General features: G+C 41.9%; 2 protein-coding genes across 4 annotated transcripts; both read right to left on the reverse strand.

Annotated features, from left to right (window-relative positions):
• Positions 1 to 54,916: 54,916 nt before the first annotated feature.
• On the reverse strand, positions 54,917 to 90,968 carry rnf220a (ring finger protein 220a). Of its 3 annotated transcripts, none has more exons than XM_061732803.1 (11): positions 90,767 to 90,968; positions 90,578 to 90,620; positions 88,713 to 88,759; positions 86,677 to 86,806; positions 77,779 to 77,971; positions 77,608 to 77,663; positions 76,389 to 76,491; positions 68,796 to 68,907; positions 64,263 to 64,460; positions 63,753 to 63,827; positions 54,917 to 56,840 (listed from the first exon to the last, which is right to left on the reverse strand). In XM_061732803.1, exons 1-11 carry the CDS (start codon positions 90,791 to 90,793, stop codon positions 56,769 to 56,771), a joined length of 1,056 nt encoding a protein of 351 aa, XP_061588787.1. In that variant the 5' UTR covers positions 90,794 to 90,968; the 3' UTR covers positions 54,917 to 56,768. The 3 variants fall into 3 exon arrangements, with proteins under 3 accessions (XP_061588787.1, XP_061588785.1, XP_061588788.1); XM_061732801.1 differs by having other exon boundaries at positions 54,918 to 56,840; positions 88,635 to 88,759; XM_061732804.1 differs by lacking the exon at positions 64,263 to 64,460 and having other exon boundaries at positions 54,926 to 56,840; positions 88,635 to 88,759.
• A 1,549-nt stretch (positions 90,969 to 92,517) lies between these two features.
• Positions 92,518 to 231,109, reverse strand: LOC133452249 (E3 ubiquitin-protein ligase Rnf220-like). Its single transcript, XM_061731470.1, has 7 exons — positions 230,650 to 231,109; positions 220,256 to 220,336; positions 214,770 to 215,949; positions 106,785 to 106,914; positions 98,683 to 98,734; positions 93,643 to 93,738; positions 92,518 to 92,526 (listed from the first exon to the last, which is right to left on the reverse strand). Exons 3-7 carry the CDS (start codon positions 215,422 to 215,424, stop codon positions 92,518 to 92,520), a joined length of 942 nt encoding a protein of 313 aa, XP_061587454.1. The 5' UTR covers positions 215,425 to 215,949; positions 220,256 to 220,336; positions 230,650 to 231,109.
• Positions 231,110 to 288,358: the final 57,249 nt, after the last annotated feature.

A 288,358-nucleotide genomic window follows, 5' to 3' on the forward strand; every position in this document is an offset into this window, starting at 1 on the left:
AAACCCCATCCGAATGAATGGGGCCACTTGGCATGGATTTTGACAAAAAATGTCCTTAAATGCCAGCTTCATGAAATTTGAATATGTTGAAGTCCACAGCGTGCCGAGTTAGGGAACATTTGTACGATGTCTCTACGATAACCTGTTGCCTAGCAACAAGCGTCCAAAGTAAAACGGAGATTTAAAAAAAACCTGAAAGGTAAATATCGCAAAAACTTTAATACTTGGCATAATGAGCTTGTAGGTACCGTTAGGGACAATCGGGCCGAGTGTTTGAAAGTTTGAACGATGTCTCTACGACAAAGTTCGGCCGAGCAATAAGCGTCCGAATTTTCGCCTTTTTTTTTTGCTTTTTGGCGTCTAGCGTTGCCACGGTAACACTTTTTACTGAGAAAAGTAATGCCCATCGAGGAACGATGGAGACGCATCCAACGATGTATGCCATGTATGGGTGCACGTTCCGGTTCAGGCTATGTTAACGGATAGGTTTTTTTTTCACCATGGTAAGAAACTCCATCCGAATGAATGGGGCCATTTGGCCTGGATTTTGACATAAAATTTCCTTAAATCCCAGCTTCATGAAATTTGAGTATGTTGAAGTCCACAGCGTGCCGAGTCGGGAAACATTTGTACGATGTCTCTACGATAACCTGTTGCCTAGCAACAAGCGTCCAAAGTCAAATGGGAAAAAAAATAAAAAATAAAGGTCAATATCACAAAAACTGTAATACTTGGCATAATAAGGTTGTACGGTCGGTTAGGGACAATCTGACCGAGTGTTTGAAAGTTTGAACGATGTCTCTACGATAAAGTTCGGCCGAGCAATAAGCGTGGGAATTTTTGCCTTTTTTTTTGCTTTTTGGCAACTAGCGTTGCCACGGTAACCCCTATTACGGAGAAAACTAATGCCCATCGAGGCATGATGGAGACGCATCCAACGATGTATGCCATGCATGGGTGCACGTTCCGGTTCGGGCCGCATTAACGGACGAAAAAAAGTGCGGAATAAGAATAATAATAAAAAGAAAAGGGAAACCTTTTCTAGATACTAATATATCGCCTTCATTTTCATGTTTTTCCTCATTTTTTCGGGCGTGTGTTATTTTTTGGGGATTTTTTTTTTCCACATCAGAGCGGGGTCATGCTGCACACCCGCTGGTGTGACGTGGGACTTTTGCGACTTTAGCTTGTTAGCTAAATGCTAGCAACATTGCCCTTTGGGCCATTCTGGACGATTGCAATATGGTCATGCCACTACTTGGCATGCCCATAATAATAAAAATAAGAAAAGGGAAACCTTTTCTGGGTACTAATTTACGCCTTCATTTTCATGTTTTTCCTCATTTTTTCGGCCGTGTCTTACTTTTTGGGGATTTTTTTTTTCCACATCAGTGCGGGGTCATGCTGTACACCCGCTGGTGCGCAGTGGGACTTTTGCGACTTTAGCATGCTAGCAGCATTGCCCTTTGGGCCATTCTGGACGATTGCAATATGGTCATGCCACTACTTGGCATGCCCATAATAACGCGAAGAATTCCTACAGATACAATAGGGCCTTCGCACTGAAGGTGCTCGGGCCCTAAAAAGAAAGAAAAATTCCTACAGATACAATAGGGCCTTCGCACTGAAGGTGCTCGGGCCCTAATTAAGTAAATAAATACATACAATTTTACATAATAAAAAAGATTGATTCATGCTCACCTTATGAGTGTAAGAGGAGATTTATTTTTGTTAAGAAGGTTATTTTGGTAATTCAGGGTTCATTATTTTATAAATATATTCTTTATATTCTGATGTAAATCAGTTTATCTGTAGTGATTAGTCTGTTTTAGATTGGGCGGAGTGATACGCCACAGTACGGCACTAGCTGCTGTGTTGACGTTCTAAAATCCTACACTGTTGAGCGGACAGTAAAGTACTCTCGAACTCTGAAGAAGTTTCCCCCGACCCGAAAAAAGTTTAATTTAATAAGGTAAGGCTTAACTCTACACCAGACTTAAAGGTTCAGAGCTCAAAACCCTAAAATTCCGTGATCGGGACCGCAAAACGGAACTAGTTTCTTCTGAGCGGAGGAAGATTTTGGTCCGCGGGTCGAGTCGCGGTCGGCACGCGTGCTCGGATGCGCGCTTCTAGTCAACACAATAGATTAATATTAATAACATAATATCGCGATACACTTTGTCACCTCCACGACACGTTTCGTGACGTTTTTTGTATCGCGAAATTTCGTGGCACAATATATTGTTACACCCCTAGTTCCTACCCTCATCTGTGGTCTCCAACTATGGGTTACTGTAAAAAGTTACTGAAAAAACTGACAGGTCTCTTTGTGCCAGTGTGATGTCCCTTAAAGAGAAGATGAGGAGTTCAGTCATTTGAGAGACTCTGTTCCTCTCCATGCTATCTGGTTTCCTGAACACCTCTCCATGGATGTGGGAGGTTGTGCCCCAACGATCCAAATCTGGATAAGTGAAGTAACTGTAAACAGTTAAAAATTGGAAACCATCTCAGCTGTTATTGGGGATGTCACTTTCTTCCAATGTTGAAGACTGATTTTTGCTGACAACTAATCAAATATTGTTAGCTATGAAATACTGTATTTACTGAAAATGTTTCTAGCAAACTCTTAATTCTAAGGAAGGATTTCTTTGAGCAAAGGTATTGACCTCATGCTGTTTTGTTAGTGTTTGGCCCCTCTGTGACATGTAATCTTTTATCTCTGTCACACCCTTCTTTAAATCCAAGGCCTTCTCACCTGTCACTGTGTGACAGTAAAATGCAGCTCTTCGGATGGAGTGACCTCTCCGTCCTCTGTTCTCTTGACACTTTGTATTCTCTGCCACTGTAACCAAAGCCCACCTGAGTAAGTCCTCACTTCCTCTCCCCCCCATTTGCTTCTTCATATTTCTCTCTCATCACTCTTCTTTCCCTCTCTTTCTTTCTTTTAACTCTTCTCTCTGTCAGTGTCACCACCTGCTATGTTGTTCTTTTTTTTCTTCTTTTTTAGCCAGTTAGAGGTATGGGAATCTGGGCAACTTAAAAACAGTGGGCTTGTTTTACTGCAAGTTGTAGAAAATCACCCTCATATCTCATCCCCCCAACCTAGACACACATACAAAGAAGATTAATCTATACGCCTATTTTATTTATTTTTTGTCCTAAAACAAGGGGGTGAGGTCCCCACAGCAAGATTGTGCAAGCATGTCCCCGCAGCATGAGCAATGCAGATATAGCACGGCCATCCACAATCCAACTATTGTTGTTTTGTTTGCAGAAACTGCTGTGTATAAAAAGTTTGGTAAGACAGTTCTGCCTCTGGGACATGATTGTTTAAGATATAGGCAATTACATATTTTGATGAGAATTTCCGATAATAGCTCAGTCTACCACACTCGAAACAACTAATCAAAGTGAAAGTACTTCCAATATGATTTACTGCCACTTTATTACTTCTATCGAAAAAAACAAATGGTGCAATTCCACAGTGGATGGAGGTAGTTGAACGTGCTCCAATTATCTATTACAACGCGTTTAAGGAAATTTAAGCTTTTCTTGACTTTCTGCTCTGGTTTTAATGGGTGACCAGAGAATGAAAGTGTGCATTTTTCATCACAGAGAGGCCAGAATGTAACCTAGTTGATAGGGTTGTCCCGATCAGGATTTTTTAGCTCCCGATCTTATCCCGATCACTTGAGTTTGAGTATCTGCCGATCCCGATTTTTCCCGATCCGATCACTTTTTTTGGCCCCCGATACATTTCCGATACTTTTTCCCAATCAGATACATTTTGGCAATGAATGGTAAAAAAAAAAAGAGGACTAAAACTAAATTATCCCAAGTTTCTTTTATTGTCCATTGGAGAACAACATGGACATATATTTCAACAAAGCTTATCAGCACTGGTGCCACAAAATGTAAAAACATGAAATAGTAAACTAAAAGAAAAAGTGCAGAATAATGCAATAACAAAAATAAATCAATTTAACTTCAAAAGAGGTAGTTGAATGACATCCAGAAAATTAAAATACTTTTTGGCTTAACCTTAGTGCAACATTCTAAATGGCATGAAATGAATAGCAGCAGCTTAATACAACATGAACATATATAAAAATTCACAATTAAAACATGTAAACCATGTTAGTTTGGCTTACTTCGTCACTTCCGGCCGGCGATCGATCGGGACAACACTACTAGTTGATTTTGAACATCAACTTGTGGAGCTAGGTTAACATTGCGCTCCTCTGATTTGTTATTTTCTACAATCTTTCAAAAATAAAACACTGATCCTGAAGATGCTGGGTGCTTTACTGCAGGCTAAGATGTCACGCCAGTCCATGCAAACTGGCTGACAATATGCACGATGAGTTAATTGATTTTCACCGCACTACTGTGTGGTAGGTGGACAGTCACGTACTTTTATAAATACTGTGGGGTGACTGAACAACACATGAGAATGAGGATCCACTCAGTGACTCAGAGATTGTCTGAATAACATCCCGGATGCATGATAAGAAACTGCACAAACAGATTCTGTCAAAGTTCTCCCATGTGAAGTACTTTGATGGGAATGTTGGATAGTACGTCACTCAGCCACTATGGTCACAGTGAGATAGCTTTTGTCTCAAAAAGATCACAAAAGCTATCAAAGTGAGATGCCCTCATGGAGACTTCCAAATGAAGCTCTTAAAAAAACTAAACTAAACTGGAAATTATTGTAAGTATGTTCTGTTGATATACTGTGCTGGTTTTTGGTTTTTGTGGCTTCAGGGTTCAGAAGCAAAACAAGAGATGCCCTTATTATGAAAGCAAAAGCTTCCGATGCTGTTTCAACACCTCCTTTTTCTGTTACGCAAGAAAAATATTTCTGTCAAGTATCACGTACTTTACTGGAAGATATTAATGGTGAAAAATCCTCTGTAAACAGTTTTCATGCAGCGTATCTATTGTTTCATGGGACAGTTGTGGTGCAACCACAGGGTCTCTAATTAGACCTCTTGTCCTTCACAGAGCAATTATCCAAACAAAACATGTGCTTTATGCTCTTAGCTTTAGTCTGGATGAAAACAAGCTGGACAAAATCCCTTTGAGTTTCATACACTCAAGTACTTCACTCAGCCGCAAATAACATGATAGATGGAGATGTTGGATTTTCAATAGGGACAATGCACGCTCACAAAACACATAATGATACACATGAACAGCATCATGAGAAGGACTGAATAATTCAATCATCATGATAAAAGGGGTAAACGTGTGTCTGGCTGGTGTTTATGGGGTCACACGACTGAGACTATACACAAAGCACATCTGGGATGCACTAGAAATAATTACTCTTAATTATTTTTGATTGTTCCATAATTGAACTTTATCATTCACAGCTCATTTTGATCTGTTTCATCACATTGGTTGTCTACATTCAAAAGCCTTTTTCTCTTTTGTATGAAGTCAGAATCATTAAAGCTTACGCTGCTCAAGTAAGAGTGAATACTTGGTTTTATTGAAACAGAGTTTTTTAGTCTGCATAAAGGCAGTAAGGACAGCAGTTGGACTAAAATCACTGAGATAGCTGTAAAAACTCTTCCGCACCAACAAACTACTACCGTCAAACAAGAGCTTCAAATTGTTGTTTTTTTAAATTTGGAATGATTAACAGTGAAAAAAAAACCTTATAAAGTAGTAGAAGCTTGAAACCTTTAGCTTTAATATAGCTATGTTTACTTGACTTTTAGAACTTACTCTTTCCTGCATTTAAGTTTTCTAATATTCTGAAAAAGAGAAAGTCAGAAAAAAGTCTTCAACTTAATCCTGCAATTTAAATAAATGTTGCAGAATTCACACCAAAAGCTTCAAAATCGCCTGTGGTCACTCAGCTCGCTTCCATCGCGCCTCCCGTCACTAGCAGACGCTAACAGTAGGCAGGGCTTTCAAGCTGCGCTGCAGAACTGGAGGGAAAAAAGTGTATACCGTATTTTCGCGACCATTAGGCGCACATAAAATTCTTCTTTTTTTTTAAGAATGTGCCGTGCGCCCAATGAAACAGTGCGCCGTTTCCATTACCTGTATTATGGTAATGTAAGGCGGACGGCCACCATGAGGACGGTAAAGGGAGAAGGGGGCGTGTGAAGCACCCGTGAGTTGCGGACGTGATAGAGACCATCCACAGACGTTAAAGGGGGAAGGGGGGGGTTTTGAAGCACAGAGCGGGTGGAAGGAGCGTTTCAACGGCCACCATTCGACTGAAAGCAGTAGCGCTGGCGGAAGAAATGAAAATTGAACATTTTCATGGAGGTCAATCTTGGTGCTTTCGCTTCATGAAACGGTGCCAGCGCAGCAGCAGCGCCCGGCGGATTATATGGAAAAGATGGAGAGCTTCCGCTCATTCTGCAGCCGACACATCACCGACAAACGCATCCAGCCCAGCCACATCACCAACATGGACGAGGTGCCGCTCACGTTCGACATCCCGGTGAATCACACGGTGGAGAGGACGGGAACAGCGCGGTGGAGAGGACGGGGGTGCGCGTCGTCGCCGTACCCTACGCCGTAGGCTAGCGCGGTGGAGAGGACGGGAACAGTGCGGTGGAGAGGACGGGGATCAGCACGGTGGGGATCCGCATAACGGGGTATGAAAGTCGTCATTTATTGTTGTGCTTGGCTGCCACGCTGATGGACAGAAACTATGGTGATTTTTAAAAGAAAAACTTTGCCTAAAGAGACTTTTCCAGCCGGAGTCATTATAAAGGCAAATGAAAAGGGCTGGCTGGATGAAGAGATGATCGAGTGGCTGAGGCAGGTCTATGTGCGGCAACCCGTGGTTTTTTTTCACACATCATGCGTGGGCTAACGTGTCTGCTGGGACTGTTGTTCGGGCATTTGCAAAAGCCGGCATTTCCGAGGCGCCGCGCAGCGGAAATTGACTCTGACAGCGAGGAAATTCGGACTGGCACAGCTGAATTAGCGGAGCTCTTTAATGCAGAAACAGAGGATGAGGACTTTGAAGGGTTTGATTAATGTAAAAACTGAAATAAAATACAATCAAACTAAGTTTTGCTCCCGCTCTATTTTTAACACACACAAGCACTCGTGTGCTTGTGTGTGTGTTCTGCAGCGCGCGTCTGTGTTTTGCGGCGCGCGTGCGTGCGCGCTCCGTGTCTGTAGACGGCGCCTTTTCAGTCGGTGCGCCGTATGTGTGTTTTAAATCCAAAAATTACACACAAAACTGAGGGTGCGCCTTTCCACACGGTGCGCCGAATGGACGTGAAAATACGGTATACATATATCTATATATTTATGTATATAGCGTGCACACCTTCGGTTTCCTCTTTCACCATGGATCACACTTTGGAAAGCCTTCTTTATATTTCAGCAGTGCATTTGCTGAAGAAGCGCAGGGCCCAGCGCCCATCGGTCCATCTGGGTCCACAAAGGGCTGCGAACCCGGCAACTCCGCAGGGAATTTCATCGTCTGATATCGGTGCTCCGTTTGACGATGCTTGGTTTCAGCGTTATTTCTGGGTTGATAAGAGTGAGTTTGATGCTCTCCTTAACAAGTTTAGTACTCGGATCAACAGGATGGACACCAGCCATCGGCGAGCCGTTGGTCCCGGTGAAGCTGCAGTCTGTCTGCGGTGAACACTGACACACCGGGTAGTAGCGGATTTGGTCATATTGTTTAAACTATGTTTTGTGATTAATAAGCACTGTTTTTAATGATTTTGCATTGGATCAATGTAGCAAAATAAAATTGTTCAGACCATACAGCTCCTCAACCATCATAAACGTGTTTCACATGCGTTCAGGTAAAAACGACAGTCAAATCAACTAAAATGTCAGTTTGCGAGATGAAATAGATTAATTCCTCATAAAATAAGTTAGTGTGTGCACAGCTATGCTCATGTATGCATGTGAATGAGTGTAGTTTTGTGTACACACAAACATGCAAATGTGCATTAGGCAAGGCTTCTTGCTTTGGGAATCCAGGTCTGTGATTGGACGCTGCTTCGGCGTTGCTGCTGCATAAAGTTGGGATTCTCTCAACTTCAAATTGATGCTGTGGTTGCTGGCATCGCGCGGCTCGCTGCTGCCAACGCTCCCAAAGCCCTTTGTAGCAAGCGGTCTTTGAAAATGAATGGGAGCCGGATGTTTATGACACTATGACACGCATCATACCGGGAACAGCACGTATATTGATTTTTCTCCAGAAGGCAAAGCGGAAGCCCACAGGATTAATAAACAGCTTTTATTTTTTTTACAGCAAATCACATGTCTCTGATATCTCGTTATGCAACACTGTGAAATCATAATGAAGTTTCAAACTGTGACTCTGATTTGGGCCTATTTCGTAGTAAACATCTTCAGACATGAATTTTCGGAATCAAAGGTTTCTGCAGGTCTGCTATGCAGAACTTCACTAAAATTGTTGTGAAAATCAACACGATGAATACAATCAATAATCACAGATCTTTTGAAACAATTCCCTTATTTGCATCCTGCTAAGATAACAGCTGAGCAGGTACCATTGATCCAGTGTTCGTCTACAACAATTTAATACCCTTAAAAAACAAAATAAAAACAGAAGCAACAATAAAACTCAACAAACATTTAACAACTTACTGTATAAGGAAAAAAAAACATGAACTCGGTCTGACTACCATGGAAAGTCATTTAAGCATTTCTGCCTATAAAGTGATAAGAAGTTCCTGCTCAGTCATGTTAGACCTGAAACTATTGGTGGAAAGAGGATGTTTTCAAGGGTTGTGGCAGGTCTGAAAGTCATGGCAGAGCAACAAACATCACTCTGGCTGATGAAATCTAACAATACAGCTGCCTGTTTTTTCCAGGGTTTACCAACTGACAAACTTGCTTTATATTGTTGCGTTGGTATCAATCCATCTAAGATAACGATGTATCTATTTATACATTTTTAAATCAATATACAAGTGTACATATATATATATATATATATATATATATATATATATATATATATATATATATATATATATATATATATATATATATATATATATATATATATATATATATATATATATATATATATACGTAGATGGATGCATACGTAGATGGATGGAGAGCGTGCGTGTGTGTCTGTAACCTTATAACTACACAATAATAAGTTTCTGATGTGTGTCCATCATGTTTTATTATTCAGCTCTGTCATTTAAGCCTTGAACTGAGAATGTATGTTTGCATTTACTGTATGACGCTTGGCCCTCCAACTGGGCGCAGAGCTCACTAAACAAAACACAGGAGTCACGTTTAACTTGCAGATTCCCACGCATCACTTTGAGCTGCAACAGGATAAGCAAGTACAGTTGGCTGTCCTCCACCCAGAACCACCTAGATCGATCATCAACTCTGTGATTCTGTGATTGCAGAAACAAAGGAATACACACTGTGGATATAGTGCAAGATGGACAGGTGCATGACTGTGTGGGTGAATGACACCTCCAAATAAATGTAAATCCATATTACCTGTGTATGTTTTTTTTGCTGCTCCTTCCAGTAAATGGTGCCATTAGTCTGATTGGAATAAGAGACAACTTTCTCATTCCTTTGGATGCATCCAGTAATATTTACTGATCCACTCTTTGTAAACATACCAAGGTTGGGCATGCTAACACTATATTTTATTAATTGCCACATAAAGGATGCTCAGCCAGTTTTGGTGGAAGAACAGTAATGTATAGTTTTTGTTAACAGCTGATTATTGGAAAGTAATACTGAACACTAAGGGCATTGACACCAAATTTCTGTCATGACTAAATTACATTGACATCCTGAGTTCTGGGAGAGCTGACTCAGATACTTGTCTTGAATTTGTAATTTCCTGGAAAATAATGAAAGAAAAATAATTATGAAACCTAGTAGAAGATGAGCTCGTGACAATCGGTCAATTACACGCACTAACAGAAAGTCAAGTTATTGCCTTAGTCCGTCTGATATTGAATTTTTTAAAAGCCTTGTTTACACCTTAGTCAGCTATTAGAGCCAGATAATGTGGTTCTAATTCCAGCTGTTCCAGCACGTATACGCAAAACACAGTTAGCCGAGCTACTGACTTACCCGGGACACCCCTTTCCGGAGGTGACAAGCCGCGGTAGCGGGATAATAATAGTCACGGCAACACAACAGCACAGTAGAAGAAGAAGAGGAACACTTTGCTGCATCTTACCTGCAACGTGATCAGGCTTAGTATGTACGAAATGTACAGAGCTGCTCCATCGTAGGGGTACATATTTTTGCATGTTGTCCTTCTCCTATCTCTGTTTCAAATCTGCCGTGCTTGGTTGCTATTTGTTCTAATTTACCGTAAGAATGCCAAAGTGAAATGGCGTCTAGCGCCACCTAGCGTTGCAGAGTCAAACGCACTTCACTCAATAATTCGATTCTCTTCCTGTGCTCGTATACTCGGATTTCTCAGAAACTCCAGTTAAATCCTTAGCTTGGTTATTACCAATAGCTTGATTTAGATGTGCATTTACCGTACTGAAGGTTTTTACAGTGAAACGAAGAGCCTGGCAGCATGGTTATAATCCCAGATGATAATCCCAGGATTCATACGGCTCCACTTGTGAAAGAGTTTGTTTAATGCTCAGAATATCTAAAAGTATTGGACAATGAAAGAAATAATGAAAGAACAAAGACGTCTAGATTGTCGGCCCTGCAGGGAAACATACAGAAAGCCATTTAGGGTATTTGTGGGTTTTAATGTATCATGTAGTGGATGAGATTAGAAAGACTCCAGGCAGTGTGGTTCAGCTTTACAGCCTCAGTCCTTCCAATCACAGGACAATTCACACTCTATGGCCTGAGTTGGTTTCTTTGTGATTGTAGTTTCAATGAACACTGATGGGCTGTTTACAATGGATATGATTTGTTTTTTGTCTTTCATATGTGAAAAGTTGTTGTTTTTTTTATTCAAATGTGGGGTTTTTTTTCAGAATATAAACAAAAAGTAACATTTTGGAAGACAAAAAAGATTTGTGTGTCTGTGAAGTCATCGTTTAAAGTGATTAGACAGCCAATAGCGGTTATGGTAAACCATGAGGTTTGCATTTGGAGTGTTTGCAAATGTAACTTGTCATGTCAAAGTGATGCAAAAACTTCCTTTGAAAACCTTGTAATGGCTTTTTCCTTGTACCATAACATCTTTAGAGATAAGGTGCAGTTTACTCATGCTCCAATAATATCTGTTACATCTGCAAACTACTTTCTAAGTACAGTTGGGTTTATTAGCACAGTCAGTCCGTAGCTTCCTAAACATAGATTTCCCCATTTCCCTTGACTGGCAGCACAACTGCTTATAGTTTTTTTCTGCTACAGCATTACTTTTGCAACAATACTTCTGCTCTCCCTCCATTTCTGACTCAATACACACACATTGGAAGTCACACAGTAGGACTTATGCCTCTGATAAAACATCAGAGAGAAGTTTTGTTAGTTGCGACGCTGAATTCCTGGCAGAGTGAACATGCTTCCATAACTCCATGACTCAGATATCAGAGGTCAGATTGCTGTAAAAAAAAAAGAAGAAACGATAAAGGCCCCAGGCCAAAAAACACCACCCTCTCTGAAGTCTAAGAAAAACAACAAGCACAGTTTCATTACAATTTAATTTAATTTCGGGCAAGAAACAAAAGTGGCATCCATGCATTAGTTGGTTTAGAACGTGTAACATGCAGAATAGGTCTGTAATGTAAAGCTGTCGTCTAACAGAGGTGTGGCTGTGAGTCAGGCTCACACTGACACATCCCACAGGTGGATTCACTGGAAGGTTGTGAATCATTTCTCCATCTGACTGGTTTAAATGATTTTGTCAGCTTTATTGGCCTAGTCAAAGAACATTGGTCGCTCATTTTGATTACTTGGGACTGCGATGCTTGGTATTCAACACAGAATATTTGACTTTTTTCTTTAAATGGAAGCCGGCTTGATTGCGTTTGTCGTCATGTGCCTCGGGGCTGCCTCATCAGCTTCCCAGCAGGGACTAAAATGCCTGTCCCAGCCTCTTTCCTGAAATGCCCTGCACCCATATGCCCCCACCATGAAATGGCACGCATTATTCACGGTACCTGTGCATCTCAGGTTACACACTTGCCCCGTTAACGCATTTCCTAAAATCTGAACAATGCTTGTTTTAATTAAACTCACACCTGAGATGTGGACGGGGCTCAGCTGGGGCGTCATTAGTTTACCCCACGGGGCAACACAGTAGGTTGTAGTGAAGCAGTTCTTTTGGACTGTTTTAATTATTTCATTTTTTCAGTATCTTGTTTCTTTAAGCAGGTGGATGCTTAAAGTCTCACAACTTATACAGTAGTTGTATATTTAAGAAATGGGATTTCAGGCTCTACCAATGTGTAACAAAGCTTTATTTAACCTATTTAATTCATGACTGCAACAAATAAAAAAGTAAAGATGGAACCAGTTGTTCCGTCCTGCAGCTGTCACGTTGTACCACCAGCAGTCTGCTCCACACAGAAAAAACAAACAATATAAAAAAAACTTTAACTGACACTGTGCAATATTTTGTTCTTATTTACTTTTATTTTCCTTGTTTAGCACATGCAACTTTTCTTATCTGTTAATTTACATCTTTTATGTCCACGTAATATATTTGTCTACAGTTTGGCTTACTTATTTGTAACCTCTTGGGGTAGGATTTCCCTAAATTATCTCTCCAGGTGTTGCTGCAAAAATGCATAAAAGATTCTGCTCTTTTCTATGGAATGAGAAAACCTTATCTTCTTTTTTTTACAGGAATCCTGATGCAGGATGTTAATAAAAAGTTTGAAGCTTCTTTTGTTTGTTTGCTTTGTTCATAGTGGCTCTGCAACTTGAATTTATAATCGAGATTTTCCCTGAGATATGCTGCTGCCCCTGAGCTACCCAGGGCTGCCCAGTGGGTCTCACAGCAGGAGCTACAATACCTATCCAGCCCCTTTCCTGTGGTCCCTCCTATTTATTGATGGCCTCTGGCTCAACTCAGTTTCAGAGGTTTTGCTTGAAAATACTTCAAAATCCTGAAAGGCTCTTTCCAAATGAAGGCTTTGTGATTCTGTGCATCCATAGACATGTTTTGGCTTGAGTGCGCTCATATGCACCTGTATGGGACATCGCATCCATCCCTCACCTGTCGCTCTGCCGGGGCCTGGCAGTGAAGGAGGCCTCACACTGTGGAATGCCTGCCGCCATTTAAGCTCCATTACTACCTGCTGCTGCCCTATTCTCCCTGCTCTCTATTGCCTGGGGTTCATATTGGATAAGAGCTGTAAAGCCCTGCGTTTCATGGGGCTGGGTTAGGCGTAATTGGAGGGAGGCAGGCCCCTCATTCCCGTCACTACGGGGGGCTACAATCACAGGCTTGGCCTAGCCTTTGGGCTGCCCCACCAGGCGCGAAAGAGGGTCTAAAGAGGGCACCGCAGGGGATGATATCAAACAACATCAGAGTCCTGGGATAACAGCAAATAACACTGCAGGAGAGGCAAAACACACACACCAATGTCACAAAGTCGTGTACACAGTCAGCTTGTCTTTCAGAGGTTGTGTATTGCAGGGGAAGCCCTGGCTCTGCTAGAGGAGGGTCCATCTCACATTCAGAAGATCATTGTTTGATCCCCAGCTCTTCCATGGGTTCAAAATTGTTCTTGGGCAAGGCAGCAAACTTCAGATATGCTTGTAAACACAGAGCACATATATGCACACAAGTAGAACTTGTAAGTGTATAGTAGTTTAAACATTAGAAAGCACTTTGCTAAGCCAAAACTAGATCAAAAGTTATAATATTAGAATTAGTACACATGTGGAAATTGAATTAATGATTGTGCTTAGCACATGGGAGAGATGTGTGGCAGCCTGCAGTATCATGACATTTTGAGAAATGGGCTTTTTTCATCTTCCTGGCGTTTACTTCTGCAGACACATAGCCTGTGTACAGACATAACAGGGAGAAGATTTACATGAAAGAACAATTTAGGAAAATCTGTACAAATTATCAGCTAATCTGAGCTGGTGTGCAGGTGAAGTCCATCCATCCATCCATTTTCTATACCCACTTTATCCTTTGCAGGGTCACGGGGGTCTGCTGGAGTCTATCCCAGCTCATTACAGGTGAGAGACAGGGGTTACACCCTGGACAGGTCACCAGTCCATGGCCACATAGATACACACAACCAGACACACTCACACTCACACCTACGGGCAATTTAGAATCATCAATTAACCTACTACGCATGTTTTTGGACTGTGGGAGGAAGCCGGAGTAACCGGAGGGAACCCACGCAAGCACAGGGAGAACATGCAAACTCCACACAGAAAGACTCCCGCCGGGCCAAGGAGTCAAACCGGGAACCTTCTTGGTGTGAGGCAACAGTGCTAACCACCAAGCCACCGTGCTGCCCCGCAAGTGAAGTCATGGACTCATAAGAGCAGGTTTTTTGTGTGCATTAGGAAGTGAAGTAGAGTCACTTAATTGACCAAATCTGCGAATCATTTTTAATTTTATAATTTGGGGGGTTACATGTCAGTCAATCCTAGCTCACCACCGCAAACCCAGGGCAGCTCTGTGGGATTTAAGTGAAGAATCTTTCCAGGATACAAATTCAAGAGCCTGTGCCGGGAGATTACCTCAGTGACCTCTAGATGACATGGAGATGTCTTATTAGTCAGTATCTGCTGAGGCCACTGCCTCATCACCTCCTTCTTCACTGTTCCATTTATAAAATGTTTTGTATCCGAGTTTTTAGAGTTTTTAGTCTTACCCTCGAGTCCTCCTGTTTCGAGATTTGATCTTCATTTAATTGGTGCACTTGACTTGCGTCCAGCTCGTTTGCTTTGATGGGTGTAGGACTAACCGCCCCTTTGCATCAGAGCCCACAGGCAGAAGCGGTGGAGGTGGGATTGACAGCGAGCTTGGTAGGTGAAACATCCGAAGGCATCAAAAAAAGCATACTTCATGCTCCTTAAATAGGTCAAAGAACAAATTGAGTAATAGGAATGAACCATTCAGAGGGGTAAATAAGCAGGCGCACTCACTGTGGAGATTGCCTGCCTGAAATGACTCCCGGGGGTCGTATCATTTTGAAAATGTTCCCTTTTTTACATGGAATCTTGTTTAGCTTGCTTTAGTGTAATTTTCACCACCTGCTTCTTGCTTGCCTTTGGCTGTTAGAGTCATCTGTACTGTGTTCAACCTTTCGTGGAAGAGGTGTGGTGGTTCACTGAACCATTTTACGATGTGAGTATCTACTCAACATATGCATGATGTGTTGCTGTTACAGTTACTTGTGTGTGGCAATCATCAGAAATTCAAAAAAGTGGGGCGGCTGTATCTGACCAGAAAAAAAAAACCCTCAATAAAGCCAGAAGTCATCAATGTTTCATGTTTTCTGTAATCTCTACTGTTTTGATTATCTGAGACCGCATGTGCTTTGAGTAACCAAACAGGCTCTTAATAAGGCAACACAATGATTTCTGCAGAAGTATTCATGCTCAAGCATGACTGATACTTAGGTAATGTAAGGGCAGGCCAGCAGGGTTACCTGGTGGGAGGCCCAGTCTTCCCTGCAGCACAGCACAGTTCAACCTGGCCAGTGCACGCTTAGTCAGGGACTGTTTCTGAAACTGCATACTCAGTTCTGCACGTGAAAAGCAGAGTGGTGTTGGTACTGGTTGACATTTGCACTTTGGAAATACCTGGATATTTCTTGCATATGGCTGATTGCACAATTGGTCACATTGTGCATAAGACATATTACATTCTGGCAAAATTAGTGCACACTGATTTGTGTAATGGCTTCAAAAACAGCAAAAAAAAAACAGCAACGTTTTGGCAGATTCTCCTGTTTGAAGCTTCTTTGTTAGAAAAGAATTATAACTTTTGCCTTCCCATCTCATGTATTTAGGTGTATTTACTGGAATCTTTATTCTGCTCTCAAAAGTTAGAAAAGTAAAGTAGAAAAACTCTAAAAACCCTGATTCATGGATCTGAATAGAACATGACACTGGCATTAATCTTCCCGAGAGATTCTCAGCTGCTGAGCTGATTCATTGGTTTCATGCAGTAAAGTTACCTCCAGGAGAAGAAAGGTAGACATGCATTCCAAAACAAACACACACACGCACGCACACGCACACGCACACGCACACGCACACGCACACGCACACACACACACACACACACACACACACACACACACACACACACACACACACACACACACACACACACTTTGTACCTGACATGAATGACCTGGTGATACTAGTGAACTTAAGCCTGAACTTGTTCCTCTGCTCTGAGCGAGAAATGGCATTGCTCACAGTATTTACTCACCCAATGATGACAGAAACGTTGCGTTTCAGGATGTATCTGTCAGCTTGCCATAAACCGCAAAGAAAGTGTAAATTCAACTACAAATGCTGCAATCATTCATGTGTGGCTCATGTAGGCATTAGAGATCCTAAAGTAACTGTGTTTGAGAAACATTGTGGAGTAAGTACTGTCAATACGAGAGGGCAGGGACATCGCTGTGTGCTTTTATTGAACCCAGCGTGTGATTTATCTGTATTCATTTAAATTTGTATGTGTGATGTGTGTTAATCCGTGTGCATTTTTGTGTTTTATCATATCAAATTTGGTGTGATCATACCAGTGACATGCAGTCAGGGGAGGCAAGAGAGGCCGTGCCTCATCCGTCATCAGGGAAAGAAAACATGTAAAATGAAAAAATGTATTCAATGGTTAAATTTATCCAGTGAGATTTCACGTTTACTGTTCAAACACTGAGAAGAGACATGTGGTGAGGCTGCAGCCAGATGAGACTCACCATGGATTGTGCAATGACTTGGTCTCTCTGTATGTTGCTATTAAAATGTTCAAACACTTTTTCCATATCAACTAAATTTCCATAGTTTAGCTGAATTTTTTTTGTCAACTGACCAATCATAAAACATCTGCAGAGAGGCACTAAGTGCAGCATGCAGTTCTCCTGGCTCATGGTAGGGGGCAGTCGTGATCCCAGTGATTTTTTTTGTGACTCCTCGGCTGCAGAATAAGTAACAGCAAGCACCAATCGACAGATAATAAATCAAGTGCGGCCATTTTTTCCCGACTTTACTTTAAAAAATGTCCATTTAAGTAAAGGTAAGAGCATAATAACATTTAATTTAATTAATCTGTGTGCTACAGTTTGTATGTGTAAAGACAGCTGATTTTAAACACAACCCATTAACTGCCGATCAAATAGTCAATAAGCTAATCTGTAGGGTTCCTGTTTGTACTTCTGATTGTGATGAAGTCAATGCCTCACCAGCAATGAACCTCACTGCACGTCACTGGATCATACACAAGCACATGTCTGTTTTGCTATCAGTTTGTGTGTGTTTTGCATGCAAATACATCAATTTGAGTATTTACAGTACATGTCATTGCATATGGGGTCGTGCCAGGTCAGTGCATTCTTGAGTGCACACACAGGTGCGTGTGTGTGACATGGCGAGGATGGATGTTAATTCTACTGGAAGCTCCAGTGTGACAGTTCAAAGCTAAGCTCAGGTGTCCAGCAGGTCATGTTGGGTTAGTGCGAACAACCTGATGAAAATCCGTGTCAGCTACTTGTACTGTCATGGGTATGGGGTTTTTGGGTTGAGTCAGGGGTCCAAGTGGTTCCACATACTGACACTGTTCATTTACAAGACCCGGGGGTCTGGTTTGGTTAAACCTGGGATCCACCTGTCTTCAAAGCATTCAAGTAAAAGCTCCAGGGCTCCTGCTCTGCAGCAGACGCCGACCTCTCAGGATTCTCTGATGATTCTCTGGGATTAGTGAACCGAGAAAATGGTTCAACACTCTCAAAGATACATAATTTCTATGTCCTTTCCATCAAATATCATTTTCTGCATTTCTCATTTATATTGCCCTTGCTCTACTCACCGTTTCTATCTCTCTCTTCCATCCATTCTTCTTTTCTCTAATAATTTTTCCATTATTCGTCACTGTAGTGACTGATGACACTGAACTGAATGTGGAGCCAGCTGTAAAAACACACAAGTTCAGAGGAAAGGGAAAAAAATGACTTTATGCAAGGCAGGGCATTGAAAGAGCAGGAAAGGACATGAAAAAACTAGACTTCAGCATGACATTTATTTTTATTTTATAGCTTTTATTGTCCCGAGCTTTCAACTCTTGGCTCAACCTTTGTCAGCATCATAAACGCTTTCCTCTCCTCAGCATACCTACCTGACAAGAGCACGCCTGATACCGTTTCTGCTTTATTTCATTGCTTTTATCAGGAGAGGGGAAAAAAGCTTACGACACAATCATTAACCCTCGTAACTCAGCTTACCAACTGTTGTCCCTTTTGTTGAAGCTGTCATTTCTGGCTGCTACGATAAGAAAAACAGTCATGCTGTCATCATGTACATTTCCATCATTCTTAGAGTACCCTCACACTATCTGACTCAACTAACTTATTTGTCATATTTTCTATTGATGGGACAAGTGGCAGATTCTTTCAGGACTTTGTGGACACATAAATCCGGTCGTCTCTTTTTCAATTTTCAATTTGTAACATTTCAGTAAGTGGTCCTATGTGATAATTTGATATGTGACCATGTGGCTTGAATGAGCACTAGATATGTAAGATGAGACAATGTCAATCAAGCAGTTGTGGGAACAAGACTTATATTGAGTATTGATGGTCAAAGCAAGGTCGACTGCATGGGAAACATCAACCCAACTCGAGTCACCGACCTCGCCCGACTGCCCGACGGCGTCCGACAGCCGATTATCAGGTTAGTGTGTCCCGGTCATCAGATGTTGTCAAACAAACATGTCTCCCACTAAAAATTATTATAAATTTCCTCACAACTAAAACATCCTGTTGACTGTAAGAATAATCCGTTATGTGGAGAAAACTCCACCTATCCAGTGGTTAAAATCATTTTTCAAAACATTTCACTTGACCTCCCAGCTGTAGCTACTAAGTGCCAACTTTTACAAGGAAAAAAAAAAGAAAAAGTCACTGCTAATAGGTGACTGCCTTGGTTACAAAGATTTCAGTAAGATTATTTGCCCTTCTTTTCTGTTTTTTTATCTCTGCATTTATTTTTGTGTATTGACTACTACTACACGCAGGCAGGGTGATGTACTGACACACACACTGACAGAAACTCAAAGGGGTATGAGACACAGGACCAATCAGGCAAGTGGAAGATCAGGACAGGGAACCAATACAAGAAGTCAACCTCGAAGCTACACAGACAGGACAGCTCTTTCGAAATAAAGCAGAAAGTAGAAAAAAGTTAAAATAGAAACACACATACACACAACCCCACACACCAAAAGTTGAAAGAACAAGGAAAGAATCAAATAAACTGAAAAAAATAAAAAACAAAACAAAACATAAAACTCATGAAATCAAAAATGATCAGCACATGTTACGAAAGAGCATATGCAACTCAAAGCCTTTAAATCTACTGAAACCAAAATACCGGACTGCAGAAATGCTCATCTCAACATACACTAGACGTTTGTGTCAAAGGTTTGACCTCATGTACAACTTTCACGGCCCAACACAGAGAAGCTCAAGTTCGGACTCCTCAATGAGTTCAAAATTTACCAGATGAGCCCCCAATTTATACTGAGACTCAGCCCATTGAGTTGCAACATAAAATGGAGACTGAACACACACTAGGAAAGAAAAGGTGGGACAGAGTAAAGGAAAAGATGGACCGAGAGGATACCAGCGAACAGCTGCTTTATTAAACAGAACTTGTTACTGTCGGCCATAACCACACCAAAAACATACAGCAACTGAGAAAAAGAACAGCAGCCACTTTCAATGCATCCTCCACCAGCCTCATGTTCTGCAACAACACCCTCACACACAGGCTCCTGTCACTCACAGGCTCTTGTCCCGCCCCCTTGCCTTTCTCATCCACTCACACACCTGCTTCAGCCCTGAATGCATTCAATATAACCCCACATAAACATGGACTGCAGAACTTAACATTAACACAGTCGCAGCTGAACATAGATGCAGGAATGCTACACACTCAAAGTGCCTCCCTCTAGCCCTTGTGTCATAATTTATTTTCTGCCTCATACCAGCTTTCTGCAGCTGGTCACGGGCAAAGACACAAGCAGAATCCATCCAATCCTGGTGTCTCCCTTCATATTCTGGTTTGGGTGGGACCCCCAGCGTGTCTGGGGGATGTCAAAAACCATCTCCGCTGGTATCCTCAGCTCCCGCCCCAACATCAGGAGAGTGGGTGTGCATATGGTGGAATCCTGAACAGCAGAATTGTAGGATAACAAGACAATGGGGAAGGGAATGTCCCAATCGCGCTGGTCTTCTTTTGGATCCCACTGTGTTTACACATGGCAGCAAACACTCTTGATTCATAATTCCTGCCTTGCATCTGCAACTGTCCCAGCTTCCTGATACGGTATGACATTTGCCTCCGGCCAGTTGGTAAAATATTCCATATCGACCAGAACATAATGGTTGCCTTTCTCTGTGCAAGGAAATGGGCCCATGATGTCCACCGCTACTCTCTCCTTTGGTTCCCCCACTGCTAGCTGCTGGAGCAGGGCATTAGACTGATCCAGGAGACCTTTGTGAACTGTTCAGAGGTCGCAAGGGTGGCAAAAGTCCTCAAAATCTCTCCTGAGTTGACCCCAGTAAAATCCCTGTTGGTTTTTGAGAGACCAAAGTGGCCTGCTCCAGTAGTTCCATGACAGGCCTTTAGCACTGAATCCATGAGTGCCCAGGGGCCTCATTTATAAGAGTGCGTAGGATTCATACTAAAAGTGTACGTGCGCTCAAAAGCCAAAAATGGCGTGCACACAAAAAATTCCTGATTTATAAAACCGTGTGCCCGCACATCTGCACGCAATGTTCGCTTTATAAATCACAGTCCACCTGGAAGGTTGCGCATGTGAATTCACCTCATATCCCGCTCTCTACATGCCCACTTTTTACCATGAATGGTGAATGCAAAGTACTTGATGACTGTATTTGCATATAAATGAGCCTGCTGAGCATGCGCAGCGCCTGCCTGCAGCCTGTTTCTGCTGTGCATCAGGATGAATGAGACACGTGTCGAGCCACCGTGCCACTAAATTTCACGGAGACCGAGATTTAGATGTTGTGGATGAGGTGGAGGCCAGGAAAACGACATTACTTGGTGGTCACAGTAGTGACATCACTAACAAAAAGAAAGCGAGTGAAACGCCATGAGTGCCACGGACAGATCTGTGGCAGAAATAAAAAAGAAGTGGTGCGATCTGAAGGTGGAGGCCAAGAGGAGAGTGGCCCGACACTTATTTGTTATGTCCTCAGTCACTCTCCAGTTGGAAGTGGTGGTGACGAGGAGGTTCCCGGCACGGCGTGTCCTGCACCGCGGCTGCAGCACCAACAGCACCAGAGTGTCCCAAGCGCATGGCGCACCTGGAAGTGGCCGACTGACTGACGCTGTGCTTCAAACACAGAGGGACACGATCAGCGCTATTATAGTATAATTCTGATATGTGATGACATTAAAAGTTTGACATGAATCCCGCTTAATTTCACCACCTCAACGTCTGCGTCGCCAGTTCCCCATATCTTCAAAATGTTGGTGCGCTAGGATCAAAGTTTGCGTAAAGATACGCACATTTTTCCGTTAGTTTTTTTTTTAAATCCCAACCTTTGCGTAGAAGGTGGCGTGCGCATCTTTCAAGCCCTGTTTTGTGCGCACGCAAGCTTTATAAATGAGGCCCCAGGGGAGCACCACCTGCCACCTCTCTTCCCCTGCGGGTGGCTCTTTCCAGGCCCTATGGAGCAACCCATCCTTCACTCGGAGGGCTTCAAATTTTTCGAACAGTCCTTTGATGGCAGGTGAGCACCCAGTGACATCCTCCCACCTTGGTTTTTGTCCTGAGTCCAGCCCCTGTAGCAACGGTTGCACGACAGCATCTTGTTCCTGCTTAGCTCTTCATTCAGGCGAGAAGAAGACTTGTGTCACTCTACAGACCATACCATCCCTGTTGTGCCTGGGACCATGCTCGGCCTGATCGTGGAGCTCCCGCTCCTGGGCCTCCTTCTTTTCACCGTATCGGCAGCCATCATGAGCACATGGACGCAGAGACATAGCATCAGCATTAGTGTGTCGGGATCCAGCCCTGTACTCTACTTACTTACTAAACATAAGGGGCCAGCTCCTCCAGCCAGTGGGCAATTTGTGCTTCTGGCTCCTTGAAGGACAGCAACCGCTGAAGATCTGAGTGGTCGGTTCGGATTGTAAAGGGCAGGGCAAACAGGTAATACCTAAAGTGGCTTACAGGCGAGGACACAGTCACAGCTGAACATGCATGCAGGAAGACTAAATTACTAATTCCTATGGGTCAGGGAGAATCACCAGTTGGCCTAATGTACATGTTTTGGGACTGTCCAGAGAAAATCCAGGTAAGGCAGAGAACGTGCAGCAAATCCCAACTGTGATCTTTTAAACAGCAAACCACCGCTTACACGTCAGCACAACTCAATTATCCACTCCTTTAAAAAGGAAATTTAACCAATTTCAAAGGTCTCACAATAAATCCGACAGCTGTTATTTAGTGTTTGGGAATAATCCTATAACAAGCAGTTTGGGTTATTAGCGAAGGCAACTGAGTTCCTCTAGTACTTGTTGCACGACATGGGAAAGCTGTTGTCACAGTTTGACAGTTCCTATAATGTGATGACATGTTTACATTGTGCAAGCTCACTTTTATCTTGCTCTACATACCTGCCATCTTCAAAACCATGTTAACGTGTCAATGACAATTCACAATGTACATGTTACACCAAGCTGACAGGTTTTGGAAGTTTGGAAAAATGCAATTTCGCATTTCCCCCTCCAAGAAACGAAAGTAGCTTGTACATTTGCATGTATTTATTTATTGTTTTGAACTAGATGACTTAGAAAAAATGTTATATGTTTTCTGGCTATTTTCAGCTTCTGCTTTGGTTTTCAAGGTTAAAGTAAAAGTATTAAAATGACTAAAAGGACCATTCTTGTCAATTCTGCACATAACCTATTATTATATCCTTCAGCTCTTTTGTTCGGGGAGAGAGCCTCCAGTGCCGTTGTGACATTGTTTGAAATGTTCACTTTTCTTTTTAATTCAAAGTTTCCAAGATCCTTCCCTTCTCAATCTCTCAATAGTCCAGACACCAACCTTCAAGTAGGTATCAGTGAGTACACACCCTTCTCTCTAAGCTATAATTACGCTGCCATATTCATTTAATTACCCCATTATGTCTAATGGTCACAGACAATTAAAATTCTTGCCCCTCAAGCTCTAAATTGTCATGAATTTTTCAACATTGTAGAACATATGAGGCCAAGTTTTTGTTATTATATTGTTAACATTACATTTTTATTTTAAATGGAAAAACTCATACATAATGACAATCTCTTCCAAAAAGTCTAACGGTGCATTTTGTATGGGACAGAATTCTAATGGCGTCACAGTGTCAGTGAGGGATGCCTCTCTCCAGGTGTCTGCAGACCGGCTGGTCTAACCAACACACCCAGCTCCTGCTGTGCAGACTGGAATTCCTACCTCTGGCGTTCCCATTGGCATTTACACATTGAGGGGTCACACACCCATCCTCATGCACCCCCACACACGAGTACGTTCTCAGTCCACCCCAACTGTTTGATCATGTGCTAGGGCGACAGTAATGATGGTGTTTCGTTGAAGCGAGTCAGTATTGCTCTGTCTTACCTAACAACTCTCAGGTATTTAGCTCCAGGGGAACTGGATCGGCAAACTGAGGCATGGAAGAATGATCCTTGCGCTCTGAGTGAAAGCGACTTGAGCACTGTGAGATCACACAAAAGCACATTTTGAACTCAAAATGGTGCTATTTTATGAGTTACCAGTTTATAATTCTTCTACATTGAAGATCATTAAACCTGAACACACCTGTTCTCAGCTCAGTGGGAGCATTATTAAAACCTGTTGTTGGGTGTACCTGGATCAACCGAATTCCTGACAACATGCCAAGCAAAGCAATTACAACATCAGAATAAGAACGTTCAGTAATACTGCTACAGGGAAACTTGAACTGTCATTATGTCTTCAGAGGAAACTTTTCTGACCTACTAAAATATATATATATTTCTTTTGTACATGTATATTTTTAAAAATGTGATATTACTTATTTTACTGCGTAACTGGGATAATATAGTTGTAGTAAATATGGTCTTACGCATGACCTCTAACTGACTGAGCTGTCGTTACCTCACTCATAATACGGCATTTTGAAAATGATCAAAGCTATTGTTAAGATGTTTTGCACATCAGTGACATGCATTCACTTTCACATTTAAAAATAAATGCCCCAGTCATTGTGCCAGCGTGGTTGACAAGAACAATGAGAAGCAAAGGTATTGCAACACAGTTCGTTTTGTTCGTCCTATTTGCATTAGTGCGTGCAATGCATGGTAACCATTTTCTTCTTTTTTTTCTGGCTGGCCAGATGGGGGAGGTAGGAGTAGGGGGAGGGGTGAGGTAGCTCACATTAGCTACCCAAGGGCCCTTTCGCCAACCCCAGGCAGGGTGTGGGTGCTGAAGTTATGGGGGAACTTAACACGCACTCAGCACCCACAGCGTCCCCGGCGGGAATCAAACCCTTCTAGCTGTGAGACGGCTACGCTACCAGCTGAGCCACCATGCTCCATGGTAAGCATTTTCAATCTTTCGAAGGAAGAATCACAAATAATAATCATGTAAAGTGGAAAGTAAATCAGCTGTTATAAATTTTTGATGCATCTTCCGCATGTTTACCTAAATGTCAATAAAAATATCTCAAGCAAAAAATAAAAGATTGTCATTGTTTGACAAACGTAAACAGACCTCAACCATCCATCCATCCATCCATCCATCCATCCATCCATCCATCCATCCATCCATCCACAATCTATACCCACTTCCTAGTCCTAGTTAAGGTCCCAAGGACAAGACACTCATGGATAATTCTGCACATTGTTATAGGTTAAACCAGTGTTTTCAATTATGTTCCAACTTATCTGAACAGCTTTCCTATTGTTTTTGGACTTGTTGTCAATGTAAATATATTTTTATGTATTTTTAACCAAACATTGAGTGATCACAGGGCAAAAACTTCTCGACATTTTTTCTACAGCACAAAATCGTAAAACTCCTAGATGCAGTCTTTTAGTTCACCTTTTGCCAAACCAAGTATTTCTTAATAATTAATTTCTTAATTAAACCTAATTAAAAAAAATGCCTCCACAATCTGTTTTAAAGCCAAACAAGAACCATGTAAATTTGACTCTAACCCTCTTCTAGATTTGAGAGCAGCGTTATGAACTGTTACGGTGTAAAGTCTGTCATAGGCTCCTATGAGCAGAACTTTCTTTCATCCCATCCACATATCCTCACACATGGCTCTTCCCGTTTACCTTCGGCTTATCATCAAGGTTTCCACAGGACTGTCAGTGACCTCTTGATTTGTGCCAGGTGTGGCGGATCAGGAAAACATCTCCAACATGCAGGATACTGAGTACTGAAGACCTGGACTGAAGGACACTGGTTTACACCCAGCTGATTTATGAGTGACACATGTTTAAAAGTGAAATAACTTATAACTGTCATACCTTGGTTTCAAGTGTGTGGTTAACTCATGTTGGATTCATTAGGCATTTTGTGTTCACAGAGTAGAACTTGAGGCCATAAGCCCTGCAGACTGACCAATTTATGTATAAACAAAATGCAGCTTTTGTCAGGAGGTGGTGGGTTTCCTGTTTCTTCTGATCCCAGTGTTCTTACTTTACATACTTCAAATCTTACAAGATCACAGCTTCTGTAACTGGTGCACTAATCAGAGAGGTGCCAGACTGCAGACAGGAACAGGAACTCAATCATTTATTCTTCCTCTTATCAGGTCATAGATTTGATCCCTGATGCACGGTCTTTCTTACATGTCACCCGAGTTTTTCTGTTATTGCAACTGTGATAAATATTTCCCACGCAGTTCTGTCTCCACTGTTCACCTCAACCGTGGAGGTAGGATGTGGAGGGAAAAACCCCCTGGAATCCCCTCTTTCTGTGTGGCCTGTGAACCCCAGTTCAAAAAGAGATGACATTCTTCTCAAAAGATCATAAAACAAACATATTTTCTTTCTTTTTCTTTTTACTCTGATGAAACAAGGCTCAATAAATATGTGAAACTTAAAATGCCAAAACAAAAGAAGCCTAAAAATTCTTGTCAGTGCAGCATTTTGTTGCTGAGTTATTCCTCTGCTTCTATGCACGACCACAGACTGTTGGAGACCGGTACCGGCGACGCTGGAGCTCTAACTAGCCCCCAATGGCTCCTCTTAATAATTTGGGGCTAACTGATGGAGACAAGCCAAACTGGGGGAAGGAGACTGGATAGAAGCAGTGGGCCTGTTTAAGTCTGAATAAGTCTCTGTATGTGTTTGTATTTAATTTCCTCAAAGGAGGAAATGCTACTCCTCTGGAGACTATAGCATCATTAGCAAGAAAACGGAAACTGAGCTGCTTTGGCTTCCTAACTTCCCACTAGGGTGGAAATTGCACATATAGCATCTGCAAATAGGGCAGATAGGAGGATATAAAATTGAGCCAAAGGAACTGCACAAGTAAGTGGTTTGTAGTGGGAGACTTTAGCTCAACAAACCACTTAGCAAAAGAAAATGATTTCACAGCCAAGACTGAGAGCACCGAACAATATTTGCTTGCCTGAATTTCATGGGATACTGTACAAAACTGCCAAAAATATGCTTTAAAGCAATGTTAAAATGCCACCAGAGATGGCTTTCATTGAGTTGCTGAAACGGAACTTAACTCTTGGTTTTATATGCGCCAACTTAATTTACTTTACTTTACTTAATTTGATTAACATTTCAAGTTTGAATTTTTGTCACATAAAACTTTGAATACTTAGTCATTCTTTTAGTTTACATTGCAATAAGATTGAATCACTTGGGATGGCCGTAGCAGCCCAAACTTCCGGTATGACTAAGTTTTAATAGCTAGCTGGGGATACACTCCTTTGGCATGTACAGACGTGTGTTTACAGTTGGTGCCCTCCTATTAAAAAAAGAAAAAAACTCCAATGAGAACTGAAAAAGCTTGAAATTAAATACAATAAATAAATACATTTAAATTTACTGAACATTGGCAACTGAAAAAAAAGTCAGGCTCTTCTGATTTTCTGAGACCGAGTCAGTCTTTTTTTTTTCAACCATTATTTTTTAGATCAACAACAACACTGCAGTCGGTTTCGGAAAAGACTTAGACAGAAGATCCAACAGTGAGATGGTGACCACACCAATGTGGCAACTAAAGTTGCTATGATCTTTCACATATTGGAGATTCGAAAAATGCTTAAATATACCTCAGTAATTTAAAAGGGTTGTATCTTTCATTCATCTAAGGACATAGAAGATTTTATAAAAGAAAGAAATAATAATAATAAGAAAAATACAATGAAGACAAGAAAGCTTGAGTATGGTGAGGTTGTACGTGCCCTTGCAATGTGCGTGTGATGTGGTGAGGGAAAAAAAAAATAAGAAAAGAAGAAGAGAAGTCCCCCAACTTTCCATAATTTTGCTTCGTGGCATTAGTCCAATATAGTGTGCGTCACAAGATCAGAGCAGCAAAAAGATTCGCATTAATCAAGGCACATCATGTTCATTCCCCGGAGAAATCAACCGCAAACTGGCTCTGTAATTTAAAGAGGAAGTGTTGCGTCTTGCTTCTTCAGAACTTCAAAGGTCTCAGATGGGATGTTCATTTGCTCAGAGAGATTTTCTATTTAGATGCTCTTGCACCAGGCAGCCCTATCAAGCATCTAGGAAACTTCAGATTTGCAATTCTCTAGCTACTTTTTTCCCTCTCTTGCAGCGATTTCACCCGTTTTCCCTGAACATTCCATCTCCTTTTGTTAGCTCATGCATAGTTTCCCCCCCCCACTGGTTTTTGAAGTCCTCAGTTTAAGCGAAACATACAAATATATACAGTCCATGCACGCTTCACATACACAGCTCTCCACATCAAACAGCATAAACACCGATAGTACAGAATAGTCACTTTGTTTGTCTTAAACTCTGATATGTATCTCTGAGTCGTGCTGTTTTTGTCGGATCTTCCAAGTGTCCCTGTGACTCACGTCCTGTCAATGCCACGTCTTTGCTCTTCTCAGAGTTGATTTCATGTCAATGTCTATGGCCGTTTTTCAGCTGTTTGAACCATTTCAGATGATAACTGTGTTTAGAAAATAAAAACGTATACACTATATATATATGTATATAGGTGGGATAGGTGGGATATATATATATATATATATATATATATATATATATATATATATATATATATATATATATATATATATATATATATATATATATATATGTATATCCCACCTTATAGTTGCTTTCAACTGTTTGCTACTTGATACAGCAGGTCTGTGTGTGTGTGTGTGTGTGTGTGTGTGTGTGTGTGTGTGTGTGTGTGTGTGTGTGTGTGTGTGTGTGTGTGTGTGTGTGTGTGTGTGTGTGTGTGTGTGTGTGTGTGTGTGTGTGTGCGTGTGTGTGTGTGTGTGTGTGTTCCTCCATGGTTCCACACAGTCATTACATCCAAACAGACAACTCATAAACATAATTGACTGATAAGGAGAGGAGACGTGATGAATTGACCCATCTCTCTCTCTCTCTCAGTCTCTCTCTGTCTCTCTCTCTCTCGCACACACACACAGACATACGCACACACACACTTGGAGGATTGTGATAGGATATCACAGACCATGCCATGTACAAACAAAAAGGCAGACTAGTGTCTGGACAAAGAAATACCCACACAAATATGTTAATAGTACTACTTGTACCTACTTGTACAACTCCGTAATTATCACCAAATAAAACAGTAAATTACTTCAAATAAAACGGTGAAAGAAAATAAAAAGTGACAACAGTACAGAAGAAATGAGGTAATAACAAGTACTCAAGTACCTGAGGATGATGGGATATCTCACTTTTACTGCCTTAATTTGTTTTTTCTAAGCAAATTCCCATCACTACCATAGTAATACCATTATTTAAAAAAAAAGCTGAGAACTGATTAAGAAATAAATGTATCCCTTTAATTTGCACATCCAATAGACATACCCAATTACACATGTTGATGTTGAAATTTTTGAATGATATGACTTGTCTCACTGGGGTTTCTACTGCTTCCAAGCATCTGCAGTCATATAACTCTGATGAATCCATAAAATCAAGAGAGATAAATCGGTAGTCCACCTGCCTACATGCCTGTAGGCGCATTTTGATGGGATGTGCGCATGCATTGCATAAATAAGTTATGATATATGGATTAAAACTCCCTCCTCGATTCAGCCATTAACTGCAGACAAGTTTTCCTCACTAAAGTGGTTAAGTCTGAAAGCAAAATGAAATGATGCTATCGCATTGAAGTAATGACTGAGAACATTCTGAAAATTGTGCAATTATCTCACTTCTGAAAACCAATGGCTTTGAGAGGAAATCTAGCGCAGAATGTTTTGCAGAAAGTTTGCACGAAGACACAATATGAAGACACACCCACCTACCTGTACACATGTGATGAAATCTACTGAATGACATCCAGAACAAACACTAAATTATATAAAACTAAAACAAAGGCATTCCTGTCATAAAAACAAGGGGCCATAAAAACTTGAGTGCACACATCCTGAAGCCTGAACTGTATACATGCCAACTTGATAAGATCAACCTCATAAATGAGACTGAATGCATCGTAAACCATAACTCTTTATTTAATGTATCTATTTCACAACTGCCATGTTGGGTTTGTGCAAGAGTGCACATATCAATATGAGAGATGTAGTGGTAACTTAAGATGGTATTAAACATTTTACAACCCTTGGAAGATCACTCAAGTTCACCTCACTTGGTACCTCTGGCTGTCATAAACAATGAGTTAGACATAAGTAAAGATGATAAACATGGATGTAAAATTCTTACTGCTGACATAACTGAGGATGTTTTCACACATGTTGGTGTGCGCTCCAGTTTGCCTCGGATCATTTTTCAGTTTAGTTTGGTGTTGTCTTCCCTTTGGTCCAAATGCCGCACCGGAAACCCTGTGACGGTGGCTGGTGGTGTCATTGGTCAATATCAGTGGATATAGAGCGTCGTGTTGCCATGAAAACGAATGAAGTGAAGCAATAAAAAGCAGAGCGACACAACGACTGAGCAGTTTATACCAACAGCTGAAAACGAATGAAGTCCGACTGCGGCTGGACCATCTTTCTTCAACTTTAAACGTTACTTAAAGTCCCAGAGGTCTGAAACCATTCCCCGGTTGTTGTGTAGTCTGCTAATCCTCGGTTTGACCACAGTTTGTGAGGACAAGAGGCTGTGTGTCTGACACGGTGGTCTGCAGCACAGGAGCGCCACAGGGGACCGTCCTGGCCCCCCTTCTTTTCACCGTCTACACGGCCGACTTCATCCACCATACAACAAACCTCCAGAAGAGCTGGTAGCGGACTTCCGCCGGCGCAAAGTCCCCCCCTCTCCGGTGAACATCCAGGGAACGGACATAGAGATAGTGGACTCTTACAAGTACCTGGGTGTTCACCTGAACAAAAACTGGACCACAAACACACAGGCACTTTATAAGAAAGGCCAAAGCAGACTCCACCTGCTGCGCAGACTGAGGTCCTTTGGAGTGAGGGACGGCCTCATGAGGACCTTTTATGACTCTGTGGTGGCGTCAGCCATCTTCTATGCTGTGGTCTGCTGAAGCAGCAGCATCACTGCAGCAGAGAGGAAGGGACTGGACAAGGTGGTGAGGAAAGCCGGTTCTGTCCCGGGCTGCAGTCTCCATCCTGTGGAGGTGGTGGGGGAGAGGAGGATGGTGGCAAAGCTGTCCTCCATCATGGACAATGTCTCCCACCCCGTTCATGAGACTGTCAGAGCCCTGGAGAGCTCCATCAGCGACCGGCTTAGTCACCCGCGATGCGTCACTGAGAGGCATCGCAGGTCCTTCCTCCCCGCTGCCATCAGACTGCACAACCAGACTTGCTACAGTAGTAACGGACAGTAACAACATGTGCAATATCTGTCTACCTCATAAACATTTTACCTGCTTTTTTTTGCACTGTTTTTCTTTCTTTCTCGTACTGCACTACTTTTATTTTCCCTCCAATGTATATACTGTTTATATTTTGTAATTATATAGTTTTTACTTTTTTTACCCTTTCACTGCATGTGTGTGTTGAGTGTAATGCTACTGCACGAAGCGGATTTCCCCACTGAGGGAGGAAGACAATCTAATCTAATCTAATCTCTAATCTAAGTACAGACTATTCAGTATCTTCTTAAATGCCGTCTGTGTTGTTTGTTGATGTTTGTACTGCACTACATTTTCACTCCACAGATCATAAATTTGTCACATACCACCAATTTTGAATAAAACTAAATTAATTTTGGTCATGGATTAAGAGTCTAGTGGCTGAGACGTGCTGCTGCTGAGCTAATAAAACCCTGATGCCACTTTGGAAGACAAACCATTACGGTGATGTTATGTTTACAACATAAACAAACTGATCACCGTAAAACACCAAATAAAGGCCCGGGTGTTTATTTGCTTAAATCACTCAAATCAACAGGTATTTATTAGGGACCTGTTTATTAATTGTGTGTCTTCATTCAACCCAAATCTTATTGTGCGTCTTCGATCTAGCCAACCAGCACTAGCCGCGAACAGCTTCTCATTGTCAGCTATGTTCTGATACAACTCTTTTCCCGCTACTCGTATAATCTTCCACGACTCACTCTGGTGTCTGGCACGTTTGTGACGTATCCAAGCTAAGAAAAGGAAAAAGAAAGGAGGCTACGAGCTAACCTCTTTTCCCTCCTTTTTTTGCCTTTCTCTTTGATACACAAGCTGCTCAACATCATCAATGAGGTCCCTCTAAAATTAAATAGTCACACACTTTTCAATTGGTTTAAAGTTATTTGTTTGTGTTTACGTAGGGTATATTTATATTTATGTTTTCTATTAGGCTATAACTGCATATGGTTGAATATTTTTTTAGCAACCAGAAAAACAATGTTTGACCCGGCCTTTATTTGGAATGGGTGTTTAATATAAAAAATATTTTGCTACACTCTGCAGATAATTGGGACTCCATTATTTGAAGATTTAGTAAGTATATTTCCCTCATTTGTTTATTTGCCCCCTCTACAAATCATAGTTCTCTTAGATCCGATCTCTTAGATGGTGTCAGTATGAGAATATATATATCAAACTAGCACTTTTACATATATTACATATATACATATATTTATTATCAACTCAAAAACATGGGGTACAGTTACAGAGGATGACTTTATGGACTTGAAATTCAACAATTCAACTCAAGTTTGATGACAGCATCACAAAGTTCCCCCTTCAGCTGCAGCTCATTGTAAGCAGAGTTGTGTGAAGATTTCTCTTCTTTACTCATCTTAAACTTTGATAATTTGATAACTTTTCTCAAATGATTATGGTGCGTATCAGCTTGGTACAATGAAGGCAGAACTGTGAACGTGCTGCTACTCATCAGCTCAGCATCCGGAATGGGCCTTTATTTCATCACATTGAGTGACAATGAAGACATTTAGTTTACATTTATTATGGGAAAAGTTCACTTTTGGATCATTTGGTTTTCACAGTAGTGACATCAAATCACTATGCTTTTGTTCCATGTTTTAAAGAAATGTGTTTAGAACTCTCAGTCGTTTTACAAACAGTTCAGTTCCGTAACAGAACGGCCTTACATGAATTACATGACAAACACTAGTATAGGCACCTTGATGTACTTCTGTGTAATTTAAGTTATAAATTAGCATCAAAACACCTTAATCCAGAGTTACGGCTCTGGCACATATTTGGCCTTGTTCATGACATTGTTAGACTTTCAGAAAGTCTGATGGTTTGGAGGCCAATGAGATTTATGTGACCCTTCTTATTTGTAATATATATATCTGATAAGCATGTATCCGCTGAGACCTAATTTGCTCCTAAATTTCCTCCATTTTTAGATATGCATATGGATTTATTTATTACCACTGGACCTTGTTTATCTGCAACAGAAATGTTATTTCTTTCCTTGTAACATGTTTTTTCCTTTCTATACATTTGTTTTTGCACAAACTAGAAAAAAAGAGTTAAAGCTGCAAGCGTTGGTCGGGCCCTCGCACCTACCACCCCCCAGGTGCCACCACATTCTAGGTGAATATCACTATAAAGTACTTTTGGTGTTCCCATCCAAGTCAATTTATCATCATAAACATAGGAAATAACTAAATTCTGAGGTTGTGGTATAAATGACGAAACATTTATATTTTATTTTCTTTCATGATTGTGATGACATGTCTCTTGACATGGATTTCAACCATTTTATACTATTTTCTTTTATTCGGTGTACTTAATTTTGGCATGTCCCTCATGCTCCTCTCATAATTTCTTCATTTTTCTTTACATGTTCTTCAACAAAACTAGTAACTTTGATAAACTTTATTCTATTTTTATAATAATTAAACATTAATAAACATTTTGTCAGTGTCCCTGAAACTGCTCTCCACCCTGTAGTTGTGGGGTAATTGACCACCGATCAACTTATGTAATTAGTTACATCGTCAACGCCATTTTGTCTTTCTTAACTAGGACTTGTGTTAACATCAAATTTCTACCTTATATTTCTTAATTTACTCTGGACTGTTCCCCAGAAGGGTGTCAATAGCCAGAGTATTGTTTATTATTTTTGGATGTTGTAGTACTTCATTATATAGGGTGTCTTCTCTCTTCTGACAGTGAAACTCTATTAAAAATTATGACTCATCACACTGAGAATGATTGATTGCACCATTTTAGCTCGTGCTGCCAAGAATCGTTGAAGGCAATAGTTGCAACACTCCTTGATCTTGCCAACATGTGGTCACATGATTCATGTACTTATAGTTCAAAGTTTTTAGTGCTGTCAGTCACAGGTTAAATAAGCATAAAGTGGGGCAAATTAACAACAAAAAATTTGCCCCAAGTTATTAAGTTATTTATACCCCATATATACCTTATCAGACATAGATTAAAGCAGTATTACACACACACACACACACACACACACACACACACACACACACACACACACACACACACACACACACACACACACACACACACACACACACACACACACACACACACACACACACACACACACACACACACACACACACACATAAGGTTTTAACTAACCTTTAGCAGTCAGTGTGCTAACTGGTGTCATCATGGTGGTTATTACTGTAGCTCTGAACGTCTCAAACTCTGATATTTTTACATTCTTGTAAAAGGTTGTTGGCACTTGATGATCATTAACATTCAAAATGATGAATTGCTGCATAAAACAGTCTTTGTAAATAAAAACCATCCAAGCAGTCAGTGTGCTTTTTCCAAATGACAGTGTTTGTCATCTCAGTGAAACCAGCTTCATGCATGCTGGGCTGTTCAGGGTTTGTTGTTAGAGGTCGTGACTGCTCTGTGATTACGGTGGAGGATACAGAAAGCTGTTTTTGACAGAGACATACACTTTCGGTCCTGTCTAAATAAATTCCTGGCCATCAAAAATAATCTCTGATGTGTAAAAAAAAAAAGTCTGCAATTTTCATAGTCAGACATTTTACTACGATTATCTACATTGATGCTGATAAACTTATCACCAGTTATTAATCATATAATGTCAATTTACGACTCATCTATGTGCATTTGAGTTTCCTCTCAAGTTTTGACTGTTTCTTGTAGGCGTGGTTCCACGGCTACCAATCCGTGCTCAACTATTACTAATTATCACAAATAACGTTAACATTTTTCATCTCGTTTAAAATGTAAACTCTCCTATAGCTTGGCCTCACACACACTCACACAATACACACCAATATATCTATATTCTCTGTCTTTCTGTTCCTCTACCCCGCCTTCCTCTCTCCTCTCATATGTCACCCCCCTTCTCAGTTCTCAGTAGCTACCAGCAGGTTTGATCATTTCACTCATATATATCTTCTGTAAGAAGATCCTCACGCACACATGGGCAGAGTGTGTGTTGCACCTTGTGGAAGAACAAGTGTGTGATCAAAGCCAACAGGTCTGTCTTCCCTGGAGGTCATGGGAAGTGATACATGTAGGAAACGTAGAGGCACATCTTGTCCTCAGAAGCTTTCCTGAAAATAATTAAATCTCTGTATTTTCTAAATAGTTTTTAGTTATGGCTCCAGTAGAAAGAGATTGCTGGCCAGAAAGATGCATTTTAAAAAGCTCAAACACCTGTTACTCACGGGTTGCATGTTTGAATGAAAGTAACTGTCAGGTTAAGTTTAGTCTGTGCAACACGGTTGCTCACATTAAGAAGAATAGGAACAAACTGCATCTGGATGCCAACGGACAGGCATAGTCCAATCAGAGAAATGAAGCACGTGATGTCGGCAGAGGGAACCTTACACTAGAATATGGAAGAAGAAAAAGAAAATTGGTTGTCCCCTGATAACGATGTTCGGTTGTTAAATGAATATGTTCTCATTTTGATGCCTGGTGCTTCCACCACAACGTGGCATGAAATCAGTAACTAGACTCGTCTCCTCCATTGTTCCCCGATGGTGGAACAACCTACCAAACTCCGATCTGTCCGATCTGCAGGGTCTGTGTCTACATTTAAGAGCAAGCTGAAGACTCTTCAAGGAGCACTTCTGCATCTAGTAAACTTCTCTGCTCATCAGAGCTAGTTAGAAGATTTGTCCAGCTCTTTGCAAGACTCAGCACTGAGAAAGCTGCATGCACTTATGACAAGATGATCGTATGATGGCGTCCTTTAAGACGTAGCTTTCTTGTATAAAGGGACTGTTGTGTTGGATGGGAAGGGAAAACGAAAGAAAAATACACCAGTTTGGCAGCACGTGTGTCCAACTGGACTCACAGCAGTCTGACCAGCACTGATCCAGCTGGACCCTCCTATGTGATTTCTTGTTTGTGATGTTCTCTCAGATGTAAGTCACTTTGTCACTGGCCAATGACTAATAAGCAATTCTACAGAAATGTTGTCTGTTTTATGAAACGGCTCTTGCACACTCCTGAATGAGTTATCACATGAAACTTATCAAAGACGTTGAAAGGTTTGAGGTTTTGAGAGCATCTTTTGAGTTCTTACTCATAGTTTCATATGAGTCAATATCAAGTTCAGTTATATCCAGCCAGTCCCTAAAGATGACATCAGTAGAGATCAAAATTTATCAATACCAAAGACTACATTTTGTGTTTGATTTTTTTTGTGTGTAAATGGGGAATTTTTAGATTTTTTTTGTTTAATATCCTCATAATTTGTTGTTTCGTAAGGGATAGCTGTTAACCAAAACTGGGTGATTTTAGAGGACATTTCCTACCCCATCCTTTAGCTCACATAATTTAGAGAGTCAGAAAAATCAAATAACATAAAACAACTATGGTACCTAATTTAGATTGTATCTTTTATCATTAGATTTAAAGTAATATATAATATAAAAACGGTAAAGCACAGCCTTAGAACTGTACCAGAAGATGACTTGCAACTTTTATTGTCAATGTAGTTGCATTTTGGACTCAGTAATCCAGCTGAATATTTAAAACTGTCTCGTTTTAATTATAATTATATCACTTGGTAAGGACAATCTTTTATCTGCGATACATCCGGCAGCTATTTTAGGAATGCAGGAACTGTAAAACACAGCAATCAAGTTTCTGTTTTATTTGCAGTGCTGAACATAGCAGATGTAAACAGACTATAAGTGTGCATTTCCTCTCCTGCCTCCTTTTAAGCAGTAATTACAATAAACATGTGCACTGTGTTCAGTTTTATAATCCTGTCATAAAAACATTACTGCATTTATTTGATATTGATTGTCTTAATATTTGTGCTTTATTTAATGAAATGGTGGAGGGGGGGCTCCAAAAGGTAAAGTCTTTACACATCACTGAGCAAGTGAACTTAGCCGAATCTTTTTATCTCCTCCCACAAGGATCTACATTATACTTTAGGGGTATAACGCTTTCTCTTGTGATCAGTTTTAACAAATTGTGAAATGAACTTTCCAGCTACTCAAACAGGATCACTTGCATTGTAATCATCAATCATGTCAGTTAAAAGCAGGACTGGCTGGTGATGGGCAGATCTGAAAGTAAAACACTAGTTTATCCTCTTTTTTGGTCTTCGAGTGTAGCTAATTGAACGTTGAATAATTACTCTTCACAGTTTTTCACACACCCTCCTCTCCTCCAGTCCTTTCTTCTTTCTCAATGCTTTCATATACCATAAAGTTAAGACACTTTCAGGGATAAACAGCTGTTTCACGTCATCTCAAAATCTACAGTGCCATCCACGTTTAATTCATTTCCCCAGCAAGTTATAAATTGTGGCAAGAGAGTCTGTACTTTAGGCTTCACTACAATGAAGCTACCAGCTGTCAGGAAGACAGGAATTTGAGGCCCACTTCTCAAATTAGTAACATCCTCATATTCAGGTTGGGAACATGCTGAGACAGAGAGAATCCTCGCTTAGGTCTGAAACTTCCTGATGCAAATCATTTCAAGCATCCGTGTCAATGCAGATTATCACCTTGCCATTAGTTAATGGTATTTCATTCCTCCACTTAAAAACAGGTTTTCAGAGGTTCATTGCACTATGTCAGTTCTGTTCAACCTTGACATGTCAGTTCCTCTTGGGCATCTTCCTTAAATCGGCCTTAATACGCAAATTATGCTGCATGAACTTTGTATTTGTAAAACTAAAAAAAAAAAAAAGTCAATAGCTCCTTTAATATGAAGAGATGCGGCACTGATGGCTGTCACTTAAATCGCAGAGAAGATTAACATCTTTAAGTCGACTTAAACATTAAAAGCATTTAATCACCTCAGGAACATGAAAACCCTTTCTAAAACCATATCTATTATCCAGCACCACAAAAGCTATTGTTACTCACAATGCACAAGTCTTCCCTCAGCAGAGAGACTATCCCTGTGAAAGCTCTGGCTGCTAGTATCAAATACGCTGCTAACACTGCGTGTCAAACCCTCGGTCATTGGATCTAGTGGATAAATCACCAAATTACACCACACTAGCTGTGGACTCGTTTCATTCACACAGGCCACATGAAAAGGGAAGGGAGAGAAAGAGGGAAGTCTGACTTCCATGGCTCAGGCCGGCCAGACAAAAGGCTCTGGATCAGCACTGCCTCGGGACAAAATCATATGACACTGGCGCACAGGAAATCACCCAAATTGTCCATTGTCTGGGACAACATCAAAATGGCTCTGCCTCTGTGCGGGCAGTGGAGGCAGAGGAAGGTGGGAGCAGGGGGGGAGTGGGGGGAAACTGGGAAGTGTGAGGTGACAGCGCATACAAGACATGTTTGAGAAATATCTGATCATTTTGTCTTCATTCATTTTTCTAAACAATCTGTTATGATTTTACATCTCATCTGTGAATTGTTCATGAATTGAATATCAGCATATCATCTGTTAAAGCAGTGCTTCTCAAAGTGTGGGGCGCGCCCCACTGGTGGGGAACGGAGACATGACAGGTGGGGCGCGACAAACGGGAAGACATTTTCAATTTCATGCCTATCTTACTATAAATTCTATTGACAATAAAGATAATTCACCCTAAACAAAACACACACACAAACATAGTAATAATTAATAGCTAAAATTATTAAAAAGCATTAGGAGATCGGAGAAAAATGTACCCTGGAACTAAAGTGCAAAAACAATGATTGACATCGGACTGTTAATTGCAGCGGGCCAATATTTGCGGCAGTATATCCCCTCATCGGACAGAAAGCTTTAAACATCCTTCTTCCCTTTGCCACTTCATATCTCTGCGAGAGAGGCCTTTTCAGCTGTTGCTTCTCTAAAAACTAAGTACAGATCCCAACTCAACATTGAGCCTGATTTGAGAGTGGCAGTTTCCAGCCTGCAACCCCGTTTTGAAAGGATGTTCAGTGCAAAACAGGCAACACTGCAGCCACTAATGCAGGGAAAGTTCACTTGTTTTTGTTTTTGCAAATAAAGTTATGATGGTACAACTGCACTTTTATTTTCTCTTTTTGAACTTTGTGTTATTTGTTGTTTTTGATTTTGATTCAGTATCAAATATGACTGATATACTTGGTGCTAGTAATTTCAATACATTTAAATACATTTAAAGTAATTATTAATTATTTCTTTCTACTTATTAATTAAGTAATTCGTCAAGATTTTTGTTGAGGCAACGGGGGCAAGTGGGGCTTGAAAATGACGAAAAAAGTTTGAGAACCACTGTGTTAAAGTGATTAGTTGACTGAGGGAAAAATGCTGATAGTTACAGCTATCCTTTCAAAAAACTGGAGGACATAATGACTCGCCTGAACTGCTAAACGTCCTGTGACTTCATCTTATCTGATCTAAGTGGATCAACAGCCTGATCTGATCGAGTCGTTGATCTTGTCGATCGCTGTGGGCCTAAAGCATGGTCTATGCTGAACCAACCACGGCGAGAAACTCAAAATCATGGCCTCCCCCGTAGTCTATGCAGACAAACTGATCCTGTGCAGTTGTTTCTACATTTTTACCACTACTGCTCCTCCTCCTTCATTCTTTTCAAGCTGGGTAAAAAAAACGAAAACTGCAATGTTGGTAGAAGTTGCTGCCGCTCCACATTTACGAGCTCCAACTCATGTAAGACATGCTCCACCGTTGCTGTTTCTGAGCTAAAAGAAACATTAATGAAACAAAAAAACGAAAAAGGAGGCTCAACCATTTAAAATTCAGTGCTGCAGAAAAGAACCTGCACCACCATCTAGCATTTGGAGGTGTAATTGCAGAACGACACAAACAACGAGGGACGTGTTTGCTGCTACGACGTTGGTCCTGGAGGTAGGCTACGTGCGTAGTTGCTGATGTGGAACCATCAATGGGCTACGGCAGATTCCTGAGAAAGTGTAAACTAATATTTGGTATTTCTTTAAGCCACTTGGTATGTTAAAAATTTTTTTTTTACACACCCTACTCTTAACCTCTGCTGTCCGCGCTGTACAGTCTCTTGCCAAGAACCACGTAATGTAGGCTATCACTCCTTGCAATTTATAGTATGTTTTTTGTTTTGTTTTCATTTTAGTTTTTTTTTTTTTTGTCTTTGCTTGTTTGCTTGTTACTCGTCCAATATATCAATTTTTTCAATGTTTGAACCCAAATTATTAGTTTTGTTTTGTATTAAACCTCCTGAGTCGAGGTTCATAAAAGGGTAGGCATATTAAGCCTTGGCTTCAGCCTATACCTTTTCGGTGCCATTTAATATATTGGACCTTTTTTTTATGTTGTATTATGCTGTATCCAAATGGACCGAAATAAAAAACTCAAAAACAAAAAAACAAAATCTTTCACTAGTAATATTGATAACATCCTCTGAATTAAAAAAGAAACATGATTTGAATATAAAAGTCATTATAACCAGATGTACAATGAGTGTAAGTTTTCAGGTATGCATTATTAAAGATTTTTGGGTTGTAAACACTAAAAACGGGCTGTTTTATGTAGTAAGTCCCCTTTAGAACAGACGTGGAGCGAGTGCAAATATTCAAATAAAGGCAGGAGAACGGAGCTGGTTCACAGAGCACATAACAAAGTGATCGGTAGCTTCCAAACCCCCGCCCCCCCTGCTCTGGCATGTATTTGAACAGGTGAGTACAGTCAAAGAGTGATATTCAGGCAGGCAGGCAGGCAGCCGGCCGGCCTGTCAGGTAGCGCCTGAGGCCACGCTGGCTCTCATTTATTCAGCTACACAACTCATACCGACAGACGGCTTTCCTCTGGCCTTCTCATCTTCTCATTCATTCTTTCTCACCGCTCCACCCCCAACACCCGCACCTCCTCACACACAAATACACTCACATACTTGTTCAGTTTAAGTTTATTTTTTGTCTCAAGTTGTTTGTTGCTTCCTCAGCTGAACTGAAGACATCAACTGTGTGCTCTCTATGTACAAAGCCCAACCAGACGAGGGACAAAACACAGCCATTTGGCCTTTGTTAAAACTGCACTAGAGAAACACACACTTGGGCAGCGCGACCATTTGGGACAATATAGTTTCTGGTGGTGCTACAACATGCTGTAGGTTTTAGCATGCACTAACCCGGCATGAAATCATGAAATGTGACCGTAACTTTAGAAAAGTTGTTCTTTTGAAGCTCAGATTTCTGCAGGAGCCCTCTGTTACAACGCTTGTGTTCACCACAAAAACACTCTTGATGAGCCTGTTTAAGAACCTGTCAGTTCCTCTGGTTTGTTCTGCTTCACCAGGTGAAAACAGCTGTCAGCCTGCACAGACTTAAGGAACTCATGTGGCACGGGACCTTCAGAAAACTAAGAAGAGCCAACTAAAATGAAAATCTGCTGTATTTTTAGGGAGAAAAATACAAAGGATTTCTTTTGTTTGAGCTGCTATGTTTTAGACTTTTTTCACTTTGTGTGTCGGTTTGTTTCGCTGAAGCAGAACAGTCAAGAACACAAGTGGTGGAGGAAGATGATCAGAAAAAAACAGAACAGAGATCTAAACCAAGACAAAAGCACAAATCCAGACTGTTATAATCCCAAAAGAGTCATAGAGCCCCGTACTTTTTATATTGTACTTCTTTCGCCAACCAGCCATTCAACATACTGTATATACTAAACAATCAAATTTATGCAACTTAGTAAAAAGACAATTTACAGTTTTATAATTATTCTTTAACATTTACACGACTGATACATTTGTTTAGTTTTTTCTGAAATGTTGTGTTTTTAATTTTATCTTTGCATTGAAAGCAAGTGTTACATAAACTCCAGCTTATTCAAAATGCTGCGGCCAGAACTCTAACAAAAACCAAGAGGTATGAACACATCACTCCTGTTTTATCCTCTCTTCACTGGCTCCGTGTTAAACAAAGAGTAGATTTTAAAGTCTTTAAATCTTTAAATCTATGAATGGCTTAGCTCCCTCCTACATGGTTGACATGCTGACTGAATACATGCCGGACAGATCCCAGATCATCAAATAAGAGTTTTCTCATCATACCTAGAATCCACACTAGATCTGCTCATGGTGCTTCAGTCACTACTACACTCTCTGGAATTCCTTGCTACAGGAACTAAGTTCTGCTCCAAAAACCCTCTTTCAAACGCAGACTAAAAACGTACCTTTTTGCACAGGCGTTTGAGTAAACTCTACATGGTTGGCTGGGTGATCGCACTTTTGTTAAAATGGAATTATGGTTGTTATTGTTGTTTTTCTCTTGACATACTTTTTGTCTATTTCTGTTATTGTAAACTTGCAATTTTGTTAGTTTGTTTGTTTATGTGTTTGAGCATATTGAGTCCATGCTCATCATGTGAAATGTGCTTTATAAATAAATTTGCCTTGCCTTGCCTTGAATATCAAGGTTACCTGAGAACATGGGAATCCAAGCTAGTCCAAAGAGTTCTTCACACTGTGAAAAAATTAATAGTTTTATTTTAATTGGAGTGCACAATGAAAATGTATGTGTGGTCAAATGTTTTAACTAACAGTATAAAACAGCGGTTTGTGTTAGCATCATGACTTTTAACAATAACAAGCATCAAAGAGAAACAGTGTATGATTCTCATAACCATTTGAACCATTTAATCCTCTTGAAAAAATGTTTAAATAACTGCTGTTGCATCAGTATTCCATTACCCTCTTGGAAAAAATGTCTACATCATCCTGTCCATTCCTGGGTGTTGAAAAATTGGAAAATATGACTTTGTCCATTATTTTAAGAGGGTGATGATGTCAGCATCTATTTTCTAATTCCAAGGCGGAGGGGCCTCAAAATTCAGCTCTACTTTGATCTCAACTAAGGATATAAAGACAAACCTAGAGCTCTTCTCTCTCTGGGGACCTTTAGGGGCTCAGTGAATAAGTCAGGTGGATACTTCCACCAAGACCTTTCTAATGACATTTGTGGAGGAGTTCTTTTGTAAAAACACTCTGTAATTTCCTCTGTAAAGTGTTTCAGCCCATTCACTTGACGGTAACTAAAGTGCCTCTTTGGCCCCGAGTCGGTGGCCTCGTGCACACAGCAGGACTGCAACCCATGTCTGCATTAAGCCTCCGCTAACCAAGCATTGTTTCTCTGTTTGCGCGAGTACTGAACGCTGAGTTTACCCATTTGCTTGTAAGAATCTTCACAACAATAACAGCCACACTGGACACTTCCCCTTTGACAAACTGACAATTTAGATACGGGATTAGGACATGGATTAGCTTCTGTCAGTTACAAGTGTTACAATCTGATTACTGAAGGATCATCTACAGAGGAGTTGGGAGGGGGCACCACGGCACAGGAAAACAAAGAAGAGGCCTTCACAGACACCAACTGCTCCTAAAGATATCCTGAACCCTAAAATTTACAGCATCCCTGCTCGCTGTAAAGGAACAATATCAGGTCCCAGATCTGACCGTTTTATCTGGCCTGCTAGTTACTAACTTTTATTACACCCTTATCTCTCATCGGGGTTCAGAGGCACAAAAGTGCAGAATCGAAGTGACGAATTGTCCAATTTTCTTTTGCAGATATTCTGAGTGTACAAAAATGCTTCAATTTTAAATGAGCTGAAATGTATATTTAAATGGGCTTTAAAGGTGATAGCTGAATCGCCTCTGATGTATCAGCATTGTTTCATTGTTTGATCAACCACATGAATCCACATGTATTCAGTATCAGGACTGGTTAAAGCAACATTTATTCATTGTTTATCATAAAAAAAGCACTTTCAGTTTGGTTTCAATGTGGCAAAGTTAATGTAGATGCAACGTCTGACCTTATTTCAGAGTTGCTTCAAATGAAATGTTGCTGTCTGGGAAGCTACAACAGTTCAGAGTTTGTATTTGTTCATTATTTTTGAATGCAACAGATCAAGTCTACTTTAGTAATTCACAGGGTAGACATTTAACTGAATCTGAATTAAATCTAATATTTTTGAATCATTATGATGCTGTAAGTAGCAACCACATTTAATTAACCCCTAACAGGCTAACCTGCAAAATCGCAATGTTTATTTGTTATTTTTTATTAATTTCCATAAATGTCATTATCAGACGTAAGGCAAACCACGGACACGTCACCAGTCATTGTAGGGCCACCATATGCTCACATTCACCCCTCCGGATAATTTAGAGTTACTAGGTAACCCGTCAAACAGAATACAGAAGTAAACCCTGCAAGCATGTCACGGAAACTCCACACAAAGATTCCTGCCAGGAGTCAAACCAGGACTCCTCTGGGCCTGAGGGAACAATGTTAATCACATGAGGCCCTGGAGCCAATGCAACCTTGAAAAGTTCATACAGTTTGCAAGCCTTCAGATGTCATTCTCCAAATCACCTCCGCAGCAAACCATGGGGTTGGCAGGTAATGTTGAGGTGATGCTTTCATCGCTAGGGCCTGAGAAATTGGTCTGGATTTTTTTTTTATATATTAATGCTTAGGTTCATTCATTCATTCATTCATTCATTCATTCATTCATTCATTCATTCATTCATTCATTCATTCATTCATTCATTCATTCATTCATGATATTTAATGTTTTGCACCTTTAAATTGGAAATCAAAATCAAAAAGTATACAAACAGTACAGTAAAGTACTTTAAGGGCACTTCTTCACTCTTATACAGATGGATGCAGTGAAAATTCCTAAAGTGTGTATCTGTCTCGTAGTTTCATTAACACACGTGTGGACGGCATAATTTCCTCAACAGCTCGTAAACTCAAACGAACCATTCCTCTTCCAGTCACCTACTTAACAGTGACTTGTTCATGTGTGTGTGATTCCAGCTTGGTTTGATCAGCGCTCTGGATCTCATGTTTAACCTGAACGGTCCTGACCACATCTAAAGTCGGCCTTTTATTAAAGACACCTTTGCACAACTTGCACCGCCGACAAGAATCTGATTCACTTAACATCAAGGTCTTTGGAAAGAGTTTTAGTTTTTAATATCTATGCTTGATGTTATCGTATTCTTATGTACTGAGAAGCATCGCTGCCAACTTTCAGGCTTCAACAGCATTCGAACCAGAAACCCTGCCTTCGCCGTGAGCAGAAGTTTGTGCTGTCTATCGCCTTTTGTTGATTTTTACTTGAGCGCTTTGATGATTACAGAAAGCGCTAGACAAACGAAAAGCCATCATTACCTTACAGTCAGGCTTTGGAAAGATTAGTTGTGCCTGCTAGAAAACCTGCTGTTACCTAATGTGTTATGCTGAAATCCTTTGAGTCAATTTTAAAACGACAACAGTTGACACGGCAGAGTCTGAGAGACGCTCCAGGACGTGCAGTTACACTGAGCAACTGTAAAATGTGACGGACACATTGTCAGGATGGTTAAGCATTTGAAAGTTTGTGGTCTTTGGTCTTTCGGAGAGAGATTGGAAGCTCATAATGGAGATGGTTTGACTGCGGTTATGTTGCCACATGCAAAACAGTCTAATTTGTCAGCTTAGATGAGCGCCGAATCAAACTGACCAACACAATGTGATGTGTTCTCTTGGGCTGCCCCGCCTGAAATGTCAACAGTTTTCCTTCCTTTCAAAACAGCCAGGTGTGATTAACATGGATCCAGCTCAGGATCTGTCGTGACAACAGGTCATGCCAAGCTTGTTTCTTTTGACACAGGAGACGGATGTAAGCTTTCCTTTGCATATGCCTCTTCAGATGTGTGCGCTTCCAGTGGCGTAGCAGGTGATCGTGTAGATGATAAGCCGTCACGTGGCTTCATGCCAGGAGCCGACATGTTATTACACTGTACTCTTTTGTAGTTATGGATCATTATGTTGAATTAAGTATTAAGTTAAGGTTTTAACCTAAAGTTTGTTTGTTTAATGTTCATAAAAAATACAAAAAAAGCGTGTGATGTGACCGCCATCTCATTTTTAAATTCAATAACAATATACTTGCTTTAAAATCGATTAGGCTACGGTAGATGGTCTGGTTCTCCAAATCCTTTTCTTTGTGATTAAGCAGCCTGATCAGACCACTCCAGGTTTCTATAGGGGGAGGAAACTAGCCCCCTCCTACACACACACACACACACACACACACACACACACACACACACACACACACACACACACACACACACACACACACACACACACACACACACACACACACACACACACACACACCCTGGCTAGTCTATTATCTCATGTTGTCATCTCCCCCTTTCAAGATATGGGGATCCTCTGACAAGACCCCCGAACCCCCCTCTTTAACCAACACACACACACAGAGGAGCAGTGTTCGCCCCTGGGGGGGTGGACCAAGATGAAAGGAGGAGCGATTAGGGTTTAGTAAAGGTGCAGATGAAACAGATGAGATGACCTCTCTCCTCATCTTCTCTTTACGACATTTCAATGCAACGTCAAGGCTAACTTCAGTGTACGTTCGGATCCCGGCTACTGTTTCATTATGCTCATCACTTAGAAGGTATTAATATATTAATGAAATATATATTATATATGAAATCTGTATAGGTTAAAGGTCATACATGTTTTCTCACTGTGCAGTGTTTTTATCTTCTTGGTTACTGAGTCTTCTACCTTTACAGGATACTTCCAAAGAAAATATAACTGATTGCAGATTTTTTCTTTTTTTAAGTTGAATATTTTTCATGTTTTTTCATGTTTTGTAAACCTTTGCTGCACAATGAAGGAAATGGCTCTCAGAGAGCAGCTAAATGTTAAGGACCGTCTGAAGGGCTCGCATAAAACACAGGGAGTGTTTTCTATTAAACACTGCCCCCTTGTGGAGCTCCAGGTTCACTGCAAGGGAAATAATTTAAAGACGCTGAGACGCTTCTGTTCACAGCACAACACGCAGTACTCGAGTTGAAGGGGGGATGAGGGGGGATGGCATCCCCCCTGTAAAACTGCCATCCCCCCTTTCCATCCCTTATGTCATTTCATCAATGAATGTGGTATTACTGCTATTTCAACATTTAGAGTCATCACCAGAAAAATAACTTATTTGACAATTTTTACCTGTTTCAAGTAGATTTTCACTTGAAATAAGTAGGAAAATCTGCCAGTGGGACAAGATTTATCTTCTTATTACAAGCAAAACAATCTTGTTCCACTGGCAGATTTTTCTACTTATTTCAAGTTAAAATCTACTTGAAACAGGTGAAAATTGTTGTTTTTTTTTTCCAGTGATGAGTCTTGTTTTAAGTGGTAATGATATTTTTTTACTAAAATTAGAAATTTTAACTAGAAATAAGACAAATATTCTTGTTAATATTTTTAGTTTTTGCAGTGATCCATTTTACTTATCCTGTGAAGGACAGAGTCATATTGATAAGTTTTTTATTGTTGTGTTTTGATGTATTTGATGTAAGACCAGTGGATATGTAAAGCTTACAGAAGGCTGCATTTAACTGCTGCTATGTCATTCCTGCAGTATTTCTGCAGGTGTTTTGGTCAGTGCTATTATTTGTAATATATTATATTATTTGTAATCAGCACAAATTATCTGTCCCCATATGATAAAATCCACCATCCCCCCTGATTTTTTTTTTTACAACTCGAGTGCTGACAACACGTGTACGTGTGTGTATAATGTAGTTGTAGTTGGAGTAGTTGTGTCGTGCAGTACGATACAATCCCACTTTTCAAGGCAAAAGTAATTGAAGAATCCAGATTGTGGTAATCACTTCTTTATGACTAAACTTTCTAATAAAAGGGCCAAAGTGCCCCTTTTACTTAATTCACTATTTTAGTGTGTCATTATGGCATTTTTGTACAATTTTTGTAAAAATCCTCTAAAAATCCATGCAAATGTGGTCATTTCACGAGGTACTAACAGGAGTCCATTATCGCACCGCATCAAAGAGATATCCCACAAATATTTGTTACTTAAAACTGGAAAACTACCAAGTCAGTCTCATGGAGTCTGAGTTTTTTTTCTGTCTCAGGGGACCAAAAAAAAAGCATGTCACTGAGAAGTGTTGGGTGGAGCTAGCTGATGGGATAATGCTCCTAATGACTCTCAACTGGCCTTAAGGGGGTTCTTCTGTCATCTGGTTCAATTTCCTGCCTCTTTGTGCAGGCGCCTCGTGCATAGATTGCCTGGTACCTCTGGCACCCAGCCTGCAGTGCAACACAAACACACACACAGACACAAGTCTTGAACTGGCCAACACTGTTCTCCTTATCCATTCAGATTAAGTTTGTCATTGAATCAATATTTAGTTTGAGTCAAAATGTGTACATAGTGATATTTGTAGGTCTTGTCCACTGTGTACATACCATATTTGACATGTGTGTCTTCAGAAGGTGTTGGATAGAAGAGGGAACTTGGTGTATTAAGTGCCATATTGATTAACTGGTGTGAGTGTATCTTCATAAAATGCCAATTATGACCAAACTGTGCAGTGAGTTTCCGGCTGAGGACCATGGTCTCGGTTTTGGAGGTGCTGATTCTCATGTCAGCCACTTCACATTTGAATGTGAACCACTCCAGTGAGAGTTGGAGGTCTTGGCCTGATGAATGCAACAGAACCATGTCATCTGAGAAAAGCAGAGCCCCAGTTCTGAGGTCACCAGACGGGACACTCTCCACCAGTGGCGTAATATCCTGGTGATAGGCCCCGGTGCAAATATTTTTTTGTGCCCCGACCCCTGCCCGAAACAAAAGTGCACACAGCATGCGCACACACACATGCACAGCCATTATAGAGAACTGCTATTGCCGTCATGTACGCTAACGTAGTGGCTGGCCACATTCAGGGGAAGTCTCCTCCTGCCCCCCCGGCGGTCGGGTCAATGGAGTTTCATTCATGGAGCTGTAGCTGGGAAGCTCTCAGCTGCGTCTAGAAATTCTGTCCATAAAAGTAAGGAAATCAGTGACAAAGAGCAGCCTTGGCGGAGTCCAACCTTCACTGGGAACGACTGACTGCTAGCAATGCGGACCAAGCTCTTACACCAGATGTGTAGAGACTGGACAGCCCTATGAGGATTTATGGCACCCCCGTACCAGGAGTACAGGGGTGTCCCCTAAAGCAGTGGTTCCCAACCTTTTTTCCTTGGAGCCCCCCCTGCTTGTGTCTAAAACCAGCGAGCCCCCCCCCCCAAAAGAGTAAAGTGATTCGTTACAAACCTTTAATTGAAAAAAATGGTTTACCCTGTATACAATATCTATGCAATATCTGTCTGTCTACCTCACACACATTCTACCTGCCTTTTTTTTTCCCGCACTACTTTTATTTCCATCCCAATGTATATACTGCCCTGTAATTATATATATATTTTTTTACTTTTTACTTTTTTACCCACTTCCCTGCATGTGTGTGTTAAGTTACTGCTGCTAACATGTGAGTTTCCCCATTGAGGGAGTAATAAAAGATTATCTTATCTTATCTCTTATACATATGACTTTGTTTTTTTTCACTTAATTTTGTGTCACCAATGTTTAAAATTCGCACAAAAAATAATTGCAAGGACATAAAAATATTTCTGAAAAATGTCTCTCAACATTTGTAACATTTTTCCTTTAACAACCTGCCGGAGTAGTAGTATGATTAAATGTTCAATAATTATATAATACGTTTTTAAGTTTTTATCCTGCTAAATAACTTAGTATTTTGTGGGGTGGGTTTATACAGACTTGGATTACAGTATTCCATTCCAGGTGTGTTATTGTGATTTTTTATTTATTTAACATTTATTTAACATGCGCAAATATAATTTTTACAACTGTATATCCTCAAAGCAGACAAAGTTTCGCGCCCCCCCAGAGATCTCTGGCGCCCCCCCCAGGAGGGGCCCGGACCCCAGGTTGGGAGACACTGCCCTAAAGAGTGTGATCCCTCTGTCATTGGACACCCTCATGTCTCACTTCCTAAAGATGGGGACCACCAGTCTAGTCTGCCAATCCAGAGGCCCTGTTCCTGATGACCAGGAGATGTTGCCCAGGCGTGTCAACCAAGACCCACAACATCCAGACCCTTAAAGATCTCCGGCTGGATCTCATGACCTCAGCACCGGAGACAGATTCCACCTCTGAGTCCTCTCCTCCACCAACTCAAAGCATCCCAAGTCGGACCTGTGGGTCATATTAATATAATCTTTTTTTTGATTATCAAAGCAGAATATTGGCACCAACAGCTGCATAAGTTACCTGCAAACCCAGTGATGAAATCCTGGGGTTCTCCAGACTTCTGTGTGGATAAAACAATCTGCCTTTGGAGTGCATTTGCTGTTAAATTGCAATCATACTGGCCAAATAACCGTTTATCGTCAATCTGTGCCAACTGTAAATGATCCTCTTAAACTTCAGTGAGGTCATTCCAAATTGTTTATAGACTCAATGGCCTCTGAAATCGCTGATTCTCAAAGGTATGCTATATAGAGAACTTTTCTTGCATTTTCCTAGTGACTGATCTGTTTTATCTCATATATCAAATGGTTCACTCACTTTATAAATGACAGAGTGCAATCTCTTGTCATGTGCAGTCAGTACATTGAGATACTCACGTCCTGAGTTCCTACACAGCTTAACTCCTGCTGTGGTTGCCTTTCATTCACAGCTTTATTAGCATCTGACAGCACTTACAGGAGCACTTACAGGGCGGGGCTAATAAGGCCTAACCTAGTTTTGGCATAGGAAGCCACATACTGCTTTTGTTTAAGGCTTGGACGCAGATCTGAGCACCAGCGGCTTGTGAGAGAGATTATACTGCAGTAATTCCTGCTAATTAATGTTACAGGCTGCACTTAAATGAGTTCTGATGTTTGGCATAGTTGGTTTCTGTAATACAGTTTAACTAGAGTGCGCAGGCGAACGCACAGGCGCAGGCTTTTCCCAAACATAGGGACACCATCTGGCAACGTGCTAACAGCTGCCTGATAGCAGAAGTGGGAATGCAGGACGTTTTATGGAGACAGAGAGCCATAAGTGTGTGTTAAAGTCCTCTAGATGGCAATGCTGCCCTTCTGGTTGTTTCATTTACAAACCTGTTAAACTGCCCAAGACTACCGATAACATTCACTTAACAAAGTCTTGTCATTGAGATAATTGCTTAGGCAACAAGATCAGTTTTGTGTGTATTACCAAACGATGCACATTTTAAATACTCCCATTAAATAGTCAGAATGCAGTACTAGGCTACTATGTGAGTTACATTTTTTCTCCGGATTAGGAAGTGCTACAGAATGCCTACATGCACATATTATGTACTTGTGGTTTTGCAGAACTGGGGATGGATGTGGTTTTGGGAGCAGTGTAACCAGCGTGCTGCCATACCGTCCAAACCTGATCTCAATAAAGTTTGATTCAAACAAGACTCACCTCCTGCTGTGGCTTCCTCCCTCCAATAACATTTTATTAGCATCTGACAACACTTGCCTTAATGACTCAGTCTGACAATGATCTAACACATATACATGTTGTTAGTTCACCTTATGGAAAGCTGGCTCTCAGGTTCACAGCATCTATTACAGAGATAGCTTCTGCCATTCAGGCCGAACAGCATGGAAAGAAGGTTATTGATGATGAATCAGAGGGGGACTGATGCAGGGCTTCTTTTTAGGTTTTACTGCCTAAAGCATTATGGTTGTGCGTGTTCACTCTACCTCATGACCATCAGTCAACTTATGTCTGCAGTTGTTCTGTTCCTCATACCTTGATCACTTCACAAGTGAAAATGAAGCAACATCATCACCGGTGATGTAGTACTGGCTGGTAGGAATGTGCAATACGGCTGCAACCAAAACATTCAGGTGAAACACATGCACTCACACACAGGCCAGCTGACAGTCTTGCCGGGGCCCCGGACAAAATAATCTAAGATGGGCCCCCCTGCGCCCGGATCTCTCCTTCTCCCTCTTCCTCTCCTCTCCCTCTCCTCTCATCTGCTCTTCAGGTTTTTATACAAGCTAATGGACGTTAACATTTGAGCTAGCCAGTTAGGGTAAGTTACAAGGTTGGTAAACGTTGGCTGCGCTGTTTCTTACCTTGCTCTACGCTGACTTTATTAATTCCAGCTTCACCGTCACCCCCTTTTTAAAATATTTGTGTAGAGCAGGGGTATTCAACTAGATTCGGCCGGGGGCCACATCTGCAAAAGGACTGTACGGGGAGGGCCGCACAATTTGAAAATGTGGGGGTTTTCAAAATGTATTTTGCACTCAAAGACGAAGACTTATGTAAATATAATACATTTGTATTATACATTTGAATATAGCCTATCTAGTTTACATATGAATTATGTATTAATTGTCTCCAGATTTAGTAATTGTGAATGTTAAATATAATATTCAGATAAAGAAATATTATTTTGAATGCAAGTTCATTTTGAAACCATGCATTGTGCAAACTTAATGAAATTGATATTGACCTACTTTTAATAAAACACGCCATAATGACAAAGCACCACTTTCCACCAATATTTCCTTATTTGAATATTATATTAAGCATTGAGCACAACCATTTTAGTCCATAGTAGCCAGTTATAAAAATATTATAAAAAAAAAAAAAAATAATTTTCAACAAACACCCCCTTTTTTAAAATATGACCAGGGGCCACATAAAAGCTCCTGGCGGGCCGCATGTGGCCCGCGGGCCGCCAATTGAATATCCCTGGTGTAGAGAATCTCTGAGGCCTCTATTTTCTTCTTCTCTTCTTCTCTTTTCTCTTCTTTTCTGAGCACCGGACTTGTGCTGATCGGACATTTTGACCATTCAAATGGTTGAATTAAATGATAACATCAAATTTTGATCAGCGGCCAAACCATTTTTGTGTTGGGGGTTGGGGGTTCTTGACCACTACTTCAAGGACAATTAGGAAGAAAACAAATAAGCTTTTATGTAACTCAAATACTACATAATCTTTCCACAAATAGGCATATTTTGAAAAATGATTCCATAATTTAATGAGAATAAAAAAAATAAAATAAAAAAAATAAAACATTTATGAGGGCCCAGTTCTGGGCCCCCCCGCCTACCCTGGGCCCGGGACAACAGACCCGTTTGTCCCCCCCTATCGGCGGGCGTGCTCACACACATACGCTCAGGCTGTAGCCTATAGGAAACCAGCCTGGTGCATGAGGGTTCCAGCATCCCAAATGTGACCCTCACAGCTTACCTTTCATTTAGCTACAGAAATGTCCGCCATGTATCACAGCTGGGATGACAAAACAGGCGTGACAGCAGTTAACACCTTCCACCGAGTCACAGCCGCGCTTTTACAGCAGCAGGTGCAGGTGAACGCCCGCCGCAGCTTTACTGGCCAACACCATTGGTGCACTGGTCCAGTCGGGCACGCCGGCAGGAGATGAAGGCGTAGAAAAGGTGAATGGGGAGGAAGGACACTTCAGGACGTTTCACCATGTCTACAAAAGTAAAGGTTTTGGGACTTTGTGGCTCAAGAGCATTCAAGTGTGGGTTAACACAATGCCAAGAGGGAAAGACATCAGTAATGATGCCAAAGAAGCAAAGTTCATCACATCGTGTCAAAAGGGTTTTCAGTTCAATTTCAGACAAGATTGTTGAAGGGAAATTCAAACACAAAAGTCTTACATTTTTTATAACTCTGCTTTTTAAATGACCAATAACTAGACAGTCTAACAGTAGGAAATATAATCAAAGGCCAGTTTCCTGTAGTTCAGTGATCAAGAAGATCCATATTTTAAAAACAAGTTGAGAAACATTTGCAGCGTCTTGATGATCTTTACTTTAGCTGACCTGAGGCTAAACTCGGATATACAGGACTGTCTCAGAAAATTAGAATATTGTGATAAAGTCCTTTATTTTCTGTAATGCAAAAATGTCATACATTCTGGATTCATTACAAATCAACTGAAATATTGCAAGCCTTTTATTATTTTAATATTGCTGATCATGGCTTACAGCTTAAGAAAACTCAAATATCCTATTTCAAAAAATTAGAATATTCTGGGAATCTTAATCTTAAACTGTAAACCATAATCAGCAATATTAAAATAATAAAAGGCTTGCAATATTTCAGTTGATTTGTAATGAATCCAGAATGTATGACATTTTTGTTTTTTTAATTGATTGCATTACAGAAAATAAACAACTATACTATACTATATATATATATATACACACACATACACTGTATATAAACCCACAGGTTGTCCCAGAAATGTGATTTCATTCGTTGTAATATTGGAAGAACAAAACATTAAGTCAAACTCCAAAAGGACACGTGAACTAACAGCAGTAGTATGAGGTAATGAAACAATTTCAGTTATTGAATTGATATTTGGGAATGCCATTTCCAGATGCAACAGCATAAAAGAGACAAATCAGGTCTGATGTTCTTGTGCAGATGAGGGGAGGTTCCAATCGGCTTGTAGGAGGAATCAAGTGAAAGTGCAAATCCTTAATATCACAACCTGTTTTATAAAACCTGCACTTTGCATGCAATAATGCAGAACTATGTAATAAGCTAAAACCATAATCACTCCCATATTTCATACATACCTTTCTGAAACCTCTTAACCACCCCAGAATCAAAACAATAAAAAATACATTTACACAAATAAAAAATAAAATAAAAAATTGGGAATGTTTTTATTCAATATATTTTAATACTTTAAAAATGTATAATTTCCTGTGTATTATCAGACATCAAGGGGTCAAGAGGAAAAAAAAAAAGTGATTCATGAATTTCCCTGCTTTTGCATTATTATAGTAAATACATTTCAGTCGTTCACGTGTCTGCGGTTTAGAGATGAGTATTTTAAGTAGTCAGAGATAATTCAGATTATCATGGATCTCAAAGATGATTAAAACCTGTGTCTTGAGTTCATCTTTGTCCTCGTCATTCCCCGGCCGTCTTATTCCACCACCCAGGCTGCGTGAATAGAAGCACTCGTTGTATTTGAGAAGTTTTATTTTTCTTTTTTTTCAGTATTTCTTACAACAATACAGACATCACAGATTACATAGTTTTACAAACACAAAGCACACCACCACCTTGGCTGCCGATGCTGCTGCTGTAATGGGGAGGAGGAAACGCTGCAGGGTTCTGGAGATTGCCAGTTCAGCTTTGGGGCATTCTTCATGTTGAGAGCCTTCACGGACCTCTAATAACTTAGAAAGAACCTGCCCTTTTTAGTTGCCATTTGGGGACCTTTTTCTGCAGCATAGCAGGATGAGAACAAAGGGAGAAACCTTTCCTTCGTGACATGTAAGGCCAAAGAAAAAGGGGGAGAAAAGAAAACAAAAAAACCTAGGCTATGATCTGAGCATGTTGTTACCCCAACTGACAGGAAGAAGAACTAGGGTTAGAAGAAGCAGCTCAGCTGAACGATGTTTCAACCGAAGAAAGAACATTTCTACTGTGCTGCTTGGCCGCAGGAAAATCTCGGGCAGAAGGGATCTCTCCATTTGATAAAACTAACACATGTGCCCTTTGCTTCATGTTCAGATCTAGTTTTTTTTGCGCGGTACTCTACAGAAAAATTACACCACCTAAATCTTACCCATCTAGTCTTGAGTACTTTTATTATTACTCTTTTTTTAATTCCTGTACATTCAAATAAAACTCCATCAGATCTTCAAATGATCTTTTTTTTTCTTTTCTTCAAAAATACAGAGGGCTTTTTAGTCCAGCCATTTTTTCCCCCCGAACCCTTCCGACTTAAAAAGGACTTTGATATTATATACTTCAGTGTGTTTTGATGGTAATGGGTGTGTTTGTGTCTTTGTGTGTGTGTGTGTGTACGCGAACCCTATGTCATTTACACCCAACATTGTAAACAAACATATAACTATATTACATGTGCTTGCACTGCATCTCAGAGGGCAAAAAAAATTTGGTATACTTCACTAAAACACCACAAAAGAGGGGAAGAAGGCAGGGCGGGGCTTGTGAGAAGAAGAAGTGGAAGAGAGCGAGTGTCCGACTTCTTTTTCCGAAGGTTTTGAGGTTATTCTCAGTTTGGCTGAAAGCTCAATTTTAGTGGACCAGCCCCCTCCCCCCTTTTTTTAAGATACTCTCAAGCAACAGTTGAGTAAGGACTGCGTTCCTGCAGGAGGAAACGGGGGAAAACAAAGTCAAATATAATAATATTTCCGTGAAGTCCTCAAGACAGTGCCTGCTGCTGCGCAACATCACTGAAATCTTCAAGAAGCAGGAAAAAAAAAAAAAAGAAAAAATAGTTTTTAAATGCTGTGTGAAGAGGCTCCTTTCAGGTCCACCTCTGGATGCATGAAGCGACCAGGTGTCTCCAGGGCTCAGCCGGGTTTTTGGATCTCCACTGATTGAAAGTACTTCAAGGGGGGTCAATGTGTGTCGTCGTGAAACCAAATGCGTTCACCATCTGGGACTGCAGGTTTCAATTGTTCCCTCTTTTTTGTGAGTGTGTGACTGAACGACGGGAGAGTCAGTGAGTGCTGCTCGATCATTCGCTCGTTTCGCCCTCCTCAAAAGAGCCAGTGGAGTCCCAAAGACAGCAGTCTCGTCTCTGAATGCTCGTGGAGGCTTTTCGGCTGATGTCCCAGTCCACGAGAGAGCAAACAATTGACAATCGACAAGGAGGAGATGAAAGCTGAAATGGAAGGATGGACCGGAAACACAAAGGGGCAGGAGTTGTGCTCTTTACAAGTAGACGCGCCTCAGGTCTCCAGGTGAGGTGATGGTGTTGCACTGTGGGCACAGCTTCTTGTTCCCCTGTAAGGAACAGATAGACAACAGTTAGACTGGCTGCAATCCTTTGATAATACACATTTCTAACTCTGGTGTAGGGCTGGGTATCGATTCAAATGTCAAGAATCGATTCGATTCCCATTCTTAATATTCAGAATCGATTATAATGATTCGATTCGATCCGATATTGATTTGGCTTAGTGTTATTTCAAATGTTTTTTGAGCTGTTGCCTGAATTATATGACTGTAAAATAACTAATGAAATAATAATTTCACAATAATTATTGTGAAAAAAACTAAGAAATAAATAACTCAAACAGGCCTTTCAACATCCATTTAAAGTGCAAAAAAGAAAGAAATTGCAACAGTTCATGCAGTAAACAAATCATTTTAGCTTATCTAATTTATTCTGTTACCACGCACACATATTGTCATGAAGCACCTGGCATTTTTCAGAAGTGTCATGACAAACTGTGTGTCCGACTACTGGGATTAAAGTTCACCTGGCGAAAATGATGATGAGAAAAAAAAAAGAAATAAAAAAAAAATCGATCTTTAGACATAAGAATCGATTTAGAATCGGAAAATCGATTTTTTCAACACAGGCCTACTCTGGTGACTCAATTTTATATTCATTTCAACGTGATTTCTAGATTCCATCAAAGAATCTGCAGACTCGCCGTCTCTAAATCTCCCCATCTGCAGCCCAACGCCACCTCTTCCTCTCCCTCGGCAGTGCTTTGATAGCATGCCATCTGCAGTAAAGCAGCAGGTGATAATAGGCAACACAGGGTTGACAGAATTACAAGATCCTGGCTGGGTGGTCTCGACCACTGTCCTCCACCCCTGCGTTTCCAGCCCCCCCCGACTCTCTGCCAGCCTGCTCCCTCACTGCTGCAGACACATCCTCCTCTTAGGCCTCTCTGTGCTCCGCTTATGGAAGAAATGTAAACGGGAACTGCACAGGGCAGCTGTGGATCACGTTGTCTAGCAATCAAAAGGATATGTGTTTGATCCCTGGCCACCTTGAAATGCCCTTGAATCCCTTGAACCCGCACTGCTTCTCATGAATTTAACATGTTTATGAAAGAGAAGAAGCACCGAGTAGACCAACAAACTGTAAAGGACAAGGAAACGCTGGAAGAATGTGAACAGGTAAACATGGTCTCTAGTAAAACTGAGTGGTCAAAAACCCTACCATAAAAATATCAACGATTCATTATAGATTACATGTAGCACAATCAAAACTAAAACTGACACTTAAATTAATATGAAACCTCTGAAACTGGATGTAAGAAGTTATTTTATGAAATAATGCGCCGTGGAGGTTCTAGTTCTGGAAATGTGCAGAATAACAACAGATCTACTAAGTTATAAATAATAATCAATTAAGACCTTAAAAAGTCTTTTTTGACATAAATTGAGCGCAAGACTCCTCCCTTTAGAGAATCTCTGAGGATAAATGAAAATTTTTCCACAAACTCCAGACACCAAGGAATGAGGGTTTGTTTTATTTTTTTTGGTTTTGTGAAAAAGTACATCAAGGAATGTTATAGTTATGTGTCAGCTTTTGTCTCGAAGACTCAGTTTTCAGTTTAATGCTGAATCTAAAGGTTAAGCAAAGCACTGCACAAACCAGTAGATGATGTCATTGTGACGTGGATAATGCATATGATCTTTAACTCAACTCACTATCACTCTGTAATGGGAGAAGACGGTATGTAAAAAGAAAGCACGTAAGTTCAGCCTCTCTCGCTGCGTTAACAGAGTATTCACTGGGTATAAAAGTCTTGAATTGTCTGACCCTAAAAAGAATATTTACATGCTTTTCTCTGATTGAAATTGAAATTAAAAAAATACTTCATTAAACCCTGAAAGGAAATAAATTCAGCCACCAAATACAAGTTTGTGAGCTAAGGTGCTGTGAAACGTCGTTGAGTCCAACATATTTCACATATTCAGGTTAAGAGGCACCAAATCACTTCTGAGGTAAGAGGAAGGTGAAGGAAAAGAAATGAAACTGAGAACGTTATTGACCAGAACAGGACAAGGACTTTTGAGATCTTTTCGACGCTAGTGACGTTACTCTAGGGGCGCAAGTCTTTCAGTGTTTCACCTTTTGATTTGGTCCAGATTCATGCCGGTGGATGCCGTAAGAAATTGTGTGGTGTACATTGTGTAAATAAACACTTGAAAACAATGATAAAAATAAGATGAAACATTTTTTAATTGTTAGGCTCTAGCCAACTGCCTTACTATTTAACTACATTTCCAAATTTAAAGTGACAAGTCTGCACAAATAACTAGGCAGCACCGGCTGCTCACTGAGCAGATTGTGAACGATAAGGGCTTTAAGATTAGTCTATAAAACTCTTCAACGATACCTGAAAACAACAGAAGGCGAGGGCAGCGCGGTTCAACCTACAGTGACAGCGACGAGGGTTGAATTGGTGTATTCTTGAACATTTTTAATCAATTCAGCATCACTAAGGATAAGAATCATGATTTTAATGTGAATCGATGTCCCTACTATGCTGTATAATGGTGTTGGCACAAATCACATTGGTATTTGAAGATGCTTTTACTTTCAATGCTCAATCTCAAAGTTTTTATTTATTTATTTTTTAGGATAAGAAGGCACGTCCCATTGGCTCCTGTTAGAGCGGTGTACTTAGTGTTTAGTGAAAGCAGAAAGCACGTGTGGATATGCATGGGTGTGTGTGGGTGTGTACGCCTGTCATGCTGTGCTCCAGCTGCCTTTTTCATTATAGCAGTAAGAGGCTGGGGGTTGGCATTAACTAGATTTCCTGGCATTTACTTTGATCAGCCTGGCCCTCCCGTTTTTACAGCCGTCTCCAGGCTATGTGTTTAATTCCCCATACATTAGACCGGTGATGGCTGCGTTTACGTTTGCACACACACACACACAGGTACACAGCAGACGTAAACAAGAGCGCTTTGTCTTAATACTGACTTACAATATATGGAACTCATAAAACAGGCACGGGTGTTGTTTTGTTTGTACGCTAGTGAAGTTCTTCATGAATCAGTATTGATCTTAAACTAAATGCCTGTTCCATGCCATACTTAGCACACAGATGAACATTTGAAGCTGACTAAAGGCAGCAAACTTTTAGGCCATATTCTTTCATTCACTTTGAAATAATTTTGATATTCTATTGATGCTTAAACTCATCAGCAGGTGAAATCACCAGGTACGCGCACACACACAAGCACAAAGTCAGAAATACCTGTGGATCCTTTCAACTATAGTTGTAATGAAATAATCTAAATCTTAACTGAAATTAAGATTTTTGTAAATAAAAAAAAGCCGATTTTAATTCAAAAATTTGATCAATATTTCAGCAGCTTGCTTTTCATCTGTTTTTTGTACTATGCACTATGATGACCTGCATTAAGGTTACCAAGTGGACATTAGAGCCACTGCTGGTGCTTTGTAAGAATGTTAGCATCTGCATTGATCTTAGTAGTCAACAATATCATATCACTATTTTGATTTTATCACAATCTTAAATTAAAAAAAGAAAACGGACAATTGTAAAAGTATTTACGGCTGAGCAGCTCGTACCATGGCTCAGCTACTTTAAGCAGGTGTTTGACATTTAATTGAGATGGATTTTTTTTTGTTTTGCGACCAACTCCGTTTGGTATCAGCCATCGCTCTCCATGCCTACCGCTACACACACAAACAAGGAGGCGGGTAAGAAAGCGCGTAACTGCCCATAATTTGCTATGATTGGTCGGTCAGGTTGACGACATCAATACGCCTGGTGAGTCATGCATCAGCATAGAACTGCAAGTTATAGAATGTGCCCTAGACCAGGGGTCGGCAACCCAAAATGTTAAAAGAGCCATATTGGACCAAAAACATGAAAATGAAAAGTCTTGTATCAGCCTTAGAATGAAGACAACACATGCTGCATGTATCTATATTAGTTATAACTGGGTCCTTGGCTGCAAATGTAGCTGCTAATGACTCTTTTTGTTATGCAAATCTATGGAAGAGTATTAGAGCCAGGCAGGAGAAAAATAAAAATAATATTTTAGAGGAGGAAGATTTTTCTTTCATTATGCACTTTGAGAAAAAAGTAAAAATGTCGAGAAAAAAGTCGAAATGTTGAGAAGAAAAGTAAAAATGTCAAGAAAAAAGTCGAAATGTTGAGAAGAAAAGTAAAAATGTCGAGAAAAAAGTCGAAATGTTGAGAAAAAAGTAAAAATTTCCAAGAAAAAAGTCAAAATGTTGAGAAAAACATTTAAATGTTGAGAAAAAAGGCAAAGTTTCGACTTTATTCTTGAAATTGTATTTCAACATTAATCTCGACATTTCGACTATTTTCTCGACATTTCGACTTTTTTCTTGAAATGCACAATAAAAAAAAAATCTTTCCATCTCAAATATTTTTTCTCCTGCATGGCTGTAATACTCTTGCGTACAAATCTTTGTTAACAGAAATGTTGAAATGTAATATTTATTCTACACATTTTTACAGCATTGGAAAACGTTAAGAATCTTTGTGTCATGTTTGTCCTCCTACAGAAACCATATTAAAACAAAAAATATATTTCCCTCCCCATCTATTTCCATTTTCAAACATTTTTGAAAAAGCTCCAGGAGCCACTAGGGCGGCGCTAAAGAGCCACATGCGGCTCTAGAGCCACGGGTTGCCGACCCCCGTCCTAGACGATCCCACGATCTCTGCAGTTTGAAAGGTCGTCTTCACGGTGTGAACCTTCACAATTTAATATTATAATCGCTCAGCCCTATATATATAATACTATACACAGGGGGAAAAGGGAATCTATTGTGTTTTGTGGCATTTTTCTTTTACGTCATACCTGTAGATCTCCAATAAATAATCAAGACTTGTAGAGATATCCTTTTTGGAGATAAATTAGAAAGTTCTTTATTTGTGTGTGAATACAAGTGTAATGTGAAGGTGCAGCTGAGACGCTGACTTCAGCTGAAGTGGTTAGTGAGCAGCAGAGCAGCCACTCAGAAACTGCATGTTTTTTTTTTCTTTCCCTGGTCGGGTGAAAGTTTTTAATACATAAAGAAAGCCCTAAGCTATTTGTGATATCTTAAATAATGTTGGAGGAAAGTAAGAGTGACAACACATTACAGTATAAGCAGGAGGGGGAACATACGCAGCCTTCTGCCGAGCAGAAGTTTCCCATAAACACCAACTGCCACTCATTAAAGTCCATCTGTCTGCTTTAGGATTTCACAGTTTAATGGTTAGATGTATCAAGTTAGAACTGGCCGTGCAGCTACCAGACAAGTGACCTCGTCTTACACGGGAAATGCCCTGGAGAATGCTTAAAGGATGATCTTTGCACTTAAAAATACTGGCAGAGCAAAACACTTGTAGACGTATTTAGCCACTGCAGAGACAGATGGGTTATATTATTTTAGCACCGGTGAAGTGAAGTGGAGACTGTGCTGAAATAAACCAGCTCCTCCCCTTTTTACAGCGGTTTGTGTGCAGTCATTTGATTTGATGGAATGATGGCATTTAAAGTCTTTCTCCGTCATATTCTTGTGGAAATCTGTCTAATCTTAAACAAAATGAAGGATTTATCAAATGTGATAGATGTAACAGTAGATGAGCCTAATTTTTATGCAGAAACTAACTCAAAATATAGATTTTTTGGAGTTTTCTGATTTTAATTGTCTTATGCCATATAAATCCTGAACCAAAGGCAAAGTCTCCTGGGGGTAACGGTGGAGACTAGGCCTGTGTTGAAAAAAATCGATTTTCCGATTCTAAATCGATTCTCATATTAATTCCTAAAAATCGATTCTTATGTCTAAAGATTGTTTTTTTTCTTTTTTTTTTTTCCTCCAATCATTTTCGCCAGGTGAACTTTAATCCCAGTAGTCGGACACACAGTTTGTCATGACACTTCTGAAAAATGCCAGGTGCTTCATGGCAATATGTGTGTGTGGTGACAGATTAAATTAGATAAAATGATTTGTTTACTGCATGAACCGTTGCAATTTCTTTCTTTTTTGCACTTTAAATGGATATTGAAAGGCCTGTTTGAGTTATTTATTTCTTAGTTATTTCAGAATAATTATTGTGAAATTATTATTTCACTAGTTATTTTACAGTCATATAATTCAGGCAACAGCTCAAAAAACATTTTAAATAACACTAAGCCAAATCAATATCGAATTGGATCGAATCGAATCATGATAATCGATTCTGAATATTAAGAAACGGAATCGAATCGATTCTTGACATTTGAATCGATACCCAGCCCTAGTGGAGACTGATGAGGACAACGCTCGAGGCGGAAGAGGAGACGGATCAGGAGACGAGGCATGTACGGTGACTCGAGAGAATAAAATCTGACGCTAGTGAAAAACAGGTGAAGAGTAGAAAAAAATGAAATAACGGTAAAGAAATCAAAGCGTGAGCCAATAAGTAAACTGTTTACCCTCCCGGCAAAGGGAACACTGTTGTCTTCCACGCTCCATTTACCACATTAGCACCAGCTAATTACCCTCTACTGAATATATTAGACTAACTAATAACCAACAGAACCAGAGAGAGCGGAGTGTGCACACCCACCTGGGGCACCCTGTACGTAACGTTGGGTAGAGTTGACCACTTTATTCCAGCATTTTAACAAGCCTTTTGGGGACCATTCCATCTAAACCCCCCCTACCCCCCACCCACAGAGGGAATCTCAGTGTTTGCGCAGCCTGGATCGAGCTCGGAGCCAGGAAACTGGTCATTTGGGGAACGTTTCCATTTTAGTTCCTCCCTATGGGGCACGAGTACAGAGAAACTCACTGACTATGAAATGAGGTGCAATAACTGCATATCACGAGGAGCTGCCCTGCAGAAACGAGGAGTTTGAGCCATTGTGTGTGTGTGTGTGTGTGTGTGTGTCCAAATGTGAGCGTACCAGAGTCCTGAGCCAGCACTCTTCACAATGGACGTGCCAACACTGGATGGAGGTGAGCGGCATTGTGTAGGAGTCCTAAAAAACCAGAAAGAAAGAGAGAGGAAACAGTGAAATGATTTCTTGTCCACAGGACGCACGCACACACTCTTTAAAACAACCAACACTGAACGTTACCCTAATCAAGCCACGACACCAGACAGCTATCCATGGAACGACACAATCAACAGCCAAAGAACCACTGAGCAAGGCAGCATGATGGGGTTAACTGAACGGGCAAGTCTGCAGGTCTCACTGACACACAAACACACACACACACACACACACACACACAAACACACACGGTTGTGATATTGGCCAGGGAACAACCAGAGATGGAAGAAGGCAGGCACAAGTGGAGGATGCAGGAGACTCTTCTTTTCCTCTGGAAAAGGACGGAGGGACGGGGGAGGAATGGTGGGGATGGGGGGAGGAGGAGGAGCAGAGGAGGGAGGGAGGGAGGGGATGCCTTACCCTCCTTAGGGGCTGTGGAAGGAGCTTCTTTATGCTGCTGCCGTAGCCCCCTATCACAAGGCCCCTGTACAGGCAGTACAGGCCGAGGGGGAGGGACTTAGGTTGCCTCTCACCGACCTCGGTGGCCAGTGGCCGGGGCCCTAGCCACGCCCCTACGCTCTTGATCTCCACACCTGACTGGATAGCAGGCTTTCTCTGCTGGAGGAGGGGAGGTGGGGGGAGGGAGAGGAAAGGGGGGAGGGGCAAAAGGTGGCAGCTAATCATAGAGCCCAAACTAAATCGTGCACACACAAAACACGAAAAAGTGCAGAAGAGACACAAGTGGACGAGAACAACCCGGGCCGAGAAAAAGTTGAAATCCACAGCGAAAGAAACAGCTGATGAGTGCGATGGATGGACGTTGGTGATGCGTGTTTCCGACTCCGAGGACATGGTTGAAGTACTAAAAGAGTATGTTTCAAAGTGCAGCTCACAGCGGGAGGAGGAATCTAACTGGCTTCATCGCATGATGACTTCGCCTTTCATCACTAATGGATGTCCACACTAAGACAACAACAATTCTCATGATGAAACAGCGACTGTGTTTACATGCAGTCAATAATCCTTTTAAAACCTGAATATTGGCAATAACCCGGTTTTGCACGGCCATGTAAACACCAATAACCCCTTTGAATAACCCGAATTTGCTCATATTCAGGTTTTTAAAAACCCGAATATGACCCCTGGGTTACTCCTTTTAAAACCTGAATATTCGGTCATGTAAACGCCTAACGGAATATCCCCATCAAACGGAACAGGAAATAGTTTTCTGCGCATGCTCTGTTCACAAGGAATCCTGGTCTTTTGAGTCCAGGAAGTTCTTATAAACACGGCTAAACGCAAGACCACGCCACACTTTTGGAGTGAGGAGGAGACTAATCACTTCATAAATGTAATGAAGGATATGAACATTTCTGCATTTGTAGACGGTAGAAAGTACCGGGATAGCCAGATTTACAAGAAGGTGAGCGAAAAGTTGTGCGAAACAGCATTTGTTTTGAATTTGGAAACAGGAAGAAGAAGTGGAAATGACGGGAATTGCGTCATCACGTTCTCCGTGCGTCGCTGGTTTGATCCAGATATCCCGAATGATTAATTACCATGTAAACAGGGATAACCCTGTTTGCTCACGCATGGAAACGGAATATTCCGAATGTTTCAGTAACCGGAATATTAGCAATAACCCGAATTTTGACTGCATGTAAACTTAGTCATTGTCTGATACTCTAGAAACTCCATCATTTTCAATAAATCACTACTGATAATGTGTATAAGACACGTGCCCTCACGTTTTACTCGCATTTAAAATAAAAAGTATCTAAAGATGACACACATTTGCCAGAACAAGGGAAGAATGTTCCAATGAGCTCCACCACATGTATGGATGAGGTTCTGCTCTGTGATTACTGATGTGAAATACAGTACTTAGGTTTAGAGAGTGTAACTGTCTGTTCTCCTTTAACATCTCTTTTGTTCTTTTCATTCTGGCTTAAATTCGGGCATTACTGTTGCTAATTACTATCAAAAACAGTGTTGTGTGTTTTTTTTAAAGTTTTTCAAGTTAGAACTGGATTCCTCTTCCTAAAACAACCAGCAGATGGCGGTATAATTCCACCGAGAGCTCTGAGCTGCAGCACCACCAGAGAAGGACCAATAGAGCAGGAAACCATCACTACCATTGATATGAGGATTTTAATTTGTATTGGCCATTTACAGAACATTTAAAGATCTTGATCGCAGCCGTTTCTCTTATTGACTTTTTAGCAACTGAGTCTAAACTTCTCTGAAACGTCTCAGGAGCTGAAGTGAATATCTCCACCTTCTTCAGAATGCCTCCCCCCTTTCTCCATGTTGCCAACAAGTGAGAGTAATCTGATGACTTTTAGATCAGACCAAGTGACAGGACGGGAGCACAGAGATAAGTTGAAGACAGACAGAGACTGATTAGATGGGAGACGCTGCAGTGTGTAGGCATACTTGTGTTTCCCTGTATGCCTCGGTGTGTGTGAGAGATAAAGGACAGTGACAGATGAGCGGAGAGGAGCCATGTGTCCATGGGGCAGTGAGTGATCGATCGCTGTGCCTTGCCCTCCGTGTCACCTCAGGCACCCAGTGACCTTTAGGAAGCACAGGCGTTGGTAATTACCCGCTTTATACACACACACACACACATACACACACACACACACACATAGACAAGCACAGGCACAGGATGCCGATGCTGGACTGTCCACAAGCTTGACAGATGACAGGATGGGTACTTGACATAAAGTGGGAAACAAGCATGGTACAAGCGCATGGCAAGTGTCTGATGAAAATGAATCCTGCTTCTCGATGAGCTTGACACCATCGATGAAAGACACATGGATTACATTACAGGTGTGTGAGTCCGTTCATTCATCAATATGTGATGCACGACACCGACTTTTCATCTAAAAGTGACAGTTTCATATTTTTGCATCTGAAGAAAGAGGCAAATGCACGTCTGCCCCGCCCACTGGCAAGGCTCCAGGAATTGGACCACTAAAAACATCCTCCACCGTCCAAAGGCACCAGAGAACAAAACAAGACGCTTGACACGTTCACTTTAAAGCAGACCTGGCTTCCACGGATTTCACTCAGATTCAGCTAATGGCCCATAATGCCCTGCCAAAAATACCGATATAGAGATATGAATAAATGCTAATCTCGGTTGCTTTAAACCAGACAATAAATTGAAGTTTGATGGAAGTTTCAGGGATAATGTAGTAGAATACGTATTTATGCCAGCAGTTGTTTTTAATTATGAAGCCATGCAAGAGCTACAAGCGCATCACAACAACACAGACACCCAAAAGGTTTACAACTGACAACATGAGATGCAACTAGCTTCAACACCGTCTTACTCTCTCCCTCACACACAAATACACGCGCACACACACACACACACACACACACACACACACACACACACACACACACACACTAATACTAGATTGCGTTCTGCTCCGTGAGAGTAATGTGAGTAAAGTAGGTGGAAGAAAGCGTAGCAGGAAATCCTCCCGTATGTGGGGAGAAGAACATCTGAGTAATAAACTTCATGTGAGCAGATCCTGGCGGAGATCCTCTGAGAACCCGCCTTCAAAAAGTATTTGAGGGTAGGGCTGCAACTAACGACTATTTTAATAGTCGACTAGTCACTGACTATTGAAACGATAAGTCGACTAATCGGATAATTAGTAATTTTTTCTTAAATTTTGTATGAGGTTGGTTTAATTATGTGGCAAATGATAATAAACATAAGAAAGATGGATACTTAAATGAAAAATAGACATTTTATTCAACTTTGCCGCTGTTCATACAAAAAGTAAATAAAATTACCTGTCTAAAACCAAGAACAGGCACAGTGTTCAGTCAGTATAGACATGAATAAATAAACCTCTGTCCATTATTTTTCATTTTTTAAGGACAGGCCATTGTGTTATATAAAAAATAAATGATAAAATAAAATGTTGTCTCGTATTTTTTCTCCATCAAGTGGGTGAAATGGGTTCTGGATGGCAGGACGTTCTCTGGGTTGAACTGGTGTCTCATTTGTTGAAACCCGTCAGCAGTTTCTTTTGCAGAAAGGGGTCCATGGTGGCTCTTCTTCGGACTGCATGCATTCAATTTAAAATACTTTTGTCAGGCACAGTCAGGCATAACGTTAAAGCTCTCTTTTAAAGCCAAAATACGCTTAATATCTTACCAACGCGAGTCTGTTTTGTTCAACTGTCCGACGTGCTTTCTCTTCAAATGCTCGTGCATTACCGACGTGCTCCCGTGACAAGCAAGGTCTCCTTTGCAAACCTTACAAGTAATCTTTTTATTCGCCATATCCAAGCTAAAATGCTCCCAAACTTTTGAAGTTTTGTTACATGCAGCTGCTGTACAGGACGCCGTCATTTTTGTTTACCCGCTACCGCTCGGCTGAGACGCGGAGATTGTATTGAAGTGCGACGCCTCACTCCATTGGAAAAACACGTCTGGCGACAATTGTCGACAATGGAATTCATTGTCGACAATTTTGATTATCGATTTTTGTCAACAACGTCGACAAATCGTTGCAGCCCTATTTGAGGGGCCGCCATTTAGAGAGGCGACTGTCCTCGTGCAGGCGGTGCAGGTTCAAATCCCGGCCTGTTGCTTTTTCCTGCACCCTCTCTCTATACCCATTCATGTCCACCTACTTTGCATAAAGGCCACTAGTGCAAAAAAAAAAAGAAACAGCATCTGCCTGAACCCCTTTGGTTTTTCGTCCAAACAGAAGAAAGAGTAAACTCCTTCAGGATATTTTCTCCGGAATTTGGAGGAAAATAAACGCTTTCACTAAATGTGCTATAAACCACATCTTTACTTGTTGATGGTTACACATGAAGCTCAGGAAACGCTGCACCTTTGAGGTCACATTACTCTCACGGCAGCGTGTGGTGCAGACGGACGGACAGACATCAGTCACATAGATGTTAAACTCACCATGCAGATGAGACACTTGTATCGATCCCCTCGTAGTATCTGTTTCTCCAGCTCTCTGATTCGGGCCTTCAGAGCCTCCATGGTGGTCGCTGTGGACTCCTCCTCCGTCACTCTGGGTTCGGAGAAGAGAGAAACAAAGACGTTGGTTCTACGTTCACAAAACCTGCCCAATCAACTGTTGGGGAAGCAATTTCTGCTGAAAAAAAAACTCTTAAATGAGATTTGATTGATTGTTGATCTTACTACCGTCAGAAACGTGTGTAAAACACATTTACCCGGATTTTACTTAAGATTTCCACCTGCAGACCACCTAAGTCGGATTTCTGCTCATCCGTACCTGATCACACGTCATCTCCCGATCATCACACATTTACACCTCATCTCACTCCTCCAGTTTTCTTTCAGTCCAACCAGTGCCCCCGCTCTTTCCCTGCCTTCCAGCAGCCTCTGACTAATGTTGAGCCTGATGGCAGAAAATGCCCCTTTAACACTGTCAACCAGCATATGAAGCAGCCATAACTAAATCAATACGGTCGATGCAAAGGCCGCAACGCTGACGATAATGCGTTGCAGGGAGACGAGCCCGCGCCAGCCAGCTGATGTTTGTTATATAGACGCCCGCTCGCTCTCCGGTGAGATGCAATAGCCGTTATGTGTGTTAAAAAGAGTGTGTGTATTTATGGTGATGTGGTCATTTTGCAGCTTGATAGCTTGCTGATCTATGGTATTGATCTGAGTGGGGAAGGACATACAGAGAGAAGGGAGGGAGCGTGAGAGTGAAAGACAGCAGTAAGTGGCTGTGTGTGTGTGTGTGTGTGTGTGTGTGTGTGTGTGTGTGTGTGTGTGTGTGAATGTGTGTGAGTGTGTGTGTGTGTGTGAGGCCTAAGATATGGCTCCATTTGCTGCATCCTCAGACAACAGAAGGGAACAGCTACTGGGGAGAGCAATCAAGAATAGACAGACTGCTACGACTTGAGTCTGTGTTAAGTTCGGAGTGCAGGTCTCGATTCAAAAAATAAAACCATTCACCTTATATATATATTTTTTACTTTTTAAATTGTACGATCTTTAAACATGTAAAGCACTTTGTGCTACATATATGTATGACAAGTGCTGTATAAATACAGTTTGATTGATTGATTGATATATGATCTCATTATAGCGTATACTATTAGGCCTGTGTTGAAAAGATTGATTTTCCGATTTTGAATCGATTCTCATATTAATTCCTAAAAATCGATTCATATGTCTAAAGATTGATTAAAAAAAAAAAGTTTTTTTTTTTTCATCATTACATTACAACTTTTGGTACTTTTTTGTTTATGCCCAAAAAAGGAATATTTTGTTGGACACGAGAATAACTGGTGCCATGTTTTTGCCTTTAAATATGTTTAAAGCATGTATCATTAGCATCATTAGCTGCCAATACTTGCTGTTGAATCTCAATATAATACTAGTATTAATATGTTGCATAACTAGACAGTCATATAATTCATGCAACAGCTGAAAAAACAGTATTATTAACAGTAACCCAAATCAATATCAGATCGAATTGGATCGAATCAAAGCGTGATAATCGATTCTGAATATTAAGAATCGAATCGATTTTTGATATTTGAATCGATCCCCAGCCCTATATACTATGTGTTCAGTTTCTGGTTCTCTTCTTTTTAAACACCACCACCCCTGATGATGTCACAAGAAATCAAGTCACACAGTTTCTGGTATTTACAGAAAAGAAAAAGACAAACTGTGTAAACAGTTCAAGATAATGAAGAACATTAGTTGCGGCTCCACCCATTTATCTACATTTTGTCTCACTTTTTAAAACGAACCTCAGGAGCTGCTGTCACGTGAGACAAAAGAGAGAGTGCTCCGTCCCTCCTGAAGCTGTAGCAACTATAAATGAGCTCTTGTGGTATAAAAATGCCTTAATAAAATACCACAAATGAAAGGAACCATTAGATTTGCATCTACAAAGTCATTCATCTGTCCCGAGGGGAGGCGCACGTCACAGTCGGTTACAGCACTTCTCTGTGGCGGTCGGCCCTCCTGTCCGTCATCACGGAGATGGGGATTTAACAACAAGTTTCAAGTCGGTTCGAGTTCTGTTCGCCCGTCTCCAGGAAAAGCCAGCTGCTCCCTGCAACCCCGACCATCATCATCCCGTGTCCATAAAGCCCGAGCCCAACTCACTGCCCCGGTGCCCTATAAAGCGCTTTACCCTCTCCTCTTATTAGTGCTGAGCTTGTAAAAAGCCATTTAGCCTTGATTAGCCTGCTAGCTTATAAAGCAGCAGTGGACCGTCGGATGGACCGAGCCGGCCGGGCTTTTCCTTCAAACAATGCAGTTTCTTCTTTTAACGGCTCTAATAAACCCTCCTGCAGAACTCAGCGCAGGACTCCCTTTCCCCGTCTGAAGCAACGTGAACAAAGAGGATGGAGAGAAGTTTCTTATTTTCTGTCAACAGCACTTTTCCAGATTCTGCGTCCACTAGGAATGGGTGATATTTTACCGTTCACGATTTACCGTCAAAAAATGTCCCCATGGTAAGAATTTGTATCTCACGGTAAAAACGATAAATTCCTGTTGATGATGTTTTTGTGTAAAGCTGATTTATGGAAGGAAGGAAGGAAGGAAGGAAGGAAGGAAGGAAGGAAGGAAGGAAGGAAGGAAGGAAGGAAGGAAGGAAGGAAGGAAGGAAGGAAGGAAGGAAGGAAGGAAGGAAGGAAGGAAGGAAGGAAGGGAAAAAAGAAGGAAGGAAGGAAGGAAGGAAGTAAGGAAGGAAGGAAGGAAGGAAGGGAAAAAAAGGAAGGAAGGAAGGGAAGAAGGAATGAAACGAAAAAGGAAGGAAGGAAGGAAGGAAGGAAGGAAGGGATAAAAGAAGGAAGGGAAAAAGAAGGAAGGAAGGAAGGAAGGAAGGAAGGAAGGAAGGAAGGAAGGACGGAAGGAAGGGAAAAAAGAAGGAAAGAAGGGAAAAAGGAAGGGAGGAAGGAAGGAAGGGAAAAAGGAAGGGAGGAAGGAAGGAAGGGAAAACAGGAAGGGAGGAAGGAAGGAAGGGAAAAAAGAAGGAAGGAAGGGAAAAAAGAAGGATGGAAGGGAAAAAAGAAGGAAGGAAGGGAAAAAAGAAGGAAAGAAGGGAAAAAGGAAGGGAGGAAGGAAGGAAGGGAAAAAGGAAGGGAGGAAGGAAGGAAGGGAAAAAAGAAGGAAGGATGGAAGGAAGGGAAAAAAGAAGGAAGGAAGGGAAAAAAGGAAGGAAGGAAGGAAGGGAAAAAAGGAAGGAAGGAAGGGAGGGAGGAAGGAAATGAGCCTGAAAGAAAGAAAGAAAGAAAGAAAGAAAGAAAGAAAGAAAGAAAGAAAGAAAGAAAGAAAGAAAGAAAGAAAGAAAGAAAGAAAGAAAGAAAGAAAGAAAGAAAGAAAGAAAGAAAGAAAGAAAGAAAGAAAGAAAGAAAGAAAGAAAGAAAGAAAGAAAGAAAGAAAATTCCTGTTGATGACATTTTTGTGTAACAAACATGGCGGATCTGAGAGCGAGATAGATTTATAGTTACAAAGGTGGAGTTGAATTGGTATTTTTTTATCGTCATTTTTATCGTTATCGGGATAAATGCCAGAAATTATCGTGATACATTTCTTAGTCCATACCGCCCAGCCCTAGCGTCCACATGTATTTAACGCGACCACAAATGTTTAAGGGCTGCTCTTTATGTGTGAGTGGAAGTCATGGCACGAGGTCCTGGCCTGGTTTGTATTCATCGGTGGCCGCGATCTAAGGACCAGGTATAAAACTTTGATGTGAGATGTCCCCGCTCCAAAGCTGCTACTGCCCCAGTGGGCTTCCTGCACGGCGCGTGCACGCGTGTGGGTGGAGGAGACGGGGGAACGGTGGTGCGTCTCCATCTCGGGTACTCTATATGGTGAGAAGCAAAGCGCCAAAGCCCCGACAGAGACAGATGGATGGCTTTGCTCCCCCTCTATTTAGCGCTCTGTCCCCAACGTGTGCAGGTCATTTCTCATTTCATTAGTGTGGCTGTGTGTGTAGCTGAAGATCTCCACCATCCATCTCAATCAGGTCTGTGTCTTCATCTGCTGTCTAGCTACATTTTGGCCTCATTCGGTTTTGTCGCTCAGCGCGGGGACACACAACTGATAAAATTAAATGTCACTTAATTCCAAAAAAAAACTATCCCGGCACCGCTGTCGGCTGGTCCGGTCTCTGTTGCAGGTAAATACACTTCTCACGTGTACGCGCCGTTAAAAAACAGTAGCTGTAAATCCCGGTTGAGCATCATTCTGTGCTGCACCCCGTTAACTGAGGCCTTAACTACACTGACACGCCATGATAAAACACTGCTACTAAAACTATTGATTTCCTCTGCCCTCTTCCTCGGCCCGATGTGTGCACGTGTCTGTGTGTGTGCAGGTCTAAGACAGCAAAAGCCAAGGGAATGAAGGAGGGGGGGGTTAGGTAAATCTTTAAAGTGCCTGCAAGAAAACAGGGACAGGAGAAAGTGCAGAAATGAGAAAGAGACAGAAAGGACAAAGACAGCCAAATGTGGCACACCGACAGCACAATAAGGTGGAGAATGAGAGGAGAAAAGTCTGAGGGTGGGCAGTGTGTGTGTGTGTGTGAGAGAGGAAGAGAGAGGGAGAACAGGGGAGAATGGGGTGTTCCACCTTCATCACTTCCAAATTGAGGACAGATTCAATTATATGCAGAAACCACATGGAAATCACTCCGCATTGTTCCAGCTGTAGCACCGAATTTGGCAGCAATCGCATTGGCGACATTGGAGGGCCCATTTATCTTGAAGGGGAATAAGCGTCTCGGGCACTGTACGTGTACATGCATGCACGTGTGCATGTGTGTGTGCGTGTTTGTGTATTAGAGACAGCGAGAGAGCCAGGGCGGGCGAGCAAGCTCATTTATTTTGTAGGGGAATGAGCAAGGGAACGAGGACGCCCCGGGAGGCGACCAGATCATTACCCATCTGGGATCAGAGACAGATAGAGATTTCACTAACGTTGCATGTGCACACACACACACACACACACACAAACACACACACACACGCACATACCATGTATCAATGTAACGAAATGAGACAAATCTCATTTTCATTTGAGGACGGAAGGGCACAGAAGCTGTACAAATACATGCATTTACAGCAAGAGGGAAGGAGTGAGGCAGGAAATTGTTGCAGCCAGCCGGCTGACTGCCGGTTCCAGGGAAATCATTCAGCATCTCGTTGGCTTCCTTTAAATGGATACTTAGATTAAGGTATATTCTGCTCCGGGCAGCCACTAAAACCTCAGCTGGAACATTATGTTGCAACACACACACACACACACACCAACATTTGTGCCACTATAAAAAAGTCGGAGGAGAAATTAAGAGGGGAGCTTTCAACAGCAAAGCGATGCCGTACTAATTGCTTCAGAGTCGCTGTGCATGTAAAAGTCCACTTTTATATGTAGTCATGTAAAAAATAAATAAAAAATGCATGACTCCTTAAATTCTTAGTGTTTATGTATCACAACATCATTAAAATTAGCCAAATACAACCTCAGCTGAACAGCAACAAGTAAGGCATGACAGCATCCATTTATCGAACAAAAACTAAGACAAAAATGCAATTTACTAAGATTCTTGTCTGTAAGGGTGTAGTGGGCTTGTCCTCCCACTGTGTTAAACAATTAATGACAGTCCGTGTGTAATATGGTATGTGCTTTTGTTGATCTGAAGTTGTATTTGTTCAGTTTTAAAGACAAAAGGACGGTTTCACAAACCAAGGTGAAGAATTAAGCTGGAATATGTCACTTCACCTGAATTTATTCTGAAGGTTCTAAACGCAAAGCCTAAACCTATAACTTGTAAATTGACTTAACAATAATCATCCTATATAGTCTTTTTTCTTTTTAACGTCTTGTGTGTTTAGCTTCCTCATACATTTCTACGACCGGCTGCTGCTCATCTGCTGGAACTTAAATGACACACGTCGTCTCCATTTCAGTCTGTGAATCTGTGACAGAGTTCCTTAGCTTTACTCTGTTATCTACAATACTTTATTTAAAGTTAGCGAAGTGATTCAACAGGACCCATACCCCTTTTCCACCAGGGCTGGTTCTGGTTCACAACTCGTTTAACTTGCGAACCAGCGTGGAATTGGTTTGTTTTTTCATAGCTGGGGTGCTAAGGGGAGCCACGTCGCTGCAAACATTAGTTATGTAGAACCAGAACCAGCCCTGGAACCGGTTTGGTGGAAAAGGGGTAACAGGGACAAAGCACAACAGGAAAATCAGAAATCAGCCACCACACATTGTTTCAGTGGGATGAACCGTATCATGGATGGGGACACGAGCAACATCATCACATCTGAGACCAATATATTCTAAATTTGGAAGAGAAAGCAGGGGTTTGACAGGGGTTTGACAGGGGTTCCAGCCCGACCAGCTGACCAATGACACGTCGGCGACGCGTTCGATGGCGCTTTGAAGAAGGCTGGAGCTCACAGCTGGAACTGTGGCAGGTATGAAACATCTCTTCTAAAAACTGAAATATCTGGTTAAAAGAAAACTTTGAATACTGCAGGATACGTAATGCCCCGCTTTCTCAAAAATCCTGATTTCTTAATTCTTCTCTTGCACCAAGACCATATGACTTTTTATCATTACTATTCATTCGTATTCACTCCAAATGTAATAATTGAAAACTTCTTTTCATGTTCCTGTATTTAGTCAGTTTACTCGCTGCATCCTAGTTAGCTAGATGCTGGAACACAACGTTGTGCATCACTAAAACAAGATGCGACTTTGTGCTGTCTGATCATAACGTGTACAAGAATGTACTTTCTTCCCGAATGCCGCCGTCGACTCGAAACAGCTGTCGATGACTCATCCCAACTGTACATTTGCATTTATGGAGTAATGAACCAATCAGCGTTGTCCGACAGCTGCTGCTCGACGCTGACGCTGTCGATATCTCAAAAACACACACAGAGACACACAGACTGAAACTGGGCTGATTGCACTAAAGACAACAACTTATTGAGTGTATCCCTCCACTCAGCAAACACACACTCAGCTGGACTGTCTGACGGTGCTGTTTCTGATCAATACGCATCAAGCTCCTCTGCTTATTCACCAATTATCTCCTCTGCTGATATTTAATATGGAGAGGACCAAGCCACACAGTGCTGATTCAATCATTTACATGATCTATGGTATTGATCCATCTATCTACGAAGTGAAACTGAACATCACGCCGTTATGATCGAGCAGTAGCGTTTTTGTTTTTACAACATTGGTAGAGAAACGTAATAATGACGATATCCCAGAACAGGAAGAACGCAGCAGAGTGGATCTTTTCTGAGAAAAATGACTGCAGTGGGAAAGTTTAGAAAATGAGACGTCAGGGTTTGTTGTGGCGCTTTAAAACGACCCTCAGGTAGACGAAAGGACTTCACTTCAAGAAGCAGGAAGACGGCACGCTGGTCGCAGCTCACGCCCCCCTGCTGTGCGTTTGTACATTGAAAGTCAGCGGCGTGTCGTGCCCCGCAGCCGTCACAGAAGCACATTACAATGCGTGCGACCTACTTTTCGATCTCACTGTTTTTACAGGTGCGCGGAGTGCAGGAGGAGGATGAAGGAGTGCTGGCGTCTGTCTTGCTGCTCTCTCCGTTGCTCGTGGAAGGCATCTCTGTAGACACAGAAATAGACGGTTCACGGTGAGTTCAATGCAGCTCAGGAAAACACATGACAATTTGTGCTGGAGTGGAATAAGTAGCTCAGCTGTTTATGTGAATACATGTTTGCAGGAATAACACGTATAGTAAAGCAAAGGCATTTGCTTAGAGATGATGAAAAGTCTTTCCAAGGCACACAAATGACATCATAGGATTGCATAGGCTAGTTTTTGAATGCTTTATAACTTTATAACTAACTTTAAAAGTCACAAAGCGTTGAGCAGTTCTACCTGAGGACATTACACCGCTGCAGCAAAGAAACCCAACGTCATCCATGTTCTTTGACTTGACATGTGTGCAAGTGTCAGCATATTTTCTAGATTCAGTTGCGAGCATGGGCATGCTGTGAAGAGGATATTTTCTACATGCGGGCCACAGAGTTCTGATGCATTAAGCCCAATATAACTCACATGCTCACAAAAATAAGAAGTGAAATAAATCGAGAGAATTCATAGTTGATCATTTCTTCAACAAATACAGGACTGTCTCAGAAAATTAGAATATTGTGATAAAGTTCTTTATTTTCTGTAATGCAATTAAAAAAACAAAAATGTCATACATTCTGGATTCATTACAAATCAACTGAAATATTGCAAGCCTTTTATTATTTTAATATTGCTGATTATGGTTTACATCTTAAGATTAAGATTCCCAGAATATTCTAATTTTTTGAGATAGGATATTTGAGTTTTCTTAAGCTGTAAACCATAATCAGCAATATTAAAATAATAAAAGGCTTGCAATATTTCAGTTGATTTGTGATGAATCCAGAATGTATGACATTTTTTTTTTTTTTTTAATTGCATTACAGAAAATAAAGGACTTTATCACAATATTCTAATTTTCTGAGACAGTCCTGTAAATACCAGTGGGGTGTATCTCTTCTCTTCATTAATATCAGCTGCGACACATTTTGAGACTTATTTTAACAGCTGACAGGATTCTACACATTAAAACCAATGCAACTTGATATCTAAGTAATAAAAAGCCAAACCAAATCGATATTGCTTCAACACTAATGCCAGTATTGCCCAATCCTCCCTGGCCAACGTGTCAACGGCTTTACTCACCATCGCTGGCCCACTTGGAGAATTCGGGCGTTATTCTGTTAGAAGGCATCCCGCCGCTGCAACAAAGACACAAAGCTGTCAGTAAAAACGGCGGCTCACGGATGCTCTCCGTTGTTTAAGCTGTGCTGCAAGTTAAGTTGGTGTTTTGCTTGAGCGGAAAGGGCTTCGTACTTGAGCACAGCTCCTCGTAGCGCCTCCCTCTCCCGGGCTTCTCCTTGGTCCTCCCCGGCCCCAGAACAGGGGATGATGTCGGCCTCGGTGTACTGGGCTTTGCCGTACTCCAAGGTGTCGTCGCCGTCCACGTCCAGGTCGGCATCGCTGTCTGCCGCGCTCTCCTTGATGCTACACGTGGCAAACCCCGATCCTGCCAAGATAGAACGCAACTTTCAGCATTCCTTAACTTTATTAAACTGGAAAAAGAACACCAAGACTGTTATTCTAACTGTGCTCTTTGAACTCAGCATTTGAACTCCAACACATTCCAACATGTACACAAATCACTTTGTCCAAGCCTCTTCACAAATATGATCTGCAAAGGTTTTTTCAAACGTCTGCAACTACTTATACAAAGAGGAAAAAATGTCATGTAATTCATCCTAAATAACAGAAAAATTGTTTCAAGCCAGCCACTTTGAAATATTGTCACATTTTTTGCCCCTTTTTTTGCTTCTCCTTGCAGCGCTGCCTCAGCGTTGTATCACTGTCAGATGTTTATGGCCTCAGTGCTTTCAAAAATATCAGTTTACAGTGGTTTGGTGATTGGATAGCAGTAAAACCTAACCATGAGGAAGAAACACCTCACTTGAAACGCTCATAAGCCTGCTTTCAGTAATTTCTTTGTAAGTTTTCACACCGTGGGAGAAAATATGTCATAATTTAGACCTTTAAACACCATTCAGCCATCGTGCAGACTCATTCGTTCTAAATGGGGTACTTGAGAACTTAATTCCTGTTCATTATCAGTTGAGGGCGGCTGACGCTTCCCGTCACCTGTTTCCACGTCCAAACTAGGAATGGGTGATATTTTACCGTTCACGATATACCGTCAAAAAAATTCCCCACAGTAAGAATTTGTCATCTCGCGGTAAAAACGATAAATTCCTGTTGATGACGTTTTTGTGTAAAGCCTGATTTAAGGAAGGAAGGAAGGAAGGAAGGAAGGAAGGAAGGAAGGAAGGAAGGAAGGAAGGAAGGAAGGAAGGAAGGAAGGAAGGAAGGCAGGAAGGAAGGAAGGAAGGAAGGAAGGAAAATTCCCGTTGATGACACTTTTTGTATTGGTATTTTTTTTATCGTTATTGGGATAAATGCCAGAAATTATCGTGATACATTTTTTAGTCCATACCGCCCGTCCCTATTCCAAACTACTCCAAAGAGCTGCAAAACCTTCCCACCTGCATATGGATCTGAATGTGTGTGCAGCTCTCCCATCAACCACTGCTGCTCCTGCACTAATCACCACTGATGTCCTGAAGTTTTTTTTATCACTTCTATTTTGTAGAAGCTTCTTTAGTGGAGCATTTCAACAGTTTTCTTGTATAACTGCAAAAAAAAATACAGTGTCACTAACCCTGAATGAGTGTTTTTGGTGGATTATGGGGCTCTCACGTGTCAGTGACAGGTTGTGTGACTGCGTCATTTACATTAGTGCACCATCCGGTCACAACATCCCAGGCACTTTGCTTTGTTTAAGACTAAACATGCTTCAGTGGATTAATATTTATCATCCCGGGTTGTGAGCTGCACCTGCTTAATTGTTTGGTGGATTTCACCACCTGTGTGAAAGTGATTTTTTAAGTTTTTGAGACACTTATAGAAACTCCAAGCTGTTAAACTCAGCTTCTCTCTGAACCAAATTAAACACTTTTAGATAATCTGGAAATAGATGAGAAAAGGAAAGATGTGGTCAGGGACAAAAAAAAAAAAAAAAAAAAAAAAAAAAGTGATGAGAAAGCCAGTGTTCAGACGTGGAATGAACCGATGGAGACTGACACTTTGCCCATCAATCTTTGAGAAAACTGGGGAATGTGTGTGTAAGAGTGTGTGAGTGGCACTTCTATAAACCAAGTGATGAACGCTTAGACAAATCCTTACCACTGCCTGACTGCTCCCCTCAGCTCCACTTAACCACAGCTGGGTGTGTGTGTGTGTGTGTGTGTGTGTGTGTGTGTGTGTGTCCGTCACTTAGAGGTATCTCTTCAATGTTTGTTTGAGACCGTCTGTCCATCTGTCACTTAGGCCCCATCTCTCCAACTCCTTGAAGGTGTGTGTGTGTGTGTGTGTGTGTGTGTGTGTGTGTGTGTGTGTGTGTGTGTGTGTGTGTGTGTGTGTGTGTGTGTGTGTGTGTGAGATGCTGTCTACCTGTCACTTAAACTGCTCCCATCAACCACACAGAGGTAGGTAGGTGTGTATTTGTGTTCCAGAGTGTATGTCACTTACACCAAGACTATTCAAGCTGGGTGTATGTGTGTGTGTGTGTGTGTGTGTGTGTGTGTGTGTGTGTGTGTGTGTGTGTGTGTGTGTGTGTGTGTGTGTGTGTGTGTGTGTGTGTGTGAGTGTATGTGTATGTGTGTGTGTGTATGTGTGTGTGTGTGTGACTGAAGCTGTCTGTGTGAGACTGTCAGGTACAGGCCTGACACCCATCTTATTTACACCTCTTCCAATTTCTACAAGCTCTCAGGTGGACTAGTGTGCTGCATCTGAGGGGAGCCCGACACAGCTGACACCCTTCCCTTTTAACCTGTCTGTCCCCGTCTGAGACTTTCAATACTGCACTTCCAATAACAGTTGTTCTCAGAGCACATCTGAATCTCGCTGCACCCAGGTCTCCCTGTCGAGACTGCAAATCAGCTGCTTCAGCTCGCCTGTGAAGCTTTGGAGAGACGTGAGTAACTGCTGCAGTTTTTGTTCCCCTTGCACCCAACTTTTTTACCTCTACTGGACCCCTCACCCCCCCCCAAAAAAAACAGAAAATTAGCAAGGAAAATGGGCTGTGAGTGTGGGACAACTGAAAACTACTACAATGAGATGTGTCATCACTGCTGAAGCAAATTAAAATGATTTTTCCAGTTTTTTTTGGTTGCAGCATCTACGGGGGACATGTATGAACATGGTCACGCAAGGTCAGCTAACTTCAACATATCTGCATAGGTTTTACATTTCTTTACTTTATTATGAGCTCGGGATTTAATATTGAAGCTTGAAACTGTATTTTGCTTAGTCTGAATATGTTATAAACAGAATGCTTTACGTTGTGGACTGAACAGTGCTTTCTCCATGCATTATGTTCAAATGTCTGAAAAACTAAGCCTGACGCTGGTTGCATCCGTCTCTTATCTTGTAACGTAAAGATGATGCAACAAAATTTTTTTTTTTTTGTTTTTTTTTGGGGGGGGTTTGTACATAAAAAAATGTTGTGGTCTACTTTTTACATCAAAAAAAGGGAATTCAATGTTAAGTTCAAGGTCTGTAGTTCATGTAGTCAATAACTGGACCACTTCCACAAATGACATGACTTTTATATAATGTGGATAGTAGGGCTGCACAATAAATCGTTAAAGAAAACAGGATGTCAATACACACCTACATGCAACTATATTTCCAACTGAGAATTAAGTCATAATGGAGGAGAAAACCAGAGTGAATCTTGGACTTAAACTTCACTGCTATGGGGGGGGGGGGGGGGGGGGGGTAACAACTGCTACACTTTTAGCAAATATAACATTGAGTTAACCCAAAAAGATGTCCATATTAAGGAATGTAAGACTTGACTGTTAAACTGTGGCATGTACAGGTGTTGAATAGGTTTTAAAGGTGTTCCACCAGCCTGCAGCCTCGGCCACCTCTCACTTATCTTCACGTCTGATTTCAGCTCTTACGAAGCAAATCTGACGAAAATTGGACGAGAAAATTACGTTTACCGCAGCTCCAGTTTTCATCCATTTACAAAAAGTTGCTTGAATGGATATGATGTTGGAACTTATACACCTGCGCTTATGAGCCGGCAGCCCCTGAACTGACGTGTGTGTGTGTGTGTGTGTACAGGCTGCAGATGTTGGTGACATGTTGGCTGTGCCGGTGTGTGTGTGTGTGGGGCCTGTTTGCTCTGAACGAGCGTGATCCCGGTGCTTCTATCTGTCCCTCTAAGCAGTCTTGGCAGGCCAATCTAATCTGGCCAGGAAAAGGTCAGCCCCACTCTAACTGCCTTTCACTCACATTATGCACCCGCACCCCCTCCCCCATTCTTCCCTTCTCTTTTCTCCTTTCCCCACATCCCCTGCCCACCTTGCCTGCGATCATCCCTCCTTTTATTCTTTCACTTTTCTCCCCAATTCCTCTTCTTTGTTTTACCCCGAACGTTGTTTTTACTCCTCCGCTGTATCATTCCATGTTCCTCCTCCACTCCGTATCACTCCTACCAGTCCTGCCCGATGAGCGCTCCCCCACGTCTTCTCCGCCACATAAGATGAATCAATACAGACGCGCACACTTTACCCCACAGTCTGGGACTCTTTCATTACCCCAAACATCTGAATATGGCTCACTCTTTAGCATGTTAACTACACATTCCATCCGGAGAGTTACACGCTTCACGACAGCCACAAAAGTGACCCCAGATTTACATACGAGTCACCGCGACGCGGCTGCACGGTACACATCTGAACAGGCAGGCGGGATCAAAGGACTCATCAGGCCGACTGGCAGCTCGGCTCAACCAATCGACCGACCTCGACAACATCCTGTTACCATAGCAATTATCGGGACCCCCTAAGAAGCAGAGAGGAGGCGTGTCAAAGGTCATCACACTATCTTTCTGCCATTTACAGGTCACAGAGACGGGGGACGGGGGGGGCCGTGGGGAAAGGGACCCAGACACAAAGACATAAGAAAGTCGTCTTTGAAGTTCATGTACAAAGCAGAGATTTTTCTCCTCTCCTCTATCCTTCTGGGCCATCTCTGCCCGCAATAATCCTCCCTGTCTCCTCCCCGGTCTCAGAAGACGACCCGATATCAAACCCCAGCATCTGTCTGCCGTTTTATTTATGTTTGGCTGAACTCAGAGATCAGTTCGTGCACCTCAAACCTCGTTTAAATGTGGCATTTTTCAACTCTTTAATAATGCATAAAATACCTAGCGTGCAGGTGCAAGGTGGACTAAGATATATATGTATATGTTTCAACATTTGAACATTCAAGTACACTCCACCTGTGCGAGGTTGGTACCTTATTTTGTCAGCGTTTAAATTTGCATGACCTGATGTTAGCTGAAGGGTTGCTGCAGTTCTCCACCTGTTCCTGTTTATTTTCCAAATATTAGCTTTTATAAAAAATCTATGACAGCGTGAGACTTTTAAAGCAGATCCTGAAAAGTCTGCTCCATTAAATAACCACACAAAAGTTTGAAATCCCAGGTCACCACAAACAAATCATTCAGCTGCGTGACCTCACTGACTTAAAGAATAGTTGGGATGGATACATCTTCATCTAACTTCATCAACAACAAAAAACAAACTAGTTAAAAGTAAAGTAGTGTAGGAACAAGTACCATATTTTCCACACTATAATGCGCACCGCATTATTAGGCGCACTAAATATATGGTAAAATACCGTACTATAGTGGCTGGGGTTGAGTTACGTATCTACCAGATGGAGCTGCGCTACAGGAAATGCTACAAAATCCTACAGCAAATGCAAAAAAAAAAAACAAGAAGAAAAGTACTGTATGTCAAACTTTATTAACAAAATAAAAACCAGCTTTGCTCCGTCTTGTCAAAGTCGCCATTATGCGAGTCAGCGTCGCTGCTGTTGTCTTGAACGTCTGTGACGATTCCTGGCGTTTTTAGCGCCATTACTTTGGCAACACCAACTACATTACCCACAATCCCCCTGACCACAGTAACAGAAATTACGGTAATGATCATGTATAAGGCCATTGCCGGTTTTTGAGAAAATTAAAGGCTTTTAGGTGCGCCTTATAGTGCGGAAAATATGGAACTCATTAAAAAAAAAAAACATAAAAAAATAAAATATTGCCACCTTAGATTCAGAAAGGATTATTTCATTTCATTTTCTTTTTTCTTTAAAAGTCAAGTGTTTAATTGATATTATAAACAGAAATTATCTATTATTACTGTAAGTGATAACGCTGAGGTCCTAATCTTAATTTGTAATAATCTAGTGGTCTAGTAAAAATAAACAAAAAACGTAGTTTTGTTTTAGATTATTTGTGGTAGACTTGTCCAGTACCGACTTTAGCATTTATTTCCTAACAAGGAAACTTCCTTCAAATCCATCTCCTTCAGTAGTCAACTTATAAACTAAAATCTGAAACTGATAAAACATAGTTTTAGACCGATGAAGAAAGTTCTCCATCTGAGATTTATGCTCCCTTTCAACCCGGCTAAGCCGGGAAGTCTTCACTCCCACAGAGTTGAATCATAAACTGATCTGGCTCCATCTTTTTTTTTTTTTATCCCCCGTCTCTCCTCTCCCGGTCTCCCTGCCTTTCTTCCCCGTGCTCTCAAAGGGAGGGGAAGGATGGTGGCACTTCACAGAGGGATAGGCCCTCGCTTCATCTCTCCAGCTGAGGAGACCCCCCTGCAACTTCTCTATATCCATTTAGCCGGCTCTGTCTGGCTCTGGAGAGCCTGCTGGATTCAGCTGTGTGTTAGAACCACTGAGGAGCTTTCAACACCAAATCCACCTTCTGAGCCTTCTGCTGAGTGTGTGAGGGTGTACATGTGTGCGTTTCAAGTTGCTCTCCCCAGGCCACCTCAGTTATCTGCGTCACATCACAAGGTTCCCTATTAGGGCCCAGCAGAAGGGTCCAGGCTCGTTTTTAACGATGTGAAGGCGAGACGGACGGATGGATGGGAGGCGTGTCTGGGAGACGGATGAAAAGTGAGGAGAAGCCACCTCCCACCCTAAGAGCTCCACTTTGTTGCGGTTTAGCCGAGGCTCCGGCATTGATCTGTCTTGTCTCCTCTGCAGGCAGAGGAAGGGAGGCAGGTGAGGCTCAGCGTGTGTGTTTAACAACGGATCGAACGGGAAGAAGGGCCACATGAAAGAAGGAGCAGAGCTGGGAGAGCCTGAACGAGCCTCAGAGAGATAACAACGGCCCTGTAGCTCCATCTGCAGATCTTGATGGACCGCTGTCTTTCCTCTGCTCATTTACACAACTGAGGCCACAAAGAGAGGCTTTGTGGGGAAGAATTAAGTTAAAATAATCAAGCCGCGGGCAGATCGGTAATTCAAGAAACAGAATTTAACTTTGATTAGAAGTTTGATTAAAAATGTTCCTTTTAAAAGGCTACTATTTGCTGAGTCATTGTATTGGTTGATAACAGAAACTGGTAAAATAATGAATAAGAACAGCCTTATTGAGAATGTTTCTGTTTTTTTCAAAGCACATAAGAGGAAAAAATAGGTGAAAAAAGAAATATACAGTTAAAAATGGTTGAAAGTATGTAAAATTATGCTTGTTATTTGAAAGCAGAAGTGTTTTCTGGTAGGGTTTTCCTATCAGTATCACATTAGCAGGGATCCAGAGTGCAAAACATCACGTGAGGGGGCTGTGCAGGGGGTTTGCAGACATTCTGGTCTCACCTCAAAAACTGAAGAGAAGTTGATAAAGAATTTACCAATAAACACGGCTTTCAGAAAATAGTAGGTAGAGGACATTTTACAGCAAAAAGGGATTATATACTTAGTTGGAGGATTTAGTTGCAGCTGCAGAGGGGGGGGTATGAGGGCCTGGAAGGCTGTGACAAAGTCGAAAGACCACACGCATATATAACCATCTCGGTCCCTGAATGTTTGAAGCTTGTCAGCTGACCACTGGCAAATGTCAGTATTGATCATTTATGAGTGAAAGATAACAGAAATGGGGGAATTTCTGTGAATGTCGAACTCTTATTTAATTTGAAAGCACGTTAAGAAGATAAAGGAACTAGTTTGGTTCGTCTGTGAAAACGACCTATATTAGAAAACTGCCAGTTTATAAGTAACTTATTCATCAGTAATGCAGTACAGATGGAAAACATACAAAATGATCACGTCTGAGAAATACCTTGTTTGCCTTTATTATAAGTACCTTAGTTAAGGTTAAGTTTTAGCGAGATCAAACAATCATGGATGTGCACGTTATTTTGGTTGTTCAGTTTTAAAGTAAACATGCCAAATCTTCTCTTGTTTTGGTTTTTCTAATGAGCAGGTTTTCTGCTTTTTATTTATGTTTATGACAGGAAAAAAATAAAGAAAACAAATGTTAGTTGATGTAATCCAGAGGTTATGAAGTAAGTGATTTTTCTTGCTTCAGTCGTCCAAAACCTAAATCTTAGAACATTTAAATCATTTTAAGCAACTTAATTTCCTTTTATTACATTATCCTACAATAAAATAATTTTGAAGCCTTTACTTCCATATCCATACAGATATAACTTCCTAGAAAAGACTAGTTAGATGAAAGTTTGGGTAGAGAACAGTAAAGAATGTAGTGGAGACCCCCACACCGGTGTTATGGACGGCTACATGCTTGCACACAAGGTGTGCCGTCAGAGCCGCTGCCGTGCTCCCCAGTGACCGGCTCTCCCATCCACTTCTATAATTGCATTTCTGTTCACACACACATGCACACACAGCGCTGGCCAGCGGGTCAATTGCCCAGCTAAATGTGTTTTCCTTCCCCTCGCTAAGGAGCTTGTGCAGGGCCTAGCCAAGCTGAGCTGGGCTGACCCCGGGCCAGCCCTCGGTGCCACCAGACCCCTGGTACCATTACAGCTCCCTGGTCACATTCAGCACCAGTCTCACTGAACTAACAGTGCTCGCACAGTGAATGATGGATGAGCAGAGGAAACACAGAAGGAGACAAACAGAAGAGAATGGAGGGAGGGAGGAGGGAGAGAACAAACTGCTGTTGGAGCCGAGGAGGGTCGGTCAGTCATCCAACAAACACAGGACTGGACTTCTTTATCGCCGCGCAGCGCTCCCGCTGCCAGCGCTGACAACACAGCTTCCTCAGACGGACGAGCCGCCCTGAGCGAGTAGGAAATACTGCGTTTGTGCGTTTGTTACCTCTGAAGCCTCCTTCCAGCAGAGCCGTGGCTCTGATCCTCTTCTGCCCCGCCCACTCGTACTCCTCAAAGCCCCGGCCGTTCTCTCCATCCATGTCTGCAGAGTCATCGTCAGCTAAAGCGCCCTCGCGCTGACACACAAAAACACACACAGAGCCGCATTTTAAAACACGGCATATTGCATAAACAGTGTTTGGCTAAACATGACAGAATATTTCTTTATTAATCTTTAAAGATGAGGTGCAGTGACAGACAAGACCAAATTCCCGAAGCAGGTTTAACCTGTTGGGTCCCACATGAAAAAGTTGGAATTTATTTAAACTACAGTAAAGTTTAGGGTTTGCAACTAATGCACTAAATATGTGGACAGTTTAAATACTTTAACCACTTTCTTTCATTTTTTTGGTTTAAATGCAAAGTCCAATTTGAGATGAGGTTTTATTTTGCCTCTATATGGATATAATATTGATATAATATGGATAAAAATGGTAAAAATCTACACTATTTATTCCACTTTTCCTTTTCTAAAGCAAACACATGTGTAGAGAAGACAAAGATCGGCGGGAAAGCTTCCATACTGGAAGGCCTAAAGTGTGCTAGAAGAGGACAGGAATTAGTATCTCTAGCTACATTGATGGAGAGAAGTCAATGAGGTGAGACGACGGAAGTTTGTTAATTACAGGAAGTGATTTGTGGGTGGTCTACTCTAGAGAGGAACGGTTGAGGGTCTACGAGAGAGAAGGAGTCACCGTTGGTGCAGGCTTCATGTGACCGGCCCAGCACCCCTGTCGTACATACAGGGGCCGTGACTCGTGCTCAGAGGTTACATGCCAGTGGAGAAGAAGCAACTGCATCATATGGGATAAACTGGGATATCATTGTTCAAATTCCATGAATACCGTATTTTCTGGACTATAAGCCGCACCCGCTCTATTAAAAAAAAAAAAAAAGATATGCAAGCCGCAGATATTTAAGTTGTTAGATTAGATATTTACTACATGTACAGAACGATTTTGAACTGTAAATGATGTACATGTTTGTACCTAAATAGATCCTTTCCTACACTACAAAAACTCAAAATCTTAACGAGAATATTTGTCTTATTTTTAGTTAAAATGTCTCATTTTTAGTAAAAAAAAAATCTCATTACAATTAAAACAAGACTCATCGCTGGAAAAAACAACAATTTTCACCTGTTTCAAGTAGATTTTCACTTAATAAGTCAAATAAGTAGAAAATCTACCAGTGGAACAAGATTTTTTTTGCTTGTAATGAGAAGATAAATGTTGTTCCACTGGCAGATTTTTCTACTTATTTCAAGTGAAAATCTACTTGAAACAGGTGAAAATGATTTTTCTGGTAATGACTCCTGACTGAGATTTTTTTGACTAAAAATGAGACATTTTAACTAGGAATAAGACAAATATTCCTGGTAAGATTTTGAGTTTTTGCAGTGTAACAGTGTCTTTTAACACAGCAGCAACTTTGCTGATTAAAACGGGACAGAACCAAGAGAATAGCGAGATAACCGGTATTTATTTATCTGTTTCAAATCTGCTTCTACCTACTTCTATCTGCTAAAGAAGAAGTAGCGTATTCTTCTTTGCATTTATTTTGTCTTAGTTTTGATTCTAATTCCGGTTAGAGCGCCCCGAGCGGTGGAAGAAAAATCCACAGAATAGCTGCATCTTTGTATAAGCCGCATGGTTGAAAACCTATGAAAAAAGTAGCGGCTTATAGTCCAGAAAATACGGTATATGCTTTAAGTCGTGCAGACAGATAAACCCCATATGACGAGACTGCAGAAGAGAAAGACAGGTGGTGCTAAACGTCTAGTAGAACTTGGTGGTTTCTGGATGATGGCACTGGTGACTTTACTACGGGAAATAGAGAGGTGACGGGGGCAGAAAGGCTGTCCGACTGGCGGCAGGAAGGGGTTCTGGACGCGGACTGTACTACCTGGATCAGGCATTGTTCCACATGTCTACTCATCTCCTCCTCGCTCCCAGCCAATGGGGCGTTGCACAGCGGACATACCTGGCCCCCCTCCTCAGGCTTCCTCCTCTTCATCTTCCCTATGCGGGCTGGATGAGAAGAGCAAGAAAAAAAAATAGAGATCAATGTTTAGTGTGGATGTAATTAACATCTGTGTATTTCAGCTTTCACTACTGTTGTTTATCTATCTGTCAGATGAATTTTACTTGAGTCAGTCAGATAAAAAAAGGGCTTTTTCTTCCGTCCTGCAGCCTGCATGGTAATGAAAGGAGGCTGATTTAGCTAAACTTGCCACCTTCTGGGATGCGTTCAGAATGAAACAGCTGGATGTGACAATCTCAATCCTCTGCCTTCACTCTACATCAGCATCATCCCGCTCCCTCCGTCTCTCCCTCCTTCCCTGTCCTTCTGTCACAGCTCCCCACCCGCCCCCCCCTCCACGCACACATTTAATTAGAAATTTAACAGGGCAGAACAGCCGTCATTGCACCCCGAGTCTCTGTCGTTTTTTCTTAACTGCAAATAGCGCACGGGGACATTAATTTTTAGCTGGCTGGGAAAGCAAGGGAGGCCGAGAGGGACTGTGGCGCTTGGATGGAGGGAAGGAGGGAGAGAAGGAGGACATAAGGCGGCGCGCCATAACTGCAGGGCAAGAAAAGGGAAGAAGCCGAGAAGGGAGGGCTGAGGAGACACCGGCTTGCCAAGTCTCTCCCTGACGCTGATCAGGAGGAACGTGGTTAAAGAGAGATCGGGAAGGGAAGCTAATTAGCTGCGGCGGGGACTCCGGTCCCCACGAACGCAGGGATACTTTTCTACATGAGAAAATCACCCCTGGTTCCTCGTGAGGCCAGAGAGCACATCAGAGTGCACGAAACTTAAACTACAAAACAATATTGTGCTGTGATGGAGACAACTACTACTGAATTAAGAATAAAACACTTCTCTATATGACTGTATACAACTAATAAACAACTGAATGATTCTTTTGACCAGTTAAAAAACAAAAAAAAATATCCTTAAATGATCCTTTTTTTTTTTAAAGAGACTGAGTTTGACTAAACACTTTGGTCAACACTGATGTTAATTTATATTATAAATCCAACTGAACTAAATATATGCCCATTGCATTTTTAAAATGTATTCATTTGTCTATTTTGATGATTCTATAAGACAATTAGAAAGTTACAAACAGTTAAAACAGTTATGTTAAATAACATATGGGGCTTCCTGAACGCGCTAAAAGGCCTAAACTGAAGCCATCAGGAATCAAGATGATCTTAGCAGAGAGCATAGGGGCTTTTTGTATACCATAAGTATTAAAAGTAATGGGTATATTTAATAAGACTATTCATGATAATAATAATAATAATAAAGGTTTTTGTTAATTGTTTATGTAATAATTGCTCGGGGGTCGTGTTCTGGGTCTCTGGGAGGCGCCTAGAGACAACTTCTGTTGTAATAGACGCTATATATATATATATATATATATATATATATATAGTACAGAGCAAAAGTTTGGACAGACTTCCCCTTTTGTTTGAATGAGAAGGGGTCTGGGAGGCCACTTGTAAAACATCCATAAGACCCACAGGGGTCCAAAACATGACATCATCAAACCACATCCCATGCTGCATGATCCCACAAGATGTTTAATGTTTACAAAAAGTATCTGGTAACAATTCCCATCATATTTATTCAGTAAATAGGTTCACATCCAGTATTCAAGAAGGTTAATTACCAGTTTTTTATTTTGCATTTTCCTTTGACTTTATAACTGAACATAATTTTCACTTTGTTTTCACATTTATACAATTCCATGGGCAACATTGTTTTAAAAACACATGTAAAGCAGATCAACTAATGTGAGCATGAAGTCTCTGGGGCGCTGAAACGACCTGTGCACATACCATTCAATCTTGTTTGCCTGTTTGCCCGAACTCGTAAAAATGTCTGCAAGCAGAAGAGAAAAGAGAGAGGGGGGATATTCATTAGATCACCAGGAGACAGTATGATGTGTTTACAAGTGCAAATAGGGACGTAGTGAGCGGGATTGCGGCGGATGCTGGGGACTCAGCAGTGTCAACATATGAACCTACTTCTCTCTTGTTCTCCAGCTCTTCCATAACTGTCACATCTCCCTCGCTGAGCCGCTAAAACTCATGTCTGCAGGAGGGTCGAGTGTGTTTCCACAGACTCAACATGTCAACAAACTGAACGCTGCGTCTAAAATTTGATCCGGATGGGAAAGGATTGAAAGTGGCGCCCGGATCGGCTAATATCACTCCTGCCCGACGCCATGTTGGCTTGTTTTGGTCACGTGAGCGCGGGCAAACGGAAGTAGGGACACGTCATAAGCTGTTGCGCCTCTCGGCCGCTAGGGGGAAGCAACGGGACTTATTTTTTTTGTCAAGAGATCCCAATGATAGATTTGATGTTTTGCATGCAGATTATCACACATGCAGCTCACTTTTCTGACGATAAGAATCGTTTTTAAATGTTAGCTATGTATTAAATAGAAGATTTTACTTGGAATAAAATGTCCCAAAGCATTCTAAATGCTTAAGTAACCAAACACGTGCAATAAAAATCATTTAGCACCTTCTTTAATAATCATGTCTGCCTCACTCTGCTGCACCTTTCACTTTTGTATTTCTTTGTATAATTTTTTTGTATTTTTTGTATAATTTGTCTTGTAAAATTGTAAATAAGTTATTTTTATTTTTATTTTTTATTTTTATTTTTATTCAGAACTGTCTTTTTCTCTACCTCAAACTGCTGCACCTTTAAATGTTTATTCTGTACATAGAAATACCACATTTGTTTATTTTACTACCTAAAGAGCGAAATTACTGGAGTCAAATTCCTTGTTGGACAATGTTCGAACCTGGCCAATAAAGCTGATTCTGATTCTGATTAAGGGCTTTCTTTTTCAATTGATTACATCAGCAATCATGACTAATGTATCAGTTTGTAGCGCTATAATTGTCAGAAACTCTATATAGTAGGAGAAGATTTAAGTTCAGTAGCTTAAAATCACAAAATTAAGGGTTTTCCTCTCTTTTATCCACCACCAGGGGTGTTTTAGGTTTAAACGTGTTGGGATGCAATACTGTGTTGCGCAAAACGAAACATCCTTATTTTCTTGCAATGGTTGTAAGGAATTACAAGTCCAGAAAAGGAGAGAAATCCTAAATTCGTAATCTTATATTATTTTTTTATATGCTTAAATTGCGATGCAGATAAAAGCAAAGCATTCTCCATAATTTTACTCTGGTGTTGATGCCAAAAAAAAAATCAAAAGCTTATACTTCAATAATTGCAATCAGTTACTTTCAAGCACTGCCAGATGTGGGATAAATTATTAATCATGCACTTTTATAAGCATTTCTGGAACATTTGGGGACCTGGCTAGTTCAGTTGCCTCGGGTAAATTACCTGCATCATTAAAAGTAATGGTCCTAGCGATAAAAGTACAGTATAATGAAATTAATTGAGGTCAGATTCATCTATCCTTTGCACCTCTGTCAATTTCAAAAGGTGCACCCCGGGTCCACTGGGATTAAAACCCAGAGGCCTCTGTGAGTTAACTATATGCTGACTAAAGCAGCCCTCTCCTGTGGTGACGGGTACCCTCTCTTTGACACTGCGGCCGTCTCCTCACCGTTTGCTCATCTCCTGACGGTGAGAGCCGTCAAGCGGCCAGGCCTTCACCTCCAACCGCCTCCCGCCAACGCTTGAGTTATAGACCTACTGGCCGCGCGTAACCGCCGCCACCTTATTATTATGACACACTCACTAAATGGCTGCTGATAGGTCAGGTTTTTAGAAGTGAGAAGGTAGAGTGCACTCAGGCCGACTGGCAGAGAGGAGGTGGCAAAGTCTGCCATTATGCTTTATTTTCAGGGTGCTAAAAAGAGTCACCATTGACTTAATCATTTGTATAATATAAGGTGATTTCAGCAGTTTCACCTAATGAGAAAATCTCCTTTATTGCTATAAGGTCTTTATGAGCTGTGTCATCCTAACATATGGATGTAACGTCTGCATGGACTTAATAGTTCTTATTTTATGGTGTTAGGGGGGAAACCCACTTAACCCTGAGATACATCACGGCCCGAGGAATTACCCGAACAAACTTTGATGAATAGAAGAGATAAAAGCAGTCAGGGTGACATCTGAGATTTAAGAAGATTGGCCTGTTAGTCAACTTAACTGCTGAAAAGGCATAAAACCCCAAATTTGCCATCATTTTTTTTCTGCTACACAGATATATGTCATAATAACAGAAATTCATTATTTGATTCAATATATTATGGAAGTCTCATGATTTGCTACAATGTTAATACACCTAAAATGTCAATGCCGGGAACGTGTCTTGGATTCCTGGATCGTCAACTTATCCTGACATTTGAATTAATGGCAGTATGAAAGTTGAGTCTTAGGAGGTTTGTCAGTTTCAGCAGTTTCTCAGCTGTCTTATAGGGCGACACCTAAAGTGCTTTTATTTTATATCCCCCTATTTAAGAATAAAGTCCAATTAACAGATTAACTCTAACCAAGCAGATGCTTTTTATCATTTCAAAGTGTGTATTAGAGTATTAGAAAAAAAAGATCTTATTCTATGGTTAAGGGCATACACGTGTATATGTAAATATATATATATCATACTCAACTTATATACTCAACTTGAAGGATGACATCGGACATTTCATTAAGATATCTGTGAATTTTGTCAATGTGAAGAAATCAGACCTAAAATGTCTCTTTTAATATTTGATTCAGTAAATTGTCTAAACATTAGATTATGTAGTATACAAATCTTTGAGGATATAAAATGAGTAGCAAAGTGTAATCTCATGAAGTATTTTTCACCCTGGACAAGACTTGACTGGAAACAGGAAATTTAGTTTTCAAACACAGGGTGACACAGACTGTGTGTGTGTGTGTGAGTGTGTGTGCGTATGAGTGTGACCTGGTATCTGTCGGAGTGGTGGGCGTCCTCGGACGACAGGGGTGATACCAAGGGAGACTCTCCCTCACGCTTGATGTGTACGGACAGCAGCATCGACTGGAGAGACAGGGGGAAATAAAATGTCTTTTTCTATGCAGATAATCTTGTTACATTACCACCTCGGGGGCAGTACTTACAGCAGAACATGTCCCCGCCTGACAGCTGTCACATGGGAATCAGCAATAAATATGTATCAAACACGAGTAATGTCATTTCTAAATACAATTAAATCTAATGAAAAACATACAGAGGCTCGTACATGACACTCCCATCACACACATGGCTGATTTTTTTTCTTTTTTCAGGAGAAAAAAATGAATTATGGGAACACTTCAGTAAAAGTTGTTAAATCTTAGACTTTAGGCAGCCACTTGAACGGGCTCACATTCCTCAGCGTTACACCAAATACAGGATATTTTTTCATTATGTTCATTTCTTAAGCACCTTGTGCAACCTTCAGTCCAAAATGTTTGGCTTAAATGCTCTGCTTTAAGGCCCGCCTCCCAATAGGCCAAACCAGCTCTGATTGGTCAGCAGTCAGGCGGTGCTTGAGACAAATACACATGTTCTTTTGATTTATTTTGAGTATGGGATCAGCTACTTTCAGTGAAATTTCTTGTGTGCAGCTACCTCATAAACTATATCCCATAATGATATGCATCCCCACAGTGGAATTCAGTCAGAGCGGTAAACTGTCTGGCTTGCATTTCTGCCGTAAAAGAGTTGTTTTTACAGTGGTATACTACGTCCTGTCTTGGGCAGGGCGCTCTTGAAAAAGTGACTTTAGAGTTGGTTTACTGCAAAAATCCACCTGAGAAAGTGAAAAGGCCTCGTTTCAAGAAAATTTGAAGACTATTTTGAATTATTTTGCTAGTTTTAAGAATTCTAGTCTGTTTTTCTTTCCTCATTGGCAGAGATATTTTTATGAGAGGGGCTTTTTCTTTTATTCAAGAATTTCTTTCCCTGTTTAAATAAAGTTCAATAATAATGAACTAAAATTGGCTGCCAGACCAGTATGCAGTACATACTGTATACTACACTCCATACACAGGAAGTAGTACGTGTTTGATGAGTATAAGTACAGTATCTGGCCACAAGCTGCATTGTTCAGATGTTGTTCATGCTCATGTATATAAGTGAGGGGAGAAAGTTCCAGGCATTTGCTCAGCATGCATGAATGACTCTTAAGTCTGCAGACCGCCCCTTTAATTCCCCCACCAAGCCTTAAATAAAAAACAAAAACCCCTCACCCCCAGGTGAAACATAAGCAACGGACGGAGTTGAACACCCAAACCGAAGCTGAAGGAAGCAGCTCAGTTGGAGTGTGGCTTCACAATTAAGCTGAAAGTGTCAGGTGTAATGAAAGAAATTAGTGTCAAGTCAAGTGTATGAACCAGCAGCAGTTAAAAGTGTTGGCTGAGCTGAGCACAACCAGTCGCTGTTGTAATAAAAGGGAGATGAAGTGAAGAGCTTTAAACCATCAGAGGAGATCTTCTCCTTACAGTAGGAGCGGTAGAGAAAGTCAGATGACGAGTAAACATATAAAAGCAGCTCCATTTTCATTTGGGGGAGAAGATGAGAGCAATTAACAAGCAGCAGAGGATAAGAAAAGTGCCCAAAGAAACGGAGAGCTTTTCAAAACACCTCTCACGCTCTAGAAACACTAGAAAACCCGACGACAAGAAAAGAAAAGATGCTAAGATTACTTACGTATTACCTTAAATCTCTTAGGGGGGGGAAAGAAAAGGGAAATTAAGAAGCAGGACTCTGAATCTTTACCCTTGTAGAATTTCAACAGCGCTGTTGCCACAGATGTTGAGAGCGACACGTCTTTAATGATGACTGTAACCCGGCTGACTTTGTCTATAAAATCCCTTCCACTGATTAAAGTTAATGTTTATGGGATGTTAAGAGGAGTTGGGGAAGAGTGAGAGATTGGAAAGAAGGGAAGCTTTGAGGAGAAGAGGCGAAGGAGGAGGAGAGGAATGGCAGGAGGAAGGATAAACATCTGACAGGGAGGAGTGCAACGGTCTGACATTACAGTACACTCCCGTCCATAAATCTGCCCGACAACACTCTGCATTCACAGGCTCTCTCTCTCTCTTTCTTTCTCTCTGTCTCTTTCTCTCTCTCGTACATACACACACACCCACACACATACACACTCACACACTCACATATATAAAATAATATCCTCTTCTAACCCACTCTGTGAAAAAGACAGACCAGGGAATTCCTCAAATAAAAAAAAGTGAAATAGAGAGAATAGGAGAGAGAGAGAGACAGTTTCACTTTTCTTTTTTTCAGTTTTTTAACAAGGCTTAATCCTGACTCCGCCACAGCTCCCTGTATGTGTGTTTGTGTGTGTGTGTGCTTTTATTTTCAGTCGTGCCTGCGCCGCTGCCTTTTCTTCTTCTTTTTTTTTTCTTTACAAGGCAACTATGAAATATTTGTATTTACAGTCGTCTTCAATTAATCAAGTGGAAAGGGGCAGAGCAGAAGCTTAAGTGCTCGACAGCAGTAATCTAATAATAATATGTGAGAAATGACCAACCTCCAGTGCTGCCACAGTAAATTGGACATTATGCATGGTGCTTTCCTGCCCTCGCATGTGTGTGTGAGCGTGTGGTCTTTTCTTCCTCTTTTAACTAGGTTTAAAAAGGTCAGGAATCCTTTACCTGGGGGCATTCTAGGAATATGCTTGAGTTTTACCATTAGACTATGACATTTAATGGTATTCTATGAAGAGATTATAAATGAAGGGCTGCCTGAAAATTTGATCTTTAAAGCTCAACATGGGAAAAGATCAGCGCCGGCGCTCCAGTCGGGTTAGTAACAGTATCAACACCTCATGGGTCAGAGAGGTATGGACATGCTTTAATTCTGTAAGATGATGAAGCGTGTAACATGAATGTGTGAATACATGAAAGTGTACAAAGCCCTGGAGATACCATATGCTTCCTATCCATGCATCATCTGTAGCTGCTTATTCCTATGCAGGATCACAGGGATCTGCTGGAGCCTATTCCAGCTCTCTTTGGGTGAAAGACAGGGGTATAGGCCTGTGTTGAAAAAATCGATTTTCCGATTCTAAATCGATTCTCATATTAATTCCTAAAAATCGATTCTTATGTCTAAAGATCAATTTTTTTATTTTTTTTATCCATCACTTTCGCCAGGTGAACTTTAATCCCAGTAGTCAGACACACAGTTTGTCATGACACTTCTGAAAAATGCCAGGTGCTTCATGGCAATATGTGTGCGTGGTAACAGAATAAATTAGATACGCTAAAATGATTTGTTTACTGCATGAACTGTTGCAATTTCTTTCTTTTTTGCACTTTAAATGGATATTGAAAGGCCTGTTTGAGTTATTTATTTCTTAGTTATTTCACAATAATTATTGTGAAATTATTATTTCACTAGTTATTGTACAGTCATATAATTCAGGCAACAGCTCAAAAAACATTTTAAATAACACTAAGCCAAATCAATATCGAATCGGATCGAATCGAATCATGACAATCGATTCTGAATATTAAGAATCGGAATCAGAATCGAATCGATTCTTGACATTTGAATCGATACCCAGCCCTACAGGGGTACACCGCGGACAGGTCACCAGCCCATCACAGGACCACATATAGACAAATGGGTGTTTTAGAGTTATCCTTACAAACAGGGTTTTGGCCTGTGGGAGGAAGCACCTGGAGAAAACCCTCACTGGCACCCGGAGAACATGCAAACTCCACCCAGGAACCTTCTTCCTGTGAAGCAAGCGCGCAAACCACCACACGACTGTGCTGCGCCACATGGTTTCCCTCCATCCAAGTGGTCCCAAACAGACACAAGTCGTTACTCTGGGGTTAATCTTGTCTGGCGCAAGGGTGGGTGCTGTATAGTGGACAGGGGATGCCTACAAAAGCCCCATGTGCCTCAGACCAGTCCTCTTCATTCTCCATGGCCTGCATCTGAATACTAAACACCAGCAGTAAGATGCATGGTCACGGCAGCAGAGGAAGGCCAGCACTCGCCCTTTAACCCTCCTCCCTCTGCCATCCTCAAGTGCAAGACCGGCCTCGGTGCGGTGAGCAGCGCTCTAAGCCCGGGTCAGCGCCCAGAGGGTTGAGGGAGGAAAGAAGGGGCTTCTTCATTATTCTAGATCTCTTGTGCATTCATGTGCAGGTCAGATGCACTTTGTTTGGCGGTAACCGGCTTTCATGTGGGCTGTGGTCAGAAGTGAAGGCAAGAGAACAGAACAGAAAGCCACGATGAACTTGAGAATTGGAGGGCTTAAGGTTAGGATTTTTAGTCATATCCCAAAAGACATTATCTGAAGCTGAACTCAAATTAAATTGCAAATAAAAATCATCTTTGTCTGATATGTAGCATCAAACCAAATATTTCTCAGAGGGTATAAAGAATTTAGGCCTGATTGTGACTGTGAGAGTAGGAGGTGACGGCAGGGGGGTACTACTTTCTTTTCCATTAATTCACAAAATCTCCCAAAGTTTGTTCCTCAACTGGGATTTTTCTTTTATGCCTAACTACAATATATGATGAGAGAGTAAGAGGTGTTTAAAAAGCGCCAGGTCTGCCAGCAAGGGCTGAGCTCAGCACAGAAAAGCTACTTGATGGAATCATGACTCTCCCCTCTTGTGATTTGACATTGTCTTTCTTTTTCCTGCTCTCTTTTGTCTCTCTAAATCTCTCCCTGTATCGCTAATTGGAACAATCACAGTACAGTGCCTTTTGGTGCTGCTGCCTGTTGGACCATGGGACACTAATACTCCTCTGTGTGAGTGGGAGATATAAGACAAGAGGTCCGCAGCACTTCTCTTTAGCGCAGCGGAGAGGAACAGAGGCATCGGAGTGACAGCGTGATGGCAGGACTGCGAGGAGCGACTGCACATGTTAGAGAAAGCCAGTCACGGTGTTGTGAAGTACAAGCAGGTGAATTACAAATCACACACGGCCTGAGAAGAGGAGGGGGAATCTCACCTTGGGGGTTCCTGGAGTAGCTGCTCCATGCTCCTTGGGTGAGGCGTTCTTACTGCAGTGGAGAAAGAGGACAGGATGGAGTTTAGTGAGGTGTGATTACGTAACCCAGTGCAGAGCTGAATCTGGGAACACATGAACACATCTTGTGCTTGTTCAACAGCTCCCTGCATCAACTGACTTTACATTTAACCAATGGCTTCAGACCAAGTTACCAGATTCTTGATGAGGAATCATCCATCCAACCATCCAACATCCATCCATCCATCCATCCATCCATCCATCCATCCATCCAACATCCATCCATCCATCCATCCAACCATCCAACATCCATCCATCCATCCATCCATCCAACCATCCAACATCCATCCATCCATCCATCCAACCATCCATCCATCCATCCATCCATCCATCCATCCATCCATCCATCCATCCATCCAACCATCCAACATCCATCCATCCATCCAACCATCCAACATCCATCCATCCATCCAACCATCCAACATCCATCCATCCATCCATCCATCCAACATCCATCCATCCATCCATCCATCCATCCATCCATCCAACATCCATCCATCCAACCATCCAACATCCAACCATCCATCCATCCATCCATCATCCATCCATCCATCCATCCAACCATCCAACATCCATCCAACCATCCAACATCCATCATCCATCCATCCAACATCCATCCATCCAACCATCCAACATCCATCCATCCATCCAACATCCAACATCCATCCATCCAACCATCCAACATCCATCCATCCATCCAACATCCATCCATCCATCCATCCATCATCCATCCATCCATCCATCCAACCATCCAACATCCATCCAACCATCCAACATCCATCATCCATCCATCCAACATCCAACATCCATCCATCCATCCATCCATCCATCCAACATCCATCCATCCAACCATCCATCCAACATCCATCCATCCATCATCCATCCATCCATCCATCCAACCATCCAACATCCATCATCCATCCATCCAACATCCAACATCCATCCAACATCCATCATCCATCCATCCAACCAGCCAACATCCATCCAACCATCCAACATCCATCATCCATCCATCCAACATCCATCCAACCATCCAACATCCATCATCCATCCATCCAACCAGCCAACATCCATCCAACATCCATCCAACATCCATCCATCCATCCATCATCCATCCATCCATCCATCCAACCATCCAACATCCATCCAACCATCCAACATCCATCATCCATCCATCCAACATCCAACATCCATCCATCCAACCATCCAACATCCATCCATCCATCCATCCAACATCCAACATCCATCCATCCAACCAGCCAACATCCATCCATCCATCCATCCATCCATCCATCCAACCATCCAACATCCATCCATCCATCCATCCAACATCCATCCATCCATCCATCCATCCAACATCCATCCATCCATCCGTCCAACATCCATCCATCCATCCATCCATCCAACCATCCAACATCCATCCATCCATCCATCCATCCATCCAACCATCCAACATCCATCCATCCATCCATCCATCCAACATCCATCCATCCATCCATCCATCCATCCATCCAACATCCATCCATCCATCCATCCATCCATCCATCCAACATCCATCCATCCATCCATCCATCCATCCATCCATCCATCCATCCATCCATCCATCCATCCATCCATCCATCCATCCATCCATCCATCCATCCATCCATCCATCCATCCATCCATCCAGTATATGCAAAGGCAGAATCTACATTTTCCAGTGTGATAAATTTGAGCCATAAGTATCTTGAGGAGCATCATTTGGCTTTTAGGGAGGATTGATGGGGATGGCGAGGAGAAGAAAGGACTGGTTGCGTGCTCCCTGAAACAAGTCTGACATTTAAGATTGCAGATAAAGAATGTAAAGTCAAAATGTATCAAATGGACAGCCTCGTGCCTTCACCCTGCCAGCAAACGAGACACACATGACATTTATTCATGTTGCTCTACTCTGATGGCTTTTTCTGAAGCCTTCACCAACCCCTCTCACTCCTGATTGATCCGCTCTTCTCTCATCTTGCTCAGGTTCTCCCTCTTTCCTCTCCATTCCCCACTTTCTCCCTCTCTTTCTTTCTTCCAAATGTAAAGAGAGATTTTTGTGAGCCTCACAAAGTCACTACAAGGCGAGGTTTTCAGGTTTGCTTTGAAACCCTCCTCGGACGGTGGCAGGCCATGGAAGGAAGTGGGCCTAAATCTGAATTGAACGCAGCATCTAATCTGAGAGAACGCGTTGCTAGATGAGGGATTTTCCTTTTCGATGGCTGGATCGGTGGATAATAATGAGAATAAGAAACCTTGTCTATACCGTATGCCTCTTATCTGAAAGAGGAATTTACAAAGTGCTGCACAAGAAAAATACCAGACAAGTGTAAAAGAAAAACAGTAGAAGTGCAGAATTGAGGAAGACAGCACGATGAACGCGTCGAAGGACTAGAAAGTACACCTACCCAAGCTGCAGGTCAACTCACGACTACCGTACTTTATTACACATATAGTACTGTGCAAGCCTGAGGTTTAACATATGCATCTATGTATTTTCTTGCAGCTGTGTGTGTGTGCGCGTGTGTGCGTTTCTAGGCCTCACTTCCACCAACAAAGAGAACAAACTTAGATGACACAGTCAAGCTGCCGTGTAATGCAGGGGAATCTGCCAGCATCCACCCTCTTCACACACACCGCTTTTACTCCTTTCCTATCTATGTTTCTGTCATCTCTCTCTCTCTCTCCCTTCTTCTTCTCACGCCATCTCTCTTTTATTCATTACCTGGAACCTCTGCAGAGGCATCAACAATAACAGCTGCCTCCACCTGCTTGTTGACAGTGTCAAACAACGACAAGAGGAGGAGGGAGAGGGAGAAGGGACAGCAGTCGCACGCCTGCCGCGACGGGAGAAAATTGCCACAGTGACAGAGCGGGTGAAAGAGAGATGAAAGGAGAGTGAAAAGGGGGGAAATGGGAGGTGAGAGAAAGACGCGGCGAGGGAGGACGAGCGGGCAACACAAAGAGAAAAGATGAAAGGCGACAGAAAACAAGAGAAAGAAGGAGAGGGAGTGATGGGAGAGTTGGTGCGCCGCCGCCTCTCCTCACGACTTCACATCTGACTTCGCCCGTTTGTATGAATTTTTGATCATGAGGGTTACGGGCTTGGAAACTCCAGCTGGCTGCCATGTAAAAGGAAAGGGAGGAGAGTGGCAAAGAAAAAACAACAAAAAAAAACCCCACGAGACAAGCTGGAGGAAAAATGACGAATGAAAGTTATAGTTTAAAAGGTATTGTGATAATGAGGGACGTGGTGGTGGGGGGAGACTGACTGACGAGTTCTTACGGTGCTTTGTCCCACCATGTTCAGTCAAAATGGACAGATGGCAGAGAGCCCTGAAAGCTACGGGATCGGGAACAGGAAGCTGTCACACTGTATCGGTACAAAAGATCAGGTTGTGGGTCAAATGTACCGTTTTGTTGTTGTCATCGTCAATAAATGTACGTAAAGCTTCTGCAAATCCTTTATTTCTAGTCAGCGCGTGACCACAACTGACATAGCCTGAGCAGTATGCCAGAGCAACAGTGAAACTTATATATGCAAAGTTTTAAAATCTCATCTTAGTGAGTTTTTAAAGGATAATGTGTGCCAAAGCCAAGACCCTGTGAGACCCAAGATGAGGGGACACTGATGAAAACATGTGCAAACAAGAAAACAAGTTGTTTTTAGAGGATAAAGTCCAATAAAGCATCAAAGACAGCCCATACTGCAGCTCGAAAATACATTTTCATGTAAACCACTTAAAGGAGCTTGAAGCCGGATTGAGGCAGGATTTATGAAAAAAATCCGTATACGTTTTAAGTTTTCTAGTAATAATGTCAGATGAAGCGTTCCAAACCAAAAAGAATGAGCCCTCTAGCGTATCTCTCCGTTGCCTTGAACAGGCTGTGTGCTGCTAAATGTGCTGCAATTTGGTCCCGAATTCCCCGCGCTGGGCTGCGGATGTGACGTCACATGACGCTGCATGTGCGTTCTCCCCGTTCTCCCGTGCCGGCTTCACTGTTGGCTGCAGTACCCCCGACGGCCGTCGTGGTGAAGGGTGGCGCTAGAGAGTCTCATTTCTTAAAAGGAGCCTCATGCTCCTTTAAACTTATATTCAGTGCATGGAGCATGCAGAGAATTTTGAAACACAATATCAACTTTTGACACTTAAAACAGCTGGATTAAGACAACTAAATATCCTGAGGAGTGATGATGCTCCCAGTAATTTATCAGTATATAGAGGATTCTCTGTGAATCTGATCTAGTTATTGCTAATTGTCTTATGTTACATGTCTTAACATCTCATGTCACATTAAATAAGCAAAAAAGGACTTTAATTTTCTATGTTATTACCCATTACAGGAAAATACGGTTAAAAATAACTACGGGGAACTAGTCTGAAAGAACATTTAAAACCAGCAAATGACATCCACACCTGTACGGAGTATGGACCGGTCTCCGCAGCCAGTGGCGGTACTTTGGACTGGTGTGATGAGTAATTTGTAAGCAGCTCCAGTCAGTAAAACTGCCCACTCACCTCAGCCTGGTTAAATCTGCATCGATCCTGCACGAGCAGAGCCAGACTGAGTTTGACTGACAGCCTCTTGCCTCCGCTCCCAACCAGAAGGGCGACAGCAAGAGCGCCGCTACGATGAATAAGTCTTTTCTTGGTGGGAATGAGGCGGAATGGAAGGGGGGAAGAATAGAGCGATGGTGCTAAACTCAAGATACTGATTGCTTTTTACCTCCTTGTGTCATCTCATGGAGAGGTGGAGGCAAATTGATTATGGAGGAGGGAGGGTAAGAAGAGGAGCAGAGGTATAAAGAGGAGGGGGAGACGGGGCTATGTAGATTACTTTAGACCCCCTCCACCCTCACAAACACACACAGTCCCCCGACATGTATATGGCAAGATAGATTTCCATTTGCCGAACACAGTGTTTGTGTGTGATTTCCATGTCCACATTGGAGTCGTGGCCAGCGAGCAAGTGGCAGAACTCACGGTCACCAGAGAGGACAGGCTGGCAGGTGTAATCAGGCACACGTGCATTTGCAAGCAGTGGGGAGGGGAACGGTACGGAAATAAATAAATAAGTAAATAAGAACGCATAAGAATGGGTATTTAGGCCAGGCAGAAGAGGCATTCCCACACTCTTCGTTTCCATACGCGTGGCTCTTCCATTCAGCCGGCGCTGAGTGTCATTAAAGGCGGATTTACTACAAATTGGACCAAATTCCCACTGTCACTTTCGATGATGGCAGCTCCCATGCATAGAGCCACAGAGAGGAAAGGACAGTGAGAGCGTGCACAATTTAACATTAGCATCAGTTTTGTGACGTAAAACACACATAACACCCTCCCCACTTTTGTTTTGTTGATTGTTTAAAAAAAGAAATGCATCGTTTTTGTTTCTTTTCATGTAAAGCAACTCTCCTCACAGAATATCTGGAACTGTGATCCGCTGCACCACTTCTACTGTCCTCTTTTTTTTCTTTTTTTTTCCTCCTGTGTCTCTGGGTTAATGGTGAGTGGGTAAATCAGCCAAGCATGACGTTAGCCACCATCCCATCTCGCTTGGGGATGACGCTATTTCCTTAAATAACTGCATGTGTGACAGAGACAGGAGAGATGTGTGTGCACGTGGGGCCTAAGCTTTCCCGGGTTGGTTTGCAGAGGGAAGGACAAACTTCTAACCTTTATTAATAATTGAAACACACACACACACACACACACACACACACACACACACACACACACACACACACACACACACACACACACACACACAACCCCCCCACAAAACTTGGTATATCACCAGATGATGAAAGGCTGTCCCATCAGCCCTATTCTGTTTACTTTTTATCTCCTCTTGCCTCAAAGATCCTTTTTTTTCCCTGATTTCTTGCTCTCTGGATACCAACTATCGCCATGACAACTGAAAATGTAAAATGCATCCCGTGATGAAGGCCCTGAGATACTGCATGGGGTGAAAGTACCTTTTATTTCTTGCTGGAACTACCACAGGCGTTGGTCTAAAACAAAAATAAAACTAATAAACCCTTTGATGGGATGTGTTTTTCTATAGCTGACAGTTTGGGTTTGTGGCAACATGAGTGAGACCGCATTTATAAGCAGCAGTAAAGGTCCGACGAGCAACATGAAGTTGATTCAAGAGGAAGCACGGTCGATGTGTGACAATGCTGGTACTTGGTACCAGAGCCGTCTGGAAGATTTGCCGGGCCCTGTGCGAAATGGCCGTGGGGGGAAATTTTGGGGTTTTTCGGGTCAGATCGGGTGTCTATATGCGCAATTTTAACTCTCCAATTAGCAAAATACTGGATACCTTCCCCTGCCTCATCATCATTTGGCTTGCCTCGACGCGGGGCCCCACGGCTGCTTGAGACCCGGTCGGATCGGTGATTTTTGTAACAAATTTATCAAACGAGCCTTTCAGAGAGGCATTAAACTCTTCCATTTTCTTTAGTTTTTTTCTTTTTTCATCCCCTGATGGAAATTTCCTGAATCTGTCTCGTTCTCTCGACATTGTGTGACAGTTTGTTCCAACTCCACCCATCTGGATCAGAGGAGCTTGTGTCTGCACTTGGTCTGACGCAGTTGTATTGAACAACAGACACGCGCATAATTGCACATATATTTATTGATATGCACAGACTAGTACACATTTAGGTCTGTAATGGAACGTGACTGTTGATATTTATAAGGGAAAAAAGGAAAAGAAAAACGAAAAAAAAACAAAAAAAACGGCCCATAGCGCGAGGCCCCTTGCGGTCGCACGGTTCACACACCCCTCGCGGCGGCCTTGCCTACGTCACAGCGTAAACAACCAATCAAATTCCGTCCCACCGGCTTTGGCTCAGTCCAATCCCCGTTTCCATCTTCATTGGCTGGGTCTAGCTGTGTAGCCATGATTAGATTGGCTGACACTTGTGTCGACACTTGTGTCGAAAGCGTAAAACATTTTGACAGAAGCAACATTGCTTCCACTCAAACCGCAATTCAATTCGACAACTTGCCACCTTTTGCACAGAAGCGCCATGGCAACGCCGAATGGTGATGACGTGCTTTCATCACATCATAAACAATCACATTTCTTCCTCGTTATTACACAAGTCCTGCTGGAAGCAATAGTGCTTTAAATACTGTATTTATTTTATCTTCATCTAGAAAGAAAGAAGTATGTGTTAAAAGATGATGATGAAACAAGGACAACAAGTTTTGTGATAAAACATGAAGTGCTGGAAGTAAATGTGGATGCATAAGGGAATATGAGGGAAGGATTAGATGGTGATAGAGATGTGGAAGAACAAAAAAGGATGACAGGTGGAGCATATAGACAAGAGGGACAGCAGGAACACAAGCAGAATAAACGCGAGGTAAATGAGCTGTGATTTCTACGAGGGGTGACGCTATCTGCTGCCCCGTTTCTCCAGGTTAATGGGGACTATCATAAAGCTGGGCTGCCGAGGTGGACGGCGGGTCACACACAAGCACACCCACGGAGAGGCCACACGTGTAGGTACACAAACACACATGCACGTATACACACAAGCAGGCGTCCGGATGCAGTGAAATATGGATCCTAATGGTTGTGTCCCATCGTTAAAAGGGCTTGGAGTTGATTTATTCATCGTAAAACAGCTCGTGCAACTGCCACAGGGAGAAGAAGGGGGTGGCAGTGAACCTGAGGTCACAGGTTTGAATCCTAATCTCTGTCGGAAACACTTAGCTTTACCTTGACGGCATGCTTCTGCCTTTTATGCAGATTTATGGGAGCCAAACCCCTGCCGAAAGAGAAATATGGCTCCGCTAGCCTGACATAAAGACTGAGCTGAAATGCAGTGCGTTTCCTTATTGGCTACAGATGACCCAGCCTCACGAGCCGGCCACGGTTGTTTGTTTACCCTACATTCAACTATTGTTCTCACTTGTTAAGTTAATGTTCATTTACTTTTAAGCAGGGCTATTTTTGAACAGATTGTGATCAGTGGATTGAAGACTTGCCTGAGACAGATGGCAGCTAGCCTCTCTACTTCCGTCTCCATGTGTTCCTGCAGCTCTCCGGGCCTGAGCAGCACCTGACAAATGGGGCAGATTGGAGCCTGGCTGTCGTACAGGGACATCTTCTTTTTACCTGGAGAGGAGGAGCAGAGACAGCAACAGATACATCAGAACAGACACTGATAAGACAAACAGGAACCTTGTATTGATATTAAACTACACATGTGGGTTTAAACTTGTTAGTCAAATTGCTTCATGAGAGCAAATCAAGTTGTTTTTATTTCTCTGCTTTCGCTTGTTTATCACTGGGAAGGAAGACTTTAGCACATTATCCACCAAATAGTACCAAGATTTGAACTTATATGTCTTAGATCAGTGTCTCCCAACCTGGGGTCCGGGCCCCCCCTGGGGGGGCGCCAGAGATCCCTGGGGGGGGCGCGAAACTTTGTCTGCTTGGAAATTATGCAGTTGTAAAAATTATATTTGCGAATCAGTCATTCATAAGACATTGTTAGGAATAATTTATGAATGTTTTGAATATTTTTTGTGTTTTTATACACTGGTGACAAACACAGGAAATTATTTCATTCCTTATTATTATATCATTACTCAACATTTAATCTACTCCGACAGGTTGTTAAAGGAAAAATGTCAAAAAATGTTGGTCTCATATTAAAAGAGACATTTTTCAGAAATATTTTTATGTCCTTTTATGTCCTTTTGTGTGTATTTTATACATTGGTGACATTGGAGAAAAACAAAGTCATATGTATACAGAGTAAAACAAAGAGAAATGTATCAAAAAAACATAATTAATGTTCATTTTTTCAATTAAAGACTATTTTGGTGCTAGTACGTACGGGGCGGGGGGGCTGGCTGGTCTTAGACACAAGTAGGGGGGGCTCCAAGGAAAAAAGGTTGGGAACCACTGTCTTAAATAACAAATGTATGCATGTGTATTTGATTTCTGGGACCTACAAAAAAAAGGAGAAGGGAGCGCTATAGAGTCTCATGCACATTCTTGTGTAACGTCAAAGCAGGAGGAGGGGGAAGGTGAGGGAGTTAAAGAAGTGTCTGCCACGGATGAGATAATGCTGTATAGAGTCTGCCAACACTACCTCACTTCATTGTCCTTGATAACAGGGCAACAGGGTGGGGCCCACCTGTTTTTGTGTGTTAGCATGTGCGTCTGGGCGTATATGGGGAGTGCGTGTGTAGCAGAAAGTGTGTGTTCTGAACAAAAGCCGCGTCTGACCCCGGGTGACTGCATATGTACGTGTGCGACGATGTAAATAAGCCGTCTTGAGAGTCGGCCCTCTGGGTCAGTCTGGGTGGGCTAAAAATACCCGCTATTGAAATGGTATCAGGCCTTAATGCTGGAGGACACTTCCTGATTTCCTGTATGCAGCCAATCAAACGGGGTTTTTTTTAGCCCACGAACAAAAGGCTCCGCCTCGGCCAGGACATCCCGTTTAGACTGCTTGTCACCACGGCAACAAGAGGGCCAGGTCGGAGGGGAGTCCCTCTCTCTCTCTGTCTTGTCTTTGATGTTACCCTCACACCACACACACACACACACACACACACACATACCACACACAATCGTAAACACACACATACGCAGCACTCTGGAGACGTGTGTCTATGCTCACTTATTGGTTTGCCAGAGGACTCATCAGGAGACAACTAGTAAGGGAACACACTCACACAGACACACTCACACAGACACACACAAACACACACACACTCTTTCATTTCTCTCTCTCTCTCTGTCCCCAGCACCCCTCCTCAACACCGGCCAAGCACTGGACACGTTAACTGACTTTGGCAAAAGGGAATAGATAACTCAATCTCTTTTTCTTTCTGCTTTTCTTTCTTCTTTCTACACCTCTCTCTCTCTCCTTCTCCCTATTTTCCCATCAATCCTATTTCTTGGTATTCCTCTCACCATACCATGTACCTCTCTCCCCTCTGTGGTCTCTTAAGATATTTCATTTTCTGTCCTTGTTTCTCCATCTCCTTTAATCGCCCCCATCTCCACCATCCCACACCTTTTCTCCCCCTCGTTGAGTTGACAAGATAATTTGAGTCACACTGAAGCCTTTGCCATCTAGTATCGCAAAAAAAGGAAAGACCTGATCCCTCTCCGCAGCCCATGGGGTTCCTGCTGCTCCAGTTAAAGCCATTCCCAGGGATCGCTGACACACAATCACAGCGGGCATCATCATATTCCTGCATTTCCTTATCTTTGGATCTTTGGAAGTGTAAATAGTTAATTAACTGTCCGGATGTATCTTTGCATTATAAAGCTATTTTCTTTTTAACACTGCAATAGTCTGAGAGGATAAGACTTTTTTTGATGAAATGTAGACGCATGAGAAAAGAGAAGAAAAATGATGAATAAAAGATAACTCTTAAGTATGTGAAGTTTATGCCAAACTGATTTGAGTTGACCCAAGCTAACGTGTTACAAAAACATGACCTGTGGGCACGCAAAAAGTAATTTCTCAGATTTGAGGGAGATGATGAAATCCACAGACACTGTGACTGAATAATCTCACAAACAAGTTTTTTAATCAACAAGAAATTGAATTTTCAGGCACCAAAGTGGCACCCAAACACAGGATATTGAACTCAACCCTACACAAGCGTCACACACACCACAGGAATTAGAAGTTTCAATAAGCCCAAGAATAAAAGTATAGAAAAGTAAATGTAAACAATAGGGGGAGGGTGTTGGTTCAGGATTCGTTGAAACTCAGAGTTAGTTTTTGGTTTAAAATGCAGATTGGTCTTAAAGTTTAGACTCATTTCCAAATAATCAGATTCACTGACTCTTTTCCAATCTGACTGAACACCAAAGCAGTGTCACAAAACAAAACAGCGCAAAAGGCTTTAGGAGTTATATCACTTAAGTGAATTATATATGTAAGCAACATTTATATACTGCAATTTTTAAAGATTTCCACTAAATCCAAAATCTTATTTCCTGCTGTCCTCTCCTCCAACCCATGCATTTTTAAAACCTGTCTGTTGTTGCTCTCTCAAATCCTTTCTTATCACTTTCAATCCATGTGTCTGTTTTCTTTTTATTCATATTTTTCCCTGTTTTTTGTCAAATGTTCCCAGAGGAAAGTCGGTGATAGCGAGAGAGACAAATGGACAGATAAATCCAGTACAAGAGGAAGAGAAGAAGAGAGGGGGCGAAGTGTAGATGTGATGCAATGTCGCACACCGGGCTTGTCATCCCCTTAAAGATGATTAATGTTGGGGTACGACACACACACATACACACACACACACACACACACACACACGCGCGTACCCACACGTCCTGCGTTAGACCTCGCAGCCTAAACACACCCTCACCCTGCGGCACAACAAGGGAGCGTTTAATCTGGGGCTGCGTGGGGAAGGCACGGGAGTCGGGGAGGGCGGGGGAAGGTGGAGGATGGAGGTGAGGAGACGGCCGGACAATAACAAGGAAATAGGCCTGACAAGACTTTTTAGTGGTGAGATTCTTCAGAGACATGCTGGCTGGCAGAGTGAGCGATGGATGGATGGATAGATGGAGGAAAAGAGAGAGGTGTGCACCTCCCTGACAGCGATGATGGAAAATAGGCCAGATTCCTACCCTAATGTGCCAGGATGGATCGTCTCATCTCTCGTTCTCTCACTTTCTTTTCCTTCTCTCTCTCCCTCTTTCAGTCCCGCCATCTGTCATTAGTCTATCTCTCCATCTCCTATTTGCCTTTTTCTTTTCCTTTCCAGATCCCTTTCTCAGTCTTGTCCTCCTTGTTCCATATTTCCCCCCGTCACCACATTTTACCACCTTTCTCATCTCTGTCCCTTGATCCACTTCATGGCGCTCACTGGTTTTGCTCAGGTTGCAAAACAATAAGTCACTCAGCTGGCAGGAAGCACATGCTCCCACTATTGGGATCCTCCCTCTGATTTATTTACTGGATGCTGTAGTACTGGCATGACACCGTGGCTGGACCAGTTCAAGCGGCAACAACATCCCACACTGAAAAATTAGGCCAATGCACGCTCAGCAAAAGCTGCAGTTCTCTGAGTGGCCACATGAGGCTGGCCCCAGATGCGAGGTCAGTCCTTAAAGGGGACCTATCATGAAAAACACTTTTTGTCTTGCTTTCACATAAAGTGGTGTCCGGCCAACTCAGAGAACGAGGAAAGCAACCAAATTCTGCAGATGAGCCATCCAGTGTGATGTGGCTTCTACGAGCCGTTCAGATTCCGCTCCCGTCGTTACGTAACGACGGGAGCGATTTACATCGGTTGGCCTCCGATGTGTGAAACCACGCCCACAACTAACTCTGCCGGCCGGAGCTTCCGCCATTTTTTCGTAGCAGTGTATCACGTCATTCAGGCAGCCAATCTTCACAGAGCCTCATTATCATAGCCCCGCCCACTCAGAATCCTGCATAGATAATGAGGTTAAGTTTGGGAAGATAAAGACATGGCTCAGAGGCTGAATTTCTAATTTATTTAGCAAAAACAATAAAAAAGCTTGTTTTTAAGACATTCAAGGCCTGTTTAAAATAGGTATTAGATGCCATAATAGGCCCCCTTTAAGTTCAATGCCCTTTTGTCATGTGTTGAAACAGTTTTGTAGGGTTTTAACCATCTTTAAAACATCACAGGTTGCTGTATGACAGTGCCTCTTTTAATCCTGCTGTATTCATAACATTATTATTTTTTTTATTTTTTTTTTTTTTATTAACAAACAGTGCAAACGATGACAAAAGACAGCATCAGTATGTGTGTGTGTGTGTGTGTGTGTGTGTGTGTGTGTGTGTGTGTGTGTGTGTGTGTGTGTGTGTGTGTGTGTGCGTGCGTGCCGTGTTTGAGTGTAAATAAGGTGATGAAAATAGGTACATAAATTGAGAATATTGATTCGAAAGTGAACAAATAAACAATTTTCATATTGAGTGGTGTAGCATGATATCATATAAATATAGCAATATCCTAATATAACATATTTTGTATAAAATATTATAACATATAACCAAATTATATCACCATACTATTATATATTACAATATAATACTATAGTTTAACATGCCAAGAGATTTCATCACTTTAATATAATAATATGAAACAATATATCATGATAATGCCAGTAATAATTATTAGAGTTAGGATTGGTCATTTATGTTTTGCAATGAGGGGTGCAAATTCATATTCATAACATTATTACTCAGCTCTACTTCACCACCACTTTTACTGGACAACCCCCCTGAGAGATCAGTGTACAACTTGCTACTTCAATGTAAAGATACAGAAGTGACACGAATTACACTCAATTAGCCCTGATACATATTGTACCATATGAGAAAGCAGGTGGTAAACGAGCTAATAGAGAACCCCAGCCTGAAGCAGCACAAACCAGCAGCCTACATCAATCTCCATCTTATACAGTATCAATCATCTATAGTTTACCTTTGGCCCTCCAGCTACAATTCCTGAAAATAAAAGGATGACCACATACATTTGTTTGTACATAGAATACTGAATAAAAGTAATACATTCTGGGCTAAGCGTTTGACATCTTTAAACTAATGAGAGATGTCACACAAACAAACACAATGAGCCATTACAGATGACAGATGGCTAAGAGGAGAAAGTGAAACGCAAAGAGGTTGTCCTCTGTTTCCACGTTTCTTATTTCCTTGCATTTGTATTGTTTCTCTTTCACCTTGGCCTTCAGACATCTTTCTTTATTCCTTCTACCCTTCTTTTCTCCGTTGCTTGCGCTTCTCTTTCAACGCTGCTTAATAATGTGTCCTCCTCTCCTTTCCTTTATTTGCGAGTCAACCCATATGAAAGACAACTGCAGCATCTAAAAAAATCAATTTCTGCCGCCAACAGCAGTGTGAAAATTTGTCAAAAGTCCCGTCATCGTGAACGAGTTTAATGCCATTTAACACTTTAAGGAGCGTTCATCATCTCCCTTCGTTCTGAACTTTCCTCCTCTCTGTCTCTCAGCGTCTCTCTCCCCTCTCCCTCAGTCTCTTCACTCCAGATGAAGTGGGAATCAATAGATGCTAGATAGCACAGAGCTACGAGTCACAGACTACAATGGGCTGAGGTAAAAAGGCCACCTCCATGGTGGACGGGGGATTGTCAGCTCGATACTCGCTCTCAATGGGGCCAGAGATAAAACACCATTTGGGGTGTCCTCACGCCTCAATGGGCTAAGAGGCAAAGCATGTGCTCACAACAGTGTGGGCCCAAATCCCATTAATGGCCTGTATTGCTTGTCATCTCATCACTTTTATGTTTCTTAGTACTGTTCCCTCTTAGGAAGTAGATCTACGTGCACATAGAGGTTTTACTCAGACCTGGAATCTATTAAAATCGAAATTGATCAATAAAATATTGTTAGCCCTTATTTTCTAACCCAATCAGTTCTGCAGAGGAGGGAGGGGGTTGGGTTCATCGTTTCCTGTTTTTTAAAAAAAAGAATATAAAATGCTTGACTTTCTATGAACTTAAAAATTTTTTATTCCTTTTCTTTTATATCTTCTGTAAGTACACTTGTAAATTGCGCAGACAATCAGCTAATGAGTGCTGAGCATGTAAACCGCTTCTAAGCGCAACAATAAGAATCAGATAAGAGGCCAGATTTATTAGTTGGTACACATACAGTATTTTATGTGGGTAGCTCACGCACAAACTGCAGAAAGCACACTTGCAAAGGCGCACGAGCACATCTCCCAAATGGAATTACAAAGTGTCGACATGTCGAGACTGTTTTTCTGTCCTTGAACAACTGTCTTCTCCTAATGTGCGCATCCACACATACTCCCATTCGCTTACCTTGTTGTTCCCCTAAATGAGTTTTTTGACATGCATCAAGTGTTTATGCTCGCTACCTCTCTTTTCTCCTCCTCCCCCTCTTCCTCCTCCTCCTCTTCATCCTCCTTCCCCCCCCCCCCCCCCCTCCCCTCATTGCTCGCCCAGCCGGTTAGCTATAACACCCGCCAACATTGGTAAACAAGGAAATCTCTCAGCCGCGGCCCGGCGCGTAACCGCATTACTGCGCCCGATAACCTCTTCAAATAATGTGCGATAAGGGGAATTTGATTTGATTCACGGAAAGGGAAGGAGGGCCACTTCTGCTCCCCCCTCTCCAATCTCTCCCTTTTCCTTTATTTCTTTCTTTCTCCTCTCTCCGCGCTATTCTCCTGCTCTTCTTTTCACTTAGCCCGAGGGTCCGGGCCTCCTCCTCCTCCTCCTCCTCCTCCTCCTCCTCTGCCACATTCCCTCCTTCTCCCGGATGACACCACCTCGCATCCGCAATCAAATAAATCCCACTGAGGTGTCAGCCTTCATTTTGACTCTCCCCTGTCTTCTGCCCGACCGATGCAAGGTGAGGTGAGAGGGCCCCCGTAAAGCCATCATCTCCATAATGGCAAATATGAGCCCCGGAGCCCAAAACCTGAGGCCACATTAACACAAATGTGACTCGCAAGGTGTGTGTGCACGCGCCCCCGGAGTGAGTCATATGGTTTCTCTTAAGTGAGCTGTGATTTAAGCAGGCTAGACACTGATCTCTGCCCATACGTGTGTGTTTGTGTGTGCGTGTAAAACAGATGAGGCTGTGCGGCTCATTCAGAGGACATTTGATGAAATGGAACGGGGGTCAACTTCAGTTTGCCACCCGGGCTGCTTCACGTTACTTTGTGCATGTGTGCTTTTCCTCTGTCTATCAGACCTTGTGTGTGTGTGTGTGTATCTGTGTGTGTGTGTGTGTGTGTGTGTGCATATGTGGTCTTACTCCCTGACAGTGATGCATGGTGCTTTTAAATAGCACTCCTCCACGCCCAGCTCAAAACTCATCACCAGGCTCTTTTGCTATCCCTCCCTCGCTCCCCGGGGTTGTCACTTTTAGGAAAGCAAATGAAATGTCGGCTCAGCGGAGATGAGGGATGAAGAGATGGCCAGATTGAGGGATAGAAGAGCAGGGGAAGGGGGGGGTGTAGGGGGTGTTTGTCTGTGTGTGTGCATGCCGTGATAGCCTGCCTGTGTTTGCTGTCTGTTTAAGTCAAGAGAGTTAAAATATTTCTGTGCTTGAACGAGAAGGTGAGCGAATAAAGTGTAGAATGGAAGATGCACTTACATTTACATGGACAGGACATTTATTACACTTAGTAACGGAGCAGCGTTCATTCTGTCACCGGGAAAACGTTTGGGATCAGTAAATATCATGTTGAAAAAACCTCATTGCCTTAAATATTAACAAATGCAATAAAAATGACATGTTAATTAATTTGGGAGTGTTTAGAAAAGAAACAGGGAAAGCCCAGGATATCAACGCGTCATAAATCACCAGCTGCCCGGTTCTGAACACTCACTGATAAATGGTCATCTGATGAGCCCTGTGTGTGTGTGTGTGTGTGTGTGTGAGTAAGTGTGTGTGTGTGAGTAAGGGTGTGTGTGTGTGTCAGAATGTGTAATGTGGCCTGCACTCCTGGGACCGTGCATGTGTGTCTGCTTCAAAGACGGCAGCGTGACGCTAGTGAGGTTATGTCCAACTACTGACAGCTGTTTATCCAATCAATCACCTTGTCAGTGTGTGTGCGTCAGAGAGACATCGGTGTGAGAGAAAGAAGTAAATTAATGGAGCATTAACCACGCGCTGACCCTTGCGAGCAGAGTCCCAACCAGCAGCTGTAAGACCAGATCTCTGTTCAAGACCCCTGACAAGCACAAACGCAAGACGCAAGTCAAGCCACAACTTCCTGTTCGTGTACTTTCACCCAGGAAGTGAAACGGTAGTTAAGCTAATACGCTTTAACCGTAAGGTTTAAGAAGTGTCGTACTTTCTTGTACCAAAATCTTTCTTTCATTTTCCTTCAGTTCACTTTCCTTTATTTTTATTTTAAAATCCAAAGTAGAAACTTTTTGCACACCAGTTATGCAGAAAGGTGCGTCGGAGGAGGAAAGCTGCAGCCAATTTTAAAAAGAAAACATCCGCACACGTTCTTCTCACCAGACTACTGTTTTATTGGGCCAACGTTTCGGTCATCGACCTTTCTCAAGGCATCAAACAGATCTGTAGTTCTGATCTGTTTGATGCCTTGAGAAAGGTCGATGACCGAAACGTTGGCCCAATAAAACAGTAGTCTGGTGAGAAGAACGTGTGCGGGAGTTTTCTTTATTTTTATTTTAAAATCAAAATCCACGATGAGTAATTCAAGCATCCTTACGGATTGTCGATAATTAAAGATTTGCGGGCTTAGTGAGGCCAGGGAAAGTGAAATGCTAATTATTTCTGGAATCATACTTGCTTGACATGCTTTCTGAACACTGAATGTGACTTCAGTACTTGCTCGTGACATATTTGAAATATGTTATGATGAAGACGCATGGCTGGAAGACATTTCGACCTCCAATGAGCTCTACCCCGTCTCTGATCGACTATTCTGTTTCTCCAACCTCGGTTGTACCGAGGAGGAGGCACGAAGCCCTTCGACGCGTACTGTACCTCCGTCCCAAAGGAGCGTAATAATTGCAGGTACATGTGATGTCAGTGAGTCAAATAGGGACATCAGCAAATTTGAAAGGGACAACCTGAGTTATCGGAGTCTGCTTGTTTGTGTAAAATGAAACATAATATTTGGTTTCAGGGATGAGAGATTTCAAAGTTGCCCTTGAGTAACATGCCTTTATCTTTTTCTTTTAGCGCTTGCACCGACAGCAGCATGACGGTATGGGCAACACTCTCTCCACTCCACACTTGAAACTGACTGTGAAAGCCGCTCAGAGACACGCCACTTCACAAACAGGGATTTCCTGCACGTCGCTCCTCTTTCTATCGTTTATCCTCCTTTATCTTTCTCATTTACTAGCTTCTTCTCTTTTCCCTTTTCTGCTTTTCATTCCTTTAATTCCTCTTTCTCGCTGCCTCTCATTATCTCTCTCCCCGCTGCTTTCATATGGTCTAGCAGCTGAATTAATTACCAAAGCCAATTAACGCAAGATTGGCTGATGTTTTAACTAATTAGCTTTAATGAGGGTGCCGTGGCTGCTTGCACCGTGTTAATTGAATCCTAACAGAGGAGGAGGCAGCCTGTGGAGGCATTATGAATGGATGGATGGATGGATGGATGGATGGATGGAGGGATGGGTGGATGGATGGATGGGTGGATGGATGCATGGATGGATGGAGCCCTCAGACATTGCCACTGAAAATATTCAGAGCGCAACATGGTACCACCCCTCCTGTTGTTGCAGGCGTTTTATCATTAACATCTTTGGCCTTTTGTAAAAATTATAGAAAGAAAACTTGAAAAATAACAAGAAAAAAAAGACATTCTTTTAGAAAGTGGTATTGGTTTTTGCTGTCATGTTCATTTGCCTCATTTCCTAAGTAAAAGTTTGTTTTAGCCATGCCTGGCTTTGTTAACGCGAGTCATATCATGATTGTGTATCTCCTGGTTTATCTCTGCCGTATTAGTTATGGCTAAACGTGTCTGGGAAAGATATGTACCAGATTAAAATCTTAGATCAATGTCATGCTGTCCTCTTAGCGCCAGATTACATGCTGCATACCTGAACTCCATCCTCACCTGCCTCTTGATAGCAGGATCATAGGAGATAAATGGGAATTTAAATAAATGTCACTTTCAAACGTCTTATGGATATACTATGAAATTCCACTTCATGTCATCAAAAGAGATTCGGCGATTCAGATGCAGTACCACAGATTCAGCTCGCTAAAGCTGATTTTTGGTGTTTCTGGTGTGAATATGTTAGTATATTAGCACATGGCTGTGCCATTGGTTATATATTTTTTGCAAATTATCCTGTTTCATTGACAGATAAGTGTGGTCTGGGGTTTACGTGACGAGACAAAAACATTATAATTTTTACATCAAATTCATTGGAAAAACAAGTTGAATCAACTCTATTGAGAGACAGTGACCACAATAGAAAGGTTGTAACATTTTCAACACTTTCTCTCTGTTTCCTCTCCCATCTTCCTCACGGAAAGGCATGAACGCCGGCAGATTGTCTGAGGTGGCCATAAAAATCTGCATGGCCGTGTAAAAGGCTTAATGATTTTAAAGTTACAAGAGAAAAGAGGCCGCAGTTTGTCTCATCCATCAAGTCTAGCACCAGCACCCCCGCCAAATGGCTCTGCCACCGAACCTGGAGCTCAGCAGTGAAGGGCAGGACACGCCCTCCCGACACCCCACGTCTCTCTGCAACATTTTAACTCCATCCCATTAGGACTGCTTTATCTTTTTCTTACACTTTGCATCTGTTTCAATCTTCTCTGGGTTGCCCTCTGCTTTTCATTGATTCATGTGTGTACAGCATGTGGCTAATACACAGAGGACCTATGAGGTGTTGGTTGAAGTTTTGTTCCTGTTGTCATTTTGTGTCTTGATGAAATATTTGTGGCTTTAAGTGAAATACCGAAATCATATGGATGGATGGAAAGACAGATGGAGGTATAGGCACACTCACAAGTAATCACTGAAAATATTCAGAGCGCAGCGCGTTACTACCCATCCTGTTGTTATCATTAACATTATTGGCACTAATCACGAGAACCCTACACACTTCAGAGGTGCAGTGAGGCTGCATGATGTGGATCTGATGTGCAATAATGAATTATCAGTTGAATAATTCCAATCTGATCTGAGTCTATGATGTCACAGCATCCTGCAAATCTAGGCGGCTCACTGAATGAGAAATGTTCTGACTTAACTACCCAAAACTAAGAGCTGAGCTTGTGTTATGTCACATTTATTGATTTCTTAGTCACTTCAGACACATTAATACATGGTCTCGACCACAGGGAAAGAGAACGTTTGGTTGTGAATGTCCCCGGAAACATGAAAATCATTAGACAGTAAAACCTACATATCTGCAAAAGTGTCTTGAAATCAGCTTTTTCAAGTAAGAAAATATTTTAGAGAATTAAATACTTTAACTTTTCTCCATCAGGGCACTTTTTTTTTGTTTAAGAAACAACATTAAATCATTTCTGGAACTCAATGTCAGCTCTTTGCAGCAGTTGCGAGTTTGAGGTGATTTTAAACTGTAGATCTGTGGAAACAGCAACCCGCAGTGAACTTTCTCTTTTGCTTAAACATGCAAACCTCGTCAACTGCTGTCCTAAAGAAGTCAACACCAGCGCTCAATAGTCCCATTTTCTTCCTTTTAAACATTTAGAAAAGGGGGACAATTATGTTAATGTTACGTGATAATACATGTTAACATAAGATCCATACACTCTTGGATTGTGATTTTCATCATTTGATTACTAGTCAAACGATGACCCACTTATTTATGGATGGGAATATACTTATACATGACAGAAGCACTCCCACTGCAACACCTTTTCCATCTTTTTGTCCTCGTTCCTGCTCCTGTGTCCTTGCTCTGCGACTTCTGTATGAATGGATTGACCAAGAAATGTAGTCTCACCTCACCCTAAGTGTCTGTAAAAGAATAATGTATTTTGTTTCCTGGCCAATAAAAGTAAATTAAAGCTTTAAAATGAATGCATATGTGTTTTTTTTCTAGGTCCTGTGATACAAAAGAGAAAGGATTTATAGGGGGGCAATAACAAGCATCGGGACATTTAGATTTTCTATCAGTGTTAGTAACGCCATTGAGACACAAAAACAGCTATAAATACACAGATACACAGCCTTGGTGACAACAATGGCCAGATGTAAATCTGATAACTAGATGAAATTGAACAGTCATTCAAACAGCCCCATTTAACTGCGAAACCTCATGAGCCTTTTTTGAACAGCAGTCTCTATTTTAGACGTGTGTGTGTGTGCAGTGTGTACGCTGGCCTGTCAGCAATTGAGAACCTATTTCCTCCTGCAGAATCCCTGGCTCTAAATGATGGATTGATATCTCTCTCGCTGTGGATTATATGCGTGTGTGTGAGTGTGTGTGTCACTGGCCCTCTCAGCCTCTCGCTGCTTCTCCTCTTAGGCCCTTATCAGCTCTTGTCACAAACAGAGGATAGGGGATAATCCTTCATACAAGGGGAGCAGTCTGCCCTTCCATCTATCTCGCTGTCTGTCCAGCTGTCTGCTATATTACCTGTCTCGTAGGAGCATCTGCAGAATGGAAATCAAACGCAGACAAAGCAACCTTCCTGCATTTGGGTAATCTCTGTTGGCATTGCTGACCCGGTGAGCCTGATGACAAATTCAGACAGATTTGACAAAGTTTGTTGCACGCCCGGTGTTATCATTTCAAAAGTTAAAGTTAAAAGCTGCCAATTTATTGTTTTTTCTTTGGTTATTTGCTGTTCTGGTGGGAATAAATTAAAGTAATGGCTGCAAGTCTGAAAGCAAAAAGTCTCCAGGTGTCCTGGTCATCCGTCCACTTGGGGATGGCTCTGTAGTGGGTTTGGTTGTGTGCCCACAGCTGCCGTCGGTCATTTTCCTAATGCCTCGGTGCTTCACACACCCACCATTCACAGGGTTTGATCTAATAAAAAGACTTATGTTCTAAAATGAGATTTCCCTGTGCAATAAAAACAGAAAAAAAAAACTTGAAGACCTGATGTTGCCCACACTGACCCCCGCCCATTTGAGAAAAGAAAAGAACATTATTAATTTGGCTCAGCATTGGACATTAGATATAAGCAGAAAAAAAAAGTGTATTTGCTGCAGTAGGGTATTGCACAGCTCACACCTGAGGCCATTGTGTGTCTTTGTGTGTGTTTGTGTGTGCATCACTAGGCCTCAATTGGACATCGTTGTGATCTTTATCAATCTGTTATCGCTCTGCTCTACAGGACACTGCCTATCAACTCTTCCTCCATCCCTTCTTTCTCATTTCCTGGTACTTTCCATTTAATTCTTTGCATTCCCACTTTCCTCCGCTCTTCGTTCCTCTCTCCCCCTCCGGGTGGTGATATCACAGTGTCCAATAGAGGGGGATGTTCTGCTACTCTTTGCTCTCGCTGGGTCTTAGCTGTTTTTCTCAGAGGAAGCAATGCTCCATAAAACGCCCCATTGCATCGCCCACACCTTATCATCATGTTTTGAAATTTCTTCATAATCAATAGTATTTTTTAACACTGATTTTAAGTAGTTTAAGAAGAAACATGTTCTCTTTCACTGCATCAGATTTAAGAAAAATGAGCAGATCATATCGTTCAGTTGTTGAAAGAAGATTTCATTTTCCTTATTTCACATTTCTCTCATTTTCACTTTTCACTTCCATAACATTACTTTTCTGTGAAAAATGCATCTTTTGAAGTTTTCAGTTAAAATGAGGCTCTAAATCTCATGAAAAAGGGGGAAAAATCTTCTGTGAGGTACACGAAGCGTTTCAAATCCAGTGGATTTGGTTAAAACTTGTGTGTATGAAAGTGGGATCACGTTTGCGAGTGACACGTTTGATATTAGAGACACTTGTTTATGTTTTTTTCCCTCAGTAATTACGAGCCATGAGCTGTGGAGATATAACATCTGAGGAACCAACAACTTCAGCTTGGAGACAATACTTAGAGGTTGCACACATATACACACATGAAGAAAGAGCTGGGATCAATAGAAAATGAAAGAGAAAGAAAGAAATGGCTTCTGCTTACACATTAACCTTTCTTCTCTTTTCTTTTTCTTCTACCTTCGTCTCCATTTTTCCAATCATCCCCCCTTTGCTCTTTCTCTCTGTGACACTTTCCACCGCCTAATAGCCAGCGGCAGTGTTTCAAACAACCTAAGTAAGAGTAGTGTTTTGTGAGTTTGAGGCTCACGGGCGGAGGATGGAGAGATGGTGAGGTGGTCGTATGAAAGATGGGATGGAAGGATGAGGCTTGGAGGGGGCAGTAATGGTACAGAGGCAACAGGGGCTTTGGATGCTCTCGCTCTCTGGACACACACACACACACACACACATATACACCCACACACACTGTCTGGGGACTCAAATCTCAGAGCAATTTTCAGGCTGGATGATTGGCAGCTTGATGTGTATTCTTTCCCTACAAGAGTGGCTGATAAGTCTACCTCTCCTCATTCCACCCCACCATACCTCCATCTCTTCTCCCACTTTCACCACCACTTTTTTTTTTGTCACTGTGACACTCTCAACACCCCCTTCCCCCTGATCCCCCCCCCCCCTCTTCTCTTTCCACGCAATCGTTCTTTCCCCATCTCTGTCTCCCTCTCTGGGCCTGTTGTGGGGACTATTACAATGACAGAGGCGATAAGGGACATTTATCACATGTGCGGTGGTCTGAACGAGAGAAAGCCCTCAACAGGTCTACGGGGAGGAACACACACACACAAACACACACACACACACACACACACGTACAGCATTGAGATGTGGTGAATGCATACACACTAAGTGCATGCAAATGTGTGAGCGCTCGTGCACGCATAAGCGCAGAAAAATAAGCACGCAAGAGGTCGCGCATGCTTGCACAAAACTGCGTAAACTAACACATCCACTTACCCGCCCACACACACACAAACAAACACACACACGAGCAGAATGCAACGGTGAATCATCCTCCTTTTCCCTGTTTTGTATTTTGCAGTTGACTGAGGCCAATTCCCCATAATTCAATACAGTTGAAAAATGAAACCCCGGTAAATCGCTACAGCGATTTTACAGATCCCCGCTTATCCTCATAATTCATTATTTCCAAACTGTAACAACATTACATTTCATTTGTAATGCTCCGCCTGCCTCAGCCATTTGCCAATTGTTATATCTTATTGTTTCCTTCTCCGAGGGGGAGAAAAGTGAGTTATTGGGAGAGGAATGGGAGCAAGCTGGGACGGCGGGGCTCCCTCACATGCACTGCCAGCTACCTGTTTTTCTGTATCCGAAGCTGTTTATATTTATTGTTCTGACTTGCCTCTGAATCTGTGCTGTCTCCTTCTCCATCTGCCCGCGTTACTGAGAATGCACAGGCGACGGTGAACAAATGAGAACGGAGTTTTTGTCCTTTTCATCGTGGAGCAATAACAAGCCTATTGTTTGCACCCGTGCGCGCACACACACGCACACACATATCACGCCCATGGACTGACTGGCTGATTGTTCTTCAGCACCGTGGTACAGTCAGACCCACAGCTGGACCGGGGCAAGGCAGAGACTGGTGCAAGGGCCGAGGATGAAGAGGAGTGGAGGAAGAGAGGATAGAGGGATGGTAAAGGAGGCACAGGCTCTAAATGTCCAGATTCCAACATCATATTTCTTTAAGAACGTTTGATATATTCATCGTTACAACTCATAAAACCTTCAGTTCTCCTTTATAGCTAACTCCGTGGGGTTTGCCTTACAAGAGGCAAACAAAGAAACAAACAACAACACTATCGAAGCAAGGGAAAAGAAACCTTTGGCCATTTAAAAGTTTATACTGCAAGCCGTAAGCGTTTGTCGATACTGCAGAGAAAACCCCTTTCACACTGGCCACTGTGAGCTGTATTGAGAAGGGTGTTTGCAATATTTACAGCTTCAAAAAGACATTCTTCAAGTGGAGAAAAAAAATCACTTAGATCAAATACTGGAGTTGCCATTAATCTGTGAGCTAAAAACATCCTTTGATGTCTCTCTCGTTCTCACACACACACACACACACACGCACACGCACGCACGCACGCAGGCTGAGACACCATTCTTCCTGTAATCCCACATTTATCACAGCTGTAGCCGTTCTCCAGCCCAGCCCATGTTACTGTACCCTGTCACCCTGCTGGCTAAACAAACTGCTCCTTGATGTATGAGGGCCTACACCGGCCATAAACTTATTCACTTTTAACTAGCGTGCTACCGGCTGGCAGTGGCCAGACATCAGCTTTACTGTGTGTGTGCGTACAGCGTATGAAAACTGCCGGTGAGAAATTAACCCCCTGGGTCCTGCTTCATAACTCACTCTTCTATTTCTTTCCTCTCCCTTTCTTTTGCTTCCCTCCCCATCCATCCATCTTTATTCGGCAGTCCCGGCATTAGGCCCTGTATCTATTGCACATTAGGGTCTGTGTGTGGGTCTTTGACAACAGAGGAAATGCCTCGATGTTGGAAAAAAGTAGACAAAAAGAGAAGAGTTTCAAACACAGACACAAGCGATGCAGTTAATCAGAAATGGCGCGTGGGGGGTTTTGTGTCGACAAGATCAAAAGGCGCCGTATTAGAGAAGAACATTATCCGCTTCGGTGTACTTTGTTAGACAGCAAACTGTTTCCCTTTGGGGTATAAGTGGGTGGAGAAAGTGAACTTATCAAACTTATGGCGTCCCTCCTTTTGTTTTCTCTTGTTTCTTTTTTTCCCTCCTTTTTTTCTTTTATTGAGTACGCCCAGATAAAACAAGAGACTGTAAAGTTATAACTAACGTCAGGTTTATGGCTGAGCTTGTGATCTGAGCAAACTGGCTCATGTGTCAGCCCACACCCATTCCTTTGTCGTCCCATGATGCTTTGCTGTTTTATTGACTATATGTATTTATTGTCTCCGGTCAGTCTGGAGGCAGTCACAATACACTAATCTGAACCGAACACGATTAACGATTAATTGATAGCGGCGGCGTTATCACGTATTCCCTCTTCTTTGTTAATGTGCTATAAGACTAAACCAACCAGCTTGTTGATTATGTGCACAGCATTTAGGCGTGTGCACATGCACCGACACAAGCATGCAGACAGGCACAAATGAAGCCACATCAAGAAGCACCACATAGTACACACAGCTACTAAAGGTTAATTACACAGGGCTTTTTTTTCCCAGCATTTTATGACTGAAGTAAGTTGTAGCTGCTTGGGCTCCCTTCTTATCAAGCAATAAATTCATTAGTGGCTAACACACCTCAGTTGGGCAGCTCATTTAGCTCGGACAAACAAGATTAGAGGAGGCATGGGTAAGCAGGGTGGATCTGGTCAGAGTGCTCCAAAATCAGACGGCACATGCACATGCTGAAAGACAATGTGCTTCAAGTCGTACTGTTATATAGAGAAATAAAGAAAAAACTGATTGTAGAAAGATACTCCCCACAATTACCATGAAAATTTGTGGAGGCTTCCATTAATGGGATGGCGGTAACTATATTGATTAATTAATAAAAACTGCAGTCTTGGCAACCCAGGCTACAAGCAAATTACAAACCACGGGGCTAAATCAGGTTTTAGCAGTTGACACTATGGGTCATTCATATAATATTATATATGCATTGAAGGACATGAATGTTCTTAACATTTCATAGAAGGGCTGCATACCATATATTAATCAAGCTGAAGGTGGATCACTGTCATCTTTTTACCCCAAAATACCACAGACCACCGTCCCACCCCTTCCGCTACGTCGACGAGTGCGAGAAGTGCCCAACGGTTCACACTCAGACTTCTCACCGTTTCTCACCGTGCTTCAGAATCATCAGTGTGAGGATGCTCACCCACTCAAAATAGTAAATGCAAGCGCTGAGTTGTGTGGTTTGGAACACAGTCACGATGATCTCAGAGAATATGATGTTATTTGTGATGGAAATATTAGCCTTAGCCATTCTGTGACCTTCCTTATGAGTACAGCTCGTGCAGACTCGTATTTTGACTTTGAGAGTTTTGGCTCTGCTGTCACACACAGCTGCAATGACCTATTATGAGAAACATTTAGTGCGTTAAGTCTAAATCATTCTTGTGTTGTTCAAATTACTATGCATTCTTCCCTCTGCGTCACTTCTGCAGCGAGGGTCCTGATGTTCGTTCTGACCCGCTTGTGTGCACAAGATGTTTTAAATCTACTGAACTTGGACCATCTCTTTATTCTTGATGACTTAATGCAGCCCAGATGGTCATCCAGCTTTCAACATATAATACAGAGGTGTTAATAGTTTTTCCATAACATTTTTACTTCAACTATTGCCCTCATAGTTAAAAATGAGCTCAATGGCCGTCGGCAGGCCGTTAACTGGCAGAGTTATCTACGTTTGCCTGCAAGAGGATGTTTATGGTCGTCTGTCTGACTAATTGCACTAACTGTACTGACAGAAATATTGTTTGTTAATCTTGGTTTTGTAACAAGGGAATACATACACATTTATTTAATGATGACTTATGAAAAGCAGCAGGAGATATTTCAATCCTGTTCCTGTATAGTGTATAAAACGCTAAGGAAAATGATCCCAACAATATCTACAAACAGAAATACATATGAACTAAACATACACAAATCTAACTCACTAGCAGCTTTACTTGCTTTTTCCTGTTGAGTTAAATTGGCAAATATCACCTGCTGTGTACAGAGGCGCGCGCACACACACACACACACACACACACACACACACACACACACACACACACACACACACACACACACACACACACACTAGAGATGTCATATATCTTTTATCTCACATCAAAAGGATGCCAGCTAGAGATGCCAGCTAGAGATGTCAGTAGACATATCAAAAAGTCAATCAATCATGGGGGGGCGTCATTAGGGCTTATCGTACACGCAGGATGTGACAGCTCTGCCTCTCTGTGGGCGCTGTTTGGTAAGTGCGAGCTGACACACATAATTGAAGGCAGAAATGCGCACTCAAACAAAGAGATATACATATGTGTGAGCATTAACAAGCCCACCTGGTGCACATGCAGACACAACACTTTGTGTTTCCGCAGCATCGTGTCTCATTTACACTACAGAGCGCGAGCGGGCAGATAGTGAGGCTAACAAGCCGATCTAGTTGTACAAGCTTTCATCTAACAATACAGAAATAGAGGTGCGTTGGAGAGATCACTAGAAGTGAAAATGCACCTTTAAGCATATGGAAATGCCTCTTATTTGATAAACACTGACTCATTGTGTGCTATTATTAGCCTGGTAGCCTCCAGATGTTAAAGCTACAGTGTGTAATTCTGCCCTAAATACATCAGTGCGAACATAAGATGAATACCATTGAATGCGTAATTAACTACAAATTAACTTTATTTTCTTTGCTTGAATCTCATTGACCAAAGTCCTTTATTTAAATTGCACAAAAGAGTAAAATTGTTCTTTCTACTCAGGTATTCCTGTATTAGGAAAGTATTATGGTAATGTATTAAAGATGGCTGCAGTTAGGCCTGGTGTGGTGATCCAGGATAAACATGGATTATTTACTTCTCCTGCAGCATGCTTATTTGCAGAATGGAACGGGAGCTGGATTCTTTGGGATCGAGTGCTTTTGTTATTTGGAAGAGCAGTGTTCTCGAATTGAACTGCCTTTGAGCTTTAAATCAAATGCACAGATACAAAGACGCACACAGCAAAGCAGTTTTACTAGACTCCTGAACAATACTCATGAGCCAAGTCCATCATCATTTTTAGAGACCTGCATGAGCTTCTATAGAATGGCTAAAGGTGGTTGTGTCACGAATGATTTATTTTTGAGGAAAAAGCAAACGAGGCCTGCTTCGGCCTTAATTGTGTAACAAGAGGAAGAGGTTAACCCGTGTTGCCAGACACTGAGAGCTGCAGTGTAACAGCAGCATATCCGTTAGCTGTCCCGAAACCACACACGCCGCGCGGCCCCTTTCCTTTACTGCAACGGCTCAGCAGGTGCTGTACACTGCGTAGCTACAGGAAGTGGGCTGAGAACGATCAGAAGATTAGCTAACAACGAGTTGTAAGGAGGGAGGGGAAAGGAGAATTGCTGAGAAAGGAAAGAGAAAAGTTGTTGGAGGTGTAAGGCTGTAAATCAGCCCAGTGTCGACCACAGGCCCAAAAGTTCTTGTCAGACTGTTAACTCGGTCATGTGAGCCTCCTCTCATGATTCCACATGCTCACACGGGGTAGTTAAAGTATTATTTGCATGCACTTTGTTGAAAAACCCTTCACAGTGATGAGAAGGTTGTCACAAATCTGTGACAAGTATACTCCGCATGACATATGTACATCTCTCTTCTTCTTGTGAGAACAAAACAGGCTTCATTACGCTCACGCCGCTTCAGTAGTCACCAGACGACTTTCATTAAAACACACCGCACACAGTTAAATAAACATGTCACGGCACATCTTCTGCCCTGTTATTCTCATGTCAGTAAATGTGGTCCGGGATAAATCCAAGCCTTTTAGCCACCTTCCCCTCCCTATAATATGACAATTACCATTAGAATAGACACATGCACACGCAGACACGGACACACACGCACACACACAAGGTGTCTTCTCTATAATAAGGCCATCACCATTAAAGCTGTCATGGCTGGAGTGTTGAGTATTACTGGAGAGAAATTACACCTCACTCACCCTGCATGACACTGTGTGACCAGCAAACTTACACACACGTATACACGCACACACTCGCTCTCCAGTTGACCCTGCACAGCCACAACTCTATGCGCATGTTAAGCACATCTAAAGGGCTTTGTAGTGTGCATAGCGTCTGTGCTTGCAGCACGGAGACATTCGTCCTCTCTGCGTATCCCAGGACCGTGTCATTTCAAGACGAGTGGCCGACACACAAGAAAATCATAGTTTGCAAAGGAAAAGGCCTGTGTGGGATCACACTCATAGGAGTGTGGAAATTGAGGCAGCAGGTGGACTTGCTTCAGTACCTTAAGACACAGTTGTTAGGAAAAAAACAGCAATTTAGGGAGGAAAGGACAGAGGATGGCATCATTGCCAGGCTCATCACTGGTTTGTGAAATAAGAAAAGACGAAGTAAGACGATTGAGGTAAAATGGAAAGGGCCTGTCCAGGGCTGCTGGGCAGACAGACTGAAAAATGTTCTTATAATGTATTTTCTTCATTTCCAGTGTTGCCACATACAAAGAGGCTGAGGTATCAATAGCCTGGGTATGTTTTGGGAGAATTGTAATTTTATGAGTATCAACTTGGTCTATCCTGTGTTCTCCAATGTTTCAAAATGTTTTCACACTTTGGTCGTAGGAGTTATTGTTGAGATAAATTGCAAGTGAACAGTTATTTAGGCTGGGTATAAGGCTGGGTATAAGGCTGGGCGTGTGCTTCACAATGGAAACCAGCAGTTCTGGTGAAATTCTGCCATTTTTTCCAGTTCACTTTTTTTTGTCAAAACAAAGGTTGAATTTTAGTTTTTCTCTGCTGGTTTAGGAGGCTGTTCCGTCTAAAACGTTTTCTGCATGCAATCTCAGAATTCATTTATTTTTTTGACCATGACAACCAAAAGTTGTTTGCTGGAGAGGCGGTATAAAGGATCTAGAGCAGGAGGGGAAAGGACACCAAGAAAGAAGATGTTTTAACAATTTTCTATCCATGATCATTACTGGAAGTGTGAGATCCCTGGAGAGTGTAACGGATGAGCTTGTAACGCTGATGGGCAAACAGCAAGAGTATTGGATTTTTTTTTTTTTTTTTTTTACACATGGCAGCAGGCACCATTCTTCAGTTCAGCATCTCTCTACATGGATTTTGGTAACCTACAGGAAGATGAAGGGCTTCAGACAGAAAAGCAGATGTGGAGAAGGAGTAGTTAAGAACAGATATCGTAAACCTGGACATGAAGCTGTGAAGGAGCACCTATGCATCCCAGATGTTAAGATCAGTGATTTACACTCTAGCAATATAAATCCCATTTATGGATGAATACATTATTTAGTTCAGTTCTTATCCATTCAGTTCAATTCACTTCAGTTCAGTTCATTATAAACGTTGTTTGCAAAATGTGGATACTCTGGGATGTGTAAGGTGAGGACAATGTGAAGATACTGCATTCCTGACATTCACAAATTAACATCTTTTTTAGGCTCAAATGTGGTAGAATTCTGTCCTTGCAGCCACTTGGCTGAAGTGTCTGGCTTGAAGCAGATGTCTACACTCGTCAAGCGAAAATCAGAAACGGGCCGAGGGCCTGGAGTGAGCGCTGACGTATTTATCACATTAGTATTAACCCTTTTCTCTGTCAGTGCGATCCTCACAGCTGGTGTTGACATGCAGTCCCCAGACCCCCGCAGCACCCCTGAGGCCTTTTGCACAACTGTTTTGTTTTTTTCTTCTCTTCATATGTATGCATAAAAACGTGTTTATTGCTCCCTACAGTGACAAGTTAACGAAAGAAACATCCTCTTAATATAACATGTGACACGGGAAGAACAAAAATGAGGGGAAGAAAATGAAATAAAATGAAGGAGGCACAGAAAAGGATGTGAGCGAGGAGGGGCAGGCAGGGAGCAACAAGGGAGAGACAAAGATTGGTGATGCCAGTTTCCATATGACAAGTGGCGACGTTATGAAGATGGACGGGCGGCCGAGATGGGGCGCCTGACCTTTCCCAAAATGCCACATGTCACCGTGCTTTTATGTCAGTCCCCGCAAAACAATATGTCAGGGGCATAAAAAATCATTACGCCCTCTCAGAATTATGCTGTTATGGCGCACCGCAAAAAATAATCATTAAGATGACATTATTCCACATTTAACTAGCGGGGAGATGAGGAAGGGAGCGGGGGCTCGTTGAATTTACGATTTGTCGTGATTTCATGTGTAAAGCAGCCGTAGTGAACCATTGCCTTTTTAGATGTATTGTTATGACTTTTATGCTTTGACGTGGGACTTTGGGGAAAAGCTAAAGCAGCAGTGATGATTGCACAGACATCAGGAGTGGAAAGATGACTTTTTCTCAGTGTAGCTGCAGCAGTCATCTTGTGGAGCTACTGCATAATAATAGCCTTTTTAAAGTGAGCATCTGAGGCCTTATGGGGAACACTGACTCAACAGGAAGACATGGATCTTCAAATAAAAATTCTCTATCTGACAACTGAGCCATGTAATTCTCAGCTTACAGCTTCACAAGATGTTGAATTCATCTAACATCTTACGAGGCTGCAACACCTATCACCTATCAGAGAGCACTAAAATACACGGTGCATGTTACTGGGTTCAGCTCCGTTTTACCTTGTCATCTATTATCTATCTGTTATTTTTAAAAGTAAGCTCGTAGAGAACAATCATTACATTGTCGGCATATTCAGGAGTCAAAATGAAATGTGAGCATTGCTGTGTGTCTAAACACCACTCCTTAAGAATGAAAACAGCTGCCATAGTTTAGAAAGAAGTGCATGGTTTATGATTTAAAATGTGTGCATCTTTCTCCATTAGAACAGCAACTGGTTCAAATTTATCTAGAATATCTAATTTTATCTGTATTTGTTGGCGTAATGGCACCAGTTACACAGAAGCTTAATAGGAAACTAGATCACCACTTTTTCAGTGCGCACCATGCCACAGGAACCAGCTATTGTTTTAAAGTGGCATCCATCCATCCATCCATCCACCCATCCATCCATCCATCCATCTATCCATCCATCCATCCAGCTGTGGATGGTCTAAGCTGTGGTCTAAGCCAAGATACTCAAACCTCCAGGTCTCACTTCATCTTATTTATTACCACAGAGGAGACACAGAGGTATTCCAAAGCCAACCTAAAGATATAATCTCTCCACCTTATTCTGGGTCTGTCGTGAGGCCACCCTCTGGTGGGATACGTCAGGAACATCTTCACTGGAAGGTGCTTGGTCTGCATGCTGACCAGATGTCCAACCTCCTCACCTGAGTCCTTTCCACCCTGAGGAGCAGTGACTCTACACTGAACCCCTCCTGGATGGCTGACATCCTCTCTGTTGCTCTACGGCAGGGGTAGGCAATTCCGGTCCTCGAGGGCCGGTGTCCTGCATGTCTTAGATGTTACCCTGCTTCAGCACACCGTGATAAAAGTACCTGTGTCATTAACAGAATTGTGCAGCCCTGGATGACAAGCTGATGACGATTATTAATTAGAATCAGGTGTGTTAAAGCAGGGAAACATCTAAAACATGCAGGACACCGGCCCTCGAGGACCGGAATTGCCTACCCCTGCTCTACGGGTTAGTAAACCCAACCATGCTTTGAAAAATAAGCTCATTTTGGCAGCTCGTATTCGTGACCCCATTCTTTCGGTCACTGCCCATAGCTAATGACCATAGTGGAGGGTAAAAATTGATAAAAAATTGGTAAAAATAGATTGACTGGTAAATTGGGAGCTTTCTGCTCAGGTTTCTCTTCACCACGACAGATGCTGCCCTTACTTGCAGCAAATGTTTGTTTAGAAGAGCATTAACGATTACTATTGTACAGTTGTAAACTATGTTTTTATACATAGTATACATTCTGGCTTGACTTTATACCCTTACATCATAATGTCAAAGGGGTTTTGGGGGGAAGTATGAGAGTCCACTATTTAAAATGATACATTTATGCCCAACTGCAGTATTGATCTGAGGGATTGAGCAGTGGCAAACTTTGACATTTTGCCTGGTATTTCCAGCTGGGGGTTGCTCCGGCCTCAGACATTTGACCTATATAATCCTTAACATGAATGCACATCAACATACACGGGTACATGCACACATTACTGTACACACAGTTGCACACTCACGCACAGAGGTCTGTTCTGTGTGTGTGTGTGTGTGTGTGTGTGTGTGTAAATGCACATGTCGTCAGTTGTAATACCACCTGACATCAGCACAATTGCGTTTGGAGTCAATGTGGATGTCCTCTATAAGCCAATCACCCAATCGGCGCTCTCCTGACTACTTGGGTCAGAGGGCAGGGTGATGTCATACTTTCTGACAAGATGACAAAAAGCCAGAGAGAGAGCAAGTGGGAGAGAGTTTCTCACAGGTTTGGGGTGCCATCATGACGTATGGTGGTCCGAGCATTCACAATATGTGACTCCAAATCTGGCAGCCAACAATAAAGCACTCAGTGAAACATTTATGGCTTTCATAAACAAGAGCCAGTGATTAATGTTAGCCCTCTTCTTTGGGATTTCTAATAAAGTATGACACATTTACACCCCTGGTCAATGCAGCCAAAGCCCTATTAAACATGTCTGAGAGGATAGATGGCTGTGGCGCACATGCTGACACTGACTCACGCACACAAGAAAAAGAAATTAACCAAACAATGCACAGCTCATGTTTTTCTGTCCAAGTCATAAGAAGCCAGGCACCCTCATGTCCAATTCGCTCTGACTTTAAAGGCTCAGTTGTCTCCGATTGGACTGTAGGCATGGCAGCAAATCTCTTTTGTTTTGTTTATAACTGGAATTGTTCTGAGATCGCCCCCCACTTAAACTTACTCTTGTTTAACAGCTGTATTGTGCAGAGAGGCTTATAAAACCGATGATATATGACCATGAATATCGAGAGGGTAAAATACATCAACAACGAAACTCTTGTGGCTGAAGAGCTCAGTGCCTTTATTTGCCTGTTTCCTCCGGGAGATTGACTGTGCTCTCTCTCTCTCTTTTTAGCGAGAGGCAGTTGTTGGTTACTTTCCAGACTTTGCAGACTTTACAATGAAGTGTTGCTTTTGGGTAATGAAGGAAAAATTGAACTCTTGTTATTATACAGCTCCATCAGAATGTGACATTTAAATTCATGGACATGAGAAGCAAATCAATGTAGTAAAGATATGACTCAGAGAAGAAATAAGTCATGCAAAGGCGGAAGGGAACACCTTTTCTAACAAGGAAGATAAAGGTTGGTAAAACAAAGGATTTAATTGCAAGGTGATAAAGAAGGGATGAGTATGAAGTGGACAAAAGGAAATTAAATCATAATGTTTTGACATTATAGTTGTTGTTTCATTATCAGATAAATCAAGGACTTTTTACTGGATACTTTTGAAACTGCTGCAAACAGCATTTGAGTTATGTTCATATTCAAAGGGTAAAAAACATACAAAAGTATCTGGAAAAGTCTAGTTTAAAATGATTTAGATGTTACCATATTTCCCTGATGGTTTTTGAGGCTATTTAGATGTGAACGTGTGTGTATGTGTGTGTTATTGTGTGTGTGTGTGGTTATAAACCATGCAGTGACTCCATCTCTCCATTATAGTGTAATCATCCAAAAGTAGACAGGGGCATTTAAGTAGGAATGAGCGCATTTTAAGAAGGGGGAAAAAAAACGAGTGCCAATACCACAACTGGAGTGCCGCACAAACTTGCTTTGACTTTTAGCCTCTGTCCTCGTAACACCTGGCTCGGAGCGACCGCTTTAGATGTCACGAGTTTATTAGCTCTACATGGACTCTGTTTTCTCCTTGTCCCCGTCAAAGTCAGTACAAGCTGTGCCACTGTAAACAATCATTCAGATAATTATTATAAAGGCTAGCAATCACCAATATGAGTCAAGCTGGCTGACGCATGTTTAGTTATAGCTACTCTGAAGTCAAATAAAAGTGCATTTACAATTGTACATGTACCTTTCTATTTGCATTGTATTTCTTTTTCTGCCTTTGCAGATGTTTCCAAAACGGTTTGTCCAAAAACCTTTCTACTTTTTTGACACATTAAAATATATGTTTACTTCTTAAAACAAACAAGTGTTAATTCATTTCATACTGTTCTCCTGTGGGTTTTATCCAGGGCTGTCTCTCTTCGCTGCATGGTCTTTCCCAGCACCACATGCCCTCCTTTCCCCAGTCCCACCCACTGTAACCATGGTAGCTTTTTTTTCCTCAGCCCTTACCGGGAATCCCATCGCCATTCCATCCCCAAAGTACACCCCAGAGCAAGCCATTGTTTTACTGCCCAGCGTTGTTCCCTGAAAGACTGGAATTTGATGCTTCACGGGGTAAAATCAAACCAGACATTTGGAGGAGAGAGGGAGGAGAAAGATTTGTGTTTCTTCAAATTTTGTTCGGTTTTGGTAGTAGAGCAGTTTATTATGGAAATTGATGGTTACAGACCAGGTGATTGTATGATTTTTATTTTAACCATTGTGTTATTCTCTGGCTGCACACTGTGGGGTTAAATGCTTCTGAACAATATTAAATCAACCTCAATACATGCCTTCACAGTCATTAACTGTAAGTCAAAGAGCAAGGGGGAGAAAGAAAGGGATAGGCGAAGGAGGCAAGTGAGGGAATATGTGAATGTCTGTGAGCTTGAAGGGAGTGGAGGGGTTTAGGCAAGTGAGCTTGCCAGGCTCCCTGCTGGGCTCCCATTCACTGAAGCTGTTCTTTTACAAGGAACCCTGCCTGGCAAAAAGGGGCCAACCTGCCAGGATGAAAAGAAAGGGGTGGGCAAATCCAGTCAAGGATGCAACTGTTGCTATGTGGGGAAAAAAAATATGGTGATGTCTTTTGGTCCCTCTCAATTCCGTTTGGTTAAAGTCCAATGAATGCTATCACTGATGAGTGAGTGATTGAGGCAGCAGCATATAACTGAACCAAAACCCTTGATTGTTAAAAGTCTTTACCACTGTATGTGCCCACAGTATGATGCAGGGTGGCTCTTACTTTGATGGTGCAACCTATTTAGAACACAGGGGTAGTTTTTGTGGAGACGGTGGTGGTAAGAGGGGGAACTCTTATTGTGAAATCCCAGTGGAGGGTAATTGGAATTCAATAGGGGTTAGATCATGGCTGCTGCCTTAGTTCCTTTGAGGGAAAAGCTATGGGGGATTAGCAGTCGTTAGCCCATAGTAATGTGAAGTGGAAAGGAACAGCTGGCTCTCAGCTAGCCGCATGGTATGTGTGTGTGAGTGTGTGCAAGAAAGGATAGTAAGCAACAGAGGGTGGGCTTCTCCTCTCGCTGTCTGTGTGTGTGTTACCAGAGGTGTAGCTTTTAAATGAGATACCTCACCACAATAGCATGAGACAGATTTAGAAGTTTTGCTCTAATGGTTTGCGTCAGGTGCCAGAACGTTGGATAGATTCTATTCTATTCTATTCTATTCTATTCTATTCTTATTGCTGCCTCAACAATGGAACTTTCTAGACTGCAGGGAGTCTGCTAAACTGTCAGTCCTGCAGTGTTTTACAAGCTCTAAACACTTTGTTATTTTATATAAAAGGAGGCAGGCAGGTTTGCTGAATACTTTTGCCATTTTATGTGGGAGGATGAAGGTCGGATAAAGGAGGGAGGCAGTGACAGAGCAGTGGAGGAAAGGTGGAGCACACAGGCCTATTAGACATCATGCCCAAGGAGTGGGTATATGGGGCCACATACTGCGAAGAGCCACGACTACCTGCATAATAATGCACAATGCAGGAGAAAAGCACTGTGCCTTTTATGCTTTCAAATGTCTCGGGTCAGAATGTGCCGTAGGTTAGTTTTGATTTGCTAATGCTGGATATTACAGCGTTCCCGTGACCTGGATCATACAGAAATGCCACATTATCTATGGCCAAACTGTTTTTATTGCTGGTTTCACTTTTGATACTCATTCTTTTCTAGCAAATGCAAACATGAGGGGTAGAGGCAGAGCGCAACTTTTTGCTTTGTGGCTATCAGCCATGCACATCCAAGTAGTCCTTAATTACACAGCAAAGTTGATGGTTTTGCACAATGACAGAACTTTAAATAGAGTAAATGCCAGAGGAGGAAAAGAACAATATAATGATGAAGTTCATCAGGTTAAACTACATGCAAGATGTAAAAATCAAGTGAAATGCATTTGTGTTTGAATAGTTTGAGTCAAAATATTAGCTGTTTGCAGTCTTGTTAAACAGAAAATAGACTCTCTTCCAATGATAATCATCTGGTCCTTTCCAGGTCTTAAAATTATGTAAATTTCAGATGAAGAACACAACATATGACACCATACGTTAAAATTGTAACATGGAGCAGTTAAAATTGAAGTGAACCTAGAACAATAGTGATAACCTGTCATGTGATAAATTAAAAAGTGCTGGTTTTTGTTAATTTCCCCCATCATTTGGCGATTAGCACAAATACTCGAAACATATCAATAAATTTATAATGGCAGAAAAAGAAAACATTCAAAGTGTTGCAATGGCTCAGTGGAAAATTTTAGTGAACCACATTCTATTATCTCTTGAGGTGAACTGAGCTACAATGTACTTGCCTCTTCATGACTGTAAGCATTTCAACTAATTGTTCCCTTTTACAAATGCTTTAAATCCTAACAAAGAAACCAAAGGGAGCCAGCAAGCCACGTTACCTGCAGAGTATAAGTGAAACGGTTTGAAATCAGAGGTTGGACAGCTTGATGGTGAAAAAGACAGCACGGCCACAGAAAGCTGTCTGGATGATAGGCAGGGCCTCAGGAGAGACCTCAATTCAAACGCTGTATGGGATGTATCAGACCTTTGTCTCACCCTCTCTGGGGTCAAAACGACAAGACCTACTCCTCTCATCATTGTCATGTTCTCTAACTTTGTCTCTCTCTCCCCCTCTTGCCGTTTCTCGATCCAGGCAGGTCAGGCTATTAAATGGTAGAATACATTACAGAGGAGGGAAGCTAATAGATTGGAATATTATAACCATACAATAATTTCATGAAAAAGTCAAGGAGGGATCATCGCTCTTATTAACTCCAAGAGAAATTGAGGCTGAAAAATGCTCAAATAGAAAATGTTAATGCCAGGCTATACTACGTGTAATTGTGCCGGCACCATTCCCTGGGCTAGCCCCATTCATGCCACTTTATTAGTGGTAATTGAGGATATGAATTATAAATGGGAGGGGATTTCTGTCCTCCTTCTCATTGAAAGTGAAGTGTAATGACCACTGCCATTGTTTAACCTTCATAATCCTGTTTTCTCGTTTTTGGGGTCTTTTTCTTTCTTCTTTTTTAACTGAAGTGCTTTTTCTCTTTTCACTTATCCTAGTTTTTCTGTTTGCCTTTCCTGTCGCTCAGTATTGTCCTCACTTTGTTTCAGGCATGTTTCTGTCACTGACATTTTCTGCTTCTCTTCCTATTTTCTCCCCTCGATTCTTATCTAGCTCCTGAGCTAGTGGTCTTTAATTCTCCCGTCTTCACTTTTCAATGCATACTTCCTTCTCTCCACCTCTTAAATTTCTTTTGTTTTACTCCCTGGATTTCTTTCTTTTCAGGCTCCTGTTTTTATGGATTTAAATTAGCAGACGAAAGCAAAGAAAAACATGAATACAAACACTAATAGTTGTATACCCACACAGATCATGGGGCTGGCGGTGCTTTTTACCTTTCCATGATTGCATAATGTGCCCCAACAATGATGTGAATGCCCCGGGCGAAGGACCCAACTAAGAGGGCCAGTGGTTTTTCTTGGCATCCTATCTGAGAAGTTCACTTTTTTATTTAGGCTTTTTAAAGATCAGCAGCTCCACACCTCCCAACAAAGTCCATTAGCCCCAGCTTCTCACCCACGACCAGTCTGCTTTTTATTTACAACATCAAACGTTTCACTTCATTAAATTACCTTTTCTTTCCCCTCCCAGACTTTCTTACGCTCTCTCCCTCTCCCCTCATAGGCGTCCCAGTTGCATTAAGTCGAAACATGTTTTCTGAAACAAAAGGACGTGGGGTGACGGGGGGATAAAACAGCCCTCCGATGTAGTCTGCAGTGGTTTTATAGGGGGAAATAATGGGTAATTGGGAAAAGGTATTTAATAGGAAACTGACGTTGCGCTGCATATTAACTGTTGTTAAAAGGAGACTCACTCAGCTGGTGTTACTGAAACGTGGAGGGCTGCTGCTTACAATTTTCCTTTTGAAGACATTAGCTGCCCACTAAGTGGTGATGACTGGATGAAGTTTATCCGGAGACACTAAAGTGTGTGCTTGTGCTTGTTAATGTATGGGGCTATGTGATTGACATTTGAACCAAGTTTGTGCAGAATCAAGGTTAACCCTTAAAGGTTGTAAGCTTTTATAATGAAAGGCTTTAAAACAATCCACTTTATTTTTTCTCTCATCTGGGGCCTATTTCAGAAAAGGCTTTTGCATTAAATGTCAGTATGTTGAACCTGAAATGAAGATGTTCTGTTTCAGATAGTGAAGTAACTGAAACCCAGGAAAGAGGGTTAGCTCAAGCCTGTTTCAGAGATTGAAGTAAGTTATACTTAAGATTGTGTTTGTTGATAGGTTTCATTTCATAAACCTAGAGCTCTCTCTGTCTCCTCTTCATAAAGCTGAAACAGGTTTGACTTCACAGGCTATCGATCTTATAATGCACGTTTTGGAGATGTCTGTGATCAATGACGTGTTTTTTTTTTTTTTTATGAAAAGGCTGAACTGGTTAGGATAGAGCTACATTTGCATCTAGAAGGTATATTAAGGACGCAAACAGATAATTGGGTATACCCTGATCATTTTTGCTGGATATCTACAGGGTAGATGTCCTTGTCTGTTGGTAACTCACAAGAATGAACCATCAAGGCCATGCCCTTACTTCACACCGAGTGCTTTGTGATCCATTACATTTCTTTTCTTACTTTATTCATTTCTTTTTTGAATAGGGGTATATTTTTTCAGAAGGATTTTGCACTTTCCTGAAGTGAGTCTAACCCCTGCAGCAGATGCACACCAGTCTGGTTTAGCACTAGTTTGTAGTGTGACTTCAGGTCCCATCAGGACAGATTCAGAAGGAGGATGCTTGCCCACGCTGCTTCCTCAGTTAGATTTGTGAGTTTACCTGAAAGTTTCAATTTTACATGAGGATCATGCGGTTATCTGCTGATTTTAAAATGTATATCTCACCGCGTGTTGACATTTCTGGATGTAAAACCCCCTGAATTAATGATGGCTTCTTATAGTTCAACTCTGAGTCAACACTCAGAGTTGACTGAACCTCCTCTAAACCCTTGATTTGAAATTGGAGACGCTGAGCTTCTCATCTCAGGGTTTGTTGAGTCTGAGTTAATATTTTAATTCAGAATTTGTTGAACCTCCCTACTGAAGTGGGTCCAAGCTATGCAAGATGTGATTGAAATCCCGTTTGAAACCCATATCTTTTACTCTGCTTCTTTCTTTTTTTTTTTGCACTGCATTGATTAAGAGTTTGATGTGATCTTGGTCCCTCATGTACTGCCACATCTGCAGCATGTACTGCTGTGTGAAGCGGGCGTCAGCTGTGTGAGCATATAAATGAAACCAGAGAGGACTGAAAGCTAAACATTCTCCAAGATCAATATTCCAATATCTAACATCAGGGAACTCCAATAAGTACAACGCCAGGGACACTTCAATGGCAACATCAAGGCAGCTGGGTTTACACACACACTCACACACATAGACACACACTAACGATTACTGCGTTTCAGATAGTGATCAGGCAACACCAAAAAAAAATCCATCCTACTTAGGAGAAAAGAATAATCCATTTGAGGACAGGTTTCAATACAGTCCATACTAACCATGTCACAGTGAAGTGCCCACCCAACGCAATGGGGATAATTTGGGACTGAGATACATTGGCAAAGTTGGGAAGCAATGAGACGAGGTCATATTGCCAGAAGCTGAGATAAGAATTAGCAATCAATGTTCATCGAGGTAGTTAACATAAAAGGCCTAAGGCCAACAAATGTGACCGAATACTGATGGTTATAATCACCGTGAATGCAGCATGCTGGTGAGCTGGAACAGAAGAGATCACTCGCACAGTTGCCTTGTGCTTAACACGCTAAGTAAAGGTAATAATGTGGATACAGACATTCCACCATTGTCTAAAAAATGAAATCTATGACAACTTGATTAAATAAAAAGGAGTCATCACACAGAACAAAATGTCCATTTGCCAATCCCTCAGTATTGCCTCAATCTTTTAACCAAATTATTAAGTAGCTCCCATTACTCTAAAACATCTTTGTTTGGACAAAATGCAATGAGGCCGGACTAATGACCCCTATTCTAATCACATCAAACTCCAGCCAGAGGTGTGTGTTGCTACACAAAGGTACATGTGTGTATTGGTGCAAGGCAGTGACCCCCGACGACGAGTGGTCATCAAAGCAGACTGACCACCGCTGGTCGATACCTGCTCAACCACCTAACCAATTGCATCCCCCTCATCGCTTCCCATCTCTTCCTCCCCACAAAGCCTATTCACGGCTCCAATCAATGTCGAATTATGTGTTATTTATTGAATAATCAAAAAGGTATTATGGGTCCGGCTGGCCGACTAGCCTGCAGTGGCTGACAATAGGGAAATAGAAGGTGGTGGTGCAGGGGGGGCTATTTATCAGCCTAACTGCCATGCATGCGTTTGAAATTAGGGTAATCAGTTGGCATGTAAACAGTAGAGCCAGCAGCTGGCTGCCAGACAGCTAGGCTATTACTCACTTTCCACTTATTACCGCTGACATCTGAGTGTGTGTGTGTGTGAGCGCGTGTGTGTGTGTGTGTGTCTGTGAATGCATGCATTCAAATACATACATACATACATACATATATACTGGTTTAAAGGTTGAACATGTATTTGGTGGTTCTTATGTTTGTGGTGTTAGGAACAGTGTTCTGTGTGTATTTTCACGGGTGAAGCTTTGCTTTGACCTGGAAAGGACCAAAAGATTCATAGGTGAGCAGTAAGAGCAGGGGAGATTTGAGGTCAATGGTTTTTGATCATTTGGATGTGAAAGTTCATTTTACTGTAGATGCTGGAAACAATATCAGTAACAATGAATATTAAGCAAACTAATATAAGCAAGTCTATGTACTGTTTCTCTGGGATATTGACCAGTAACAAATAACATGTCTTCATGGATCATCAATAATTGGGCTTCGGTTGTAACTTTTGAGCTAAGTTGGAAAAAGGCTCTGGGTTGACACTTGTAGCAGGATCAAGTGTGTGTTTGTATGTATATCTATATATATGTATATATATATATATATATATATATATATATATATATATATATATATATATATATATATCTATATATATGTATATATATATATATATATATATATATATATATATATATATATATATATATATAGATAGATAGATAGATAGATAGATAGATAGATAGATAGATAGATAGATAGATAGATAGATAGATAGATAGATAGATAGATAGATAGATAGATAGAGATATAGATATAGATATAGATATATATATATATATATATATATATATATATATATATATATATATATATATATATATATAGAGAGAGAGAGATCTATAGATATATATAATATATATGAAATCAATGACAGAATATTGCCAGGGTTAAGACTGAAACCCAGCCTCCCAGGCCACTTGTAAACTAATCTGCCAGGGCAGTCTTTGTGTTAGAGGTCAACAGACATCATTACAGGGGGTGTGCAGGGGGCAAAGGAGAGGGCAAGGCCGTGTATGCAAGTGTGTGTGTGTGTGTGTGTGTGTGTGTGTGTGTGTGTGTGTGTGTGTGTGTGTGTGTGTGTGTGTGAGGGGCAGATGAGAGGGCAGAACTGGCCACTGTGGGAAGATTGTCTTTCTCTCTAGAGCTTCAAACCTGTGAGGACTGGCTGAATGTTGTCTGGTTGAGAGTAAAGGGTTTATTCAGATAGATAGTACAGAGGGTGAGGTTCTGCAATTTGTGTTTTTTTAAAAATTGGAAATTTATAAAAAAATATTTGGAACCAGAAATGACTTGTATGTGACAGTAACTTTTTTGGGTCAGTGCAACAGCTGCAATGTTGTCAAACTACAATAAATATTACATTAATAATAAATAATACAAATACTTTGGACTATGTGTGCAATGTTGTAGACGGAAGTTAAACCTCACGGTCTGTCTTCGCATGAAGAACCATATCAGTCCGGTTCACTTATGGACTCTTTACAAAGAAGTTTCAGATGTGCTCTGACTGGAGTCATTATGTATCGGAGGCTGTGAATAGAGATAAGGGTGATAGCTGGAGGATAGTTTGAAGCATAAGGTTTTGAAAAAATGCCCTTAAATGGAGATTTCTGGTGAATATTTATAAAACAAACAGATTACATTAACTTAACAAATTATTTTCACTTCATTACAGATCAAAACTCAAAACATCATTACAGATCAAAAAAAGATTTAAAAAATCAGAGATTTTTGTGCTTTGTTTTTTTTCTCGAATCCATTGTATGTCCCATGAGAACTGTAAATACTTTGGTTTACTTAATTTTAACACCCATTATCTATACCGACGTTTTCCCATGCAGGGTCACAGGAATCTGCTGGAGTCTAGCCAAGCTCTTTCCAGATGAAATAAAACCTGGACAGGTTGCCAGTCCATTGCAGGCCTACATATAAGGCACATTTCCACTAGAGGGGGTTCTGGTTAGATTTTTCGGGGCCAGATCATTGGCGCATGTGTCCCATTACCAGGAACTGCCCTGCAAAAGTGGCCTTCAGGAACATTTATGGGGTGAAAAACGTCCCCGTATTAGCAGAGGTACTTAGGTTTGCCAACAGGAACCTGCTGGTCGGGCGATCTATGCTTGATCCTGATCTCTAAATTATAATCAGCACTGTCACATGAACATAAATCACGTGACCACGACTAATTTGAACCATTTGAACCAGACACATTGTGCTATGAGTACATTTGATGAAATTGGACATTACAAGAAGTTTTGTTGGCATATTATGCTGGCTGAAGGGGCTGAGCAGACGGTCAGCCCTGTTGGAGTTCCCAGTCTGGCGGTTTTACCCGAAAGTTCTGCAAGTGGAACCTCACACGCTCACTCCTATGGGCCATCTTAATCAATTAACCTGGCATTAGTGTTTTTGGTCTGTGGGAGGAAGTAGCATTACCCTGAGAAAACCCATGCAAGTATGGGGAGAACACACAAACGACCTGAGTGACACTGACTAACAGGCTTAATAGTTAGGAAAAACACAAAAAAAAACATTATTATGAGTGAGTGTTAGTTTGTGTGGTTGTTTGTCTCTACGTTGACCGGTCCAATGCATTAGGTATACCTGGTACACATAATAATAAAGTGATGAGTGTATGTACTGTATATACACTGTTTGCTCATAAAGTCTGATAATTTTGTTTTCAAAATCATTCCTATTTTCATTTACAATCATTTCATGAGAATATGTATGTGCTTTATTAAAATTTTATGGGTAACAGTGTAAATACACTGTGTAGTAGTACACCCCAAGAGAGCTGGGTGAGATCCCCAAGAGGCCGCGCCAGAAGGCACAGGTATAGATGATGGATAGAAACTGGAGAAATCTGTCACTCAACACTGCTTGAACACGCATGGCCATGCGAATTTGATTCTTGACAGAGAAACACAGCTCCAAAAAAAAGAAGATTGATGCTGTAAGGAAGAAAGAAACATAGAAAGAGAGAGGAAGAAAAACAGATGAGGAAAGGGGATACAAAACAGTCAAAATATGAGTAAATGTAAACATACAAAGAAACAGTTTTTCTTCATCCTACTTTGTATCTGTCCATCTTTTAGTTTCCCCCTCTTGCTTTTAAGACCTCTGTACTGTCAAAACTTATTGCATGTCGCCATGTTTTCATCCCTCAAAAAGCATTAGAAAAGCCGATGTCGGGGTGGGGTAAGTGAATTAGGATTGGTTTTTGGCTCCCTTGGCCGCAGAGAGAGGTAGGGTTACCCACAATAAGATCAGAATGAGACCAATTTTGTTTCCGTTGCCATTCAAAACAAACAATGGGCACCTAATAGCCCTGCAGCATCTGTGGCCTCGCTCAGGCCAAAACACACATGATGGCCCTGGTCGATAGACGCCGAGAGCTAGATGGACGAGAGGAGTCGCGTGCAAGACAAGCGCACACGCATGAGGAGAGCCACCCACTTACATAGGCAGACAGACTCACATGATTTTCCCTGATAGCCCAATAACTGGTGTTCCAGGCACCAGTTAGCGGTTTCTGCAAAAGTGGCCTGAGTGCCTTTGAAGAGAGCGATCATATCAGCGAAAAGAGGAGAATAGAGGCTTATCGACTCAAAGAGGGTAACGGACAGGGAGAAACATGGAGGGAAACAGAGTCAGGACTGCTCATATCAGACTAACGTATACCATTGGTAATTTAAGTGTGAAGTATTGTACAGACAGACAGCTTTACATCAGTGGTGGCTATCTCAGAATTGGGAAAGATATATGGATGTTGAAGATGCTTAGAGTTTAGTCACATTCATATTCTCTTTTAACTAAAGGCATTGCCTGATGTTATATATCTAAAAAACAGAAAAACTTGCATTGTTCATGCAAAATGAATGCATTTTGCATGAACAGTCTAAAGCCTAGGTTGCCCTTGATGAAATGCCAACAAGGCATCTGATGCCAGTCAGAATGGTCACACTTTTAGGACACATCACCCTGTGAAAACACATCTCAGTGTTTTGTTGGCATTTAGATGGCTAAATGATGGACAAATGAAATAAGAAAGTACAATCAGTTACTCTTAGTTTATTTAACTGCCTCCGTCAATTTCTCGATCCATTCCTTCTCCACCCATTCCTTAATATTTGCTGCACCATAAAATCTAAAGTTAAGTCAAGGGAATTCAGGTAATAATTTGTGATAACAAGGGAAATGTCTGAGCAGGTCATCTGCTCCTGTGATATACCCTCCAGGTTCTATTATAAGTCAGTAAGCATGCTCCACACACAGGAGCCTGACCTCACATTGGCCTCAACTAATGATATTAGGACAAGTTGGTGTCGTAACAAGGTCAGTCATTGTGCACCTATGCGCACACACACGTAGACATCCACACACACACACACACACACAGACACTGAAAGGCCTATGAGCATGCATACGCTGACAATGTCCTGGTTCCCCTGAGCGAGCTGTTAAAGAAGGCTCCCTCCCTGGTTGCCTCTTGTTACAGCCCATTAGTTCAGTGCACTTCAGAGAAATGTGCGGGGTCACCCCTTAAAGGCTAACAAGTTGGGTAACCGTGTTGGGAACAGAGAAGCTGACAGAGGAGGCTTGCTTTGCTTACACCTGCCTGCACACACCCCGGGGGCATCAACTTCAACCGTTGCTTCACCTTTGCCACTGTGACCTCCCCAACGATGTGTTTATTTACTGCACCACATCGTCACAAGCAAATACAGACATCTGAAGCACACACACACTGCCCGTCACACACAAATAGCTGAGAGGGGCACCAGGGAGGCATATAAGATGGCCCGTATCATTCGGGTTTAGATAACCTAGGTGGACAGAGAGTAACTGAGGACTCCCTTAAATCTTAAAGCTTCACCTGGAAGTGAGGAGGAGAGTAGAATTTGTGAAATGAAGGAGCACACACGACAGACTGCAGCTGAAGAAATATAAACAGGTTAAAAAAAACATAGAAAAAAGCAAGAATGCATATGCCACCAATCCATTCACAATCTCTCTTGCATCACTCTTTTTGTGCCGTAGTATCGATTTTTCTATTATTGTATATGCAGTAAATCTTCATAAAAAAATATTTGCAATATTCTCATGTAAGTACTGTACCTGCAAATCCTAAACTCATTTACGAGAATAACACTCGTAGCTCATTATTACCTCCGTTGCCAGAATATCCTAACAGGAATCCTGTCACCCCTTCCCTTTTTCCCCGCAATTCCTCTTCCACTCCCCCCATTCTTCCTTGCATCCTTCTGACACTACACTTGATAACATTATACCACAACGTAGATGGGTCTGGCGACACGCAACATGGACTTTTATGAGTCAGCCAACCCTTTGATGAACTTTGTCTAAACCCACGGTGTGAGAGGAAATGCACAACACCCCTCTGGAGACCGAGATGAGTTAGAAATCTCACGTGGCATTTTTAACTTCCCTGCAAATCCAATGACTCAAATTCTTTAATGGTGGCTGAACATTTTGGTTAACTTTGAGAACCTTATTGTAAACTTGAAATCTTGAATCTTGAAAGCATATCGGTGTTTTAACTAACTGCATTTAGCATTTTGAAATTGAGCAAAGAGAAATATTAGCACTCGTTTGAATGCTTTTTGTTACTTAATAGATTCAAGTCCAAAAGTTCAGTTACTGTGTCTATTTCAAGGCCTGTTAACTGCTTAAGGAACTTGATGTCTGCCAGGTATAAATACTTTTAATGGCTAATTTTCTCTGACTGGTGTCTGGTGATGCATAGTCAGTGTATGGAGGTGTTATGAGAGTTATTCAGTTGAAAACAAAGGGGGTGAGCAGCTCACAGTAGCGTTTGTATGGACTTAAACCAATACAAAGAGCTGAACGGCTGCAAAATGCAAAATGTGCAAAATGTAGAGATTTTAGGGCTCAACAACAACACTGGAGTCTATTGTTAAATGAAAAGGGGGTGAAACTCAGTGAATCCTAACTGTGTGGGTGACAGTGACGTGCAGTATCGAAGGCATCACATTTTCCAGATTATTCACATGCACACGTACAGTATTTCCAAGAGTGCATACAGTATGCAACTGGGAGTGGGGTGTGTGTGAGTCGTCAGTCAGCCAGTGGCTGAGCAGGCTATCCATACTGATTAGTAGTAAAATTTTAATGGGGGATCCATACATATGTCTATCTGTCAGCTTTACGAGGGCGTTTATACAGGCGAGTCTCACCATGCCAGCCTGGACTGCAGACAGCCACGCAGACATTATTTAGTACACCCCCACACACACACACACACACACACACACACACACACATACACAATGTCTTTCAATCCCAGTCTCTTTAGCGGTGCCACAGGGACCAGTACTGTCACAGCACTGTCAGCGCCAGGAGCTGGGGGCCCTAAATGAAGGCATCAAGCTCTCTCATTCCCCGTTGCAATAAAACCCAGTCAACAAGCCCCCGCCGCAGGCTACACATAATGGGCTTTTTATTTCCGTTTGGTCGCCCCAGCCTTCAGAATTAAAACCCGGTTTGGTGAATGGAAGACAAGGTGACCTCAAGGTCACTATGAGAGCTGCAGGGTGAGTCAAACAACTTTCCGCTTCTAATTATGAGTCCCGAAATTCATCAATATTACAGGAATCCTTGATAATCAGAAAGTCATTATCACATTATAATATGCAATATGCAAATCCTAAATGTTCGAAAGCAGGTGACCTTTGGGGGCATTTTTGGCCAGAAAGCTGGAATGAAGCCACAGGTTTGCAGTTGCACTAATTAGAAGTTTAGTTTGGCAGCTGACCAACAAATCCACTGTGACCCCAGTGATCTCATTTAACCTACCTGCCCCATTTGTAGAGCAACTGGAAGCAAATGATGTCTGCATCAAAGGTTAAGGGTCATTCCATGTTTTTGTGTCAGAGCCCACTAAGTGGTGTCAGTGTGTGAAAAGCATATTGTATGTGTGTGCATGTGTCAAAACACAATACTGCATGTAGTGGTATTCAGTAATGAGCAGAAACAAAACAACAGGGGAAGACAGTGTAAACAGCGACAGGTGTCTACTTAGTTTAGAGTTAACAGATGCACACATGTACGCACACACACACACACACACACACACACACACGCTTACCCACCTGTGAGGGACCATCTGGTAATACTCTGGAGAGACATGTGAGTGCTTTCTCTAACTGACAAGACTATTTAAGATTGTTTAAATAAAAAAAAGCGTCCTAAACATGAATAGCCATTAAAGAGAACAAATATTTGCATTATATAACATAAAAATAGCTGATTGTACTGTGACACATCATGAAGTGCATAATGGCTTTGAACCATTCTACTCATCATTAAATGACTCTGCAGTATTTCAAGGGATCATGCCCCCCCATGCCGTTTCAATAGGAAAGATGTTAAAAGTGACAGAATTCACAGAATCCAGGCATTTTTCTGTCATGTGCTCTGGGATGTTTCTCATGGTTTTATTTGCTTTAAAAGTAAGTTTACACTTGGTAGTAACAGTTTGGGATGGTATAGTTTTCCAATGACACTTTGAATAATCTGGCTGAGGGCTGCATACCTCTGTACAGTTGGCTGAAGCCATACGACTGACTTTAGAAGTCCTATGGGCAGGTTGTGTTGGAAAGCCATTTTGAGGACGTCAAGGCTAAAAACTCATTTGAGACTTAGATTTTGTGCAGTCGAACACAGGTAGAACATGAGAGCATTCACCACACTGTGTACTTTTATAAGTAGAACACAATGATTGGGCGATGACCATTGTCAACTAAAGCAAAGACCGATAATAGTGAAAATGTGAGTTCCTCTGACAAATAGACTTGGACGAGATATGCCATTATGGAAGTGGCTAACCATCACTGAAGTACTTAGTGAATGTCTCCTGATAACGCCAGCTAGATGCCCTTTAGGTGATACTTTACTTAATTGAGTGTGAAACCTTTATCACTATCAAGACATAGAGGGGATAAAGAATGGATGGGAGGATGGAAAAAGCAGAGAAGAGAGTGAGATGGTGGTTGAGGATGAAGGAGAGGACAGGAGGGAGGCCAGTGTGGAAAGAAGACGAGCAAAGGAAACGCGGAGAAAGGAGAAGACAACGATGGAAGGGAATGAGCGCCCCTAACCAGATGGTCATATAGACAGGTACCCTCCAAATGAACCTCCACCCTCCCCTCGTATTAACCCCCCCATCCCTCCACCCCTAGTATACTGAACCCCACCACTCCGTCATGCTATTACCTCCCTGTCTCTTTCATTATCTTCCGTGAACTCTGGGTAACCTCGTCACGACCATTCTTTATGTCACGGCTTGCAACGCGAGCTGTGATTTAGGCCCATCCAATGTACCTAATTTGATTCCATCATCACGGGGTGCAGCGAGAAATAGAGGGGAGGAGGGTTATGTTGTGGAAAAGCAGAAGGGAGAAGGAGAAGCAGGTTAAGGTGATTGTGGAGGAGGGTTAGGAGCGAAAGAGTAAGCGGATCTTAGGAGGGGTCACATCGGTAAGCACAAGCCAAATGACTTCAAGTGGCTACTAAAGTAATCAAGGCCTTCGTTACATGGCCATAATAATCACCCTAAAACACTGATAACTATTACTGGGCCCAATCATTGGCCAGGTTTAATAGCCTTTTCCTCCTCTCCATTCAGTGTCTCTGTCCTATGCTTATATGTCCTATCTGTACTGGCAAAATTGACATACTTTACAAACTTACTGCATTATACGTCTCAAAAGAATTAACCCAATCACGATTCCTCAAATGAATGTAAATTTGTAAATGCTTGTTGTTTATTATCATTTATCGTTTACATGCCAAAAAGAAAAAAATTGACATGTTTAACATTGTTATCTAATCAATTTCATGAAAGAGTCATACAGCTTTTAATATTTTATTGAACTGGATTAAGCATTTAGTCACATATTATTATCTTAAAATATTGCAGTTTGATTAAATCATTTTAAATCATTTCATATCAGTCAGGTATGCTGTTGATTACGTTGTCTAAAGCACATATTTTACAATAAAAGTCCTACTAAGAACATTAGAGCTTCTGTTCAGTTAAATTTAGTCAAATTTAGATTTGATAAAATGTAGGAAGCATTAATATCAGCCTTTGGAGCATTACTAAATGTATCCAATTTCTTGGCACACAGAGGGTCTCTTTCTGAAGTCCACTGGATAAGTCAAAAAATGTCAACACATTTAAAGCAAATGCAGTAAAAAAAATAATGTGTTGTGTCTTTTTCTCAATAAAGAACCAAAAAGCAGCTACAAGGCAACAAGAAAAGTGTGGATGCATCAAGCGAACAGCTTACAGCAATCATTTCTTCCCTTAATCTATTTTCTTTTTTTTTTTTTTTTTTTTTTTTTTTTTTTTTTACCTTGTCTGCACACATATTATTGATTGATACCATGACGGTAGAAACCAAAAGTGTATATATGTGCATTATTACTATATGTAATATATACATATATATACGCACACATATGCGTACACATACATAAATATACACATACAAACCATACAAACCCAGTGTTTTTTTTTTTTTTTTTTTTTTTTTTTTTTTTTTTTTTTTTTTTTGGGGGGGGAGGGGGTGGGGGGGGGGGTGACGACATCCACTGCCAATCCAGGAAGCAGGAACACACGGAGACACACGTCAAGCACTGGAAATCTGCAACAAAAAACCACAAACAAAGCACGAAACCGGCACGGAGCCAACCAAAACACGAACAGCAATCGACCCAAATCTTGAGATCTGATCGCAGTCTGAGCTAAGCTATCGCTACCGCTACCTAAACCCAAAAACCAGAGTCAGCATGCAGGTGAACAAGCCAGTGTGTATGTCTATGTGTGTGTGTGTGTATGTATATGATCATGCGTGTGTGCGTGTGTGTGTGTGTGTGTGTGTGTGTGTGTGTGTGTGTGTGTGTGTGTGTGTGTGTGTGTGTGTGTGTGTGTGTGTGCATGTGACTAAATGACTATATGTGTGTATGTGTGTGTGTGTGTGTGTGTGTGTGTGTGTGTGTGTGTGTGTGTGTGTGTGTGTGTGTGTGTGTAATAAACCAAACAAAGCTCCACCTGAAGTGTATCTATAGTGGGGGAGGGGGGGGAGCGACCCCGCCACCCGCGAGACCAGAGGCCGACAAGGAAGAGCCCGGAACCCAGGCCACCGGCAAACCCCACAGAGGGGAGAAGTAGGAGGGAGGCAACCCACCGCCTGCGAGGCCCCCCCCCCGCCCGGCGGCGGCCGAGGGGGCCCGCGGGCGGGGCCCCCACGGCGCGGAAAGAAGCAGCCAGGGATCCCGCGGCGGCGGACCGCGACCCAGGCAATCCCCGGCCACCCGGTCCGGGCCGGACACGCGGCCAGGAGGCCCTCACCCTTCAGGCCAACGACCCCCACCCGGCAGGGGGCCAGCCTGCCCGGAGAGACAGAGCCGCCCCGGCCGCCGACGCGGGCAGGCGCACCCGTCCCCCACGAAAGTGGCCCTCCAAGACCAGAGGGGCGCCCCGCCGTAGAGGCAGCGGGGGGGACCGGAGACGGGCCCGGAGAGAGGGAACCCCCCAACAAGGCGACACCCGCGCAGGCCCGACAACGGAGGGCCCCAGACCCAGGCATCCCATTCATTCATCCATTCACCTATCCGATACCTATACTAATAATAATATAATATACTATACATAATAATAATAATAATAATACTAATAATAATAATAATAATAATAATAATAATAATAACCATCTTTGTATAATATAATATTGATAAATTATTAAGTTTTTGATGTCCTGCCAATGGAGGCTCAAATCCTCCATGGCAGGACCCTTCCATACCGCATTCTCACCGACACAGACATACAATCACGCACCGTTTCCCCCTCCCCGGGGGGGTCCAGCACCGCCAGAAGGCACCCCAGGCTGCACGGCGGGCCCCGCCAGGCCCGGGTAACCCGACCCACCCGTCCGAGGCCCAGGCCGGTGAGGGAACGCGGGTGATGTGGGACCCTTAATCTATTTTCAAATAAACAACTACTGTTTTGCTCTTGGTTTCTTGTCATTCCTGTTTTACTTTGTGTGAGCGTTTTGCCCCCAAAAAAGAAAAAAAAGTGGTTTGGCGGATGACTGAAAGGGTGACCAAGCTGTTGTCAGATCATGTAGTGCGCGACCACCTGTCACCGATCAGTCATGCAGTGTGAACACCACGACAACATTGAGACTTCTGATTACTAGACAGCAAGACACACTGTTGATAGACATGTAGTCTGAGGCCACTCTTTCCAGCAGAAGAAAGTAAAGACATCTGTTTTCATTTCATATCATCCTATGAGCTAGGGTGCAGTCATTGATGAATTACTGTTACCATGTGGACATTATTGTCCCTTGGCCTTACAGAAGAGTAAATGTACCCCAGTAAACTGTTTTTATTACCATAAACACAACAACATTGCATATGTGCCAAAAATCTTCATCCTAACAAAACCCAAATGTTTTGTTTTCTTCTTTTGCTTATTGAATCTTAGTTAGAGTGACCACCAGATCAGAAACATTTCAAATTGAGAATTTTTGTCTATTTTGTTGGAATTGATTTAATTAGATTGTATACTGTTTTGGTAATGTGGACTTTTTTGACCTTTTATCTTGAAATGCGGGGCCTTCTCTCATCATTATGGTTGCATGTTGCATGAGCTTTACTGTTTAATATTCATAGTGAAAATACTTTCTATTTATCTGTCTTCTAAGGTAATTTATAAAAATCAGTAAATGTCATTTATCTGAAGAAATATATGTCTTATCCATCCATGGTTGCTGATATTATGCCCTGAGTACTGACACCTGCTCCACTTACTCAGTCAAATACACACACACAAACACACACAAATTCACACATGTATTCAAACAGCGAGACACGGACCCCTCCCTTGTTTGACACAAAGACACAGACACTGTCATTGCACGGTAATCTAGAACCATTAAGATACATGGAGAAAGGCAAAAAAAGAGAGCAAAGTGTCTTTATGGCTTCACTGGTTATTATGTTATGCTCAACAGACCATAAAGAAGGGGGGGTAGAGAGTTGGCACTGATAGGGTTGGAGATGTAGCTAACATGTAGCTGCCACACTTGAATCCACAATGGAATAATGTTATGTCTCTTGATTCTGGTTAGATTTTTAAAAAAAAAGAAGACCCTGGAGGAGGAAATGGAGATTGAAAGAGAAAGTCTAGACACAGCAGCAGAAAATGACTGCTTTATTCTTCTTTGTGTTTTCTTCTGAATGCTTTAAGTTTCCAGCGAAGTGAGTCACAAACAGAAACTGCCAGTTTGCGTCGGCATTGAAGTCCGAATGCAGTGAAGCGTCTGATTCTACTTAATAGGATATTCTGTATACAAACCATCTTTTTGAGGGCATGGTTTAAAAAATAGGGCACAGATTGACATGGATTGAATGCCAATCTATAGATAATGACATCAGTATTTCAGGTTGAAAACGGGAGCCATCTATCAAAGTCAGAGTTGAGGAGCATGCCTCTTCGCTCTTCAGTATACGTCTTTGACAGGAACAGCATGGTAATGCATAATGATTGCTTGAATGTGATTATCTTCCAGAGGGGGAAAAATGGCCATCTATTTTCAGTGTATGAGAGTGTTTGAGTGTTTGTAACAAAGTCAATCCAGACACTTGTAAAAACCCCTCCTGCTCTGAAAGGGGTTATTAATGCTTCACACGAGCACACACACACACACACACACACACACACACACACACACACACACACACACATACACACACACACACACACACACACACACACACACACACACACACACACACAATAAACTATATTAGTTATTTTCTGTCATATGATTTCTCTATTTAGATCGTTAATGGAATATTTCATTTCATATTCTTTTGTGTAGTTATTTTTATCACTGTATTTGTTTCTTTATTTGCCAAAGTGTTGTTTTTTTTGCATTATATTACTTTTAATTGAATTCTTAGACCATTTTTCTCTCCTTATCATCATCCCTTCACGTGTTATCCCACTATTCCCATTCACTCACAAGCTGTAATTCATTGAATAAACATGCTAGTTGCTTAATAGTGTTTGTCAAGGACGGCAGTTTTTCCACCACCAGTTTTTCTTGACATCTTCACCCATTCAGACCTTTCATTCAGGCCTCACATGAAAACGATTCCCTGGAAATTCCATGACAAGTGAGCAATGCTAAAAAAGGGTCTGAAGAGACTCCAGGACGGATTTAGATCTGTTTAGTCAGGGAAGATTTGAAGGCGGTCTGGGATTCTTGTTACAGTCTGAATACAAAAAACGCCTTGTGAGAACTGACTTTATTGGCTTAAGGCATGATTTTTGGCCAATACGGACGAAAGTGGGCTGTTCTGAAAGAATCATGGAAATATCCGTCCTCCCAAGTCCAAATCATCTTTCTCCCGTTTACATATAGAGCTGGAAGATCAGATCCAATAGCTCAAGGTACATATGAATAGACAGTTTAATGCCAGGTGTGAACACAGGAAGAATGTGCTGCCCACTTATAATCAACTTCCTCTGGGCGTGTATTGATGCAAAGTCTGGATGTTTAAGAAATATGAGGGAATACGTTGAGAATCTGACACTGTAAGTAAGTAGATAGATAGATAGATAGATAGATAGATAGATAGATAGATAGATAGATAGATAGATAGATAGATAGATAGATAGATAGATAGATAGATAGATAGATAGATAGATAGATAGATAGATAGATAGATAGATAGATAGATAGATAGATAGATAGATAGATAGATAGATAGATAGATAGATAGATCTTTTATGTTTAAGAGCATGATTTCTATCTGCAGCAGTGTTTAAACATGGGAATGCAGAAATTTGAGAAAACTACGCCAACAATTCAAAAAAACATTTAACCAAAATCGTAAATCTGTTACCGAGCTAGCCAAAGACTGCAATCTCATAACTTATTTAAAGTTATTACTGATGTTTGTGGGAATATCATGGTAACTACAGTGGGACAATTTAATTAGCAAAAATGTAATAATGTGATACTTCAATGATGACTATTAAATCCCTGTTACTTGTTTTCTGCCAGGCTGTGCTCCCATCTGGGTAGCAGCAGCAGAGCCCGAGCACATGTGTTTCTGTGACCCTGAAATGAAGAATTAAAGTCAAAGTTTGCCAGCATACCTCTTTGTATGTCTCACTCGCACAGCTTCTGTGCATAGTTTCTGCACTTAAACTGGCAATATTACTAAAACGCTACTGTATGCAAAGACTATGTGTTCAATTTAGTAAATGCTAAGGTACTGTATCATTGATTTTAATGATTTCAGAGATCAATGAGTGTGGATCGTTGTGTAGAATTCTCTATAGAGCTCCGAACCCCACTGTTTCTTTTACAGCATCATTTTGGCAGGAAAGAGAACCGCCCTGCAAGTCAAAAGTCAAGGTGTAATCATGAACTTCCGAGTTTTCCAGGCAATTAAACTCAAAAGATAAAGAAAACTATGTTGCTAAACTTGAAAGACTCAATATTACGACCCTCACAAAGCTCCAGGAGTACTTTTTAAAAGCATCGAAACTGCACCGGAGCTGCCAGACCTCCAATATCCCAACATCTATGACTACCCGATCAACTTGCCTTTGTCCTACTCCAGGGATTCTCTTAAAAATTACACAAGCATGGAGGGGTATAAATGGATGTTATTCCCTGGATTTGTGAACAAGAGTCAGCTTTGGAATCCTTCACTAAAGGATTATTTTACCATTACTGGAGGGGTAAACAGCATTTCATTCATTTAATTAATGACAGCACTAAATAAAAGGCACAACATCAACACAGTCAGTGCAGGCTAATGTGATCGGCATGTTCATTAGAATCAAATGTTACCATGGATTCTCGCTGGATAACTTAGACTGTGTTTAGTGTATGAATGAAAGTTGGAAGGAGCCACCTCATGTATTAATTTAATACTTCTATGATAAATAGTTATCATGCAAGAGCCTTTTTTATTTATCTATTTTTTAGGTGAGTCATTCACAAACACTAAATAACCTTCATATGAATGCATGGGTAGTGATCAGAGATGCTGTTGTTGTGCTTAGCCCACTGTAACTACACAGCTGGATTTGGTGAGAGCTCCTCTCATGTGTCAGCTGTCCTGGTCATACGTTTTATGGCGTAAATCTGTTTATCTCACCTCTCTCGATCTTTATGAATTTGATAAAAAGCTCTATCTGTTCCACTTTTTCTAATATGCTGACATCCCGGTCCACAACAGCTATCGGGCATTGTTTCTACGTTGTTTACATTCTAGAGTGGTGCACGCTGGGGTCATCACGGTCCGGAGCTCTATAGTTTAAAAAGTGTCACTTCACTGTATACTTCTAACACGCACAATACAAAGTATAAACATGAAAATCTCCCTTCCCCCGAATTCAAATCTTAATATATTCTAATGTCATGCATGGGTGCAAAGTTTTGTATCAGGGAAAAGACCAAACATGTGACTTACCTGTGAGGAGAAGTCAGACAGGGAGAAGGAAGCACATGGAAAACACAGAGAAAGGAAAGCAATATTAGGAATATTACTAAGCAACACATGGCTTGTATTTCCCCATGTAGCCTCTCTAAAACCATGTGATGATCTTTATATGAAATAGACTTACTTCACAGAACCACAAGACTGTAAACCCTAACTCGCATTAGTCTCCACCACAGTAATTATGAAAATAGCAAGCATGTCACCAGCGAGTCGTGTCTCCTGTGTCAGTGTATTTCTGTGCATGTGTCAGGGGGCGTACAGTTTTTTAACGCCACTCATCAGCGACACAAAAAACCCTTGTTAAATTCAAGTTGGGTACAGACGTACTCTCCCTGCGACCGCAGCCTCCCTCCTCCCTGTCGCTCCTCTCCCCACCCCTCCTGTTCTTACTGTGGTGTAAACACAGATTGTTAGGTTAGGGGTTAAAAGTGTTGTGCTTAGATTCTCTCAGCACTAATCTGATTTCTCCTCTCTTTGCGCGTCTATATTTATTTGGTTTTGTCAACACTCACGTTTCCCTCTCTCCTTCTGTCTCTCTGTCTCTCTTTAACTCTCTCTCTCCCCCTCTCCTCTGCCAGTGTATTGATCGCTGCTAATGGATTGGCTCTGATTCCGGAGACGTCTAACATGCTTTCCTATCCTCTTATTTTCACCCGGGGAAATCAATGAGGAAAGGCCTGCAAATTTAGACAGGATCAGGTTTTAAGGAATTTACAGTGAGCCACAGCCCCTCGTAGTGTGAGGAGGGAGGGATGATGAGGCTGTGATCGAGCTGCCCACTCATTCACTATGTGGCCCAATATGCCATTTTGTAGTGTCGTTTGCAATTTCAACAGTAACTTTTCATCTACTTTATAGTGCAAAACATAGTCGTGACACTGGATGTAACATTTAGAAGGCGTTTGATCAAAAGAACCTATCAGGCACTGCATCTTGGAGCCAGCAGCTATGGAGTCAATCTAGTGTGTTAATGCTAGTCAGTATTAATGCGATTATTGATAATAATTGTTGTGCTTTTCTTGCCAATTTAAGTATGATTTTATTTATTTGACAGGGACAGTGCACAACTTTTACAATTGCACCAGTTACCTGGCGGCTAACTTGCATTTTTAGTCCCTGGACATGCAAAAAAGTGTTGGTAGTTGTATTGGGATAAAGTAACTAGGTAACTATCCACAGTGACACTAATTAATTTCTTGGGTCATTCTATCTACACAAGTTCGCTCTTATATCCTCATTAGGATTTGAATTGAATTCCATTCATTTTGTCAATACTATCCAAAACAGTAATCTTAACTAACAAGACCTAAAAAATGACATTCTGCCTCACCCCGTCTTTGAGCAGATAAGAGGTCCCAATAAGGTCAGTGATTATAAAGGTCCCAATGAAGTAACAAAAGCAAGAACGAGCACACACTTAAACCCAAGCTTTCTTGTTATCTCCTTGTTTTCCTTCCCTTCTTGCTGTTATTCAACAAGATGGCCAGCATTAGAGGTATCTAGTTTTACTCCCTTGACCTTCAGTCACTGTGTGGCTAAATCTGCTGATGTGACTGCACAAATAAACACGTACACACATACACTCACTCAAAACCACACACACAAACACAAATAGGGATGAACATGGACAGAGACAGTGGTCCCCACTGCTGCTCAAACATCGGATGGAGCTGTGTTAAATCTGAGAAGGCAATCAATGACCAGTGAGGAGTGTGACTTTGTGTGTCTAAGTGTGTGTTGCGTGCGACAAGCAGGGGGCAGAGGGGCCCAGCAGGTCTGAAACTCTATCCCGAGGCCAGATCATTTATAAATGGGAGAATATTGATGACTTTGGCGTGTGTATGAGTGTGTGTGCGTGTGGGAAAGGAAGAGATTGCCTCTTAGTGTGAGTGTAGGTGGGAAGATATCAATGTGCTCCCAGCCTCTTCACACAGTAGAGCAAATTGGAGAAGTTGTCAGGAGTCACAACATGAGGGGCCAGCCAGGGGACAAAGAGGGCTGCAGGCAGGAAGGCGCTGACCTGATATCTGAGGGTGAGGGAGGTCTGAGGCACGGCGGAACAGGTATGGAGGGAAATTGATCATTGTAACTCAGGTACGAGTAGCCTATAATAACAACTGAAAGTGAATATGCTGCATATTCTCAATGTAAGAAATAAAAACAGGTGTGAAACTTATAAGTAACTTTTCAAGGAAATTTAAGCACAAACAATTCTTCTCCTTTCAGGCAAACTTAAACCAGGTGTTGATTTGGAACATTTTAAGAACTAGATACGTTTTCCATATAAACAGATCTACATCATTTCATCATTTGAGTCTCTCTTTAGTGACCTTCTCTCAAGTTAAATTTTAGTGCACAAATGACACAACCCTTAGGGAGTTAGTTGACGCAGATAATCCCTGCAGTGTGCAGGTGTTTGCATTCATCCCTCTGCATGGTTCATTCCAATTACTTTATATTTTTCTTCCAAGGATATACTGTATAAGGTACTTGTTCCGGATACCTTCAGATGTTACAGCTGGCTAGGCGGTAACTTTGCATCAGCACTGGGACTGCTTTGGTGGAAAAGCCATCAGTGACCCACATGTAATGGTCGGTATAAGCAATTTGTCATTAATGTGATCAGTGATCTGCCCCCCTCTGTCTTTCCAAACAAATCAGATAATTGTATCCTGATAAATACATAAATAATAATAATAGGTGTCCATGTTAAGCACCTGCATGCAACACATACACACACACATACACAGACTTTCGCAGACATAATTCAAAGAAAGCATTGATGGATAAACATTCTTGTAGAGGATGTGGAGGTCTGATAAAATGATGGAGGATGAAAGGGGGTAAAAAACCCCTCCCTCTTCAACCCCAACCAACCGCCCCCCACCCCGACCCCTTACCACCCCATCATTCCCTTCAACCTTCCCCCCAAAACACTTTCACTCTCCCACACACAGCAACAGAGCGGCTGCTGCTTTGTCCTCTTACACAAACATTCCCACAGAAAGGGGACAGAAAGCCATTTACCCCCTTTTCCTTACTAACCTCTTACCCCTCCTTATTGGGGGTTGTAATGGGGGAGGAAAGGGTATCCTGCCTCACTTTATCCCTCCTTACCTCCTGCCCGTCTTTCCTCCCCCCAGTTTCACACAATCGAACACACCAACACACACATATGAACATCCACACACATGCAAATTGAACCCACGCGGTCTACAGCTGTACACGAGGTGACAAATTGGGATCTTTGTCTGCTTAAAGGGAGGTGGAGGAACCCTTACTTTCCACACACACTAATGCACACACACATAGAGCTATCTACTTCTATTGTAGGCAAGTTCCATAGCGCACCAGACAATGGACATTGCCCCTGATGTTTAAGAGGAGAAATATGGTGCTGCCTTTGTGGGAGGTAGAGAGCTTCAGTTCATTGAGGGAGTGATATAGAGACAGACAGATTAAGAGGGAGAAAGACAGAGAGTACATAAGACAGAGAAAAAGAAAGAAAAAAGAATGGAAAGATGCACCAGCTATTCATGTAGAAGGGCTGGAAATTAAAGCGTCGGAATCTAAAGAATACAACATAAAGAGTTGAGTCCAGGAAATGTGGTCATATATTGAAGGGGATAGATTAAAATGCAATAAAATGAAAATTGCCTTTAATTTAACTTTTTTTTTTTCATCTTACATCATGCATGTTAAACTGTTGGCATCCAGGGCTCAAAGATGCAAATGACATAAACAAGAGGGAAGGGGTTCAGACAGGAATTTAAACTTCACTCGCTTTTTTTTACTTTCTTCTTTTTTCCAGCAATTGTGGCAGGTTTGGTTACAAATAAGCATCAACAAGTTTCATAAAGATGCTTAAAATAGACCCAGCGTCTCACCACAAGGAGGAGTTCACTGGTGTATTTTCAGAAGAAAATGCAGAGAAACATGCTCAGGAGAATATTATTAGCATTGATATTATTGGACTTTCACAAGTTTGGCTAATATTCACTTGTTCACAAGGATATTTGGACATCTATCATGACATTAATCCACGCTTCCATATCCATGCAGAGGATTGTGGTCTTTGTGCAATGACTAGAAGCATGAGTGTAAACGTGAACCTACAATAGGCCTACTGTATAGCTAGTTTCAGCAGCCCTCAGAAAAATACAATTTATTCATTTTATTTTTTTTGTACACAATGAATTTAGTCAGCTGCTCAGCTGGGCTAATGAAATGGTGCTTGTAGCTTTAAATTTAGCATAGCATATATACTATATATCACTCATGTATATCACTACACAAAAACAATTAATTGCCCACTTGTTCCAATTAATTAACTTATTGCCAATAGAAATATTTATTTTTTATTTGTTTTGCAGTCTCACAATGAAGATTCTCACAGCCAAAGTGAGGCATCCAGAGGCTGACATGGGGCTATTGGCACTCTCTAGACCCCCTGTTTCCCCACATACATGTACGCAGCAGAGGTGGGCTGACCCTCGGGGTGAAAGAGCTAAGCGTTTGACAGACTCCACCTCTTAAGTTGTTAACTTGCTAATTAGACCTCTCGGTCACTTCATGGGCCTGGACAATAGACTGCGTGATGCACACACACACCCACAGCCATCCACACAAACACACACACACACTAACGCTAAAAGCTAACAACCCCCATGCACACTCTACTGATGTGACCACCTGCCCCCTCTTGCTCTCCAAAGGACAGTGTGTGTTTGACTTTGTGCAAGTGTGTTTCTGTGCGCATGCATGTGTGTCTGTGGTGATTTGGGGTTTGGCCGTTGTGTGTGGGTCTTGTTGCCACGGGAACGGGAGGAAAGAGGTAGGTCTGATATATAGGGTGAAGGATTTTGTCCCCCCCTTTCTTTACTCCTGTGTCTTTTGCACTGTGTCTCCTTTACACATACACAACTAAAGCCACCAGAAAAGAAGAAGGGACAGATATAATAGGTGTGTGTGTCTGTGTATGTGTGTGCATGTGTGCGTGCTTGCATAGTGTTTGCCCAGTGGTCTCGAGATCGGGGCTAAATGGGGTTAAACATCTATCCATGTTAGAGTCCTGTTCTCTGAGTTCTGTCATTAGCCCGCAGCTTAGAGAGCTATTACTGACACAGCTGCTGCTGCTCACTGGGTAAACACACACACACACACACACACACACACACACACACACACACACACACACACATACAATCTTTGATATAACAAGCTGTCCACAGTGGATTGTGTGTACTGTCTGTTTGTGGAACAAAGTTGCCAGATATCACAGGCCGAAAGCGAACATCCAACTGGCATCCAGTCGCTGGTGTTGTTCATGTGTCCATTGGTATGCATGCATACGTGTGTGTGTGTGTGTGTGTGTGTGTGTGTGTGTGTGTGTGTGTGTGTGTGTGTGTGTGTGTGTGTGTGTGTGTGTGTCTGTGTGTATTAATGAGTACATGTGAAAACAATAGCATAAATTAGCCATGATAATAAATAACTAATTTGCTGTATTTTACTGATGCTAAAATCAATTAGTTAATGGCTGAAAAATTATCAATAATTTTGAGCAAAATTTTAACTTTTGGTTGTAGCTTAATGAACCGTTTTGTGCAAAATTCTAAGACGCCACCTGTCTTGTTGTTTTATCAAAGATTTGATAATGAATCAATCAATTAATCAACATTTATTTTTCTGTCTATTGAGGTTCAGAAAATAGAATGATAGCACTAGAGGTCATCCAGTTATTCCCATTTTTGACAATCACTTTATAGACGGTAGAGAAACCTATATTGGTCGACCTCTAGCTACTTGGACACAAAATAAAACCCCACAATGTTCAGAACAAAGTGACTTTATGAGGAAAAGTGAGTATTTAGTGTGATCTCCTCAAGGGCCAAGTACAGATTTAACTTTGTACACTGTACACATTTTACTGCCCCAGATGTTTGCGATAATACGTTATTGGAATTTTATCTTTTTTAGTTTTAAAAGAGTTAGGTTCCTTAAGTTCCTGTTTATATCCTATGTCTAGTTGGTTTCCTGGTTCAGAGACTATAATTAAGCATCTGTCTTTACATTATATCAGTTATATTGCCGACTGCTTAGCGCTACAAATTCCACATCGTTTAATCCGGCCACAGTAATAGAGTTTAAAACAAAAAAAAATAACGTGTGACAGCTGAGAGCACCAACTGTGCAGCCATGCACCTTCCTCTCCCCTATCGGGGAGAACCTACAAACATTTACTGGAAATAACTCGATCAAAAACAAGCTGCCCTGTGGAGTCGCCCTCTCATGAGATGTTTGTAGCTCCCTTTGGCCTCGTAGCATCTGGGTGCACTGTGGGGACTCTGTGTGTTAAATAAATGACTGGGGAGTTTAGCCCATGTGCTAACCATGTTAGAATAACATGAGCAGTGCTGGCCCTGCCGGGCTGCGCTCAAGCCTAACGCAGGGCTCTTCCGCGGGGTCACCTCCCCCGGGCGAAGCCCAGGCTCCACCCGGGGCCTTGTATATTTTTCCCTGGCTGCCTCTTTATTTTCCCTCAGCTGAAGCCATTCAGATCAAAGAATGTCTTAACCTTCTGTCCCCTCATTCCTTCAACCAAACTTACACTCCCCTCAGTTTTTTAAGCCACCGAGGTTGAGGGAAGAGGACTGGATTCCGGGAAAGGTGCGAGGAATACGAATGCTCATCTGAAAAAACTGGCCCTGCCTCGGCGATCTTTGAGTTTATTACTGCAGGGGGGAGAAGGAAAAACATGGAAAGTGAGTGTGAAGACAGGAGAATGGAGAGAAGCAAAACAGGCCAGGCTATCAGGTTAGTTGTGATGCCATGAGAACAGAGACAGATAATAATGCAAAGTCTGGATTCTTTGTGCATTTAGATGGAGCAACGTCTCAAAAATGCAGAATCATTTGGACAGAAATAGCCAATTTTAAAATGATAAAAAGTCTGTGTTACACAAAAATGTGCATCTGTTCATACGCAGCACAAAGTGGCAAATGTGCCCTTATTGTACCCGGCACCTTTTGCTGCAGACCATAGCCATTTTCAGTTCACGGGGCCTTCCATCAAAGCTTCAAACCCACCCATAGTCTAGCTCGTCGTGTGTGCATGTGTGTGGCTGCCAAACTAACGAGGCACTTGGTATTGTTACAGGGGCACACTCCAACCGCACCATGAGCCAGCCATTACACCAATAAGCCTGCATCATTTCCAAAGAATCCAATTAAATTTTGGTCTTAGAGCGCTGCACTCTGGAAACACAGATTTTCTCCATTGAGAATGTGCAAACAGACACATTAAACACACACACACACACACAGACACACACATTGTTTTAGGCTGGGTAAAGCTATCTTTCTCTCTGTTTCCCTCATTTACTTGCTTCTGTAGGTATGTTGGTTTTGAGCAGCTGTTCACAGGCGTGAGATCTTTGTAATTGTGATGAAGAACCTGGATGACTCTTTCACTCTTTTTTTCCTCCGGTGTCAATCACACTGCTACAACTCTTTGATAATTCTTCTGTTTTTTTTTAACTTCCTCCTTCATCCAGCTTGTCTCTTGCTCTCTCCCCTCTCCCTGCTTTCTTCCCCACCAATTCTGGTTGGCATCTGTTAAGCCGCTGAAGAGAAAGCGTGTGTGCACGCCTGTGTGTGTGCGTGTGTGTGTGTGTATATGTATGTGGTGGTCTTGCTGGGTTGGATTTGAACAAGCTCATGCCTGTTCTGCCCCGGTGGCCTATGAAATGAGAAAGGCAGTCACTGTGCTGCAGACCTCCACTGATAAATCTACCAGGGTTACCCCTCTATGTGTGCATCTGCAAGGCCGTGTATGAATGTGTGTGTCAAGTTCACGTGTTTGCATTTGTGTAAGCGGGCATGCATGTAATGTGCGGGTATGTGCGAGTACTGATCATCTGTGTTTGCATCTTCAGCTCCGTGACGCCAGAATAAAGATTTGGAAAGATTTGATTTCACACACCCCACAGCCAAATGTGTGTGCGTGTGTGTCTGTGTGTATACATGCATGCGTGCACCATGTGGTATAATCTCCAGTCACTGCCTTAAATGCATGACATTAAAACACCACTGAGTCGATTCTCGCTCAGACATTTTCTTTCTTCGTGTCGTTTCCCTCTTTTTTAACCGCGCGCACATATTCGTCTCGGGAGAATTAGAGGTCATGTTACCAATCTATGAAGCACTCAAAGGCAGGGTAAAGAGAGGTAGACTGGTAGACACAGTCAGTCGGAGAGAGAGGGGTATACTGAGAGCACTCAAAGCCTGGGGTTACCTCGCTTATGACAGCAAGGTCAGATATTGAAGAGATAAAGTCAATACAACACACCATTTAGCAGCCATATTCATCTCGGGATGTCTTATTGTGAAGTGTCGAAAGGAAGAAGGAGTCTTGATTTGATAAAAATTGTACAAGCTTGAACATTTTAGGCTAAATGTTTGATACATTAGATACGTATGCTTTGGTCCTATATTCAAATGTTATATCTCTCTTTGAACTGTTACATGTAATATTTTAATTAGTGAGGTTCTAAGTTCACAATTAAATGTATTTTTATTATAACATATCCTTAAATGAAAACATTGAGTTTAACAGTATGAGATGAGTTTAACAGTATGTAATATGGATATAAACTGGATGTTAAATAATAAAATTTGACGGTGATAGATATCAGAGAGACCAGTAAGGACAACTATTACCAGAAATATCAGCAATCAGAAAGAAATTCATTTTAAGATGTGCGGAGAAGAGCACTAGTGTCTTGGTGAGTTACCGATGTTGGCTAATAACTCCCAACTCCAAGTTGATGTTGTTTTACTGGGTTGTAAAGTTTGTCATCACATATTCGTGTAAAACAAAACCAGAAGTAGCCATTTAATATTGGACACAAATCAGAACTTCCTCTACAAATACCCGTTAAGTGGCTTTTAGTCTTATTAGTCACACTGTATGACAAAGTAACAACGTTTTACTGTGCCAGAGAAGTAGCAGTGGGAGACGGACGGCAAGTAAATGGAGATATGAGATGAATAGAGAGGAAAGCAGAGGAAATATTAAATTAGAAATGTAGACTTACAGTGCCGTTTTCAACCCTTTGTGGTAGGATCTTCCATTGCCCTGTCCGTGGGGCTCTTTTACTCTGTTGTGTCGGGGTTATGTATCTAAATGAGTGCATGGATTGGGACAGAACCTGCAGCTGAATCTGACATGATTCTGTGGATGAACGCCATCCAATCAACCAGGTACCTAACCGTCCTGCACAAAATGGGCCCCATACAGTCTAGTTTGCTGTTATGGAAGCACCAGGTAAGTCTCAACTTTATACTATGACTAAAATTCATCCAGTTCTGTTTGGTCAGGACCATTTCAAACACATTTGGGGATAATATTATGTGATTCAAATAAATTTCTACATAATTGTATATGTATGCATTGCAAATTACACAACTTAGAAGCTTACATTCCCTTATTGGAGCTCTGCAGGTTGTGCTTGAATTAACAGTCATTTGTTTCCACTTAGGCTCCTAATAAAAGTTCCAGAAGATCAGAAAAGGAAAGGATAGGACCTGTGTGTGTGTGTGTGTGCTACTAAATGATATAGTTACATATTCTTGTCTCCTGATTTATATGTCACTTTTCACTTTTCCACATTCAAATACTCATGGCATCAATGTCAACATAAAAAACAGTTACAAAGGTGCGTCATCTGCTATTCTCGGCTGTAAAGGAAGCGCAGCAATTTCTAAGCTGACCTTTCTACATCACTGCTAACCTCCTAGGCAGATGTTCTTCTAAACAGATGTCCATCCACACACTCGCCCTCAGTTTTCAAACTGTAGCATATCTCCCTGCTGTGAAGAACATGTGTGAACAGCAACTGTGGAAAAAGTCTGGACCAAATTTCTTTTTCACGTTCTTCTGTGTTGCTTTTGTTTGGAAAGCAAACATACATCTCTAATGAAAAATGTAGATGTAATTTAGATGTAATCCCTAGCATTCCTACACAGACGTCTCTCTTATCTTTATCTTTCTGACATTGTCAAAATTTGAACAATTTTGCTTAAAAAGGGATTCCAACATAAATTCTACAAATGTTCAAAGTTGGGAACTTCTTACGGGAATTGACTAAAATGTGTAATAACTGAATATATGAGAGTTGATGGCAACAAACTAGAAAATGACACAATTGTGTGCTAGCCTATAACAAAGAGACTTGATATATTTGAATTGAGAAAAAAAACATAATCTGATTAAAACAATCAGATTTAATTTGATTTCAGTTCAGCTAGTACCCAATGCATTTCTTTGGCACACCCACAGATTATCTTTATAATTCTCCATGAGACACAAGGATTATTATTTGTGTCCAAGGACTACATTCAGAAAAGTAACTTTTTGATTATCTTACAAGAGTAAATATATTTCATCTGGAATTTGTCTGTAGAGTTTCCAGAAATTTACATTTGAGGTTTTTTTCTAGCCCTAATCATTTATTGGACTTTAGTGTGTTCAGTGGTCCATTCTGTAAGGGATGTTGCAGGAAAGCATTTCATATCTTTTTGAGGCGTGCTGTGCTGTATTTACAGTACCTGCTGTTGATATGAAGAAGCTATTAAAGTGTGTGTTTTCTGATCTCTGCTGTTGCTCTTCTGCTGCTCGATAAGTTCCACAACCAGCCCGACTCTCACCAAGGGGCTCGTTCAACAGAGCAAATATTGCCACACAGAGGCACGTGCACGCACACTAAAAAACACACGCTCATAATTCATGTGCAAAGGCATAAATCTAATCTTTAGTGCATCCACGCACATACAGACACAACTATGATGGAGGTTGTTAAGGTGTTTTATACAAGCAAGGCCCGTTCCTTGGCTGCCATATTTTACGTCTTCCGTGTGCGAGTATGTGTGTGTGAATGTGTAAAAGAAAAAAGAAAAAAAAACAGCCTGAGACATTATCTTCAAGCTGTGACAGCTGTAATTGTGGAGCACATTAAAATGGGTGCAGGGTGACACCTCTAACCACCTTCTATTAAGGAACACACACACTCAAACGGCACTCCTTCTCTACTGATCATTCTCTCCGTCTGCCACACACATACGCAGATACACAGTGAGGTGGTTTCATTGTGGTCAAACAGGAAAATGAGCATCTCTGAGCCCGTCAAAGCTAAGTGCTTTGAGGAGGACCAGTCTGGCTAATGTGCACATGTTGATGTCTTGATTATATGTGTCAAATATGTCCTCAACAGACAGGTTTGTCTGGTATGAAAAGAAGAAAAGAAATATTTTAAATATGGTAAAAAGGTTAGAAAGAAGCGGGCCGGCCTGTTTCAGCAAACTGTCGTCCAGTCGCACATTGTTGTATTGACCTTGTTACATGCTGCACACCTAACTGGTGTTGAATTTTTAAAGATGTGCACTTTCCTCTTAGTTCCTTCAAGCTATTCGAACTTCAAGTGCTGCAAATAAAAAAAAACTGTAAGTATTTGGTGTCTGAAATGAGCAGTGGACGCACATTTACAGTACATTTCATTACTTTGTAAGAATCAAAATTCTTGTCGTAAACAAAGAAACTATTCTTTTACATTTAATTTTTTACAATGATGTTCATTTTGGTGAATTTCTGCAGTCGAAAATGGATATTTTGATTGATCATCTCTTTGATTGTTCCTCTTTTATGCATAAATACAGGCCTTGCTCTCAGAAACATTTCCACACACACACGCAGATGCCATCAATACAGCAGTAATCTGTGCAGCCGATAAGCCAGCTCACGGCTTTGGTTGTGAACAAAGGCGAGGTCAGCATGTCTGCTATAGATCGTCCCTTTCCTCTGTTCTCACTAAATCTCTTTACCTTTCAGGATCACACACACACACACCTTTGCGCTGCAGGGATGCATGGACACAACCATGCACAGAAAGATTAAACATGTGGACACCTGGTAGAAGAATTCAATTGGCGACCCCTCCCCACACCCACATGTGCTCTGGGTCTCTCAGCCTCTCAGAGTGTCACAAGACATGCCAAACCTTAATGCCTTCCAATCTTCTCCCCAACACACACTGTCGCCTTTCATTTAAAGACCCCCAGACAGTGAGGTCCAGCATCTCCTACCTCTGTCCCTCTCTCTTTCTCCTTTCACCACCTTTATCTCTGTCTCCTCCATTGGTTGTCTCTTTTAAACCATCTTCCCGTCTACTTAAATTACTCAAATTACATCTTTGGGTGTGTTTGGTCTCTTTATTGTTTACTATCTTTCATTAGTCCTTGATTTCCTTAAGCATATATTTCATCTTCCAGTTTTTATGCCCCCTTCGTGTTAGTCGCTTTCCTTGTCTCCTTGTCCTTTCCCTGTAATACTCCTCTCAGTTACTGAAATGAAATCTAATGCTCCCTATCAGTCTGGCCTGCACCGGTAGTTTGACCATCCTTCCTCCCACCGTGTCCTCTCTTCTCTAACAGCTTTCTATCTATTTGTCTCTGTGTCAGTGTTTGGCACCTCACACCGCCACTTTAGCTCCACTCCCCATTGTGCTTTTCCCTGCCTGCCATGCTGGGTTTTCAATTGGCCAACAAGAGTAAACACTGGTTGCTGAGCATCAATCACACCACACACACCGCCACAGAGTGAACGCGAGTGTCCAATTTCCCCGTTGCTCCCTTTATCACCAGTTTTATCCCGAACATGGTCAGAGGAGTCTGGAGCAAGACGTTACCCCTGGTGACAGTTTGTATGTGTGATTACAGGGTGAACAGCTCTTAAAGGATCCCTATGAGACTGTGTGTCTAACAGCAGCACATAACATCTGGATGACATGCAATCAAAAGGCACGTGGCAAACATGTGGCGAGTAATCATTACGTCAGAAAATGAAAAGTCAGACCTTGTTAATTGATATGCTTCTGACTTCGTGCATACTTCAAAAGTACAATTAATGCATTTTAAAACAATTCAGCTGATTCCCAAAGAGTTTATTAACATGGTTTATAAATACAAAACAAAGTATATGCTAAATATGTAAAAAAATTACATTGAAATGTATATGTAGCTCCAATATATGAGACCAGATGAGGTTAATAATGTGAAATTGCATGTTCCTTTAGAACCACTCAGCTAATTTTACAAGGTCAACGCTCTGATAGGAAATCTATAAAGAAAAAACTAGGAATGAAAATAACATTTAAACAGTGACGTTAATATGGTAACAGTCATCTACAATAACAATGTTATTCTGATAATGGTTGCTTTACTGGAGTGAAATCTGGACATAAAAACACCATAACTGCAGTGTAGCATCCTAATGTTAGGATGTTACACTGCAGTTACACATTATTCGTGATGTTTTGAAACTCAGAGGGCAGCCATGTTTCTCGAGATGCAGATGGGAACACGCCCACACTATGTTAATTAAAGTTGCTTTGGGTACCAGCTTCTTTACTGGATCCCTGCCGAAAAATCTACGGCAAACATTTAAAGCAGATTATACCGTTTAACATGTTGACTCGACAGCGAAGCCAAAAATAACCTTTGCCTTTACCTGATGCTGGGTACAAATGGCTGGTTGCTTCGCTGAACATGATAGTGGCTAGCTATTGGCTGAGGTGATTGCCAGTCAATCATATTAGAATCCGGATGAGCTTCAACGCAGAAGTTAAATGGTTGGCGCCTGGTTCTCCCAGCAACCGGGATGAGAAACAGCCTCCAGGGAAAGGCTCTCGACCTCTGCCCAGCCTTGGCTTGGATAGTCTTTAGACCGCGTGTTAGACTACAGTCCTCGAGGGCGTCCTTCATTCTTTAAATGTCTCCTTCCATCAACACACCTGATTCAAATGAATGGTCGTTACCAGCTTGTCATCAAGGTCTACTCAAGTCTGTTAATGACACAGTCATCTGTATCAGGGTGTGCTGAAGCAGGGAAACAGGGAAGTTAGATGGTTAGCGCTTGGTGTAACGATGTAAGGAACACACCATGAATCAAACCATATTGCGAAATAAGTCTTTCAAATCAACTTGTGTAAACACTTTGAGACACTTCTGAATATAACCTTAAGTGGAATCCGCTCAGTCCATTTGAGCATAGTCATTTTTTCAGAGTCAACATCAAGGCGAAAGGAAGAGAAAAATAAAGTATACTGTAGCCTCAGTGTTTGCAGCTCTTTTACTCGTACACGCTCACAACAGTGCTGGACTGAACTTACAAAGCCTTATTAAAGGACCATCCTGGGCAGCAAACTGTAACATGATGATTTCTGTTAGCGAGTTTAATCTCATCTACTCCTCACAGTATCTCTACCTAACAATCATACACACACAGACTCTCACACACAAATATACAACATAGGTGGACACATTCTGGTTACTGTAACAAGAAATCATTTCTTAATTATTCTTGCCTCCACAGTCCAATCCCATGTCCCCTCATCACACAGAATTTACGTGTCATCCCCATATACACACATAGGTGTGTATCTGTGTGTGTGATGCCTTTGTGGTTGGTAGGAGTGTGCCGTCCCTCCGGCGGTAAATCAGAGCTGTGTTAATTGGTAGGAACAACAGCAACATTTTGGCAGTATATAATGTTTTATGTTTGTTTCTTTATTGCCATCTTCAGTGTTCATCACCATATGCGTGTGAGTGTGCGTCTGGCTTGTTTGTGTATATGCACTGCATTATGATCATAATGAGACACCGCAGATGAGAGGGGACTGGAAAAGCGCAGTGGAATAAGAGCATGATAAGCTCCTTAACAATGATCGCTCAGTGTGTGAGCATTTTGCACTGTCAATGCGTGTGAAGAGCATCTGCACGCGTGTGCGCGCGTGTATTTGTGTGTATGCGTGGATCTCTCCTGAGCCTCTCCACTCACATGCAGAACACAATCAACACACCTCTCATTTGCAATCAGTAATTAGAATGCTAATTAGCCCCTGGGAGCTGGCGGGAATGAGTGTATTACAAGGGCTTGATTAGGAATGCTCTATTCCTGAGGGAGGGATTTACACCTGCACGCTACTGGTCCAAACTCCTGTCAGTTATGACCTCTTATCCACTTGGCTGTGGTTCTGACTAAAAAGTGTCACAGCCGTACGAAATACTATACAGATACAGAATACTGATGAAATGCAGTTAAAGGGACAACAAAATCTGTCCCTCCAGGTTGAAATATCCCAGTTAATACCGCACAAATTGAGATGCAGGCAACTTTAATTCAAAACAGATAAATTACAAAAAACTTAGTAGTAGTCTTTGGAGGTATGGGTGAACCTGAGAGGCAATTATCTTGTCAGCTTTTTGCCACCTCATATCTCAGAGGCCCCTACTTAGAAAATACAGTAAATGTTAAAAGTGTCAATCCTTTGTGTATTGCGCTGATGATTTATCTCTATTTTATGCACTTCACAACAATCCAAACACAATGAGGATCGTCTCCTGAGGATCCTGATTAACAGATCTCAGACTAGCTTTAATGAACCACTCTAATGGAAGAAACAGTAGAGTTTGCTTCAGCTAATCCAGACTGACGTGGACTAACTTGACAACATCGTTAAAGCCGGCGCTTTACACTCCACGTTGTGGTGATCTTCTGAAAACAGCATATGAAGGGATAGGAGCCGGTCCTTCTATGAAACTTGTGACAGAGAAGCATCCAATAACTCCACCTCTGGTCTATCTCTGGTTAAATTTTGCAAAACCACCAGGTGAAAAAAAATGTTTTCTATCAACTCCCTTTCATGATGTCTTGGCGCACGAGCATCCTCTTACCTAAACCTAAATCCACTTACCTAAAGTGGATTTCCACTTTCTTGCTGGTTTAGGTAAGTGGAGTCCTCTCATCTAAATCATCAATCTTAACTGCGGTTTAATGTGTAACTCTCTAAGAAAGTGCTTGTTCTTCGTCGTCGAAGTAAATTGCCTAAGTTCTGCAAATTCTGTTATGAGAGGATTATACATTTCTGTGATGAAGCCAGATCAGATAAATAGCTTCTTACACAATTAAACTGCATAGATGGAAAGTAAGAGACTAATGCTTCAAAGTAGGCCTGTCTATAACATTTTGTTGTTCAGGGTTAGGGTTATTTATTGCCCCGCTTTAAGCACTTATTCAGCTGTATCATAAAACCTGATTTCAGATGGACCTTAAAAGTCCCGAACAGAAAATCCAGGAAAAACCCTGCAACATTCCTGGAGAAAAAAAACAAGGCTTTTTATTTATTTATTTTTAGGGTTAGTGAAATGGCTTTGGCATGATTTTGTTAACATATCAAAGAGATACAGTATAAAAATGTCAGCCAGTTCAGTTCACTCCTCCCCGTATTTAGGAGATGTGCCTCTTGAAACTAGCGCTAAAGCTTTATATTATCTTTACAGGTGTGGGTGGACATAAAGACATCAGGGTCCTATCATTACAAACTTTGATCTGAGCTTCTGACGACACAAACCTGCAAATCTGAACTGCTCACCACATGGGACGTTTTCAGTCCCAAGATTTTAGTGACTTTAATAATTCGGATAAAGCTCTCAAGCACAGAAAAAGATTTTTTTAAAGATTTGTTTTCTCTTTTTTTTAAACATTTTGAATTATCAAAGATTTAAAACATATATCATTGCATAGCTTTGACTTTGCTTTGTTCAAACTTCTAGCTCCCCTCACATCCTCTAACCAGAGAATCAATTACATTGTTGTCCGTGCTGCTTACCAATAACTGCTCAGGCCCTTTCTCTTGTCTCATTTAACATAAGAGTGAGTTGATAACAGCCAGCAGGTCATTACACCATCTCTGGGTCGCGTCTCAAGCTTCTCCCAATAGTTTAATCTGGGCTGAAGGGTGACAAATAGTGATGAAGTAGACCAATGCAACTTCTTAATCCTGGGTCTGGAAGTAAATGAGCTAAAGCTCTTTTCAGACCGTGCACCGCATTCCATTAGTCTGGTGGTAACTTCACGTCTCATGTTTTGAAGTAAAACCTATTGGACCAGAAGGCAACCCACCAAAATGTTGTGGTTTAGGATAAGATTGGTTTTTTCTTGGTCCATTTATGAGTCTCTCAAATTCCTGTTCACATAGAGGCTAAGAAAAGAGCTACATCCTGTACCTCTGCAAATCTGAGAAAAAAGGAAGACAAGATTCCTCCTTTTGGAGGCAAAGAAGCAAATATATCTGAGCAAAGTGGGGTGGTGAATTGGAAATGCATATGAGCAAACAACAAACTCTGACACTTCTCACTATCTCAAGCGCTTTCTTATATCAGTGTTTTGCCATTCTGCTTCCTATCAAAGCTCGTTGATATTCTGCTCTCTTTGTGTGCCGTGGGCTCCAGTGACCGTCACCACGTGCTCACACACACACACACACACACACACACACACACACACACACACACACACACACACACACACACACACACACACACACACACACACACACATACACGTGCTGACAGTGTGAAGCATGACTATCATATCAGGTCTAATTTTCTCCTCCATTCAGCCAGCAACCTTAGACACTGTTAAGGACGCACACGCGGGAAGCGTTCATCCTCGCAGCTGCACGCGCATGACGCCACACACGTACCGGAGATGTGGGACTCTCTTTCTCTTTCTCTCTTGATCTAAGTTCGGTGACATCGTGGGGTGAGCGGAGAGAGTGCTGGGTAATGAAGAACAGCGTTACAGCCTTACATGTGTGAGAGCGTGTGTGTTTGTGTGTGTGCTTAGTGCTTTTTTGTACCTTCAGGCTGTGCTAACTGCATCGTGAACCCACCCTAAATTACAAGCTGCTAATACCACACACACACACACACACACTCACACACACACACACACACACACACACACACACACACACACACACACACACACATACTTACCCAGATACATTGCCGGCCTATTTATTATTAGCATCGGGACTCTTCAATATTTCAGGAGACCCTTCTAATCCCATTACTGTGAATCTCAAAAGTCTGTGTGCTTAGGTGTGTGTGTGTGTGTGTGTGTGTGTGTGTGTGTGTGTGTGTGTGTGTGTGTGTGTGTGTGTGTGTGTCCTCATATTAGCAAGCTGTGCCGACTGTACTGGGGAGCACAGGAGAGGTCTGCTTGAAAGAGTAAGAAAGGAAATCAATCTTGGCAGAGGTAAAGAGAAAATGAGAGGATAAAGACAGATGTGATAAAAGCCTGCAGGCAGGAAAGAGGGAAGGAGGGAGGGTAAAGAGAGAGAGGAAAAAGGAGAGAGAAAGAAAGAATAAACAAAAGAGATAGATTGGGGTCTTTACGATGGGCATCTTTAGAGGATAAGAGAGGGTGGGAACCCTGTCTGAATGGTACAAACTGCCTGGTAATATGTGTGTGTGTGTGTGTGTGTGTGTGTGTTTGTATGTTTGTGTGCTTGCATCCTTGTGAGAGCGGCCTTGGTACGGCCACAGATGGGAAATAGCTGTGCAGCCATCCTAGCAACCAAACAACAGTCGTCCAAGTTTGCATAAAACCCCCAGGAATGTGCGTTTTCATTTCCGCTAAGTTTTCAAATTTGACTCAATGAGAAAAAGTTAAATGCTTCGTCTGTTTGACTACCAAATGTGTGTTTTTTTTTTTATAATAATAAGCTATCGCTACTTGGAAAAAGAAACAAACTTCAAGTGCCACCACATGCAGACAAAAAGAAAGAAAGAAACTATCCGTCCGGCGTAAATGCCTCGACAGAGAGAACGTGTGTTTTTTTTACATCACGAGCCACCTCTGCCCACCATTTCCAACCTGCTGATGCATATTTAATACGCTGCCAACCCTGCATATAGACCCCTCATTACCAACACAGGGACGCATACACCTGCACACACACGCAAACAGACATGCACCTTGTTTCGCGTTTAGGTCGTAAGAGGAAATGTCACCTTGGTCCCACCAGACGACAAGCGATCAGTAAAAACCTCTGACACGACTACCGCGACGGTGAGGAATTACAACTGCTGTGTGTGTGGGTTTGTGTGTGTTTGACACAAAGAGAGAGACAATGAATGAACTCAAAGTCAGAAAGTTAAAGAAAGTGTTTAACCATCAACTACCAAATCTCTGGTTTTTGTGATGCAGTTACTCGTGTTAAAGACGTGAGCTCAGCGTGTAAATGACCCGTGAGCGTGCTTGTGAACGAGAAGCTGCTACGACGTGTGTGAAAGCAGCTACAGCTCCGTTCAGCAGTGGCTGACGATCACACTCGCTAACCCTGCTCTGCTGAACGGTCTGGGACTGTTTTAACAGCAAAGCCACACAAGTTGAGGCCATTTTTTATCGTGACTTCTAATAAATCTGAACCCTCTTCACCCCTGAAGCACACCTCTCCCCCTTTCCCACGTGACCCATCTTTTTCCAAAACGACACAAATTCCCAGCTCGGGTTAATGAACCCCCAGGTTTGTTGTTGTTTTGTTGAACGTACAGGAGCGTGCACGTATCTGCGAATGAGAACATCCTGACTTAAGTGAAGCGATGGAGCAGGCAGCACAGACACCCAAAGAAAAATTAGTAACAAGAAAAAAAAGGAGGAAATTGAAAAAAAAATATGTAAAACTCAAGAGGACGTCAGGAAAGATGATTAACATGAAAACAGCTCATTTCATTTTAAATTATTTCTCAGTGCCAAGAAAATTTAGAATAAAATTCCAGATTTTAATGACACATTCATTGTCCAGGCCTTGATAAAATGAAAATATTGAGATTTCTGATCTTAAAAACATTAGACAAAAGGTCTGAAGGGATAAAAATCTGCAATTCTGATTGGAGAAACTCAGATAGGCATTTAAATCAAACAGTTTGGCAAGTATTTATAATTTTTGTAAGCCCCTCTCTTAGCCTGCCTGGGGCTAGATGGTATAATAAAGTCCATACAAAGCACTAAAATATGTGGCAGGGCTCTAAAACATAAAACAAGACAAATACACGGCAAGGACGAAACACTTCATCAGCACTGATATGAACTGACTGAGCCGACTCGTAACGGCGCTGTGTGAAAAACAGGACGACACATGTGTGGGTTAAACAGACAAGCCCACCACTGGCTAACTGCTCCTCGTAGACCCATAAAATACAAATGCTAGATGTAGGTATATCAAGTAAAGAAGAGAAAGAAAGAGAAGACAAACAAAGCCACTCTTCGGGAGTATGATTACGAGATGCATGGGTGGAATGAGGAGCGCAGGAAGAAAGAAGTGATTCTCATTAGCAGGTAATGGGAGGTGAGAGAGTGCGCATGTAAGGTGTAATGTGTGGGGATGGAAATGGCCCAGTATGCCCACTACGCCATTTCTTTTCCATGTGGAGGGCGAAGCCTTGTTGTGGTTTAAGCAGCGGAGGCCACCTCAAGCTAACGGCTCCTGGTAGACCTATAAATTTACCTTCATAAACAGGAGAGACTGGGGGAGACAGGAGGAGGAAGGAGGTAAAGCTGCTTAAAGACAGAGGAGGGAGCGATGACGGGAGGGGTGAAAAAAGGTGAGGACAAAGGAAAGGAGGGAAGGAATGCGGGAATGATGGACGGGAGACCGAGGAAAGGAGGGGAGAGGATCCAATAAAAAGAAAAATATTCCCTGCCCTGTTGTCTCCTCTTATCTAGTGCTGTTTTCACCATCTTTCTCTCCTCCCGTGTTTTTTGTTTTTTTGGCTCCACATCACTCTGTCTCCGCTTAATGTCTTTTCACCTCTCCTTTATTTATTTTCTTTTTAACTAAACATTCTTTCCTCATCCCTTACAATCCTTTTTCTTGTGCTTATTTCTTCCCCTCTCCTCTTTTCCTCCGTCCTTTTCCATCATCTTTTTTTCTGATTTTCCGTCATCTTCCCGCATCTTCTTGCTTCTTCCGTATCCTTTAGTCTCCTCACATCTACCCTTTTCCTTTCCTCCCATCGTGTTTCATCATTTGCTCCCCGCTCCTTTCTCATCAATCCGTATTTCTTCTCCTTCACAATCATTGAAATCTTTCATCTTATCTTCCTTCCAGTAAATCCCTCTGAACTTTTGAAATGTCTTGAGGTGAAAATGTTCGTGACTCGGCTGGTTTGATCATTAGCAGCGGCTCTACGACTCATTGGAGTGACAGGCCTCAAAGGGGTACCGCAGAGCAACCCGGCTAAACCCCACTCGAGAGGCTTCTTCTCCTTCTTCTTCTTCATCTCCTTAACCAATCACTTCCCCAGATGGATCATCCAGGAAGTAGGAAGTAGGGGTCGACCAATGAAAAAGCAGGCCTGCCCTCTCCAGCTGACCCGTGACACCTTCCTCCCCAGAAAAAACAGACCAAACCTGTTCGTGTGTGTCTGCGTCTGTGTGTGTGTGTGGGTGTGTGTGTGTGTGTGTGTCTGTGTGGGATGAGAACAGACGGGAGTCCAACCACCCATCCCCAGTCAGACAAAAAGGAAGCCTTACCATTATTGTTTAGGGCATGCACACACACACACACACACACACACACACACACACACACACACACACACACACACACACACACACACACACACACACACACACACACACACACACACACACACACACACACACACACACACACACACACACACACACCAAAGCACTGTCTGCATATTTTAGTGGCCAAATGCACATTTAGGTTTCACAGCTTTCAGCTTTATGGCCAAGAACAACAACAGTGACACAAGCTAACAGATGCAGGGGACACCAGAAGTGATGCCGAGTGTCATTTTCACATAAACTTTAACTGAAGAAACTAAAAGTCCAAGTTAAGTGAGTATGAAATGTAGTCAGACAACAGGGTGCACTTCTACAAATTGTTCTCTCTTCATCTCGCCTGCGTACCTCCTCCATCAATAGTCCAAATAAAATAAAAAAATGTTTGAAAATCCCTAAATCTAACCTATCTGGCTCTAAGTTAGACTTTCCACACAGCGTGTGTGTGTGTGTGTGTGTGTGTGTGTGTGCGTGCGTGCGTGCGTGCGTGCGTGCGTGCGTGCGTGCGTGCGTGCGTGCGTGCGTGCGTGCGTGCGTGCGTGCGTGCGTGTGTGTGTGTGTGAGAGAGAGAGAGATTTTTGAAAGCAGGGAGAAACCTCACAGGGGAGTCAGCCAACTATGATAGTTATCCACTATTAGTTTTACTGTTAAGACCATCAGACCCTTCTTCTCTCTCTGTTTCTCTCTCTGTCTCTCCCTCTCTCTGTGTCTGTCTTTCTTTATATATCTCTTTTACACACGTACGCACGCACACACACACACACACACATGCACACACATGCACACACACACACACACATGCACACAAATGCACACACAGTTTTTAGCCCACACCTACATCAGTGGTTTCCGTTCTGTCTCTATTTACTCATCTTTCCTATTCTTTTTGTAAAAATTAACTATACTTCAAGGCAAAGTAACCTTTGATTTTTTTTTCTTTTCCGATCGTTTTGGAGCTAAACTTTAGACTTTTTGAGTCCAAAATAGGACATGAAACTAAGCTTTTGATATTGTTAGTCTTGGATATTGGCCCTAAAGAGTCTCCTGACTTGTCCTTTTGGAGAACACATTTGACTGATGTCATTTCAGGTTAATGGCACCGAGACTTTAGCCAGAAAACCAGTTATATGCAATCTGAGACATAACATCCTCTTAAACTGACTAAAACAGGCTTTTGAACCCACGTATCCATCTGTGCTCTGAATGATTTGTCAGCCCTGGGGAGTCTTTACCGCATCTATCCCCTTCTCTCCTTGTTTTTTTTCTTCCTCCTTGCATCAGTGCTCATTCCTTCTTTTACGTCTTCCCCTCATCTCTCCTCTGGACCCAGAATGCTTTGAGTTTCTTCCCCGCTGCCTTTGAACGAAGATCAGAGGTAGGGTTTTGGCTCACACACGCTGCGCCGCTGCTCGTTCAGGTGCAGGAGATTGTCTGCTGTTTTGATTGTGAGCGGCCTGTATGACTACATCTCCATCTCCCAGGATTGCAATCCCGCAAGTGAGACCCACAAGCACGCACACGACTCATAGATTATTTTAAGTTCTGCCTGATAAGATCATCTCAGCATGGCAGGAGAAGAAATAAATGCAGGAAGAAGAACAAGTAATTATGATTTGATGTATTTAGTCAAAGTCATAATTTCTTCATTTTTGCATGCATTCATACACACGTTTTATTTTTGCTTTGTCCTGCAGGAAGGACATCAAAACCTGACGTCTTCTGATGTGAAAAATACTCTGGACGGATGGGTAATTGAAGGTTTAATTTCCATGTTGAAAAAGCTCAAATAAAACCAGTGAAAGGCGACATTATTGTACGGGTGTGCTACCTTTTACACCTGTCGGGAGTCTAGTCATCTGTGTTTATACAATATTTATACTCGACAGACCCACCAACTCACACACACAAAGAGAAAACAGGCAATGGTTGCAAACAAACGGTTCAACAACCGAGCTGCAATTTTGTGTACATTTCTTCTTAAAGAAACACACACACAAACAGCCTGGGCTGCGTATTGTGCAGCTATCATATAGTTGCTGTCAAAGCCAGGGGCAATTATTACCATTAGGAGTCCCATCATGTCACTAGCTGTCCCCGTGCCACCACCCCCTGCATCTTCCTCCACCTCTCACTCAGAGACCAGACCCTATAATCTCACCTCACTTTGTTGCCATCACACACGCACACGCAGGCAAACAGATTGTAAATCGCTCTTTGAGCCACAGAGAAAGAGAAGGACATTTTCTCCTTGCTTAAATGAAGAGGGAACCAACAGTGAGACAATGATGAGGAAAGTCTAAATTGGTTGCTCCTGTTTCTTTAGTCAGTTTTTTTAATTTTTTAATTTTACTTATGGGAAAAAAAGATCATTCAGACGTGGACTTGGGATCTTTTAACTTTTTGTTTTCTTTTTTTTTTACAAATTGTATCTCTTTCTCCTCCACTTCCTGGAAGTGGCGAGGGCAGAGGTACCGCGGCCTTGTTTCGCCTTCATACGCTGAGGAGAACACAGTGTGCACCCTCTGTCTGGGACTCTGTGCACTGGGACCTGCAGACATTTCCTGTCAGACCGCGTGTGTGTGCGTGTGTGTGTGTGTCCATGGGCAGGAAGCTATTAGCCCAGTAGCCGAGGGGTAGACAGTAGTTCAGCCACCTGTTTCAGTTAACAGGTACTTCTTATTTTATGAGTCTGAGTAGTCTGTTTCTTATCTGTTTCTTATGGAGAGCGATGGGGTGCATCCCTAAACAAGGACTTGCTTTAGTTCTGTGTGTGTGACCCTGTTTTTTTTTTGTACTTCTCTTTTTTTTAACTTGGTTTGATATGTTCAAATTATGGTCATTCTGACATCAAAAATTAGATAACAACACAATTAATATTATACTTATACATACAACCCAATTCCACCAAAGTTTCAAAAACATGTGAAAAATGTATATTTTATGTAAAAATGTTTATTATATTCACAGTAGACCGCAGGGATCGCATTGACTGTAGAAAGTGAAGCATTTCAGCAATTAAGGAAAAGTTTTAGCTCACATTAATGCCAGCAACAATTCTCAAAAAGTTGCAACATGGGCTGGAAAAGTATGTGGTGTTAAAATCAAACACCTAGAAGAACATCTCGTGAGTAATTAGGTTCATTGGCAACAAGTTAGTGACATTATCGGTGACAGGTACAGAAAACAATGTCTTCAAAAGTCTCTTCAAAGTACAGATTCATACCAATGTTTCTTCACGTGAAATTGTAAAATACTCCTCATCTTCTCAAGATAAAGATTCTGACGGGTTCAAAAATCTGGAGACATATTTGTGTGCCAGGGGCAAGGCTGAAAATCAATACCAGGTGCCCACGATCTTCAGGACTGCATTACCTCTGTAATGAAAATCACGTCTGGGAATCAATGTCTATGAGCGCAGTTCACCATGTCGTCCAGACATGCAGGTACAAGCTCCATTAAGCAGAGAGGAAGCCATATGTGAACGTAATCTAGAAACATTGCCATCTTCTCTGGGCCAAAGTTAAATCAAGATGGAATAGGCAGCTCAAGCATCTGGGAAGAGAACGTCGATACTGAAAGGTATATGCAGCTTTAAGAAATGTAACTTGAAGATATGAACTCATGCAAAACCAAGCTCTTTTTCAGGGAAGACCTGGCATTGTTTAGGAACACTTTCCTACTACAGATGAAGATTTTTAGCCAAAGGTCTGGATGCCTAATTGACTTTTCTGCAGTCCAGCTCTACTCAAATCACATTAATTCACCAAATTAAAACATATGCGTAACAACATGACAGACATCCGGATCCAGGGCTACTGAACTTTAGTTCTACATCAGGTAAGAACGGAGAAGCATTCCTCCCAAGACTCCCCCTTATGTGCTACATCTGCAGAAACTTCTCCCCTTCTTTCTGTCTTTCATTCCCTTTTATTCCCCAGAATAATCTTTTTTTGATTGTTTTGATAGTTTCTTAAGATGGCAAACAGTTTACACGCATATGCACGTGCACAAAAAATCTAAATTCATAACAAAGTCGATATGATTTCAATTTTGGTAGCCTCTCTCTCTCTCTGACGAACACATGCCAATTTCTTTGCTGAGGCTATAACTGTGCGTGACGGGCGGTGTTGCTGCTCCCGCTGCAGCGCCTGTAGCCGACTCATCTCTCGACACATCTCTGCTCTCTCAAGTGTTTTGGGATCCACACGGCAGCTTTTTTTTTTTTTTGTTTTGGTGTGAAGAGAGCTCTTCTGTGACTGCAGATATTAGTGTGACATGGGATGAAAAAAAAAAACAACCTAAATAACAGGAGAAAAAAAAAGCAGTAGAGGAAAGAAAAAGTATTTTGTTCAAGTGTCACAGCCAGCGGTAATAGCTCCGACACACACGCACAGGTGCAGCACCCTGTAGTGTCCCAGTGTGTGTCATTAAAGCTATCAGGGCCACTCTGGAAGGATTAGAGGACCGTTAGAAGAACAAGGCTTCACACACGCACAGTGACAACTCACCACTGACTTGTCTACACACTGCTGGACACCAAATCCCTGCTTATGGATGAGTATGTGTGTGTGAAAGAGAGAGGGAGCACGTGCCAGCATCTTGTGTATCATGCTGTGAGCGCTGAGCAAAGATATCAGTGTACCGCTGAGCCCCTTACAGAGCTAATCCATCACACCCATACACACCAACCCTGACACACACTGACAGTGTGAAAACAGATATTATATTCCACCTGCATTAGGACATATTTTTAATCCGTTTGTTTAGAAAAGCGCTTCGATTTCTTTGTTAGAAATATTTTATGAATTATTTTTCCTCTTCACGGGACTTTTCCATACAAAAGATCACATTTCTTTCTCAAAAAACAAATAGAGCAGAGTGAATTAGGACAAAAGGGGGGAAAAATGGCTAAAACAAAGGGATTTTCTCAACTTTCTCTGACTTGTTTGATAAAAAACTGTCACTAATGGTTCTTCAAATATAAAAGCCAGCAAACACTTGGCTGCCTTTTACTTTAACCTCAGTTTAAGACTGCATCTCCACCACTTTGAGAGGCAGACGGGAGCAGTGACCAAAGATAAAGGGACTGGGAACAAGCAGACAGATAAAGGGCTTGGACAAGAGGAGAGGCAGAAGGTATGATGAGAGGGGCGATGAAGCTGGGTGTAAATGCAGGAACTGAGAATCAATGGCAGGGAGAAGACGTCTGCACAAAAAGGGACTGGTGTGTGTGGCTCTTTTCAAGGCTGGTGTTTATTTATGCGAGTGTGTGCGTGGGTAATGCGTGTGTGCGTGGGTATTGGAGGAACGGACCCTCTTTCAGGCATAGTTCGGGGTGGGGTGGAGGGTAGGACGCATTAAGCTCCCTTATAGGAAGCTGAGCGCAGTCACCGAGCCAAGGGGATGGCCATTTCGCTGTTTTCACTGAGGGGGAAAAAAGGAGGAGAAATAGGAGGTGGAGGTGGGGACCTCTAACTGTGACAATTTCCACCTCTTCTTTTTTTTTCTGGCCATTCTTCTGCTCCTGCAGCCGCTTTTCTTTGGGGTTAATACAGCCTGCAGCTGAGGGTGGGATGGGGAGTGCTTTAAGGCCAAACTAAACCCCTGCAAGCCCGAAGGATTTTATTACTATCAAGAACTGTTGGAGCACTTCAATTCGGACTGTTGAGACTAAACTGAGACGGACAACAAAATGAGGAAAACTACATTTGTTATTCTTTTTTTCTTTACTGCATTTAGGAAACGTGACATGAAACATCATCAAGGGACAACAAATGCCTTATGGGACATCAATGGAAAGTAGAAAAAGCAACAACAACCCAATGTAGCCCATCGTAGATTAAATATTTATCGTTCATGTTGCTTAAAAGCTCCCTTGTGGTAAAATAAATGTTACATTTTGCCGGTGCATACATAACTTTTCACAAATCGTGAAGTATTCCTGCTAATATTGCAGAATGAATGCATGCGTGCAGAGCGCTGGTGGTGAGGATGAAAGTAACAAAAGATGGGCACATGCAACAGTGAGAGAAAGCGAGAGGAAAGGATGAAAGCTGTCTCCACTTTAAAGTGGATTAAGGGTGCACAGCGCTGAAACAATGGGAGGTGAAAAATCAAATTAGGCCTCCCGAAACATCAAACGAGGGAGGCCAGGAATAGCTAAGCTTCCTCTGTCGCTAATCTGTTGACTCAATGTGAACGATACACGCCGCCATTCACCAGTGAAGACAAGCTGTTCGGCTTCTCTTGGCTTCTGTGTGCTGTGTTTGACTTCTTTTCTCATCTTTCCCCCTTTTTTTTTTCCACTCGTTGCTCAGGCCTCATCCCGCTCTGCCTTTGACAGTCTGGCTTCAAAAGGCCGCGCAGCACTCAGGTGCAGCTGAAGTCACACTGGAAAATGTTGACGGCTGAAAACAATGCCGTCTGATTACAGTAAAAGAAAATACCCCCCACTGACCTCTCCCACATGGCCTCGACTTTTTTTTTTTTTCTCTCGTCTTTTTCTCCAGTTATCAGTTTTGTTCTGTTCCCTGCTGGCATTTGATCTTTTCATTGTAAATATTCCACGTTTATGTCTTCTTCCCTGTCTTTTCATCTTCTCCTGGTAGTTGTGATCTAACTTCAGAGGACTAAAACATACATGGAAATATCCATATATTACATATACAGATCTGTGGGCTACACACGACTTAAAATCTGAAAAAAAAAACAAAGAAAACAGATGAAAAATAATGATGTTCCAACTTTGAAATCCATAGCTCTGTGTGTGGTGGTCTGAAACGCTCCCACTTTTCGTAGTTTGATTGATTTCTACTTTTTAATCTATATTTTTCTCCCAAACATTATTAAAACTTCCACAATGAGCAGTTTAATTTTGCAGAAATACATGAATCTACCTTTCTTTTTCATTAACCGCACAGAATCCAGTACCGAAACCCTTCATTGGACAGTCAGTTCATGGATATCCAAGAGTTTTTTTTTAAAAAAGCAGGACTTTCTCTCCTCCCTTCACCCCTCCCAGAGCTCCCAGTAAAGGAGAAGAATGCCCCAGCAGCGATGCATGTTCCATTGTTCACGCTCTGCCTCCAATTTGCTCTCCACATTCTGCGGCCTCGGCCGAGACGTTACGCCGGCTTAAGGGACAAATCGCACACACAAAAAAAAGGGGGAGAAAGAAAGAGGGGCAGCGGTTGGGGGGGAGGGGGTGGCGAGGAAAAAAGATAGGAGGGAAGAGAGAGGGGAGGGAGGAGAGGGCTAGGCCTCTTCACAGCAATGCAATTATAGCCCGCATTTGAAACCGGTGGGGTTTTGTGGCTCTTTCTCCCTCCATCACCCCCTGTACTTTAGCGGTGAGGCTAATAGCCATAGCCACGGCAATTTCTACGGTACATGACATTAACATGGTAGCGTGTCGCCGACAAAGGGATTCAAAGGGACTTAGAAAAGAGCCGCGGTTTCGCCTGGTTAAGTAGGCCTCAACCTGCCAAGACTGCAAGACAGACAGACAGCTCGTGTGTTTATTACCCAAGCCACCTAGGGAGAGGAGCGAGAAGAGGAGCGAGGAGAGAGGAGAGGAAAAGAAGTCAGACAGGAAAACAAGACACAAGCAGCCACCTTAAATATGCAAAGCTGAAAAAGTGGGAAGAGGTCGCGTGAGGGAATGAAACCTTACCTCAAGTATCCAAAAAAGAATCTAGACTGCTAAAATGATGCTATAAAAGAAAAAATGACGCGGGGAGTAGCGCACCATTTAGGATTGGGTTTCATTTTAACATACAAGTAAAATAATACTGCAACCGCCAACTAGGACAGCTGCCTGGTCTGATGGCGTTCATATAAGCCAAGAGACAAAACACGTAGTGAAACTGTTTGATAGGGGCCGTATGTTAGCATGCATGACGAACAGGTGGCCGCTTTTATCACTTTCTGTACAGTAGCAATTCTTTTTTTTTTTTTCGCACCTCTTAATTTGAGTGTTAGTCTTGATGCCTGATTCTCCACAGGACCTTGAGATGGAAATCCAATGAGAATGTTGTGCCGCTGTATCATAATCTCGCACATCAACACTCGGAGCTAAGTATGCTATTTAAACAAATCCGAAGAGAGATTGTTGTGGCAGTGCAACAAGCCCGGAAAGTTACAGAAGAGGGATATTTGGCTGCACTTTGCTTGCACCAAAACATTTTTTTTTCATACAAATTCTCCTAAAAATGATTAAAACATGGAAAAAAAACGTTTTTGATTTTTTTTCCTCCCTCTAGTGAGGTCATGCAATATGCAATATCGTTTTCTGTGAGTCTTTAGGAGCATATTTCTAGAAATGACTGTATTTATTTGTGCCTATCAGATGCAATTTGTCCTTCATGGAGGAAGGTGAAAGAGGGGGCAGAGGAGCAGAAGGCAGAGTTAGTCAGTGGCTGTGGGTGTGACACAAAGGACTTTTCTAAAAGAGAAACTTGGGAGACACAAAGAGAAAAAGAAATGAAGGAGCCAAACGGCTGCCTGGACACCGAGGAAGAGGAGGCGGAGGAGGAGGAGGAGGAGCGGGTTAAAGAAGGCAAGGGTAAACTCCCACATCCACACACACACACACACACACACACACACACACACACACACACACACACACACACACACACACACACACACACACACGTAACAAGGGAACCCCTGCTCCATTGAAAAGACCATCTGTGGCTTGAAATGAATGAGTGTTGTGAGTGCGCTCAAAAACTTTTCTGTTTTAATTCCTGTGCCTCCCAAAGTGGGTGGAGCAAAAAGAGGAGGGGTGAAGGACGGGAGGGAGGCGGGCATGAAAAGTCGTCCTTCTGCACCCTATTGGTTTCTTTTCTTTTTTTTTTTGTTAAAAAAAAGGGAGGACCGTAAACAAATAAATTCAGAGGCAGTGTGTGTGTGTGAGGGCCCCTATAACGGAGGGCCATCTACACAATCCAAATTACACGGGGCGAGGTGGACAGACACAGCTATTTCGGAGACAAAAACACTCTGAAATGTGGCATTAAGCACACATGGAGTGACTAACCGCGACAGACATTTAGAACCAGCTTAGGAAATCCACCATGTCCCTCTTCTCAGCCACACACAAGGCCAATTAAAGTTTCCTAATTTCATTTCAGGGACATTTTCCAGTTTCCTTTTTATCATAAGTGAATAGTGCTTAAATTAATATTCGTATGACGATATATTTAAATATAATACATAGCAAAATTATATATAAAAAATAAACAAACACACCTATACTTATGGATTCTTGTTTTTGCCTCCTGCTAAATCTCGGACCACCGTCCCTCCCCCGTTTCTGTGTTTTTGTTCCCCTCTCTCCAGATTGAGTGCCACCAATTCATCTGCACCCCCTGTCCATGTCAATTAATTAAGTGCACGCTTTTCTTTGGCTGTGCATGCCAATTAGCATGAGATAAATATGCATTAGTGGAATCATCTCGTCTTGTCTCCGACTCCCCCCTACCCCCTTTGCCCCTGTTCCGATGTTAGCGTTAATTTGCATCATGAGTATGTTTAAATGTGTGTTAATTAGGCTCAGGTATCAGGATTTACCTTGATACGGGACCTGAGGAACGTGTTCAAGTGTTTTTCCGGGTAATGGGAAGCTGACATATCTTGATTAAAGGGTATACATGGATTGGAAGAACAGGTGTTTGCATAAGTATGTGGAGCAAGAAAATAAGTCATTTTTTTTAATGAAAAATGATGGCAAAACAGAGAAATAACAGCAAATGTAGTTGACTTTATAGTGATGTATATACAAGCGTAATTAAAAAATATTTGAGTTGTTGGAGGACGTCTGGCTCATTTCTTGTAAATATAAAGGACTATTATACGACTGGCCCACTTTTACACTTGAAAAAAATGTGATCCCTTCCCATAACATGATGCCAATGGCCTTCTCCAAACTTCCTGCAAGATAATCAAATAATGGGCCCAGAAGTCGATTTTCTCTAATAGGCATAGGGGCAATTCAAACGATAGACTTCATAGCATTACATCACTCACAGAGCACTCTGACAAGCCATTTACTGACAATGAATTACCTCACTGCCCATAAAAACTAAACTAATGTGAAATATCACATATTTTAATCAACTTGGAGGAGGGAAGAAAAGTATTGCTCTTCTCAAATATTTGGACCAAGGCCGAACATTTTGGAGGCGAGCTTTAATTAAATTAACATGGAACTATATTTGATTTGTGCCCATTAAAAACTCTGGGCTTTATGGTGCAATTCCTAAAAAGCATCACAAGGGGTTAATGACGAGTAGAAAAAGGACACAGCGGGTTCTTTAATTACATTTGCACAGTGTTTTATTGTCCAAAACTACATTCAGGAAAGTGATTCTTCAACAGGTTCTTGGCCTTAAATCATAAGAGGAGCTTCGACTAAAGGACATAAGGTTTCATTTAGTGTTTCTGTGAAACTAAGTGAGGAGACGAGGACAATGAATTGGGTGTCCGCACCTAATACGGTCCCTGTCGCACATAAATTCGTAGGACAGGAGTCGTTGCAACGGGGACTTACTTTTAAAGAAATTAATTATCTCAAGAGGAAACTTTTAGAGTGATACCTAATAACAGCAGAAGTGAGTTGTAATATGAGTACGATGAATGAAAATCCTTTCAGAGTCACTTTGAGCCCGATGAACGTAAAGTTAAACTATATTGATGACTTGTAAAGAGTGTGGTTACTTGATTTCATATTATACATTTCATTATTTTTTGATTTGATTGTTTATTTTATATTTTTCTCTTTCTCATGTGTCCCAAAGAGGACAAAGATCAACAGTTTGATGTGTCACACTCCTTCATTCTTACTATAGATGCAAGTACAACAAATCACAAATGTATTATCGCTGTGAAGCTCGCTTATTTCCCAAAACAGAAGGACACTGCCATTATTCACAAACTTAATTCAGACAATGGTGATATGGATTTGCTGAATGCATTTTTAGCTGCGTACGGTGCTCATGAGACTGATGATAAATAAGCTCTTTGTTCTTCATGATGACAAAACATTTCACTGATTTGTAACACCTTTTGGTGGGCAGTAGATATCAGAACTTATACTTATGTTATATTCATAAGCAACACTTAACAGAGATAAATTCATACCAGTTGTACTTCTTTTTGAAAGGTATCTGCCCACAGGAAGAAAAAGGAGGACGACTACTGCTAGCATTTCTTTGCTCAGCAGCTCAAACAGCATCTCATCAGGCAGATGAGACACGGATCTAATCTGTGGTTGTAGGAACAATCTCAGAGTAAATAATGCTGTACGGATATATTTTTCTCTTTCATATACAGTTTTGGTATTTTATCTTCCTGAATTCAGTCAGGGAGGAAATAAAGTAAAAAAAAAAGACAAGAGGATTGGCAGAAAGATTCACATGAGTACCACACGAAGCCCCAGATGTTTATCTGTGTGTGTGTGTGTGCTGAGAAAGCAGGACTTTTGTTCTCCACACTTTGGATGAACAAGCTGCTTGTCAACATTATCAGCTTTCCCTTGTACGGAGACGTAAACTCTGTCACCACAGAAGGAGCGTTTCCCTCAACCACCCAAACATGTGACCCATCCTGTGTTGCTTTGATTGTTTAATCTACTCCTCAGATATCACTGCGTCAGCACGGACCGAAGTGAAAGGGAATGAAAGTGTGGATTTTAATTTCTCTCATCCACACCACAAGCTCCTGAGTTTTGTCACTCAGATAAAATAAAATTGTCTAAAATTTGCCTTGAATGCAAGAAATGGGGGAAATTTGGGGGGAGAATGTGGAAAATGGAAGGAAAACCCGACAGGGACAAGAAAAACGGGGTGGACAGAGCGGTGGGGATGGGTCACTTTGTGCATGCGGGGAGGGAGGTGTGAAAGGCTGAAAGAGGGGTGCCTGAGGGAGGCTGAATGCCACCACCCAGTAGGCCGTGAAATCAGAAACCTTTGCCAACAAGACAGCCACCCGCACACCAGCCGTTGTTCAGTGTGTGTGTGTGTGTGTGTGTGAGTGTGTGTATGTGGTAGGGCTCCTCTATGGAAAGCGCAGTCATGCACGGTATCAGCCAGCTCCTCCTCCTGCTATCTCCTGTCACTCCCCGTCCTCCCCCCCCTCCTCCCCCCCCTGCTCTCGGACTTCGTGCCTGTCCTGCATGTGGGTCTGACTGCTCTCTTTTCTCATAGTCGTGCCCATTGTGGCTTTCACTCACTCACACATGAATAGACTTCACCTGAAGAGCTGCACTCATCCGCTGCAGCTACATTAACCTTTCACACAGAAAAACCTTACAGACACATGACAAATTTAAAGCAAAGGAATCTAATTAGCCAAAAGCAGAGATTAACTTGTATGCTCCATTTATTTACTCAAAAAAAGAAGAAAAAAAAAATCACACAAATGACCCATTATTCTTGTGTCACTAGCTGGTGAGAAAGGAAAAAAAAAAAAGGTCTCGGATGTCAAAAGTGATTGTCATGTTACGTAGCGGCGAAAAACAACATTTATACCAAGAAATGGCACCGTGGATGAGAGGAGAATATGTTCTTGCGTTCAACATGAACAGAGTGAAGACACAACAGCGAAAGCAGGAACGAGGCGAGGAAATAGTCCTCTATGTCGAGGCAGAGCTGCAAAAACACTTGTTTCCCTGCAGACATTTCAAACTGTATATTTCCCTCTCTTTTCTCTCACCATTTTTGCAAAAAAAAAAAGTACCCCTATTCTATCCTTCCTTTCTCCCACATCAACTCTCCGTCTCCTCTCTCTTCTGTTTGACCAAACTCTCCCAGTTTCTCGGTGTCTTGGTTTGCAGGTCTGATTACCATGCCGTCCGTGACTTTTCCCCTCTTGTCTCACTCTCTCTATTTCTAAAGGGTACTTAATAAAATTCTGAGTCTGCTCCTCGTGTTTGTGTGTGTGTTTATGTGTGTGTGTGTGTGTGTGCGTGCGTGTGTGAGAAAATAGAGTGAAAGAGAGAGACAGGGAGACAGAGCAAGACTTTTCCCTTGTTTTGTTTCTCTCATTCTCCAAAGAGTACTTAATAAAACCGCGAGCCTTGCAAGAACAGATTACAAAAGTGCAGTGCACACACACACACACACACACACACACACACACACACACACACACACACACACACACACACACACACACACACACACACACACACACACACACACACACACACACACATACACACACACTGCCCTTATGGCATCTGGGGCTGCAGTTGTTCTGTCTTCTTTTCCCAATTGTTCTCCTGCACAAAACAAGCCAAATTTACCTCTTTGTCAACTCTGACTTGTTTTGTGCTAAGTAGTATCCCAAATATTTTAAAACTATGTTTAAAAATCCTCCTACGAAGTGACAAGTGTCAAAGCTGAATGTGACAAATGCTGTGATGGAAAAAGACCTGGGACCACAGACTTGCACAGAAATGTTTTATTTATTTTAAAATCTTCATTGAAGCTTTTCTCATATCACCGAAAAACGTCATAAACTTTGGTTTTGGCTTCAAAAAAAAAAAAAAAAAAAGGTTTGACATTCAAATTATTTGCAATGTTGCCATCTCATCTGTGAACATACTGCAGGGTGAATCTCAAACTTTTAAGAGTACTGTTAAGCCTTTGATAAATTTCCCTCTCATTTGATTAGAATCCAATAAGAGCGAGGTCATCGCTGACACCTGTCCGACACGTTTTTCGCAGACTGGGCAAATAGAAGAAAAATGTTTATTCTGTACCTCTTAATCATTTAGGGGTTTGGGGAATTAATCTGGAGCAACCAAATATGGGCTTCCTCCCTGCAGGATGACTAATGGCTTTGGTATTAATGAAACTCTTTCTTTCCCGGGATGAGAAATTAATCAAAGATAAAGTGGGAGAAGGAAGATATTAAAAGTTTAAGTGGGGCTAAGTCATTAATTATCCTCTCAGGAAGCATTTGACAAAGATAAACTCTTCCAAATTAAGATTTGTTTCTGCTTATACACTGTCCAGACAAGTGTGTCACCGAAGGCAGGATCGCATGCGGAAGAAAGGAAAAAAAGGCAAGAAAAGAAAGGAAGGAGCAGGTGAGGCAAATGGGAGGAAGTATTATTCCCAGGGTCGGAGAATGCAAAACTGAGAACTGTAGGACGGGAAACAATAGATGAAGACAAGGACAGGATGCTAAAGGCAAAAACTAGAGAGAGGTTCTAGAAAAGAGGAGGAAAATGAAAGGAAAGACAAAGGAAGAGGAGGGAAACTAGAAAGCTTGTGAGAGTGTAGAGCAGGAGGAAGATTCATCTCCCCTTCCTTTTCCTCCTCTGCCTCCTCCTCAGCTCCCCTCGCTGTTAAATTATTCAGGACCACTTCTGCAGCATGCTTGATTAAGTTTTCATTTCTGCAAATTACCATTCAGAAATGCGCCACGCCGCTGAATCACATAACCGCTGTACAAGCTACAAGGCGGTTTACCTGCTGTCATATGCAAAGAAAGGAGACGCGCGGAGGGAAACAAAGGCAGCATAAATGATTTCATTATAGCTTAATAATTTCTTTGTATTGTTGTGATCATTATGTATGTTAAACCTCTTTATCAACACCGTTAATTCTTCAACAGTCACACCAGAAAAGCATCTTTCAACTGATTTGCAAATGAGAAAAAAAATGAGAGACAACAATACAAGAGGAGATTAATAGATATAAAGAGACTGTACCCAAGAGTTAAAGGGCACCGTTTTAGTCTCTAATCTACTGTACATGCATAGTGATGGACTGTAATTGTGCAAACAGTCAATAGGTCCCATTTGGAAGAACAATGAGAGGAAGACCAAGCATTATGCACCCAGTTAAACCCCAATTAGTGTTGATGCACTCTGGTCACTTAAAATCGTTTAAAGTGTTCAACATGAGAAACCTTGATTGCAACAAGAAAGGTTCTTCTTACTAAATAATTGAGACTTAACCATTCATTTTTGATTAATTTCTATGCGTACAGATAGCAAAAAAATAAAGAACCTAGATTCTTTAGCTAGAGCTTAAAACAACTGAATCAAAATGCAGACGCAGGATGTGTAAAAGTAAATACAGCCCTTCTGCTTCCACGTGCATTATGGGCTGAAGTAGCAGACCAGTGCTTCGTATCAAATGCACTTGATTAGCTGGACATCAGCAATTAAAACAGCTGTTTTGTCAGTTTGCTGGTCTTGTGTGAGCTAACACTACCAAGTAGAAAAGACATCAATAATGTTCAAAAAACAAAACATTTCCAATTTGGAGTCCAACATTGTATGGTAGAAAAATTAGATAAAACAGTAAAAAGACATTAACAAATACTTTTTACAATCTGCATCTGCATTTTGTGTTACTTTAATTCAGATAAATAATGATAATGAGTGTAATATGCCATGTGTCCAATACCTAAGCTTGCATTTGACTAACTTTAGAGCCTGGTGAGGTGCTGTTTTTTGGTTTTGTTCAGTTATTTACAATGAAGTACTACACATAAAATTGCACTAAAAAAATGATATACTTTCATTTTCACACAACCATATGCAGGTTCTTACTAACATATTCAAATCCTCATCCTCATCCTCCTGAACGTATGGAAGTGGTGCTCATCCTTACTCTGCATGTCAGGAATTTCAAGGAGAACAGACTTCATCCTGACAATGAGCGTACCGAAATTTCAGTTGATTAAATTGTGTGAAAGCCTGCTTTCCTGTTTAATACGGGATCTCTGGGGAATTGTAATTTTGCACCATGGCTTCTGGAGCACCCTACAGAGCATCCTGCGTGTGGCCCATCACCACTGCCATCGGCACGGTGACGGGCTCCGGTGGGACTACGTAAGCGGCAGTTAGGGAAATGATGGTGGTTAAGATGAAGAGCGTGTGTGTTTAGACCTTGGAGAGACGGTGGGAGGTGTGTGCATGATTTGTATGTTTTTATCCGCAGATGCACCGGGCAGTGGGACCCCCACATATATATCGCATGTTTCTGGCAGTGTGCTATGATTATAGAAGGGCAAAGTCCTAGTAGGGGTGAGGACAACAGCTGTGCGTAATGTGCATGTCTCACTGTGTGTGGGATGCGTGTGGCACGGTTCGTCTCCAAGGCCCTGCTAAGGCGGCAGGTACCCAGCCAGCTCTTGTTATTCATACCGACAATTTTCCCCCCGAAACCCTGAACTGGACCCCTGTGGAAATGACAGCGCACTTATTAACGCGCAAAACACAGCTCATCGCGTACACTTCCTCTTCCTATGCCTCATTAGTGCGTCTATTGGTTCACATTGAGATCGGCTAGATTTATGGCTGGCCATGTGCACCGACAGCTAATCAGCAACAGACCACAAAGGGCCCCTCTGTGGTTACAAGATAAAGATAACCATCGGATCATATACACACATGCACACACCTGTAGCGCGCAGATAAGTGCGGGCTTTTCATGACAGAAACAACAGGTCCTGATTTACTACTTTGGATAGCTGCACCGAAATGCCTGCTGATTATGCTTCTGCCAGCGTGTGTGTGTGTGTGTGTGTGTGTGTGTGTGTGTGTGTGTGTGTGTGTGTGTGTGTGTGTGTTTGTGTGTAAATTGTGCAGGCAGTTGATTTGTGTGGTGTCTCTGACGAAAGCAATTCTTCACTGAGTGGCTACACTTGTGTCAGCTCCTATCATGTACCGCGTCCCCGTATCTGTATGGTATTGTGAGTGTGCTGCGTAAAGGTTGTGTTGCAGATTTATTGCCGTCTCCCATGGCGAAACATCCACCGCGAAACCTCCTGTAGCGACTGACAATGGACGATGAATTAACGGTCCACGCTCAGTCTTCGCCCTGACTCTTCTCTCATCCTTCCCTTTCTCTGCTTCCCTCCTGTCTCAGTCCTCTTGTAAAAAACCCGCCTCCTAATTAGTGCTTGTGGATTCTGGTGATATACTATCTGCTATCTTTCTTGCACATGCTGAAGAAAAGGAGACATTTATTTTAGTGGTCCTTGGTCGTCTCTTTTGTTTCCCGACCATGTCGACTGGGCAGGGTCTGATTTCTTATCTGGTCCTCTCCCTTTGTCACTGTCTTTTCTTCTTCATTTAACACATTTGCTTTTTTTCTCATTCTGCTTTTCTGCTGTTACATCAAATTAGGCCACATTCAGACCCGGCATTCACACCGTGTCACAAAGATGCTCCCCCTCATTCATTTCCACCGAAATTAATTGCGTTACCAGTGCAGTGACACCGTCACATCCCTGCCAAACATGTTGTGACATTGTTTGAAACAAGCCTGACATTAGTCACCTAACATTATCTCACAACAAACAATACTTGAGGGGAAATAAAAAAAAAGGTCAACACATTTTTGCTTTACTGCACAGATCAATACAGCACAAACAGTAGTTTGCAGTGGCAAAAAAACAAGTAGTTCTCTTCAAGTTATGATTATAGTTTACGTTAACTTGATGGCATGTCACTTTCCCCTTAAAGTGCTTTAAAGTTTTTCTTGAAATAAAAATAAGTGCAGGAAGAAAACTAAATAAATCACACATGTGCACTTTCCTTGCAATATGGCCTTGTTTCCATCCTTAAATCCTGAGCAGAAGGCAAATTAACTTGTTTTTTGGGATCTTGAAGTCTTTTTTGGCTCTCATCTGAAGGACTTGGTTGGTTCTAAATGACTGGTGGAGACTTTGAGGCCTACAAGCTGTTACTGGGATATTCTAGTAAGCTATAATGAGTCTGGATCTCCTCACCGATCGTAGAACTGGAGAAGCCTTTCACATGAGAGGGGAATTATCTTCAAATCATTTAACAACATGAGGATTAGTAATAATGTGGATGACCAAGAATCACGGCCAGTTCCCACTTCATGATTGTTTTAGTCAGCATGAGCTTGTACTGTATATGAGCATCTCATTCCTACCGTTAGAATGTGATCAGCATTAAAGTTGACTAAGATATGCATTTCCTTTCAGCACATCTTACAAAGAACATATCAAAACTTGGGAATAAAAAAAATCGTTGCATCTAAACTTATGTACAAACAACGAGCCTTCAACAACAGGACATCATTAACGGCTAATAATGAGAACACATGGACAGATCCTGGATAGCATTAAGTGTGATTTGTTTGAAAATCATATGCCGTATTGAAGTGAAATGTTATTCTTTGCTGTTGTTCTTGTTGTTCCTTGTGTGTATCTCTCCCCCTCTTTCCTGGTGTCTTCCTCCTCCTGCCTCTCTCCCTGTGTCTCTCTCTCTCAGGGCTGGAGCCATAGATCTCTCTAACAGGCGCTATCTGCAGCCCTAAGCCCTAATGAGGCATCATAAGGCGAACAGTTTGCAGCAGCACCGTGCTCCTCTTTTATTTGCCAAACCATATCTCTTCCTCACCCCCACCCCTCTTGACTGCCCTCTCCTCGTCTTTCAATTGCTCTATCAGTCTACCCTGCTCACCATATCTCTCCCTCTCTGTCTGTTCCCTCCGCTCGTTCTCTTCGTCTCCTCCCCGGCGCTCACCATCTCTCACTTTTTGCTCTTCCCGCCATTGTGTTTTATCTCCCTTCTCATTCACCCGTTGAGCTCCCCTCTCCCTGTCGCCGTGGTTTGAATCATATCTGACCGTCTACATATGCTAAAGCCTGTGTAATTACAGCAGCTCTTAAATAAAGACACGCTCCTAAAGCTGTCGGCTGGAATCACACCCAAACAAGGCAGGAGGGACCTCCCAGTAGCAACAAAGCTGTCATACATGGCTATAGATTTATCACCCGCAAGTAGAAAGGGTGAGGGGGGGGAAGCAGGAAAAAAGATATACCTGACATATTGCCTCAGACATAGTGGAGGGTAAACTCTAAATTTTTATCATGTTTTCATATGGGGAGAATGTGGGGATAAGAAATGAGAGAGGGAGACTAGATGGAAACTAATAAAAAAGTGAACATCTCTCTCTCTCTCCATATATATATATATATATATATATATATATATATATATATATATATATATATAATATGGAATATTCTTTGTTTGAACAGGTCATTATTATTATTAGTTGCTAATCATATTATTCTTTTTTTACAAATAGAATGAATGGAAAAGCAGATTCAGGGCTCGTTAGATTATAAATGGATCATAACAAATAGGACTTAATTGGAATAGAGTATTAGATTACATTCAAACTGCACCCAGCGTGTTAACTTTCTCCGTAAAGTGTCTATGGATGACTTTACATGTGAACTGACACCGTGGAAATAAACTGAATTGACATATAAATTGATTAAGACCCTGATCCAATAGATTGTTGGTGAATATTAATTTGGAATTAAGGAATTTAACGGTAAAATCTGACCATCTCAAATTTAGGTGTTGGCTTTTTAATAAACAAAATATTCTGGACTTTTGAGGTAATCTTGTTGGAGAGCTCTAGTGGCCGAATGAACATTGTGACGAACAACTGCCTGCTTGGCAAAACTGCCTGCATGCAATCCCAGACTTGAATTCTGAAGACATGTCACTTGGTGAGCTGTTCAGGTCTTAGTGTTCTGTGACATCACAGACCCAGATCAGAGCAGAATCATCCAGCCTCCCGATCTTTCTCTCTCCCCCGCTTCAGATCGTACCACATGCATTGTTCCTGTGAAGCGGGTAGCACAAAGCTATGCTGTAGTTTCCAACAGATGCACACCTGCAGAAATGGGTGCAGTGAGGTTGAGAGGATGACCCCACCCCAAAACCAGCTGCTATGAACAAATCTGTTAAAACATATTGAATCTGATATTGTGGTACAATCATCTCTATGATGATATTTTGATCAAATCGTGTCACAGATATTTCAGTAAGACCGTAGGAAATTGCATAAGCTCATGGGAATAAAAATGTCACCATTAAAATGGCACAACATCATAGAGCCCCGATTCTGCATAACACCCCCCCACCCCACCCCCACCCCCCTCCAGCACAATAAGGCCTCTATTCAAGCCAGACATATCTCAGTCGCCGCAAAGTTCTCTTCCTGCTCAAGGTAACCATGAGGAATGAATTTTGAGCATTTGGCTTCTGCATCTCATTCGTCTGCCCGTCCTTTAAAATATGACTAAATGAGAGATCCATGTGATGAGCCTCTGCTCTGAATCTTAAGCTGGGTTTAATGTTTTTCTCCTCATATTTATCCACCCCTTCCAACTTCTCAAACGTTTTCTTTTCTTCTTGAGCTTGCTTTTTTTCAGCGGCTCCTCCCTCTGACCTGTCTCCCCATTTACTGTACGCCTTTGTTTTTTCTCTCATCTTCACCCACCTCCGTTTCCCTTTCTTTCCCCACTTCTGTAATTCATCAGCGCGGGCGAGCGGCGGTACAGATTGATCAGCCTCTAAAGGCAGAGCCGCGCGGGCGGCTGCTGCTGATGGTGCAGGAACCCCCGCTGAATAGCGAGCAGCGTGCACCTGCGCGGCTGTGTGCGTGCATGTACGTGTGTGCATCTGGGAGCGTGTGACCGGCACAGGGGAAAAGTGGAGGGGACATTTTTTAAAATGTATTAATCGTCGTGGTAACAGTGGATGAGAGTGGCTGCGACAGGCCCATCTTTTGAGAGAGAGACCGCACGTGACACACAGACACACACCTCCGCACACACACACGCAAAGCTGCATTCTAATGTCCCGAGGGTTCAGCCCAAGTGCTTGATACTGTTGCATCAGCAACACACACACACACACACACACGCACACACACACACATACAGAGTCTATGGGGAAATACGAGGCAATTTATCACTAATCACTAGACTCTAAAAACTTTGTATTCATCTGGATTTCCTATGATTAATTGCTATCCACAGTAAACTTTATCTCTTGGAAAACTCCATATGTGTGTGCGCGTGTGTGTGTGTGTGTGTCTCTGTGTGTGTGTATTTGGAAGTAAGTGCTCTGCTGTATAAGCAGAGTATTAAATCTGACGGCACTGTTCTTTTATGCTGTATCTCTCTTTTCTGCTTGCTATGTCTTTCTCTTCATCTCTCTCAGTTCCTTCCATCCTGCACTCAAACGGAGGTGAGAGGGCAAAAGAAAAGAAGGGAAGAAATACTGGAAGGAGCGTTCTGCTGGTTTTCTACTTATTTTTCATCGTTTCTGTGAATCAGCATGTATGTGGTCACCTGACTGACAGCTTGCAAAGTAAAAACATCAGTTGTAAAAGTTTTAAAAACTCAAATAAAATATTGGTTTGGCCCAAGTAGTCCCAAATAAGTAAATAAAAGAAACATTCTGTAATAAATAAGTGAAATTAAATTCTTAAAACAAACTTTAAAAAAAAAAAAGGTTCTGTCTCTAGAGTTTATGATTATATTTCCACACATTTTACAGGTTGAGTTGTCAGAGAATTTTAACTTCTTATTATTAATCTCTAGGCTGCAATGCTTAATCTTGTGTGGACAAGTTTCCTGTAAGGTTGGAGGGGAGGAGGGCGGGCAGGAGGAGGAGGAGGAGGAGGAGGAAGGAATGAATGCAACAGAGGAGAGGAAGCTGAGAAACTGGCGAGTGGAGGTGAGGTGACAAGGCTTCAGGGACAGACAGAGGCATGAATAATTTATTAACACTTCTGATGGACAGATTAGAGGAAAAAATGAAGAGAGACGAAGCAAGGGGGAGAAAGAGAAGGATGCGGTGAAGAGAGAGAGAGCAGGAGAGACAAAAAGCAAAGGAAGGGTGAGAATAAAACAAACTGAAATAGGAAGAGAAGAAGAAAGCGAGTGAACAGAGGAGGGGGCACACTGGAGCTCTTTGATCCTAACAAACGCCTCTCTCCCTGACACCACCATGCCATCGGTGGCCCGCCCTGAGTGTGTGTGTGTGTGTGTGTGTGTGTTCCTGTGTGTGTGTGTGTGTGTGTGTGTGTTCCTGTGTGTGACCAAGAGAAGGAGGAGACAATGAGAAGAAGGAGATAGAACCAGATGCAGATAGGGCAAATATATTGTCTTTTTAAATGTAAAATTGAAATCAGATTTAAGTCACAAAGTAATCATTTTCATATTGTTTCATGATCCAAAATGTAAATGTTTGTCATCTCACACTTTATACTTACACTGAGACTTTATATTTTTTATTTATACCACTACTGTCATGTACATTTTTTTTGACATTCTTATATTTATATATTTTGTACATACGAGACATGCCAATGTATCTGCTTTTATTTTACTCTATTATTATTCTCTTTGGTACTTTCCACGTCTTGATGCTCAGTTGTTCTTGCAATTGCCCCTTGGGGATAAATAAAGTTTTCTGAATCTGAATCTGAATCTGAATCTTTCCAGAGCCTAAATTCTTCAACAATTTCTTGGATGTTAAAGACAAATGTGCCCTGTTGTCTTATTTTCTTCTTTCTGAAATGAGTCAGTTGTATTTTCCGTCTTGTTCATTGTGCAGGAAACCATGGCAATGTTTAGATACAAACAAGTGCTCACTAAGTATTGTGCTGGAAAACACAAGTTTATACTAACTACTTCATCTTTAACCCACAAGGTTGGCTGGTCCTGGCTTGTCGGCTCCAGGTCCTCTCCTTTAGTTTGAGACAATTTAAAGTTATTTCTGTTGGTAAATTTACAGAAAGGTTACAGGATTTCTCAATCAAAAATAAAAATAAAATGACTAAAAAAATTCTGGTCAGATTGTCGACTGCTTGGCTGAATGTCACAATTAGCATTTTGACCTCTGACTGATGAGTGTGCTTGTGTGTGCATGTGTCCTTACACTCCATCACTGGTGATTATGATTGCAGGACTTAAATAGTCAACGTGCCCCCGGGTGCTAAAACGCATTAACGACCAACACACGCAGACACACACATACAGATTGTCTCGTGCCGTCTGCCTGGTCCTACATCTGTCCTGCCAGAACACCTGTCTCTTAAACACAAATTTAACATCCTCATCATCCACAAATTCGTCACTCCTCTTCACCTGCTTTGACTTTCGCATGTTCTTTTTGTCCTCTCTCATTTTCTCTTCCTCTCTCTCGGCTGGCCTCCCGGTGCACCTGCCTTTCATTACAGCAGCCAGCACTTTACAGCTTATACCACTGACCGTGCAAGTGTGCCTTTTACGTGCGTGTGTGTGTGCAGAAGCGGCATCAGCATGTGGCCTGTCGACATTATAACACATCCCTCCCATGCTGCGGACAACAACCCCACTGTGTCGATGTCTTTACCTCCCACAAAAGACTCCCCTCTGACACACACACACACACACACACACACACACACACACACACACAAACAAGCTGCCGTGACCGGACGCCCTCTGCGACCGGCCATTACCAGGGATCATGTACTGTACCAGCGTGCCGGGTCACAAGACAAGCGACCTTACGGCGAGCACAAACACGCGCAGGTATTACACATGCAGCAGTCCTTCCTGACATTGATGCAAAGTCAGTAACGCTGCTGTTTGAAGACGAAAAGGTCGATCTGTTTGCAGTTGCACCAATCAGGAGGTTAATTTGAAAAGTGGGACAATTGACTGCGTGTAATGTGGAGGTGATGTTTTTTTTTTCTTTTTCTTTTGCAGAGGCTAAAGTTCTAGCTTCTTTCACTACATTGTCTTGTTTTGGGCTCTCGTCAGTCAAACAAAACAGGAAAAAAAAATATTTTTCTTGCTTGATCCTAACTGATCCTAACGATCCTAGCGTCAAAAGCACCATTACGCTGCACTTTGCAAACACTGACTGCAGTAACTTCACCCTGATAGACACAGTCGCCACGTTGCCATGGCAGTGCGCAACATCTCGGTGTCAATGAAGAGATAAGAGCTCCTCTGGTTTTTTTTTTCTTCTTTTTGTCGACTAATACTTTTATTTTTCCCCCATTCCAGACCCAAAACCGAGTATGTAACACAGGAAATAGAGCAAAGCGGATGAAAACCCAACAGACAAGAAAACTAGGTCAGACACTACTTTGTGAGTTGCGGTTCTGAAATAATCCCCAACTTCTTCTGCAACGTCTACGTGGAGTCGCAGATGAAGGAATGATGAAACACCCATGTTTTGATGAATTAACAAATTAACAGCAGAAACAAGCTGCTTATGAAGAATAAAAAAGGGAGAAGGACGAAAGAGTCTCTCTCTTTCTCTCTCTCCAACACACACCCACCCACACACACCCTCCCCTGCTGGGTGTAGAGGGGAATCAATATGTCTTTGAATGAGGGTCAGAAGGGTTGTCTACCCAGGGAGAGCTGACAGATTTGCTCTCTTTTGCTCTGCTAAGCCCCTGCCTGCTTCTAACCCCCCTTTGACACACACACACACACACACATATAGAGATGGAGACACACTTAGACATACAGAAGAAGAAACATGCAGACACAAGCAGAAGGAGGCAAACACACACACACAGCTGTGACGCTTCTCCTAGATGGTACCATTCCAAGCATTTTTGCCACAGGGTCGTGATATTAGGCGTTCCACATCGAAATTAACCCCGCTGCTCGCTTAGTGTGTATTGTAAATGTGTGTGTGAAACAGAGCGGTCCAGGTTTGGACAGCAAAATACTACAGGCATCAATGTTGCTCAGTGTTGTGCAGAAGGCACAGAAGAAAGTGAGCAGTCCATAAGGATATAATTGGAGGCATGCAAAAAAAACAACAAAGAAAAACCAAATATCAGGCATTAAATAAGAAGAGATTGCTAGAAAGTGCTGAATTTAAACATATATATTCTAGGCTGGGTTGGTGCTGCTGTAGTTTTGAATTTTCTGCCACAACTCAAATGAAACAGCATCTCATCAAAGTTTGAAAGTCAACGGGATAAGGGAAGGGCACAGGATACACATCAAGTCCAGAGAAATGAGCAGGGTTAGAAGCCATAAAGCCATCTCTTCAACAAAGAGATGAAATCCATCTGAAGTATTTGTTCAATCTCATATTGACAGCAAGATCCTCTTCAGTTCTCAGTGTATTATCCTTTCAGTCTCCAGTCTTTGTTACCCAAATGTCCTTTCGGATTAAGTCGGGTGACACTCCTTAAATATCAACAATACTCTCATGTTTTATTATTAAATTATCTTTCTGCTCTGGTGCTTCCTGAACTTTAAAATATGGTATACCCTCAAAAGCTAAATGACTCTGTTTGAATGTTTGTCAAATCTCTCTGTTTTCAAGCAGGGTTGTGTGAAGTGCTTGTGAGGATTGAATGTTTGGCCTGTAATACGCGGCAGTCAGAGGGCTCTCAGTTTGGAAAATCAGGGAGGAGTTCTGATGGGGAGCTACACTAACAGCGACTCAGAATGAGGACCATGGAGGAGCACATTTTCATCTAGAACAGGGGTCGGCAACCAAAAATGTTGAAAGAGCCATATTGGACCAAAAACACAAAAAACGAATATGTCTGGAGCTGCAAAAAATGAAAGGTCTTGTATAAACCTTAGAATGAAGATAAATGGTGAAAGGAGAAATGTCGAAAAAAAAGTCAAAATGTGGAGAAAAAAGTCAAAATTTAGAGAAAAAAGTCAAAATGTTGAGATTAATGTTGAAGTACAATCTCGAGAAAAAAGTTCAAATGTTGAGAAAAAAGTCGAAATGTTGAGAAAAAAGTCGAAATGTCGAGAAAAAAGCAGAAATGTCGAGATTAAAAAGGAAAGGAAAAAGGAAGAAAAAAAAGAGGAAAAAAAGGAAAGAAAGAAGAAAAAAGAAAAAAAAACAAGAAAAGAAAGAAAAAAAGGAAAAAAAGAGAAAAAAAGAGAAAATAAAGACAAAGAAAGAGAAAAAAGGAAGAAAAAAATAAGAAAAAAGGGAAAAAAAGGAAAAAAAGAAGAAAAAATCTAAAAAAAACAAGAAAAGAAAGAAAAAAAGGGAAAAAAAGAGAAAAAAAAGAGAAAAGAAAGAGGAAGAAAGAAAAGGTGAAACATTTTTGAAAAAGCTCCAGGAGCCACTAGGGTGGCGCTAAAGAGCCGCATGCGGCTCTAGAGCCGCGGGTTGCCGACCCCTGATCTAGAACAACTGTCAAGTTTTAATAACCATAGAAGCTCAGACACCACATCAGACAGGAGATATTGACACTCTGTCCCCCTTTTTTAGACAATTACATGGCCTGGCTCTGCATGACAAGGTTCAGTGGTGCAGAAGTGAGGGTGTAAATATATCTAATACTGATATAAAATGTATTAGATGGCGAAAATTCACTCCTCGATGATTCTCATTCCGAGTATCCATCAGCCCAGATCCTCATCAGAATTCCTCCCTGATTATGGAAAGTGAGAGCCCTCTGACTGCTTCTGCAGATGAGACACTAACTCCTCTTAAGAAAAAGATTTAAAAAAATGTCTTTGTCTAGAGAGGAAAACCTACCAAATCTAAAAAGAGCCATTATTATATATAATAGATGTCAAAACCTGTTCAGGGTTAACTCCAGATGGGAATAACTACAAATCTGATCAAGGCATCCATGGAAATCTGAAACACTACATATAATTCAATTCAGTTTTATTTATATAGCGTTTATTACAATACGAGTTGTCTCTAGCCGCTTTCCAGAGACCCAGAACACGACCCCCGGGCAACTATTACATGAACAATGGCAGGTCAAAACTCCCTTGGTGGGAGTAAAACCTTGAGGAAAACGGTGGCAAAGGAAAAACTACCCTTGATCAGGACGTGACTCATAAGGGGGGACACTCCTGCTGAAGACCCGCTGGGCCGAGCAGGGAAAGGGAGATCAGACAGAGAGAATGAAGAACAGAGAGAGGAGAAACACAGACACACTGGCAAAAGGTACAAAAGATCAGATTTGAGTATTATTGTGCGTTAACTGGAGAAGCAAGAGTTCAACGTGCATATGACTGATACACCCATACATAATGTCTCTCATGTGTTTTGTGTCCCTAAATTACATTCTGAGCGTGTAAAACCATGATGCCTGCCGCCTGTTTTATATTAAAGGCTGCTGTGTTCCTCAGTCACTACCCACCTACATGCACACCATCACATCTGATGTGTGGATTAAAGCAGAAGAACAAGTGCATGCATGTGTTGATAAAGTTGTGTGAGTGTGTACGTGCATCCGCGTGCATGTCTGCATGTTTCCATCCAGTGTGGTTAACATACTAAAGCAGCAATTAGTAATCACTCATGGAGCTAATGACATCAATCAATGAGCTTTTAAAACCAGCCATTTGATAATTACAACCATCAATAGTCACCCATGAATTCATTATAGCACAATCTGGAACGCCACCGTCTCCCTCCGTGTTCCTTCACTGTCTTGTTACCTGTCTCCATAATTTCGCCTCTTTTAACATATCAGGTCGTTTTATGAACTACTGTATTTGGACTTCATAACTATTTACCATCCGTATTGATGATTTAACAGCAGCTGGAGAAATTACAGGAACACAGTAGTATGAACTGTAGTTGAATATTTAGAATATGCTGGTGAATATCAGTCTCTGGATGACAGTATAGGAGGAAAAGAAATATAAGCTTGATTCAAGTCCATCTTGTTTAGTTTTAGATCCCTGGGAGAGACAGCATTTCTGTGCAAAAACAGGAACTCAGACCTGAAAGAAGAGTCAGAAGTCTCTCTTTTTCCACAAATGTACCCACTTCCCACTTTCAGGGTTTCATTTCAGATTTATTCTAAACTGATGCCACTATAAACGTCCTTTTGACTGGCAGCTGTGGAAGCAGGTGTCAAGTCTGTTCCAACTGTGGATTAAATTAACATCTTGATTTAGGGAAAGTGAACATCTTATAGCTGCACAGTTTTATTTTGAAAACAAATAGCTATTTGGAAAATCACATGGTCAATTCCCTGACCCAATCAAAGCTGTAAATGACATGTGTTAAGTAATTATGTCTATTTTTTTTCTTTTTTTCCAGATAAAAAAGCAACACTTTACTATTAGTGTCCACCCTGATAAATTATTTTAAGTTTTTTTTTTATTTCAAAATTTCAAAATTCTGACATTCAGATGTTTAAATTTGCATGATGCTGTGAGATCACATACCCAGACCCTGACATTATTCAGCTTCTCTTTGTTTATCTCTACTTCACATCATTCTGCATTTGCTGCACGTCAGAAGTGGCGACTGAAATCTTGTATCACTGATTTGGAAGTTATTGATCCCCCCCTAAAACTGGATGAACAGTGATTTAAAAGAATCGGTCTAAAGGGTGCTGTTGTACCATATCGATGTATTCTTTGGACCTGACACGCTTCAGTACAACCTCAGATTTTATTTTCTGTCCACTTTTGAAAAAAAAAAGAGGCTATAATACCTTTAAAATGTAACAAACTGTCTGAAGCTGTTGTGTCAAAAAACCAGATTGTTTTTGTAACCTTGACCCTAAATTCAGTTTCACTCAGTGGAAATGAAGTGTTTGGCGAGTCGGCTGACAATCTGAATATGAGCTAACCTGCACATCATATATGTGCATGAGTGTGTGAGAGTGTGTCTTGTAATGAGTGTGGGTTTGTGTATGCTCATCGGTGTGTGAGCATGTGGCGCGGATGCACAATTACCAGGCAGGCGCGAATCGATAGGTGCCTGCTGACAGATGGATTAGCACGGTAAACAGATGATACACACACCGCTAAATTATTCATCTGCTGAACGGTGGGCTGGGTTTCTACGCGCACACACACACACACGCCCGGTAACGGGGGAGGAGAGATGAGTGGGGAATGGGAGGAGATGCAGGGACAGAGGGACAGGGGTGCGAATAAGGAGGAAGGAAACAGCCTGAAGAGGTTACTTGTATGTGTGTGGCTTTTCTTTTTCTTTTTTTTTTTCTTCACTGGTACCGTAAAACATTTTCTCTCGTTGCTCGAAAATTCCCCCGTGAGCGCGTGGCCTGCGACACGTGGAGTGCGGCGAATGTAGTGACTCTAACGGGAAGAAACAACACGCACCGTGAACGCAGAGCCTCCCTCTAATGCCTGCTAGATATGCAGCGGCAGAGCGGGGTCAATGTGAAGTGTCTAGCGACGGGCTTGAGACACCAAACACACATGTGCGCAAACATCGACACACTCATTCTTCCTTTATCCGCGTCTTCCTCTGAAGTGCAGGCAAATCCGTGACCATCGACTGTTTATGCCTTCAACAAAGTCTGCGGCACGGGCAATAACGTGGAGATCACGATCATGCCACAGGACAGATATGCACCATTATGTCTGGTGCACAAGCATCTTTACTGCTGATAAGCTGGGAATTTACCACTAAAGGGACACAGTTTATACGAGGGATCCCATATGACTTTTTCTCTTTTTTCTGCTGGAGCGGCCTGGGTGTCTGCAGGAAGTTGTCCCTAAATACGGCATCAAGAGGATAAAAGGTGCATACATTGTAAAAGATTTGCGTTGATAAAACAGGACCAGATGTTGCATGAATCCCACCCATCGCTGCACATAGAGTGCACTCCCAATATTGACTAGTATAGATTCAAGTGTATGCAAATGATATGAAGATGCACTGACACAAGAACCATACGTACGCACTCTGGTGTGCATATAAAACACCCTTTATTGATTTGTTTCACCTTTCTAAGGGACTTGGAAGGCTTCCTCCTGTTAGTAACAGCTGCTAAGCTTTACCGGTCTGGGGTGGACTGCAACTTTTAACACTAACAAGTAAAAGACATCACCTAACTATTCACACTTGCATCTTGGCGAAAAGGTAAAAAAGAAAGAAAAAAGAAAAAAGGAATGGTAACAATTCTTGTGTCAAATGAAAAGATGTCTTCTCACTTCCGAAAAAAGCCGCAGGTGAAATTGGCGTGCAGTTGCGCAGCTAACCGATGAGATCTTGGTGCATCCACTAAGTCAGCCTCAAACTGACGGTACCCCCTCCTCATGTAAACACACACAAACCTTTTGCTCGCATGATGGCCACCATCAGCAGGATCCAATCACATTTGATGAATAATTCAATATTAAAGAGGCTGTGACCAAGACAGAAGAGGGGTGCGGCGGCGGCGGCGTGTGGGGTGCTCGCAGAGCAAGTGGGCTTTTTGGAAGCGGGCCTGCTGTTTTCTGTGTGTGAAAGTGAGAGAAACGGTGGGGTGAGTTGGGGGGGTGTCACACTAGACTGCATCCACAAACTGGCTGCAGATTAGATTACTAAGGAGAAGAAAGGAGAGGAGACGGGTAGGGGGGGGTAGTGAGGAGAGGAGAGGCAGAAGGAGATGAGGGCAGAATAGATGGAGGGCACGAGGAGGAAGAAAAGGAAAAGAAGAGAGCGGGAAAGGGAGGACAGATGTTAGAAGAACCTTTTTAACACATCTGCATTAGGAGGCATCTGAATCTCTGCTCCCGCCCGACTTGCCCGACTAGTCATGGCGAGACCGTGACTAGTAGGTACAACATGCAGTATTTTGCGTCAAAGCTTTTCATTTTTTTCACTTTTCTTTCTTTGCCAAACTCATTCCTCTTCTTTCACACTCAACATTCAATTAGGTTCCAGTTCTCGAAGTAAATCTGTATCTTTTTTGGGGCAAAATTCGAGCCAACCACCGAAATGCAAAAGACAGCATTCTGTTGAGGCAAGTTCAGAGCTGAGGCATGCCGCGACCTTGTGAGAGGGAGTGTGTGTGGGTGTGTACACTACACACACATTAAATGCTAAATGTGTGTTGTGTTGCCAGGTGTGCTGCAGTTGTATGAGGCTCAGCGGAGTTTTAACGGCAGGTTTTTATTGGCCGAAGCTTACATCACCGGGGGAACAAAGTGGAATTCCGGAACCGAGGATATTATGAACCTGTGTGTGTGTGTGTGTGTGTGTGTGTGTGTGTGTGTGTGTGTGTGTGTGTGTGTGTGTGTGTGTGTGTTTCTGGAAACTAACACAGAAACCAACCTGTCTGAAGAATTCTCCACAAAGTGACATCCTGTCCCCTGAGTGTTCTACCTGGTTTTTAGATGTTTCTAGAAAACTCCTCAAATGAGAAAAACAGTGTTGGAAGTAAAACTAAGTTTTCGCTCATTAAAAACAAACAAATAAAATAAAATCCTAATGCAACAGATGAGATGACTTGAGGCTGGAGGATATGTTGCATGGCGCTGCAGGGGGGGGGGGTCCTCTCATCCCGTCGTCTCTCCTTCATCTGCCCGATACACAATTTCCAGCGGCTCATTTGTGTAACTTTCCTCATCTGCACAGACTCACGCACACAAACACACAGCGACCCCATGTCCAAATGGTGTGGCTGGGCTAACAAAAGGCTCAACAGGAAGCGACTAATCCTTGATCTGCGCGGCGTCGCAAGAATGACCGCAAAACTCACACCGAGTCGCACACATGCACACACAAACACACATGCAGACAATCGCTGCCTGCTCTCTGTTACCACCCAGCAAGACGGAGCAGAGAAAGGGGGCCATCGCCTACAAAGAGATATGGAAAGAAAATCTTTTCCAGTATTTCAGTTAAAAAAAACATGACAATTTTGTGGAAAAAAAATAAAAAATAAAATAAATAAATAAATAAAGGTTCCCTGCATGTACCCCCCCGGTGATTTCATTGGCCAACATGTGGACATTATGGATCAGATGCATGAGGCTGGTATTGACATGGAGTCACACACCCCTCACCCTGGGGGAGCTGCCAGAAGGGCAGAAGGGCACACACTTGGGGGGTGGGGGGGTAAACAAAGCCACCACAAATAGGACAGTCTCCAATATGAGAATATGTGCACGAGTGTGTGTGTGTGTGTGTGTGTGTGTGTGTGTGTGTGCGTGGAGACTGACAGGGAGGCAACATGAGAGGGACAAGCCGTTTAACATCTGGCTAAGCGCTGACAGGAAGACACGCACACACACACACACACACACACACACACACACACACACACACACACACACACACACACACACACACACACACACACACGCACACCAGGGAGCGGGCAGACGAGTCCCACTCCTAATTATTAGAACACTCTTACTTAACTTAACCCTGTCACTAGACCGTGACAGGCAGAGATGGAGGGAGGAGGGGAGGAGGGGAGGAGGGGAGGAGGGGGGCGAGGGAGGAGGCAGGAGGACAGATTTCTGTGAGGACAAGGAGAGGGATGAGCGTTTCTGTCTCCTTGACTGCTTTTTAACTCTGTGAATGCCACAACGAGGGGAATATGGAACGGCGAAGACCGATAAGGAAATGAAAACGAAAGAGGGGGATTTTAAAAAAAGGAGGTATGGTAAGAGAAACCACATGCAAAAGTCTGCTTAATCCAAAATAAATAAACGAAACATTTCTTTGACTGACAGGTGGCGCGTGGAAATTTAGAAATCCCACAGTCGCGACTGTTGAAGAAAAACAAAAAATCTGCTCATCATCTGTCAACATCAGTATCTCCATCCATCTTCCCTTTGTGAGAACTTCATTACTCCTTTTTTTCCACAGTTTATTTTTCTTTAATGTGACTTTTTTTTTTTTTTTGCAGTTTGTGCTACTCGGCCCCCGAAAGAAACAACACGCATGACATTTGCTCTGTGTAGGAACAGAAGAAAGGAGAGGACGAGGATGAAAGGAAGGCCTCCGGCTGTGTGTTTTAACAGCTGTGTGTGATGCACTCGGCTGAACGGTCAAACTGTTTTATGTCAGTGGGAATACACAAAGAAATCTGATGTGATTTCAGATGGGAAGCACTCCGCGGTCGTAGTATAAGCTCTTATTTCTTTATTTTGGATTCTCACTTGAGCCCGTACGACTACGTGTGACCAAACGTAGGTATTTGGTGATAATGTCACTAACTACCTGTATATGCTGTTCCTCTGCTTTTACTGGAGTCAGGCAGATGGGATCTGCATTTCAGCTCAACATCTCGCCATCGTCCCGCAATCCCCCCATCCCTCCTTCCCACAACCATTTTTCCTCTGTTTTTATCTTTTCTTTTATGTCGTCCAGTCCTTCCGTCACTCTGAACTCTGCTGATTTGCATTTTCTTCCTTTTTCCTGCACATTCTTTCTTTAACTGATACCCCATTCTTTTCCTGAAGTTCTGCCCCTCTTTTAATGTGTTCTTATCCTCTTATTTGTTAATTATGTCTGTGTGTAAGAGTTGACTGAAAAAGAAAGGAAGGAGAAGAGACGTTCGACATGTTCGGTGCAAAACCTGCACCCTTGTAAACGCGGAGACCCGGAGGAACGTAAACAAACAGACTGCAGCTGACACACTCGTACTGGGACGTGCATCAAAAAGGATGCCGGGGGTGGGAGAGAGAGAGAGAGGAACAAATAAGGAAAGAGGAGACAAAAAATAGACATAAGAAAGAGACTTGAGGAAATAAGAGGGCTGGAAAGTGTTGATCCAGAGCACCAATCGTGCACAAACCTTCACACCGACATGTCAACAGACACTATCAAATCTTTCTGCAAACAAACATGTTCACCGCTAGGGCGGATTTGTTTCATTTGTCAACACTCCCATTAATTCCAATCACACTTCATCGCATAATTCTTTTCTCTCCTTTCCTAGCCTTTTAATACTCACAAAACGGCGTCCCGCTGCTTTGAATTCTTTCATTCTCGAGCTAAAAAACCTTCCGACCCGAATACAGTAAACAGTAACAGCCTTCGCAATAATGCGGCACACATAGTCCTCTTAAGGCATGATGGGGCCTTTATGTGCAGGTTTAGCGGCTGACAGGTTAGCGGGTTTAGTTAACAGCCGACGTGCCTGCTGCTGCAGTGGGGGGATTTATGGAGGCTTAGTGTTGAGAAGGCCCCTGCTGCCTGAAGTGGCAGCAAACTCAACAGAATTTCATGCAAGAAGGTGAGGATTGTAGGCTTTTTAAATTGTTTAATGCAATTCTTTTTTAGGCATGAAAAAAGTTGAGCATGACTCCACTTTAGTCCTGTAAACTTGCATGACAGTTATACCTTTGTAATGAGATGAATGTAATTAGTGTTGGTATTAGAGATGTTTGATTTCAAAGCTGAACGAGGCTCTCTGAAACAAATGGGCGAGATGAGGTTAAACCTCTGATATGTTCCAAAACAGGCGTCTAGACAAACACCTCATATTTTTAACGCCACAGAAGGTTTCTGCCAAGGATATCTTACTGTCAGACGACGTATCGGACAATCGCGCTAACACCAGAGCACCAGTTTAAAGGCAACACTCATATTTTCCACTTGTTATCTGTCTGTGGCTAATTACAGATAGCAAACAAAAATGTTTTGTAATGTTGCAACACATGTGCAAGATGTGAACGTGGGGCATCCACCTCAGACAATCACAAACAGTGCTGCAACAATTGCACTACAAGCAACATTGTAGGTTCCCAGTCATTTATAATTCAATGAGAAAACAATCCAATCATACGACTGCATGTAATTAATTTGGCAAAGCTAAGAGCTATCAGTATTTTATTAAATTTATAACTATAAATTAAATGCACGGGCAGTAAATAATGTCAGCGCTGATAAGATAAAGAGGGCTCAAAGTTCGCTGATATCTGAAGTGCCACTGCTGCATTACAGTGTCATCGTTAGCTATACGATACGCAGCTTATCAAACAGTCTGCAGACTTCAGAAGAGTTTTAAAATATTTCTAAATAAAAGTTGCGGAACCCCATAAATCAAGTTTGACACTAGAAACTTAACTGATCCTGCAACTCAGTAATAATTGACTTTAACAATCTGTGATAAGACTGGATGATCTCAAGCATAATAAAGCTCATTTCTGTGTGGAAGTCAAAAATAGGCCACAGTGTAAAGTAGTCCGAAGCTGATAGTTAGAGTGTGTGTGTGTGTGTGTGTGTGTGTGTGTGTGTGTGTGTGTGTGTGTGTGTGTGTGTGTGTGTGTGTGTGTGTGTGTGTGTGTGTGTGTGAGTGTGAGCACTGTTCTCATGGGGCTGTACCAGAGAGTTGTTTGTTCTTTATGCCTCCCCTGGATAGCTAAGCCCAGTGAAGGAGAACCCATAATTCTTTGCTGGAAGCAGTGCCTCTGCACATCCAATTGCATTAGAAGTCTTTGGTGGAGGTGTGGGCTACTTGTGCCAAGATTTGTCCTGATTAGATACAGATTGAACCGTTCCAAAAGACAGCACAGACACCCCGCGCCCATCTTCTACTTCTCCTTCTCTGTTTTCTGGCCTCACTTTTATGGCGCACATGAATCTTCAGTGATCTTACACTGAGCACAGGGATGCTCGGCAATCAACGGCTACAGTTCTCTTGAGCAAGGCAACGTTCCTCGTTGCACTATAGGCACTGTATGTTAAAATAGATGTAAATCAGGCCTAAACTTCATGTTTAATCTGCATTTATAATCTGTTTCTTTTCATCCTCTTCTTTGTTCTGGTCAGGTTTAACGTGCTGACATTTGTCCCCTATATTTTCCCCCTTTTCCACTAAGCATTGGGTGTCATTTTCCAAATTTCCTCGTCTACATTTTATCCTTTATCCCTCCCTTTCTCACCCTCTCCACCTCTCCTGCAGGGGTCTTTTTATCGGATCAGTCTCAGGTCGTCGCTTCTGTCTCTCATGTTCCATCAAGGATGCATCACTCAAACACACACATCTACACAAACTCAAAGAAGTAAGAAGATAAAAAGAGGGAAGAGTGACATATTGACAAGACATAGAGACACCATATCATACGTTAAGGAAAATAAATAACAACAACCAATAAAATAAAGTTAAAACGGAATGACTAGATTATACACTTGAAGCTATACAGATATCTCTGTCCGACTGCCACCTAATTAGTCGCTGTGATCCGATTCAGCTTGTTGACATGTGTAGGAGATGTTGGTAGTCATGCTAAAAAGCTGTTTGTGTGTCTGGTAGAGTGTTTGTTGTATTTGTGTGGAGCTTTTTACAACCTATCTCTCACCCTCCCACACACATACACACACATTCACACACATTCACACCATCACAGCCTGCCAAACTTTTGGCTGTGTGGGTAAATCTTCTGGCAGCAGGGCTGCCAGAGCGCAGCTATGATGAATGCTGATGGCAAAGAGCATGGGCAGCCTCTGAACCAGTCCCTCACACACAAATCCACACAGACGCACACTCACATATGCACGCTCAAACACTAATAAGATTCCCAGTGCGTGGGGGCCAAATGGCATCTTTCCACTGGTGAATGCTAATGTGAGCGCTGAAGCTTGTGGGCTTCCAAAACAAGAACAGTGAGAGCCAGGAGAGATGATGACAAGAGAACATAGATGGGATTGTTTATTGGTGTGTGTGATGAAAGTCTGTGAACATGTGCGTTCTTTTTACCAACTGCAACAATTTGTATTTTGGTAGCACGTTTTTGACTTTAGAGGGATGTGTTTTGTCTGTTTGTTGGTGTGTTTACACCATCTGAAATGCCAAGTTTATCTGCAAAAATGCACCAAACTAATATTAAAAATTGTGCCTTTTGCTAAGTTTCTCAAATGTATCACAAAGCATTCATAAGAGGAAGTGTGTCTGAATGAAAATAACAATAAGGTCGTGTTGTGGGGTGTTTTGTTTCATTGTCACAGAGTTGAATTAATTATGGCTAGAAGGACAATTTGCAAACAAAAATGTTCTTAATCTAATAAATTATGAGAATCAGGTGTGACACATTCAGTATAAGGAAATAGAAAAATGTTATTAAAGTACCTGTGAACTGAAGAGGAATAACTGCAGGGATTTTAAAAATCGATATTTCCTTGCTTGCAAAGTTTAAAAGTTTTGAAGAGGACTGTAAAACAGATTCGGCCAAAGTCCCACTATATGCTCAACTGGTTTAGGAGTCACATTAGTGTTATATTCATTAAAACACTCGTTTAATATGTATTTTATAATGATCAGTCAACCATTTATGCAAAATTCAATGTGGTTGCAATTTCCTTGAGAGCAATGTGTAACAGAAGTGAATTGCTACTCACAGCGCTCGATGCGGTCTTCAGGGCTGGAGGAAGTCTCGCGATCGGACAGGAGGCCTGACACGGCGAAGATCTTTTTCCCGCTGTCCTCGACTGCTTTCAAAGCGCTGCTGGGTGAGCTTCCGGGAGGGATCTGAGCACCGCCAAAGTCATACTCTTTCCCCTCGGCGTCGGAGTAGCGCAGGTGGGGGGAAGCGTCTGCGTCCAGGCAGCCTTTGAGGCGCTTGGCCGGGGTGAAGGCGGACTGATACCCGCCCGGTGCCCCGTCCCGATCGTCTGGAGGTGAAGCAAAAGGCCTGAACGCGCCAACGCCGCTGTGATTCAGCATACTGATGGGCGAGCAGTCCAGGTTAGGTGGGGCGAACTGATGATGCAGGTGGAGGAGGGACGGGGGAAAGTCCCTGTTGGGGAATCCACCCGGGACTGCACCTTGGCGGTGGTACATTGATGCAAAAGTGTAAGAACCATTGTTGAATGGCAAGTGGACATCTTTTTCCACCGACACTGGAACGCCAAAGGGACGTGGCTGCTGGCAGGGAATCGAAGCATCACGAGAAGCTTCGGCCGTGGAAGCCAGAACCATGAGAGCTGGGGAGGCCAGAGGATTAGGGAGATAGGAGGAGCTCTCCATCTTGAAGGCGGCCCGGTGGAGGTCCATGTTTGGGCGGACAAAGGTGGTTCTAAAGATTATAGGAGGAGGAGGAAATGATTCCTCCTCGGTGTGATTGGGAGCTATACCCGAGGCCCTCGAAATGGGGCTGAGAAAGTTCAGGAATCTGGGTTGATGAGTTGAAGGATTCAGTTTTGGGAGGAAGGGGTTCAGAAAAGACCCCTCTATTAGAAAGGAAACCAAAAATATATATCAAGCACCAAATGATTGGTTTTGCTTGAATTCAGTTTTCTTCAGTAGAACTAAATTAATTCAGTGCGTCATTTGCAGAGTTCTTTAATCAACACGGCTGGATATCTTCTGTTGTTCATTTGAGTCACACTTTGGACAAGCGTTGCCCTGATGATAAATACTATGAGTGGGTTCTGTGACGTTTAGGCTCCTGGGTTATACAGCAAACAAATGTCCCGTCTCTGGTAACTGCTGGGTGTGTTCCCGAAGCCGAGTGGTCCAAGCAGGTCGGACGTCTGGTGGTCATCAAAGTTCGTTCCTCATCTTCAGAAGCTCAGCCAACTGAGGAAATACAAAGCACAAAAAAATGATTATTATTGTCTAATTATTGTTTGCAGGTAATTAGTCAACAATGTCTCATAATCAGAGGAGGGTAGTAACGAGTTACATTTACTCCGTTACATTTACTTGAGTAAGTTTGGGGAAATTTTGTACTTTTAGGAGTAGTTTTGAATCACTATACTTTTTCTTTTACTTGAGTAGATTTGTGAAGAAGAAACTGTTACTCTTACTCCGCTACATTAGGCTACGTTGAGCTGTTACTTTTCTTTTATCCCTTATTTGTTTTTGCATGTTTTGTCACATATACACAGACTCAAACACACACACAGTTTCTATGAGTTCATGGGCTTGTTCTAGTTCTGCCTGGTTAAAAAAGTACAAAGGCTTGAAATTTTGTGCTACTTGTGCTTAATTTATTTTTTATTCTGTTATTTTATTTATTTTATTAGAAGTACTTGAATTTACTTTAAGATTATTTTAATTTAAGCTATTTTTTATTAATTTTAATTTATTTTATTATTTTATTGATTTAATTTGCCTGAAGATGATTATTTTGTACTTTTGGTCTGTTTGAATGGTTGTGTTAAAAAAATCAATCAGGCGATACTCAACAGTTACTCAGTACTTGAGTAGTTTTTTCACCAAGTACTTTTTTACTTTTACTCAAGTAATTATTTGGATGACTACTTTTTACTTCTACTTGAGTCAAATTATTCTGAATTAGCAGTACTTTTACTTGAGTACAATCTTTGGCTACTATATCCATCTCTGCTCATAATACAAATAAAATGTTACATTTAACACTTCATTTTGTCTTAAAACACAATGGATATACAAAAAAAAATGATGTTTTTCCCCTCAATCTATATGTTTTGGAAAGGGAAGGAGCTGAGTGAAATGTTTTCCAATAAAGAAGCTTTTGCAAGCCAAGACTTGAAGACAGAGCCTTTAGTGTTCTTAAGCTGAGACTGTTGTTGAAGTCACAAACTTAAAACCTCTTGGGAAAAAGTGTCCCCGAGCTGACACTGTCGATCAGATCCTGCAAATCCCTGCCCTTTGACAAACAGCCAAGAACTCTTTCAAACCCCAAACTTCTCTCACTATCCCTTCCTCTTTGAAGAAGAAAAAAAAACTTCTCTACCACACATCGTTGCATTCTCATCTTTAAACACCCTTATGTCTCATCTCTTTCCAAATGTCCCCTCCTTGTCACCCATTCTCCTTATCTGTCCATCTCCTCTTGCTCTCCCTCTTCCCTCCTTCTCCATCACCTCCTCTCATCTCCCCTGTTGCTATCTATTCTCCCTTATTCCTCCATCTCAGATCTCGGTCTAAGCCGCTTATTCCTACCATCTCCCGGGATATTATTGGACCAGAACCACTTGTCTTAAGATAAGGACACGCACACGCCCGTCACCCACACCCACACATCTGATAAGAGCCTGTGTGGCTCAATGTTCAGCTCCACAGCTGAGTCGGTGGGGCGAACACATTCCACGCTCTCTTGGGCTGTGCTAACCCTATCGCTTCATCTAACTACTTTTAATTCACCAATTTTTAACTATCTGTGTCCTCTTTCTTTGTACATCTTTCCTGTCAATCTCTCCTCCTCTCATCCCTACATCGTACCCTCCCTCTCCCATTTTTGCCTCCTCTTTCTCCCCTGGGTGATTCTGATGGGTGATATCATATCAGGCCTCTCCATCTGCCATCCACGAGCAAGAGGAAATCTGACTGAGTGAATAAATTAGCTGTACTTGACCTCATGACTCCCCCGGCATCCGAGGCAACAGACCGAAATCTTCCCTCCTGGGGATTAAATTGTAGCGGGGTTTGGTCGGTCAGAGGAATGCACAGAGGCAGCGATGAAAGGGGGAATAACATTTTAGAGGGTTTTATCCATAGAGACCCATTTGAAGATTGCTGGTTGGTTAAAAGTGCCAAATATAAAGACTCAGAGAAGGTAAAGATGCACTTGTCATATGTGAAAACGGGATTTTATGGCAGATGGGAAAAAAGGATCAGCTAAAATGTTTATAGGTCACTTTCAGCAAATTTGTTGAATCTGATATCAGAGATAAATTAGGTATGTTCTGTGAAAGACCAACATTCATATTTGTGCAAATCGTAAATTTCAAAAATGTATTGAATAGTAAAACTGAAATATGTTATAATTTCAATAAAAATATCAGCTCTTTTAGAATTTGATGACAACATGCCTCCAAAAAAGTTGGGACATGGGCAGCCAAAGGCTGGAAATGTTACTGGCACAAAAACAAAACAGCTGGAGGAACATTTTGCAAAAGATTAGGTTACTTGGCGACAAGTCAGCGATATGATTTGGTCTAAAAATTGCATCTTAGATTTTCCAGTCCACAAAAACAAAGACAAAAAAGAAATATAAAAGAAATGAAAAATATAAAATAAAATAAAAATATAAAGAAATACTGATGTTCAAAGCGCAGACCAATTTCACAATAGTGTCCCTCACCGTAAAACTGTCAAAACTTTGAATATATCATCAATGGATAATTGAAGGATTACAAGACTGGAGAGGGAGTTTTGGCATGAGGGATCAGGCCAAAACCTAATATTGGCTACCCTTGCACCACTGCATGGGCTCAGGAACATCCAGAAATTATAGCAAATCATGATCAGATTAATTAAAATCTGACATTGTTTTTGGAAACCACGAATGCTGAATCCTCCAGCCCAAAGGCTTAAGCACTGTAAAGCCTGGGATATACTTGCTGTTGGTGCCTGCGTTCGCGTCCGTTCGCGTGCACCACCAACTGCAACGTCGCTCGCATAGTACGCAAGGAGAGCACGTTGTACCGGCGGTGACCGATAGTGGGCAGTAAGCAGAGCACCAGTTGGAAAAGTGATTAAATATTTAGTAGTAGCGGTAGTAGCAGTAGCAGATTAGAACAACAAACAAGTTAACATGACACCATTGGATGATATAGGAGATTATAACATTGCTTTGGTTGCGATCTCGGCAAAGGAAACGACGCCAGCAACCTCCGTCGTCACTAGCTGGTATCAGACCGGGACCAGCGCCACTCGCGCCAAGAGCCAGAACTGCAGGTCGCTACGTGTTTCAGTGTCTTTTTGAGAACGTGCACATCGACGAGTCAAATGAACGCAGGATACGCGTGGCGGCCATGATGCGTAGGCGGTCTGAACTGCAAGTACATCCCAGGCTTAACACCCCCCATGCCCTTGCTGTATATATAGATATATACATCAGCATGACTTATGTACATTGTTGTCTTTCATGACTATTTTGGACCTATTTATATTGTTGTGTTTCTGAAACATGCTGGGGTGATTACAATTTTGTCTATCATGTACAAACATGCATATAAATGACAATAAAATTAGCTTGAACTATCTTGCACTCAGCCTGTATCTGTGATGGGTTTGGGGCTTTGAGTGGGCAACATGCCTGTCTGGACAGGAAATATCAATGCCTAAAGGTATATACAGGTCTGAGAGCAACATATACTCCTGTCCAGACATTTTTTTTCTTTTTTCACTGGACTTGTCTTGCATATAATAGCAGTGCAATCCTAAACCACATATGCCTATTGCAGTGCAGCCCAAATCCAGCTCTGGAGTGCCAGTGCCCTGCATATTTTAGATGTTTCCTTGCACACCTAATTCAAACGGATGGATCACCATCAGCTTCTCATCAAGATCTGCACAAGTCTGTCACTGAGCGATTGATTTGAATCAGGTGTGCTGAAGCAGGGAACTGGCAGCTGAACTGGCCTGTCTGCAGTCCGGACCACCAATGGACAACATCTGGCCCATCATTCAAAAAAAACTACAACAAAGAAGATCCAGGACTGCTGAGAGGCTCAATTCCTATATCAGGCCAGAACAAGGACATCTGTCTGCTCCCAAATATTCCAGGAACTGGTCTCCTCGGGTCCCTCATCAAAGAAGGGATGCTACACATTGGTTAGCATCACCCTGTCAAAACTTTGTGACACATTCCTGCCATTAAATTACATTTAAAAACAAAATCATCCTGTTTTTGCTTTCTTAAGAAGGTACATTTACTTTAATTTAAAATGTGATTTTAAAATGTGATTTGTTCTAGGAGTTTATGAGATTAGTCAGTCATTTGTAAATGATTGAATTCTGTGTTATTTATTTTAAAAGTGTCCTAATTGTTTTGGGATTAGATTTGTATTATGGGAGATAAAACTCACATTAAAATTCTAGACAAAATAAACCTTGAAAGTCCAACACAAAGTTGTTAACACATACCGGGAACAAAGAAGGGATAGAAACTCACGGCGCATTAAGTGGGTCCTGGCTGCCCTAGATGAGCTTGAAAGCTGTGCTGACTATCAGCCAACATCAAAGGAGAAACTCCCTGGGAAATAAAAGGAGAAAATCTTTTATAGCTATCAGCTGTCCAAAACACTCATTCAAATCAATTTTCAAATCTGATCTCGGCGTTGGTAAGCTCCTCCACCTCCCACACAAAGACACACACACACACACACACACACACACACACACACAGAACAACTGCTGGGAGAAAGGAGAGAGGAGAGAGACAGGGAGATGGGGAGGTGAGAGATGTTTTACATTAACCGCAAATGTACAGTCTACCAGTGTGGAGCGTGGAGAACAGCTCACGATAACACACCTCAGGTCTGGACGGGTGCCACAGAGTCACATTACTCGTCCCTCTACCACCACTGCTTTCTACTCTCTTTCCATCTTTCCTGCACTCTATCTTGCAAATATGCGTTTAAAAATGTGGACATAATCAAACTCTTTTCTCTCTATCTTCCTTTAGTCCCTGCTAGTTTTCTCCCTCACTTTCTTGGCTGGCATCTTCACTGTTCCCCCTGTATATCAGATCATGCGTTCCCTTGTATAACCTTCAGAAAAAGAGGGCGTCTTAGGTGTTGATAGCGAGGTAATAAACTGATAAGTACTGCGATATTCCAATTTTGTTATCATTATCCAACAAGCTGAGGGGCGGCAAAGTGAAGGGGCCGCCAACGTGAAGCAGCCAATCCAATAAGAGGACAGTGGGTATTTCCTCAAAGAGAGCAGGTGAGGAGAGGGGGAGATGAGAGGAGAGACAATCAAACTAGAGGAGAGGAGAGAGATGAGTGAGACGAGGTGATGAAAAAAAGAAGTTGGGAAATGAAACAAGAAGGAAAGAAAACATTCACGAAACAAGGGAGTAGAAAAAGGAAAACACAGGGAGCTTAGAAAATGAGAGGCAAGATTAAATCAAAAGAGGAAAATGTGGAAACAATAAGGGAATTGAGAGGAGGGTGAAAAATCGGAGCAAAGGGTAAAACTCTGCTCTCCCAGGGTGACTGACGCAAGCTGGCTGCCTTCTGGCCTGGTGGTCGTGTGTGCAAAAGCACACACGCACGCACACACACACACGCACGCACACACACACACACACATGCACGCACGCACGCACACACACATGCACGCACGCACGCACACACACACACACACACACACACAAACCTACATCCACACACATTTAAACATGCACTTGTGTTTTGAAACCCTGAAAAAGTAATACAAAAAGATATTCGATTCATCTCTTTTGTATCGTGTCCTTTTATGTATTTGACATATAAGTTATGTGTAATTTTAAAGGTGAAATGTGTCACACTTGTAAAAGCCCCCTAATGGAAGTGTCAAAAAATTGCTAATATGCAGTGATGTTCTTTTAGGTTGTTTTTTTTTTTACCTTACCTTTAAAATAACATTTGTAATCCAAGATGACACACACCTATGCATATCATAACTGTACAAGTGCAATTACTTCCAATGCAAACATGCATAATGTCAGCCAGTGCCACTTACAATCCCATTTGCCACTGAGTGATACCACCCACACATTGTCTGACACCAGCTGTATGCATTTTATAATAGAAAATGTCACAAGGGAACATTTACCACGCTGTCATAATTTGATTACAGTGTGCAAGAATGATACAGCTGTCAGCAGGATATTAAACACAAAGAGCAAGGAGGGCTTTTCACGTTGAATCTGTGCTTTAAGTGACAATGTTGCACCAGTCGGGGAAATTGCGGTGTCAACAACAATGTGCTTTAACATCACTCTGAAGTGGGATTTCAATCAGAAAATATGAGGCAGCCGGAAGACATTACCTAAATATCATCATTGCTCCTGAAAATAATCATGGAAGGTTATCTGGTTGTTGCAACGTTTGTAAGTAAAAACCTCAGCTCCTCTGAATGTGAGAATCAGAAAAGTAGGAGGGAAAAATGATTCCGAAAAAAGTATCAGCCGCAACAAAGAGCATCCTTCTTACGGGAGTCATACTTTTTTTTTTTTTGTCAATAGATGGAATAAACATTTTTAAAGCCTGGCTGCCTTTGAGTGTGCAGCTGACACTTTTTGCTGTTTTGATCCAGAGATGTATGTTTGCTGAGTTTTGGAGAGCAACGACGAGGAATCCAGTTTGCACTATAAAAATGTCTTGTCAACTGTGACCAGCGTGTGTACACATCTGTGTGAGTCGGGAAGCAAAAGAGCTGAAGTTTCCTCTCTTTTTTTCTCTCTCTTTTCCTATTTTAGTGGAGACCCAGGGAAATGCAGTCGGGTCCACGGGCCTGTCTACACGTGTGTGCATGTGTGAGTTAGAGTGTGCACACTCCCAACACTTGGGTATATTTAGAGATTGTTGACAAGCATGAAAGTGCCACTTTTTTTTTTTTACAAGACAGGCTACGTCGGTTGTTTCATTTACACACTCACACACACAAGATCCAGTATGCACATCCAGCTTATGGGTAGAAAAAATATGAATATTACCATTACGTCTATTTAAAGTTCATGCCCCAAATGAAGCTACAACATAAGCTAAAACCATATAACATTTTAAATTCCTTTGTTAATCAGCAAAAACGTATGCTGTACAGAAGGTCGGGAAAAAAATCTCTACCAGAGAACAAAATGTTACCGTCTTAAAGCCACAAAATCTCAGTCGAAATTCAAGGCCATTAAAGTCTTCAGTCAGCTTCTGACATCAATAAATAACCCCACGCTTCTTCAGCCTTCCTTGAAAGCTTTGGCTCCTCATCATTTTAACATTGTGCATTTTAATGGCAACTTTTGCCATATTTTGGGTTGAATGACGCCTACATTTACTCCTGTGCAGCTGCATGTCATTAAAAGCTGGATCCTCAACAAATATGTGACAAATATCTTCAAAAATGTTCAAACTTTGTAGTATCCAATAGTGTATGAATTTGAGTCTTTTATTAACATTTTACACTTCAGAATATCTGAACACTTTCAAATGAACCAAAATCTAGAAAAATATGGCTTCAACATGAATGACTGTTAATTACTTTGGCTGTGAAAACTACAATCTGAGCCATTAGAAATGCTTCAAAAAACCAGAAGCTAGCCAAAACTGTAGCGTAAATCAGAATGAAGACTTATCTTATCAGCCAAAAGGCAACAAAAAAGACACTACCACTTAAAAACGTGCTCTCCAACACTAAATATTTGCTGCCATGACACAAGGAGGGGGAATCTCAAAGTAAGCCGAGTGCCCCCCCACATACAAAGCCCAAGCTGACCTGCAGACAGGTCTGCTCTGTATTCCAGACAGACTGCAGAGTTTGTGCCTGTGCATGAGGAGCTGTGTGCATGTGTGTTTGCTGATGTCCGAAGCAAGAGTCGATACTATTGAAATCTACTCATTCATGTCTGGCTGTGAGGCAAACGCTCAAATGTCCTTGTGAATAAGAATCACACCCATTTATCTCTCCCCCTCTCCTCCAATATTTCTCATCGTCTGTTTTTGTCTTTGCTTTCGACTGTAAAACCCTAATTTTGTTTCCCAGGTGTCTTCAAAATATCCAGTCTCGTTTTTTCCTGTGCTCTTTTGTCTTCCTCATCTTTCATCCTCTCCGGTATGAAATCTGTAACCAGGTTATTTGCTGCAGTCAACAGCTGCTGTAGTTCGTAGGAGGTATGCATCAGCAGTGAGAAATATTACTGTACTGTTGAATAATGGCCAAACATCCCCCTGGAGGGGGATAATGACAGTTATGGCAATATTCGGCACCTAAATCAATAAGGATCGGACAGGCTTGAATGGAGCAGCTCGCTGACAATAGATATATTTTGTGGGATGTGTTACTTTTTGCAGAAAAAAAGAAAAGAGAGGGGGTCTGCATACATAAATACATCCCATCACTTTTTTTCTTTAATGGATCTTTTATTAAATACTCCCGCAGACAGTGAAAGAATTGCTAAAATCAGCCATGATGGGCAGATAGAAGTTGTGCTAGAAGACGGCCCTGACCTGTGGTGGGGATTTCTGTTCATGGCATCATCAGCGAGGCCCGGTTCAGCGGCTCATTCCTGGCATGAGACCAGGCTAAATGAGAGAGAAAAAAAAAAAAAAACCCACGTCATCCCATTGCTCATAGATTACCACCTCCGAAGTGTTTTTTATTTTTTAGCATTGGTAGGCCAACTCTCAGCTCTTTATTTTTAATTCCTCTTTGTGAAACTGGCAGCTATACACGCTTGCAAAAATCACAGCCCTTCTTATTACAGGAAAAAAGCTCTATGAAAATTTTGAATGATTCATAAATGGATGTAAAAGAGACTTTAAAATGTATTAATGTTGCTTAATATCAGACACAATCCCAGTGAACCGTGTTCTGTGCTTCAAGCTGTATCCGGTGCTGCACCGAGAAGCTGGATAACATTTCCCCCTTTCTGCAACTCGGAAATTCTGATTTTATGAATCTATATTCCACACAGGTCACGCTAATGTCTCCTGGTGGCCGACAGGTTACAAAGCTCTCCATCTTCCCTGCGAGAGTGTGACTGAGTGTGTGTGTGTGGCACCGGCCGCCCTCCTATGACTCTTTATTGCTGCTCTGGGTTGTACAACAGCAGCCACTAATCTAGCTGGCTGGCAGGCAGACAGGCGGCGGCTGGCTACTCTGTACTACTGCCTGCATGCAAGCCCATTAGCTGCAGTTTAACAAGGAAAAACTGTTGCCAGGTGCAATGTTTTCACTCAGATTCCGCCGTAATAATCCTCTATTGCAGAGTTAATAATGTTCATTTAAATAAAGGGAAAGTTCTTTAATGTCTGCAGGGATACAAACTAATCTGCTTGTGATGGAGGTCAAAGATCAGTGTTAGAAGGCCTACAGCACTGTAATGGTTGGGATTGTGAGAGTATATTCAACTGACAACCAAAAATTCCCTTAAATTATTGCAGAGCTGCTCAGCATGTGAATATGAGAGTGCTTTTATGTCGATAAGCGGATGTGTAATGAGGTGCATTCCTGCAGGTATGTGCGTGCGTTTACACACAGCTCAGCATCTCCTTATCACTCTTACTTTCTGCGTGGCTTGTGGTTAGCTCTGTCACCTCACAGCAAGTGGGTTCCCTCTTCCAATCTCAGCCTGGGCCTTTCTGTGTGGAGGTTGCGTGCTCTATCTGGGCCTATGTGTATAGATTTTCCCTGGGCTCTTCCACCGTCTCCCACAATGCAAAAACATGCACGTAAGACTGATTCGATTTATTCTAAATGTCCACAGGAGTAAGTGAATATGAGCGTGCACGGTTCTGTGTGGCCTGTGATAGACCGGTAACCTGGGCTTGAAGTGCACAGCCTCTTCCCCAACGTGTACGATAGGCCCAGCCTCCACGGCCCAGAACAGGGCGAAGCGGGAACAGAAAACAGATGGATGGATGGTGTGCTTACCGCACAGCGAAGAATTATGAGTAGGATACGCAAATAGCGCCTGCAATCGATGGGAGCAAATGCACCAACAGTGTCTTCTGGGGAGGCGTGCAGGGGGTGGAGGGGGGTAACGCGGCTAATCTTGCATGCAGGGAGCTTGTGATCTGGCTCAAAGTTTAACTGATGAATGGAGTGAGGCCTCAGAGAGATTTGATATGAGTGGAAAGGTGGTGAGGGAGCTAGACTGATAGGCTTGAGAGAAGGAGACACAGAGCAATATGGAAAATAGAAAGTATCGGACATCCGACACAACTCCCCCCATTAGGCTAATTCTTTGACTTTCTCTTGTTGCCGATAGCATCTCCAAGTGATATTTCTCCCTATAACGGCATTACCAGAGGCTGCCTTCTCCAATACAATCAAACCATTAAACAGTGCTGCTTCCCCTCCGTGGAGAGATTTCCTTCCAATACAAAATGACTGATTGTGAGCTACTCCCCTTTCCTGTCATCAATAAAAGGAATAATTGGGTCTGCATGTATATGTGCAACAAGGAGATAACCATCATTTTTAAAGAACAATTTTTACTTGCTGGATTTGGATGCATTTTCTAAAATTTTACTGGAAAATATACTTAATGCAATTTAATATTACTTCTATAGCCACTTTATTGTGGACAAATCTCATTTATTAATATTCAAATATGAAAGAATAACGGTTAAAAAAAATTAAGAAGCATGAAAAAATGACACTGACAATAAAATATCAAATAAAAACTGTCCATTCAAGTTTAAACAAGGAACATCAGGACAAATCAATCAAAATTTCCCCCAAAATACAATCTGCTCTGCGGACAAGCTGCAATTTCCAAACGTGCCAAAACATGTGGCTCTTTTGAAAAAGCGAGACAGTCGCTCACCCACCGATGACTGCACCCGCCTCTGCGCACTTAATTACGGTGATTACAACGACGAGGCGACATAACGTAAAGTTTGAGGGTGCGGAGCGCGCACGCCATGCACGCACTTTCCCTCAGAGGGGTTCGGCTTCCCTCGAACCTCCGTGTTCAAACACTTGTTATTTACAGGCGACGCGTTCGTTTCAATTACCGTCCGCATGTCAAATAAGCTCTGGTGTGTTGCGTTTAGGGGCACTGCGAAATAATAAGGTGCGCGGGGTAGAGGGGGCGCATGGGGTGCGTGTGTGTGCGTGCATGTGTTTGTGTGTGTGTGTGGGGGGCAGAAATGTAAAAGGATTTTACAAAGTATAAGGGAAAGTAAATTATAGCAAATTAGTGTTCATTGGTCTAATATGATTTACTACTGAAGGAGGTTTTTTCTGTGTAATGAGAGAAAATGAGGTGATGCACGTCATGACGCATTAACAATTCCGTATAGGAGAAATAACATTTTTTTTAAAAATGTGTATTTTATCATATTTTTTAAATATGTATAATTTTCACACAGGCCTAGATCATCGCCATCCCTTTCTTTCCGTGTTTCTGCTGCAGTGCTTCAGTTGGACAAAACGCACACGAGAACAGGTGGAACTGGAGGAGACGCATAAGAGCGAATCAGATTAAAAGAAATGGAAAAAGAGGAATAAGTCCTAATGAATGTGATCCTTTCGGTAAATACAACGCGACTAACTTATGAAATCGTTTCTCTTTTTCTTCTAGGAAAAAAATATAAATAATGTGAACCCGGTGAAAGTGCTCTGAAGCGGCTTTTCATCAACTTAATGATCATCTCCGTAGCGATAAAAGTGCATGTAAACTTAACAATTAAACAGGTGGAGGGATCCCTTTTGCTTCCCGGGATCCAAATTAAAACAAGCTTCTGTCTTCGCCGCCATCGATCCAGCAGAGGTGTGAAATGGACATTAATTTTAGTTCACTTCTCGCTGCGCAAAGAGGAGAGCTGCAGAGATCAATGGCGAGCAATAACAGCTGACTGCTGAGAGAGAGGGAGATGGGGGGGGAGAACTAAAAACGCTGACAAATAAATCATGTTTGGCTACTTTTACTCCAACCTCGACACTTTCTGACGCTCTTCTTTGGATGTACAGATTATTCCAACGGGAGAAGGGAGAGAGAGAGAAAAGTTAGGCCTGCGCGGGGGAAAAAGGGAAGAAAAAGGAAGTCCTAATCGGCGCAGTGATACTGAATTTGACAGGACCACACTTGTGCCGTTTGCTTTAATTACCAATAGCCTCTATTAGATTATACATTTAAAAAAAATCACATCATTAGATCAATCCCAGAGCTCCGACGTCGATTGTTTGCATGTATCTCAAAAAGATAGCAAAAAGAAAAAAAATAAATAAAAATGTCCAATAAAAAATCCAGTTAATGAAGCTGAACAAATGTTTTTAAAAAATGTCAGGGGGGTTGTGCATGACTGAAGTAAAAATAGCAATAATAATAATCTGACAAAGGAAATAACGGCTCTCTATTAATCACTCATACTAGGGGGCAAAATAACTTTTTGATAGGACATCAATCACTCTGAATGGCAGCGTTTTAAAAATCAAACACGCCAGCATTTGTTTTTATGTATCAGCTACATTTCTTCAGAAAATAAAGAAATAAAATAAAACAGAAAGCTTATTTGAGTAATGGGTGTCTATTTTAACTATATTTAAAATGTTTGATGCAGAAACAAGAGCGTTCGTTAATTACTCAGGATGTCTTCATCAACATTAATTAAGAATAAAGCTATGAATTAGACTTGGAAATGTTGCATTACAACCATTACGCGCATGTTAATATGAGTGGAAATAAGTTCAGTTCTTTCCATTTTGATTTTCAACTCAATTGAATTTTCCGTTCAGATCAAAACACCGATGACGCTTAACAGGAGCGATGTGCATGATTTGATTCAAATGCAGAAAATATAAATGTGTCACTTTAGTAAAGCCTCATTACAGGAAAACACTAAACTAATTTCCCTTGATAAATATTTTAATTAGTGTTAATTAGTTTTATTAATAAGAAATAATGTGAAAAGTAACTTTGAACCCCCTGCCTGTCTGCACACTTATCCCTACTATTTATGGAAATAATATGGTTGTTTGACCCCCTGCTCATTTTCCCTTTTAAAGATAATTATTGCTCGTTAATGTGTTTGGTAGGGAAATGAAAAGGCTTGGCCGTTCGTTAGAGGTCCGAGTTGGCTGATCTGCTGATCAATAAAATCAATCCGAAGGCATTCATCGCGCTGAGTTCACTCAATCCGGATATGAAAGTAAGTGTTTTTTCCTTTTTTTTTTTTACTTCTTGGGAGCTATAATTCAATCATCACTGCTCCGTGAGTTCATGAACGGCTTCCAGCGCACACTCACCCCAGATGTGTTTTTTTTTTACGCACTATCCATTGTTGCCATCGAGAGGATTATTTCACTTGGAAATTGCTGCTAATAAATCTACCGCATTTTCCACACACTCCTAATTTTATTATTCTCTCCTCTGTTTTGTGCGGCTTTGTGCGACACTCCCTTGATGGGCGTGAGATGGTTCTGCTCATTTGCTGGCAAATATGAGTGCTGGAAAATAAGTAAATAAAATAAAAAAAAGGGGAGCAAAAGTTTGTAAAATAACGCTTCGGTTGTGTGGGATCATGCCGTTTGAGTGTACTCAGCTGTTTTAACTGTTTGAAATCGCCTATTAAAATAATTAAAAGCGAAGAAAACCCATATTTCTTGCGAATGATACACGAAATAATACCGAAAATAATTGAAAGGTAATGTTGGTGGGTGACGCGGACGCGCAGCGGCAGTTGACGCTTGGATGAGTCCGTTTTTGGCTCCCTCAGCTCGGCCGTGGAGCTGCAGGCCCCCGGGACTCCTGCGGCCGCCGCTGCTTATTTAAGGGGGCTGATGTAAATTATAGTGGCTCCCTAGTTAACAGGTGTTTCCCAACTGTGTTTCGATTCTGCATGTGCGTATGCGTGTGTGCACGGATTTACGCGCACGAGTCCGCTCAGTGCAAGCCGTATGTTTCTCTGACAGAATAATTTAAAAGGGTCCTGCACTCACACGAGGACATAAATATGTGCATACATTTAAATTAAAATCATGTTTAACATCGTCCGCGTTGGTTTTTGCCATCATCTTAGTCATTATAATAAAACAAAAAAAAAGGATCATAATTAAAGATGAAAATTCATATCAGTCATAGATGTGTAACTCCACGGGATGCATTTAAATCCACAAGTTATCTTCATCTAGAGCGCCTTCACCTTCTCTGGAGACAGATGACAGACAGATTCAAGGATTTTAACTTCACGTTCTTTAAGTAAAGATCTAATTTAACGAAACATTTCTGCAGTGGGCCTAACGCTCCTTATTACAAATCAATCTGGTAGAAGTGGGAGAAGAAAGTTTGTATTTTACATGATGTAAATATGAAGGCTTTAAAGATAACACAAGAAGACGCGCCAGTCTGCCACCAAAGCAGCGGATAAAATCAGAACCATGATCAGGCTAATAAATATGCTGGATAAAAGAAGAGAATCGCAGCTGTTTAAAACGGTCACAAAGTTTAATATTGTAGTTTCATGGAGATAATCTACATGTAAAGTCGTCACATGCACGGGCGCGCTGAAGGTTTCAAGAAGAAGCCACTTTCTTCACTGGGAAGCCCACGGACGGAGATCCACGCACACGCGCATAAATGCAGATAAACATAAAGCGCGTGTAAATGCGGAGCGTTTGCTGAAGCGCGTGTTCGACCCGCTGTCCGAGGCCGGGACACTTTTAACATTTTCTCCCACCACCATGTGGAAATGCACCCGCTCGCACGGTCCGGGAGAAAGTTACAAAGTCGGGTTGCATTTCAAGAACAGGAACGCGAAAAGGCGTGGATCCACTAAGTGTGTGTGTAAGCTCCCAACCCCAAACACAACCCCAAACACAACAACAACAACATCCAAACAGACAGTCGGTGTTACTCACCTCGCAGTGGCACAATCCGCTTCTGGTTTCCGCCTTGCTCTGTTCTTTCTTTTCTGTTTTATTTCTTATCCTCACAACAAACCGAAAACTTTTGAAAGTATCAGAGGCGCTGGCCAGATCTGGCTGGAGCGCAGCGGCACCGGGGAGAACGGGAGACGCTTCGGGGGGAAAAAGCGAATGAGGGGGGTGGTGGGGGTGGTGGTGTAAAAAAAAAAAAAAAAGTAGTTATCGCGTCCCTGTTAGTTTATCAAAGCGCAAAAACGGGGAGGACAGAGACACTGGGAGACACTGACTTCCCACGGACGCACTGTGAAAGTGGGTATCAGTGGCAACAACCGCGCGTGCAAGCGCCTCCGCTGGAGCGAGTGAGAGGACGGAGCTGGAGCCGGCAGGAGCGCAGCCGCGCAGACACGGTGCAGGCGCTGGTGCGAGGGGAGGGCGGTGTGCGTGCGTGGGCTGGTGCTGGTGCTGCTGGAGGTGGAGGGGACAGTGTTTCTGCAGCGACGTGTGTGAGGCTGGAGCTGGGAGAGGGGGGTGGGCGAGGAGGGGAGGGAGGGGAGAGGGGGGTGTCCAGGGCGCTCCGAGGCGCAGTGCTGCCGCGCAGCGCTCGCCTCGTTCAGTGCCGCGCCGACACGCATGTTTGAAACATCAGCTTTTTGGTTGCAACTAAATTGATTTTTTAATTTATTCTTTTTTTTTTTTTTTTGTCAATACAATATGGGAGTTTTTTCTTAATAAGGGTTCAAACTGCTTCTCCTTTATTTAAACAGATCTCCCACAACCAACAAAGTGTCAATATTTATTGCAAAAAAAAAAAAAGGTGCGTTTCTTTCACTAATTCCACCTTAAAACACTTCCTATTTGCAAGGGTGTGTTTGTTCCCGTGCATGTATAGACTGTTTAAAGGGCTCGGTTTCCCAACGCCGCACCATCCGGCCACCCCTCTGTCTGGCGCTTCGTTCCCCTGGGTGATTTCCACCGCGCTTTGTGCGCAAAGTGAATGAATTATCCCCCTCCTCTCTTTCTTGCTCCCCCCACCGTTTTTTCTCTTTCACTCGTTGGAGAGACTGCTATTTGCCATAAAGCCAATGAAGTCCACCTCTTAACAAAAAGAAGTGGACTACCAGACACTCTTACAGGGAGTGCGCTCTGGAGACTGAAGTTGGTGAGACGTGGGGAAGTTCAGCAGAGGCTCGGAGGAGCGGCGCGCTGCGAGCCGGGCCAAACTCACCAACACTTACACTCTCACATATCCTTATTTGCTTATTTTTTTGTTGTTTGATTGATTGATTTATTGATTGATCGATTGCTTATTTGATGCTTTATTTTACCTCAGGGAACCACGGGTATTCAGATTTTTTTTTCTCTTTTTATTCGAATCTAATATTGACTCTTTTTCCACCTATTTCACGGATTTGTTAACTATTTTGACAACAGTCAATCAACCACTGTTGTTACAAAAGTTAAAATAAATAAACACATAAATAAAAACATGCTCAACAACAGATGCGTTGAACTTGGATTATTTATTTTAAATAAATCTCAGTGGTGCACGGTTTTTATGTTTTTTCGCTTGACAACAGGAGGTGCGCGTTTGTGTGTTTGGGTGCACTGAGGGAGAGGGGGAGAGAGTGAGAGAGGGACAGCAGCATCCGTTCCCCTTGACTCCCTCTCCACTACATCCCCCTGCTGATCGAACGAGGAACTGCACAGTGGCCCAGCTTCAGATTTGGTTTCTTGTAAAATACTTCCCTCTTTTAGTGTGAGCAACTAACTCTTCCTATAACCGAAGTTTGTTTTTGTTGTCTAAAACTGATCAGTGAAAGATGGAAACAGGCATTTAGGAACACTGAGAGTTTAGGTGAGTTCTCTGCACCAGTGTAAGTAAATCACTGCATCATTTGCCGGTACAAATGTTTACACGGTAATGCATTTTCAAATTGAAATGGACACTAATGAGAAATTATAAATTTTACATATTTTTGTATTAAAACGAAGGCCACCACAGATGTTCTCAAAATCAAGACTTGACTCTCAGCTGGTATGTTTTTACATCAACATCTAAAAGTGTATAAGCACTTTTCTGTTCACTGTTCTCCCACCCACAGTTCATCATACAAGTAACACTCAGTCCATCCAGGCGGTTATGTTTTCTAATAGAACTCACACTTTGATCTGGTTTCACGCTATAATATACCAATGTTTGAGCTAACAATAGCGTGGGAAAAGTGAAAGGGGATGTGTGTGTGTGTGTGAGTGTGAGTGTGTGTGTGTGTGCTGGGTGGTCTCCATACACATGAAGGGCAGCGGCAGCAGTAGCACTGCCATTAGTGGTGTGTTGTCTTGCTAATAGGCTCAGTTTGGAGTCAATGGGCTGACTGAGGAAGAGAACCATCCATGTATTAGATCCCTCTCCATTCAAAGTCTAATGCCAGCCTTCAGTCCAACCCCCTGATGTTTTTAAATGCACCCTCTGTGTGTATTGACTTGGAAGAACTTTGATAGCACCTGTTTCACTGCTCAAGCATCTGCACTGTTACTTTCTCTTACTTTAATCAGGTCTGTGTTTTTCAAAGTCATGTAATTCACCCCCCATAAGGATGAGGCATGAACTCAAACACCCTATTTAGTGCAGGATTAAAAAAAGCAGGTCATATGACAAATATTGTGCATTGAATCCTTAAATTAGCTTCAACTTTAGCATGGAGCTGTGATCAACAAGGGGATAGAGGATCTTGACTTATATGTTTCAAGTCAGTATATAGGATCTCCTTGCTGTAAGAAGAGGGAAAGTTACATTGATGAACAGACTGATGAAAAAGAAAAAAGAAAAAAGGAATTAGAATATGGTAAGAGCCTTAAAAAATGATTAGATTGTTAGTTCTTAAGCAGCCATGTCTGAAAGAGGATCTTTTGGTCATGCAAAATATGCTGTTCTCATTTCATAGGGGTCAAAATTTTGGTCTGCATCAATCAAACCAAACAAGTAAGAAGATTCTTGAAACTATCAAAATTGAGCCAAGATCTGTTTAATGCCTTTTAACCCAGAAAAAGAGAGGTGAACTATCCTCTTAGAAAAAAGTGATTCGAATAAAAGAAAATCACAAATGATGGTGCCCAGAGATCATTTATTTAATTTGGTGAAACCTTCTAAAAAGGAAAAGGTCAACTGTAGGTCTGGCAGAAACTTCTGTGCTCGTAATCCAGGGGAAAAAAAAGCTTGCATTTGCACGAGAGCATACAGTTTTGACTCTGAAATACAGAGAAAGGGTCATGTGGTCTGATGAGTCCAGATTTATCCCTTTCAGGAGTTATGGAACATCTTGATAAGAAGAGGTGCAGATGAAGTGACGCAGCCATCACATGCAGAGGCTACTGTGCAAGTCTGTTGATCTAAGATGGTCAAGCTGAGGTTCAACAACATTAAATGGCAGAAAAATAAAGTTTTAATATAATGAATGTCCAGGTTTGTACTTTTATACATTTATGGGTTCAAAATGTGAAGGAATGGTTCAGGGAGTATAAGACATCATCTTCACATGAGTTGGTCACCACAGAAACCAAACGTACAGGCTTAACACAGCGCTCTGACTCTCCCATCAAACAAGATCTTGGTGAAAGATGGATGGAGTTGAGGATGGGAATAAATGTGACATTGCAGAAAGTCATCAAAATGGTACGACGTTGGTTGTTAATCATAATAAAAGCTAAAGGTGAAGAGATAGTGTATGTGTGTGTGTTTGTATAATCCTGTACAAAAATGGATGATGCTGTATTATTAGTTAAGGACGACAATTGTGTCCTAGTTGTTCACAGCAGCTCTGTGCAACGTGGGTGGATTAAAACTTCAAAAGCCCTTAATAGGAATCCTCTCTTGTTTTTACTTTCGTACAGAAAGTGTGCTGTTATTATGCAGATTCCCTGTCTGAATAATTAATAGTCAGAAATCCTCATTTCTGTTGCATGACGAGTGTTTAGCATAGCGGTCTGGAGAAATAACACAAGGGGTTGTTCTGTTCTCAAGTTTCTTTGCAGCGATCTGAACTAAGTTGTGCTTCGGTGTTATGAAACCTCTGGGATGTAAGATGAAATGGCAGAGAGCTCATGAAAAGCCAAACTGACAGCAAAGGGCCACAGTTGGCCTTTGGCAGCCCACTTTCACCTCTAATTGGTCAGGTCTTTTTGTAAATCCAATTCCACTTTTTTTTAACTCTAAAATAAGAAATGAGACTAGGAGAAGTTGTGACAAGCTCTGGGCTCAGTAACATCAAACAGGTGGGAAAAGATGACATGAGTCCACGAATACGTTCCCAAAAAAGATCTGTTATTTTACAGTTTGATCCTTTGATATTTTGAGGCAGCTCATACTTGACCCTTCATACACACGCGGCGACAAAAGCAATACTCTGTAAGGTCAGTCACACCGCATGGGACTTCATTCCTTAAACAAACCATTTTTAAGTGTGATTTAAAGCTAATCTGGACAGGCAATGGTAATTCCTATCTTTTCTTTAATAATTTATGATTGGTGGAATTTATAGCACTGGCTCTCTGGCTCTGCATGACGCCAAATCTGTCTGTAATATAATGAGATTTTAGCACAGCGCGATTATAAATTATGGTGTGATTTTTTTTCTCTCTCTCTTCTGTTTTGTCAGGGCAAAGCCTTTGAGTACGTGTGTGTATGTAGCTTGGGGATATGGCTGGCATTTGGCTGCCACGATGCTCTAATTGCTGATGTACACACAGATAGATGGGACCTGATGGTTGGTGTCGCCACTGGAGGGAGGGGAGGGGGGAGGGGGAGAATAAGGGGAGGGGGGATGGGAAGTGAAGGGAAGGGGGGATAAAAAACAAGAGAAGAAACAGGGGATGGAGAGATGAAAGACAAGGAACAATACTTTATTGCAAGAGATAAAGAGGGACGCACTAAAAGGAGAAAAGACAAGTGCAGCCTGGATGGATGGGTGAATAGAAACATGAAGAGACAAGTGAGGAGGAGAGATATTGTTTTGCGTGGAAGACACAGCTGCCAGTAGCTCCCCGGCAAAGTGGTTAACCACACTGAGGAAGCCACATTTAGAGAAACCAAAGCAGAGAGACAGAGAGAGGAGAGATGGAGGCTCAGCCACATTCATCTCGCTCTCAGATCTGTTGCTCCAGGGAGCTGTTGCAAAATGAAGAATTACATGGCCCTGATCAGATTACATTACAGAACAAGTGATTACATGCATTTGACTCTTGCACAAAGGAACAAAAATGAAGGAAGGGAAACATACATGATCTGATTAATTATGTAATTATGTGGTATTTGCTCCGGCTATGATACATGGCAAACATTTTTAAGGAAGGTAGATGAGTAATTTCATCAATGTTTTACTGCTTGACATCTAAACCTACTTTAATATAAATGTAGATTTTGCTCCAGTTTTCACTTACAGGCTCAGCTATTGTATATCTAAACATTATATATGGTTTATAAGAGGTTAAACAAGAGGTTGAGATTAAACATCGCAGAGTAAGTTCACATAGACAAAGAAAAAAAATGCCAATGTTTTTTGATTGTTTGGTTTGTTTTGGGGTATAATTTTAAGGACATTTTAGAGACCTGTGGTGTTTCTCACACCAGTTATATCAATTTTGAACTTGTGCATTTAGTAGTTTATACTTGCATGTCTGACTCAGGACGGTTCAGCCAGCAGGTCCAAACATCTTCAAACCCATTGGAGGAAACTTTCAAACAGGTTCTACCTTGATAAATTAACCACAAATTTGAAGTCAGACGAATTACATTCGCTCATGAAAATATATCGAAACTACAATATGTTATGTTACACAATTCACCATGGGATGAATTAAGTTTTATCTTATCTTATTATAATCATTACTTAATACTATTACAGTTGCTTGTTTGTGAAAAATGCTTTCTGGGATATGCTGCTTTCTCAACTCAACATGAGTTATCCTCAGTAAAATGGTTGGTGCGAGAACACACCTGGGGATGGCGAAGGTATTGGTCAGGTGTGGACTTGGATTTGGAAAAGTACTTGGCTGATGAAGTATTAAAAGTCAAGAGTTCATATTGACCAACACTTCTGGTCATTTATTGTAGTAGAATCAGGGATAACCAAACATGATTACACCAACCAAAGTCTGTTTGCTCCTCAACATCATCATGTACAACTGATCAATTCAAAGGCCTTGACGTGTGAGTGAGCATGACAGAGGATGGAAAAATAGCTCTGAATACTCTTAATAAAAGAAAAACAAAGCAGATTATGAATGTTACTGGTGATGGATGAAAGTAAATGTACTGTAAAAACACAATGGATGGCCAACAAGACTAAAAAACATACATAAGTAAGGTTTACTCCTTTAAGACCCAGACCCAGTTTAGGTGCGTTTCCATTAGCAGGGATTCAAGGCAAACCGACTAGACAGGAACAACTAGCAGGGCCAACCCCCTCTTCGTCCCTGTCAGCCGGCGTGTCTCCATTACGCTGTATTGTCTCAGAAGAAGTATTAACCGAACAAATAACACTGCTGATCATGAGGTGGCAGAAATGTGCATTTCCTGCTGTTTGCAAACATCCAGTGACATAAAGGAGGCAAAAAACTAAGGATGCAGCAAAAGAACAAAGCGAAGAAGAAACACATAAACAAGGTATGTTACTTATGTTTTTTAACAACGTGGTGTTGGTAGGGATTGTGATTAAAAGAATAGCCACTGGACCTCTACATTGGCGTACTGAACCGACTTGTTGGTCCATCTATCATTTTTTTCTTGTAATCTCCATCTTTATCAAACATACTTGAAGCAAAATGTTTCTGGTCCAAATGGTTCACATGAGTTGTGGTCACAAGGTTTATATTCATAGGAGAGGGCTGAGTGTAATTTAGAAATACCAATGAGCAGAAAACCACCGCCAGGTAGTTCCTGCGGGCCAACTGTTGGTGAAGGTTCCTTAAGCGCACTTCTGCAGGGCTGTTTGTGGTAATAGAGACATGCATCAATGATCTGGCCCCAAAACTTGCTGGAAACACACCTTTTGTCACATTCAGTGGCGAAAGAAGGCTGGAAGTACTCTTTGGCAAGCGTTTCTCTCTTGCAACACAATTTGGGGAAGGTGGGTCAGTTGGTAGAGTGCTTGCCCATGCACCTGAAGGTCAGTGGTTCAAGCCCTAGTTCCTCCTGTGTCCACCAAAGTGTCCTTGGGCAATACACTGAACCCCCAGTTGCCCCCTGGTTGTCAGGCCAGCGCCGTTGCATGGCAGCTCTGCCGACAACTGGTGTGTGAATGGGTGAATGTCTGCAGTGAAAAGCTGTAGGAATACAGCTGGAAAGCGCTATATAAGTGTAAGCTATTTACAATTCCAGTAATGCCAACTTAACATTTATACAAGTGATTTTATTGGCGCTGACAAATTTCTGCAATCGGAAGACAATCAAGTCCGGAGAGAACTTTTGTAAAATTGGTCAGTCCAGCCAGCACCTGCCACTCCAACTTATGTGGGAGAAAACCAGGAATTTTTCCAGCAGCTTCTTTAGCTTGTTCGTCACTTGGCTAAACATTTTGGCGTGATGTTCTGACAACAGGCTGTCTGTCACTCTCACTGTCCCTGTAATGTGCTAACTGATTTCATCCTCTCCATAGAGCATGCAGTCATCCTCGTGCCCCCATAAAATCTCACCACATTTCCTCTTCACAGTGTCCAAAACTTTTTGGACTCTGTTACGTCTCTGCTACTTCCTGCCAACGTAGATCAGTGCTATAACAGCTGGGGAATGCAATGTTATCCTTTTCTGCTTCCGTAGATTTCACACAGCACGGCAAGACTAAATAAAGGTGCCACAGAGGTGGAGCAAACTGTCTGGGTGAATGGGGCTATAGAGTCAATCTGGCTACCGTAAATTATGGCAGCAATACATCCCAGCTGTCCTCAATTAAAGTTAGCGCAACTGAAAAATGTGGCCAGTGTTGGCATTTTTCCTCAAGCTTCCATCACTATAGTTCTTGACAAAATGAATCCAATGAAGGTGTACTTGCCATAGGTGGTCCTGTAGCTTGGTTTTTCTGAGAAGGTACTCTGGCCTGTGTGGCTCTTAGCACCCTAACAGTGTAATTCCAGTAAAAATAATCACATCATAGTCCCTCAACAATTAACAACTTATCTCTTCAATTCATTAAGCATAAATCTGTTTCTCCGGACTGGTGTGAAGACCTCCAACATTTGCATTAATGCTCTTCAACTTTACCCCTTGCAAAATGGTAAAAACTTTCTTGTTCTTGTTTTTCATCACCAATTTAAGTAAGCATCCCAAGTCCTGCACAATCTGGCATCCAAGGAAGAGGCATTTCTTTGATGAAAACACAAAAGTTTTCATCAAAGCCATTGGCTCATCTGTGAACAGGTATGTATAACACACCAGGTGAGAATGATCTCAAGGCTTTTGTTGCACAGAGAGTCTACAATATAGGCTTTTAATTTCTCTAACAAGGTTTCTGTATAGTTTTTTATGCCCATATTCACATCTCTTCATCAAACTCTGTACATATAAGCAAACCTCTTAACTCTGGGTTGTTATGATTATCACTTGATCACATTATTTGCAATGATGGGGATTGTGTGTGATCCTCTCCACTGTTTTCAGACATTGAATAAAATCAATGCCTTTTTAATGACAGCTCACTGAACACTTGTCCCCTGCTTTGACCATGGCATGTTTCTGATGTGTTAGAAAAATCAACAAACCAAACAGATGTTCATTAAGTCTTTCATTTTCCCAGTGTATCCCAGTTGTCATCAGATTCCTGTGACCCTATAACAGGAATGCAAGGATTTCCATGATAGATGGATGGTAAAAGCTTTCGATTGGAACCCTTGCATGCACGATTTCTTAAAAAAGACAAAAAAAATATTTACAAATTTACAAATATTTACTTCTAAGGCATCTACTTGATGTTTCCTCTTCTTTTAACATCACGGCGTCCTTAAACAAATTGCAGAAATTAATCCATGTTTGCAACAAAACCAAGAATGTCACATTTTTAAATAAATACATTGACCTGGTGCAAAACTGTGGTTTAAAATATTGTGATTTGCCTTTAGACCCGGAATGATCAGAGTGTATTTTCTCCCTTGCCTCTCCGATCACTCTATCATCTTCAAGCATCCATGGGGAGTGACTTGTTATTTGCTCTGAGCTGTCTGGCTGGTTTGGCTTTTTGATTAGCAAGAGACAGAAAGACAGAGAGACGGAGAAAGAAGGCGCAAGCAGAAATAGTGGAAACAGAGACAGCCTTGAGGCACATGTCAACCAATGTCACAGATAATCACACATTGTCTTAAAATAGCTTTGAAAATGGCAGTGTTATGGGTGGGCTGGGCAGGGTGAAGTTTGGGTTTGGGGACATGGAGAGATGCATCAGAGCACATGTTCTGTAATTACAGAGCAGATAAAGTTAATTTCTGACAACCCCCAGGGACGACTTTCATCAAGGGCAACATATAAAGCAATGTTTTATCTGTAAATCTGTGTGAGGGGAGTTGGGATTACTAAACTCTTCACTCAGTCAAGTGAAGATAGCAATGAGCCCTCCTCCAATCATGGTCTTCCTGGTGAAATAGTGTTTTTTTACATGTGTGTGTTGGAGACTTCTTGGACCATTCTTGCATTAAGTAATTTGCAATGCACATTTGATTTGTTTCCTCTTCCTCTTTTTTACAATATGTAATGTAATGATATATGTATATTAGTAATTATGTAAATGTAGTTTTAAATTATTAAAGCTTAGCCTTAGTCACTGAACTAGACGAAGGAAATTGTGTGGTTAGTGTTTGTGACAAAATTAATTATTCAGAAGCTTTACTTGTCTGTGTTCATTCATTTACCTTAGCTTCTGCATCTTTCACTCAGATTATCTGTATCCCATCTGATTTACTGCCGTGGAGAGGTTGCCAGATTTAAATTTACTTTATCTGACAGAAACTCAAAAATTCTTTATAGGCTTAGTAATGCTACATGACATCAACAAGCCTATGCACATCTGTCAATTCTGAAGTTAGAAGAACATTAATAGCTGAGAATGACACCTGTTTTGCAGGTAGTGAAGAGCACTGGAAGTTGCTGAATTTCCCTTTGCATCAATTTGTCAAATTTCCTTAAGTAAAATCATGGACTATTCACTAAGTTCTCAAATATCTGCCACGACCACCTTAAAATTAAATCAGTGTAGTGTTTTTTTTTTGTTGCTTTAAAAAAAATAAGATATACGAGTAGGGGGTCTTGAAGTTTGGAAACAACCATCCGAGGCTGAGACTGTGTTCATGGGCAATGCACTGACGTGTCTCCAAAGGGCATCCAAGTTCACTTTACAAGTTAGGAGGTCTTTCTGTAGACACACGGGAGCCATCAGTAACATGTCTCTTGAAAATCGTCTGCCAGCCAACAGCACAGGAGACAGAACTCATCAGGGGTTGGATCGTGTGCTTCAGGGCATCACCTCCTCAAAACCTATGTTGTTAGTCTGCTTATATTTATTTTTTTCAATTTTGGGCATAAACACATAACAAGTTTGACATATACATAACATATACACAAGATATTAGTAACATTTATAACACATTTCCATAATGTATACATTACTCATACCAACGAATGCTTTGTGTGTTGCGGACAATCACCTGTTGTAGCCTTTAAAAATGCCAGGCTTGAAGCTGCACTAGACATGCAGAAGTCGCAGTCGAAACTTCAATATCACCTTAATGCCTGAAACATCAAATAATGCTATCCATCATCACCTACACCCTCATCCTCCTACTCACCCACTGATGGAGCTGATGCAGGTTCCAACGCCTCTCGAGCACCGTCAGTGGCATCAGCAGGGCTGCGTCCATGGCCTCCGCCTCCTGTCAGCCACCATGTTCCACCATAAGCTGGTCTAACGTGCCAAACTGCAGCACAGGGGAGTCACACATCGCTCCAGGGTTGGGCAGCACTCGTGGTTAAAAACCCACTCACGTATCAAAAATAGCAGCTGGTAGGGAAGACCAGGTCACCGGTTTAGCTTGAGGAGCTGCAGTGCCTTTATTTTCTGTACAAACACTCTGCATGCAGCTGAATCTAATTTACCCGTCAACTTTTCTACACATTCACACGGTACTACCCAGTACTGTCTTGTCCACACGCCTCTTCAGAAAGACTATATCAAATACACAGTTTTATTTATTCTATAACGAAGGAAAACATCGTAGTGGCCATTGTCACAATATTCATGCTATATTAAATAATTTGTCTTAGTGATGTATAATGATAATAAAAAATTAAAAAATAATAATAAAACCAAATGGGCCCCTTGAACAGCAGTGGTCTCATTCTGCTCTGAAAACACAAATAAAAAAATCAAATGAAGAAAAACACATTTAGCCCCAAATGGGCCCCTTGAACGGTGGCGGTTATTTTGTCCCTGCGTGTGCGTGTGTGTGTGTGTGTGTGTGTGTGTGTGTGTGTGTGTGTGTGTGTGTGTGTGTGTGTGTGTGTGTGTTGTAACTTATGTTACCTCCGCTACGCTTTCATGAAACTCTTGAAGCTTAAACTCAGACCTTACTCGCAACAAAAAACATTTATTTTCTGATTGGTTGATAGGTTGGTAACTTCAGACAGTTTGAGCTGAGAGCTCAGCGCACAGTAGTAGTCTACTTTTGACACGTTTGTAAGATGGGCTCATGCAATTACAATGCAGTGAAGTTAAATTCTCAGCGTTAGAAATACCATGTGTAGCGTGAGAGCGTGTGAACTTGTTGAAATGCGTGAGTCTCACGCTCAATGCGTGAGACTTGAGAGCCCTGCTCACTGTCAAGCTGGTGTTGGAGGACAGCTAGTACATATTCTAATACAGATCCTCCATCTGTATTAGAATATAAGGTGAGAAGTGATAAATTCCTCCTGTAAACGCTGTAAATTCACCATTATACAGTAGCTGTACGTTGGAAGCACATTCAGTAAGATCTGTAGTTGACCGAAACACGTCAAATGCATCTACATACGTCCATGTGTCCATAAGTTTGATATAAGTTACACATAGGATCAAAGCACATTACCATAGGTAACTTATGAGTATTTTACAAGTATTGTGTGTGAATGAGTGTCAATAATCGCAGGACTTATGGCCCGCTTATGCAAGACTTAAGAGCCTTATGCTAGCATGTGCTGGTATGAGGCAGGTACACTTAACATCTGTAAAACCTACCCAGAATTTATTTGACCTATGCAGGCGTATTACATTTTCTTTTCATACATCAGCATACTCTGGCTAAATTGTCAAGGTGTGACAGGGCCTTTACCAAAGCCTCCATCTGTAAGTCACTTTTTATACGCTGTTTTGTTTCTAATGCCTCTGTTACCAACACGAACAAGAATTGGGAGTCATATCAGTCTAAAACATCTTGATGTGCTTTTTCAAAATCTGCAGCCAATAATGGCCAGTTCTTCGCTGGGGTTGATGGAGGTTACAGGAACTGACACAGTGGAGTTAGCGATATCTGGCAGGGAAATAGCAGATTGCAACCAGCTGAATTATCCTAGAATAAATAAAATAACCTACAATGGCTTCTAAAAATATACCGGTTACAACGGTGATGGGGAAAAAAGTCCATACCTCTAAAGAGTATTTTTATTATTTTTTTGAAAGGATTCACTCATCTACTCTATAGCTGGCAGGGGCTGGTAGTTGAGCTAAAAATAATGTTTATTCCTGCAGACGTTTAATGGTCCGTCAAATGGGATAACAAGGACGGTTGATTTGTGGGCCTCACTCTGCAATTACCCGGCCTCCCCATTTCCTCCCTCTTTAAATTAAACAAGCCATTGATTTTATACTGAATATTATTGTGCCATATTCCCCAAGAGCTCCTTTGATAGAGATATGGAGTGATTGGACTCAGAAACATACAGAGAAGTGCATACAAAAAGACTCAAGTAAAACCAAGAGAATAAAAGCACATGTGACAAAGACTCTGAGTTTTGCTTCTCTTAGAAAAATAAATAAATAAATAAAAATACTTTCAAAACTATTTGGCTGATTGCTTTAAGCTTCATACTTTTCATTCATTCATTATGAAATTTAAATAACAAACATAAATCAAACACATTTATGCATTCATGGAGAAAAATATTTAACTGAATCATTTAAATGAAATTAACATAACAAATAACAATTTATTCATGGTAAACATACGTTAACACATTGCTTTCAGGAGATATTGACGGAAAGGGTCATATAAAACAAAATCAAGGGCAGAAATTGATACAAAAAACAAAAACTAAAGCCTTTCTTTGGTTTATTCAAGCATGCTCATCTTAATTATCATAAATTAATTTTAATAACATTTATTTTATCTAATATTTCATTAAAATATTGGAATAAAGATAAAAGAGAAGTTTGAAGGTTTATGTTTTAAAATTTAGGTATAAAATTTAGGTATAACAAAAATGGAACCATAATAAAGTTTGTGCTTCGAAATTTTGTGAAAGGACAGCCAAGCTCACGGGACCCTAATTTGAGTCTTTTGACCCATTAGATTTACATACATATTCTATCACTGATGAAGTCTGAGGTTGTATTTCACTCCTCACTGCGTCTGCTGCACATGGATAGATGTAGAACCGTAATTGAAGATTCTTTCAAGCAAGCAAATTAATGTGTTGTTCGTATGTCTCAATGAGCATCTGAGTCACTTTCATTGTAATCAAGTCAGGCCAAGAGTCTATTCTGTTTTTCTTTTTGTTTTGTTTTTTCCCCTCAAAAGCACTGCTAAATGTCCTCTCCCTTGCCTCTACTTACGGTCTGATAAACACAGAGTGGACTGCACTGAAATGGCTCTGTGGGGGTGTGAACTTAGGTGATAGGAAAGGCTTTAACATAATACAATACATCTCTTGGGAGCAAGATGTAAACAAGATTCCTTTATCATATCTCCAGTTTAATAGCTGACAATATGTAATAGGAAAAAAATATCCCTTACAAATCCTGTCATCCATTGTTGGTGTGTTTAACACAATCACAGCATGCAGCAGGTTCATAAACATGCTATTGTCCAACCATTGGTAAAGAAATCTAACCTGTATCCAGCTCTTTCTGACAGGCCAATATTAACACTGCCTTTTTTATCAAAGAGTTTAGAAAAGGTTGTAGCTGAACAACTTGTAGCTTTCCACATCCTTGCAAGGTGCTGATGGTTAGGCAAGCCAACCTGAGGGAACTGAGGGCCTTTGCTCCGCTTGGGTCATTTTGACCCAACCTCAACGCCTTTCAAGGGCTACAGAAGCATAACATCTTTAACACATGTCGCAGCGTCGAGTAAAGGGCTGTACCAATACAAAGCCAAATCACATTGCCTGACAACGCCACCTCGGGAATTTCACCCAAAGAATTATTTGATATCTCTAGTCAAGACACACAAGTTCGTTTACTCAAGGCAAGAGACGTGAAATCCAGATACTTTATAAAAATAGGTTTTATTGCACAATGTTTTAAAAGAATACTAAAAACCAGTCATGAAAATAAAGAGCAAAATAAATAAGGGGCAGGAGCTGTAGCGTACTGGTGCAGAGGGGAACTAGGAGTCTACAAAAATGAAAGATATTAACGTAAAAATAATTAAACACTCAACCACACGTGGCAAGCACACAGCACACAAAAGGGAAGGACTCCACCCAGGTCACCAACACCACCACCGGCCTACAGCAACTGCAAAACAACCAAATTGTTACAAAAATAATCATATAATAAACATGCAAAATAAGACAAAAGGGCAGGTAACTACTGCACTAGAAACACTGCCCGAAATGAAATAAACAAGGTTAAACAAACACTGGTCCCAAAGACTATTAAACTAAATTAATTAAAAGAAAATGGCACTGTATCGCCACATTTATTATCGGGGTCAAGCCGGGAACTGGGCGAGACTTCAGGGGACCCCAGCAGAGCAGACAAGCACCGCAGTGAGGACAAGGCAGAAGAGCAAGCAAGCAAGCAAGCAAGTGGGAGCGCAAGCAAGCAAGCAAGCAAGCAAGCAAGCAAACTGCAGCAAACAGCAGCAGGAGACGAAACAGCAGCGGTGGCTTTAATCAGCTGGTGGTTCTGACGTCACACCACCGGGGACTCCGTCAGCTGATGAGCCTTCCTACTATAAACAAAACTAAATTAGTATCCCAAGCTAAAAAGTAAACTTGGAAGGCAGCAAAAGTAATAGCATACCTTCTAGTAGGTTCACACAGGCATAGAGTGAGGGAGAGAGGAAACCCGCACGGTCACCAGCATTTGTCCGTGACCACACTATTGTTCAGCCAGCGTGGATAACAACCATAGTAGAGAGAGACCTACACAGGAGATGCTAAAATCACGCAACAGGAGCACGGCATTCAGTCGCCGCTCTGCAAGGAAATACAAATTATTTTAACCTACCGAGAGAGCAAGACTAACAACTAGAGTGAAGCAGCAGCAGCATTACCTGAGAGGCAAGAATGTCTGGGGCGGAAATGACGCAATGGGGGAAGTGCAAGACACAGGGAAAGCTGCCACTTATATACACAGCTGGACCAATTATTGGCTACAGCTGTGTTGATTAAGGGCAGCTCCCTCGTTCTGCTACATTCTACCCCCCCTTTCTGCATCGTCGTCCCGACGATGAACAAACCGAGAGCAGACTAGCTCCAAGGTCTAAAGATGGCCTGAACTAAGTTGGACACCAAAGCAGAAGGAGCAGCGGCTCCCACTTCGACTGAACGTGGGAGGTGGTGAACATTAGGGTGACACCCAGCGGTTGACCGTGCCGTCCGGCGTGGCGCCTCCTGGCCGGGACTGGCACGACCGGCTCGGGAAACAACCCCAGAGGTGGATACTCCACTAAGTGGAGCCAGAGATGAGGATTCTCCTGCACAGGAGGTCACTGTCACGCCACCCTCAGAAGAAACTGGGTCAGTTGGTCTGGTGGGGGGTGGGGCAGAAGAACCCACAAAGGGCTGTTGCCCAAGAACTACCAGATCATACTCGAAGGAGCAGCTATCCTCAGAAGGGGGCCCTTCCGAGGGCGAAGGAGCAGGAGAGGCATAACCAGGCAAGTCCATGCCAACCACGGCCTTCAGCATGGTGCGGTGAACCCGTTTGACCTTAGTTAGGTCCTCCACTGGCGCGATGGTATACACAGAGCCACCTTCCGCCGGTGCCCTCAAGACCTCATACCTTACCGAGCTCCACCGGTCCCGGGTCTTGTGTGGCCCCCTAGCAGTGAAGTCACGCAGGAACACCACTTGACCCTCCCCCAGTGGCAGGTCTTTGACACGTTGGTCATGGTAGTGCTTCCTTCGGTCTGCTGCATACTGCAAGCGCTCCCTTGCGCCTTCAAACGCCATCTGCAGCCGAGCCTGGTGCTCCTGGACCCAATCGTGAACCGTGCCGCCAACAGGTCTCTCAACTCTACCCAACAGGAAGTCTACGGGCAACCTGGGTTCCTGGCCAAACATCAGGAAGAAGGGAGACTCTCCAGTAGCCTGATGGGGAGTTGTGTTGTAACAGTACAATACCTGAGGCAGGCACGAGTTCCAGTCTCTCTTCCGAGACACCGGCAATGTGCGTAGCAGGTTATGGAGGGTGCGGTTAAACCGCTCACACTGTCCATTCCCAGCTGGATGGTAAGGGGTGGTACGCGTTTTCACAACACCGTACAGACTGCAAACTTGCTGGATAAGCAAGCTCTCAAAGTTACGGCCTTGGTCAGAATGTAAGCGAGCAGGAACTCCAAACTTATAAAACCACTCTGACACAAGGATCTTAGCCACTGTGGGGGCACGCTGGTCTCTGCTAGGGACAGCTATTGTGTACTTACTAAAGACATCTGTCATCACCAAGACGTTTTCCACACCATTTTGTGCAGGCTCTAGAGTGGTGTAGTCAATGGCCAGGATTTCGTTGGGGCGTGATGCTAAAAGATGTCCCATGTAGCTGTGAGCTGTTGGGTGAACATCCTTAGCAACCTGGCATCTCTCGCACTTTTGGCACCATTTGGCCACGTCAGAGGACATGCCAGACCAGTAGCACCGAGACCGGAGGAGCGCCAGTGTCCGCTCTACTCCCTGATGCCCATGCTCCTGGTGGACCTTGGTCAACACCTCACTTACCATTGCACCCGGCAACAACAGCTGAAGCACAGCTTCAGCACCGTCCGACCGTAACACCTGGCGGTAAAGGATACCATCCTTCTCAACCAACCGGTCCCACTGCCGCAACAGAGCCAATGCAGGCCGGGATACCTGGGCTCGCTCCTCCTGGCTAGGGCGCTGCTTCTGCCTCCAAAATGCCAGCACAGTCTGGATGACAGGGTCAGCCTGTTGAAGGGCACAAATCTCAGGGGGGGTATGTTGTGGTAAGGCTACAATAGCAGCTGTACTTACGTCAACCTTCAACCCTAAAGCTTGCTGCAAGGACTGGGGCATAGCAGTGCCAGGAAGCATTGCTTCCACAGTCTGGGGACCAGGGGGGTGCTGACGAGAGAGAGCATCAGCATTTTGGTTACACCTCCCTGACCGGTACCTGATGTCAAAGTCAAACGATGCAAGCTGGGCAGCCCATCGCTGCTCAGTAGCACCCAGTTTGGCCGAGGACAAGTGGCTTAGGGGATTGTTGTCTGTATAGACAACACATTTGTGACCCAGCAAGTACTCCCTGAATTTTTCGGTCATGGCCCACTTAAGGGCCACGAACTCGAGTTTCATGGAACTGTAGTTCTGCATGTTCCTCTCAGTGGGCCTCAAACCTCGACTGGCGTAAGCGATTGGTCTTACTTTACCTGCCTGCTCTTGGGAAAGCACCGCACCTAGACCACCATGGCTCGCGTCGACCTCCAGAATGAAAGGGAGGGAGAAGTCGGCGTAAGCCAGCACAGGGGCAGTGGTGAGCTTGGTTTTCAATGCTTGGAAACTCTGTTGGCACTCGTCCGTCCAGCACCTGATAACCCCACGCTCAGACTTCCTACCAGCCTGAGTGCGACCAAATTCAGCCACTGCTTTGTGCAGAGGGGCCGCCAGTTTTGCGAAACCCTCCACAAAACGCCGGTAGTAACTGGCAAAGCCCAGGAATGACCGCAACTCAGAGACTGTGGTGGGAACTGCCCAATTGGCTACAACTTCTACCTTACTTGGGTCAGTGGAGACACCCTGACCAGAAATCACATGACCCAAGTAATTTACTTCCCGCTGGAAGAAGGAGCACTTGCTGAGCTTGGCCTTAAGGCCCTCAGCCTGAAGTCGGTCAAGCACCACCTTCAGCCTGTCCAGATGTTGTTCCACCGACGATGAGAAAACCACAATGTCGTCAAGATACAATAGCAGTGACTGGCACTGCTGGTCAACAAAGATGCGCTGCATTAACCTCTGAAAGGTACTGGGGGCGTTGCAAAGGCCAAATGGCATTCTGTTCCATTCAAACAGGCCAAACGGTGTACAGAAGGCCGTCTTTGAGCGGTCTGCCTCTGTAACTGGCACCTGATTGTAACCACTGGCCAAATCTAGTGTAGAGAACCAGCAGGCACCAGACAAAGCATCAAGGGACTCATCAATGCGTGGTAGAGGAAAGGCATCTTTTCTGGTCTTACTGTTAAGTTGCCTGTAGTCAACACACATGCGCAGACTACCATCCTTTTTCCTCACCAGCACGATGGGGGATGCATAGGGACTGCTGCTCTCTCTTATTACCTGTGATGACAGCAGCTGGTTGATGTGCTCCTTAACAGCCTCATACTCTGAGGGTGGAACACGCCTATAGCGTTGCCTGACAGGAACATCATCAACCACAGGAATGTCATGAGAGATCAGGTTGGTACAACCCAGATCTCCATCATGAGCTGCAAAAACACTGGAGTACTGCCTTAACAGAGACCTCACCTGACCCTGTTGCTCCACTGAAAGAGCCGACAGGTCCAGGCCCTCCAGCTGCTGCGGTACCGTGGGTGAAACTGTCTGGGAAGACATGGTAGCCGTCTCTGTTTGCACCTCAGTGACTCCAGATGGGAGGCTGACCACGTTAACTGTGTCCAATGTGCCAACCACAGTGCGGGGATACAACAAGATGTCCATGGACCCTACATTAACCACCGGTATGTATGCTGTGCCCCTGATAACCTTAACCAAGGCAGGGGAGGCAAGCAACCCCGCAGGCAAACCAGAGTCCAGGGGCTCAAACAACACTGTGGAACCTGAAAACTGTGCGGAACAAGTGGCGGCCACAATCTTCATGACACCACCAGGGATCCGCCAAGCCTTCTTACCCCTGACCTTCACCTTCCCTGAACTGTCCTCTGGGGCTGCAATAGTAGCACGATGGCACCGCTGCAGTGCCTGCACAACAGGCCCCGGAGCCTTAACGACACAGGGCTGGGAGAACAAAGCCACACCATGCTGACCAAAGAGCTCATGGTAGCATTTGCGGATCACATTCATCCCCAACACACCAGGCACTTGCGCAGGCACACCACCAGGGGGGTCCCTTACAACCAACACTCCACAACGGGGCATGACCTTACCACAAAGTTGTACCTCAAGCTCCAAGTAGCCGATATATGGGATTGCCAAGCCATTAGCAGCTCTGAGCTGCAGCCAGTGACATGATCGGAGGCGCTCCGGACCCCAAGGCTCAAAATGCTGGCGGAAAAAGCTCTCGGAAACAGTGGACACCATGGAACCAGTGTCCACTAAGCTGGGGACCTTCACCCCACCCATGTCCACATCTAAATGGGGACAAGAAGAAATCAGCTCAGTAACATCTAAGCTACTCGAGACATCTTGTGAGCCAGTAGCAGCCCCACCCAAACTGCGACTCTGCAGTTCAGTGGGCACTAGTTTTCCGACACCGAAGCAGAACGAGGTCGCCTACCAGCATGGGTTGGGGGTTGCGAAGGAAATTGCGAGCGAAGAGGAGCACGCACTCCATCACAATCCCTTGCAATGTGACCAGGCTGATTGCAGCGCCGGCATATTATGGGGCCAGTACGAGGTGGACGACTGCGCTGCTGGAAATTCTGCAGCTGAGCAATACTTTCAGTTAATTGACTGAGCTGCTCTTGCTGACGCTGTAGCATCTTTCTCATCTCACCCATCTCAGACACTGGGGGTGAAGAGACAGCACACTGGGGGCCACCTTGAACACCATACTGGACACCAAACACTGAGGGGACTGAATAACTGCGGCCCCTTGCACCGCCAGGTAAACCCTCCCGCTCCCACCGGATTGCCTCTGCCCTGATTTCAAGCAAGGTGTAGTCAGGTTGCCTACGCACTAACTGCTTCAACTCACGCCGCAGGGAACCATCCAACACATATTCAACAAACTGATCTCTCAGAAGAACTTCAGCATTTGGCATGCGAATGGGTGCACGCTGCTTCACCTTCTCCATGAGGCCCATCAAAGCGAGGGAGAACTCCTGAAGAGTCTCTCCCTCCTGCTGCCTCCTGGAGAAGAAAGCCTCCTGCAGAGCGACATAAGACTCTGAGCACCCGTAAAGCTCCTGTAAGATGGCAAATATTCTGTCAGGGTTCTCTCTCTCTGTACCAGGGCGATACTTTATCTCCTCTCTCGCTTCACCCTCCAGGTGGTCAAACAGGAAAAACGCCTGGTCAATCCGGGACAAATGCCGGGCCCTCATACACGCCTGTACTTCCTCCACCCACTCACTCAACCTCATACCTGTTCTACCTCTGAAGGTAGGACACTTTCTATCTCGGGGCACAAACACTAATCTCTCTGCTACAGGGGCATTAGGAATAGAAGAGGCAGACGGTAAAACACTGGGGCCAACCTGTTCCTGTCTCAAACACTCATTATCAGCCCGTAACTGGGCAATCAAATCTCTAAGGTCCTGTAATTCTTCCTCCATAGCTGCAACACAACTCACTACACTAAAGTAGTGACTTACAAGTGTACAACCAAACTACAAAAGCCTAATCTGTTACACAAACCTTCACCAGAACTAAGATCCACCGGGAACCACTGCTGTTTCGTCTCCTTATGCTGCCCAAGGTGCCTACAAGACAGACAATGTTTAATGCATAAACACAACAAAAACAACGACAGACAATGAAAACACAGTAAGTAAAAGGAGTACACGTCTTTGCCGTAGAGTAAATCCTGCCAACGACGCCAAGTGTCGCAGCGTCGAGTAAAGGGCTGTACCAATACAAAGCCAAATCACATTGCCTGACAACGCCACCTCGGGAATTTCACCCAAAGAATTATTTGATATCTCTAGTCAAGACACACAAGTTCGTTTACTCAAGGCAAGAGACGTGAAATCCAGATACTTTATAAAAATAGGTTTTATTGCACAATGTTTTAAAAGAATACTAAAAACCAGTCATGAAAATAAAGAGCAAAATAAATAAGGGGCAGGAGCTGTAGCGTACTGGTGCAGAGGGGAACTAGGAGTCTACAAAAATGAAAGATATTAACGTAAAAATAATTAAACACTCAACCACACGTGGCAAGCACACAGCACACAAAAGGGAAGGACTCCACCCAGGTCACCAACACCACCACCGGCCTACAGCAACTGCAAAACAACCAAATTGTTACAAAAATAATCATATAATAAACATGCAAAATAAGACAAAAGGGCAGGTAACTACTGCACTAGAAACACTGCCCGAAATGAAATAAACAAGGTTAAACAAACACTGGTCCCAAAGACTATTAAACTAAATTAATTAAAAGAAAATGGCACTGTATCGCCACATTTATTATCGGGGTCAAGCCGGGAACTGGGCGAGACTTCAGGGGACCCCAGCAGAGCAGACAAGCACCGCAGTGAGGACAAGGCAGAAGAGCAAGCAAGCAAGCAAGCAAGTGGGAGCGCAAGCAAGCAAGCAAGCAAGCAAGCAAGCAAACTGCAGCAAACAGCAGCAGGAGACGAAACAGCAGCGGTGGCTTTAATCAGCTGGTGGTTCTGACGTCACACCACCGGGGACTCCGTCAGCTGATGAGCCTTCCTACTATAAACAAAACTAAATTAGTATCCCAAGCTAAAAAGTAAACTTGGAAGGCAGCAAAAGTAATAGCATACCTTCTAGTAGGTTCACACAGGCATAGAGTGAGGGAGAGAGGAAACCCGCACGGTCACCAGCATTTGTCCGTGACCACACTATTGTTCAGCCAGCGTGGATAACAACCATAGTAGAGAGAGACCTACACAGGAGATGCTAAAATCACGCAACAGGAGCACGGCATTCAGTCGCCGCTCTGCAAGGAAATACAAATTATTTTAACCTACCGAGAGAGCAAGACTAACAACTAGAGTGAAGCAGCAGCAGCATTACCTGAGAGGCAAGAATGTCTGGGGCGGAAATGACGCAATGGGGGAAGTGCAAGACACAGGGAAAGCTGCCACTTATATACACAGCTGGACCAATTATTGGCTACAGCTGTGTTGATTAAGGGCAGCTCCCTCGTTCTGCTACACACATTTCAGTCAAGTTTTCATAAACTTCAATCAAACTGAAACTGTGCTTTTCAGGGTTTCGAATGGCAGCTGATTCTGGTAATTATACCGTGCTTGTTCTTTTGGTCCTAAGGTCAGCTTTTGACACGATTGATCATAGTATTTTGCTAGACAGGTTACACAAGATGATGGATGTTTGTGGGTCTGCCTCACTGTAAAGAGCGTTTCTATTTCTATCGAAGATTTTGCAAGAGCAACACTTACGCCTGTGGTGTTCCACTGGGATCTGTTGACCTGCTTGTTTACTTTGCATATGTTGCCTCTTGGACATTCAATTACAAAGTTAAGCAACATTTCCATTCATCTTTATGCAGATGACCTCCAGCTTCTTTGTTCATTCTGTCCAGATGACCCTTTTACTCTCACTAAATAATGATTTAACTGCCATCAAGTCCTGGTTAGCTGAAAACTATTGAAGCTATCTCTGTTATATCCCAACAACGGTCTGTCAGAGTGTGTGCAAGTAACCTCGGGGTCACTCTGGACAGTTCAGACGCTCATGTTTGCAAATGACTTGCTCAGCTTTTTCTCATCTAAGAAACATTGCAAAGTTAAGACACGTTTCCAAGGCAGACATGGAAATGATAATTATTTTCATGGCTGGATTACTTTAATTCTGTTTTTACCCATCTGAACAAAAGATCCCTGAATCAGCTGCAGTCTGTTCAAAATTCAGCTGCACGCCTTCTATCCAACTCTAGGGAGACAGACCATTACTCTGTTTTTAAAAACTCCTTTCCGGCTTCCACTCAGTTTCAGACTTAATTAAAAAAATTATTGTTTTAACTTTTAAAGTTCTCAACAGTAAGTCAACCCAGTGTATCTCTGAGCTGTTGCACCAGTACTTCTGACCGGAGATTAATGGTGGTGCCTTGTTCTCATTTCAAAACGTTTTGGTTATTGGGATTTTGGGGTGACAGCACTCAGACTCTGAAACTCTCTACCAAAATCTTTTTGTTTCATAGGTTCAGTTTTAAAAAATGGCTGCAAATATTTCTATTTTTTCATTGCATTTCATTGTACTGTTATTTTACTATAACAGTCTTTGTGACTGGTGTCTGTGGGAGGTGCTCTATAAATAAATATTACTTACATTATATTAACAAACTGATGTCAGAATAATCGCTGTAAGAGGCTGATATTTAATGATCAAGAGGTTTCAGTGCTACAGGTGTTACACTGGCACACAACTGCACACAAACAGGCATTTACTATACTACCAGTAAATCTTGATTTATCTTGTACTTTCTTAGTCTGTCTTTAAAGACAATTATATTCCAAGTTCATCAGGATGGCCTTGTGTTAGATTTGTTTTTTCCTGATTAGCAGACCTGAGAGTATGCAACTCCATCAGCCATTGTCATCCAGAACAAATAACTGTGCCGCCCAGGTTTCTGAGCACATGCACGCAAGTGGAGACTGCAGCCACTAAGGAGTGAAGATTACACAGAGAAGTCAAGTGACAAATTCAAGTGGCCAGAAGAAATATCAATTCATTTAGGGCCAGTGAGCTGTAAGCCAGCTGTCAGAAACAGAGGGGGGGAGAGATCAAAGGGGCTTACCCCTCATATGACAGATGCATTAGAGTTGAGAGCAAGATAGTTAATTTTGTGTGTCAGATTGAGTACGTGTGTGTGTTCATTCAAGCTGCATGCGCTTTTGTGGACACTAAAAAGTCAAGTGGTTAAACCTGTTTTTCATATTCAAGAATACAATCTTAGCACAGTAAGAAATGAAATCCTCTTGTTTTAACATCTTAGTAAAAAAAAACCCATCATGGCCCAGATTGGTTATCATCCTTGCTTCCGTTCTATGTATTTTCCACATTTCTTATAGGAAATTAAATGTTTATTAAATGTGACGAAGGTGATGGAGGGAAAATCTTTAAGAATGAGATTAATTTTGAAAATATATGACCAATATACTTCGGTTTTTCTTTTAACCTCCATAAAAATACATGCCTCCAGAATACATGAATATGCATGACCAGAAATGAAGAGGAGCAACTTCAGGTGTAGACTGGTTACCAGCTGATTACCGTAGTCTACAGGAGTGATACAATCTTGTGTCAGCATCCAGCCTAGGCAAATAGACAAAGGCCCCGTCCCAATTCTCCCCCTCGCCCTCGTTTTCTTCACCAACCCTAAATTTTGCGCGTTCCCGTGAGGGTAGTGGTGTCCCAATTCCTCTTTTCACCTAGTGGGAGTGGGCATAACGAGGGCTAGGGGCTGAGAATAGCCCCTTCACATCAAGGGATTTCACATGCTGACTTCGCGAGCGAGGGGGTATAAAAATTTCCCAGAATGCTTTTCGTCGTCATTTGCGGACTGAATCCGAAAAAAACATGGCGGACATTTTCTTATTTTTTTGTGAATAAAATCAATATTTTGAGTTAGTTTCTGCATAAAAATGCGTTTTGATTACATTTTTAGCGAGAAATATATATTTTACTTTCATAATATTCACTCAGTGAATGTACATAATCCCTTTTTTGTCCGTTCTTCGCGAAGATCGCGCTGGAATAAAGGCTGTTAGGTTACACCGTAGGTTACGTAACCTACGCCGTAGGCTCTGCGTCGATTTGACTCGCCGACCGAGGGCAAACAGGCAGACTCGTCTCAGATTGTGACCGAGGGAGCAAGCATTTTTTTGTGGGAAATAGAGAGAAATAATCCTGTGACTCGTCAAATTTGTTTTGGATGTTTCTGATATAATAGTTTTCAGAAACCACAAAGCTGTTATCTGGGTAATTTACACACTTTCAGATAAAGCTGAAGTGAAGATAGCGGAGCTGTTTTATGGTTCCGCGTTAAATCGGCGCAGAGCCTACGGCGTAGGTTACGCGGCGATGCGCGCCGTACACCGTACCCTACGCCGTAGGCTCTGCGTCGATTTAACGCGGAACCATAATCAGCTCCGGAGCCGGCAGTCAGGCAGAAATCCCGAAATCTTCGGAGCAAATTTCTTAACAGGCGTTATTTGCATAAACGGTTACTTTACGCCTGAAAAAATATTAAAACTTAATAAAGTGCCATTTTAACAGCGCTACAGCTGAAATTAAAACAGCTTTTGGCTCTCAGCTTCCTGATCAGGGTAGGGATGAAAACAAGGGGGAGTAGGAGAATGGGACAGGCACCTGGGCCAAGTGCCCTAGATTTCAAGTGCCCTAAAATCTCCCCTTTCTTTTTTAGGGGGTAGGGAAGAAAAGAAGGGCGAGTGAAGAAAAGAAGGGCGAGTGAAGAAAAGAAGGGTGAGTGGAGAAAAGTAGGGGGAGTATTGAAATTGGGCCTAACTGTAAAACAGGGATGAGTGCCATTAAACTACAACCATAACTTTTTAAAACTGGTCCATACATCTCATTTCTTTAACTAACAGAATTATTTGCATTCTCAGCCACCGAGCTCATAGGTGTCACTGCAACTTCTGGGCAGTACCACTGGCGACAACTGGCCACTCCACCTCTGCCCACTTACCTACAAAAACCGGTACTGAGTACAGGTAGGTTTACATTATTGGGGATCCAGAGTAAAACCTAAAATGCTGAAACCTATTGCACTATAGCTGTAGTGGTGACCCTGGTGGGATCTACTGATTTAGCAAACTAGCCTAGGCATAATTAATATTAGGGGTAATGATGTAAAAGCTTAGTAATACGCAGTTTCTTCTGCTCCTTTAAATTTACTTGGGGTTGGCAAATGTAGTGTATTAAGTCCAACTTGCTCTGGACCAGTATTTACTGTAAAAAGAACAGAACTTGTTGCAGTAACTGTAACTGTAAAGCTCTGTTGTCATTGTAAATATTTTTTACAAGTAACCTGAATTTCACAAGTTTCCATACATGCAGGTATACATTTTGAGGAAAAAGAGGCAATTATCCATTTTATGTAATGCAAAAAAATCTTCATTCTTAAATTCCGTAGCACAGACTGAATAGAAGACAAGCCACTTTGAAAGGTTTGAGAAAAATCTTAGTGGCACTTATGTGCACTTATTTAAATACGGTCTTATCTGCACCTACTTTTTGATCTACTTTGTGACTGTGGCTTGGTTGTATCTCTCTTTTGTAAGTCATTTTGGATAGAAGCATCTGCTAAGTGTAAAATAATACAAATGTTAGCATAACCATTAGCATTTTCTATTGACTATAGCTATAAACCGCAATGCAACGTGGCCTGCTGCAGACAAGCTTGAAGTCTCTTGTTCATTGCTTTTAGTGTATTGTTTGAACAGAATAAATTACACTTTATAGAATGGGAAAAGCTTGGTTTTGAATTTCAAACTGCAATAACGGTGATTTATTTTGTGGGCTAGTGGATTATGTAGTGGTTCAGTCCAAATGAACACAGCTTCAGTCTTGTGACTCCATGTGTTGGGTTTTTCATGGCCAAACATGGACATGAAACATCAGTGTTTTATGGACCCTTTCTGAGACAGCACGTCTTTTAAATAGTAAATGGTTGTGTATTGTCAAGTCAGGTGGTGTCATTTGGACATTTGCTGTTTGGAGCCCTAGATGTCGGATGAAAACATACCTGGCAACAACAGCTTGGGTGCTAACTGGTTTTGATCAGTTTGTCACTAAATTTAGCCAGAAAGAGCTCATCTGGGGAATTCTGCCTCTCTTCTTAAGTTAGAATCCAGTGTAACAGGATGAATGGATGGATGAATACACCAACACCAAAGAGAATATAACATTTGTTGATTAAAGTTGTTTTTAATTAGATCCGGAAATGTATATGCAACTGATTAACACTGAAACACGTTTTATTTAGTCGTGTTGCTCCATCAGCATACATTATATGTAAGTTAATCCATAGTTTATTGATTCTCAGAGATGTTTATAGCATCCATCATAAGAGGGTACCACACAGTGGTCTAATCCTTGCTTTATAGATGACATATGGTCATTGCACAAACTCATTTGCTCATAATGTTCTTGTGTATGAAATAATAGTAAAATCTCAACAACATTACTATGTTGGTAATGGTTATCCTTATGGCTAAATCTATATTCATATAAATATAAGTCCAGCGTTTAATGAGAAGCAATTATGACTGTTGTGAAATGGTGTCATTGAGTAAAACAAAATGGCATGGAAGTGTGAGACATTTTGATTAGGCCTTTTCAAGGTGATCTCAGGACATTTTTATGTGTCACTTCTTCCCTCCTGTTCCCTGTCTCCTGTTTCTTTGATGAAAGCAAAAAAAAAAAAGGTGTGTACAGATGTTGAAGTATGCTGACATGCCCTTGTGGAGGGATTTCAAGCATGATGCTAATAACAATAATTAGCTCCTAAGTGTTTGTAGAGGGGGAGGAAGAGACATGAATATTCTTTTTTGTGTGTATGTGTGTGCGTTTCGAGACAAATGGCTTCCGTGCGTCTTTTTTTAAAAGGACAAATTAGTTGTAATTGCTTGTTTCAGAGAGGAGGTGTAAAGGCAGCTTTTTGTTACTTCATTATGCTTGTTTTAACTCTCCAGAAAACACAAGCACATTGCATCTATTATTCTGACGCCTTATGAAGAACATAGTAATTAAAGTGAATGAGGATAGATTTACCAAGGACTAATGGAACTGGGAGCTACTATTTATGAGTAAAAACCCCATGAAAATAATTTAAAAAGAGGTCAAAATACTAGGTGATTGAAAACAAAGAATAATACAATGAGTAATTGAAATGCATTGGGATTGATACATTCATTTTATAGTCAGAGTGGGTACATTGGAAATAAATCCAAATAGCACTTACAGCAATCAAGTAGAGGAAATTCTCTGATGTACAAAGACAGACTCTCCCATCAGCTTTGATTAGTGTTACAGTACGTCTTTCCCGGCTGTTAGATATTTGAGAAATTATTATTAATAACAAAATAATTTCCACAGATTAACCCCATTCCGGCTTTATTCCTGATCCTATGGCCTTTAGCAAATTGATCCAGGGAAAGATTGATGGGTCTCCTGCTGTTTTAAAACATTTGTCCTTGCTGCTCTGCTTCTTTTCTTTTCATCTTCTCCCACACCTGAGTTACACCTCCACACATCCGCTTCATGGTGCAGTTGTACTTTTGAATGTCACATTGAAAGAAAGTACATTTTGGATTTTTTTCTTTGGGCCTCTTCAACAAAGAACCTCTTATCTGCTGTGGATTTTTATCAGATACAAACCGAAAATAAAAATATGAAACAATATATGAATTTTTTAACCATATACTTTTGATAATTTTTTGGGCAGTAACATTACCTGGATTTGTTTTTCAAAAACACACACACACACACACACACACACACAGATGCAGGATAATTAATAATCCTGTAAGAACAAAACGATCACGAGAGCCACGGAAGCTTTTCTCAATAATCCCAGCAAAATAAACTTTATTTCAAAAGAGATCTTATGTGTTGTTGGGTAGAGATGTGGATGGAAACGGTATATTATTCTGCTTTGATCCGGATCTGCAATGTCAGTGTCCTGCAAATTTCAAACAGCTGCCTGTACCAAAGCAAGCAAAGAGGCGGGGATGTGTTGCATCAAGTTTTTGACTGTGTTCTAACTTTAACATCTAAATAGATGCTTATAGGAATGACAGAAGTGTGTGAGCTGCCTGGAAACCACCCTAGCAGTAAGTAAGATGGTGCTGTACCTGAGATATCATTTTAGCTTTTCCCCAAATTCTAATCACTCAAATGTAAAACAGTAACTCCATACAAACCCCTGCCCTGATTCAATCCTGCACCATGTAAATGTAAAACAAAATGACAATTTTAGCAACAGCAAAACAGCTTTTTGAGCACCCCTAGCACTTACTGTAGAACAACATAGAACTAATAGCAATGTGACTCTTGGATGTAGTTGTGGTAAGCTCTTTGGGGTATTGGAGTACACCTCATGCTCTTTGGGGTATCAGGGTCCTTAAAGTGCCCCATCTTCAAAATGATTGGGGTCAGCAGACCTTTTAAAATACATCGGGCTCGGTGTCCCATGAGTAAAAAGGAGTTCCTACCTTGAAGTCAAAGAATTGTAAATGTTGACCGAAAGGATATCAGTTAGTCACCTCAGTGACTGCGGGGTCACTGCAGGGGATTTCCATTTCCTTTAAAAGGCTGAATGAGCTCCGCACAAACATGAGCAGCCGGATGGGGAGATGGGTGAACGGTGAGGGGGAAAGTTACAGAGAGGGGAAAGGAGCATCCTTATTTATTGTCCATGCATTTTTAAACAGCGGAGCAGCCGGGTCAAATGAGTAAACAGGACTTAACCTGAGGGCGAGAAGTAAAGAGGGCGGACGGCAGAAGAGATGGACAGATTGGATGTGTCAGTTCAGATAGATAAAGAGAATGCAAAATCTGTGGTAAAACCATGTGTTTATCACCAATACCTGGCATGTGGGGCTTACTTTAAAGAAAACGCTCTTGAACTTAATGTTAAGGTCATTTCCAAAATTGTGTTCATATTATCTGTTGTATTTTGTATTCTAGTCATTTTAATGGTATTATATAAGAATTAGTATTCTCCCTTCTGTCTGCTAGTTTCAGCCCTGAACATCTGTTTACTTCTCTCCTTCTGTCCCGTCTCTCTTTTATGGTATTTTAATACAAATGAATCCCAATAAAGCCATTCTCATTTCATTTTTTATTCCTGTTGAGGCTCATCTGAACCAGTTGCTCACGTAATTCATTTATCACACTTTTAGTGCATGATTTCCTTCACATTACTCTTAAAGAAAAGTGCAAGGGCCACAACAACCATAAGTGTGACAAACTACCCATGACTATGTTCAAGTAACTTTGGAGATATTTGTTTTCTTAATTTCATACTTCTGATCCAGCTAAGATCCATCTTATAAACACGGCCCGTGTTGCGGTACCTTCAGCAATTTTCTTGAGTAATCTTTGCAAAAGAGGTGGGCTCAAATCATTATGCATGGTAAGGTAGGGGGAAAAATAATGCTGGTCCAAAAATGCCTCCTCTGTGTTCAAGTGTTAATTCTTTTAACCTCTTCAACTTTTTTATCGTCCCTTTTTTTATTTCCTTGATGACTCTTTATGGTTACAGATTTGCTGCATTACAGTCTGTGGTGTGAAACTTGTGTATTTAGGGCACCAGGGTCAAACTCTGCCCTGCAGGTGTCTTGACCTTTAACCTTTGACCTTTAAATACAAGCATACGTACACACAAATGCGAGTGCATATACGCACAGACACACACAGACATGCACAAGGCCTCGGGCATACGACTCTGACTGATGTCGTTGAGATTAGCTGTATTCCTCCACTGGGAGTAGACCACTGCTGTGTGTGTGTGTGTGTGTGTGTGTGTGTGTGTGTGTGTGTGTGTGTGTGTGTGTGTGTGTGTGTGTGTGTGTGTGTGTGTGTGTGTGTGTGTGTGTGTGTGTGTGTGTGATAGTGTAAGAGAGTCAAAGAGGGGGAAAGCAGGGGATCTGCACTGATTTCACAAGCAGGGCGGTTAAGGACAAGATGACAACAGTGACCTCTGTATGAGCGATGTGACACGTATTTGATTTCTATTTGCTTTGCTACACAAAGTTACGTACATGCAAGGTATTAATTAACACTTTACAGGTAAAATGATTGACAAATTTGTTTAAACACACCCCATATTCTAAAGCTGTAAAGACAAATAAAAGATTATCATACTGTATTTGTATTATATTATATCAATATAAGGTGTCTACAGTATATTATAGACATGTTATACTGTGTAGAGATCTAGGACAAAGTTTTCTGATAGTAATATTTAATAAGTTGAAAAAAAAGATAAATTTCAATCATATGTTACATTTCATAAATTAAATAATCTTTTTACCTGTATTATTGAATGGAGGAGCTGAGATAAAGCTATTTAAATAAGATTTTAAGTTGAGTGTGAGCTGAGTGCATAAGACGGACAAAGAGACTCACGTTTCTGTCTTTTCTACTATAGAGCTGTGATACTAGTCACAATCCCTCCAGTTTGGACATCTTGATAAATAAGCAAATCCCTTATTTACAACACAGGAAGAGAAGTAGTGTCGTATATATTACCTAACAAGATTCAACTTGATAGGTAACATAAATGTATAACAATACATCCATATATAAACATGCAAACATGCACTCATATACATCTACACACACATATATATATATATATATATATATATATATATATATATATATATATACCTACTATATACTATAGTATATATATATATATATATATATATATATATATATATATATATATATATATATATATATATATATACATACACTATATACTATATATATATACCTAATATATACCTACACCTACATACCCAGAGAGGGGGAATGACACCTGATTGTGAATGCACACTTGTAATAATAATAATAGTGACAATAAATACATATATGGCAACAACAACCAAAAGGCCAGTAATAATATTAACAATAGTATTATCATTGTTGTTATGACTGTTGGTAGTAGGACTATTTGACTGGACTCGAAGCAGCGGACGCGCAATTCAGTTCAGTCACAAGTCAGCAGACAATAACACTGTGTGAGCGAGTGCGGGGTTGGAGGGGGAGTCTGATGGAGAGCTAAAAGAGGCTAAGAGCTAGTGTAGGAGCCACTCAGGATGAAGGCCAGGGAGACAATTTTAATCGAAAACAACAAAAACCTCATAGGTACATTTCAAAGCTCTTTAATATATATATGTGAATATATATATTGCATTGGTTACAATTATCAAGGAGATGCATAGAAAAGTAACACAACTTGTGTGGCCACCTCCGTCCCCCATCCGCATCCACGTTGCCACGGCCCTGAAGTGTGATTAGAGCTCTGGCTAACCAAAATGGCTGACAATATTGACTTCCTGTCTGGTTCATGCAAACAGGATTTGACAGATTTAATTTGTTTGTCAGCTCACCTTAATTTAAACAGAAGGCTGGAAGTGGAAGAGAAGGAACAACTGAGGAAGGCGAGGAGTGAGGGCTCCAAGAATTCACACACATGCTCTTGCTTCCTGACTCAGTCACTTGCAGCTGAAAATGACTAGTGTGAGTGAGTGTGCTTTCAAAGATAAATCAGTGTCATTTCCACAGACATACTACAAAATTATCATGGAAACAATTGTGTATGTTTGAATACAGAAAATAACAAGCAAAAAGCAAGAAAAGGAACAGAGAATTTGAGAAACTGTGGTGGAAATAGTGCAAGTAGACAGATACATGAAGTGGGAGCAAAGACACAGGAGGAGGGATGAGGAAAAGTAACCACAGATTGATCAGGAGGGGTTTGTTGGAGACACCATGGTGTAAGTAGCAAAGTCAGGGAGAGAAACACAAGGGAAAAGACAGCATTGAGAGAAAAATAAAAAGAGAGAGATTGAGAAGAAAGTGAATTGTCGTTCTAGAGATGTTCAAGATGGCACATGAACCAGATGGACAGTTGGGACACGTGTGTCTGCAGGACGACCATGATGGTGGCTGAGAGTGAGAGTGTGACAGTGAATACAGACGGCAGCATTATTGTTTAAATCATTGATCGCTTCCATCTATTTCGTCTTTATGTTGCGCTTGTCTTCAGTCTTTCTCTCCTTCCTCTATTTCACAATCAAAACAAAGTGACAATCACATTGTCTTCCAGACCTTTCTTTTGTTGACACTGCCTATCAATATTTTTATATTTCCAATATTTCGTGTTCTTTGAGATACTGTTTTTGTTCTTCACGTCTTTTTCTTCTTCACATCTTTTTCTTAACCCTATAATGGCAAACATATAATATTTGATACATGAATTTCAGAGATCTTTGTACCACCCCATAATAAAAAGAGGGGAAAAAACACAATATTTTACCAAACTAAAATATTATAAAAAAAATTAAAAAAATACACTTTAATGTATTCCTAAAACAATAATTTAAAAAATGGTAAATAAAAAATGTAGTGTTTTTTATTTCAATATATAATGAACACTTCAGGTTTAAAAATATGTATTTTGTTTTATTTCATGTCAGGTATTAAAGGGTTAAATTATTAGTCTTCTATGGTTCTGACAACAAGTTTTTGCTTATAGCTCGATCTAAAATTCTGGCCAAATATCAGTGATGTACTGTATGTAGAAGATGTACGAATGACTAATTCTCATAATGTAAACACGGTGATTGTTGATGCCACATGAAGATGGACCCACCTGTGGCTGACAAGATTCTGGTCACTGACTCCCATCCTCGCCCACACAACGGGCCTTATTAATGAAAAGTCAGCAAAAAAGATATGCACGTAAATGCTTTACAGTGAGAAATGTATGTTTTGGAATTCATTAAAATGACTGCAGTTCCAAACCTTTCATTGGTGCAAACAAACTCCTGCCTCCAACCACATGTAGAGCGGGTGGAGCAGCACACGTAAATATTAGTTGTCAATCCCAGACTTGACAGCATTAATGCCTATAGATGGACTGTTATTTTCGCAATATGCATATACCTTTAGACAATGTATATTAAACAAGATAATAACTTAATATATATAAAATATAAAATAAATATTTAAAAATATTTAAAAAAATAATCTTTATCGCTCAAGTGCACTGTATGCATCGGTAGAGCCTGAGCCTCTTAGTGTGTTGTTGCTAACTTGACACTCTCTGGTGTTTACAGTTTTACAGTAATTGTCATGGTTTCAGTTTTTCCATGTATGAGTTTCCCAAGTTGCACTGAAGGCATCATTCTTCTGTTCATCTCTCAGGCTGCATCCGAAATTGCATGCTTCCACCCTAATGAGTATGCAAAATGAGTATGCGAGATTTTTTAGTGCTATCTATACTCATTCCAGAGAAATGTATTGGTGTGGATTGATGGACACTAGCTAAGCAGAAACTTCCCACAATGCAATGCAGCAGCGTTTGGTTGCTAAGTGATACGTATATGTCATAAGTATAATATTAAGTATAATAATATCATTATATAATATGAATATTATAATATTCGTATATAATAATATTATATAATGTCATCTTGTTTCGGCCAGGATAAACGGGAAATAGCGGAGCGGAGCTGCTACCGCTGCTGTGACACGTCACTTCCTCCGAACGGCAGGAAGTGACATGTGCGCTCTGAGTAGTACGTCCAAATTAATGCACACTACTGATATTTACTCAAAAATGTGCCGAACTTAAGTATACTTTTTAGTATATACTGTTTAGTATGGCATTTCGGACGCACTATCAGTGTTGATTCCTTTCACCTGGTCTTTCCTCTCCACACCACCTGATTGTCAGAAATTGGCCTGTGCATTTTCAGCCATCTGGATTCATGAGCCTGAACCTTGTTTTCATGGGTTGTAACACTATGACTCGTCTATCATAAACTTGATTATGACTTGATAACATCTGCCTGAGAATTATTTATCTATTTTTTGTGCTGTATACTTTTAAAGTTAAGCGGCAAATCTAAAACAGGAAGTTCTTTATTTTGGTGTAATGTCAGTGATGCCATTTTTGCACAGTCAAGCCTCACATTTTCCAACTAACAAACATAGTGACTTACAAACATAATGGGAAAAACTGATGACATGTCATCGATGTACACTAGAGGAACCAGAAGGTACTGGAGCTTAAAACAATGTCAACAAATTTGTTTTTATTACCAAAGTAACTTTCAAAAACATGCTAGGCAGCTTAAATCCCTCCTGAATTTCCACTTCTGCGAACCTCCAGCCAGTTGTACAACATCTTGCTAAAACATTATTTTGGTATGCAGTTGGAAAGTCACCTTCCACCACACCAACACACTGCCACTAGGCTGCGGTTCTGGTTTGTTACCACGGAGACAAGCATGCAGAGCGACGCTCGTCGTGTGGCAGCAATGCTCGTCTTGGCAGGGAAGCGGCCAACTCCGGGGTCGAGTGACAGCAAGACTCACACACACACACACACACACACACACACACACACACACACACACACACACACACACACAAAAGCACTCCGTCTTTCTCTCCTCAAGGCTCAGCAGGCAGGGCGGGTGGGTGGGTTCTGTGTGTGAGGAAGTGTAAAGCAGACGAGGGTGACAGTGACTTGACACTGGCGAAATAATTATGAGTCCAAAACAGGGCTGACAGGGAGCAGCCCATGCCCTTCAACTATCTGTCAACTGTCATTAACACAGAGCCCTGATACACAGCCGGAGGAGAGAGTGAAGAAAAAAGGAGAGGAAACAAGAAACTACAGATGGGAGTATAAAACTGAGTCTGAAAAATAAAATAACACTCTTCTGCTCATCTGCATGGTCAGGCTAAACTGAATAGATTTGTAATGGCCCAGACTTGTGAGAGGAGAGAAGTTTGAAAATGGCTCTGAGAGGGAAAGGGGACTGGAAATTAGATTAAGATGAAAATATGGAGAGAAGACCAATTTCCACGGCTGTGTCATTGAGCAATTACAATTAAGTGGGAAAGGTTATGCTCCTTTGTTCTTTTCTGTATTTGTTGGTTATGTATTTTTACATTTTTAAAAAGTAGTACTGCAAGTATGTTGAAAGTGTTGCAGGGGGCAGATTTTTAGCAGTTTGTGTGGCTTCAGGTCATGAAAAAGCGGCCCCAGAAGCCACTTCGTGCACTCTCAACACCAATTATCAAACATCACAGATAATAGAAGTGTATGGGGTTGTGTTGGTACTTTATTAGCTTTATTTCCATTTAAACTCTCTGACAACTAATGTTAGAAACGTGATGGGATCATTGCAGTCATGGTTTTTGGGCACCTTGGATTTCTATGCAAGTCCACAGCCTCTAATCTCACTTCCCACTTCATAAAATACAATTCCTGAAAAAGAAAAAAAAATCTGCGCATTTTAGCATTTTGTCAGAAAACCTTTAGATACAATTGGATATGCATTTGCTGTTGTGTTGGCATTTGGGGGGGAAATCCTCTCCAGTATATTCTGAAGATTGTTGATGGGGGTTTAGACCCTGTGGCCAATCTATGTGTGAAAATGATATCTCATGATCCCTGAATGACTCTGTCACAGTTTGAGCTTCATGATTCTTGGTGCAATACACCCAAGAAAAAATAATTGTATTTGTTTGTACATTAAAGAGCCAACTGACCAGCTGAAGTACCACCAGTCCTAACAATGTCCTCACAGGTTTGCATAGTAGGAAACATGAAAGATGGCAGCATTACTTTATCGACCCTGTTCTCACCCTGATGCCCCCATCACTCTGGAATTAGGTAAATGTCGTCTTATCAGTCCACACAACCTTTTTTCCATTGCTCCAGCGTCAAATCTTTGTTTCCTTTGTAAATGTTTTTTGGGTACTCGTGCCCTTTATTGGACGGTAATGATACAGGAATGCAAAGAGACTTGTTTGGGGTATCTGCCCCACCGTTGGGGTACACAGCACTAACACACCCCCACCTCCAAGATTCTAATCTTTAACATTACTCAGTTACTGTAGAAATGGAATAAATGGACAATTTATTTAACCCTTCAAGACAACTAAAGTGATAAAATAACACATAGAGAAGTCAAATAGGAGGCTCAAGATTGAATTTTGACAGAAGAGCCCTGATAATTAGTGTTATCTTATAAGCTTTGTAACGGGTGGCGTGTACCAGTTTTCGTCCTCTGGCTCATATCCTGTCCATGTGTGTATTGTTGTCTGTGATTCCAAGATCCCCCCTGTGTGTGTGTGTGTGCAGGTCTTTGACGTCAGAGAGTGTGGTTCATATCCTGAGTGGTTTACACAACAATAGCACTTTGGTTCTGGATACAGCACCTGTAAATCAAAGAGAACGTACCAAATCTTGTACTTGAAGTCACTCCGATTTATACAAAAGTGTGATCTTTTTGTAAACTTAGCCAAGTGTATGTGTATGAATATTTAGTTGTCTGCAAGACAACTTATCTGTACAATACGGAAGAGTATTAGGGCCATGCAGGAGAAAAATTATTTGAGAGGGGAAGATTTTTTTTTATTGTGCACTTTGAGAAAAAAGTCGAAATGTCGAGATTAATGTTGAAGTACAATTTCAAGAATAAAGTCAAAATTTCGCCTTTTTCAACTTTCTATTCTATTTCTATTTCAACTTTATTCGCGAAATTTTGACTTTTTTCTCAACATTTCGCCTTTTTTCTCGAAATTGTACTTCAACATTAATCTCCACATTTCGACTTTTTCGACTTTTTTCTCGACATTTCAACTTTGCATAATGAAAAAAAAATGTTCCTCCTCTAAAATATTATTTTAATTTTTCTCCTGCCTGGCCCTAATACTCTTCTGTAGTACAAGCATTACTGTGAAACAGAAAGAAATCTTCTCTAAATGCAGTATATGAATTATACCAACTTAAAAATCAATATTATAGTTATATTGAAAAGGTTGGTGGGTATTTATTTGAACTAAAATGTATCAGAAATAAATAACATAAAACCTCAGACTTAAAAAGACTGCTGTCAAATACCCACTGAGATGTGTTTCTTCTATTCTGTAGGTTTGTGTGAGCGTTTCTCTGGGCTTTGGATTGATATGTGGATTAGGCGAAGGCCCAGCTGAAATATATCAGAGAGCACCCCGCTGCGAAGAGTCGGGGTGTAAAATGCCTCGGTGTACATAACTCTTCTTAACGGGGAGTAAATCCCTCCTCAAAACAAGAAGACACAAAGTACATTTTGCAATCTTATTTTTGGAAATAAATCTCACGTGATGCACCATGAAACACTCAAGGAGAAGCCCAGAAGCTGAGTTAAAGAGATAAAAGACAGAGATGTGAGTGGGATTTATGGAGAGGAGGGGAATATCCCAGTACCTAAGATGAGCCAAATTGACAACAATGGACTGATGCACTGAAAACACAAATAGAGAGCCATTTTTATGATGTGAATGGATGGGTTCCCTGGAAGACACTTGGCTGGGTTTTATTTGGTCATGGCTTTGGCCCGAGCCACTACATATTTCTGTTTTATGAAGAGACTCAACGGCTAAGACGGCAGCTAACAGAGTGGTGTGAACCTTTTCCCCTCGATGTTAGCTGAAACTGAAGGAAAGAAAAGAACTAGCAGGTAAGAGGCAGATACAAAGAAAAGGGGGAAAAATGAAAGCGTAAAAGAGGAGAATGGCTTAGTTTATATGGCAAATATAAAACCAGCATTGTCTTCAGACTGCCTTCACCTGCTGTCCAGAAATATCTACTCTCTCTTTCACTCAAAAACAAGTCCACATTTGTGGAGTAGTACACATTCAAGATAGCATAGTATAGTGTGTGTGTGCATGTGTGTGCATGTGTGTGTATATACAGACTGTGCTCTCCAAAGTCTGCAGATTGTTCAAAAATAGACCAGCAGGAGTTTGATCCATGCCTGCCTACACGTTTTCTGATATAAAGCTGCTAGAAAGAGTCTGCGCAGAGGGATGAGCTGCAGCATTGTGAAAAATAGTCATCACTGTGAAAATTAATTGCACCCATTCCCTAGACCTTTGAAAGCGAACATGTGACGGTTACTTTGAGAGTGAAAGCCCAGCGAAAGCGGAGATGACTTAATCTCATCCTTAGCCTTTCATACAGTATCGCTTTCAATCTATCGCACACATTCTAATTGTTCCCTCTCATTTGCATCCTAATGATTTCACTCTTCCTTTTTAGCCCTTGTCTGATTCCTCTATGAAGCTATCGGCCGCTTGTGCTCCCACATGTCTTTGTGTAAATGCCTGTTGAATTTGCAGTCCCAGTCTCTTTTGTCTGTCAGTCTCCAATGCTTTCCTGGAGGTTATAATTTAGTAGAACAACGTAATGTTTTGTCTTTGACCTCTTACAGGACACTTTCACCAATGCTGTGTCCACAATAAACACATGCAAAAGCTGGACCCCTAAATATTATCCCAACATTTAGTAGCCATTATAAAAATGAGAATAACTGATGCCCACGAAGCAGACGAAGGCTTTGCAACAGTGTTAAGCATCAAGCCACTGAGCACATCCATCAGTCATCATGCAGGTGTGCTTGAAGACATCCCTAAAGTTTCACATAAAGGAACCAACTCACACACCGCTCTTGCTCAGCTTCACTATTTATTCATTGTACTGAAAGTTGGTGTTTGAACTCCTCTGTGCTTTTACACCCATTTCTCAGCAGTGGCCTCTAAATAGGTCACGCTCACCCACCGTTTGAGTTTGATGTTGGTAAAATGTGTTCACAAAAAGGAGAGGAATTGTTTGTGGAGTGGTGATAGCGGCTAAACAATGGGGTTGTTTAGCAAGAGAGAGCTGGTAACAATGAAGAAAACCTCACCAGCAGAGAAGTTTATTTGCTCTTTGAAGACAGTTGTATTTCATGCTCCAAAGGTTTTTATCTTTATTGTTCAGCCATTATACGTGTTTAAATACCAATAAACATGATAGCAGACTTTTGAATTTTTGATCAAAGTTGAATAGATGATGTTTCCCCAAGAGCCCAGGAAGGCTTAATTAAAAGTTAGTAGCTATTTAGTATTATCAATAAATGGTGATGCAGAACTAAAGCAGTGTGCAAATTCTCAATTTTGATTTGAATCTACAACGACAGCTGTACTCTACTGGAGTTGTAAAGAAAAATATTGTAAAATATCGGCAATCAATAAAAATAAGAAATGAAATGAAGCAGAAATCTTTGTACGGCAACACAGCTGAACAAATGTAATGTGGATACAATGCAGTTCTGAGCTGGTAGATCTGAAGGGTATTGGACGGGTTTCATGAAATCACCTATCACACCAGTTCACTGAGATGGATTTACTGCCGGCTCAAAGTGTCCAGCGACGACTGAAAAGGTCGCTCGTGTCTCCGTTGAACCTCTCAGCGTTCCATACACATTGGCTTCTAATCTGAATAGTGTGCGTGTGTGCTGTGTGTAATCTGAATAGCAATAAGGATAGCTGATAGATTGATGTATAACAGCAAGAAGTATGCAGAACAGGCGGGCTTTTTTGGTGTCAGCTTCCTTTACTGTCCTGATGGCGATGTTTGGTCATTTCCCATGCAGTAGTTCTGATACATCCTTGGAACCAAACATACATTCTAGCCTCCAAAAAACATGATTATAGGGTTTGATTTTCAATTTTGAACCTGGCATCTTTGAGATGAGAGAAAAGTGTGTTATTTCCCATTCCCTGTATCCTTCGTATCCAACTATTTAGAGGATCAGTGATGACCCTATGTGGAAAAGTAATGAATGCTAATGTTCTTTTTTACAAGTAGACAGAGTATCCTGAGGTCCTGAGAAAATGGCAGTGATGTTCTTTGGTTAAAACAAAAGCAGAGAGAGAAAAATCATACTCTTTTTTTTCAACTATGAATTTATACTTTTGTCATACAAGCAGTTTTTTGTGGGCAATTTATTATTTTAGCTCTTTTCATGTCACATCAGGCAGATGTTCATTCAGATTATACTTTTTAAACCTTTAAGCATTTAAGTTTGGACGGGCTGGGAATTTTTAGGGACGATCTGGCAGCTATTGTGCCAAAGCCGATGTTCCACGAGATCGAAAATGAAAAAGATAAAAAATGGTAATTCTTTAACTTTAGTGTTTCTTGCACTTACAAACAGCAAAAAAAGCCAGAGCTAAAGGTTGTTTTTTTTTTTTTCTTGGTTTCTGGCAGTGTAGTTAATAAATGTCCTCAATATTGAATTATATTCATCTCAATTCTAGCCTACATTTTATTCAAGATTTTTATTTTTAATTATGTCAGTTTGGTCCTCCATACGTTTGTAATCTGTCACTATAATGCAACAAGTCTTTTTATTTAAAGAAATATGTGTGCTGTTGATGAACACTTCTTTTCTCCATTAAAAGACTTTAATTTGTCATTACGGAAAAGCTTGCTTGGAAGAATGGGTTATTCCAACATCAGAAAAAAGAAAAAAGGAACGTGTGTGTATTGGGGGGCCGGGGGGGTTCCCACATGATCGTTGCCATGTTTCTGTCGTAATGCATAATAACAAATATATTATTATTAATGATAGGAATAATAATAAAAAATATTTTTGAAAAAGGCTTTGAAACACACTCGGTATGTAAAATACAGAAATGGCCCAGCTGGCATGGCAGGAGCCAGTGTACCATATTTGTTTCCTCTATTTCCTTCTCGCTGCCGCTGTTTGGAGCCGTTGGCATAATTGTCAAGTGAGTGAGGGGAGTGAGGACTAGACTGTCCTTTAACAATTACCAGCCATGGAGAATATTAAAATATTATTAAAATGTCTCTCTCCATCTGCGGTTCTGTCCTGATTGCTATCTTAACCTCTGACTGGGGGGTTGGGGGTGGATGTGTGTGGGGGGTAGGATGGGGGTGGCACGGCAGTCTGGCCCGCTCACAAACGGCAAGAAGACTGAGAGGGAGCCATACTCTAATTCTCCTGCTTGTGATATCTGGATAATAAGAAGGTTGGATAATGTATGCATGGCAGATATTACTGTCTGGATTGTAATGTGTAGCCAAACGAGTCTGCACACATGTACACACACGCACACGCACACGCACACACACACACACACACACACACACGCACACACACACACACACACACACACACACACACACACACACACACTCACACGCACGCACATACATATCTGAACTGTACAGTCACAGAAGGAAGGCAGCAATACAGAGCTATTATATCTAAATCATCATGTACCCCCCACCACCTCCACTCAAACTCTCACACACACACACACACACACACACACACACACACACAGAGCTCTAATCTGCTCTGATAGAAATACAGATGTGTCAAAGTCATGAAGGCTACTCTTAAATCAAGGTGGAGAGAAAAGAAGGGGGAGGCAAGGGTGGATAGATGGAGAGAAGGAAGAATTGAAGGTAAAGAGGAGGAATTTTAGGGAACAAATACATAAAAAGAAAGATGGGACATCTGAACAAGTTCACAAATGAAACTTACACGAGATGAAAAAAAACCTTAACAGCCTCCTGTCTCCCGGCATAATTTATAGTTTTTTTCCGGACATAAATTACTCTCCGAATTCAAGCTGATATTAAAAGTGACCTGTAACGCAAGAATCCACACAGGCAACTGCACTAAAACACTCAGTTACTCATAGCAACCCAACTCCCCACTGATGATCAATAGGATCCATCTCAGCAGGAGATCAAGATGTGGCAACTAGTGCACAACTGCTGTCCTTCACCAGACCTGGAATCAGCAGGACTCTGATCAAAGCCGAGGCTACACATCGGTCCACGTAGACGTGTGCAGACACACTCCATCCTTTTCTGTTGGAACAAAACATTAAAACATATCATACACGAGGGGGGGAGTCTAATTTGTGACTGCGCTAATAAATCACATGGATATTACAAGAGCAGGGATTGAAAAAGAAGAGAGGAGAGACACTTTTTAATTATGACTTAAAGATCAAACTCAGAGCAGGTCTCAGGGGGACACGCATAATGAGTGCACATCCCTCTTTGTCTGGTGGAGCTCTGGGATGTTGATTCATTTAATTATTATCATTATTTGTGCTATTACAAACCTCAAGACACTAACTCCAGACTGTACTGCGTTTAGTGGATATGATCAGCCTCGGAAAACTTCCAGTGAGTTCACATCCTATAAGGGAATATTCTTACAGTTTGAAAAATGAATGATCCCAAGTCACACATTTCCCCGATTATCATAAGCCACCTTTTTATCAGTAATTTATTTGGAAAGGTTAATCTGTAAAGAAATGCAAGTTGTGTCTTTGGGGGGGTTTCATGTTACAGTCGTTCTGTATTGCTAAAAATGTTAAACACCATTGTGTTTATCAAACTTCCGTTCGACCAAAATTCAAGAGGAAGAGCCTTTGTAAGGAAAAACTGGATGTGTTTAACAACTTTGCCAAAGTGCATGGAGTTTAAGGAAGTCTGATGTATGGGCGTTTTTATTTCATTGGATGAAAATGAACTTTGAGCCATCAGGTGATGCTGCAAGAGAAGTGCAAAAATGATCATTGTGGTCATTTCAGACAGGCAGAAGTTGCAGAACACATTAAAGTTTTTTGTTTGTTTTGTTTTTTCCACAGATTTTATGGAATACCCCATTCCATAAAACTTGCATATCAGGAGCAAACATACAGTATATCTACTCTGCATAGTAGCTTAAATACATCAGGACATCTGGTGACCAGGGACCTACATGCAAATATATTGAGAAATGCCACTGTATCTGTGATGGGTTTGTTAAGAAAATAGAAAAGATTTTAGTTCAACATCCAAAATTTACCATGCGGAAGCAGGAATGTGCAATTTTCAATTTCCTCTGAGCCATGTTTTCAGGTTCACTTTAGTTGACTGCTTTGCATCGCAGAAAATGGAGTGTACCTAAAACATAAGTTGCATTTCTGGAGCAGACAGCTGCCACTAATTCTGTTTTCATCTGTAACGATGATTCCACACACACCGTTTGATACACAGTATTTTTTATATTTTAAATGTTTCCCCGAAATTCAATTAGTAAATAAATGAAAAATACAACCACACTTCATACACAGACAGGAACTACATCAGGATTCTTTTCTTTTTCATTCCTTTCCCTTAATTCTCTTCTACTTCAGACCTCTGTTCTCCCTCCCTCCGCTCCCACCATTCCTTTTGTTCTGTGCTCTCCTATTTATCATGGTGTGAAGGTTGAAAGAGATATTATTATGGGGTGCCGGGCTGGAGAGAGGAGACAGGGGTAGCCACACGGATCGTGTGGGGAGAACGCAGGGCTAATGACGGGAGGACAGGCTTGGCCAGTGGCCTGTGGTACCCGCTGGATGTGATAGATGGAGAGCGGAGGAAAACAGGAGGGGAAGTGAGGGAGGCGGAGGGCGGGGAGTCCTTTTCTAGGCCTGCACATGTATTTTATCTTATTGTTTATAGGAAGTGACTTGCTATCATTTACACATGTAAGGTGGAAGAAGAAAAGTCTAGAAGAAATACTGCAGAGGTTGCAATGCTACAGATGTGAGGTGGAAGTTTTTATAGAATGTAAATAACATTAACCCCATCTTCATTTCATGCCTTTAAACTTTATTTTATGAAATTACAGTATTCATAAACAGCTGGTGTTGCACTGTTCTTACATTGATCAGTATACTAGATCTGCCTCACAGATCAAATTTGTACATCTAGGCATCGTTTCTGCAATGTATAGTTTCCAACCCTTCACGAGTTTCCAACCCTGCTCAAAGAGAACATTGATACTGGAAAACCCCAGATTGTTAGGGATGCATGTGTAGGTCCCAAAAGCAGGAGGTCAGTGATAGTACTGAGCTTTATGGAAATAAAAATGCTGAACACTGCAGTATATACAGTATGTTACGGTTAATGTAGAAAAACGGCTATTTTGCAAAATAGCCGGCTAATGTGCAAAATAACCGGCAGGGCGGTGAATGTGTAAAATAGCCGGCTAAACAGTGAATGTGTAAATTAGCCAGCTAATGTGCAAAATAACCGTCAGGGCGGCTAATGTAGAAAAATGGCTATTTTGCAAAGTACATACATTTTTAAGCTCATGGTGCGCGGACATCACATTTTTAATAATCTCTCCAGTCTCGATGCTCCGGTCAGCTCGAGACAATTGTCTACATACTCACCAAATGAGCAACATCCTTTTATGGAGGCTTATGAAGGAGCGACAAAGGGCATGGCAACAATAGTGGATCCCCTGAATGTGTAAATAACCACTACACTTAAAGGAGCATGAGGCAGGATTGAGGCAGGATTTATGAAAAAAATGTGTATACGTTTTAAGTTTTCTAGTAATAATGTCAGATGAAGTGTTCCAAACCAAAACGAATGAGCCCTCTAGCGTATCTCTCCGTTGCCTTGAACAGGCTGTGTGCTGCAAAATGTGCTGCAAATTTTGACCGGAATTTTCCGTGCTGTCCTGCAGATGTGACGTCATATGACGCTGCATGCGCGTTCTCCCCGTTCTCCCCGTTCTCCCCGTTCTCCCGTGCCGGCTTCGCTGTTGGCTGCAGTACCCCCGACGGCCGTCGTGGAGAAGGGTGGCGCTAATGAGTCTCATTTCTTAAAAGGAGCCTCATGCTCCTTTAAAGCAGCACAATGTAACTTTCAGCTTTTGTTGAGTTTGGCGGCTCCTTTAGACAAAAGCGGTAGTGCTTTACCAGAAAGAACACTACATTTCCCATGAGCACCAGCGCGTACTGCCGGAAAACTCCTGTCCCAAGTGAACAGATGGAATGCAAAAAAAAAAGATGTTAAACTGCTGGAAAGGAACTGGAATTTACCGGGATACCTTAAACAAGGAAGCCAGGGAGCGGTATATGGAGAAAATAATGATTATTAACGGTTTGGATCCATATGAAATCCCTACTTAAGAGTGGAGCCCCACTCTTTAGTAAGGACTTACTGCCGCAGTTCTGCACAACCCACGTCTTAGGCTACCTTGTTTAGGAGTGTTTGGCAGCTGCTTTGGTAAATGTTTGACTCGCCATGTGTTTCAATAAATTAGTATAATAGTACAACATACAGGACATGTTTTGTATTACTCTTACTTTTCTTTTCTTTTTTTTGACTGCTATATTATGCTGAAGAGGCTCCGAGGCGTGAGCAATATTTTTGTTTTCCTCGTGAGATTATTTTTTTCCTCTGCAGCTACAAATAGAGTTAATATTTTTTCCTCAACAAACTAGTTTTATCTGAAGATTGGGGTTAATCGCACCGCAGAGAGCTGGCCAGCAACTGCGTTTAGCTGGAGAAGTGGGGAATAAACCCCGTGTTTTGATCCGACCCGGTCTGTGTGAGTGTTTGTTTGTGGTTTACTGTGGAAGGTTATGTTTGGTTGTTACAGCCGCGATCCAACCGAGCCGACGACTCTTTGTTATCTCAGGTACTCGGCCTCCGTGGTTCTTCCTCCAAGCAGGAAAGCGGTGAAAAGTTAAACCATTAGCGATCTTTTCCCCACGTCTGTTGTGTGGAGCTGCTGCAGCCACAACACAGCAACGGGTTACCAGCTTCTGCGGAGCTCTGAGCTCCACGCCCCGCCCATTTTCGTCTCGAATACGAATCGGGAAGGAGGGGGAAGTGACGTATGCCGTAAAGCAGTCTAAGCCGTAAAATGTGTAGTTTTTTAGTGTGGCAGGGTTCCTACCATGCTCCTCAAAGTTACATAGTGCCAGTGAAGGCGATACAGACCCCCTCAGACCATGACAGAGGTGTCATTAAACCTGTTGTAAGTTGATGTAGCATCACAATGACTCTGGAAATATTATATTAAGGTGGAAAAGTTACATAATGCTGCTTTAAAGGAAAACGTTATAATCATATCATTCAAGGATTTACCTGACATTTGCTCAGATTAACAACTTTAAACTTATAAATGAAAAGTGGAAGTCTATGATGTAATGTGTGAATCTGACAGCGGATTAATGCATGTCACTTTTCACCTCGGTTATTTTGTGTCCTGGACAAAGTGTGTAGAGCAGGCGCCCTTTCGCTTTTTCCTGCGTGTTTTCCCCCCTCTCTCTCTATACCCATCTCCTGTCCACTTACCTTACTACCATTAAAAAAAAAAAAAAAGAAATTCATGTTACCCTTTTTTGTTAGGACTTGATCAAGACTTGAACAGATCAAGATTAAATATAAGAACATTTTGCAGACTGGAAAAATATTGACTACAATGTACACATGACTTGTACATTGTAGTCATTGTAGTCTTGTACATTGGCCCACCATCCCCAGAAGTCGTGCCAGCAGAAGAGCTCGCCCTTGATATAAATAAAGAGAGGCCTGTTTTAGAGGGGATATCTCTCTCTTCCTCCAGTTCTCTCTGGCTTTTTCTTCCTCCTGTAATATTTCATACTCTCCTCTACTCCTGTTCCATATCTATATCTATCTGGGTGCTGTTACTTAAGAAGTCATCTATCTCTTCTGACCCCCTTCATACAGGGTACATCATTCCACTACTAAATATGCAACATAATCACACATTTCTTTAGTGGTATAGGACTAACTGGCTTACATTAATCCAGGGAGTATTATTCAAAGGCGCAGCTGCTAGTACAGCCGCCGCGTAGCTAGAAGGTCTTGGGTTCAATTCTCGCCGAGGACGCTGTGGGTGTTGAGGGCGTCTTTACTTGCCCATGTCATCGGCACTGGGTGGGGTTGGTGAAAGGGCCTTTCTGTGTGGAGTTTGCATGTTCTCCCCGTGTTCCCTTGGTAACTAATGTGAGCTACCCTCACAAAAACATGCACACAGTCCTGGGCTATACATGCCCCCTCTGGCCAGCCGGGGACCAGATGGGGTGGGGAGGATCCGGCCGGAATAACGTGATCCTTCCACGCGCTATGTTCGGCCAGAGAAACCCCACCCTGTCTGATGAAAAAAGGAGGAGGCTTGAGCTCAGTGTAGGGCCTCCTGGGGTTGACAGAGGGAGAGCAATGCCCAGGACTGACCTGGGTAGGAGCACTGGGTGATAAATTGGGATAAAAATATATTTTTAAATCAGTGAAAGTTATGAAGTTGCACATATATTCATATATGTATCCGCTATCCTGGTTTTGTGAAACAGCCCTCTGGTTCTGTTTAGTTTTGGCTTTATGTTTGTACTCTTTTGTATCCCGCTCAGCAGCGCTTTTAGTTAAATAAAATACTTTTGTTTTGGAACTTATGCTGCCCCAGTCTCCTGCACTTGAGTGTCTATCCCATCTTAGACATGTTATGTTTAAACTTTTTGACGAATCAGTGTGTCAGATCCAGCCTAGACAACAATCAGCAAAGGGTCCTCTAGAGGTTTGGTTCCCTCATACTATTTACTTTATATACAAATACATGTACATACAGCTCCAACTGCTTTTATATTTCATGACACTGCTATGCTTGATTTATTTGAAACAACAAAAATACCGACTGAACTCCTGTTCCAGGATGCAGTACATACTGTATACTGCATAGTATACAGATGACATACAGTAGAATGCAGTTCTGAGAACAACCAGTGTATACTCACATAAACTCATGACCAACTTAAGATTGCAGGTGACCACATCAAGAAAGAAAAAGTCCTATCAAGGAAAGTGCACGTTAAAATAAGTTAAACGCTGGTTCTATTATCAATTAAGGGTCATACAGTGTGTCACTGTACAAACTGTTGAGCACTGTGTGATGGAAGTTTTTCTTTGAATAGAACTAAAAAACACTTTGGTTTGTTTTCATACTGTAGGTTTTATTTTCATTTTACTGGTATTTTATATATACTGTAGCACTTCGTGACTGGTGTCTCTGAAAGCTGCTCTGTAAATGTTACTTACTTATTGAAAAAAATTACACAACTTATATGAATAATGAAAAGCAACCTCAGAGTCCTTCAGCATAACTTCAAATGATCAGACAGTTGAATCTTGGACGCAGTTAACTGTGCCATCAGGAAAATGACCTCCTTCACAGAGAATGAAGACTAACTTTAATCTCAATTCTGCCAGGATTGGTCATAAAATTGGTCAATATTTGATAGTCCCTATTTTCTGGCATAACTTTTGAATGGTTTGACATAAAGAGTTGTGGCTGGTGTCATCCGCTAAATGTCCAGGCCTGAAGACATCTACATGCAAGTCATACAAGCTTCCACTGCAGCACGCCTAAACGTGCACAAGAGTGCGAGGGCCCGTTCATCGCTGCTTGCAACATTAATTTCTATTGTAGTTTTATTTAAGTTGAGTATATTTTTGTATGGCTGGTACACCACTTTGGTCAACTGAGATTGTTTAATATGCATTAAAAGAAATACTGTATGCTTTGACATGACAATGATTGAAATACTTGGTGCCAATCCTTTTTCACATTTACAAAGATATGCAAGATATTGCAGTCATTTTGTATCCATGAAGAATCCATGCAAAATTGAGCCAAGAATTGCTTCGCTTCATTACTCTCATCATTTTAGTTTCTGCAGCATACTTCTCTGAAGTTTTTTAATGTTAATATTTCCAATTATGTGTAAATAAGTGTTTACAAAATCCTTGCAATGTTAATGTTTAGCTCTTCCTCTCTTTATATAATAACAACCCTAAAATAATGAAATAAGTGTTTTTTGTTATCTGTTTTGCATGGGCTTGTTTTGTGCAATTATATGCTTTCTGCATATTTACATAATGCTTCTAACAACCATATTAGGCCACTTCGATTCGTGCTGCTACTTCTGTTATTGGCACCGCAGAAAAGAAAAAATTAATTGCAATAATTATCCACGGAGAGTAATGATCATAAAGATTTGATCAAAATATTATCTCCGGCTTCCTCTGAAACAACAGAGGATTCCTTAATTGTTCAGAAAAACAGCATTCATATTTATTTATGTTTTGAAAAATATAACAAGACAAAATGTATCAAGTTTGACACTGGTTTAATCTCACCTTCTATACTTTGTAAATAAAAAATATATTACCTCTCCCTGTAGTCACACACACAAGTGCCGCCTTGTCTAGAAACAATATAACAAAGGCAGCAGATGAATATAAAGGCTTGATATCAGACTATTCATCACTAGATGATTACCGGGTGACAGCAGTAATTGAAAAACACTTATTGGAGTGGTTGGGGAGGAGGGCTGTTAAGTCCTATCAGACAAAATAACCCTCAGAGGGTAAGAGCCGTCTAAAGGCAATGATAAATGAAGATATTTTGAAATGCAACCTTCAGGTTTGTCTTTTTTTTGTCCATCTCTTTCTTTCTTGTAGGTTTGATTTCGTTTTTGACAACATTCATTTAAACATTCTTGGAAATATTGTTGTTCCTGGAGCACACACTGCAATTTGTCCTCGATATTGTAAATATCTGACTGAAAATGTTTAATGGTGTGTCACAAAATAAAGATGACATGTCGTAATTTCCGTTGATTTAGCTGGATTCCAGCTGGGATTGAAATTTGGTCAAAAACATATCAGCTGGATAAAAAATGAATAACAGAATTTTAAATGGTGGAAACTTTACAGTCCAGAATAAAAATGTTTTTCAATAAATACAATTACTGTATAGTATTGATTATGAAAAAACTGAATTATCCGAACTACGGTATCTGGAACCTTTTTAGTGGAGAGGAAATATAAAGTTTGTGAATATGCAAATATGTAATAGGCAACAATAATGATTAAGGGCAGGATTTACGAAGCCTTGAAAATGAAGGAGCGCTAGTAGTCCAGACAAACACAGATGGGGGTGTAACTCGGCACATGCTGCATACCGGTACAGATGTTTTCATTGGTTTATGATAAAACCATAGCAGCAACTATACTCAGGCATTCACGTGACTGCTGTGACTGGCTTCTGCAGCACTGGGCCTTAGCATTATAGGATGCAATAAGTGAGCTACACTAGTCAGTTGCATAGTGGTATTTTTTTCCAGAAGTAGTACATCATACGTGTATTTTTTTTTTTTGTATAAGGATTTTACATAATTATGTAACAGATAGTGATATTCATTTTTGCGTAGTTGCATGGATACATACTAATGCTCATCTTCTTCTGCTTTATCCGTTCCCGGGTCGCGGGGGGCAACAGCCTCAGCAGAGATGCCCAGACTTCCTTCACCCCAGACACTTCCTCCAGCTCTTCCGAGGGGAGTCCGAGGCGTTCCCAGGCCAGCCGAGAGACATAGTCTCTCCAGCGTGTCCTGGGTCTTCCCCGGGGTCTCCTCCCGGAGGGACATGCCTGGAACACCTCCCTAGGGAGGAGGGACATGCCTGGAACACCTCCATAGGGAGGAGGGACATGCCTGGAACACCTCCCTAGGGAGGCGTCCAGGAGGATCCGGTACAGATGCCCAAGCCACCTCAGCTGACTCCTCTCAATGTGAAGGAGCAGCGGCTCGACTCCGAGCTCCTCCCGGGTGACCGAACTCCTCACCCTATCTCTAAGGGAGCGTCCTGCCACCCTGCGGAGGAAACTCATCTCGGCCGCTTGTATCCGCAATCTTGTCCTTTCGGTCACTACCCAAAGTTCATGACCATAGGTGAGGGTAGGTGCGTAGATTGACCGGTAAATCGAGAGCTTCGCCTTTCGACTCAGCTCCTTCTTCACCACGACGGTCCGGTACATCGACCGCATAACTGCGGACGCTGCACCGATCCGTCTGTCAATCTTCATTGTTCATCTTCATTGTCAATCATTGTTCCCTCACTCTTGAACAATATCCCGAGATACTTGAACTCCTCCACCTGAGGCAGGATTTCTCCACCCACCCGGAGAAGGCATGCCACCCTTTCCCGGTGGAGAACCATGGCCTCGGTCTCGGAGGTGCTGATTCTCATCCCTGCCGCGTCACACTCGGCCTCAAACCGCCCCAGCACATGCTGAAGGTCCCGGTCCGATGAAGCCAACAGGACAACATCATCCGCACAAAGCAGAGATGAAATCCTGAGGTTCCCAAACCGGATCCCCTCTACGCTACGCCTAGAAATCCTGTCCATAAAAATTATGAACAGGACCGGTGACAAAGGGCAGCCCTGCCGGAGTCCAACGTGCACTGGGAACAAGTCTGACTTACTGCCGGCAATGCGAACCAGACTCCTGCTTCGATCATACAGAGACCGGACAGCCCTTAATAGAGGGCCCCGGACTCCATAAGCACTCAGCGCCTACATACTAATGATAATAACAAATCTGGCAAAAAGATTGCTTTCCTTTTGCCTAAGTGAATTTTGAGAAAGTAGCTTACAAACATAAAAATGTGATTATTTATTTGTTAATTTTTGAAAACAGGTGAAATGGTGGGTCATTTCGAATTACCGTATTTTCGCGACCATAAGGCGCACATTTTTTTTTTTTTTTTTTTTTTTTAAATGTGCCGGGCGCCTTATGAAACAGTGCGCCGTGTCTATTACCTGAATTACGGTAATGTAAGGCCGGCCACCATGAGAAAGGTAAAAAGAGGGGACGGGTGAAGCCCCCGTGAGTTACGACGTGAATGAGACTCCACTGAGCTGTTTAATGCGAAACAGATGATGAAGACTTTTAAGGATTTGCTTGATGTGTAAAGTGAAATAAAATACAATCAAACTAAGTTTTGCTCCGCTATATTTTTAAATAAGCACACTTGTGTGTGTGTGTTCTGCAGCGCGCGTGTTTTGCATGTCGGGAACCGAGGAAGCACCTGCCGTGGGTTTGCGGCTCTGATCGCCGCCTCCCCGGGGGCAGATCCGGCTGAAATGCCGGTGCTCTTTCCCCGGGAGCCCCTACTACCAGTCCATGTGGGCTCCTCCGGTCCCGGCCGGTCGGAACCGTCCACATTCCCCGGTTAAAGCCGCGGCTGCAGCAGTGATGCGCGCTGCTGCAGCCGACTTCCTGGTTCCCAAAGCGGGGTCCGATGACCTGGTTCCCGGCCGATTTGCGAGCAGAGATTTCTGGGGTCTGCCCCAGGTCAGATCAGCTTCACACTCCGAGATTTGCAGCCAAATCTGTCGGTTACAAACCCGGTACCGGATCCCGACATGCGCGTGTGTATATTCGCGGCACGAAACACACACATTCTCGTTTATGTTGCGCTTGACTGGCGCAGCTGATGGACAGAAACCTATGGTGATTTTTAAAAGAAAAACTTTGCATAAGACGTTTCCAGCCGGAGTCATTATAAGGGCGAATGAAAAGGGGTGGCTGGATGAAGGGATGATGATCAAGAAGCTGAGACAGGTCTGGAAATTCGGACTGGCGCAGCTGAATTAACGGAGCTCCTGTCGCATACAACCCCCGGTACCGGCTCCCCGACAGCGCGTGTGTGAGCGGGTCCAGCGCGAGGGTCCCGGGACGCGGGACCGCCGCGGGACCAGCGCGGGGGGGGGGGGGCGGACCGAGACCCGGTCCAGCGCGAGGGAGCAGACGGGGAGCGGACCCGGTCCAGCGCGGGGGGGGCGGAGCGGAGCGGGACCCGGGACCCGGTCCAGCGCGAGGGGGGAGCGGAGCGGGACCCGGGACCGCCGCGGTCGGGATCCGCAGCACAACGGGGTATGAAAAGTTTATTTACTCTCGTGCTTGCCTGCCACGCTGGTGGACAGAAACTGCCGGCTATGGTGATTTTTAAAAGAAAAGCGTTCCCTAAAGAGACTTTTCCAGCCAGAGTGAAATGAAAAGGGCTGGATGGATGAAGAGATGGTCGAGTGGCTGAGACAGGTTTATGTGCGGCGCCCCGGTGGTTTTTTTTTATTCTTTAATGCAGAAACAGAATATGAACCTTTTGAAGGGTTTGATTGATGTGAAAAGTGAAATAAAATATCAAACTAAGTTTTGCGCGTGTGTTTTGCAGCGCGCGTGTGTGCAGCTCCGTCTCCTTAGACGGCGCCTTTTGGATCGGTGCGCCGTATGTGTGTTTTGAAACCAAAAATGACACACAAAACTGAGGGTGCGCCTTTCCACACAGTGCGCCATATGGTCGCGAAAATACGGTATGTTTTTTGCCAAGATTTTCTTTCTCTGTCTCTCTTTAAACGCAATGTCCTAAATGTTTCCCAATTCTCCTTATACGCTAAACACACACTAATGGCCATGAAGTTGGAATTTTGTTTTCAGAAACATTCCTCTTTATAATCCTCTTTTACTAAGAAAAATGTTTGATTCCAACTTCATGGGCAACAGTGTACAAACATGTTTCTGTTTCTGTCACGTCACTCATTTGGCTTAAAATAAAGTGTAGCGATAACAGGAGGAGGCGGTGCACAAACATTTGGTGCAGTAAAACAAAGTCACCAGTTTGTTAGTATGACCATTGAAGAAGTGGTTTCCAGCATAAAGCAAAAGAGTGTACTATCAAGATATTTGGAGTTTAAAATCAGACTTTCTTGTGAAAGGGCCTGAATAAATTAACCTCTCTCTCCCTCCAGTTCTCCCTGCCTTTTTTCTTCCCCCTGTAATATTTCATGCTCTCCTCTCCTCGCGTCATGTTCAACTCCTGTGCCATATCTATCTGGGTGCTGTTACTTAAGAAGTCATCTATCTCCTCTGGCCAGCTCTCCTTGATATTCAACCCAGTCAATGCTTAACACTGCTTTTTAACCAACTAAGACATCATCATTACTTTGAAGGATAGCATCTCTTTGAGTGGACTTGTCCTCCTATTTCATCCCATCGTCGCCTCCCCCCGCCCAACTCTCTCTCCTGTCCATCACTCTTATCTCTTATCTCTCTTGGATCACTTTATGTCCTGTCCTAGGCAATGTCTTGTTCTGTGTAATGATGAACTCGTACCATTACGTTTCTACAATGTCCTGTCCATTTCTGTCTTTTTCAATGTAACGTGTGCCCTTCATCAATTGGCAGCTTTGTGTTATCATGTCATATCTTTTATATCTTTGCAAGTCTCACAGAGGCACTGATTGGATAGTCCCAATTACAATGACTTCAGAGACGCTACATCCTACATTTAATTGTAACACTCTCTCTAAAAGAAAAGAGATTGATGTCTTAAATATGTTTTTAGAATCTCAAAGACTCATTTGTAGTATGAGTCAGAAAACTATTCTACTGTTTAAATTTATACATAACATTGTATACATTAACGCATTTTCATGTATTAAACAGTGAGTAGATGCAAGTGGTGACAGCAGGTTTCTCTGTTTTACACTTTCGTGAGACTGTAGATTCTCCTTTTTTTGCCCTGGAACACAAAAATAACCAGTTCGGTTTTAATACTGCATATTTCTACGGTATATGTGAGAGGAAAATTGTTTTCCCGGCTCAGACTATAGTTCTTGTTGGAGTAAGGTGCTGCCTCCAGTGAAGGACGTCAAGGATCGTGGAATCTTGTTCACAAGTGAGGTAGGAATGGAGCAGGAGATTGACAGGCAGATCAGTGCAGTAGTATGAAGTTTCTGCAGGATGGCTGAACTCTCCCTTAGAAATAGGGTGAGACATTTAGCAGTGTGGGGGGGACTTGCAGGAGAGTCGCTGCTTGTACACATTGAGATAAGTCAGCTGAAGTGGGTTGGCTATTTGGTTAAGATACCCCCAGGACACCACCCTGGGGTGGTGTTTCAGTCCAACTGAGCCCCCTGGGCAGACCAAGGACATGCTGGGAAGATTATATCTCTCAGCTGGATTGGGAATGTCTTGGTATCAGAAGTGGAGCAGGTGGGCAGGGAGAGGGAGGCCTGGGCCACTTTGCTCATGTTAATGGACGGATGGATAGAGGTGAATAAGACCCACATAAAATGTAAATAATTACAGCATATCAGTTAAAATATTTCTTGGTCTGATTCCAATATATTTACAGTCATACATTGACCGTAAAGAATCAGGAGGCTACCATCTACGCTCTCAGGAGCGGCTGCTACTATCTGTCCCTAGAGTGCATACTGAGCTGGGAAAGAAGGCCTTCAGGTATGCTGCGCCTTCCTCCTGGAACCAGCTGAAAAACACCTTGAATCTAAGAGAACTGGTCTCACTTAATGCTTTTAAATCGCTCCTGAAAGATCTTGAGATGTCCAATTCTGCCTGCAAATGCTATGAGTAATGTCAACAGTGTTTTGTTTTGTTATGTCTCGTGTCATATGTCATGTTACTGTGTTGCTGCCTGTCTTGGCCAGGACCCTCTTGTAAAAGAGATTTTTAATCTCAACGAGTTTTTGTTTCCTGGTGAAATAAAGGTTAAATAAAAAAAAAATAAAATAAAAAATGTAATGAAATATTCGTGAAAATAAGATTGCAACCAACCGAACATCCCTCCATCTTTCACCCCACCCTTCTAAGCTGCATGCAGGGGAAGCGCTTAAGGAGGATGCTCTTTTTCTCTCTCGTCCTCTTTATAACCATCTGATTTGGTGGTTAGCACTGTCCCCCCACTACAAGAAGGTTCCTGGTTCAAATACCAGCAGGGGCCTTTTTGTGCGTGGCTTGCATGTTCTCTCTGTGCTTGCGTGGGTTTTCTCCATGTACCCCAGCTTCTTCCCAGAGTCCAGAGAGATATGTCAGGTTAACCAGTGACTCTAAATGACTCGTAGGAGTGTGTGTGGGTGTGCGGTTGTTTGTCTGTGTGACCCTGTGACGGACTGGCAACCTGTCCGGGGTGGACCCCTGAGAGAGCTAGGATAAGCTCCAGCAGATCCCCGTGACGTTAAATAAAAATAATCAGGTATGGATAATGACTGGATGGATAAAATTAGTTGTTTGAATTGAAGAAAATAAAACTTTAAATGACTAGTGTCATCAGTGTGTTGAATATGGAAGATTTGAAAAGGTCGGTAATGTCACATTCACTAAATATTGCACTTGATTTTTTTTCAACTCTTTGTATTTGCCCCGTCTATCCTTCCATCTCCCTGAAACCTTTTATCGTGGTTGCACCTTTTTGTATTCTCATCTCTCTCTTGCAGGCAAGCCCCTTCTTTACGGTCCTCTGTCATAGCCTGTTAATTCCTGCATCACTGATTGACTCTGTCTCATTCTGATATATGCACGTCGCAGATCCTCTTGTCTCACCTCCCACTTTGTCTCAGGGAAGCTGACAGACCCCAGATGGCTGCCTTTGATCTGCCATAACGAGCATCTCCATGTCAAATTACAAGGGAACAGACAGGCGACGACGGAGACACGGAAACACAAAACAAAAGATAAAATAAATGATGAACTAGGTGGCTCGAGAGCGTGTGTCCCTGTGATCACAGCAAATGAGATCCTCGTCGTTTGATCACTTCATCAACCGAAACATCAGCGCCACCTTTGCTGATGAATGAAAAAAGCAAAGAAATTTTAAAAGACAAGCCATTGATGAAATGCTAGGCAATCTATTTCAATAGCTCTCCAACTACAGCTCAAGAATTTGGAGAAAAAAAAGTCAAAAAGAAAAAGAGCAAAAGGAACATCCAAGGGAATTATGTACAACAAGTGAATAACTGTTTATAACTTGAGTGACTTAAGCTGCATTGCGCAAAGGAAAATGATTTAAATTTAGTTAACCCATTTAATGTTATACAAAAATCTGTTTGAAATGGGTCGTCAAACACTTTAACTTCAGTTAAACCTTTTCTGACGAAATAAACTGAACGGCTAATCGGGGGAGAAGTCCGGTGCAGATTTCTGTTTGGATTTATGTGCTACACACCATTAGGCATCATGCCAAGCTCACATAAAGTAACTCTGTTGCATTATGGGATCCAATATCATACGGGCCTGTCATTTATTTTGACCATTAACTTTTAGAAATGTAACA

This window comes from Cololabis saira, chromosome 10 (genome assembly GCF_033807715.1).
Source record: "Cololabis saira isolate AMF1-May2022 chromosome 10, fColSai1.1, whole genome shotgun sequence".
Taxonomy (NCBI): Eukaryota; Metazoa; Chordata; class Actinopteri; order Beloniformes; family Belonidae; genus Cololabis; species Cololabis saira.

What these genes read in the sequence shown, in the direction of transcription:
- rnf220a (XM_061732801.1), bottom strand. Translation starts at nt 90,793, where the DNA reads ATGGAAGAGCTGGAGAACAAGAGAGAA. An exon ending in CTACGAGGAGCTGTGCTCAA is followed by an intron (nt 77,664 to 77,778) that starts GTACGAAGCCCT and finishes TCTTTGTTGCAG; the next exon opens with CGGCGGGATGCCTTCTAACA. An exon ending in CTCCAAGTGGGCCAGCGATG is followed by an intron (nt 76,492 to 77,607) that starts GTGAGTAAAGCC and finishes CTGTGTCTACAG; the next exon opens with AGATGCCTTCCACGAGCAAC.
- LOC133452249 (XM_061731470.1), bottom strand. Translation starts at nt 215,424, where the DNA reads ATGGACCTCCACCGGGCCGCCTTCAAGATGGAGAGCTCCTCCTATCTC. An exon ending in CTAGCTGCCATCTGTCTCAG is followed by an intron (nt 98,735 to 106,784) that starts GCAAGTCTTCAA and finishes TCTCCACTGCAG; the next exon opens with TAAGAACGCCTCACCCAAGG. An exon ending in CTACTCCAGGAACCCCCAAG is followed by an intron (nt 93,739 to 98,682) that starts GTGAGATTCCCC and finishes CTGTCTCTCCAG; the next exon opens with TCGATGCTGCTGTCCGTACA.